The sequence below is a fragment of the Rhodamnia argentea genome, chromosome 4 (genome assembly GCF_020921035.1).
Source record: "Rhodamnia argentea isolate NSW1041297 chromosome 4, ASM2092103v1, whole genome shotgun sequence".
NCBI classification, from domain to species: Eukaryota; Viridiplantae; Streptophyta; class Magnoliopsida; order Myrtales; family Myrtaceae; genus Rhodamnia; species Rhodamnia argentea.
Window position 1 is genome coordinate 8,155,212 of NC_063153.1, and position 288,358 is coordinate 8,443,569.

The window sequence follows — 288,358 nt, forward strand, 5'->3', positions numbered from 1 at the left end:
TAAAGTGCTCTCGTGAATGGGTTAATTGTGCTGAGTGTGCTGTTGGGATGATCCATGAATTGGTTTGCTCATTATGTTACTGTGAGTGGGTTTATTGATGAAGGTGTGGCCACTGTGAATGGCATTTTTCGTTGATAGATGGTTTATTGCTGATTCTTTGTTGATTTTGTTGATCCGAGGTTAAAATTTGGTGCCATTTTTGATTGGTTTGGTAATGGTAGTGGTGAATTTGGCACTAGTTGTGGTATCTGAAAGGAGCATTGAATTTGGTGGTGCTTTTTTTTTTTGGCTGAATGTGATGTTTTGAAGTGTCGGTTCTTCCGAATTTTGTGTTCGAAGTTGGAGTGACATGTGGGGTTACCGAGATTTGTGGATACTCGAAGAAGTTATATAGTAAGTGGGGTATGTTATTTATTACATACGCGGGTCAAGTTTCCAGTGATAAGTGGTTTGGAAGGATGCCTAATAGTTCATCTAGCTCTCCATCCATTGTTTCGGGGTTGGGCCCCTCTAGTGCTCTTCGAGTTAAGTATCTTTCGGTCAATATTATAGTATTATGGTCGATGGCTCTTTTGACTTTTATTTATTCTAATCGCCGGTTTAGATGGCTTGAAGAAGAACCACCTACAGATTCAGCTAGAGAAGAATGAAAGTACGTAGATGCTACTTTGCACATACTTTTATGGGGAAGTATAGCTGAATCTGTTCGCCATCTTTTCATGGATTGCACTACGGCCTGTGAGGTATGGACAAAGTGTGCTTTACTATATTCGGGACAGAATAACACGAGTCGAGTTTGTGATATGTGAGAGGCTTTATTTGAAGCCAAAATTGGTGATGCTAGTTTGGCGGAACATTATGCTAGTTTTGCATCTTTGTATTAATGCCTTAAGACTTATTTTCCACGTGCTACCATAGTTACTCGGATGCAGCAATGAAAAGCGGACATGATAACCGTGCTCTTTTTTCGTAGCCTTGGTCCATATCATAGCGCTCTTCGTCAACAGATTACCTCTCAGAGCACTCTTCCTTCCATTGAAGGAGTGTGTTCTCGAGCTGCTCGTTATACTTCCAGTCCCAAGACTTCAGCAATTTTAGATAGTAGTGCTATGGTGGTTCGTGGAGGTTAAGGGACTCGTGGTCGTATTAGCGATCATGGACATTGGAATTCTGATAGTTCTTACCGTGGTCGTGGTTTTCAAGGTCGAGGTGCCGTTTGTGGTGGTGGTAATAATACTTCTAGAGGAGCTCGTGGTGGTGGTCGGGCGAATCGCTTTTGTACTCATTGCCCGCTTTCCGGGCATACTCTTAATTATTGTTATGACCTCTATCCCGAGCTACGGGGTCTACATGCTTCTATTGATACCGAGCCTTGGGCTCCTTCTCCTGGATCCTTTTTTGGAGAGGGTACGGTACACTTGACTCGTGTAGAATATAATGAGTTGGTCAGAGCACAACAGAGTGATAGTGGTGCTGTCTGCGGTCCTACTGCTACTTTAGCACGGTGTAATGATCCTACCTGTCTCTTGTCTAGTACGGCTCATCTTCGTTCTTGGGTTATTGATCGGGTGCCACTCATCATATGATTGGTGATCCTCATCTTTTCACATCCACTTCATCTGTTCCTTCTACATTAGTCACCTTAGCAAATGGTTCTCATTCCAAAGTGACTGGTACATGTTGTGTATCATTAAGTTCATCTATCTCCTTACCTTTTGTTTACCATATTCCACACTTTTCTTACAATCTATTATCAGTCGGTTCTATTACTCGTGATCTTGATTGCGATATCATCTTTTCTTCGTCTTCGTGTGTTCTTCGGGATCGGAAGGCTGGACGCCGAATAAGTGGTGGGCATGAAGCTGGTGGATTGTACATCTTAGACCCCGAGATTATTGCTCTTGCTACAACAGTTCAGAATAAAGCTGTGGATGATACTTATCGATTACATTGCCGTCTTGGTCATCCATTAGCGGACGTATTATGACATTTTCATTTCGTGTCTAGTTCAAGTCTTCAGTTTAATTGCGAAACATATTAGTTGGGTAAACACCATCGTGAGTCTTTCTCTCCTTGTGTTTCGGGTCGTGCTTCACATCCATTCGAGTTAATTCACTCTGATGTATGGGGTCCAAGTCAAGAGTCTTCATTTGGTCTTCGCTATTTTATCACTTTTAGTGGCGATTGTACTCATACAACTTGGTTATATTTAATAAAAGATCGTACTGAAGTTTTTCATTATTTACGCCAGGTTTATAATGAAATCCATACTCGATATGATTGTTCTATTAAGTGTTTACGTATTGACAATGCTCATAGGTACTTTTCTTCTTCTACCTTCATTCCGTTTCTCAAATCTCATTATATTTTACATCAAAGTTCTTACGCTCACATTCCGCAACAAAATGGAGTTGCTGAATGTAAGAACAATCATTTGTTGGATGTTGCTCGTTGTCTACTTCTTCACACTCATATGCCTAAATCCTTTTGGAGCTATGCACTACTTACAGCATGTCATCTTATTAATCGTCTTACGTCCTCCGTGTTGAAAGGAGTTATTCCTTATGCTCTTCTTCATCCCGATTATTCTTTATAGTCCGTTCGCCTTCGTATTTTTGGATGTGTTTGTTTAGTTCATTCTTTCTCTCCTGGATTGGACAAATTATCTCATCGTGCAAAAAAATGTATATTCGTGGGTTACTCCCGTACTCAAAAGGGATATATCCGTTATAATCCTACTCGTCGTCGAGAGTATGTTTTTGCTGATGTGACTTTCTTTGAGGATCAAGCATTTTTTGGCGATGCTCATCCTCGGGTACCATTAACCATGGATCTTCCGCCACCCTCTACACCTACATCTTAACCGGAGCCACCGTCTGTTACTCCCGATGCTACTCCATCAGATCTAGGCTCACCATCACCGACTCCTCTGCAAGTTTATATACGTGGTCCTCGCTCTATTTGGGGTTATAACTCTCCACCAGCAAGTGCCCCACCATCGCCACCTCCAGTCCATGCTTCTAATCCTCCTCCACCGTCTCCCGCCAATTCTCCTATTGCTCATTGTACTCGATCTCGGTATCCTCTTTCTAACTTTATGTCTTATCATAACTTGAGCCCTCGGATGTCTGTCTTTGTGTCATCCCTTGCATTTGTGTACGTGTCGAGTAGTGTGTATGAAGCTTTAGCCCATCCCAGTTAGGCTCATGCTATGAAAGAGGAGATGGCTATATTACATCGTAATAAAACTTAGGAGCTAGTTCCGTTACCAGCTAATAAACGGTTAGTGGGTTGTCGCTTGGTCTTTGTTGTCAAACACAATCCGGATGGTTTAGTTGAGCACTTAAAAGTACATTTTGTGGCAAAGGGCTATACTCAAACTTATGGTATTGATTATGATGAGATATTTTCTCCAGTAACTAAAATTCCTTCTGTTTGTATCGTTATTTCATTGGCTGCTCGATCTCGGTGGACTTTTCATTAGCTTGATGTAAAAAATTCATTTCTTCATGGTGATCTTCACGAGAAAGTATATATGGAGCAACCACCTGGGTTTGTTGCTCAAGGGGAGAAGGTGTACATGTTACGAAAAGCTCTTTATGGACTTAAGCAATCTCCTCATGCATGGTTTGGTCGCTTTAGCGATGCGGTTATCACTTTTGGCATGCATCGGTGCAGCATGGATCACTCAGTATTTAGTATGTCATCTTTAAAAGAGTGTTATTCTTGTTGTCTATGTTGATGATATCATTGTCATAGGAAGTGATGTTGAAGGTATACAACGACTCAAGCAATTTCTAAAGAAGGAGTTTAGCACTAAAGACCTAGATTGTCTTCGATATTTTCTTGGCATCAAAGTTGCCTATGCTAATGGCAGTATTGCTCTCTCCTAGCGAAAATATACTCTTGATATTCTTTAGGAGGTCGGTTTACATGATGCCAACCCTGGTGACATATTTATGGACCTTGGAGTAAGGCTTGATAATGAACATGGAGAATTTCTTCATGATTCAGAGAAGTATCGTCGGTTAGTAGGCAAGTTAAACTCGGTTAATAGGCAAGTTAAACTATCTTACCATTACTTGTTCGAATATTTCATTCGTTGTTAGTGTGGTGAGTCAATTTATGAGCTCTCATTGTACTACTCATTGGCAAGCTGCTCTATAAATTGTTCGGTATTTAAAGGGAGCTCCAGGTCAATGACTTGTGTTTCATAATCGGGGTCATCTTCATATATCTGGTTATTCTAATCCCGAGTCTTTGGAGGTGATAGGATATTCTGATGCAGATCGGCCTGGTTGCTCTATGGATTGTCGGTCTACTTCGGGATACTGTCTCTTTCTTGGTAGTAATCTTGTGTCATGGAAAAGTAAGAAGCGATCTGTTATTTCCCGATCAAGTGCGGAGGCCGAGTATCGTGCTATGGCTAATGTTACGGGTGAACTCCAATGGGTTCGTATGTTTTTAGCCGAGATTGGACTGCCTATGATCGGATCATCTACTCTCTGTTGCGATAATCTATCGCCTATTCATATTGCTAGCAATTCGGTGTTTCATGAGCGAACAAAGCATATAGAGGTGGATTGTCATTTTGTTCGAGACAAGGTGAACTGTGGAGACATAAGATTTATGCACACACGTTCTGAAGAGCAACTAGCAGACATTTTCACAAAGCCTCTTTGACGTGGAAGAGTTTCATATATTTGTCATAAGTTAGGTGTTTTTGATAGGTACGCTCCAACTTGAGGGGGAGTGTTATAATATTAGCAAGTTGGGGTATAAGTGTAATTATACTAGGCTTAATCTTATGCCTATAAGTACTCCCCTTATTCTCAAAAATAAAACAATTGTTCTTTTATCGTTAACAGTCTCTACTACTGGAAGGCCTCCTTTGGCTTTGAAAACTCTAGGTTCATTACTTTGTGGAAGAAATAAAGCGATATGGAAGGAAACGTTAGACAAGTCAATGGGCATACTTGCTGAAAATGTACAAAAGAAGTTGAGGATTAGATATGATGCCCCAAACGAATGTCAGAGCAAAATTTTTCTCGATGTCGCATGCTTTTTCATCAATGAGGGTATGACTAATGCCATTTACATGTGGACTGATTGTAACTGTTATCCTTACACGGGAATTGATGTCGTTGTTAGCATGTCATTGATAAAGATAATGGATGACAACAAATTTTGGATACATGATCAATTGAGAGACCTGGGAAGGGAGATTGTTTGTTAAGAAAGTTCTACAAATCTTGGGAAGCAGAGTAGGCTGTGGATTAGCGAGGAGGCCGTTGAATTATTAAGAACCAAAGGGGTAAGACAACTATCTGGTTCAAATGAAAAAATTGACATCCTGCGTTTGAGGATTGAACTTTCTGCTCATGATTTTTTCTTTCATTTCATTCATTCAAATCGTAAATAAAATTACTGGTTGAGATGCTTCTACTAATCACTAATTATTTATTGGCAGAGGAAGAAAAAGGTTGAAGCACTTGATCTGCAAGGGAGGAGTTCTCATATCTTAATCAGCAATGAAGAAATTGAAAGGTTTGAGAATTTGAGGTTCCTGAGATTATCCAACGGCACCTTTCTTGGGGATTTTACCGATTGTCTACCAAATTTGGGATGGAGTTCGTGGTATTCTCCCCCACCAAATTTTAGCGCGGTCAATATGCATTTAAAGAATTTAGTCATCCTAGAACTTTTTGACATTCACTTCATAGATGATTCGAAAGTATGGCATATAATTAAGGTATGGTTTACATCTTAATTTATAACAGTTGTCTCGTAGATTATTTGGCTTCTTTTTCTGACATATATACTTCCTTTTTGCAGATGGCAATCAAACTTAAAAGTCTAGCCCTTGTAGAATGTCATCGCATGACTAGAACTCCAGACTTGTCTGGCTGCCTGAATCTGGAGAGGTTGAAGGAAATCGACAGCTCCATTGGAAAGCTAAAGTGCTTGCTTGACTTGAATATTACTCGTTGTGGGCGCCTTGAAGATTTGCTTGAAGAAATCGGAGGTCTAGCGAGGCTTAATCGCTTTTCTTTGGACGGCTGTTCCAAGGTTTGCAGGCTCCCCACCTCCATCGGAAAGCTAAGGTGTTTGTCAGTTCTGAACATAGTCGGCTCAGGAATCACTGAACTTCCCAACACAATCGAAGGGTTAGTGCAACTGCAACACCTTAATATGAAGGTCTCTAAGATTAGACAACTTCCAACCTCCATTGGAGAATTAAAATCGTTGTGCACTTTGGATATGTCACGTCACCCAAATGAACCAAATGGAAATGGATGGGAGTTACCCAAAGCTATTGGAAGGTTGGAGAAACTGGAGGGGCTTTATCTCGGTCAGTGCCAGAGGCTTGGAAGGCGAAATTCCTCCTGAAATAGGAGGCCTATCTTATCTAAAAGTCCTAGATTTATGCGGGACCAGAATCTGTCATGTTCCGAGCACAATCAACATGCTTTCTTGCCTCTCGACACTTGACTTAACATCATGTAATGAGATTACAGAGTTGCCTGAGCTTCCAGCGAGTTTAGTCATTTTGCGTGTTGAATCTCGCTCACTGCAGGTAGTCCCAAATCTCTCCAATCTTTCTAATCTGGAAGAGTTGTTCCTGTCTGATGGCGCTGACTATGGAGTCTTGCCATATGGCTCTGAATGTCGACTGCGCAGATGTGACTTGGGGTGGATTGGAAGGCTATCCAAACTAAAGAAGTTTGAGTTGCGTCTTTTCAATGTCGCTGCACCGCCTACAGAGTTGGGTGACCTTTCTCTTCTGGAAAATCTTAGTTTGCATAGACTAGACCTGCAAGCCCTGCAGCTGCTACCACCTTCTTTATCTTATTTGAAACTTGACAATTTGAACACGGGAGTATCCCAGCTATCCAACTTGAAATTCCTGTCCAGCTTGACACTATGTTTCTCTAAATTGCGAGAAATTGAACTCAATGGACTTTTGCAATTGCATCGGTTATCGTTGACCGCCTGTCTTCTTAAGAGATTGTCCATACCATCTAGCTTAAGGACACTGAGTGTATTCAATTGCCCCAAGCTGATGGAGATTACTGGTATGTTGGAATCACTAGAGGAATTATCAATCCACTCCTGCAACTCATTTGAAAGGTTAGGATGTGATGAGGTAGGATCACTTGGGGTCCTCGATCCATCAGAGTCTTCTTCAAGTGCGCTGAGCTGTTATGCGCCAGGAGTACTTCTCACTGATGCTTTAAAGAAACTAAAACGACTGGAGATGATTAGATGCGAAGGCCTAGTTGAGATTCGAGTCGTAGGTATGTTGTTATCATTGCAAGACGTCATCATTCGCAATTGCGATGGCATGGAAAAGTTTAGCATATCGCCCCTGAAGAACCTTCAGAATATGGTCATCAGTGATTGCCGTAAGCTGCGGGTTGTTGAGGGCCTCGACGAACTAGAGTTTCTGGTTAATTTAGAGCTCTCCCGTTGTCCTTCACTGGAAATATCGCTCGACATATCGAACTCAAAAATACAGGATAAGTGCCTAATAAAAGTTTGTCAGTGCGGGGAGTCGCTTGGCACTTCACATCATAGGACCTTCAAGCGTTACAAAAAGATGATTCTTTAGAGAGACCAAAATCCAAATCCATGACAGCTGACTCTGAATCAGAGACAAACAAGGTATGCCTCAACCAGGATTATTACATCAAAGAACCTCATTGAAAATACAACTATATGTAAAGTTCTTTTAACAACTTACTCAAACATTAGTAATGAGAAGCATGCCATTGCATGGGGTGCCTATGATATGACAGAAAAATCAATGGAATGATCAAGAATTAAACCAACATTGTAGATTGACCAAAACATTTAATAGCCTTCAGCCAGTCTATAGAATCTTTTCTTTACCTTATGCAATTGTCTAGGATTCTCGATATTTCCTTACCATAACAAACCGAAAGTCCCTGTTAGAGGAGATATCTGATAAGCGATGACCGTAAAAAACAGATTTATAAGAACCAACCAAAAATGAAAGAGAATTTGCGGGAGAACTTTTGAATCTTTCATTTAGACTGGTAGTTATGCATATTATTATTGATGGAGTAGCAAAAATAATAAATGCATGAGAAAATACATGTTGCAGGATATAGTGATAATGCAGATCGTGTTGAGGGTCTCTCTGCATCCTTTTCATTTATCTCATCATCTTTTCACTCTTTCTATTGCTGGTAACACGCATGTTTTAATGTGCTTTTTGAAAAGTGCTGTCTTTCCTCTTTACCATGTCGTCACTGTAACGGGACAGAACATGCATGACCTATATGCTTTTGTAATAATACGTTGACAAAAAGTGTGATCCCCAGCTTCATACCTGATCTCGTTCTAAATTACCTTCAGATGAGCGGATACTAGCAATACCAGATTTGTTGCTTATTATGAGAATTTGTAGCCACCAGCTGCCAACAGAATCATCGTGGTAATCCTTCACAGTAAACCAAAGAGGTTTCGCGGAGAACACTGGTTTGCATGTTGTGTCCCAGGCATGTCATCACAATAAACATGATGGAAGTATGTATATAATATGCTCAATCGTCACTCACTGATGTCTATCTACATGGTCTGCTCACTCTACTGGCTCGTAAATTTAGAAGTTGTTAGTTCCAAACAAGCCTAAGCCTATGCTATTCCATAAATGAATCAGCTCATATGATGATTAGGTTACACTGGGTACCAGTTTTTAAGAGGGATAAGTAGTTTGATCAGTGAAATGATGTCCCCTCCAAGGGTCCAACCACAGTAAGTAGGAGTATAATTGCATATGCGATATGATAGCTTTGGAGTCGATACCGAAATCCGAGTTCTTCAGTTAATAGTAGTAGTATACATGCATATACTTGGATAAACACGCATGGTGTGATCTTCGATTTATTACAGGCTTACAGCTTCACCTGGCAATTACTTACTTTTTCATGTGGCGGCATCAATGCAGAATTGTGCATGGACTGCAAGAGAAGTTCTACATCTTTTCTGACGAAAAATTCTCCTCCTTATTATTCCATGCCCCCGAGCTAAATAAACAAGTCAGACCTTAAAGTCGTCAAGACAAGACTACTTACATTATTATGGAGGAGTTGGATTGCCTGGGGAGAAATTAGGAAGAAGAATATGCATACCTCATCTGATGTCTCTAAAGGGAGTGACCCCGTCGGAGAGTTTGTTGTCGCAATAATCATTTCTTTGTAATCCCTGTATGGAAGGTCCTCAACATTAGGATAACCATGCCTGTGTAATTTCTGACACTTCCGAATTGTTATCAGGCATTTGTCAGGTATCTTCGTGTTTGATACATCCATCAGAGCTTCCACTTTCCGACAATTAAAGACATTGAACTCGCGCAGCAATTCTTACTCGTCAATGCCATCAATAGCTCGTAGCTTATGGCATCCGTCGATTGACAAAGACTTCAGCATCTGCAAGTTCGATAAATCACATAGTTGGCTAATGAATCGACACTTTTCAATGGCTAAAGTCTCCAATGATTCCAATGCACCGAGACCAGGAATCTCAATCAGCTTCGGACATCCTGACACCTCCAACTGTTTTAGCTTCTCTAAGCTTGAAGAAATAATTAGTTTCTCCAGTGAACTGCACTCAAGAACAAGTAATGCATTCAAAGATTCTAACCCGCTGAGGCCCTCAACAGCACGAAGCTCATAGCAGTCTGATATATCCAAAAGCTTCAGCAACTTTGAGTTTGATAGCCCGTCTAACCTTTCGATGGAATCACAATACTGTACATATATTTCTTCCAAGGACTCTAAGGCCTCCAGACCTTCAATCTCAACTAACTTCGGACATTCTAGTACCCACAACTCTTTAAGCTTCTTTAAGCTTCCCAGGATGAATAACCTCTCAAGGAGTTCACATTTACTCACTGTCAATGCTTTCAGTTGTTCGAGTCCACTGAGTTCAATTTCTTGAAGCTGAGATTGAGAAAGTCGTAACTCAGTCGGTGGTACAGGGATATTAGAAAGGGACAGTTCCAACTTCTTCGGTTTGGATAACCACCTAATCCACCCTAAGCTAGAACTTGGCAATAGTTCCAATGAAGCTTGAAGCACATCTTCAGAGCCATCAGATAAGAGCAAATTGACAAGATTAGTCAAGTTTGAGAGATCCGGAACTATCTGCAATGCCGATGATTGAAAATGCAGATAGATCAGACTTTTTGGAAGCTCTGGCAATTCTTGAACATCATTACAACCTGTCAAGTCCAGTCTTTCAAGCTCGGGAATATGATTGATTGTCGTCGGCACTCCAGAAATATAGGCATCTGATAGTCCAAGGATTTTCAAAGAGGACAATGCACCAAGTTCACTCGGAATTTCAACACTTAATTCTTCGCAACCACTAGCATGTAGCTCTTCCAGATTCTTTAACATTCCAATAGTACTGGGCAATTTCCTTATTGGAGTATTTTCCATCAATATCACTTTCAACTTCTTCAGATTTCCAATCAAATCTGGCAACTCAACAATTTTAGTACTGGATAGATTCAACTCCTGCAAAGACTCTAGCCTCCCAATTGAGTCCGGGAGTTTTTCCAACTCTAAGCACCCAAAGAGAGAAAGAGACTCAAGTCTCACAAGCTTCCCAATAGTCTCTGGAAGTTTCTTAATTGGTGTGTACCTTAGATTAAGGACAGATAGAAACTTCTTATCACCAATAGACTCAGGAAGGCATTCAATTTGTATGTTTGACAGATCCAACTCCTTCAGTGATGTCAAATTCCCAAATGAATCTGGGAGCTTCTGAAAACATCCACTGGAAAAGCAAAGTGCTTCAGATTTATTAGCCTTCTGATTTCTTCGGGCAAAAATGCACTCTTTAAGATTTAGGTGAATCAGGCACTTTAGCTTCCCAATGAAGCAGTCAATTTCAACCAAGTTTATGCAATTATAGAAACTCAGCCTCGCTAGACTCAAGCATCCAGAGAAGTCTGGTGTTCTAGTTATGCCTTCACAACCTCTGAGGTTTAGAACTTTCAAATTTTTTGCCATCTACAAAAAACAATTGACCATCAAGAGAAGAAAATGGTAAATATTAAACTATATGCCAATCAAAATCAAAGTAAATGCCTATCATACCTTGATTAGGTTCCATCCACCCCAGTCATCTGTGATGCTGCCCGAAAAAATCTCAAAGACAACCAAATTCTTTATAGATAGATTGGTTACCTCAAAATCTAGTGGCCTAGGTGAATGCCAAGAAATCCATTTTTACTTCAAAAAATTATCCCCAAAGTCTCCGGCAAAGGTTCCAGCCTCTAATTCAAGGAACCTTAAGTTGGGTAACCTACTAAGTTTGTCATGTATAATTAATAGTGGTTGAAATTGACTTCCAGCTAATATGAGTGCCTGAACTTTTTTCTTTCTCTGTCAAAACACAAAGGAACAGACATAATTTTAATAAATATTCAGATTCTCTTTTGTCATAAAAGAACCAAGAGGCTTCTAAGAGGGAATGTGAACAACTCATGAAAACAGTGCATTTCTTTTACCTGTTTTGTTCTTACAATGTCGAGGGCTTCCTCGCAAACTCACACCCTGCTCTCCAGGATCATGCAAGCATTCCCTCTGAACAATTTGCCTCCCAAATTCTTTGAGCTGATCATGCATCCATATTGTATCACCATCAACAGTCTTTACCAAAGACATTTTCGTAAGAACCTGAATCCCAGTCTCAGGAAAAAAATTGCAAGCTTCCCACATGTAAATTGCATTCGTTTTTTTCGTGTCGTTGATGAAAAAGCATGCAATGTCCAGAAAAATCTGCTTTTCCTCATCTTCTAATGCTCCATAACTGATCATCAACTGCTGTCGAACATCCTTGTGAGGTATTCTTGCTAACCTCTCCACAGTCTCCTTCCATATCTCTTCCGGTTGGCAATAGAGAAATGAGCCTCTGACCTCAAGAGCCAAAGGAAGCCCTCCAGTTGTGAAAATAATTTCTGATGCAGGAATATCATATTGATATGGTGGAGAGTCTTTTCTAAAAGCATGTATACAAAAAAGCTTAAGAGCTTGATCAAAATTCAGTTCCTTTAATTCGTATATCAAAACCTCATCGTGGACTCTTAATGTAATTTCATTCCTGGTTGCAATGGTTATCCGGCTTCTTAAACCAAACCAATCTCGTTGCCCTGCTAGCTTCACTAGTTCTTGTTCTTTAACCACATCATCCAAAACGACGAGGACCTTTCTGCTGCGAAATCTTGTCCCGATCTGGTTAATCCCATCATCAATGTCATGCATGTTGTCCACAAATCTAGAGTCGAGAATGTCAGACTATAACTGTTTCTGCAAATTTACTAGGCCACCTTTTTCTGATGATTCTTGAACCTCTCCAAGAAAGCAGCAATCATCGAAGTAGGAACAGAGCTGATTGAAGACAACCTTCGCAAGAGTTGTTTTCCCAACACTGCCCATCCTGTGAATACCGACAAAACGAACACCTTCATAGTCAACATCCAACAGCCACATTATGTCTTCTACATGATCATCCACTCCAACCAACTGATTCGTCACATACCTATGTTTTATCTTCAACTTAACCAAAACCTCTCGGATGATCAACTTAATAGCTTCCCCATGCCTGCCACATATACGAACTACCTCAGTTGAAAGAAGACAGTAAAGAGAGACATTATCATATCTTTCAAGTTGAAGCAAAAGTACTTAGAAATACTCATAGATGATTCGCAAACAAGGAGCCAGTTCAAGAAACATGGCAAACAAGGAGCGAGGGAAAAAATTTTACACACTAGATGGAGTTCCAATGTTTCATACCTTTTTGCCAACAATATGAATCTGTCTTCATGCTTTCTCTATTTTTTAGTTCTTTTTATACTATCAATAGTAAATGTGAATTAAGCTTAAGGTTCTTCATGCTTCATGAAAGATTTCCAAGCTAGATTGAGCTGGATAGAATAATAAAAACAATTGAGTTGAGCCAGAACACAGGGAAAATTTAAAAGGAAGAATCGATGAAAAGAAGACGGAGATAAAGAGTGAAAAATATCCAGTGAAGGGTAAAAGAGGTGCGAGGAATAGGGAGAGGCTTGCTAAAAGAAAGCATTCCCCAGAAACCACTAGTTGCTTCACTCCTTAAAACATCAGCGTACGCATGTGAAATTAGATTTTAGACAAGGCATAACATACAGGCAAACGAGTTTTGAATATCATGGAACTTGTACGCACCCTCAAGTTAGAAATTGCACCTGTGGGACAGAGGAGGTGTTCAACTGTACTCTTTTAAGTTAGAAATTGCATTCTAGACTAGCCAAATGATTGAATTCTGCATGGAACTCCCTGATTCGGTTGGTATGTGAGCGAACATGACCAAAACGAAGAGTTAATCCACTCATCAGTTTACTCCTACCGGTTTCCACTTACCATTGATGAAAGGCCGATCTAAGTCGGGAACAGAACAGAGATTGTCCGAGCTCGTTAATCTTGAAACTCGGTTGTTGACTGCTGAAAGGGAGTCTGCTAGATTTCATGAGTCCATACATCAACTACTATCCCCAACACGTCATACTTGCATTCAACTGAGACTCCAGACAATGTACAATTACTGCCGACTTCTTCCTCCACTTCAAACTGTTGAAACTCCCAGAAATCTTATTCCTCTCAGAAAATGGCAAATAGTGCTTTCGGGTTGAACTTGAACCCCATTGAAATTGTAATCTGGTGGTGGGTCTGGTCAGATCGATGTTTCCTCGGGATTGTGTATGGTCAAAGAGTTGACTCTGGTACTGTCCGCTAGGCTTCGGCACAAAATTATCCCGTCCAGCGCGAGAGAAGGGGGGGAACTCCCTTCCTGGGCCAATTGAATCTCGGCCGTCGATCTTGTCGGTGGCAGGTGGGGCTCGCTCGGGGACACACGTGGGCCCGACAAGATTAACAGTCGCGATTCGTTTCGTCCATTGTATCCGAATACTTTCGAAGGGTGGTGAAAGTAGAAGGTTAGAAAGCCATATTAGAGACGCCTCTGGTGTGTTGCCTGGTGGTTTCGCCCCTGTGGTGAAGGCGCAATCAGCGCTGCGCGCAGAAACCCTAGCGATTATTGAGGGTGTGGGAGTTCGCGGCCAAGTGGGAGAGAGAAAAAGGAAATCGTGTTTCCACAGTGGAGTATGACTGGTGTCACTTCAGTTCAGTTACATTCAGGAACAGATCACACACCGTGGGACGTTATTATGCTGGTCAATAAAGGTCGGGCCGCACTTGCTTCTTTACCTAAATTCTGCTTGACCCATTGACCCATAGGCCTAGATAAAGCTGCGGACTGGATCGTTAAGGCTTAATTTCGTCATTCTCTTCTTTGAAATTGGGTTTTAAGTCCCCCTCAATCTCTTTTCGATGTTCTTTATTTTGAAATCCATTTGGGTTGTCCTTTCATATTATCTACTTGAAATGAAGAAAAAAAAAAAGAGAGAGAGAAATAAAAGCAGCTTGCATTTTCTGCAAGTCAATAACTCTCACTAGTTAGTGCTCATCATTTTGAGAAATTGGATTCAGCCGAAGCCTCTTACCTTGAAAATTAACACCGACGGATTTTTTTGGATGGCACAATAGAAGGTGTGATCTCGGAGATCCTCCGAGACAATAAAGATATTCTACTGGATGGATTTGCTATGAAAGTAACGTAGTCGTCGCCGATTCGGAAGGATCTCTTGGCGCTAATCGAAGCCTTGAAGCTGTTCGAGCTGAGGAGAGAGTGTGCGGTGGAGTTAGAAACTGATTGTGTTAAGATCGTGAATGCACTGTTGGGAAAGACACGTGCAATAGGAGTTGGAGTCGCTCAATGATGAGACTCGTACCGCATAGCCATTTTAAGTTCATTTCTCTTGCCCACTATTATAGATCAACAAACAAAGTGGCGAATTGGGTCACAAAAGCCCATCGTTTGAAGTTCCTTTCCTCTTTTTGGGTTACTAAGGGCATGTATGGTGACACTTCTGGAAATGAATTTTTGCTCTAGAAGTGCTAGGGGCATGAATGGTAACACTTCTAAAAATGAATTTTTTTGTCTAGAAGTACTTTGGGAACATAAATTCGTTTGGTAGTGTAACTTTTAAAGCAAAAATTCGTTTGCTTACGCAACATTACATTTTTATTTGTGAAGCAAATTTCTACTTCTGAAGTTATTTTTGAGCCACTTTCGGAAGTTAAAAAAAGTTACTTCCAGTAATCTCTCATCATCAAATCTCTCTCACTTCAATCTCTTTTCATTTTTCGGTGCCTCTCTCTCTCCACCATGCATCCGTGTCATCGCCAACCTTCACCGGCCTTCGTTAACCACCACCGACCCTTTGCGACCGTTGTCGACCACCGCCACCCCCTGCCGACCATCGTTGCCAGCCCACCCGTTGCCCTCCCCCCCGCGACCATAAAAAGCGTGAAACCTCGGCGAGAAGAGGCACGCTGGGAATCACGCACAAAACCATGCTGAGAACTACGCTGAAAATAGAAAAACGGAAACCATCTTTGAGAGGAGCCAAACTGGAAATTAAGGCGTGAGGTGGCCAATACTATAGAGGGATCTAGAGATGGAGGAGCACCAAGAATTCCTCGCTAGTTTCCTCGGCTTGAAGTTCTTTGACCGCATAAGAAAGAGATGGTGTAGGATAACGATAGAGAATTTGACTTCAAACTCCCTCAAAATCTGGTCAAAGTTGTATTAAGAATTCATAAAAACGATTCTTGTTCTAATCCTTAATTTTAAATGAAGCACAAGCAATGCAACCAAGACACGTGGAACATGCTGGACGAACCAATACATCAAGTTGGGATTAAAGAGATGTCATATAATTATAAAATTCACAAATTGATCGTGAACCCCGAGTGGCACAACGAAATTCCTGCATAAGGCGATAAACACGAATCGAACCTGTTTGCGTAAATATCTTAGCAATTTGATCCCACAGCTATTTCACACCAACAATCCGAGTAAATTGGGGGCGGAGATTAGGGCTAATAGAACCAAATAATATTGCCCATGCTTTCCGATCAACAAAATGCCAAGCTCTAATTTCATATTCCCGTCACGCAATCTGATTAGTATTAGGTTTAGGATCAGCAGTATCAAATAAAGATGTAGGACAAGAACGAGCATCATCAACATGCTCATATAAATCACGATAAACAAGAGTAGCCATCACCGAGGGTTTCCAAATAACATAATTAGAGCCATCCAACTTAACATCAATGCCATCAATTCGATCACTATCATCCATTGATTCTGAGATCAATAAATCACAGTGAAAGCAAATATATATATATATATATATATATATATATATATATATGAGTGAAGAAGATAGAACCCGAGGTCGATCGCGAGAATAAGGCGAAAGACGAAGAAAATCGGGCGAGACAAAGTCGAACAATCGCAGAGTCGGACTATGACGATAGCATCGTGGATTGGTGTACAATACTCTCAAAAAGTAAACCCTAGCTACGATATCATGATAGATTTAGAGAAGTGAATAATAGAATGTTTGATTTACAATTAGGCACAAGGCCAATATATGTTTACATACAAAGAAGGGGTATAATTGTAAATACATACACAAAAGGAAAAACTCTAGTCTTAATATATACAATATATCTAACATATTTCATCTACCTTCACAAGAGCATTTAGCCATGCCTTCACTTCTTCAGGGAACCTCTTCTTGTATTCCAAAAGGGTATCCTTATACAATATCGTTTAAGCTTGACATCATTAGGTTCCACATCGAAAAAAATAGAAAGTATCTTCTTCTTAATGCCCTCGGATTTATTAGACATGTCCATGTTCTATACAATCCTAGCGATCTCACAGAGGCATCATTTACTAGTATCATAATTCTGAGAAAAGACAGGGATGTAGAGTATGGAGTCATCAATAGCCCGAAGCAGCTCTCCGCCAATGACCTCCCCAACACAGAGTTCATCTTCTTCCCTAAAGACGCAGATTCCCGCGCCTACCAAGGCATGGTAGAGGTAGTCGGTGAATTCATAACGAGTGTTTGTTCCTCTAAAACTTAGGAACACTTGATACTCACCTCCTCGTGCACCAATGCCACTCGTTCCGGCCTCTAGGTTTGCCATGAGAGCAAGTTTTACCAGATGCCCCTATAGAAGAATTATTGGTGCGCGTATACCTAAGCTGAGAGCTAGAGATCTTCAATATAGACAGCCAAGTGAAAGTCGCCAGTATTACACATTCGAAGCATTAATGCAGACAAAAATGTTTGGTTTGCTTTATCAAGATTGTAACATTTCTGTTTTCCAGCACGGTTCAATATTTTAAGACTGGCGTTGGTAGTATACCAGCCGGTCAAGGTGTTCAGTAATTATGCTCGTGTCCAGGAAAAGTGGTTTACACAGAGAATCGACGGCTTTGAATACAGCGGGCAGGTCTCTGAAAATTCTAAGTGACTCCTTGGAAGAAGGAAAGGCAATTGGTGCTATCCAAGGATCCAATGTGGAGACGATAATCCATGCCTCTGTCTTCGCGTCTTTCACATGCGACCTTGTCCTTTTGTCTCCGTTGTCGTCACATGAGGAGAATCTATAATATAACTTGAGTATTTTTGCATGGACGAACTGAATTCTCCTTTCGGCAAAAAATAAGAAAGAAATATTTTCAGCTGGATGTTCAACATCGAGAAAAAAATTTAGTTGTCGTCAAATATATTCGTATCATTTAATCTGCTCACCTACATACTCGATTCAAGATGATGCCCACTACATTCAACATTTTAGTTCTACCAGAAGTGCAGCAATTGAGTCTGCAATTATTTTTTTACTCTTCCATAGCATGACAAATTGAATTACAACGGGAGGGTCATGCATATTCTTGACAAATTTACAACGAATGAAACCGAAGGCAAAGCTCATGTTGGGTTCTGTAGGTGGATATGGTTACCACTCATGCATGAGGTGTCAAAGCAATGAATAATTTCACATTGGGCATAAATTGGGCCAATTGCACGTAGTTTGGTTGGCTCTGGCTCATTACTCAACGAGTAGGAGTCATTGAGTGAAATTCAGTCCACCTAGGCATTTCAAGAGTTCAAATTTGAGCTCCCTTGGGGTCTCCCATCACAAGATCTTGAACAGCTGAGACTGAACTGAACATTCATTGCCAGAATCTCCGCATGAATCTTTGTTTGGAATCCCCATTTGACTCAAAGGTAACAGTAAACAGTACATTCCTACAGAGATATTAAGTACTTGACAGATTCTTTAGTTGATAACTGCAGCTTCCACAATACACAAGTATCGATGATGAAAGGAGAGGCAACAAATCTACCTACGTCAAATATCTAGCAGATCAGATTTCAAGAGAACGTGAACGGACTGACAAAACTGAAGACGCCCCTCACCTGCTTAACTATTGCGCTTCTATATCTGTCAAGTGCCATCATTCTTGTGCTTGTAATTTTGAATAGAAAGTTGATTTTCTTTCCCACCATAAGAAATCAAAACTCAGTAACTAGTCATTAATCTCATTGAGAGTGCAAAGAATTGGCCTTACAGGTGCAGTACGTACCTAGCCTTCTTCCTTCTAGTCGATAGACGCGGGATCAAAACATTTAACAACGAATTAGACATGGCAAGAGACAATTATCTCTAGCATGTTGAAACTTAAACCTTTAATCTAATCACAATAAGCCCAGAAGCTGAGCAACTCTGATGATAATACTTTCAAATGCTTGATGTTTGACAAATGAAAACTCAACTGAGAAAAATAAGTCAAGGAACTGGTTATGAGACTCAGAAAACAATAGTTGTGAACAGAAACATGACCAGCGGAACGAATTTCCGTACCTATAATGGCAAAATGCAATTGTAAAGTATGACAAGCCATTTACCAATGTATTCCGTCAATATTTGGGTGAACATACAATTAGAGTACTTTGGACACATATTAGAGCACATTGAAAACAGAAGCGAAACAAAATTGAAGCTTCCATGGGCTCCTGATGAAGGGCTACACTACAGGAGCTACTATGCACAATAGAAAGGAAGAGATACTTAAACCAATGGAGCATGGAATCAGTGACATAATTCCTCTTCCTCCTCCGAGCAATAACGGTATCTCCAAGGGCTATAAGAGACAGCAAAGCAATCTATAATACCATGGATGCTGCAACAAAAAAATTATAATAATAAATAACAGTCCAATGATTTACTGTCATAAATAACGCAAAAATGGGGTTGTGAAGTTTTTGCATGAAACAAAGCATAAGCAAATAGGAGAATATTCACATTCACAAACCAGATAATTAGAGATGTTAAATGATTTATTTCAGTAGCTGATCCAAAGTTAAATTCCTCTGAAAAGACAAAATATTGGTGAATTAAACCCTTAGAGAAGGCATCTGATAGATGCCTGCTTTCAAAGGCCAGGTCCTTAAGAATGTCAGAAAAATCTTGGGGCTGGTTGCATGTAAACGGCTTCCAACAAATAAAGCACAATTTGTGAGAAATGCTCAGCATCCTCAGAGTTCCACGACAAGAAGCTTGAATCTTCAGTGAGAAGCCCCCATGTCAAGCTAGTTTATCAGCACTTCTTTGCTTCAAACCCTAACCGGTGGTCTTAACTAAACCCGACAAAGGAGATGGCAAAAATATTATCAACTTTGAATTGGACTTTCTGTTCAGATTGGTCAGCAAGCACTTATTCGTTTGGAAGAATGAGCTGTTGTTTCACAAGGATTCTACCTCCCTCAAAATGTTCTCTAAATTCAGCAGTATGCAAATGAGGTTACAAAAAAATGAGTGGCAGAATAAGTTGTCAACTGGAGACTCTCCCTCTCTAATCCGATTGGGACGGTCCGAGTTTTGCCTTGGGCCGGTGGGTTAAACTTGTGGGGCAGTTTCCCTGCAATGACGCCGGTGATTGCCCTGGTTTTATGTTAGCTATATAGTTACTTCTTCCTCTGTATTAGCAGAATCGTGGGTTTCCTTTCTTAATTTGTTCATATGGTTGGAAACAACAGACTGCAAACTTGAGAGATGAAGTTTATTCGTACTTTAATTATTAACTGAGAACAGCATATTTACATTTGGATTTGTATGGCTATGAATTATGCAGTACACATAATATGCTCATTCATGAAACCTGAAGTATATTGTGTGTGGTAAGAGTGAATTGATTGTCATGGTAAAGTAATGTCTGTACGTTGTCCCCAAAAAAGGTAGTGTCTTACAAACAGTGTGAGATGATACAGTTTGTTTTACATGCACCACAAATACATTATGGTACCAGCGTGTCTTGATTTTCTTATTACCATTACTCTTCAATTACCACCACAGCATACACGAAATGGTATCAATTGAACAATCCAATAAGCATAATAGTTAAAAAATACCATAACCAACAATTGTTAGAACACAACATACTCTCTAAACGCCACCAGACGAAAATACTCTTAACAGAAAATAAATACGATACATGGAAGAAATGAACAGGTAGAGAGGAAAGGGCGAGTAGCACTTGCAATGAAGAAACATAAGCCAGGAAGAGAAGTTGCACCTGGTTTGGTCGAAGAAGAATCCTCTCTCTGTAATGATTGAATGAGAAGCACTCAATTTTACGTGAACAGAGCTCACTTAATGAACCCCTGCAATCCCAAATTAACATCTCGCACTCATCTGGTATTTTCGCACTCGATACATCAATCCACCTTTCCAATGATCCATAATCACCAACAAGCAATCGACACAAGCACTCCAATTGATCGAGGCCCTCAACAGCCTGAAGAGCACCACACTCTCTCATACTTAACGACTTGAGGTTCTTCAAGTTTGATAAATCGCCTACTCTTTCCAAAGCCAAGCACCCATCCACAGAAAATATCTCCAATAATTCCAGAATGCCCACAACTTGAATCTCAACAAGCTTTGGGCACTCTAGAACACTGAATTCTTTGAGCTTCTTAAAGGTGCTCGATAGAAGAGACAATCTCCCCCCACAAAATGTCAGCTCATCACATCGTTGCTCCAGCAGATAACTTAACCTTTCAAAAGATTCACACCTCTCAATACCCAATCTCTCAAGCGAATCCAAAGCACCTGGAAAATGAATTTCAACTAACTTTGGGCAACTGATAACAGAAATTTCATTTATGTTTGACGGAAAGGATAACCTCTCCAGGAGTTCACAGTCAACGACACTAAATCTTGCCAATTGATGAAGCCCATCGAGCTGTATTTCCTTCATCTCTGATCGTGAGAGTCTGAAAGTTGACAAGTTTTTCAACTTGGAGATGGGTAACCCTGCTGAGTTGAAACTATGGACTCGCAAGTACAGCAGAGATGATGGAAGCTCTGTGAGGGATTGCAGGTCTAGTCCATACATAGTAAGTTTTTCCAGAAAAGAAAGGGAGCCCAGTTCTGTAGGCGGTGCGGGGATATTCAACAGGCATAAGTTCAATTCAGTCAGTTTGGATAAACTCCCTAACCATCGCATGTCACAAGTTTGTGCTAAGCTTGTTGTGCCTCTAACCAGAGATCCATCAGATAGGACCAATGTAACTAAGTTAGTAAGGTTTGAGAGATCAGGGACAAATTGCAGAGAACGGGATTCCAGCAGTAGACAGGTCAAACTAGAGGGAAGCTCCGGCAATCCTTGAATCTCACTGCACACATTTAAGTCCAGCATTTGCAAGACAGGAAGCATGACAATGGTCCTCGGCAGAATCACTCTTTCGTTATACCTCAAAACTAAGATTCTCAACATTGACAACTCTCCAATTTCGGTAGGGATTTCACCTTCCAATTTACAATCAGGGGCATGTAGCTCTTCAAGATTCTTCAATGTTCCAAGAGCATGAGGAAACTTCTTTATCGGATTATAACCCACCCGTATCACTTTCAACATTTTTAGATTTCCAATTGATTCAGGTAATTCAATGATTTTTGCAAATGACAAATCCAACTCAAGCAATAATGCCCAGTTAAGAATAGATTTTGGGAGTTCCTTTATCTTTGTCGATGCCATGGACAGAAACTCAAGTTTCGGCAGCCCTCCAACAGAATTTGGAAGTTCATTAATCGAGGTATCCGAAATGTCAAAAGTTAATAGGCATCTAAGCTTACCAATAGACTCGGGGAGCTTCCTAACCTTTAAACAGCGCTTTAAAGAGAAGCGCTTAAGAGTCACGAGCCCTCCAATTTCATCGGGCAACTCTTCGAGAGAGGGGCAGCTGTCAATATCCAAGTCAATCAAGCACTTTAACATCCCAATGGAGCAGTCAATTGTCCTCAAATTTTCGCATTCCTGGAGAGTCAACCTCTCTAAAGTAGAACATCCAGAGACGTTTGGAGTTCTTGTTATGTTAGGACAATCTTGAAGAGATAGAACTTTCAATGTGCAGGCCATCTGCCAAAATAAATGAAGCTTGCGAATGATGGAACATCTAATGATTTTGGGAAGAGACGATTAGAGTAGTAAGTAAACATGTACCATACCTTGATTAGGCTCCATACATCTGAGTCATTGAAGCGATTGGTAGAAAGTTTAAGAACAACTATGTTCTGTAGATACATATTGACCACCCTAAAATCTGGAGGAGGAGAATCCCATGACATCCATCTTAACTTTGTACCGCAATTCGCAAAGTCCCCAACAAAGGTTCCATTGCATAATTTAAGGAACCTTAAATGTGGAAACCTTTCAAACTCGTCATTTGTAAGTAAGATCTGAGTATGCCTTCCATTTAGATCAAGTCCTTGAATTTTTCCCTTCCTCTGCCCATAAAGACTTAGGATGAGTAAACTTAAATGTAAGAAGTTTTATGTACTAATAGCTATGCTGCTTCACAGCTTAAATAGAAGAAACAGGGAAAAGAAAGCTACCAAGTGGACAAGTAAACTTCTAATAACAGGGAATATAAGTTTTCATTTCAAAAACTACTAGTTTTTCTTACTTACCTCTTTTGATCTTATGATGTCGAGTATCTCCTCTCTGATCCATAACCTGCTACGCTTCTCAGGGTCTATCGGACTTTCTTGACGAATAATTTCCCTTCCAAGATCTCTTAACTGATCATGCATCCAAAGCTTATTCTTCTTTACTATCTTAATCAAGGACATATTGATAAGGACTTCTATCCCACGTCGTGGGAAAAATCCACAGGCGGTCCACATGTAAATCGGATCGGTTACATCCTCATCAACAAAAAAGCATGCAATATCGAGAAAAATATGCTGCTGAAACTCATCAAGGGCATCAAAGCTTATCTTCAACTTCTTTTGGACCTCCTCCTCTGGTATGCTTCTTAGCCTGTCCAATGTCTCCATCCATATTACTTCCTCTTTACGATAAAGTAACGAGCCTATAACTTCAAGAGCCAAAGGAAGTCCTCCAGTTACACCGACAATTTCTTTTGAAAGGTGGTTGTAAACATCTGGTGGTGAGTCTCCACAGAATGCATGCCGGCTGAAAAGCTGAAGCGCATCCTTAGAATTCATTTCCCGCATTTCGTAAGGTAGAATTTCATACTTAAATCCCCTAATTTGCAGCAAACTTCTATTCCTTGTTGTGATAATTATTCTAGTTTCCGAACATAAAGAACTTCCAATCAATTTCTTGATTTGTTCACTCTTATCCACGTCATCAAGAACAATCAATGCCTTCTTATTGCAAAGTGTTTCTTCAATCCTCTTCATTCCATAACCAATGTCATCAATTTTGCCTATAAATCTACGATTAACAATGTCAGATATTAATTTGGCTTGCAACATGACTAACCCATCCTTTTTTGACTGTTCTCGGATATCATTAAGGAAACTTCCACAGTTTCCAAATTGAGAAGATAGTTCATTGAAGATGACTTTGGCAAGGGTTGTTTTACCTATACCACCCATCCCGTGAATTCCAACAAGCCGTACACCACCAGCGTGGACGTCCAAAAGTTTTTTTACAGCTGCTACTCGGTCATCCATTCCAATTAGATGCTCAGTCACAGATCTGTGTTTAGTCTTGAGATTATCCAACACCTCAGCAACAACCAGTTTCGTAAGCTCTCCTTGCCTGTCAACAAGAATACAGTCTTTTAGTAGAAAAGAACGATATATGCAAGTTCTTGTAACCTCGAAACATGTACATGGAAAAAGTACTTCCCAATGCAATCCTATTACACCCGTCATGTGTATTTGATGAGGATTTGAGGAAAAATATGGAATACGATACTGTTAATTAAACGACAAATGTATATGAATATAAGAGAGAGAGAGAAATTGATACAATATCCTATGTGGTATGGCCATTGGCCTCCATCCACCGGTGAAGGAGCATAGAATTCACTGGTCAAATTTGGAGTACATGAAGAACTCTCAATACCTCAGCTACCGATACATCTGAATTCTCACTCTCTGTATATTACAAAGATAGCCTTCATATCAGAACTCTAGAAAGGAATACGAAATTTATTCAACTGGGCCCTCCGCTTCCATCACGGACCTCATAAAAATTTCTCAATTGAGTTGCCTCAAAATTCATCGGACAGGGGAGGTCTTGTCATTAGTTACCAGTCCTTAATAGTCCAAATACACTGAGTGCAGGTTAAAATATATCTCTAAATTTATATCGACTCCTGTTTGGAATAACATTACCGTATCAGGGGTGCTACAACCAAATGGAACTTATTATTCTTGCTAAACTTATAAAGGAAGTGAGAGGTAGGAGAGAAATCAGCAAGCTTATAGAACCCACCAAAACTAGTTCCACAACCATTCACGACTTCAGAATTGCACAACAATGTGTAAGATCAGACTTCTCGATTCCTCGTTAACTGAGAAGAACTGTAGTTCTCGAGTCAGGTATCTATCAGGTCGGTGTCCTCCATTGAACTTGCGAAATCAGGATGGCAGCCATGAAAAAGATTCAACAAAAGACACAAACAAATCCACTATCTGTTTCACGTCACACATACATTCATAAACACTTAACACAACCTCCCAGGACATAAGACTCGGAATCAAACCAAATAGCAAATTCACCAAGCTTACCAAGTAACAGGGAGCAAATTCACAAAATGTCAAAGATTCTCACCAGAAAGTTTGAATTCGAAATTTCATTCTTTTAGATGTCCCATTTGCACACCCATGAAGATTAGTCTATTTATTCATTATACAGACGATGCAAAAGAAAGTCAAAGGATCTGCAGAGTTTACCCTCCGTAGTTTTTCAAGATCCATCCTTTAATTTCATCAACCACTGCAAGAGCCTCTCGCCACGCCTTCACTTCGTCGGGAAATCTCTTCTGATGCTCCACTAAAGCATCGCTGTACAGAGAGGTCTTAAGCTTCACATCGTCGGGTTCGACGTCGAAGAAAATGGGCAGTATCTTCTTGTTCCCTTTTGATCTAGACGTGTTGTCCACGATCCGCGCGAGCTCGCGGAGGCACCATTTGCTGGACGCGTACGATCTGGAGAAGATGGGGATGTAGAGCTTGGAGTCGTCGATCGCTCCCAGAAGCGCTTCGCCGATCGTTTCGCCAACTCGGAGCTCGTCGTCATCTCTGAAGACGCGGACTCCGGCGTCGACCAAGGCGCGGTAGAGAGTGTCGGTGAACCCGTGGCGGGTGTCGGGCCCTCGGAAGCTCAGGAACACCTGGTAAGCGGCTCCTAGTGCGGTGGTGTCGCTGCTCGTTCCGGCTGCCGAGGTCGCCATTGGAGGTTCTTGGTCAGCAGTCACAGACATCATTAGTATTCGGCCTTCGGGCTGTCTCTGTTCACCCAACAATAGGATGGGTCGGTTCGCTTGCCTATGCTCGGAGCGGACACAAGCTTGACAAATCGAGTGAAAGCTAAAGCCAGTTGGATTCTCTTCTTCGTTCAAGCTACCAGACAGCAACTGAAGGTGGTCTTCTATCGCTTTCTTGTCCCAATTAAGACAAAGAGTTCCTCTCAACTTTTAATTTATAATAAATATTAAAAAAAATTGAATTAATAAAAGGATAATATATAATTTAGGGACTAAATTAAATATGTATCAAAAGTAAATTAAAATTTTATGATCACATATACATTAAATTAAAATTCAAAGACTATTTTAAATAAATTAAAAATTAAAAAATTACGTCGCAAAACCGTTTATATGGTTATCCCTTTCTTGTCTTTGCCATGGGCATCTTTCAACGTCAGTCATGGCCGAAGAATAATACTTTGCATCGCGCGTGCTTTGCTTGCAACCAAAGAAAGTGGACCGAAAACCGAAAAAATTACCCTGTTTTGGATTGATACCATTGCCTTTTTTTTTTTTTTATGTAACTTGAAGAATATGACTATAAATAATTAGATCTTCGTAACTTTTTATTTTTATTTTTAATCGAAGCCAAAAATGGAAAAACCAAAATATTTTTCTAACACTAATAAGAACCTTTTCCTTGCCTAGCAAAAAGGCACTTCTTGTATTTGGCTAGCAAAAGGGTGGAGAAAGGCACAGAAAACCAGTAGGAATTAACCATAGGAGGCCACCTCTACCATATATCTAATTTGGACAATATCTATAGCTATACCATCATGTCGATAGTCCCGGTATCTATTGCACGGGCTAGCACCGTGTCCTCCAAAAGAACGCCATCGGTAAGCACATGTTTAAAACAAACACGAGAATGGCACATAAGAATATGTGGCCACGTGCATGACATGTGAGTTTTGTTATACGTATGCCAGCCTATCGATGGAGATAAGGCTTAACTTATGTAGTCGGTATTGATATTCATCAAATAACACGTATTCAATTTTCGAAATACGACAATGAATAACTGGTAGTTGCCGATATGATCGTTGACGACGAATATTGAGGGGAATAATTACTGCTTGAAAGCAAGAAATCAAGGCAGCCATCGTGGATATCGTGCAATTGACGAGATAACTAAGGTCAAAGACACACATGTTAGAGGAAACACAGTTCTATTTGAAAATAAGATCACGAGACAACCGTTGTATTGAGGAAGGAGAACGTGGAGCAGTTGATATGCAATAAAGACAATCAATCGACAAAGTGGGTGCGAAACTTATAGAAACATGGAAGCAATCAATAGAGGTTACATGAAAAAATGCAACGTGATGAGATAGTTACTAGAGGTGCGAATGATAACACATCTGGAGGTAAATTTCTGCTCTAGAAGTGCTTCCGGAGCAAAAAACCGTTTGGTAATGTAACTTCTGAAACAGAAATCCGTTTGGTAAAAAAAATTACTTATGAAAGAAATTTCCACTTCTGAAGTTATTTTGCCCTCAATTGGAGAAGTTAAAAAAATAACTTCTCCAACTTAAGAAGTACTTCTTATCTTGCGCTCTTTTATTATGTCATCGGCCTCTTTTCGATCATACCCACCTTCGCTGTCGTGGACCTTCGCCGACCACCGCCCATCGCCGACCTCCATCGGCTATCGCCCACGACTACCACCAATTGCCAACCATCGCCGGCTGCCACCCTCCAATTGCCCTCGATAGCCAACCGTCGACCTCCACCGGCTGCTACCCATCGCCGCCCGCAATCGCCGACCACCGTTGCCGCCGACCATCACTCACTGTTGACCTTCGCCGGTCACGATCGTTGCCAACCGTCGATCTTCGCCCGCCATGACCACCGAACCGACTACCGATGCCGAGTTGTCGTCTCCGATCACCGGAGTAAAAAATAAAAAACAAATATTTTTAAAGAAATTTAAAAAGTTAAAAAATGAAGTAAAATTTTTTCGGTCGCTAATAATAATTTTTGATAGAATATTTCATGTTAACAATGTTTCAAAAGTAGAAATTTTCAACCGTTACCAAACAAATTTCTACGATTATAAATAACTTCTGAAGTAGAAGTAGAAAAATCAATTTACGTTTCTGAGAAGAAGTAGAAAAATCAACTTCTGGGCAGAAGTTGATTTCTGAAGCAAAAATGTTATCATGCGCGCCCTAAAAGACCATTACTGCCGGTCATCCATCGGGAGGAGTTTCAGTACAAATTAAGCAAATTTATCTTTACTTTCCACTCATTTTACCTTTCGAAGTTGTAACCTTTAGATTCGTATCATTGATTAAATTCCGGCTTATATATCTATCCCGGGTACTGTGTTGTCGGTTAAATTTTGACATAATACTTCCAGATTCTCAAGCTATGCCGTCGATTAAATTCCAGCATGTTTTGTTTACATCAGAGTATGCTATTGATTACGTATTCCGAGACCTTGTCATCAACTAGAGTCTGGAACAATTTTCGTTTGTACATTCCTCTTTGAATTCAACTGGTTGTTTGTTTATCTACATGTGCCGTTTCCTATTAGTAGTTAGCCCAAGGACCCATTTTACTCAATTAAGAGCCGAAGAATGACTTTTGGTAAAAGATGTTTCATTGTAGGAGACAATCCCGATGAAACGGTAGCAGTAAACAAACTTTTTTCCTTTTTATGAACATCGTTGTTTTATATTTCCTAATCTTTATATTTGTAAAGCTTTCATGATTTGTACCATATACAAATTGTATGTGATTACAACTTTTAGGGAGTTATTTCATCCAATTTAATGGCATTATTGGAAGGCAGTGCACTCTTATGATATAGTTCAGCTTTTAAGGAGTTATTTAAATCATCACAAAAGGATAGATAAGCATTTTAAGCTTTGATCACTAAGTGTGCTTAAATGATATGAATTTGTGGACCTCACATTCGCAAAGGATCGCGCTTTTACTGCTCCCACTTTGGCTAAAATACTTCTTATTGCAATGTTTTGCCAATATTAACCTTTATGGGTTGTACCTTTTTTAAAGTATTCTTTAATTACTTTTTCTTCTTCCGCTTTTTCATTGTGCCACTTTCCTTTTTCTCATTTATTTCTCTATGTTCTCTCTCTTCTAAAACACCCTCTCACATGCCAATAATAGACCAATTTTCGGTCAGTGAGCTATTCAAGCGGAATTGAGTCCACCCCTCCTTTCTTCGTGCATTCTTTCGTATTTAAATTTGAGATTTTAATATCACAGTTTGAGTTTAATCATTACTGAGAGGAAGTAAGGCTTGATCATCACGGTTTTCTTTACATCTAATACCTCTGTTTTCTACACTCGATTTCTTTGTTCATTCACCTTGAAGTTTGCCCGATCAAAAAAATAAAAATAAAAATTGAGGTTTGGACATGGTATGACGAGATCTTAGTTTCTACACATTGTAACTCATTGCGTTGTTGGATTACTTATTGCCGTTTTTCTGAATAAACACACACCTTTTTGCTATTGCAATCTGTTTTGCTGGTTCACACATGAGTTGGGATGTATGTGCGAGCCTGTAATTTATCCCCTTTGTTCAAATTCAATCATGAGATGATTTCCTTGAAATTAGGTCTCTCACTGGTACACACAAAAAAACAGTCTATCACCGACATAAGAAACTCATGGAGTTGAAACACGAATTTGCAGAAACCTCATCCTCACCCAACTAGTCCTCTTTCATCTCCAACCCAACTGTAAGTTAAAAAACCCATCTCATATCTCTTCACTCTGCACCCCGTCCCATCCCTTTCGCTCTTCGTCTTATTCGTCGCCCCACTTTGCATCAAACTCTTCAATCCATCAATCATGAAGACAAGAAAAACCCTTATTAAAGATTCAAATCTAGGAGCTAAAGCCCTCACCCAGATTTTCATCAAGCTCAGCAGCATAGTTCGCTTCTCCGTCTTCATCTTCATGGTCATAATTGTTACTGTCATCACCAATTCACCATCAGCTACCAGCCTCCAAATGCATGGCTCGAATCTTCCCCTGCGCTCACTAAGTTGCTCATGCAAACCGAAAATGACACCTTCAAGAACAACAACCCCATCCTCCAAACTGCTGAAGATTTACCCGTCCTTGGCCTAGCTTTCTCTCCCACTACCAAGACTTGAACCATGATCAAAATTTGGAGAAAAATGGAGAGAAGTAAAGCAGAGGGAGGAAAATAGAACCTAAGAGAAAAGATAAAGAAAAAAATAAACGGGACGCACTAGCAAACAAAAAAAGGTCCAATACCAAAAAAAAAAAAAACACTAACTTTAGCATTTGTGACAATTATATCCAAAACTTTTTTTGTCTAGTAAAAACCTCCATCTTGTACTTTTTGTCTCAATTCTACCCCAAACTTTTACTTTTGTTCCAATTTTATAGGCCTAGTACCAAAAAAACTCAACTTTAGCATATGTCTCACATTATATCCATTTTTTTATCTCATAAAAAATCACAAACTTTTACTTTTGTCTCAATTCTACCACCGTTAGCCTTCTTTCTATAATCACCATTAGTTAATCTTACATGGTATTATCACGACATTAATGAATTATACCTCAAACAAAGCGTGATGAAAAAAATCCCGAACTTCTCTTCTATTATTTGCTTCTGCTACCTATTGTCGGGAGATACATAATCAATCAAGGCGGCGTGTTTTGTATTCTCTCCAATACTCAACAGCTCAAAGTACGACTAGACATGGAGATATTCGGACGAACTATCTAAAATCTAGTCTTCCCTAAAACCTACTATTTCTAAATTTCGAAGATTTATTGGTAAGTTTGGCGAGAAAATTCCAGCTACATAGGATTAACTAACGTGATTATAAACGGAAGGCTAATGATGGTAAAATTGAGATAAAAGTAAAAATTTGTGATTTTTTATGAGATAAAAAAATAGATATAATTGGGACATATACTAAAGTTAAGGATTTTTTTTGGTATTAGAATAGTAGAATTTGGACAAAAGTAAAGTTGAAAGTTTTTTATAAGACAAAAAAAGTTTTAGATATAATTATCACAATTACTAAAGTTGGAGGTTTTTTTTTTTTTTGGGTATTAGGCTAACAAAAAAAGGATATTTTAAAAGATGTGACATACAAAGGTTAATATTGTCAAAACACTGGCCAGAGAGTGTTTTAGCTGCAATGGGACTGGAAAAAGCGCGACCGTTCGTAAAACACGCAAAGGTCAAATGCCACTTTTAAAAAAGATTTTGAAATTGGGGTTTTTTTATTTAAAAAAAAAGCTAATGTTATTGGATGGATTTAGAGCCCCACTAGATATGAAGGCCCAGTGTAATTCCATCAGCATGCTTTACTCGTTTTGAGCGAGCCCAAACGTCATCTTAATTTTTTTTCAGAATCATCGGTCGTTGGAGTAGTCACCCGCATGTCACGATGATCTCTTTAGCCTCGGTCTTCTCCTACTCTTCCTTAGTTTTCTCATCCTCCTTAACTCACAAGTCACAATCTCCCCTCCGCCACCCAGCATCGTCACCGCTGCATTCCCTTCACCCCTTCATCATCCTCAAACTCTAAGCCCGCCGCCACATTTTTCATGCACATGTACTGCTGCCTCCCCCGGTCGTGGTTCTATTTCTATCCTCCGTCGCCTCCTACTAACCCTCCTCACTTGTAGCTCATGACACTCGCCATCGGCAATGGGGGTAGCATTATGCTCCGTGATTTGTTTCAAGGGTTAATCCTTTTTTTCATATGCATGTAATACTGAAGCGCTTGTGATGCATAATATAATTAAGTTAGTTTTGGTCTAGCATTTATAATGAGGATCGTTTAATGGTGCTCTTTGCCAATATGAGATGGCAGTGCCTCTTATCTTATGGATGGCAATCTATATCTTTGTTCTTTTTATTTATTTTTTTGTATATAAATATCTTCTAAACCTTTATCTGAGCGATCACTCAGCCGTGCCTCAAATGTTGAGGTTTGTGGAGGCACTGAATGGGAATTGAAGACCTTTCGGCCCAAAAGAAGGAGCAAGAAAATCAACGATGGTTAAGCTCTTTCTCCTTTAATAAATAGCCCACATACAGTTCGGGCCTCAATTAAGCATAAAGCATAGTTATTGTTTGCGTATGTAATTTTTTTCAGAAGTGACCGGTTTTTGGTCCGGTTCAGTTTTCAGACCGTCCAATAGAACCGGTGGATGCCAAGCTTGTCAGCCAAGTCGAGGGTCCAGCTGAGGAAGAAGTCGGAGAGGATGGCCACGGGAGGGTTGGGGTGGGAGGCGAACCACCAGGCTAGAGGGCGGAGAGGGTGGAGATGATGGGGATGTTGCCAGAACGACAATGTCGCGGGTGTTCTCGATGCCTAGCCGGAGTTTGGGGAGGGGTGCGACCGCTACATAGGAGAAACTCTTGACCTCTGAAATGGGTCTTTTTCGCTCCTTGTCTTTTGAAAACTTTTATGTAATGAAGCCCACTTATCGAGGCCGATCATCTTTTTCTAGTTTAACGAGATATTTCATTTTCCGACATAAAAAAAAAGAGTAAAACAAAGGGAAATTAAAGACAATGGAGCTTTGCCAGGATGCGGTTCAATCATAAAGGCTCCATTCTACAAATATTTCTTATTATCTATGGACTTATAGATGGATACAAGCATATCGATTCCGTTAACCAGGATTTCTATCCAAAGATGCATGAACAGTATCCTTTTCTCAGTAGCAGCTCCATTCGAAGACGCATCTCTCTCTCTCTCTCTCTCTCTCTCTCTCTCTCTCTCTCTCTCTCTCGATCGACATCGCAATCATCCTATTCAACTTCACAATCACGAGTGCGCTCTCTTGTAATTTCCTTGTAATTAGATGTCCGTCACATCCATCCTGCAATCGAAATCCTGGAGATGACTTAATCAACCCGAACAAATAAAATGCAAAACTGAAGGCCATGTTGAGGACGAGATCTCACCAGCGGAGTCCCCGCAACGTTGCCCATGGATGCCGCATCAGGTCCACGATGCCATTAGCAATAGCAGGACGAGAAGAATTTGCCTCGGGAACCCTTTGTGGTCCTGTGCAGATCCAATGCAATATCCACCTAAGGAATTCATGGAAAAAGATGCGCAGATCCAATGCAATATACACTCAAGGAATTCATGGAAAAATAAAAATCCAAGTACGTTTCGTTCAGGTTGAAAGAGAATTCTAAACAGAGTCCGAGCAATGTACCTTAGAAAGGCCGCCCTCCAGCTTCTTCTGAGGGAGATGTCCTGCCAAAGACTCCAAAGTACGATCGTAGTCCGTGCAGGACGTAGGGTATCCGTCCCCTGGCCGAGAAGAATGCAAGATAAGGTAGTATAGCGGAATTGCATCTGTCCACTTCGACACGTTCGGATAGTTCTGGTAGAACGACTAGAGGAGAAGAGTGAACTTGCACCTTCCGGAGACGTCCCATTCCTTGGAGCCCACTAAGGTCTGTTATCCTCCTGCAGTGAGAAATTTCCAGGACTTCCAAGAGCTTTAAATTTTCAAGGCCGCCAATCTCTGCTAAATTGCAGTGGTCTAGTTCTAGTTCCGACAGATAGTTCAGACCAGAAAACTCAGGCCTTCGAATCTTGCAGTGTTTGAGACGCAGAGTGGACAAGCTCGAGGTCGAGGGAAGTTGTGTGAGGTCTAGCTTCTTCATGTAGGATAAAGAGAGTTCCCGGAGCTGAGTCAGGGCACTAAAATTCCGAGGGAGAGTGGTGACCCTTGAAAGGGACAACTGCAAGGTCTCTAGGCTTGGTAATCTTGCGATCCACCTGATGTTTGGGGGTCTTTAGATTCGGTAACATCATGCGCCATCCGGTTTTTGGCTGCTCACCTTCTGTCAAGAGCAGATCTTCTAGATTTGTCAGGTATGACAAGTCGGGAACTGCCATATTTGTGGATCCCCAGCGGAGACTGCGTAAACTGGAGGGCAACTTTGGAAGAGCGTGAAGTCGGTCGCATTTAAGTATGTCTAGGGTTTGGAGGCAAGGAAGACGGCAAATGCTCTGAGGCAGGCCAGCCACATCGGATGACGATAATTTCAGAATTCGCAAATTCGATAGTCCTGAAATACCCCAAGGTACTTGGCCCCCCAAACTTCTGCAGCTAGAGAAATCTATCTCTTCCAGTTTCTCTAAGTTCACAATACCTTCAGGAAACTTTTGTAGGTAAGTGCGTTCCATCTTCAGCGTCTTCAAATTTCTCAAGAGGTTGACTGCCTGTGGAATTTCTTTGATTCCAGTGTCTGAAAGGTCCAACACCTCCAGCACCTTCAGCTTCCCGATGGACGGCGGAAGTTTAACCAACTTGCGACATTCTCTTAGAGAAAGTCTCTTAAGTGTCTGAGGAAATTCGAAACTATCTGGAAGGCCATCAATATCAGCACCATCCAGAGCGAGACTTGAGAGATTCCTCAGGTGGCCGATTGCGGATACATCTTGCAAAAGCTGACAGTCGCGAGCACTATGTGTTTCAAGATTCTTCAAAAACCCACTCTGGCAATGAATTCCTTGGATGCCAGTTCCATCAATCACAAGTTCCGTCAGAGATTCCATGAAGCACAGTTCTAGCTCCTTGACTCTGGCACAGCCTTTCAAGTTTAAGGAACGCAGCTTATTCAGATTTGTGATGAATGGCTTAATTTGAGTTATCAGAGTACAATCTTGCAGTATCAACATCTCCAAGTTGGCTGGAGCTGGAAAATCCAATGATGCACATAATCGAAAACATCCTTCTAGGTTCAGGACTTTCAATTCCTCCAACTTCTGCAATGCAAAAAAGACAGACATCAAACTTTACTTAGCTTACATCCATCGTCTTTACGCGAGATTAAAAAAGGAAAATATTGGCCACACCTTCATGCTTCCTTCCTGGAGTAACGAATCCTTGGTGACTGGACTCCAAGACAGGTCAAGAATGACTAACTTCTCCAAATGCATAATACGTAGCTCAGTGACGCCGCACGCTTGCAAAGCAAGCCACCTCAAATTTGGAGGAAGATTCCCAGTGTCTCCCTTTATATTGGCCTGGTCCAGTCTGAGGTACCGCAAACTCGACATTTGTTGAAATTGTTCACATGTAAAACTGTCAGGGGAACCCTCTTCAAACGGGAGACAAATGCCTTGGACACCCTGACAAAATCAGTGGAAGGTTTAAGTTTCTGTTGATGAGAATGGAAGGTTTATCTAAACGCTTTCGTGACCCTCTTAAAAGAAGGAAGCTGCTAGCGTAACAGTTTGAAATTCCTGGAAGCTTTGAGAAACTTACCCGAGGATAGTTTGGAATGGACAGTTCTTTGCTGTGATTCCAAAACCTGCAGCGCTTGTGACAAGCTCTACCATTGACGATTGCCCTGCCCATGTCTCGTATCAGATTGTCCATTTTCAATTCGTTGTTTTCTCCATCTTCCACCCAATGCAAGTCGCGAAGGGGATCTATTCCCGTGGGAGGATAGCAATCACAAGCCTCCCACATGTAAGTGGGAATTCTCGCATCATCTCCAGCGAAAAAGCACGCTATGTCGAGAAATATCTCCTTCGTACGATGGTCTAAAGATTCGTAACCGGCGTCGAAGAGAGGTCTAACACCCTCTGGTGGGTGTCTTGTTAGAAATTTCGAGGTTCTTCTCCACTTTTCTATGTCGTTTCTATTTTTTGCCTAAATATGAAGCCTGAAGTATAATAGCCTGAGGATGCCGCCCAATAGCTTTGGCGATGTCTATGGACAAGGAATCATACTCGGTGACATGTCGGGGAGCATCCCCTTGAAAAGCATGCTTACGAAAGAGCTGAAGAGCATGGTGGTGATGTCTCATTAGTCCAACCTTGTATTCTTCGACTGCTCCAGCCTCGAAATCGTTGAGAACATTTCTGGAGTCGGTGGTCACAATGATTCTACTTCCGGGACCGAACCAAGTAAGCTTCCTGGCTAGTGCTTTGATTTGTTCGCCATTACGCACATCATCAAGCACAATGAGAACCTTCATATTCCTGAACAGGCTTTCCATTTTCTTAATTCCATCACCGCAAAAGTTTAGTTTCTCGCATTCTCTTTTGAAGGGAAGCAATCAATATTTCTTGCGAAGACACGACATCTCTCGAATTAATATCTGCAAGGAAGCTGCATTCATCGAACAACACATGAATCTTGTTGAAGACAACCTTTGCAAGTGTAGTCTTCCCGACACCCCGCATGCCCCATATTCCGACGACACGTACGTCTTTTCCACATGCTTGGATCTCTTGTCCATCGCTGTGGACAACACCAAGCTTTCTCATCACCTCTTGAACATGAAGATCGATTCCGACTAGGTTGTCGGTCCCATCTTGGTCATTCTTCTTCAACAACTGCCAGACCTGTCTGAGTACTCTTTTTACGAGATGGGACTCAAGCCTGCAAGCATAAGTGATGACGCACAGGAGGACAACAAATTTAGAATACACGAAAGCAGAAGAACAACTCTAAGTGGGGAATGAGCGGACAAAAATTAAACCAACCAACAGGGGCAGAGGGAATCTTCAATTAAAATCGAGAGCAAGCTCCAATGCATGGTCTATCTCCCCATTTATCTAGAAAAGAAAGTAGAAATCAGAAGTAAAAGAATTACCCTCCATTTATGTTCTGCCGATCAAACCCTTTCAGTGCCCCGATCTGTCGAAGCGCGTTCTTCCACGTTTTGATGGTATCTGCGCTGACTCCGTCTTTCACATGTTGATCGAAGGACCTTCCAAAATCCCCAGCCTGTCGTCTTACATCGTGTGGAGTGACGTCATAGAAAATGGGGATAATAGTATGTCCATTAGATTCTCTGCACTCCCACATTTGCGCCACCTCGGTGAGGCAACTTCTACTGGAAGCATAGTCCTTGGAGAAGACGGCTACCGAGATCTTCGACCCCTTGATCGCCTCTTTTAGCTGCGGCTTGATCTCTTCACCGACGCTGAGCTCTTCCTCGTCTCTGAAGACCCGGATCCCTGCCTCTTTCAATCTGTCGTAAAGGTGATCCGTGAAATTTGTGCGAGTGTCCGCACCTCTGAAACTCAAGAACACTTCGTAAATCATTTTAGACGACGGCGACCATGATGGGGATGACGATTCCTGTCAAATCAAGGGAACTAAACCGCTTCACACATAATAAACATAGTGTGCATCTGTTGTGTCGAAGTACAGGCAGAGGACCGATTTCACCGTGCATTCGTGTCCAAGAAGTTCCAAAAAATTACACAAATCACAGAGATGCAGAGAAAACTAACCGGATTTCTTCTCGTCTTTCTAGCAGCAACACCTGCAAAGCCAATCATTCTGACAAAAATTATAAACGCCTGGCACCCATTCGAAGCCATTTCGAGAGACCGATTCACCGCGGATAGTATTATCGCCGTCCAATGTCTTCGAGAGGGTGAGCAAGCGAGCGAGCGATGGTTCATATATATATAGGCACGACCAAGACCGTTGACTCTGGGCACCCGCTACGCCATTGGGCAACGTGCTGGAAAGTGGTGGTGTAGTCCTGGTCCCATGTGATGTAACATCATAGGGGCTTATTGCCAAAGCTTCGAAGAAAAGGGGACGTAAGGATATATTTCAGTGGCTGGAGTTGAGTGCAATAAACTTGTTGGTAGTCCTCTCGAAGTAGTTCGATACAATTGGATCCTCCCTATGTGAATGGAGTTCCTGTTCTTTCTAATTTGCATGATGGAGGATTTTGCCAGGCAAGTTTCATAGGAAATTTGTCCACGGTGAATCACAGGGTATTGCATGAATTTCTCGAATTAAAAACTAAATAATGACATGATTAGGTTAAAAGAACTAGAGGTGATTGATTGCCGATCCGATCCGATCCGGTCCCAACCAGGAGCCGAGAACTAGACCGGAGGTGCATGGAACCCGACCGGACCCGCCCTGTCCGATCTAGTGAAGAAACTATGAAAGATTTGTAAGAAATAAAATTAAAATAAAAAAAATAGATGGCCGGTTCGGTCCGATCCGGTCAATTCTCTTTACTCACTCCTAACAAGAACCTATACATATACAGGCTAATTCCCAAGAAAATCTCAACTTTAGGTGCATTCCCAAATCAAAATAAAACTATTCTAGGATATGCAAATTAGGGACGATGGGGACAAAATTCAATATTGAGTAAAAATTGGTTATTTTTCTTTTAGACAGAAAAGTTCGAGGTTGTTTTAGTACTGAACTTAAAGTTCATGATTATTTTCTAAGACAAAATAAATATTCGGGGCTGTTTGGGACTGGACCTAAAGTTTGAGAATTTTTCGAAGACAAACAAATGTTGAGGACAAATTTGGGACTAGATCTAAAAGTTGAGTTTTTTTTTTATATAAAGGAAATTAGGCCTACATATGCATATCCCCTAGAAGTCAGTCTATATCCGTCACTTTTTGAGCAAAACGAAATGATCCAATTCCATCTAATTTATTCACTGAATTATCATGATTATTATGTATTGGTCTCACCTATGATTGCCATCTTACTTGCGTATTTCTCCCAGGATTGTGAATATCATGGAAGGCTAAGATCGTGACAAATGATCTTAAAGAGCGAAGGTATACAAACGATGGCGATATCACGACGAAGCCCTCTTGCTCTTTGAACATCTCATGCTTCATTGCTCACACAACAAGACCAACAGCACCATGCTTCTCCTTCTACCTCGACCTCCTGGGACAAACACAATCATTCGATCAATTCGTCAATAATCAAGGACAAGGACTCTAAAGGACAAATGAAACTTGCTATTCGTATGAGAAAACATACCAACACAAATCTATTTACACGTTGATTGAGCAATAATTCGGAAATGTGAATCAAAGAATTTTATCTACATTTCAATGTTTCGAGAAAAGAGTTACAAACGGCGATTACAAATAGAAGTTACAAAGGGAGTTTGCAAAAGAGGTGTTACAAACGGTTACATTGACGGTTTTTTTTTACTCGCTATGTTGACGGTTCTTCCAGTCCATTACTTTGACTGTTATCTACGGTTTCTTTGACTCTACTACCTTGATTGTTTCCTCGACTCTACTACGTTGACGGTTGCTTTATTCCACTACGTTGACGGTTATTCTTTAATGGATGCATCAAAGATTGTCAACTCCACTTTTTGTCGATTCCTTCAAGCTGTCGATTTTTCAAGTTGTCAATAATTCTGTTCTCAAATGACCAAACTCTGCTCTTTCAGACCAAGTTTATCACTTGTACAAAAGTTTGTCATTTTTGGGTGCAAACAGTCAAATGCAGGATCAATTTGCTCCCAGAAGTTCCTCGGCCAGCAAGAAATAGAGCCGTAACCACGACCCCCTTGCTAATTTAAATTAATATCCTTAAGAGTCCCCAATGATGCAATCTATTATACAATTCTCCTGTTTCTTTCCCTCCGAAACAGCCAAAATGTCACCAGAGGGACCAACTGAATCTTCTCTCTTCCTTGTTAATGCATTGACCCCACCAGGCTCTTAGCTATTCTTTAACAATCTCTCACAGAGTTACAACAGACGAAGCCACACGGGAATTGAATATTAAAAGAAGGCAGAGGAGCAACATGGGAGATGGTTCATTTCATTCTGTCTTGAACACACAACACACCAGATGACCAGACATAGGCATTTACCAGACTTAAAAATATGTCAAGAAGATGTTCCCCCTCATTTAACCCACAACTCCTGAATACCGCAAGGATAAATCTGAAAATAGAAGATATGGTCATGGAGAACACACTCCAACAGTCTATATGCACTTGTTCTGCATAACGACCGACATAAAACATAACAACCTCAAGAAAAAACAATAAGTTTGCCAAACAATCATGACTATGGTATAGGTACTTATGGAATGGACTGAAGAAGAGTATTCAAGTTGGTTGCATCTAGGATTGCTGCTCAGCTATGTGTCACCCTGGATTTTGCAGTTTCTTCATTTTTTTGCCCTTGGCTACTTCTAGTGCTACTCTGGGACTGGAAGAACCTCAAAACACAGTCGCAGTCGGCGGCTTCGCTGATGGTCACCCTTGTACAGCACTGGAATTGTCTTGATATCTTCATGAGGCTCCAGAACTGGTCAAGTAAGAAGCCGTGCTGTGATATAACAAAACCAATCAGTCAGTTGGTATCAATCTCATGAGACTGAAGATATGACAATGGAGGATAAACTGAAAAGAGTGTTAAAATAGAAATGTTTTCCATGACTCGTTTTATTTTCTTTTCTTTTGAAAGTTCTAACAACAATTTTATCCTTGCTTTTAAACACCTATTAGAAAAAAAGAAGACACCACCAAGACGGACATCTTTCTACCTTAGTGGGTTTCTCCCGCACCTAAAGTTCCAATGATAGAAATGAACCAACTATAATAAATAGGAGCTATGGAAAGAGTAGATGACGATTACAAAAACCGAAAAAAAAAAAGGTGGAAATTGATGACACCCCATTAAAAACTCTGCCGATACAGGATGTAATCGCTCAAATTATAGTTCATTTGTCAATAAAAAATGACGGCCAATTTATTATATATCCTTCAGTAAGCTTACGCTCCAAATCATCCCGCGCAGACCACAAATACTTATCGTCTAGACGACAACTCTCCAAATGACTACTTTAATCTGTAAGTAATTTGCCTTCCTTAAGGGGTTTAGAGTTCACAATGTTCTGAATGCACGTCCAGGTTGGGGGTGGCTGGAGAGAGGGATGGTCAACAAGAAGATTCAGGAGGCAAAGTGTATGACGATCTCTCATTCCGGAAATGTAAACAGAACTGTTACCTTGGTATCTCTTTGCATGAGTGCACGCGCACACCAATAGATAGGGGGAACCAGAGAACCTTGCCGAATAGTAGTCGCCCCATACTGATTTTCAACTCGCGTCGGTTTTGTGTTGTCGCTTTGATCAAAGGTTTAGGGCTTGCAAATGCATTCGCACGCATGGGTTTACTTCAAGGATTCCATGGCCTGGAGAATGAATGGCGGAAGAAGGAGTTGCTTCAGTAGTGGTTGATCTGCATGGATCATCAAGCCGAGAAACAGCGATCCCTCCATTGGCAGAATTTGCCTTCTTCACTACTTCCTCTTTCTCCATCAAATTTCTCTGGGGGGAGCTCCTATGTCGTCAATTAACAGTGCAGATGCGTTGCACAGATATCAGGTAAGATTGAGGAGCATCCAGAATCACGTAAACTCTGAACGTGCCATTACATGCTTCAACGCTTTCTGTACTTCCTCAGTGTTCTCAGCTGGACATTCACTGATATTCAGCTTTTCCAAAGATGTCAATTTTTCTAGGCCTTCAATTTGACGGATCCTTTTGCATCGTCTGATCTCTAAAACTTTCAGCGACTTTAAGTTTGAAAGATCTGGTAAACTGAGGTGATTACAGTCAGATAGAATCAAACTTCTCAGTGAGGTTAACAGGCAAATCCCATCGAGACTTCGTATGCTGCAGTTTGATATATCTAGCCTTTTCAGGGCTTTAAGCCCTTCAAGATCCTCAATCCATTCAAGGCTCAAACCAGAAAGGGTAAGTGTTTTGAGCTGAGGAATATCTGTCGGCTTATACACAAATTGCAGCTCAGTAATTTGCAAAAGAGACAATTATAGTTTCCTCAGTTTAGGAAATGATATTGAGAAGCATTGTAATTCAGTCCTCTGTGTTTGGAGCCACTGTAGGTTCCAGAGTCTTGAAAACCATACAAACAGTTGTTTCACTTTGGATTCCGGCATCAGCAGCTTTGAGAGAGGTTGACGTTCCTTCGGGTCCTCATCACTTAGGCACAGCTCCTCCAATTCCTTCAAATTCTCAAGTAGGGGTATGGCTTTCATCCTTTCGGAACTCACACGCAGACAAACTAGAGAACTGGGAAGCTTCGGCAACACTTCAATTTCATTGCAGTGAAGTAAATCAAGGGTCTGAAGGCTAGAGAGGGTAGAGATTTCAGAGGGTAGGCTAGAAATACTGGAATGCTCCAGTGTCAATGATCTCAGACGATCTAGTCTCGTAATATCACGGGGAATGGCTCCCTTCAAACTCCGGCACCAGGAAGCATGTAGCTCTTCGAGCTTGGTTAGATGCCCAATCTCTGCAGGAAATGCTCTTATGAAAGGATAATCCATTCTCAGCACTCTCAACTTCTGCAGATTTCTTATTGAACCGGGGAGTTCACAGACACTAGTCGCCGATATATCCAACTCCTCCAACGATCTTCCCATTTTGCCGATGGAATCCGGAAGTTCCTGCATATAACGGCAATCCCTCAATGACAAGCGTCTTAAGTTAAGCAGCTCCCCCAGTGAGCGTGGGAGCTCAGTAATTTTAGAGCCCTCTAATGAGAGTTCAGAGAGAGCAGTCAGGGAACTAATTGAACTGGGCAGGTGAGTCAATAGGGAGCACTTGAAGCCACTGAGAATTTTGAGTTGCTTCAAATTGCCTATGGAGATGGGGATCTCCCGTGTCGAAGTCCCGTCAATAAGAAGCTCTTTCAGAGCTGTCAGACAACCTAGTTCCGCTGGCAACCGGTTCAGTTGGGAGCAGAACGTCAAATTCAGGGAGACTAAACGTTTCAAATGGCCAATTGAAGGATGTAGCTTTTCCAAACGAGAACATCGTTCAAGAATCAGGATTTCCAAATTTTTGTAATCCGAGAAGTACTTGGGAGTGGTCCGTAAGTGAGAACAACCTGTAAGATTCAAGACTTTCAATTTCTGCATCTGCAAAGCCAACACAGAAATCCTACACTTGGTCAGTTTGCACAGATATATATTCCAAGAAATCAATTATAGAGCAAGCAAATACTAAACTACCTTGATTTCACTCCAACCTCCCCAGTTTTCCGTGACTTTGCTCCAGGACAGATCAAGAATGACCAACTCCCCCAATACAAGATTTTCTGCGTTAAACTCCAGAGGAAACCTTTGCCAACAGAGCCATCTTAAACTCGCAAATGCACCTTCAAAATTTCCTGAAACTTTTGCATTATCCAATTTGAGAAACTTCATGTCTGGCATGCTCTGAAAATCTTCAGCTGTGAAGTCAGAGGTTCCCTACATTTGAGAAAGTAAAATAATCATCAGAAGCTGGAAACCCAAATACCATCAGGAAAAAAAAGGATATTTTCCTAGTCCTACATGCTAAAATAAGTACCCATGATATAATTCCTTGAGAAATATGGAGAAAAATGAAAATTCTTTACCTTCTCCCTGCTTATTGCCTTTGGAACCATATCCTGTGTGTATAATTTTCTTGGAATTCGATCTCCAAATCCCACTTGATTTAAAATTCTTTTGCCAAAGCACCTTAGCAATCTATGCATCTGCAATTCATTGTTTTCTCCGATTCTTGCCAGGGGCACCCAAATGCAATTAGAAGTCGGATGAGAAGAAACGGGCCACATATATGAAGCAACTCGGGCATCCACACCAGAGATAAAACATGCTATGTCCAGAACTATATCTTTTTGGTGTTGATCTAACTCTCTGTAACATAAGTACCATATCTCTTCAATGCCAACCGTAGCATTTCCAGAACTCATCGTGAATAGTTTCATTGACTTCTCTATCTTTTCCCATTCTTCTATTGATTTACCCCGCAGAAACGAACCGATAACTTCAACTGCTAATGGTAGTTTCTCTGTAGCGTTGACAATGCGGTTTGCAAGTTCATCGTAATCAGGCGTGGAAGATTGCATCATGAATGCATGCTTGCGGAAAAGTTCAACAGCTTGACCATCATCCAACTCACTAACCATGTAGGTACGAGCCTTCTCGGGTTCATACTCTCTGAGAATTTCCTCATTTTTGGAAGTCACAATTATTCGACTACCTGGACCAAGCCAATGAAGCTGTTTTCCTACAATGGCATGAAGATGGGATTGCTTTCGCACGTCATCCACAACAACCAGAACTTTCATCTCACGAAATATATCCTGGAAGAATTCAAGTCTTTCATCAAAAGAAGGATCTTCACGATCTCGTCCAAGGATATCGCGTTTCAACTTAGTTCGCAAGAACTGAATACCATGAGGATTTTGTGCAGTTTCTTCGACCTCAGCAAGAAAGCAACAACCGTCGAAACAAGAAGATATCCGGCTGTATACAGCCTTGGCGAGAGTCGTCTTGCCAATTCCATCAGTTCCATAGATTCCAAGAATGCGCACCTCATCATTGACTTCCATCTCCAGTAAGTCGGAGATTTGTTTTGCACGGTCATCAATTCCAACTACATTCTGAACAGCTGCAATTGTATAATCCCCATCTGAGGTTTCCATGTCTGCTGCTCGCTGTCCAGCTTCACCTTTCATTTTCTCCATGCTCTGCAAGAAAAACAAAACATCTTCACCAAAGTATCATCTTGGGAGTTGGATCTGCTTATTTACTGACCAGATATCACTGCATAAAAAGAAAAATGACATTTAACTAGTACATTATTCATGGTTTGATGAATAGATACCTGTCTTGGAAGTAAAATACTAGGAGCAGACATCTTGAGTGGCATAGTCTCCCGAGGACTTTTTTTCACGCGTAATTGGAGTTTCGCCAACATTTCAATGGCACCTGGCAATACGGTTACTTTAGTGTCACGAATGTCCAAGGTCCTCAAATTCTGCAGATGTTCTATGCTTTCGGGTAATTCCTCAATCTTCGTAAATTTTAAATCTAGCTCAGCCAATGATGATAATTTTCCGATCGAGTTGGAGATCTCTGTCAACGAGGAGCATTCCCGTAATAATAAGCGCTGTAGAGACACAAGGGAGGCTATAGAGTATGGAAGTTGAGCAAGTTTTGGACAACAACTAAGGTTAAGGAGAGATAGAGATGTTAGATGGCCTATGGAGTCGGGTATGTGGGATAACAAGGCACAATTAGAGGCATCAAGAGTCTCGAGTTTCTTCAAAGAACCAACGGATTCGGGTAATTCTTCAATCCCCGTGAAAGATAGGTCCAGCTTAGTTAATGACATAAGGGAGCCCATGGATTCTGGAAGTTGAGCCAGCTGACTACCACCCCGAGCACTAAGAGTCTCCAGCTTCATCAAACAATCTCCTGAAATATGAATCTCTTTAATTGTAGTATGATCTAAGAGAAGCTCCTTCAATTCTTCCATTCTACCTACTCCTGCCGGTAGTTCCTTCAATCTCCTACATCTGCTGACATTTAAGGAGACAAGGGTCTTGATGTCCTTGATAGAAGGATGAATCTCTTCCAGGTTCTTGCAATCTTCAAGAATCAAAATCTCCAAACTTTCCAAAGCAGAAAAGTCAGGAGTTGTTGTTAAAAAATGACAACTCGTGAGATTAAGAACTTTGAGCTCAGGTGCCATCTGAAAAGGAAAAAAAGAAAAGAAAGGATATGTCACTGAGCTCGGACCGTACAGCGTGTGATTTTCACTGCTGTTTGTTTTTTCCAAGACTTGTTAAAAGTTTTTAAAAAAATCCCATGAGTCCCCGTGCTGTCAATTGCTACAATGCCCCATTACTTCATGTTTGCTTTATTTAAATAATTCTCAAGTGTTTGGCTACGTCACCACTGTATAAGATTTTTGAAGCATATCTGTTGCAAAAAGAATGTTAGGTGTATATTGTTAGAATAATTAAATATTAAACCTTGTACTCATCTAAGAGCTTAATCTTTTAGGGTAGTTGACAGTACTTGCCTCTCCGATCAAATATGTCTATGCCTAATACCAGGATAGAAGACTAGACTAAGCATGAGTGGATATTACGGAGTATTCAAACATCAAATCATGCATCTATTAATAGCTTAAGTTTTTAAAATAATTAGTAGTGATCCCACAAAATTTCATAAAATCGACACCTTGAACAAGAATTAAAATCTCAAAAGACATGAAGTTAGAAAAGCAAAGTGTCCATTTTAACCGCATGCAACTTATTAAATCTAGAGCCTTTAATTTATTAATTTGTACAAAAAAAAAAATGAAGTAGAAAAATAAGAGTGCATTTGTTTCACGAAAAGTGAGCGATTTGGAAAATATTATCTATAAATTAATAGCTTATGTCGCTTAAAAAATTGAATAAATGGAAATTTTTTCATCACCTATAAAAATAGTTAGGTATAGAATGTTATGGATGATGAAAACTTTTTCCGTTGACTAATTTTTCTAGATAATACAAGCAATCACTTTTTAGAAAATATTTTTCAAATCCCCCATTTTCCGTGAAACGGATGCACCCTAAATGATAAACGGCATTTACTTCTGATCGAAAACACCAATTCCAAAGCCTAAGCAACTTTGAGGACTACGAGATCAAAGTTATAAACCACTTAAGCATTTTTAATGTGAGACAACAATTGTGTTTTACTTGGGCATATGTGAATTGATATTGAATGTTACTTACGCAAAATGTATTTTACACTCAAATTAGATGGGGAGGTCATGCAACCGTTATGTCAACCATATGAGATAATGATACAAAGAAGTAAAATACATATCTTGCTTCTACTATCGCGAATGAGGCAACGACAAAAGGAAGTATAGAGAGTAAAGCATATATTACCTTCATTTGGCTCCACCCACCCCATCCATCTCGAATGTTGCTATATGAGAGGTCAAGCATGACCAAATTGCTAAAGTGAAAGTTATTCGCACGCAAAATCGTTCTCCACGATTGCCGAGAAAGCCATCTTAACTTCGAAGGAAGATTCTCGAAGCTGCAAAAAATATCAATGTCTCTCACTCGAAGGAACCTCAGATTTGGTAGAGCAGCAAATTCTTCAAGTGCAATGTTGCGGCTGCAGCCATCCGAAGTCAGGCTCAGTGCTTCTACATCTTCATTTCTCTGCGAGCAGAGACTCAAGATTAGCGAGAGCACAACGCTGAACACTCTTACAGAGCATATGAACAGTGGTAAACAATTTCTTCGACAGAGAACCTACCATAGCACACGCCTTTTCCCAGCAACTAGATTGATTTGTTTTCCTTCTCACCATTAAAGAAAATTTTCTGCTTCCATTCAAAGATATCTTATCTATCATTTCCGCATTTCCTATTTTCTACTTTTCGAGAAATATAAGCATATCAATTCCAATCTTCATAGTTTTTTTTTGTAGTCTCGGATATTCCAATCTGCATATCAATTCCAATCTTCATAGGCAATCTATCTGATATCTCTCCACAAATTTGCAAGACCTTTTGAACCCAGTGTTTGATAGAGAGCTATCTCACTCACGAGACAAATGGAAAGTTTGAACAAAGCTAACTATGAAATAAAATAAAAACTTCAGGAAGTTTGTCCATACAAATAAACAATTATGTGTCATACTCTTACACCTTACCTCTGTACTCCCCAATAGCATCCTCATGAATCCACGCCCTACTAAATTTGTGAGAATATTCCTCAAGAATGATGCGTCTTCCCAAATCTCAAACTTGGTCATGCATCCGAAACTTATTATCCCTAATTTTTATCAAGGACCGTTGGCGGAGGACACTAATTGCACTGTGAGGATAGTAAGCATAGACGTCCCACATGATAATTGGATATGTTTGGTCCTCATTCATGAAAAAGCAAGCAATATCCAAAGATACTTCCTTTTGCTTATCGTCCAATCCTTTGAAACTTATCATCAATACATCTCGGACAATCTCATCGGAACCTTCATCTAATACATCTCGGACACCCTTATCGGGACCTTCATCAAACCGCTTCAATGTCTCTTCCCATAGCGTTTTTTTTTTTCACCATTTTTCTCCCGGGGGCGGTCAAGGCCCCCGTCATAAAGAGATGAACCTATCAACTCGACAGCCAAAGGAAAGCTAGCCACTTTATGAACAATTTTTTCTGAAAGGGTAGATTAGGTTTATACTAAAGGGCATAATTGTCATTGTATTGTGTTAGCCCTAAACCCTATGTATATATTGTAAATTACTTCATCAATGCAAGCTAAGTTTGCCCAAACTCTACATGGTATCGGAGCGGTGATCCTTGGAGGCCGTCTCTCATGTCCTCTCTCTCTTTGGCCTTCTTGCTCGCGCTCATCTACTGTTATTGCTACGGGGAAGAGGTTGCGACATTGATGCCCATCTACGCCGAAGCGGCTTCAATCGAGCGCTAGGATTTCTTTCGGTTTACGCTCCGGATCCGCAAGTCACCATGGCAAACGAGACTCCAAACTTTTCAGCCAACGTTCCCGCACATGAGCGGCCAGATAGCCCTTATTTTATGCATCATTCTGACAACCCTGGATCTAATCTCGTCGGCATACTCCTCACCGGTGAGAATTACAACAATTGGTCCCGAGCCATGGAGATTGCCCTTTTCGCCAAGAACAAGATGGTGTTTGTCACTGGAGAAATAAAAAAACCAGTCGCAACCGATCCGGCCTATGCATCCTGGATTCGTGTGAACAATATGATTCTATCCTGGATTCTTAATTCCATCCATCCAGATTTGGTGCCAACGGTTCTCTACACGCAGTCGATTCTTGATGTCCGGGCCGATCTCCGCGAGCGTTTTTCGCTATCGAATGGCCCTAGGATTTTTCATCTTGAGCAAACGATTTGTACCCTTGCTCAACGTGACGATGTTGTAACCAAATACTACAACAACTTGCGAAGGCTTTGGGATGAATTGAATAATTTGGATCCATTACCGCAATGCTCTTGTTCGGCTCATTCTACCATTACCACACAACAAGAGAATCGGCGTCTGTTTCAATTTCTCATGGGTCTCAATCCGAGGTACGCTAATGTTGTCGATCAGATTTTACTAATGAATCCGTTCCCTAGTGTTGCACGTGCGTATGCACTAGTTCTTCAAGATGAGTCGCATCGCCATATCCAATCGGACCACCCATTGTCCGACCGGACCAGTACTTTGCTTAGCACTCACGGCAACCATGCTCCGCGGTCATACATGAATTCCTCATCCCATGGACCGCCCAGCTCTCTTGGCGCTCCTGCTCCGTCTGCTAACCTAGCTAAACGGACAAACACGTCTCGTAGCCGAGAAAGATGCGCCCACTGTGGCATCCTATGACATACACGAGATGCGTGTTATCAACTTCATGGCTTTCCTCCCAACCAAAAGCAGCGCCGTGGACATCCATCTACCTCCTCTCGGCCCGTGGACAATAAGTCCAGCCGGACTTCCGATGCGACACCTCCTCCGTTCACAAATGATCAATATAAGCAATTGATGCGCTTGTTACAAGAGGTAAACATCCCGAAAGCCAACCTCTCGGGTAATGTTCTTGGCTTATCTTCGAATTCATTTAATTCCGATACTTGGGTTATTGACACCGGTGCTACCAACCACATCACATTTGAACCGCATCACTTTACAAACCCGATACGCTATCCCTCTCCATATCCCACCGTTGGAATTCCGAATGGTGTTGGTGTTCCCGTGACATCATGCGGTTCGGTCCCCCTTACCCCAACTATATCCCTTGATAATGTCCTTTGCGCTCCCTCTTTCAAATACAACTTATTATCAATCTCCAAGCTCACTCAAACCTTAAACTGCTTTGTCATTTTTTTTCCTAACCATTGTCTTTTTCAGGACCTCTTGACGAAGAAGATCATTGGTCGGGGCCATAAGCGTGGTGGCCTTTATTACCTGGAGATTCCTACCGGATCCGCCATTCTTTCTGCAGCAACCTCTTCACCTCATCTTTGGCATACCCGCTTAGGACATCCATCCGAGTCGGTTTTATCTACTTTGCAACAAACTTTATGTTTTAGTCCAGCAAAACAATTTAATCCATGTGATGCTTGTCATTTATCCAAGTAAACGCGTCTGTCTTTTGAGTCTAGCACTATTACTTCTTTACGTCCTTTTCAGCTTATTCATGTTGACATTTGGGGACCTTACTCTCATTTTACACATAAGACGTGTCGTTATTTTTTATCTATTGTTGATGATTATTCGCGCTATACTTGGATTTTTTTGCTTACTTTTAAGTCTGATGCGATTGATTCTCTAATTCGCATCTTTACTTTTGTTGAAACTCAATTTCAAACTAAAGTCCAAAATGTTCAATCCGATAATGGGACCGAATTCCTTTCCTCTCGCTTACAAGAGTTTTTTTACGCCCACGGTGTTCACCACCAGTGCGGTTGCCCTCATACCCCTCAACAAAATGGAATTGTTGAGCGTAAGCATCGTCACTTGCTCAATGTTGCTCGTGCATTGCGTTTTCATTCTGGCATGCCTCTTCATTTTTGGGGGGATTGTATCTTAACCGCTACTCATCTCATTAATAGAATACCTAGTCCTCTCCTACACAATAAAACCCTATATGACCTTCTCTATGGCAAACCACCTTCCTATTCTCATCTTCGTGTCTTTGGCTCATTATGCTATGCTTCCATCGGTCATCTTCACTTTGATAAATTTGGCCCCCGGTCTCGCCGATGTGTTCTAATCGGGTATCCCACAAACCATAAAGGTTCTTGTCTCTTTGACCTCCAAGACCAAACAACTTTTACTAATCGCGACGTCATTTTCTATGAGCAAGATTTTCCTTTCCGTCGGATCATCAAACATACTACAATCGAATGACTCCGATGAATTCCATTACCCATACCCGACCTTGGTGAAACATCCATCCCAGTACTTGTACCTACCTCACCTTCTCGATTCCCTGCACCCACGGCCGCACCATCACCCACCGAACCCGAAGCCGTGCCTCGACCATCACGGCAACGTCATCGCCCTGGATATCTTCGGGACTACCATTGCGCTTTGTGGCCTCCGATCAATCCTCTTCGGACTCTAAGGTAACTTAATCGGGTACTCTTTATCCCTTATCCAAAGGTTTATCATACTCGCGATTTTCACCCACTCACCGCACTTTTTTAGCCTCCATATCCTCCGAATAGGAACCCGAAACTTATGACGCTGCGTGTCAATCTCCTAAGTGGCGGGAGGCGATGTCTTCTGAGATACGGGCCCTTGAGCAGAATGATACTTGGGACATTGTTTCTCTTCCTCCCGGAAAACAACCCATCGGATGTAAATGGGTTTACCGAATCAAATATAACTCTGATGGCACCATCGAGCGCTACAAGGCTCGGCTCGTTGCAAAGGGTTATACTCAAACAGAGGGCATCGATTACCATGACACCTTTGCACCCATTGCTAAAATGGTAACTGTTCGCACTTTATTAGCTCTTGTTTCAATTCGTCATTGGCCTCTCTACCAATTAGATGTGAACAATGCTTTTCTACATGGTGACCTTGATGAAGAGGTCTACATGCGGTTTCCACCGGGTTTTCATACTAAGGGGGAGAATTTCGTCCGTCGTCTTAAGAAATCACTTTATGGTCTTAAACAGGCATCAAGGCAATGGTTTGCTAAATTCTCTTATGCATCGCTTGATGTTGGTTTTCAACGGTCCAAGGCGGACTACTCACTTTTTACATTGGTTCGTGGCTCTCTCTTGACCATTGTCCTTGTTTATGTTGATGATTTGGTGATCACGGGTGATGATGAAGTTATGATTCAACTTCTCAAGCGATTTCTTGACACACAATTTCGCATTAAGGATTTGGGTACTCTCAAATACTTCTTGGGCATTGAAGTTTCTCGTTCCAAGTCTGGGATTTTCTTGTCACAAAGGAAATACGCTCTTGATATTTTGTCTAATATTGGTCTTCTTGGAGGACGTCCCGTTGATACTCCGATGGAACCCAATATACAATTTTCGGACTCCTCCCCAGCTCTTAAGGATCCAGGTTCATATCGACGACTTATTGGTAGATTATTATATCTTACAAGAACTCGTCCGGATTTACTCTTTGCAGTGCAACATCTTAGTCAATTTATGCACTCTCCTCGTGAAGACCATTGGAATGCGGCCCTTCGCATTGTGCGGTATCTCAAGCATGATCCCTAGACCGGTTTGTTCTTCCCTTCTGATTCTACTCTCCAACTTAATGGTTATACAGATTCTGATTGGGCATCTTGTTCTACATCCCGACGATCTGTTTCTAGCTCTTGCATGTTTCTTGGTTCTTGTCCCATCTCATGGCGTTCCAAGAAACAAACCACTATTGCCCGTTCCTCGCCAGAAGCTGAATATCGTGCTATGGCGTCCGTTGCATGCGAAATCACATGGCTTCACATGCTTTTCTCAGATCTTCACATCAACACCGCCACCGCTGATCTTTTTTGTGATAATAAAGTGGCCATCCACATTGCTACTAATCCGGTCTTCCACGAACGCACCAAACACATCGAGATTGATTGTCACTTGGTTCTTGAAAAAATTCAAGATGGCACTTTGCGTACTCTTCATGTTCCCGGTCATTCCCAACTCGCGGACTTGTTTACGAAACCGGTCACACGTGATTTATTTTGTACTTTTAAGAACAAGTTGTTGACATGTTTACATTCACCAACTTGAGGGGGAGTATTGGTAGATTAGGTTTATACTAAAGGGCATAATTGTCATTGTATTGTGTTAGCCCTAAACCCTATGTATATATTGTAAATTACTTCATCAATGCAAGCTAAGTTTGCCCAAACTCTACGATATCACAATCTTCTATTGGAGAGTCACTTCCAAAAGCACATTTACGAAACAACTTAAGTGCTTGATCGGGTTCCATGCCCCGAACTTCATAATGCAAGATTTCTTTAAAGTAATTTAGGATAGTGGCATCCCTAGTTGTGATCATCAAACCAATCAGAATTTCCAGCTAACTTTACGAGTTGCTCTTTCTTGTTTAGATTATCGAGAATAATGGGGACTTTTTTAGTACTACATACTCTCTTGTTATGAGCTATCCCATCATCAATGTCTTTAATTTGGATAGCATCCCTAGAATCAAGAATACTTGATAATAACTTTTCCTGCAAGTTTGCAAGACCATCAAGACTATGTTGGGATGATGCTCGAATGTCCTCGAGGAAACTAACGCCGTCAAAGTGAGAAGACAATCTGTTGAACACAACCTTTGCAAGTGTTGTCTTACCGATACCCCCAATTCCTTGTATTCCAACGAAAAGTACACCATCACTGGCAACATCCAACATTTCTCTCAGGGCTTCCATCTGACGATGATCTTCAACCAAAGATTCAGGCACATCCACATTTTTGGCATTAAGCTTACGCAATACCTCTTTAACGACCAATTCAATTTGTTCTCCGTGGCTGCACCAAAAAGCCAAAAAAAAAAAAAATTCAAATGAAAAAAACAAATGTGGCATTGCTTTAATTCCTGAAATTTGGTATTAAAATTTGGAGAGATAAAGTTTCTTCAAAAGAGAAGTGCAACTACTGCGTTGAGTAACACAACGAAAAGGTAGAGGAAAATTACCGTTTCCCTTGAATCTCCTATCCTTCCATAGACGCAACCTTCACAAGAGCAGCCTCCCACCGCTTCAATTCTTTGGAGCCGAACTTCTTCTTGTGCTTGGGTATGGCCTTTTTGTACGAGCGCCTCCGAAACCTCTCCATCAATTTCGCTTTCCAGGACGACACGGAGTCCAGCGAGTCTCAATCTATCACAAAGGTAATCGGCGAATTCACCGCACGTGTCTCCTTCCATGGAACTCAGGAACACGTCGTACTCCTGTCCTAGCGGTGGCATATCGTCCGCAGTCGGGATCGCCTCGGAGCTCCTCCGGCTTTTCTTCATGTTCGCCAGTTGTCTCAGGACCCTGCCAATGATTATGAACTCGACTTTAGGCCTTTGTGGAGGCTTCAAAACGGGAAACCAGCAAACAAGCGTTGGAAAATAAGCCAAATGGAGTGTACTTACTTTCCGAACAGCATCGAGGCCAAGACGGTGATGATTAAAGCAACGGCTGCAATCGGTCCCTGTTGCGGCCGATCAAGCTCAGAGCTGTAGTCACCAACAAATTCCATAAGGACCCACATTTGGTCCCGCGACTTCGTGCGAGTTGATGCGGAGTGGTGAAGTTTGAGTTTGAGCAGAGGGAGGAGGACAGACAGGCAGAAATATCAGTACAAATGGGAATGAAACAACAGCGGGTTAGGCAAAACTCTAGCTCCAAGCTAAATACCACCCTGCAGATACCACCCGGGGTAGGGGAGATGTGAGGTTTGGCGTAGGACACGAAGTCATGTTTGGGTACTGAACCCTACTTAATTATTGCATGATGCAAAAAACGATGAGGCAGTTAAATATCAGGTTAATGTTATGAAAATCCCAAATTGATACATATATGATAAATTTATCCCAAATTATTTTTCGATCACGAATAACCCCAAATTGGTATATCGATAACAAATTTATCTCAAACTATACACTGGTGATAAATTTTCTCTCCATTAGTTTTTCGTTAAGTTTTACCATCAAATTGTTGAGTTGAATGACACGTGGCAATTAATGAGTATATCAATTTGGGATTTTTACCCTCTATTTGTCATAGATTTATCAGTTTGAGATTTTTCGTGGTATTAACAAAATTTAACAAAAACTAACGAAGGGAAAATTTAACATACATCTATCAATTTAGGATTTTTTGTGATAAAAATTTTTAACTTAGGATAAATTTATCACCGGTGTACCGGTTTGGGGATTTTGGTGGTCAAAATAATAGTTTGGGATAAATTTGTCATATGTGTACTAATTTAGGGCTTATTATGATAAAAAAAATAATTTAAGATAAATTAATCACATATGTATATGCAAAATAATTTTAGGTAAATTTATCATATGTGTACAAATTTACAGTTTTTCGTGATATTAATCCTTAAATTTGTGATAATGATCCTGCTGCCAAAACAAAACTATCTACATTTTCCGGCTAGCTTTACGAGTTGCCCTTTCTTGTCTAGATCATCAAGAACGACGAGCAGTTTTTTAGTGTTACATGCTCTTTTGATCCGTTACATCCCACCTCCAATGTCTTGAATTTGGTCACTAACCATAGAACCAACAAAACTTGATAATCTTTTTCTGCAAGTTTATAAAAGCACCTTGTGATCACGCTCGAGCGTGGTCGAGTCAACCAAAGCCGTCAAAATGAGAAGATAATTTGCCGAACACAACATCCGCAAGTGTTGTTTTACCGATGCCACTCATTCCATGATACCCAATTTACGTACACCGCTAGAGTCAACGTCCAACCATTCTAATTATGGATTTTAGCTGACAGTCATCTTCAACCAAATGTTCAGGCACATGCGCATCCACGTGATTGCCGCTAAGCGTCCACGAAACCACTCCAACGACCGCATTAATTAGTCCTACCGTTGGCTGCAGCAAAGCGGGGAGTGGCTTCAGGCAAAGGCAAGAAAGAAAAGCGTAGAATTATGGTTAAGACATGTAATATTATGCCTTATAATCAGTTGATACATGCATAGAAATTTCGGGTAATTATGTCGCTCATCAATTTGACGAGTTTGAGACGCTTTGAAAATGCATAAGCCGATATGAAGGAGATATTCTTGATGGAAATGAAGGCAATAATATTCATAAAACTGGACAGTGTGATTGTTTTAGTAATGCTTGAATCTACTAACGAAAGTAATGCAGCGACATCAAATCCATAAAGGATTTGAGTGAAAAAGGAAAACTTTGAGCTTTCAAATGGACACACAAATCGTGGCGGACACTTTCAGATTTCTCTCTTTGTATACCACATCATGCTTTTAAAGATGGACTGATGTGAAGGAGATATTCTTGATTGGACTTGGAAAAGAATACATTTTTTCTAAAGTAACGCCGAGTTCGACTAACTAATTAAAATACAGAGTCACATTTTCTAAGTAAAAGAGATCTTACATTTGGCCAAAAAAAAAAAAAAAGGAAAGTGGACGTATTTGGTAAATTTTCATTAGACCCATAAGAGCGGCGACTGGATCAATTTTAGATAATAGTTTCATGAAAATAGAGATGAACCGGAATAATGTCCGGTTTGGTTCCTAAATTGAGTGGAAAAAGGGTATATGAAATTTGTTCAGTTCATAGCGAAACAATAAAGCGTGAATTGACCAAATTAATATATACGTATCGAAATGTTATTCATTACTACCTGGACAATTATACATCCAATCCATAATCACAACAATCCAATTGCGATAGTGGAGCTCTACCAATTGAGTTATATATATATATATATATATATATATATATATATATATATATATATATATATGTTGTACACGCGTATGCATACAGAATAATCACTTTTGCAGAGTCCAACTCCTCCACGCCGTTGGTTTATTTCGATTTCTAGATGGACTTTTGTCAAATGAGGTTGAATTGGAAGTCCCCACCAGATGACAGATGATCAGCGGTTCAAGTTCATTGGAAATTCAATGCTCATGAATGTCAAACCTACCCGTGAAAAAACGCTCAGTAAGACTCTGTGAAGCGAGTTGGCCCACGATGTGACGTGAACACAAACAACGGTCTAGAATTTCTGAAGAAGCAGGCGAAGTTGTATTCAACTCCTGTGTACTCCCTCTGCAAATTCAATCTTCACATCTGGGTAATGACATGAACAAAGCCTCTCTTAATTTCCTTTCTATTCTTCCCTATTCTATCCCGGTAAGTATCAAACTTCCCGGTTAGGTAACTCCGAAAATGAGCAATAGTATAAATGTTAAGAGTTAAGCATGCAAAATCTCATCAAAAGGAGATTATAGTTCAGAGAATCGCATTTTTTTGTCCATGTGGAGCAGGTGAAGAAACCAGTCATGACATGTTCGATATGACGATTGAATTGGCTCCGATTCGTATGAATTTCCCTTGCCCTTGAGTTATTTCCTTTCACCTTTTGCCTTTTCACGAGTCCATGCATCATCACCAAAAAAAGGCCCTATCGCGATCTGCTTGTAAAAATTAGGTGTCATCAGGCCTATTTTTCTTTACCATGTAATGTAAATTCCTACCAACTTCTTTTCGCAATGAAATTGATTTGAGCACGACGTCTTTGATACTTATAAATTAACATGGTAGTTATGTATGTTGACCTCTATGTCTATATATGGGAATCCGAACCTCGACAGATCTCGAAAAACGTAAATTAATGTAACGCATATATACAATAAGCTTGATGATTGTTTTGTCAATGGTGTACTTGCCAAGAAGATTCCAAACGCAATGAATAATGATAACATAAGGCGTCTGCGCAATAATCAGAGCATTTATGAATGAGGGTTGACCAGATGTGAGATCCGATTTCTTCGGTTTCCCACACCATCCCCCACATGCTTTTGGATCTTATGAACTCATTGCACATCGTTTTGCGCTTCCCTAAATGTGGTTTCTTTGTCCAAACAAGAAAAATTCATTCTTACAGTTTCATTAATACGCCCCATTATATTTAGTTGAAGGGGAGAATAAAAAAGTTGAAAGGACAAAGATCACAGCTAAGGGCATGCATGATAATAATTCTGAAGTAGAAATCGTTTTGTAATGCAACTTTTGAAACAGAAATCCGCTTGATTACGCAACTTTATTTTTTCTACTTTTAGAGCATTTTTTTTTTACTCCAGAAATAATCTTGGAGCTACTTAAATAAGTAAAAAATATTTATCTCTCTTCAAATGCGGAAAAATCAATTTCTCGCTCGAAGCAGAGGCATGCACACCCTAATTTGACTAGTAATTCACGTTGCTGCGTTATTGTATTATGTTCGTCGTGTTTCTCGTGGAAATTAATGTGATTGAATTCGTAGGGTGATCAAGTTACTGTAAAGGCCAAATATAAACAAAGTTCGTCTGTTGGATATCTTCCGGCACAACAATAAATTTGTGTACTTTTTACACGAAAATGGCGTCGTGGTGGAGGCTCAGGTGAACATGGCCATGGGCTTTTGAATTGCATATTTTGAACTTGGAGGCGGCCTAGTTTAGGGTAGTTGTCACAGGTGTTGATGGTCGACATTGGGCCCAATGATGACCTCGTTGCCAATCATCTCCTATGGAGATAACCGGAAATTGAGATTTTAGGAAGAAAACGACCGGAGAGAGGAGAGCAATTTTCTTGGTAGGATTGGAAATTTTGTATTTTACATATCCACATGAATTGCCATTGGATCGGTGACCGTATCGACCGTCTTAATGCTGTTGTTGGGCTGGTGGACCGAGTTCCGACGAGAGAGATAGAAACCAAAGCCCCTTCCGAATCGAGTTTTCTATCTCTTCTAGGTTTATTCAATCATACCTTAAATAGTATTTCTCATTCAAATCCGTAATCATCCATTTCCTTATTTGTGGTCATTCAATAGTATCTAATTAATGAATTTTTTTTATCTAATTAATGAATTTGCTCGACCAAATCTAGTAGTGTATTGTCCAACTATACCAGCTATCGCCTGACGCTGGCAATAGCCAGCAAAGGCTTGGCAGCCCTTGACGGCGAGTTGGCAGCACCCCCACCGCCTTGTGCCGCCTCCCTTTCTTTTCTGTATTTCTCTCTAACGAACGCATAACCACCAACTTGTTGAGTCAACATTGATGTGGAGTCAATGAGTCAGTCCAAGCCAGCACTTCCGTTTCTATTTTTAACTGTAGGATCAACTCGAAGGAACAAAACATATTCTTTAAGGATACAATTGCACAAATAAGAAAAGTTTCAGAAACCTCAATAAATAATTTGGAGAAGTTTAGGATCTCAGATGCCTCAATTCCTCCTTTTCCCAGAGTAGGAAGAAACTAAAGGTGAAGCTCCCTGGTGCGATCACGAAAGATTGTGGTCATATTTGGGTCCCTCCTTCAACATCGCTTACAACAAGAGGCTCTTCATCCCGAGAACTCGCGGATGAACAAAGCTCGGTATCAAGCTCTTGAGAAGCTATGACCATTGGTGAGCTAGTATCATCTGGGCTGTCTCTGTCCACCTTCAATTCCTCCGCTTCATAATCCGTTTCAACCTCTCCCTACAAGATAAATAAACAAGTCAGACCTCATGGTCGTCAGGACAAGTCTACTTATGTTACTATAGGGGAGTTGGATTGCCTGGGGAGAAATTAGGAAGAAGAATGTGCATACCTCATCTGATGTCTCTAAAGGGAGTGACCCCGTCGGAGAGTTTGTTGTTGCAATAATCATGTGTCTGTAATCCCTGTAGGGAAGGTCCTCGACATTAGGATAACCACGCCTGTGTAATTTCCGACACTTCTGAATTGATATCAGGCATTCGTTAGGTATCTTCGTGTTTGATACGTCCATCAGAAATTCCAATTTCCGACAATTAAAAACACTGAGCTCACGCAGCGATTCTAACTCCTCAACGCCATCGATAGCTCGTAGTTCATGGCATCCATTGATTAACAAAGACTTCAGCATCTGTAAGTTCGATAAATCGCATAGGTGGCTAATGGATCGACACTTTTCAATGGCTAAAGTCTCCAATGATTCCAATGCACCAAGACCAGGAATCTCAATCAGCTTCCGGCATCCCGAAACCTCCAACTGTTTTAGCTTCTCTAAGCTTGATGGAATACTTAGTTTCTCCAGTGAACTGCACTCAAGAACAAGTAATGCGTTCAAAGATTCTAACCCGCTGAGACCCTCGACAACACGAAGCTCATAGCAGTCTGATATATTCAAAAGCTTCAGCAACTTTGAGTTTGATAGCCCACGTAACATTCCAATGGAATCACAATACTGTACGTGCATTTCTTCCAAGGACTCTAGGGCCTCCAGACCTTCAATTTCAACTAGCTTCGGACATTCTAATACCCACAATTCTTTAAGCTTCTTTAAGCTTCCCGGGATGTATAACCTCTCAAGGAGTTCACAGTTACTCACTGTCAATGCTCTCAGTTGTTCGAGTCCACCGAGTTCAATTTCTTGAAGCTGAGATTGAGAAAGTCGCAACTTTGACAAGTTTTTCAAGTTGGAAAAGATTGACCACGATATTGTTGAGTTGAAATTAACAAGTCGCAGCTCCGATAAGGAAGGTGGAAGCTGTGTGATAGATTGCAGGTCTAGTCCAGATAAAATAAGCTCATTTAGACGAGGAAGAGAACCAAACTCGGTCGGTGGTGCAGGGATATTAGAAAGGGACAATTCCAACTTCTTCAGTTTGGATAACCTCCTAATCCACCCTAAGCTAGAGCTTGGCAATAGTTCCGATGAAGCCTGAAGCACATCTTCAGAGCCATCAGATAAGAGCAAATCAACAAGATTAGTCAAGTTTGAGAGATCCGGAACTATCCGCAACGCCGATGATTGAAAATGAAGATAGATCAGACTTTTTGGAAGCTCTGGCAATTCTTGAACCTCATTACAACCTGTCAAGTCCAGTCTTTCAAGGTGGGGAATATGATTGATTGTCATCGGCACTCCAGAAATATGGGCATCTGATAGTTCGAGGATTTTCAAAGAGGACAATGCACCAAGTTCACTTGGAATTTCACCACTTAATTCTTCACAACCACTAGCATGTAGCTCTTCCAGATTCTTTAACATTCCAATAGTACTGGGCAATTTCCTTATTGGAGTATTTTCCATCAATAGCACTTTCAACTTCTTCAGATTTCCAATGGAATCTGGCAACTCAACAATTTTGGTACTGGATAGATTCAACTCCTGCAAAGACTCTAGCTTCCCAATTGAGTCCGGGAGTTTTTCCAACTCTAAGCACCCAAAGAGAGAAAGAGACTCAAGTCTCACAAGCTTCCCAATAGTCTCCGGAAGTTTCCTAATTTGCGTGTACCTTAGATTAAGGACAGACAGAAACTTCTTATCACCAATAGACTCAGGAAGGCATTCAATTTGTATGTTTGACAGATCCAACTCCTTCAGTGATGTCAAATTCCCAAATGAATCTGGGAGCTTCTGAAAACATCCGCTGGAAGCAAAGTGCTTCAGATTCATTAGCCTTCCGATTTCTTCAGGCAAAAATTTGAGAGAGATGCACTCTTTAAGATTTAGGTGAATCAGGCGCTTTAGCTTGCCAATGGAGGGGTCGATTTCAACCAAGTTTATGCAATTATAGAAACTCAGCCTCTCTATACTCGAGCATCCGGAGAAGTCCGGTGTCCTAGTTATGCCTTGGCAACCTCTGAGGTTAAGAACTTTCAAATCTTTTGCCATCTACAAAAAATGATAGACCATCAAGAGAACAAAATGGTAATTATTGAACTATATGCCAATCAAAGTCAAAGTGAATGCATATCATACCTTGATTAGGCTCCATCCACTCCAGTCATCTGTGATGCTGCCCGAAAAGATCTCAAGGACAACCAAATCCTTTATAGATAGATTGGTTACCTCAAGATCTATTGGCCTAGGAGAATGCCAAGAAATCCATCTTAACTTTGAAAAAGTATCCCCAAAGTCTCCAGCAAAGGTTCCATCCTCTAATTCAAGGAACCTTAAGTTGGGTAACCTACTAAGTTCGTCATGAGTAATTACTAGTGGTTGAAATTGACTTCCAGCTAATACGAGTGCCTGAACTTTTTTCTTTCTCTGCCAAAACACAAATGAACAAGCATGAGTTTAACAAATAGTCAGATTCTATTTTGTTGTAAAAGAACCAAGAGGCTTCTAAGTGGGAATGTGAACTCTTTTCTACAGATACCCAATTCATGAAAACAGTGATTTTTTTTTACCTGTTTTATTCTTACAATGTCGAGGGCTTCCTCACAAACCCACACCCTGCTACGCTCTCCAGGATCATGCAGGCATTCCCTCTGAATAATTTGCCTCCCAAGATCTTTGAGCTGATCATGCATCCATATTATATCACCATCAACGATCTTTACCAAAGACATTTGCATAAGAACCTGAATCCCAGTCTCAGGAAAAAAATTGCAAGCTTCCCACATGTAAATGCAATTCGTCTTTTTTGTGTCATTGACGAAAAAGCATGCGATGTCAAGAAAAATCTGCTTTCCCTCATCTTCTAGTGCTCCATAACTGATCATCAACTGCTGTCGAACATCCTTATGTGGTATTCTTGCTAACCTTTCCACAGTCTCTTTCCATATCTCTTGCGGTTGGCGATAGAGAAATGAGCCTATGACCTCAAGAGCCAAAGGAAGCCCTCCAGTTGTGACAACAATTTCTGATGCAGGAGTATCATATTGATATGGTGGAGAGTCTTTTCTAAAAGCATGTATACAGAAAAGCTTAAGAGCTTGATCAAAATTCAGTTCCTTTAATTCATATATCAACACCTCATCCAGGACTCTTAAAGTAATTTCGTTCCTGGTTGTAATGATTATCCTGCTTCCTGAACCAAACCAATCTCGTTCCCCTGCTAGCTTCTCTAGTTGTTGTTCTTTATCCACATCATCCAATACGATGAGGACCTTTTTGCTGCGAAATCTCGTCCCAATTTGGTTAATTCCATCATCAATGTCATGAATGTTGTCCACAAATCTAGAGTCAAGAATATCAGAATATAACTGCTTCTGCAAATTTACTAGGCCACCTTTTTCTGATGATTCTCGAACATCTCCAAGAAAGCAGCAATCATCGAAGTACGAACAGAGCTGGTTGAAGACAACCTTTGCAAGAGTTGTTTTTCCAACACCGCCCATCCCATGAATACCAACAAAACGAACACCTTCAGAGTCAACATCCAACAGCTTCATTATGTCATCTACATGATCATCCACTCCAACCAACTGATTCGTCACATACTTATGTTTTATCTTCAACTTAACCAAAACCTCTCGGATGATCAACTTTATAGCTTCCCCATGCCTACCACATATACGAACTACCTCAGTTGAAAGAAGACAGTAAACAGAGACATTAACATATCTTTCAAGTTGAAGCGAAAGTACTTAGAAATACTCGTAAATGATTCGCAAACAAGCAGTCAGTTCGAGAAACATGCACATTAAGGTAAAGTTTTACACATTAGACGGAGTTCCAATGTTTTATGCCTTTTTCTCAACAATATGAATCTGTCTTCATTTTTTCTTTAATTGTTTACTTCTTTTTATACTATCAATTGAAAATATGATCTAAGCTTAAAGTTCTTCATGCTTCATGAATAATTTCCAAGCTAGATTGAGCCGGATAGAAAAAATAAGTCAACTTCAAAGTTTACTTTAAAAAATTGAGTTGAGCTGGGACAGAAAGAAAAAAGGAAGAATTGATTAAAAGAAGACGGAGAAAAAGAGTAAAACATACCCAGTCAAGGGTAAAAGAGGGGTGAAGGGAGAGGCTTGCTAAAAGAAAGCATTGCTCGGAAACCACTAGTTACTTCACTCCTGAAAACGTCAGACTACTCATGTGGAACTTGGAACTTACAGGCAAAAGTACTGAATATCTTGGAACTTGTACGCAGCCTCAAGTATATGTAGGTTCAAGATCTACAGAATCCACATGTATGACAGAGGAGGAGGCGTGCAATCTCATCTCATTGCAAATGCCTTCTCGATATGTTGGTCTATTATGATTTACCCGTTGATGTTTTCTGTTTGGTCTCTGTTTGAACTGTACTCTGTAGCTAGAAATTGCATTCTAGACTAGCCAAATGACAAATTTTTTAATGGAACTTCCTCATGCGGTTGGTATCTGAACGAGCATGACCAAAACGGAGAGTTAATCAACTCATCAGTTTACCCCTACCAGTTGCCGCTTACCACTGATGAAAGGCCGATCAAAGTCAGGAACAGAATAGAGATTAACCAATCTCCTTAATCTTGAAAGTTGGTTGACAGTCTTCCAGATTTCATGAGTCTATACATCAATGACTATCCCCAAAACATAATATGCTAGCATTCAACTAAGAACCCAGACAATGTACAATTGCTGCCCGACTTCTTCCCGCATTTCAAACTTTCGAAACTCCAGAAATCTTATTTCCACAGAAAATGGCAAAGACTGAGGACTTCAAATTGTGCATTCTAATAAAACAATCAGGTTGTGTATGAATGACACTAAAAATTAAGAAAAGAACAGAAGACTGGAAAATTAATAATTACCCTCTAGCTTTGAGGTCCCATCCCTTCAATTCAGCAACTTCCACAAGAGCATCCTCCCACCTCTTCACTTCCTCAGCCCCAAACTTCTTCCTGTGCTTAGGCATGGCATTACTATACAGCCCGGTCCTGAGCTTCACATCCGAAGGCGAAGCGTCGTAGAACACCGGCAAGATCTCCTTATTCCCCTTCGATCTCGCCGTGCAGTCCACCATGTGCGCGACCTCGCGGAGGCACCACGAGCTCGACGCGTAGTCCCTGGAGAAGATGGGCACGTAGATCTTGGACACGTTGAGCGCCCGCATTAGCTCGCTGCCGATCTCCCTGCCGACGCGGAGCTCCTCGTCATCACGGTAGACGCGGATTCCGGCGCCAAGCATGTCGTGGTAGAGGCAATCGGTGAACCCTGTGCGAGTGTCGGGCCCCCTGAAGCTCAGGAACACCTCGTACTCCTCGCCGGCCGGTGCCGACGCGTCTCCGCCGCTCGTCGCGGCTTCGGGGTTGTTTGTCTCCGCTTCTTTCTTGGCTGTCGTCGTGCGTCTGCGGAAGATTTTGGACGCTTTTGACTTGACGAACGCGAGCATGGTCGGAGCGAGCAGTCCCAAGGCCCTAAGAAAATGCAATGAAGTTCTAAAGACCGGATTTTTTTCTTTGCTATCTTTGTGTCAGTGAGCTTTGAGCTGGAAGAGAAAAGGAGACAAGAGAAGAGAGTGACTTACAGTCCACCGAGCATCATGGCGGCGAACATGGCGGACACACCGCGAGGCGTGCGGTGGTACCCGAGCGGCGGTGGCTGGCAACATGAACACCATGCGAAGGAAGAGCCGTACGTCGTCGTGGAACGACATAGTGCGTTCAGGTTGAACTTGAACCCCATTGAAATTACTGGTGAGTTCCTTCTTCGCTTCGGATCAGACGCAGCAGACGATCATCAAAGAGAGACGAGTAATCTGGTGTTGGGTCTGGTCAGATCATTGTTTCTTCGGGATTGGTTATGATCAAAGAGTTGACTTTGGTACGGTCGCTGCGCATCGGGCCAAAGAGTACCCCGTTCAGCGCGGGAGAGGGGGAAGTTCTTCCTGGACCAATTGAATCTCGGCCGTTGATCTTGTGGTTGGCAGGTGAGCTCACTTGGTCCACACGTCGGACGAATTAGATTAACGGTCGTGATTTATTTGATGCATTGTATTCGAACCTAGGTAAATGTCTCTCTTAGAGTGGGCAATGGCATACAAAGCCAACTGGATTTTTAAGAAATAAAAGCAGCTTGCGTTTTATGCAAGTCAATAGTCGTCTTCATTTGATGCCAGGATACCTCTAGTAGAGCATAGTTTCAGGATAAAATTGAAAATTAAAGAATCGGACCGATGTGAATCAACATGGTTCTAACTTGGTCCACACGTCGGCTGTTGATCTTGTGGTTGGCAGGTGGGCTCACTTGGTCCACACATCGGACAAATTAGATTAACGATCGTGATTTATTTGATGCATTGTATTCGAACCTAGGTAAATGTCTCTCTCAAAGTGCGGAAAGGCATACAAAGCCAACTGGATTTTTAAGAAATAAAAGCAGCTTGCGTTTTATGCAAGTCAATAGTTGTCTTCATTTGACGCCAGGATACCTCTAGTAGCGCATAGTTTCGTGGTAAAATCGAAAATTAAAGCATCGGACCGATGTGAATCAACATGGTTCTAACTTTTAGATTCTCAAAAATTAGAGAATTGATTTTGATAGGTTCCACACGAAACTTTAAAAAAATATTTGCGTTTTTCTTATTCTATGTCTTCATGTGATATTTCGGTATCTAATGGTGTTCGATGATGAGTATGTAATTTGAAACCACTAATTTGAATTTCTTTTTCGGCAATATCCATGACTAAAATTTTTACATTGTTAATTTTTTATATTTCACGTGTCTAAATATGAATTGTGGTCAGCGAATTATAATAATAAATGATGCTCATTAGAGATAATGATTCATTCTGATCATTTAATTAAGAATATATGTGGAAACTGAGTATATCTTGAAATCTACTTTATAACTTGTGACAAGATAGATTTCAAATTTTATAGTATATATGATAGGCTATAGGTTTGGAGGCCGGTTTGATGATTAGATTCCAGATTTCATGTGAAGCTTGGATCGACCCTCAAACCCATCACCCCAATGCTGAGCCCTAGAAACAATAATGTACACAAATACCGAAAAAATGGGCTTTTTAATAAGTTCCCACAAGCTCTACAAGGGCAAAACTATTTTTACCTTCATTTTGATTAAGGCACTCTTTTTTTAGTAAATTGATCGAAATACCCTCTCCCTGTCTTTAACTCATGATTTCTTTTTCATCAAGCTCAACAACAGAACACTATTAATTTGTATCATATTTTTGGTCAACTCATACAAATGCTCAATGACATCAAAAAGGATATAATCTTATCCTGCATCTTATTATCACTTTGTCTAGAAAAATATTATCGATTTTAATTATGATATTTTTAATTACAAAAGCTAAAGATTTGAAATTTTTATTTGTGACTACTATTAAGTCTCCTGAATACATCATATTTTTATCAAAAAATTTAATGAAAGTTTATTTCAAAGTTGAAAATTAAAAGTCAATCTAATTATCTAGTTGACCTCAACCTTGTGTTTCTTTTTTTTTTTTTTCCAAAAGTAATTTGTAATTTTTCAAAGCTAAACTTCACTTATTTTGTTTATTCTTTTTGGATTTCCACTTTTTAATATTAATTGCTAGATGGGATTGAAAATCTAGTTACACCCTATTCACTTTCAAACTCACCTCAAATTATTTTAAAGAAAAGTTTTAAGTATATTTTAAAGTTTTGATCCACATGTTATGAGATTGATTCTCCAATTGATATTAGTAAGTTTCTTCATTGCAGAAGTAGAATAGCAAGATTTTTTTTTCTTCCCTTTTGTGCTTGTTTTTAGGAATATTTACATGTGATCTAAATATAAAAATATGGTTAACATTGGATCATGCTTCCACATTTTGTTCAATTTTCCTTTTCCATTTGTGATTAAGATCGGCTAGGTAATTAGATTGAATTTTAATTTTCATGAATAACTGTGAATACTATATTTAGCTCTTTACTATATAACAATTATATGCTTATATGTTATATAAATGGTTTTCCAACTAAAAAGAAATAAAATAAGTTATCCAATCAGTCCTAAACTTATTGTACGAATGTCAATTCAAACCCAAACTATCTTAGATTTCATAATTACTGTTAGTTAATCCTACGTGTATTTTCATATTGTTAATGAACTACATCTCGGCAAAACTAACATGAAAAATTCCCCAACTTCTCTTCTCCTACGCATTGCCATGAGATATAAAGCCACTTAAGACGGCGCGTTTTGGATTCTCCTCAATACGCAACAGCTTAAAGAACGGCTAGACGTGAAGATCTGATTATTTGGGCAAATGATCTCCAATCTTGTTGCTATTAAAATCTGCTATTTCCCAATTTTGAACATTCATTAGTAAGTTTGATGAGAAAATTCGAGCAACGTATGATTAATTAAAGGTAATTTAAGTAGCACCGATACCGGCATGCAACTTGACACAACACATCGGCATGTCATTCTAAAAAAAATAAAGAATCCGACATGTTGAGACACGTTGTATATTAACTTGATAAATTATCATGTATATATATATAAAAATATCAACGGTGTAAGTTTCTTCTTTTTCTTCTTGTAAAGACTCACGATTATTTTTTTATGGGTGGGTATATTGATTTAGGAGTGGCTGGATATATGAATTAAGCATATATATATTTAATAAATTTACATTTTGACCTATAATTTATTGAAAATGCTTGAAATTTATCTCATGTGTGTCGAAATGGTACATCGAGATGCTAGACTCGTGTGTCGTTGGATTGTCTAGAGCATTGATCATGCACTTGCGCATGTCAGAGTATGTCGAAGTGTCAAAAAGTGTCGGACATGACGTGACATGACACGTAGGCCCCAAGAAGTATCGGTGATTCCTAGATGATGGTTATAGACAGAAGGCGGTAGAATTAGAATAAAAGTAAAAGTTGATGATTTTTTATGAGAGGAATTTATTTTTGGATATAATTCAGACATATGCTAAAGTTGAGGTTTTTTTTGTTCATATTAAGAAGGTGTTTACTTATGTATCAAAATATAAAACAGTCATGCTCAATGCGGATCTGTCAAAGTAAATAATTTCTCGGGTGAGTTAATTTAGAAGTTTGATACGTGCTTTCTATGATACTTCAACGATGCTACGGTAATAATTCATTTTTTCTTCCACCTTTGAATCATTTTGATGCCTTTATATTGCTCACATCTTTATAGCACCCATTAGCAAAGTATTATTTTCTTCGCGACGCTAAGTATCAATACAAGAACGCTTAATGTACGCGAAAGGAGCATAAGGGAGGTAGGGACACAGCGATGGGCATTTTCAGCCAATCCACCGGCGCTTGTGTAACTCGTAACTTCGGAATTTCTTCATAAATTATATCACATCATGAATGCACTTGTCTTTTCTGATATCATTGCTCCGAACATTAGTAAATACAAATTGTCACGAATTGAGGAAACTTAATATTCGCTCACATTCGAGTTTTTGGGCATGTTTGGCTGGCTATTTCTAAGATTGCCTCAAAGAATGGTCTCATTTATTCTCGTGATTTTTCCGATTTTCTTCATCCTTGAGAAGGAGGAGCTTTGATAACAAATATAGAGAATGAATAAGGAATGAACTGGACAGGGTTTAAAGGTTCATGTGCTATTAAATTAAAAGAAAAAAGGAAAAAAAAAATCCTCCGTCTTAGTGAAAGTTTCGTCATTCCATGTTTTGCCCTCTTCTTTTCATGTAATAATAATAATAATAATAATAATAATAATAATATAATAGTATTTTATTAAAGTGTATTATCGAATCACATAACAATTTGTGCATGGTAGTATAAAAGGAAAAGAAAAATGAAAAATCAATCTATTATCGATTACTTGGACATCGACATACCAGAAGAAAGAGCCGAGTTCCTACTCGCGGGATTGAGATACCTCATGCCATGGTGTTTGTGAAATATTAGGAAGCTATTTCATTTGCTGTGAATGCTGCCACTGCTTGAGTACTCTTGCTCTTGTAGTTGTAGTTGTCCCTCAAAATGCAGATACCTATACAGTTTGAGTGCTTAGCCCTGGTGGGACTCGAACTATCAAGTATTAGCAACTCACTTCAAGTAAAGTCCCTTCACTAATTTATTTGGATGTAACCATTTCTGATGTGCTCTTCTTTAAAAAATCACTTTTTAAGTTTTTATATCCCAAAAGGACAAATGCAATGAGAAACTTGCTATCAGGGTAAACAAACATACGGATACGTATCTGTTCAAATGATAACATAGAGGACAGAGCTAAGAGCAAGGGAATATAATATTGTACACATGGGAAGTGTCAAATGATATTATGTTATTTCTTAAAATAACAGAAACCGCAGTTGAAGAGCCAATTTAACTCTTTTATAGAATTACTGTATGAACTAATAGTTACTAAGTAAGTACCTCTAACTCTTTTTTTTTATCATTCTACTATGAATGTTTCAAGATCTTTTCTCAATCAGTTGGCATTTTGTTATTAGTTGACATTTATATGTTTAATTACATACTTTTCAACATATCTAATTGGTTACTAATAATATCTTTATATATCAATTCTTTTAGGAACATCAGTGTAACATAAGTGGAATAATCGAACATGTTACCTAATTAATGTAAAAATTAAGGTTTTTTTTTTTTAACTTTCTAGTAGGCAACTTTAATTTGTTTTTGTTATTTTGATATTTTTGAACTTTTTTCAATTAATTTGTAGTTTTAAATTAGGGATTGTTGAAATTTGTTTGCAAAACAAACAAAAAGTGCATTTACTTCATCCCACATAGAATATAAGAGAAAATGTGAAACATTCTATTAGTTAGAAGGCCACTATAGTCTTTCAAATGAAAAAAATGGTGGGCTAGACCTCATTATAGCCGCATAAGCAAATAATTGCATGATTTTGGCTCTTATCACAGTCGCGGGTCATAATTAGCACCAATCAATAATTACATTTTTTAAAATTATAATAATAAATCAACTGTTGAGTGCTAACGAAATAGTGTAACTGTTCTTGTAGGAGTCGTAGTTATTCTATTAATTTTAATTTCTAATTTTTAATTAATTAATTATGTCTAATGGTTTCAATTTTTCAGACATAGCAATTTTCAAACGTAAAGAGTTGTGTTCGAATCACAGTTATTTTCAGACACGAGAAATTGTGTTTTGTTTGGAAGAGCATGAAAGATTGTGTTGATTCCAGTAATATGTATTAAACGAGTATGTTCAATATGCACTTCTCTTCTTCTACTTCCAATTTTCGTTTCTTTCCAAATAAGAGAAGCACATCCTTTGTTTTCGATTATTTCCCCAAAGAGTTCTTGGAGATATCATAATTGCTATCTAATATTCTCGTTGAGACTCTATATATGGAGGATCTTTATTGATAATCATTATCAATGTTGTGGGGGTGACACAAATGGTCCATTGACTTTAGCCCAATGTGTATTGTGGCACTTAAATTTTTAATTTGTTTAAGGTGATCCCTAGATTTGACCCAAAAAAAAAATAAAAGGTGATCTCTAGACTTTTAGTACAAGATCAATTTACTCCCTAAACTATATAAAAATCTTCAATGTTGTCTTCCTATCAATTCAAGTTATATAATGCTGAATATTTTCATATAGTTCAGATGCCATATTGAATAGATTAGAAGCTCAAAAACCACAATGCACATTTGGTTAACATTAATGAGCCATATTGAATAAATTAAAAATTCGTGGATCACATTATATATTTGGCCGAATTTTTTTTTTTCCTTTATTTGGCCGAAGTTCAAAAGTCATTTGTTACAATTTTTCCTTTTCAAGTAGTGCCAAACGAAGTTACAGAGAGCTGAGTTTTGGATGAAACGCCTTAACCACAAAACTGCCTTCACTAAACTTCCTTGTTATTCTTAAATCCATATGTATAGTCAAGCATCGTTTCCAATTGGACGAGTTGAGCCATCACCATGAACTGGGATTTCTATCAAAACATGCGAGGGAAGCGAATCAAAATAAGAAAAGGAGAAGAGAACGATAAACGAAACGTTTACTTTTCCATGCAACAAATCAATTCAAAGATGCCTCTCTCTCACTCACTCTCTCTCAACATCACAATCATCGCATTCAATTTCATAGTCGCGAGCGCACTCCCTTGCAATTCCTCCTCAGTAGATCTCCGTCATATCCATTTCGGATCACCATCCCATCCTATCATCAACTCCTGGAGATTCAAGAACCCAACGACTTGGGATAGTAATGCTGAAGGTGGTGTTGAGGATGGATGTCGCCAGCAGGGCCAACGAAAGCACAGGCCCCCGTGATGCCGGATCTTATTTTCCTTCTTCATTTTCTCTTTCTCATAGGAATCGAACAGCTGCGGGGCAGTGGACGGCTTTTGGGTGCATCCTACAGGCGACAAAAAAGAACAGTGAATGGTGTCCGGGTGAACCGCACCTTTTATGAAAATGAGTACAAATAGAACACCAACAAAATACGCAGCGATTCAAGTGTAAGCGTTACCTTCGGCAATGGTTTTGGTGTGAGATTGTTGATGCCACTGCCGATCACCGGACTTGAAGAATTTGCCTGGGGGATCTTGTGGCCCCGTACAGATCCAAAGCGATATACACAAGGAATTCGTGGTAACGATAACATCCAACTGTGGCCCCGTACAGATCCAATGTATACCCATAAGGAACTCATGGAAACGACAGAATCCAACTTTGTTTCGGTTAAAAAGACTCGTAGACTGAGTGGGAGCATGTACCTTAGAGAGGTCGCTCTCCAGTTTCTCAGACTAAAAGGAGATTGTCCTGTCGTGGAGCCGAAAATGCAACAGCAGTTCGTACAGGACGGAGAATATTAAGCCACCGACAGAGAAGGACCCCGAGGGATTATGTCCAATTCAACAGCATGGGAGAATTTTGGTAGGCTGGGTCGAGCAGAAAAGATACCTTGCACCTTCCTGAGACGTCGTAAGTCTTTGAGCCCATTAAGGTTTGTTATACGGTTGCACCCAAAAACTTTCAGGACTTCCAAAACCGTTAAATCTTTAAGACCATCAATCTCTGCTAAATCGCACTCCTTTAGTTCTAGTTCGGACAGAAGATTCAGACCAGAAAATTTTGGCTCCTGAAACTCACAGTGCTTGAGACACAGAGTCCACAAGCTTGAGGACGAGGGAAGTTGGGCGAGGTCTAGCTCCTTCATGTGGGATAAAGTGAGTTTCCGGAGCTGAGTAAGGGCACTCAAATTCCTGGGGAGATTGGTGACATTTGGAAGGGACAATTCCAAGGTCTCTAGACTTGTTAATTCCGCGATCCACCCAATATTCGGGGTCTGATTCAATGACCCTGCTTCTGGCCGTTCATCATGAATCAAGCTGAGCTCTTTCAGATTTTTCAGATTTGTCAAGTTGGGGACTGCCATGATTTTGGATCCCCAGCAGAGACTGACCAAACTACAGGGCAACTCTGGTAGTGCTTGAAGTTGTTTGCATTTACTTACATCAAGGGTTTTGAGGCGAGAGAGATGGCAAATGCTCTCAGGCAGCCCAGCCACATTGGACGACGCTAATCTCAGAATTCTCAAAGAGGATAATCCTGAAAGATCACAACTATCTTGGCCCCTCATACTTCTGCAGCGAGAGAAATCTATCTCTTCCAGTTTCTCTAACTTCACAATATCTTCAGGAAATTTTTCTAGGTGAGTGCCTTCCATCTTCAGCATCTTCAAATTACTCAAATGCTTGACTGATGTTGGCATTTCCGTGATTCCAGTGTATGAAAGGTCCATTTCCTCCAGCAGCCTCAGGCTCTCGATGGAAGGTGGAAGTTCATCAAACATATGACATTTCCTTAAAGAAAGTCTCTGAAGTTTCTCAGGAAATTCACAAGTTACCTCATGCCAATCAATTGGAGCACCATCCAGAGCAAGACGTTTGAGTTCCGTTAGGTGGCCCATTGTGGATATAGATGTCAACTTTTTACAACCACAAGCACTAAGTGTTTCAAGTTTCTCCAAAGACCCTTCCGGGATATGAATTCGTTTGATGCCAGTTTCATCAATCAGAAGTTCCCTCAAAGATTCCATGCGGTACAGTTCTGGGGGCAACTCCTCGACTAGGCTGCAGTTTCTCAAATTTAAGGAACACAAGTTCTCCAGATTACCAATGAATGAGCTAATTTTTACTAACCGAGAACAATTTTCCAGTATCAACATCTCCAGATTGATGGGAGCTGGAAAGTTCAGCGATGGATGTAACTCAACACATCCTTGTAGGTTCAAGACTTTCAATTCCCCCACCTTCTGCAATATATGTGCAAAAGAAGATATCAAACTTTACTCGCTCATATCTATCATCTTAACATGAGATTTAGAAGCAAACATCGGCCATACCTCACTGATTTGTGTCCAGAATTCTGAATCTTTGGTGACTGGACTCCGAGACAGATCGAGAATGACCAACTCCTCCAATTGCATATTATCAAGCTTAGGAATCGAATGGCACTCTCGCCAATCAAGCCAACTCAAACGTGGAGGAAGATTCTCAGTGTTTCCCTGGATTTTAGCCCGGTCCAGTCTGAGGTACCTCAACCTCAACATTTTGCGAAATTCTTCACATGTAAAACAGCCCCTTTCAACTGTGAGACCGATGCCTTTTACACTCAGACCGATGCCTTGTACACTTTCAGTACCCTGTCATGTCTCGGTTGGGGAAAAACGTGTAAGTCGAAAAACTTTAATTTCTCTAACTCCTTTTTATGAAATGAGACAAATTGCATTTACAAAATCAGCGGTTATCCACTACATGTTCTAAACCGTGTTAAGAACAAATCCTTTTCCTTTCCAAATGAAGAAAAGTAAGTTTCTGTAAAATGGGAATGGAATGTTTATTTGGACGCTTTTGTAACCCTCTAGAAGAAATTTCTAGAGAAACTTACCGCACAAATTTTTAGAACTGGATGTGCATCCTTGTGATTCCAAAACCTGCAGCGCTCAAAACTCTCTTTCCTCTTGACCATGTCCCTGCCAATTTCTCGTATCAGATCGTTCATTCTTAGTTCATTATTTTCTCCATCTTCCAACAAATGCAAGTCACGAAGCAACTCTATTCCGTTAGGAGGATCGTAACCACAAGCCTCCCACATGTAAGAGGGAATCCTCTCATCCTTTCCATTAAAAAAGCATGCTATGTCGAGGAATATCTCCTTAGTACCATCATCTAAATAATCATAACTGGCCTTAAAGGAAGCTTTTACGTCTCTCTCCTCTGGATTATTGTTCAAGGAATCTCGGGTATTCCTCCATATGTGTAAATCCTTCCTTTTCTCTAAATATTCTGCCCGAAGCACAATAGCGATAGGAATCCCTCCAAGAGCTTCGACGATGTCTCTGGACAAGGAAACGTACTCGGGGACATCTGGGGGAGCACCCCCTCGAAAAGCATGCTTATAAAAGAGGTCAAGAGCATCCTGATTTTTCATTGGGTTAACTTCGTATTCTTCAGCTGCTCTACCTTCGTCTTCTTCAGCTGCTCTACCTTCGTCTTCTTCTGCTGCTCTAAAGTCGAAGCACTTCAGAACATTTTTTCTGTCTGTGGTCACAATAATTCTACTTCCTGGACCAAACCACCTAACCTTCCCAGCTAATTCTTTGATTTGTTTATCATCACGCACATCGTCAAGCACAATGAGAACCTTCATTTTTTCACATAGACTTGACATTATTTTGATACCATCATCTGAAGATCTCAGTGATTGACGTTCTTCTCTTTGAAGTTTAGCAATCAACGTTTCTTGTGAAGACACGACTCCTTGCGAATTAATGTCTTCGAGGAAGCAACATGCATCAAACAACAGATGAATCTCGTTGAAGACAACCTTCGCAAGTGTAGTCTTTCCGACACCCGGCATACCGTGTATTCCAACGACACGTACGTCTCCTCCGATCACTTGTCCATCGCTGGAGGCCACACCAAGCTTTTTCATCACCTCTTGAACATGGAGGTCGATTCCAACTAGTTTGTCGGTGACACGTTGGTCATCCTTCCTCAATAGCTGCCTGACACGTTTAAGAACTCTTTCTAGGAGGGGGGTCACACGCCTGCACAAGGATGACAACAGAGTTCCAAAACTATTAAAGGGAAGACAAAAATCAAGTGGGGAATGAACCTAGAAAAATTAAATCAACCAACAGGGACAGGGGGAATCTTCAATTAAAAAGGAGAGCAAGTTTTAATACACGGTCTATTTCCCTTCCATGCACACAGCAATTTCGACATTGATAAAACAACATGCTACCTGCAAAACAAAAGTTGTAGCCAAGGGGGAACAAACAGAGCGTGGTGGACCAGGTCAGCTGGTCTAACTCGCAGTTATGTCATGAGTTGAGTCAATTTTCAACTAGCCATTTTAATCGAGCCACAGGTTACTCCATAGGAAACTAGAACTTCGACATGTAAAATTATCAGAAGGTTCATTTTTTAGAGGAAGGTTGGGGTTCATTTTCACACCATCCTAATCCTTTAATTTTTTTTCTAGGAAAGGAAAAAGAAACCAGAAGCAAAAGAATCACCCTCGATCCATCTCCGCCTGCTCAAATCCGCTTAATCCCCCGGCCCATTGAAGAACATCCTTCCATTTTTTGATAGCATTTTTGTGGACTTTTTTGTTCGCCTTATGATTCTTGAAGGACTTTGCAAAAGCCCCAGCCTGGTTTTTCACTTCGTAGGGAGTGACATTATAGAATACAGGGATAATAGTCTGTCCATCTGATCGATTGCACTCCCACATTTGTACCAGCTCCATGAGGCAACTTCTACTGGAAGCGTAGTCCTTGGAGAAGATGGCTATCGAGATCCTGGACCGCTTGATCGCATCTTTTAGCGCTTGATTGATATTTTCTCCACCACGGAGGCTTTTCTCGTCGTGAAAGACCTCGATCCTTGCATTTTCCAGATCTCTACGTAGGATATCCGTGAATTCCTTACGAGTATCTGAACCTCTAAAATTCAAGAATACTTCATGATTGATTCCAGATGAGGACGAGGACGAGGAGGTTGAAGATGATTCCTGTCAAATCAAGGGAACTAAAGTGAAACACAGTGTTTCAGACCAAGTCTTGTGCTTCTGGCTAAACAAACGAAGAACCGATGGAGCCGAACCTAACACGACAAGCCGACCGCAACTGAATCTTGCAACTCATGCATTTCTGACTGGTTCTAGATCCATAATTTTTGGAACTTTCGTGATATTCAAACATTGATTAGCGAATTCACACGTAATTTTTTTCACAATTTTCTGGAATTTAAACAACATTTCAAGGAAGGCAAAACAGTACATAACAGACCCAGCGTACAACATCAAATGGACTTGGAGTTTTGGGTAGGATCTCGTGATTTGAGCAAACATTTTGGATCAATCGTTCTCGTTTTAGCATCTGGGAGAGGGTTGAAATACAAGCAGAGGATCGATTCCACCATATTCATGTCAAAAGAAGTTCTAAAACATAACACAAATCCGAAAGATGCAGAGAAAACAAACCGCTCTTTTTCTCTTCATTCCAGCAGCCGCAACTGCAGAAGCAATAACTCGCAGAAAGATTAGAAACGCCGCAGACAAATTCGCTCGCTCTCTCTCTCGCTTTCACTCGCAGAGGGCACATGAGGTCTACGATTACATTTTATGATGAGCAAGACCAAGACCGTTGACTTGAGGGCACCCGCTCCGCGCTTGGGCAACGTGACTTCACATCATGACAAGTCTTTACACACACAAAAAAAAAAAAAAAAAGCTCTTGAAAAAGTCGACACGAGAACGAAATTTCAGTGGTTGGAGTTGATAAAGATGCAGTGAACTGTTTAGACCTCCCACGTCGTTCCATTCATCCAAGTTTCATTAAAGAAAAAAAAAATCGCCAATCATGAATCATGGCATATTCCATCAACTTCCTAGAGGATGCCTTCTGACGTTAAGCGTTTAAAACCTAAATTACGAAATCATTTAGATACATTTTATATAATTTGCATTTTGGAAGAATCTTCAAAGGTCATTACTGCCTTCTCATCGAGCGTCATGAACTGGCTTGGCATAATCAAATGTCGACTGCTCTTGTCTTCTTCTAAATACCACACGACGAATTTCTTTGAGATTTCTTTGATATATTCTGAAAATGATGGCCCACTATATGATATAAGCAAAATTACCAGGAGAGAAGGAAAAGAAGAAGAAGAAAAGGATAAAATATATAGCGAGGGCCTTCACTTTAACTATTAAAACCAGACCAGATCTTCTCGGATCTTGCTGCCACTGGAGAAAGAAGAGCACTCGTTAACCTTTGGTCTTGTTCTTCTCCAATTCCACGCCTCGAGTTCCTAGTTGGAGTGAAAAAGCAAAAGAAACAGTACATGGAATTATGGAAACACGTTAGGTAATCAATGACTTTCTTACTTACTAATGCGTTTCGTGACCCACAGTATAATAAAGTTGGAAAATGACAAGAAAGTTCAAATTTTCACTATTCGTTAAAGAATTCCCCCTCTAAAGTATCATTTGGGTGGTCAATGGCTCTCTCTTTAAAAAAAAAAAAATTCTTTGGATTTTTATGATTGTTTAAATATATAGGATGAATAATGAATTATTTTCACGAGCAATATTATTATTAGGTTATTGTCGATCACATTATTATCAAAAGGCTCACCTAACCTCATCAATCATGTAGTATAGAGTTCATAATCCAATCATTTTCATCTAATGTTTGTTACATTTGATGATGCAAAATATTAAAAATATACCGTGCACCTTTTTCACACACAAAATTTCGTTCCTTGGCATTGACATGCATTTTTCTACAGTAACAAATGACAAAGGTTTTTACATAATTATGGTGTCTGCAAATTGAGCCCAACATAATTTTAGAAGGAGCAATTTTTTTTTTCTTTTTTGGGATCATAAAAGTTTTCAAGCAATGATATTCTATTTGATTAAACTGATTCCACTCCGTCACTGAATAAATCACACCTACGACAATAGTATCATGACCGAATGGATCCTCAAGCAAGGATGGTCGTGAGACATGCAATGGACCAGGCGAAGGATCACACCACGGACCATTGAATGGATCAGGTCATGGACCAGTTCGCGAACCATTCAGGCCATGGATCCACGAGTGACTCGATAGTCAATAAGGCCGAGCACGATCCAAACGGCCAGACACAACCAGGCGCAACCCTTGGCATTCCTGAACCTTCTAGAATCGCCCTAGGGGCCAAGCTAAGTGATGGTTAGACCCTATTTGACAAGATAAGGAAGGGGAAGAGTCCCACAAGGGACTACTCAGATGGGACAAAGTCAAAAAACCTGGTGCAAGACACGGTACAAAGGACAAGGTGAAAAGGACAAAACTTGAGAAGGCAAGGGTCCTCCCCCCTGTGTATATATAAAGGGCATTACCCCTCATTTGTAAAACACATTCATATAAGTAGAATTCGTGATCCCTCCGCGTACACTCGTTCATTGGACCCTTGCATCATGAGTGTGTGCATCCGACCAAAAAAGAACAAAAAAAATGAGTGTGTGTGAGTCGGCTAAGTCGGGAAGGTTTTCCTAAGGCCACACGGGTAGGGAACAATAGATGCTGCAGGCCTGTGACACTAGCTAGGAACTATTTTTCTGTCGCAACTACGAATCCATTTCTTCAGAGTTCGGACTATATATATATATTAGAGTTTCTACTTACCCCCAGGTCTTTTTGTGGAGCTCCATGTGCACCTAGATTCCTAATTTTGGCCAATATTTTGTGCTTGTAATATACCGAATTCAACAGATTGAGGTTAAAATCGTCCAACAAAAGAGAGCTAAATCCCCAAGATCAACTCCAATTCTGGTAAATTGAATATTTAGGTTTCACTGTCACTGTTACAATATATATTGGACTCTAGGGTTGGAACATATCGTCTAGGTGACATGTTGGGCCCCCAGTGAAAGGATTTCCTCTCTTGCCGTCCGAGCTTAATGGCTAATCTTCTAATGTAAACATATTCAAAGCCCTAGAGTGATTTTGGATAGAGGCGACTTAGGGAAGAAGACGAAACAAAAGTCACAATCTATGAAAACGTGTTGGGTAATCAATCATTTCTTTAATAACCGCGTGAGGTCTTCTATATTTTAATAACACATCAGTAATCAAGGTTTTGTTTGCCCCCTATTACTAAGGTAGATACAATGCAGGGGAGAAGGTAAAGAAAAAACAAACTAGACGGTTCATGAAAGCGCCTTAGACCATCAATGTATACTTTAATACATAATCTAGAGTCATCCACATTATAGTAAGACTTAGGTAATCAAGGACTTCTTTTAAGTATTTAGGCAGATTTAGGGAAGAAGAAGGTAAATGAAAAGACTAAAGAGACTGCCCCTGAAATCTTTCAAAACCGTTGAAAGAATGACTGAATTTCTACAACTAATCCATAGTGATCTATGCGATTTGAAATTTGTAAAAAGTGAAGGTAAAAAGAAGTACTTCATAACGTTTGTGAATGATTGTACTCGATTTTGCTATTTTTATCTGTTATCGAGCAAATGTGAGAAATATGAGCATATTTGTCAAGCATAAAAATGAGGTCGAGAGCTAACTTGATAGAAGAATCAAAGTGCTTAGGTTTGATAGAGTAGGAGAATACGGTTCTACCAATTTAAATTAGTCGTGTGCTATTTTGTGATAATTCTCCAAATAACTGCACCTTATACTGCACAACAAAATTGAGTTGTAGAACATAAAAACAAAACTCTAAAGGAGATGGCTAAAGTCATGCTTTTAAGTTCAGGTTTACCTCAAAACTTGTGGGACGTGACAATTCTAATTGCAAACTATATTCTTAGTAAAGCACCTCCTAGAATTTCTTGAAAAGTGTGGGGGTGCCTAGAATAGATAACGACGCCTCCTCAAAATAGCATCGCATATAGATTTTGGATTTACAAGTCTCAAAATGTGGAAATCCATGCTAATTGAAACGACCCATACCCCCGATCAACCTCCTCTAGTATGGCATGTAGTATCCCGGCCTTAAACCTCGATTCCAACACCTTAAGAAGTGCATGTCACTTGCCTAAAAATTGTCAACGATAATAGAGTGCGATAAAACTCAGCAAGTCCTACTTTCTAACTCATCGACTAAACTAACTAAAGAGGCAAACAGGTTTCAGTTGAACGGTAAGCTTTTTAAAAAAACTCCACCTCAAGAACATAGTAGTCGTTCCGAGATTCGTCACATGCATTAATACACAATGAATGCATGTCATGAAGTATGCTTATGCATCCATGGAATCGTCTCGTACCGTCTCGTAGAAAGACTTAGTCACATAGCAGAGCCGCCTAGTCACATAGCAGGGTCTTCCCATACACTTCATCGGGTAAATTAATTCGGGCACGAAGCTCATTCCCACGAATCACGATCGGTTCTGATTCACGATATGTAAAATCATGTGTATGCTGATGATCAATCCGCGTTTCATGAAATGCTATGGCATACAAGGTCTTTCCCAACGATGCTCCTACCATAACGTCCAGCTTATGTCATGTCAAACACATATAGACCCCGGAGCCCAACACATCTAACTGGGGTAAATACGCTCCCAAATGCACGTCAGGACAAATTCTTTAATCAATGGGTTGGTCAATAGAGAAAAAAAAAAATGCAATGTCAGGGAGGTAGTTATTCCTACTTCTACTAACCCACTAAGTTCCCCCACCCGAACTCCACCGCCCTCAATTCATCGTGCCCCCTCCAAAAATTCACTATCTAGCACCTTTCGCTCGTTCAATTTCTCGACAAACTACGCATAGGCGCTAAACTAATCCCTTAGTACCAAATATGCTTCCATTCCCCATGAAAAATCGGGTACCCCCTCACGGTACTCCCTCCTGATACCCCTCTTGCTACACCACTTCGGAGGTCTCCTGCCCCGTCAAAATCCACCATCCAACTCCACTCCAACCATCTAAACCCCAAACCAACTACTCGGTCACTGATACCCATCGCATGCAAGAAGATTTAGCTCCCAATCGCTCGGCCCCGTATCACTTGTGCTCATCGCAACTGCACCAAGCCGCATCAGCCACACCCAAAGGAGTTCATAGCCAAAAACTCAACCCGCAGGACTCGACAATCGTTCTCACACACCTGCAATTCGACATCCACCAGAACGCAACCCGAGCACTTGTGAACCGAACCCCATCAGCGGCCCATGCAAACCCGCTCACCATCCCCGTCTACCCACTAGTGAGTCTAGTAAACAAGTTAGAAAGGTGACTTGCCTTGGTCTTGCCGTGCCGAAGTTTCGGTTTGCTATGTGTCGTGAGGTCGCTGAGTTTTTGACAGGCGAAAGTTGCACCAGGGGCGATCTCCCACAGCTTAGTGGAAGAGGAAGTGTCGGTGTCGTCATCGGGAAAGCAGAAAAGAAAATGAGGTCTGCAAAGTTGTTCCTTAAAGCTGGTGTCTTCGGCTTGGACTGCACAATTCAGCTTACTTAAATTTGCTGGAGCTGCGGTGGTTTGGGCTTAAAGCCCGCGGGTTCTTCTTCTTCTTCTTCTTCTTTTACAAAATGCTGCCCCGTGCTCCAAATGTGTCGATATTCCAAACGACCCTTCGCGTGGCCGGGTTCAAAAAGGCCGAAAACTCCAAAATCGATCTCTCGATCACCGCCCAACTTCTCGGCCTGTTGACTTAGTCCGACAATTAGTTCAAAATTCCCGCTGTTTCTCATCACATGAGCCAGCTTTCTAATCCGTTTTGTCTAATTCCTATTTATTTCGAACTACATAACGGGGGCGTTACACTAATACTATTATAAAATAAAGGAATGCTGAATTTTTTGATGATATTTATTGTGACGCCCCAGAACGTCACGCGCCACACGTGTCATTTTCAATTATATATTTTATTAATTAAGATCATATGAAAGCATAATATAATTTTCACAGCATCCATGACCCACACCGCATGAGTTTTCTATAACACATATGCTCCTTTTCATTAGTACCATTAGTTTACCAAATGTACATATCACGATTTTTACTCCGCAAACATCAATAATCAATGCTCCATGTAACACACAAAAGTAGATACACCTGGGAAGGGGTTAGGGTATCTATTTCAAGTGACAATATTCATGTTATTTTGGTGCCAAAATTTTTCGATGGCTCACTTAAGTACCAAATTAGAGAAAAAATGATCATTTAAGTGCCAACAGCGAGAGATTCCGGTCAAAATAATTTTTTTTAAAATTTAAACAATTTAGCGACATGGCATTTTTAATTCAAACAATTTAGTGACATAGCTTTCTTAAATAAAAAATCAATTTCATGTGTGCAAAGAGAACGACGTCGCTTAGTTAACGTGGTTGGGATGTCTTAGAGTTTCTAGCACTTAAGTGATCACATTTTACAACTTATGGCACTTAAATGATCACTTTCATAAAAATTTGGCACTCAAACAATCATAATTTATACCGGCACTGAAAGTACTCCGCGAAATTGGCTAAATGGTATCGTTTGTGCTTTGGAAGCTAACTAGGATCTTCGGGAGCCACATAGGATTAGTTAATTAATAAAAAATTACCACATATGATTTCCGATCAGGCTCACCGAAGTTGGCACTGAAATAATCATTTTTCAAAAAAATTAACACTTAAAAAAAATTTGGTACCTAAGCGAGCGCTATATAAAAATATTATTATATGAGGTATTCTTCTATTGAGAGAACCAGAATCAGACTGCAACTGCGTTTTCGGTTTAGATTATATTTGGAACACACATTCCAAATATGTCAGGTCTTTGACAGCTGTACTTTTCCCTGTTCTCACAACACTCCCTGCACACTCGCAGCTTCTGTTTCTTCTCTCTTTGAGCACCGAATGTAAGGGTAAGTTTGGTTCATCTTTCCCAAAACTCAATGGGGTCCAAAGCCCCTTGAAGAAAATGTGGGGCATTTGGCAACCCTTCCCAAGGGACTTTGGGATGAAAGTTGGCCTTGAGAAGGCTGAAAGCTCAATACTAGTAGGGACCAGTTTTGAGGTTTCAACATTTGATCAAATGTTGAGTTAGGAATTTTTCTTCCAAAACCATCATCATATTCTTTTAAATTCCAATTTTGCCCCTCATCTTTTTATTATATAAATTTTAGTCAAAAAATGAAATCAAACCCTAGGATTTTTTCTTTCAAAACTGTCCTCGCTTTTTTTTTTATTAAGAAATATTATAAGAAAGCCTATTTGCAAACTTTTTTTGCCAGAAATCGGTTAGCTCAAAGTTTCTTTTCAAAGCATTTTTTACCAAACGCAGTTTACATTTCCGTAGAATCCCTTAGGCTAAAATATTTGCATTCTCGAAAGCTCATTTTGTCCTGCTAGGAAAAAAAAAAGTTGGCCCAAAGTGCCCAAAAATACAAATAAAAAACTGTTATATTTGACAAATAAATATATAACAGGATCAATCTCATGTTTGACAAACACAATTAAAAACTGTTCATCATAAAAAAAATTATTACACAACATGCTTAAAAAACAAAGAATATAGGGCACTCATCGGTCATCATTACAAACAGGAAACGATGACAGCAAAACTATATAATAACCAAAAATATTCGACAAATAAATTAGAAACGATCACAGCAAAACATAGGTAGTTATCAGACTTGAATTATGTCAAAAGGCGTTCCCCGCATTTAGGCTGCAACTCCTGAATACTGCATAGATAATAAATCTGAAAATAGAAGACAGCCTTGAGACATAAGCAATCTAATCGAGAAAAAACATGAAGTACTTATGAAATGGCCTGAAAAGAGTACTCAAGTTGGTTTCACGCTAGATTTCCTAGTTTCTTCATTCCTTTCCCCTTGTCCACTTCTAGTGCTACTTTGGGACTGGAAGAACCTCAAAGCACAGTTGCAATCATCAGATTCAGTGATGGTCGCCCTTGGACAGCACAGGAATGTCTTGATATCTTTATGAGGCTCTAGAACTAATCAGGTAAAGAAGCCGTGCTGCAATATATAAAACCTATCTGTTAGTCGGTATCAATCTCATGGGACTGAAGGTTTTGAGAAAGGAGGATAAGGTTAGGTTTCATCACAATATAAACAGATGTTAGTGTTAAAATAGACAGTAGCCTCATCAACCGCTTCTGTTTCATCACCAGAATTTCCTGAAATGTCAGGAAAAAAGAAAAAAAACGCTCCCTTGAAATGTTCTTCGCATGCATGCATGCACGCACACACCGATAAATAGGAGGGATGACGGAATCTTACTCCACAGCAGTGACCCTCATCCAGCATCACATAACCGCAGAACGTGCGATTACATGCGTCAACGCTGGACATTCACTGATATTCGGCTTTACCAAAGATGTTAATTTATCTAGGCCTTCAATCTGATGGATCATTTTGCATCGTCTGATCTCTAAAACTTTCAGCGACATCAAGTTTGAAAGATCAAGTGAACTGAGGCAATCACAGTCTGATAGAATCAAACTTCTCAGTGAGGTTAACTGGCCAATCCCATTGAGATTTTGTATTCTGCAGTTTGATATATCTAGCCTCTTCAGGGCTGCGAGCCCTTCAAGCCCTTCAATCTCTTCTACTGCAGAGTCGTACAGCTTCAACACGGACAATGTCTTGGGAAGCTCTGATACTTCTTTACGGCTCGATCCAGCATGGGTAACCATTTTGAACCTTTTGGGTGGGGGAATATCTGCCGGCCCAAACTTCAGCTTGATGACTTGCGAAAGAGACAGTTCTAGTTTCCTCAGTTTAGGAGACGATATCGAGAAGGAATGTTCGTCAATCACATTGGATTCTGGCACCGGCCATTTTGATGAGGATGGTCGGCGTGCTTTCGGGTCCCGATCACTTAGGCACAGCTCCTCCAATTCCTTTAAACCTTCAAGAAGGGGTATTGCTTTCATCCTTTTAGAACTCACACGGAGACGAATTAGAGAAGGGGGAAGCTTCATCTTTTTAGAACTCACACGAAGACGAATTAGAGAAGGGGGAAGCTTCGGCAACTCCTCAATTTCATTGCACTGAAGTAAATCCAGGGTGTGAAGACCAGGGATGGTGGAGATTTCAGGAGGTAGGCTAGATATCCTGGAATGCCTCAGCGTCAATGATTTCAGATGACGTAGTCCCTTGATATTACCGGGAATGGCCCCCTTCAAACTACGACACCAGGAAGCATGGAGTTCTTCGAGATTGGTTAGATTCCCAATCTCCCCAGGAAATGCTCGAACAAAAGAAGAATCCATCCTCAGTACTTTCAAGCTCTTCAGATTTCCTATTGAACCGGGTAGTTCAGAGATATTAGTCGCCGATATATCCAACTCCTCCAATGAGCTCCCTATTTTACCAATAGAATTCGGAAGTTCCTCCAAATAACGGCAATCCCTCAATGACAAGCGTCTTAGATTACTCAGCTCCCCCAGTGAGATTGGGAGCTCGGTAATTTTCGCACCATCTAATGACAGTTCGGAGAGAGCAGTCAGGTAACCAACTGAACTGGGCAGATGAGTCAATGGAAAGCACTGGAAGCCGGAGAGAGTTTCAAGTTGATTCAAATTGCCTATGGAGATGGGGATCTCCCGTACAGAAGTCCCGTCAATGAAAAGCTCTTTCAGAGCCGTCATACCACCCAATTCCACCGGCAACCAGTTCAATCGGGAGCAGAACTTCAAATTCAGGGAGACCAAACGTTTCAACTTGCCAATTGAAGTATCTAGCTTCACCAAACGAGAACAGCCTTCAAGAATCAGGATTTCCAAATCTTTGTAACCAGAGAATTCGGGAGTGAACAGCAAGTCGGAACACCCAGTAAGATTCAAGACTTTCAATTTTGCCATCTGCAAAGCCGAAACAGAAAATACTCTCAAGGTCAATTCGCAGATATATAATTCTAGGAAGCAAATATAAAACAACCAAATAATAAACCACCTTGATTTTTCTCCAACCTCCCCAGTCTTCCGTGATTTTGCCCCGAGGGAGCTCAAGAATGGCCAACTCTCTTAACACGAGATTTTCTGCATCAAAATCCGGAGGACACCTTTGCCAACAGAGCCACCTTAAACTTGCAAATGCACCTGCAAAATTGCCACAAAACTTGGCATTGTCCAACTTGAGAAACCTTATTTTTGGCATGCTCTGAAAATCTCCAGCTGTGAAGTCAAAGCAGAGAGCTTCAACGTTTCCCATACCCTACATTTGACAAAGTAACATAATCATCAGAAGCTGTAAACCCAAATACCCATCAGAAAAAAAAAAAAATGATAGCTTTCCTTGCTCTACATGCTAAAGAGTGCATACATTAAATATGCAAAATAGAAACGTAGCCTAGAAGTTTGTTTGCCGAAAACAAACTGAACCAAAAGGTTTTACCTTCTCCTTGTTCATTGCCTTTAGAACCATATCCTGTGTGCAAAATCTTCTAGATCTTGGATCTTGAGATTCCTCTTTCTTACAAATTCTTTTGCCAAGGCATCTCAGCAATCTGTGCATCTGCAACTCAATGTTTTCTCCAGTTTTTGCCAGGGGCATCAGAATGCAACCCGAAGATGGAAGATAACAATTGGGCCACATATATGAAGCAATTCGGGCATCCACACCGGAGATAAAGCATGCTATGTCCAGAAATATATCTTTTTGCTGTTGATCTAATTCTTTGCAACATATATCCAGTATCTCTTCAAGGCCAACTGTCGTCTTTCGAGAACTCCTGGTGCGTTCTTTCATTGACTTCTCCATCTTTGCCCACTCTTGTATTGATTTGCCCCGCAAAAATGAACCTACGACCTCAACTGCTAATGGTAGTTTCTCTGTAGCATTGACAATGCGGTTGGTGAGTCCATCATAATCAGGTATGGAAGATTGCATCTTGAATGCATGCTCGCAGAAAAGTTCAAAAGCTTGACCATCATCCAACGCACCAACTGTGTAGGTACGAGCCTTCTCGGGATCATACTCTCTGAGAATTTCCTCATTTTCAGAAGTCACAATTATTCGACTGCCTGGACCAAACCAATGAAGCTGTTTTCTGACAATAGCATGAAGATGGGATTGCTCTTCCACGTCATCGACAACTATTAGAACTTTCTTTTCACAAAATATGTCCAGGAAATCTTCTATTCTTTCATCAAAAGAAGGATCTTCATGATCTCGTTCGAGGATATCACGTACCAGCCTAGTTTGCAAAAACTGAATACCACGAGGATTTTGTGCAGTTTCTTTGACCTCTGTGAGAAAGCTACGGCTGTCAAAACAAGAAGAGATGCGGTCATATACAGCCTTGGCGAGAGTCGTCTTGCCAATTCCATCAGCTCCATAGATTCCAAGAATGCGCACCTCATCATCAACTTCCATCTCAAGTAAGTCGGTGATTTGCTTTGCACGATCATCAATTCCAACTACATTCTGAACCGCTGCAATTGCATAATTCCTGTCTGAGGTTTCCATGTCTGCTTCTCGCTGTCGATCTTCATATGTTATTTTCTCCATGCTCTACAAGAAAAAACGGAATTTTTCACCAAAGTACCATTGTAGATGGAGAAAAAAACAAACATCACCCGATCAGTCTCTTCCTTGTAACATTACTTCAGTTCTACACATATATACAGGACATCCATTTCTGATCCATAGTTCAATATCTTGCCAATTCCATCAGTTCCATATATTCCAATAATGCGCACCTCATCATTGACTTTCATTTTTATTGAGTCGGTGATTTCTTTTACAGGATTATCAATTCCAGCCAAATTCTGAATAGCTGCAATTGCATAATTCCTATCTGAGGTTTCCATGTCTGCTGCTCCCTCTTGAGCTTCGTCTTTCACTTTTGTTATCATCTGCAAGAAAAACAAAAAAATTTACCAAAGTATTGTCGTGGACGGGGAAAAGAACAAACATCACCTGATAAGACTCTCTCTTATAACATTGCCTCACTTCCACATATGATGCAAGATATTTGTCATCAAATTTTTCTTGTTGATTCAGAAAATATGCAGAGACTTATTCTAGCATAATCTAATACATAACCTAGTATCTGATCTGATACACAATTAACAAGGGAGCTTCGCTAGTAATTTAATCTAATTCGGTGACAATACTACCTTGGAAGTTGGATCTGCTTATTTGCTGACCAGATATGTAAACTTCCAAGAAAAATTGATATGCACATCACAACAACGGTCACTTTAATTGAATTAATTATATTGTTATCTCGGAAGTGTAAATAAGTTCCATACAGCAAATGAGCGTTATGGAAATATAACTAAAATCCTAATATTCAGATGGTAGACTTTCTTTAGACTCCGACTATGCAGTGATTCATATAAGTTCATGTTAGAACCTAGGTGTATGTATACGCATAAGAAAGTTGATAGAAAAACCAGAAATTGAATACAAGTGATGTGATTAATTTGAATGCAGATGGATAATCCGAGCCAACGAATTCACGTTGCGTCTTTAAGACAATTTGTCCCCTCTACTGATATTCAAGGTTCTCGGGCAATTGCTTTCTAGGACATAACGGATTGCCTTTCCTATGAAGCAGTAATACTCCAATAGGAAACTTTCGAACTCAACTTTGCAGAATTATCGCACAAAATGATGATGATGAGATTGACAGAAATTGCCGAATCCAAAAAAATTGAATTAATGTTTGTATTTATAGGTAGTGAAGCGATTAAAAATGAAGAGTCATGAACCCGAACAGATATATTGGGTTAAGAATGAAGAGTCACGAACCTGAACAGATATCTTCCGAACGAACATGTTCGTTCAAAGATAAAATTTCCAAACAAACATGTATGTTCGGATTGTGTCTGTTCGGTTAGGATGAAAAAAAAAAAATTGATGGGCTCCAAAAAAAGTAGAAACCAGCCTGGTCCCGGCACCAGCCGGTCGGCAGGGCGGTAGCGTACGCGCGTGGAGGTCAATCATGCAAAGCCTAGGTCCTCTCCCTTCCACAAAAGTGGATTGCCCTTTGGGGTCCAAACTCATATGTGAGATTCCTATATTTAAACCCACCTCTTAACTCCTCTTCTTTCCAATGTGGGATTTGCTCCACCCCTCACTTCTCATTCACCTTCTTATGAGATTTGGAGACCAAAATCCTAACAAGCCCCCACGTGGGGAAAAGTACACTAGAAGTGCCATAACTTGTGTACGACGTTCACTTGAGTGCCATAACTCTCAAAACGTTCACTTAAGTGCTATAACTTTCAAAAATCGTTCACTTGAGTGCTACGTCGGAGCAAAATCGTTCACTTGAGTGTTATAGTAACTTTTCCGGCGTGCCACGTCAGCTTTCCGGCGTCTACGGTAACTTTTTCGGCTGCCACGTCGGCTTTTCCTGCCGCCACGTCAACATGGTACTTAAGTGAACGATTTTTAAAAGTTATGGCACTTAAGTGAACGTTTTGAAAGTTATGGCACTCACGTGAACGCCGTACAAAAGTTATGGCACTTCTAGTGTACCTTTCCCCCCCACATGAATGAGAAGTTCAGTTATCATGACTCTTCGTGAATGCATGAGATGTAGTGTGCGATTATTCAATGAGAAACTATTGCATCGGGATAAGTAGTCCGAGACTTTAAACTTTCCCTAGTGAGACATATCGGACTTACTCGGTCAATCGGTAAATTTGATGTCCTTGAACCGTTGACCTTTAGTGTAAGCCTAGACAATAGAAATCACACGACTATCTCTTGAACAAAGTTAGTTCTCACTGTTGTGTTCGTTTTGGCCATGAACACCACCTGATTTCATGAGTGTTTTAGAGAATTCAGCCTTTCAAATTCTTACAGAAGCGGCCCTCACTTCATACTCACATAGGTTATTTCTGAATGTGTGGTATACCAAATACCCGATTCATAATCATTAAAAGTTTATGCTTAACCTCCAAATGTTAGTATTGTATTAATACATGAATGGGTGAGAAATGACAATACTCTATACCGCCAGCATAAGTTGGTTGTCCCTTTCAACCTAGATCTTAGGATCTCTAGTTAACTAGGTAGGGTTTCCGCTATGATGACTTATTTTATAGGCCTTAAACCCATTCTCTTTGATGTTTCTCAACCATCTCTCTAGTTAGGCCTTTTGTTAGTGGATCCACAACATTATCTTTTGACTTCACAAAGTCAATCTTGATAATTCCACTAGAGAGTAGTTATCTTACAGTATCGTGTCTTTGACGTATATGTTGAGACTTACTATTATACATGACGTTTCTTGCCCCGCCTATTGCTGCTTGACTATCACAATGAATACACACAACCGGTACTGGTTTAGGCCAATTAGGAATATCTTATAATAAGTTTTGAAGCCACTCTGCTTCTTCACCGGTTTTATCTAAAGCAATAAATTCTGCTTCCATAGTAGACCTTACAATACATGTTTGTTTGGATGATTTTCAAGAGACTGCTCCCCCACTAAGTGTAAACACATATCCACTTGTGGATTTTGTGTCTCTTGTGCCGTTTATCCAATTTGCATCATTGCATCCTTCAAGCATTGCCGGATACTCTGTGTATTGCAAATCATAATTTTGAGCATGCTTCAAATAGCCCAATACATGTTTTATAGCTCTCCAATTGTTTTCATTTGGACTAACCATAAACCGACTTAAGTTGCTCTCAAGACAAGCTATGTCGGGCCTTGTGCGGTTCATGACATCCATTAGACTGCCTAGTATACTAGCATACTTTTTTTGAGCATTGCTTTCACCAGTATTCTTTGAAAGATGTAAATTAACATCTATCGGGATCTTTACTGGAACAATGTCTAGATTCTTGCACTCTCCAAGAATCTTTTTAATATAGTGAGACTGTGATAGTGCTAATCCTTCAGATGTTTTATGGATTTTAATTCCCAAAATAACATCTGCGACCCCCATGTCTTTCATATCAAATTTACTTGTGTGTAGGCATTTGGTTGCCTTGACAACCTTACTATTGTTGTCCATTAGAAGCATATCGTCTACATGCAAGCATAAATGACAAAGCCATTATGAGTATTCTTAATATATACACATTTATCACTCATTAATTTTAAAATCATTCGATAATACAACTTGACCGAATTTGGCATGCCATTGTTTCAGTGTTTGTTTCAAGCCATAGAGAGACTTGATAAGTCGATATACTTTCTTCTCTTGTCTTGGAACAATGAACCCTTCAAGTTGCTCCAAATATATTTCTTCGTCTAAATCCTTGTTTAAGAAGGCCGTTTTTACATCCATTTGATCAATTTCAAGCATATACAATGCTGCTACGGCAATTAGCATCCTTATAGATGTAATTCTTGTAACAGGTGAATAGATATCAAAATAATCAAGACATTCTCGTTGCTTGTAACATTTTACTACAAGCCTAGCCTTATATTTATCAATAGTACCATCTATTTTCATTTTCTTCTTGAAAACCCACTTACATTATAGTGGTTCATTACTAGGAGGGAGGTCAACTATTTCCCAAGTATGGTTTGACAAAATGGATTCAATTTTACTATTTACAGCTTCTTTCCGTAACAGGGCTTTTGGGGATGTTATAGCCTCTTTATAGGTCCGAAACTCATTTTCTAACAAATATGTTAGAAAATTAGGTCCAAATAATGTAGAAGTCTTCTGTCTTTTACTATGTCTAGATTCATCCTCTATAGGATCGCTTCTAGATGTAGTATCCCGAGGCCTCTTATTATTATCATTTGGCTCATATATCATGTTATACGGAAATATATTTCCAAAGAATAACGCGTCCCTTGATTCAATGATCGTATTAACACGTATATCCGGGATCTCGGACTTATGAACAAGAAATCAACATGCATTACTATTAAGAGCATAACCAATAAAAATACAATCAACGATTTTTTGTCCTATCTTAACCTTTTTAGATTTAGGAACTGCAACCTTAGCCAAACACCTCCACACTTTCAAGTATTTTAAATTAGGCTTTCTTCCTTTCCATTTTTCGTAGGGAATTTGTTGTGTCTTTTTGTAGGGTATTCTGTTTAAGATATAATTAGCTGTCAAAACAGTTTCCCCCCACATATTTTGTGGTAAATTGAAACTACTCAACGATGCGTTCATTGTTTCCTTTAAAGATCGAATTTTTCCTTTCCGCCACTCCATTAAATTGTGATGCATAAGGAGGGGTGATTTGGTGAATGATACCGAATTCAGAACAAATTTCCTCAAAATGAAATTCATATTTACCTCCTCTATCACTTTTTATCATTTTTATTTTCTTATTCAATTGAGTTTCAACTTCAGACTTATAAATTTTAAATGTATTCACAGCCTCATCTTTATTACGAAGCAAGTAAACATAACAATATCTTGTACAGTCATCTATAAATGTGATAAAATACTTATTACCACCCCTAGATGGTATCGTTTTCATATCGCACATATCCGTGTGTATTAGATCTAAAGGTTATGTATTTCTATTATCTACGGAATAAAATGGAGGATGGAGGCTTAGCAAATTTAGATTCAACACACACTTGGACAGCCAAATTTTGGCATAACTCCATGTTCATTAATTTCTTTATTGACTTATAATTAACATGTCCTAATCTAGCATGCCATAAATCAGGAGACTCAAGTATATAAGAAAAAATAACTTTGTTATTAATATCATTCTTGGTTACAACAATCATTACGTTTAATTTGAAAAAACCATCACTAAGATAGCTCTTTTCTACATACATCTCATTTTTGGATAGTACAAATTTATCAGATACAAATACCAACTTGAAGCCATTTTTGCTTAGGAGAGATCCGGACGCTAAATTCTTACGCATGTCTAGCACATGTAGCACATTGGTTAATGTCACTATTTTCCTAGAAGTCATCTTCAGAGCAACCTTTCCAACACCTTTAACCTTAAAAGTTGATGAATTACCCATGTAGAGTTTTTCATCACCCCCTACAAGTTTGTAAGATGAGAACATCGATTTGTTAGTGCAAATGTGATGAGTTGCTCCAGTGTCAACCCACCATTCTTTGGGGTTTTTCACCATGTTGCACTCGGATATCATAGCAGTAAGGTTGATGTCATCAACATCATTGGAAATCTCTTCCACCACATTTGCATGAGTCTTCTTCCTTTTCTTGACTATGTAGTCTTTGGCACGATATGCAAACTTTCCACAATTATAGAAATTGCCTTTGAACTTTTTCTGGCCTTGGGTGGATCTCTCTCCATTCCTTTTCCTCTTCTTGTTGGGTTTTTATCCTTCGTCAACAACGTTGGCCCTTGAGACCTCCGGTTTGCTGTCAATTTTCTTCTTAGAAAGCCTATTGTCTTCATCTATCATCAACCGTACAATTAGGTCTTCAAGTGATAACTTTTTTCTCTTATGTTTGATATAATTATTGAAATCTTTCCAAGACGCTGGTAACTTTTCAATGAAAGCAGCCACTTGAAATGATTCACTTACAATCATACCTTCAGCATGAATGTCATGCATGATCACTTGTGGTTCCTGAACTTGACTTAAGACGATTTTAGAATCTACCATCTTGAAGTCTAGAAATTTGCCTACGATGAATTTCTTCAACTTAGCATCTTCTGTTTTGTACTTCTTGTCCAGACTCTCCCATAATTCCTTAGTCGTTTTCAGCGAACTATAAACGTTGTAGAGGGAATTGTCCAGACCATTGAGAATGTAGTTGTGACACGGGAAGTCAGAATGCTTCCACGCATCTATTACAACAAATTTTTCCTTGTCCGCCTCTCCTTCATCCAATGTAGGAGCATCCTCTCGTAAAGAACCTTGCCGATTCAAAGTTGTAAGATAGAACAACATTTTCTATTGCCATCTTTTGAAATCAGCCGCACTAAACTTTTCTGGCTTCTTTCCATGAGTCGGTACAGAAGCAATAGGTGTCACGGATGTTGTAGCCATTTCTATTACAAAAACAGAAAATTTACAATGAAAAGCAACAATACAAACCAAAAAATTGTCTTAAGATTGTTAGAACCTATGTGTATGTATACGCATAAGATGATAGACAAACCAAAAATTAAATGCAGGTGATGTGATTAAGCCGAATGCAGATGGATAATCCGAGCTTAACGAATTCACGTTGTGTCCTTAAGACAATTTGTTCCCTCCACTAGTATCCAAGGTCCTTGGACAATTTCCTTTCGGATAGAATGGATTACTTTTCCTATGAAGCAATACTACTCCAATAGGAAACTTTCGAACTCAACTTTGCAGAATTATCACACAAAATGAAGACGATGAAAGAATGACAGAAAATGTTGAATCCGGAAAAAATTGAATTAATGTTTATATTTATAGGTAGTGAAGTGGTTAAAAATGAAGAGTCACGAGCATGAACAAATACGTTCAGTTAAGAATGAAGAGTCACGAATCCGAATAGATATCTTCCGAACGAACATGTTTGTTGAAAGAAAAAATTTCCAGATATTTCCAGACAAACATGTCTGTTTGGGTTGTGTCTGTTTGGTTAGGATGAAAAAAATAAAATTGATGGGCTCCAAAAAAAAATAGGAACCAGCCCCGGTCCTGGCCAGTGCCTGAGCCCGCAAGCGGGGTGGCGGCGTGCGCGTGTGGGTCAACCTAGCAAAGCCTAGGTCCTCTCCCTTCCACGAAAGTTGGGTGCCCCTTGGGGCCCAAACCCATATATGAGATTTCTATATTTAAACCCACCTCTCAACTTTTCTTTCCAATGTGAGATTTGCTCCATCCCTCACTTCTCATTCACTTTCTTATGGGATTTGGAGATCAAAATCCCAACAATTCATATTACCTTCGAATACAATACAATTTTCTTTTGTTATTCTGCATCATCTTTCCTCATACTCTCTTGTGTTGCTATTTCCAAGTTGAATGAACTAGTGGTGATAGTGAGAGTTGAGAATGATGCAGAAGATAAGAATTGGGACTTTACTGTATAATTCGATCTATGTAGAAAAGAGTGCATGGAGCATATTCATAGGTTGTATTAGAAGACTTTTAATAAGATTACAATATCAAATATAATTAATCAAGCATATGCACTATCAAAGGAGATATGCATAATCTTGAAAGATATGCTAAATCAACTAAATATCCTAATATCGTTAAAAGTAATCCTGGACTAAATGAAAGCAATGGTTAACTATTCTGACTGAATACAAGTATGTTCCGGTGCCACACTCTTGTTTACGTGTATTGCTATTTTCTTGATTGGTTTATTCTGGTCACTTGGTACCTTTTACATGTAATCCTTTCCTCAAATTAAATAGCAATTATCAAAAAGTATATTGTATATTCGCTATTAATTTTGCAAATTTCTTGTAGAATTCATGTGTTGCTTGCTTACATTGGCCCTCGCATATTTTTCATAAGACATGCACAAAATGAAGAAAATAAAAAATTCAGTAAGAATAGAAAATTATTGGCAAAAGGACACCAGAAGTGCCAAATTTATGTATCGGGCTCACTTTGGTGCAATTTTTTTTATCACTTAAATGCCAATTTTTCTGAAAAACGATTATTTGAATGCCAACTCCGGTGAGCTTTGTAGGAAATTTTATTTGGCTCGCTGGAATACCAATCAACAATAAAAAAGCTAAAAAATTAAAAAACTAAAAAATAAGCTAAAAACTAAAAAAAAAGGGGGAAAAAAAGGCAAGGTCGGCAAGTCTTGGCCATCCTTGGATGAGGCCAATCCTAGCGAGGCCTCAGCAGGGGTCACCAACCATTGCTAGCGATCCTTGCACAGCCCTGCCCTTCTTTTTTTTCTTTAATTTTTTTAGTTTTTACCTTTTTTTTAAATTTAGTTCAATTTTTTTTATAAATTAGATTATTTTGTAAAAATTCAGTCCACGTGGAGTCTAGATGGACTATTTTTAACAAAAAATTCCACGTGCAATGACTTTTAAAAAAAAAAACATAATATTAAATATTTAATAATGAATGCCATGTGGACTATTTGGCTGTAATCTCTCACCATTAGCATTTAAGTGATCATTTTTTCTTCGATTTGATACTTAAGTGAGCCAGTGAAAAATTTTAGCACTAAAGTGAGCGTGTGTACAAATTTTGGCACTTCTAGTGTCCGAAAATTATTGGTATGTGGGTGAGTGATTAGTACCCACATTCTAAGGAATACAAGATGACTAGGGCAATGAGGTAAAACATGCTGCCAGAATGAAAAAAGTGGGAATCCTTTTGGGGAAAAATAAACGTTTGCTCCTTGTGTTTTTCGCGCTTCATTTTGGTCCCATTTCTTTCAGTCATTTTAACCCCTAGGCCTTTTTTTTGGGGGGGTGGAGGGGAATTCGTCCCTTGAATGACTTTCTGATGTAAAATGTGCTGGAAATGAACAACATTCTTAAAGTCTCCTGCCAAGTTCACCCCTCTAATTCGAAGAAGCTTAAGGTAGGCAGCCTTGAAAACACTTCGCTTGTAAAGTCGTGCTCTTTGGAAAGTCAAGTTAGTTTGAATGCTACGGTATTCTCTGTCTTTGACGACATGAGAATGCTACAGTGAAAAGAAAAAACACATTCACTGAGTAAATATTGCATAGGCTTGTTCTATAGTAAAACATTCTGTTTGCTTCTACTTTCGGATTGTAAATGTAAATAATTATTATTTTTTGCTAGGCAAAAGTTATGATATTACCCTTATTTGACCCAAATCAAATAAATGTAGTTTTCTGCCTTGCGTACCACAGCCAAGAGAACACATCCAGGAATATACTCCGAACGTCAAGCTGATGTTTCCTTATTGAGAAGACAGTAGCTGTGAATAAAATTTACCTTTCTATTCTGCACTCTATCATGCTTTCCAGGGACTTTGAGGTCTTCTTGTCCAACAACTTCTCTTCCAAGGTCTTTGAGCAGGCCATGCATTAACAGTCTACTATCATCATCAACCTTTACCAAAGACATACAACATATAATATGGATGGATTCTTTCTCATTAATAAAGTAAAAATTCTCTCCGTGCATCCTCTAGCATTTCAAAACTAACCTTTAATTTGTCGAGGACATCTTGCTTGGAAATTAAATCTAATTTCTTCGACGTCTCTTCCCAAAGTCGTCTACTTTTGCAGTAGAGAGAAGAACCGATAACCTCGAGAAACAAAGGAACCCCACCAGCTTTGCCGATAATATTGCGAGAAATATCATCATAGTCAGGTGGAGGGGAATCCATTTCGAAAGCATGATTACTAAAAAGTTGAAGAGCATGGTCAGAGCCCAATTCTCTCATATGATAGATTTGAAACTCTTTAAAGTGCATTTGGACATTGTTTTCTTGGTCCTCCACTACGATCGGCAAAAAGTTAGTGTCCCTCGTTGTAATAATAATTCTGCTCCCTAGACCAAACCAGTCACTCTTTTTTGCAAGTTGTGAGAGTTGGTCCCATCCATCTAGGTCATCAAGAACTATAAGTGCTTTCTTGAAGCGCAGTCTCTCTTTAATTAGGCTAATCCCTGCATCAGAGTCAAAAAAATCCTCTACTTTGAAGTTCAGAATTTCTGACAATAGTTGTTTTTGTAATTGCACCATTTTTCCTCCCTTTGAAGCTTTTCGAATATCGGAAAGAAAGCTACTCCCAGTAAACTGACAACAAATATGGTTAAAGATAACTTTGGCAAGAGTCGTCTTACCAATGCCCCCAATACCATGGACTACTAAGTAACGTATATCAGAAGAATATGGATCTAACAGGCGCATGACGTCTTCAACTTGATCCTGAATTCCTACTAAATGATCAGGCAGATTTTTCTCTCTCTTTTTCAGCTTGGTGAAAACTTCAGCAACGATTAATCTAATGGCTTCTCCTTGGCTGTCATATTTGATACAAAGGGTATAGTTAGAAAGATCGCATGTAGAATATTAACCTATCAAGCTCAGAAATATTAAGATTAAATACATAACTAGCCATGGAGGGAGGGGAGCAAGCGGGGGTGACCGCCCCTCTCCCAAAAGGTTTTGTATATGTGCTCTCAGATACACAGGAAATTCAATTACAAGTAAATCGTCCCCCCACCCTCCCCTCCCAAATAAAAAGATATTAACTTGTTTTATACTAAAAGTAATATCATATGTAGTTTCAAGCTCTAATTATCTTTTAAATTAAACAATCAAGATCCATGCCAATTTTCTTAGAATGAATTGCAATTATATATTTGTATTCAAAGGCGATAGATGAAAATTGCTAAGATACGAATGATGCCTTAAACTTTATAAAGATGCTCTCTCTTCCATAGATTGCACAGATCGAAACATTTGTGATGCGTTCGTTCCACGGAAAATGAGCGATTTGGAAAACATTTTTCCAAAAATGATTGCTTATATCGTTTAGAAAAATTAGCCAACGGAAAATGTTTTCCTTATCGATAATAATCTATGGCTAACTATTTTCGTAGGTAATGAAATTTTTTTCATTTATTCATTTTTTAAAGCAACATAAGCGATTGCTTTTTGAAAAATATTTTCCAAATCGCTCATTTTCCATAAACAAACGCCACCATTGGAGTTTCTTCATTTTCATGTATGCAAAGCATTTGTTTATTGCTTTTTTTTTAATTGCTGACTTATAGTGTGTGCTTGTTTTCTAGTTTTGCATGGATGAGAATTAATACCTAGAAGAATTGTTTTCTATATGAAACATAAAATTGAATTAGAATTTGAGAAAGAACATTTTATTCTATCTAAAAGATGCAAATAGAATAATGAATTCAAATTGAATTTTTCACGTCTTAGAAGTGTATATATATATATATATATATATATATATATATATATATATATATGTTTCTTGAATTTCATTAACACTATTGTATGCCTCGTATGGCAATTTATGTTGTTTAGGTAAATTTACAATTCACACAAAGACATTTCTTAGAACCAAATAACTTCCATTTCATCCCACTATTTGCCAAATAGACAAAAGGAAAAAATTACCACAAAAGACCTAAATCTATTACAATTGTGTCAATTCAGTCCTTTTTTTTTTTTTCCAATTGAGTCCTAAACCTTTTGCGTTTATGCCAATTGAGTATTCCCGTCCAATTTTGACTAAAAATGTGATGACATAGATGTTGATCGTCATACGTGACACCGCCGATATTAACGTGAGTTTTGAAAAATATTCTTTATTTTTTATTTTTTCCATTTTTTTTCTTTTTTGGCAATGGCCGGCGGGAGGCCGCCAGGTGCCAACCACCAACCCTTGGGCGAAGGCAGGCGAGCCCTAGCTACCGTTGAGTCCTTTGGACAGCCACATCGAGGGCTCGCAAGCCCTCGCCTAATGTCCGGCGGAGGTCATTGGGCCTCGGCCGGTGGCCGAAGGCCTCTCGTCGACCATTACAAAGAAACGCTAGAAAAAATATAAAAATAAATTCACATCAACACCAGCAGTGCCACCGAAGACGATCAACGTCCATGTCATCACATTTTCGACCAAAATTGGACGGGCAGACTCAATTGGCATAAATGCCAAAGATTTGAGACTCAATTGGGAAAAAAATTAGGACTGAATTGGCATAATTGCAATAAATTTAGGTCTTTTTTGGTAATTCTTTCCTTTTGTCTATTTGGCGAATAGTGGAATGAAATGAAAATTAGTTGGTTCTAAGAAAAACAGCTGCGGGATTGGTATTGAATGAGAGTATTCCAATAAGTTTGATTTCCGTTGTACTTATTTATGTTAAATATAACACCATCAATAGATTTTGATAATTATAATTAGATAGCACATCCAGTGATATTTCCTGAATGTGATTTCAAATTACCAGTTGTTTAATACTGATTATACAATTAAATTTTTTATTAACTATAGTTGAAAATGTTAATCGTAATTTATTATTGAACCTTAAATGTAATCTACATATATAATTGTCTTGTACTAATTATATTATTCATGAGTTATAATTGCATAACAAAAAGTTTAGTCATTAGTTATTATTATTGTTGAGGCACGAGCCCACACATGCGTAGTCGTAGGCGGATTACATATGATGAGAAGCGGATCGTTCTTTCCAATAAATTAAGTGATTATTTAATTAAGTGGGTGTGTAGTGGACAGCTAGGGCCTGCATGACAACCATTCTAGTCCGGAAAAGTGATTTCGATTAAAATGAATTTTTCTGATTTTGTTCCCTAGATGAGTTTTAGATGATCAGAATGCGTTGAGTAACTTCATAAAATTTTTGCTCCCGCAATGTAAATGCGTTTGGTAACCGAACATAATTTTTGTTCCTGGGAACAATTGTTCCTCTCAATTTTTGTCATTTAAGCCAAATAATTATATAGTTGCGTTGTGAAATTTCTTCCTACGTTTCGAATTAATCGAAGATTAATTCATATTGATTCTCTTACATAATATATTGCATATTGAAATGTAAGAATAAATATTAAGAATCATCATAAGTCATTTTTGCCATTTATTGTGAGGTTTCATCCAACTGTTTTGAGCGAACGAACAACCAACACGAGCGACACCCTCGTTTTCGCAAGGAAAATGCACAGCACTACTCTGCATTGGTGTACACTTTCAGTTCAAGGAAATCAAATCTTAGTCTTAATTCATTCAAAACTTAAGAACGAAAGCTTGTTGAGTGTTTATGTTGGTTATTTTTGTCTTTTTCTAGAATTTTCTAAAATTAAACTAAGTCTAAAAGTACATAAACCAAGGCAAATCACAATCAACAAAATCAAGTGCACAATCAAGGAATCATGACATTGATAAATCGCATCATAAAACCCTAACGAAGCCTCAAGGACATAAATAAATGTGGTTCAAGTTTAATTTCAAAAGTATTTATGATTTTTCTAAAAAAAAAATCTATTAAGTCTAGGAAATCTATGCCCAAATTTATGAAAATGAGATCAAATTAGCATAATCTAAGCTTTTTCTATTTTTAGGGATTTTCTAAATTTTGTTGTGATTTTTTAGAATTTTTCCAATTTTTTGAATTTTTGAATTTTTTTATCTTATTATTTTTTAAAAATGAGACCTCGTTGTTCTGTATTAGATTGAGGGAAAAATGATGACAGAATTGAAAGGGAAAAGTGAGAGATGTGGGACTACATTTGGTTTTGTCATTCTCAAAAGTAATTCTTTTTTTCAAAAAACCAATTTTCTTTTTTTGTTCTTGTTTTTATTCTAAAACTATTTTTGGAAACTAAATCAGAATCAGAATCATTTACATTGTCAAACAGGATTCTCATCTTTTTTTGTTCCGGAGAACAAAATTAAAGAACCGGAAGGTTGTCATGCAGGTCCCTATTCAATATGTGTGAAGTGAACAAGAACGGGTAGTTTTAGGCTGCGTATGATAACGTTTTTGTTCCCGAAATAACTTTTGGAACAGAAATACTTTTTTCTGTTTCTATTCCCGACAACAATTTTTAGGAACAAAAACGCGTTTGATAATTGCACAAAAATTATGTTTCCGAAACAAAAACAGAATAGAAAAACGTTTGGTAATCGTATAAAGTTCCATAGAACAAAAAAAAAAAAGAAAAAGAAAAAGAAAAAGAAAATAAACACGTTTAGTAATCGCAAAAAAATTGTTCCTAATTTTTCATTTAACTAAGGGAATTATATATATTAAAATTAAGATGTCTTTATCTTTTTAACTTACTAAATAAAATTAAATTTGATTTGTTCAATTTACTAAATCAAATTAGACCAATATATGTATAAGTAATTTATGCACGATTTATCAAATTACAATATGGATGAAATCAACTATAAAAAAAAAAATTTGAAGGAGAAGATGAATTGGAATTGGACAACGAGAACATCAAATATATTTTCTATAGATAGGGAAAATTACAATTATGAGTCACATAAATGTTCTCAATTTTTTAAAAATATGATTACCTTTAAATGGGGACCCCTAGAAAAATATTAATTGCACTTCAAGTGAGACCGAGGACTAAAATAAAAAATATTTGTGCATTTAGTCCTTTTAGTCCAATTGTGCAATTTTTCCAAACATGAGGACTAAAATGAGATATAGAGTATCAAAGTCTCATGTCATGACTCTAAAAGTAAAAAAATTTGGCTAAAATAATCTAAAATGAAATTTTTTAGTTAATTTAGGATTATATTCAATGAAGAGGCATGTGGTCCCAAACTGAATTTTTAAAACTTTAAGAGGCCAAAATAAAAAAAGAATTAAAATAAAAACATGGACTATTTTTGAGCATTTTTTACCACGAATACTATTTTTTCCTGATTTTCGGCTATTTTTATAATTAAAATAAATCTGAAAAATGTCAAAAATTACAAAAAAAATATTTTTCTTGTTCAAAATTGGTTCTTAAGGCTAGGCCAAAGCTTCTAAGGTTGATTTTGTAATTTTATGAATTATTTGGTATTTTAAATTAATTTTATAAAATAAAATAATAAAAAATCAAGCGTCAACATCGTGCAAAAACAAAAAGAATAGTGTGTTCAAAACAAAATTGTTCCCAATTGTTTTTAAAAAATGTTCTAAATGTGTTTCTAAAAAGTGTTTCAGGAACCAAGTTTTTTTTTTCCTTATTTCTTCTCCAAAAGTATTTCTATTTTTCAAAAGTGTTTTCGAAACACTTTTGAAATACTTTTTTACCATACAAATTTCTGTTCCCAAAATGATTCGAAAATACTTAGAGAATAGAAATACTTTTTTTGGAGTGTTACAACACACAGCCTTAACTTTTTATAGAAGGACGAGAGTATCTATCATTATTTTGCAATCAAAATTGAGAATTTGAAGGAACAAATCAGACATTCCCTAAGAATAACCATCATCACATGCGACAACCAGACAAGAAACTAAGAAAGAAAGAAAAAAAATCGCATCCGTATTGATTACATATGCCATGCCCCTTCGCTCGTGGATACGATTCTTTCGATTGCTGGAGGGATCCGTATTTAAAAAATAAATAAAAATAAAATTCTACGAAAACGAAGCATACTAATAAGAATTGCTAATGATGTCTAATTGAACAAGGAAAAAAGAAAAGAAAGCAAGCTCAAACTCTTACCGTCTATCTTTGAGAACCCATCCTTTGATCCGAGAAACCTCCATCAAAACCTTCTTCCATAGCTGCACTACCTCGTGGCCAAACTTCTCCTCGTGCTTCTGTAGAGCCTCGCTGTATAGCCCAGTTCTGAGCTCGACATCGACGGGATACACGTCGAAGAAAATTGGCAGGATCATCCCCTTTCCTGCTTTCCTTCTCGAGCATTCCAACATGTGTGCAAGCACTTCAAGACAAGCTCGACTGGATGCGTAGCTTGTAGAGAAGATGGGCATACAGATTGCGGAGCTCTCGATCATCTGCATCAGTTTGGGCCCAACCGATTCGCCTATCGCGATATCATCGTCTTCTCTGACAACGCGAATCCCAGCCCCGGCCATGAAGTGATAGAGGCAGTCGACAAAATTCAGGCCAGTGTCGGGCGCTCTAAAATTCAAGAACACTTCGAATTCATTCCCCCGTGATGGTTCGGCATCAGCTCGATCGGTGGTCAACGCTCTCGTTCCATACGATGTGTCGCTCCTCTTCATCTTCAGGAGGGAGCTCACGAGTCTGGGAGTCGTGGTGAGTCTCCTTCCTTCGCGTCTTATCTAGGGAGGGCGGAGAAGTTCCCTACAATCATAAATCGTTCTACCAACTACTCTAATTGACAATGGAATTTTTTTTTTTTAACCCGGGGCGAAGATACCTTGACGACGAGGGAGTGAATGGGGATATCCGGATCTTCCAAATGGATCTGGCTTGTCGCAGTATACGTCAGCTCATGATCATTTTCCACTTCTTGGACCAAAAAAATAAAAAAATGTTCGACGCCCATCATTCGAAGAGGACAATTATTGCAGGCGTAATTTCCGCAGCGTTGTGCGGAAAGGCTCACGTGCTCACGCGCTTTGATTGAAACGTGAGATCTAGCACGACTTGACTGGACTTGCCTTGTTTGTCGGGAAAATTATAAAATAAAAAAAAGGCCTAAACCTTTTATAATTTCATCAATTCATTTTTAAATTTTTTAAGCTTATCAATTTAATATTAAATCTTTTCATTTTCTGTCCATTTAATTTTATAGGCCAACTATTCTATGTAGTGCTGACATAGATACCAACCATCCTATGTAGCGCTATCGATGCCGATGTGAAGAATTAATAATAATAATCTAACATTTTTTAACATTATTATTATTATTACTACTACTACTACTTCTTCTTCTTTCTTCTTTTTCTTTTTTTATCCTTCCTTTCTTCCCTCAAGCATGAGGCCCCTCACTGGTGCCGAAGGAAAAAGAAAGGAAAAAACAAAAACAGAAAAAAATTTAAAAAATAATAATATAGTATTCAAATGTTATTAAAAATTATTCACGTCAATACCGACGATGCCAAATAGAACTACCGACGTATACGTCAACAATTTCTTGCTGATAGGATTGAATCAGCAAAAAATAAAATAGTTTAGGTTTTTTTTATAATTTTATCGGCTTCTTTCTATAAATTGTAGAATAGAAATAAATAAAAAAGAAAATCAACAGACAACGCGGTTACTCGTAATTGGAAAACATACTCTCGACTAACTAATTTAGTGAAGAGTTCAGCTAGTCTAAGATAAGTCTTTTGTGATGGTAGCAACGGTTCAACATCAGCCGCACTTTTTTTGGAGGAAACAAGAGAGACTGTTCCAGTAGTTAATTTTTTTTTTTCGTACTTCCCATAGGTTCCTATTTTCTCAAATTTGAAAAAGAAAATTAGTAGCCAACAGTACCAAACCATAAATGGATAAATCCGAATGCTGGAGCATTTGAATATGAAGAATGGAAAGATAATTTAAGTACCGAAATACATAATCACAAGTACAAAAATATTATGTCTAATTTAATATATATCATTAATATCATCTATTGGATATTGGAGATCAAAAAATATTTAAAATGCTGGCTTTAAAGCTAATATGGAAATCACTGTGCAATGAAATGGCTCCTCATTCCTTTTACTAAAATCAAATTGCTATGGAAGAACTCTCTAATGATCAAAAATCAAGAACCACTCATATCGATTACGCATAAAATAGATTAATTAAAGAAAACATTAAGATAAGAATGATAATTAGTAAATGATAAATTATCCCATAAATGCAAATCTCGTAGATGAAGATATGCAATATGAACTCCATCCATTTGAATGAGATATATAATAGTAGACACCATCTAAAATTCGATGTCAACAAATTCCTCTGCTTTCTTGCAATCAACGAAGCGGAAACTAATGAGCTTTTGTCCATGTGTGACGTTCTGAAATTTCGACACCGGTAAGGAAATTGGGTTCAATAAATTTAAGTCATGAATTCTAACATGATATATAAATTTGAATTTTGAAGATTTAAAAGACAACAATTAAATTATTCTAAAACGTCGGTTAGTTTATATTAAATTTAGGTAGTTTAGTGGTTGCGTAGTAATATCGAGATCCTTCGTACTTGAACCTAACCCTCGAACCTAACCTTGATCGAACTCTAGTTACGAGATTAGTAATTTTGCCTTCAGTTTTAAGGACCTATAGATTAATTACCCCCCGCGAGCTAAATTACCAAGCTGTCTCTAGACATTTGCACTAAAAGACAAAAATTTCAAAATTGACTTGAGTTGTGAGCCCCTCCCATTCTTTTCAGCCGGACCCCACTTCGGTCCCGTCACGCCCTCTCTCTCTCTCTCTCTCCCTCTCTTTTCCTCTTTGACCCGCAGACCGGGCGAACCCCCTCTCTGTATATCTTCTTCCTCCGGCCTTCTTCGGTCCAGAAGCACCCCCAACCTTTGACGCACACCTGCTTCGCCGCCCACCCGCCAAGCCGTCGCCCGAGCTCCGCCCACCGCCGCTGCCACCACCGGCTACCCGTGGCGCAACCTCCGCCTCGCACGCAAACCACCCCCGACCTCAGCCCCTTCAGCCCGAGAGGTCTCCACCGTTGCCACTGCCGGCCATCGCCTGTCACCCCGCTCGGTTGCCGCCACCCCGCTCGGTTGCCGCCACCACCTCACCGCCCATCGCGCCACCGAGCTAGCCCGTAAATCCCGTTAGGCCAACGATCCCTGCTCTCTCTCTTCCTCGCCCGACGCCCTCGGCCTCTAGCGATCGCCGCCGTCGACCCGTCGCGCCTGTCCTCACCATTACCGGCCACCGGCTCGCTCCGTAGGCCGAGATCCGAGCTCGTCGCAACCCAACCGAACCTTGAACCCCTCTTACGTCCCGTCGCCTCCCCACCCGACGCCGCCCGAGAACCGGCCAAGCCGACCGAAGCCCCCCTCCGTCGCCCGGCCTCCGCCGGCCTGTTGCCCGTGGCCGAGAGACTCGACGCCAGCCGACCTGACGCCCGAACGTCCGCGGAACCCGAACCCACGACCTCGAACGACGCCCAAAACCCCCAAACGGGAGAACCCGCAGACCGCCCCCCCATCCTCTTGCCTCGCCGTCGCCGGCCTGTCGTCGCTCGACCCACCCACTCGCCGTGACCCCGTCGGCCATCGAGGAACCCGAGCCGATCACCCCGGCCTCGGCCCCGCGAAACCCGCGACCCCGAAACAACTCCGCCCGTGAGTCGTTGTCGAGCCACCCGAGGTCGCCGTGGCCGCCGTCAACCCATCGCCCGCCAAGGACCTGTATATCGTATACTTGAGAGCCCGAGATTGAGACCCCTCTTGGACCCGGGGACCCGAGCCTACCCGTGCCCATGTGAAACCTCGCCGTTATCATGATCGTCGCTTGTCACACCCGTGTGGCGTCTCAGGCCGTCACAGTTGCCGAGTTAAGCCTTTCTTTTACTTAATATGCTTAGACGTTATTAACAAACATGCGGAAACTTGGACTCGTCTTCTCCAAGATGCAATGTACTCGAATTTACTAGGCAATCATACAGAGGCATGGGTGAAACTCTAGATCAAAAAGTCATCATGTTTACATATGTAGTTGTTGCGAAAAACGCCAAGAGATGCACAAATTCAAGAGCAAAATAGCTAAGGATGAAAGTAAAATAAGAATGCACGAGACACGATTTACGTGGAAAACCTAAAACGGGAAAAACCACGGAGAGAGAGAGGGGTTTCACTATCTTCAATAATGTGTACAAGCGTACAATCAAAGATCCAAAGATCTAACAAGAAGAAGTGAAAAACAAAGGGTTTCGGGGCCGAAGTAAAAGCAAAACGTTATAATATGCTATTCAAGATATCCTTTTTATAACCCCATCTAAGAAACCCTAAAACAAAGTGAATGGTCCAAAATAACCTTATCACTAATTTGAAAGTAAAAAATATAACAAATCTCCACCTTGACTTCAAATCTTCAGAAGTGCGTTTTACCAAACGCCACAAGACCTCTCTCCCTCACCATCAAGAGTGACCACACAAGGCCACCCGCCAAACGATGGAATCGACAACGCACACCCCTAAGCTTACGTGAGCGTACTCGATGTAGGAAACAATGGATGAAACGCCACCAACTCCGCCTAAGTAACTCAAACAGTGAGAACACCAACCAAGTCCAAACAATACTTGAACTTAGTCAAAGGAATTGGTTTGGTCAACATATCTATTTGGATTATTTCTTTGTAGGTACTTTCTTCATTGTAACTGTACCCTTAGCAACCTCATCACGCACAAAGTGATAACGAATGTCAATGTGTTTCGTTCTCTCATGATACATCGCGTTCTTGGTCAATTGGATTGCACTTTGGTTATCGCAAAAGATAACGGAGGCTTCCTCCCGCTTTACCCCAAGTTACGTAACTAAACGCTTCAACCAAAGAGCTTCCTTTCTTTGCTTCCGTTGCTGCCATGTACTCGCTTCGGTAGTAGATAAAGCAACCGTGTCTTGCAAAGTTGCTCTCCAACTAACCGCGGAGCCACCAAACGTAAAAACATAACTCGTCAAAGATCTCCTTTTATCGAGATCACCTGCATAGTCGGAATCAACGAAGCCAACAACCGAATGCCCCGTATCACAATCTCTATCAAAGACCAAACCAACATCTGAGGTGCCCCGGATATACCGAAGAATCCACTTCACCGCTTGCCGGTGAGCTTTACCTGGATGTGCCATATACCTGCTCACAACACTAATCGCTTGGGAAATATCCCGGACGAGTGCAAACCATAGCGTACATAAGACTACCCACAACACTAGAATATGGAACTCGAAACATCTCATCTTCATCTTCTTTGGTTTTAGGTGACAAAGAAGCAGAAAGTCTAAAGTGAGACGCCAAAGGAGTACTTACCGGTTTAGCATTCTTCATGCCGAAACGTTCAAGCACTTTTTCAATATACCCTTTCGCGAAAGGTATAATATCCCAACCTGTCTGTCTCTCGCAAATCTCCATACCTAGAATTTTCTTGGCTGCTCCAAGATCCTTCATCTCAAATTCCCCGCTAAGTTGCTTTTTTAACAATCGTATCTCCGACATGTCCTTCGCCGCAATGAGCATGTCATCCACATACAATAGCAAATAAACAAAAGAACCATCATGCAATCTCTTATAGTACACACAACTGTCATGCGCACTTCGCGAATAGCCATGACTTAACATAAAACTATCAAACCTCTTGTACCATTGTCGTGGAGATTGCTTGAGACCATACGAAGAGCGTTTCAATTTGCAAACGTGATCTTCTTTACCCTCAATAACGAATCCCTCGGGTTGAGACATATAGATTGTTTCCTCAAGCTCGCCATGCAGAAAAGCGGTCTTGACATCAAGTTGCTCAAGTTCTAAATCATAAAGGGCCACTAATGCGAGCAACACACGAATGGAACTATGTTTCACAATTGGAGAGAACACTTCATTAAAGTCGATCCCTTCCTTCTGACTAAAGCCCTTCGCTACCAAACGTGCTTTGAATCTTTCATCTTGAACCCCCGAAATTCCCTCCTTTTGTTTAAAGATCCACTTGCATCCAACAACTCTTTTGGCCTTAGGCAATTTCACAAGATCCCAAGTTTGGTTCTTATGAAGAGACTCCATCTCTTCATTCATCGCAACAAGCCACTTTTCGGATTTAGAACAACTAGTAGCTTCACGAAATGTAGAAGGTTCTTCAATACTAAGCTCTTCAAAGAATCGTAAGAGCATATGCTACTAAATCAGCAAAACCATACCTCCGGGGAGGCTTAATTTGCCTTTTAGCTCTCCCCGCAGCCAAAATCTGAGGTTGTTCCACTTCTTCTACTTCTTCTTTAATCGAATCTGAATCTTGTTGTTCACCGTCACTTTCTGATTGAATAGGAACATTTTCGGAAGTTCTCCTTGGATGCTCTACCTTAAACTCCACCTCTTTCGCTACATCCTCTTCTTGAATATCTCGAGACTCAACAACTTTTCTTCGATCAAGCATAGAGTTTTCATCAAAAGTAACATCCCTATCGATTATAAACTTTGGTGACCGAGGATCAGAACACCACAATCTATATCCCTTAACTCCATATGCATAATCAACGAAAATACCTTTCTTGGCTCTAGGTTCAAGCTTACCATCTTGTACATGATAATAAGCGGGACATCCAAATATTTTCAAAACAGAATAATCGGAAGGTTTACCGGACCATACCTCGTTTGGAGTCTTACATTCAATTGCAGTAGAAGGAGAACGATTCACCAAATAACATGCTGTGTTCACGGCCTCGGCCTAGAAATCTTTATCAAGTCCAGCATTAGAAAGCATACATCTAGCTCTCTCTAAAAGTGTTCGGTTCATGCGCTCCGCCACCCCATTTTGTTGAGGTGTATACCTGACTGTTCGATGTCGAACAATCCCCGAATCTTCACAGTACTTGTTAAAATCACCTCCGCAAAACTCAAGACCATTGTATGTTCCGAGACGCTTTATCTTCTTGCCAGTTTGATTTTCAATCAACATCTTCCACTTCTTGAACGTATCAAAAACGTCACTTTTACGCTTCAAGAAATAAACCCAGACTTTCCTAGAAAAGTCATCAATAAATGTCGGAAGATAAACCGCACCACCTTTAGATGTAAACTATGCGGGTCCCCACAAATCGGAGTGAATGTAGTCAACTGTGCCTTTTGTCGAGTGCACCCCAATCTTGAAACTAATTTTGCGCTGTTTCCCGTAAACACAATGCTCACAAAAGTCAAGTGAGACCGTATGCTCCCCATAAAGTAAACCACGTTTACTCAAGATTGTCATTCCTCTTTCGCTCATGTGACCCAACCGCATATGCCACAACCTTGATTTATCAGAATCTGAAGAGGATGATATATTTAAAGAACCAATAATGGTACTTCCCTGCAGAACATAAAGACCATTCTTCTTGTTACCTCTCATCACAATCAAGGAGCCTTTTGAAAGTTTCAAAACTCCACCTCCACCAATATACATGCAACCAGTGGAATCCAAACTGCTCAAAGAAATAAGGTTCTTCTTCAAATTTGGGATGTGCCTAACATCCGTCAAAGTTCTTACTACATTGTCATGACATTTGATCCGCACCGTACCAATACCCACAATCCCGCAAACCGCATTGTTGCCCATCAAAACCGAACCACCAATTACTTTCTCATATGTGTGGAACCAATCACTATTTGGGCACATATGGTATGAACAAGCCGAATCCAAAATCCATTCATCGTCTACACGACAATCCGAAGACAAAACAGTAAGAACATTATCTGCATTAACGGACTCATTATCCTTAACCGGACTAGCCGAATCAGAACTTTCCATTGACTTTTTTCCCTTGGCTTTGAGCAAAGGACACTCGTTTTTATAGTGTCCGAACTTATAACAATAATAACACTCAACCTTTCTCTTATCCTGGCCTGACCTAGATTTCGAACGGCCTTTATTATTACTGCGTCTATCCCGATGATTGGACCTTCCCCTAACAACTAAACCATCTGCTTTATCCGCACCGCTACTCGCATTCAACCTTGTACGCATCTCTGCGGAATTCAGCGAAGCCTTCACATCTTCAAGAGTTATGGATTCTCTTCCATACAACATAGAATTCACAAAATTCTCATACGAGGTCGGTAGTGAGCATAACACAATTAGGGCTTGATCCTCATCATCTAATTTCAAATCTAGATTTTTCATATCCATAACAATTTTATTAAATTCATCTAGATGTTCTTGTATAGGAGCACCTTCTTGCATCTTTAGCGTGTAAAGACGTTGCTTCAAGAATAATCTCGTCGTAAGAGATTTCTTCATATAGAGACTCTCTAACTTTTGCCATAATCCCGAAGCCGTTTCTTCATCAGCAACTTCACGAAGCACCTTGTCGGATAACGACAATTGGATGGTGCTATGCGCCTTCTCTTCCATCTCCTCGATCTCTGCCGCAGTCATGTCGTCGGGATAATTCCCATCCAAGGCTCTAACCGAACCTTCTCGACGCAACAAAGCCTTCATCTTGATCCTCCATAGCCCAAAATTGTTTTGGCCATCGAAAGGTGCCACTTCGAACTTGATAGATGCCATCTCGAACAAAAGATCGAAATTCCTTGGCTCTGATACCAATTTGTTGCGAAAAACGCCAAGAGATGCACAAATTCAAGAGCAAAATAGCTAAGGATGAAAGTAAAATAAGAACGCACGAGACACGATTTACGTGGAAAACCCAAAACGGGAAAAACCACGGAGAGAGAGAGGGGTTTCACTATCTTCAATAATGTGTACAAGCGTACAATCAAAGATCCAAAGATCTAACAAGAAGAAGTGAAAAACAAAGGGTTTCGGGGCGTAAGTAAAAGCAAAACGTTACAATATGCTATTCAAGATATCCTTTTTATAACCCCATCTAAGAAACCCTAAAACAAAGTGAATGGTCCAAAATAACCTTATCACTAATTTGAAAGTCAAAAATATAACAGTAGTCACAAAATTAAAAGCTATCCGGAAGGCTCGGGAGACTATTCCTCGTTGATCTACTAGCCACCAGATCCCAACAGTTTCTATCTTGTTCCTTTGTCCTTCAAGCTTGAGTAATCCGTAAAAAAAATAAATTACCCCAATAGTAAGCTAAAAAGCTCAAGAAGAAATGCATCCAAACCCTATCGTCCCTAACCTTGGTCCTCTAGTCTTCAGTTAGTTCGCTAAAACCTATCCAAGAGTTAGCTCGGTTCTCATTTCATGAACAAGATCACACACACATATATATACACACACATGCACACCAAAGTGGAAGCAATGCAAGAGTGGTACATAGTATACATGCAAGTTCCACCACTTGACTTCTTCATTGCCTTCAAAATTGATCCGATGTTATTTCTCTCTGTGGCACCAATTGTGGCCACAGCATTTCCCGCACACAGCTCAAGGATGAGCTTTCCCTGCATACGCCTCGGGGATGCTTTAACTTCATGACATTCTCTGCACACGACTTAAGGTGTCTCATTTCCCCTAACTTCATGACATTCTCTACACATAGCTCAAGGTGTCTCATTTCCCCTCACGGGGTGCCAATGATCCAACAAGTGAATGCCATGATGTGCCAATGCCATGAATGCGAAGTTTAACACGGATATCGGCTTATTCGGTTACGGTGCTATTATGCATGCAGAATGTAATGTACACACATTAATAGAGTACTGGTCAATTCAGTGTGTTAGACAAGGCACCCGAACGCCATTGGATATAATCATCAAGTGATCATACTTGTACGACATAACCACCATTCTAAGCTTAAGAGAAACCGCAAGAAATCCAGTAAGGACAATCCAGATTATTTGTGACACCAAAGCTCATTTATGTACAAAGATAGCAAGCATATTCCATTGATCGCTCACGATTAGCATTGGTTGCAACTCACGTTCGGTTATTACCTTTACTTTGACTACCTTGTCCAGCAACCATGGAATTTCATTGTTTTAATCTTCGAGGACAACTACTCGGATCAGAATGCATAGTGACCAGCATTCCATCTTAACGTTTTTCAATTGTGTGTCTCACCAACACCTAGAACCAAGTACAGTCACCTTTGCAACCCCGCCCACTACACCGATCAGTCCACAAATCACAACACTTCAGCCTTCCCCGACTTCGATTGCACTAATAGAACCAACGAATAAAATCTCTCCAGTGCACCTAAACCAGAATCTAAGTTTTTGCTACTTGACGCCTTCCTCTCCCTTCTCTAAAACCACTAGATACTCTCGATCATTCATCACTCATTAAAAAGATTCTTTTACGTATCTTGCCATCGCTACCATAATGACACAAACAGTTCCTTTGGGTAAACGTATAGATCAAATGGACGCTCCAGAGGTTAAGGCCGAACCATTTCACAATGGAAATCGTACACCTTGGCTTACGTTCGTTGACTCTCTCATCGATTTCACTAAATCCAGGTTACGGGGTGTCATTCTAACGGAGCGAAACATACAAAGCAATTCGGACACCCTAATTTATCTTACCCAAACCTTCTAGCAAAACTACGAGACAAAGTTGGATGTATTCCTTGCACGAGAGGTTTGGAATGGGATGTGGCATCGCCGGCTTTGCTCTCGTTTCTGTCCTCTCCGTCGGCGACTAGCAGAACCGGGTTGAACCTCTGTCTCCCTCTCTCCAAATCCAGACGTGAACGGACCCCAAAATGAGTTGGTTTTGGAGGGGTTTGCATGCGTTTAGCATGATAGGAAAAGAGAGACGCCACTTGGTGGCTAGGGATGTCTTTAGGACTCATTTGTGTGCCATTTGGCTACCGGATCTTACCATTTGGCACTAATGTTGCTGTATGACCCCTTTTGACTACACGTGGCCATTTACATGCGCCTCTTGACACATCGATCTAAGATCTCCCTTAGCCGAAGACACATAAGGGTTGGGATGGACATTTGGAGCTAAGATGATGACACATGGTGTTTTGCATGCATACTCCTTTTGATCTCATCCATTTGTCATTCAGCCACTTCCACTTAGCATTAACCTTCCTCTATTCACGCCATTTGTCCCTACTTTGTTATTAGTGACCTCACCTAAGCCACTTGTCATGCATGCTCTAGAATATTGTCGTGATGCTCCTTGCACCACACGCATAAGGAGAAAGGCTGAAGTGCTCTAATATTTACTCAGTCCATTCTTGGTTCCTCAATCCACCATGGACCCACCTTTTGGACAATCAACCGTCAGATTCATGTTTCCTCGTGATCTTACGGTCATTTAAAAAAAATTAAAAAGAGCTCAATTCGACCTTCGGACGAGCTCAAATGAGCCGTTTTACTTTTGGCGCGCTGTACACCTAGAGAAAGAGCTCTTGGTTCGTGGGCTATTTCTTATACAAATTTACATTATATTGAAAGCCAAAGAAATTTTGATAGCTAATTACATGCAATATAATATTGCGATGACTTCTCATCATCCCTTAATCTCCTTGCATGTGAAATTTAGCCACCCATCTACGTATGGCTGGTAAACCCCAAATCAATTCACTTATGTTTCACTAACATTAATTAGATACTTAATTTAACTCCTTGAACCCAATGGGTTCGATCATTAGAAAATTGGACATATTGGGTCCAAATCACTTAATAGTAATACTTTGGGCTCTCCGTCGAATGTAGTCACAATATTGCACATGTTCTTAAGGTTCTCGTCCTTACACAACTTGGCACCTCGGGTCGGGCCTCAACTCAATGAATACGTCACCCCTCGAAGTATATTTTTTTTTATCAACATGTTTAACTTCATCTTTGAACGTATATCGACGGTGCGAATTCTTCGTCATGATTTGGCTTTCCAATCCTTTTCGGTCTTCCTCTACCGCTTAAGTGCTACCGAAAATGAGATGTCACAGGCTGAGTCATCACCAAACGTCAATTAGCGGTGAGTTAGCCTCAAACTTTCGGTTAAGGCACTAATTGCGCTTGTTGATAGTTAATTAGTATAATTAATATTATAGGACGTTTAGGTAGATTAATTGTGATCGGTTTAGTTAGAGACTTGGTTTAGGGTAAATGGCCACAATTACCTATGTTAGGCTGATTAGCTATGTGAAATGTGGCTAGTTGGTGATTAGACTAGATTAGTTGAGTGATTGCATTTGATTGATCGCGAGTGAATGATAGGTCAGAGCCGAGTGGACGATTGATTATCCGTTGGATTGGAACTATGTTAGTTCGATTTTATGAATCTAGATCAGTATTTACCATTGGATTAATGGAATGCGTTTGATTAATCGTACTGATCAATTGCTTGTCTAGGTGCCTTGGATTGTCTGGTGAGTGTTATGGGTGAAAGTTGTGGGTGTCATTCCCCTAGTTTTATGTGCAAAGTCTTGTGGATAAATCGTGCATTCATGCGACTACGTATGGATCAAATTGTGAAAATGGCTTGTGCTAAGTCTTTGTGCACGTTTGCATGAGCATTGAACTAAATGCAAGAGTGAAGAATTGACTGGTTGTTGTTGGATGTACTTGAATGGTCACATAATGGATATCCACGACAAGATTGTGCCATGTCGATCGGGAATACATGACTTGTCGGATGTACGACAATCCGTGTCATCGGGTTGGTCGAATGCCGATTGCGGCTTGTGACGAATTGACGCTCCTTACAAGAATGTCTGCTATGTCGTGCCGTGTCGATCGGAATCACACCGGCATAGTAGTTCTTGTTGCCAAAGTAATGGGACAATGCTTGGTCTTGCCAAAAGAGCATCAGCTGTCTAGTGTGCTAGGCACCAGCTGTCTAGTGTGTCGGGCCAATTGGCCATATACGTTAATGATCGAACTACGTGTGGTGTCCCGTGTGCAAGTTGATGTGATGCATTTTCGGTTGACTGTGATTGTGGCTGTTGAGTCGAGTCGAACATTACATTATGCATGGTTGAAAACTGGTAAGATTGCATGTGGTTGATATATATATATATATAAATGCTTTGAGTGAATCAACGCCCTAAGCGGGCTTAGGCATTAACTCACTAATATTCATATCTCACCCCGTCGTTGTTAACCCTTTTCAAGCCTTTAGTCGTGAAGAACTATAAGTGACGTAGATCTTATTGGAGTAGTTTGGGAGTCATGTTAATTCCGACTCGGTATCTTTGTGAGTTGTAGAAAGTGGTCCGAAGAATGGGCCTGTAGATATTTCACTTCCCTAGGTTAATAAAGATAATTAAATAAAAAATGGCATTTGTTGAATCGTCGTCATTTGTTTGATGAGACCGTCTGTTTAACTATTCCCGTTGTTCGATTCGATGTGTGGGAGTTGCATGTTCCGCATGCGTAATTAAAGATTAAAAATCTATGGATCGATGACGTGCCTAGGACGTTGTTCTTTATGACTTGGGCATTTTGGTAGGGTAGTCATGTGCTCGAGGATCGAGGCATGACATCACGATAATGTGTTCATTCATTACAAAATACTAATTAAACAAAAGTTCAAAGTAGGATCACATTCCTTTTTTTTTAGTTATTAATTTTATTTTATTATTTAATAGTATCCCTCAAAACTTCTCTATGGTGGAGAATAATATTCACTTCTTTTAAAAGTTGCGATTTAATATTTTTTAGTCTACTTAAATCTTTTCTTTGATTGAAAAATATCCACTTAATGGGATATAGCTAATCATTTTCCTTTTTAAGTTCTCTAATCTGATGCTAAATTAAGCCAAGAAATAGGAAACCAAGGGAAGTTAAAAAAAAAAAAAAAAAGGGTTGAAACCCTTAGAACCGATCTCATTTTTTCCTCGATGAAAAAACTTGGCTGATATTTGACCGTGCACTTTACAAAATGATGGTATTGTTAGTAAAGCATTTTCCTTTGTCGTGTAAAGCAAATCGCTCTTGCAAACAATGCAAGTATAACTTGAACTCGAAGTTGATCTAAAAAGAGGAGACGAGAAAATTCCATGAGCTTCATTGTTCGACGGATCGTGCTTTCAATCTTACATGCCAAATAGTATATAAATGATGGATGAGGACAGATAATCTCGAGTTTAGTAATATTACATAGAAATCCATACACTCTAAAATGAAAATAGAATCAAATCTGTCAAAAAGCTAAGAATATTCAAACTCTTCTTTCTATTATTTGTGGATTTTAGTTAACTAGTATTTTGCATGTCCAATTGGAAAATAATCCCATATATTATACATGTAAAAAATTATTTTGACATATATGTGTATACCAAAACTACCAATTGGTAAATCGGGCTCATGCACATGGGAGTCTCTTTTCAAATTGATAAATTAAAACTTCGGATGAATGTGAAAGTGAGAGTATTTGAGCGAGAGTAAACCCAAGTTGTATAACTTATTATAACTTCCCTTTATCCGTCCTTTATCCGTCTCGGGAAGGATAAGAAAAGCTGCACACTAGTCAAATCAATTTCACGGTTGGTGAGTTCAACATATCAAAGTTCCACTATTGGTTAGACCACCGTGAGAAGGGTAGACATATGCTGGGACAAAAGAAGGGCAGTGTCTTTCCACCATGAGACCTCTCTCTCTTTCTTAGACAGCTTGTGCTCCAAACGCTCTAAAGATGCTTCGAGCTCTTTGATTCGTTCTTGCTGTCTTGTTTCCAGCAGTTCATGCAACCTCTTCTCGAGTTCGATAGGGGGAACTCCGCCCTGAACTTCATTCGCTTCGTCTTCGGGGTTCATTACTTCCCCAAAACTCATGCTACAGCCACTTCCTGAAGCGGACTCCTTGGGTGTATTCTGCTAAACCGAGTTTATAGATCATAAGTGTCACGCCCCGACTCTCGAGCTCGCGACATCCCTACCAATTCGCCACGGGTCATAGATGATAGCGCCCCGGGCGGGCTATCGACCTACGTACTTAAAACGCATGCGGAACGTGCTACACTCCCAAATAATTACAAACAGCGGGGATAGTCTAATAGAACTGCTCAACAGTCGTTCATTTAAAAGACCTCTTCACTCATTAACCAAAAGCAGACGAACTTTATCCCTATAGAGCTACGGCAATCACATACAACCCCATACTTCGGGGCGGCTCTCGAGGATCTCAAAACAAAGGTACTAAGGTTAAACCTTCATCTACTTCAAAAGACTAATCCAAGGCTAAATCTTAGCATCCGTGGGTTCCATCACTCGAGACACGAAAATGTTAGCCCACGACGGGGTGAGAAATAAATCTCGGCGAAGTCAACGCCTAAGCCCGGCTATGACGTTGATTCGCCCAGGGCATCCTATCAAACGGATACAACATCATAGAGTAGATAATCCGACCACATGCAAGTTTACCCTCTGAAGCCACACATAATGCGATGCCAACTTGACATAACAGTCAACCCATCAATTAATTGGCAAAATATCACACAACTTGCATGCACGGGACACTACACGCGGTCCATTTATTATCACATTCAACCCGTAGGTTCAGCACACTAGGCGGTTGGTGCTCTTTGGCGGGACCCGGACATCGTTTTATTCCTTCAATAAGGACGACCGATAGTCCCCCTGGTACCTCGGGGACAGACATATCTAGAATATTAAGTATCGTCCCCTGGTACCCCCGGGCCGACGATATTAATCCCCCTGATACCCCCGGGACGGATATTTTAGGCAACTCATGTATCGTCCCCTGGTACCCCCGGGCCGACGATAATAATCCCCCTGGTACCCCCGGGACGGATATATTATGCTACTCATGAATCGTCCCCTGGTACCCCCGGGCCGACGATAATTCTCATGTGACCATCCAAGCAATTCGACATTGAATTAGTTCATTTCTCAAATTTAGTCGAATGCTCATATACGCATGCTCAAAGACTTGGCCCCGGGCCTTTTTCATGCTAAAATATGCAATTTGATCTCATACGTGGTCACATGAATGCACAACTTCATCGATCGATATTTCACGCGAAACGAGATGAGCGATCTCCGAATCAAACATCCACAACATTCAACAATCGATTCAAGCACTCAATTCACTCAATTAATGAGACGATCAATTGAAGTCATTCAATCTTTTCATAATCTCCAATTTCCAATTGATAGTCAATTGCGCCATCGTTCCTAACCTGTCGCTCGCTCGCGATCGGTCAATTCTAATTATCAATTAACCACATATAACTTACCTAATTCGACTAACTTAACTAATTACGATCCTTTAGCCTAATTCATGTTTCTAACTAAATTGATCGTAATTAAATCTATCTAAACACCATAATTAATTAATTAACTAACCATAAGCGCAATTAGCGCCATAACTAGGGTTTAGAGGTCGACTTACCACAACGGCGGTTGATGTCGGGTCGGGCACGAACTTCGAGGCGGGGTGTCAAAAATTACTGTTCACCGCCGGAATTACTGTTCACGACCCCCGGAGGCACTGTTCACCGAACACTATTCACTGTACTGTTCGCGGGGGTACTGTTCACTGCACTGTTCACGAGGTACTATTCGCTGCACTGTTCACCAGGTACTATTCGCTGCACTGTTCACAGGCACTATTCACTGCACTGTTCACGGAACGGTAATTTCGGCGAAACGGCTCGGGTTGACGACGGAGTCTCGGCGGCGGTATGGCGGCTCGAATCTGAGGGCTTAAGGTAGCCCGGGCGAGCGGGACCGGCGGGTTGGCGTCGGGTGAGAGGGGTGTGGGGTGGTCTCGGGCGGCCGATTTCAGGCGGTGGCGAGGCGCGACGGCGGAGGACCGGCGACTGGCTGAGGCGTCGAGTGAGCAGAGGGTGGGGTTGCGAGGTCGGCTCACTGCACGGCGCGACTGGTGGGTCTAAACAAAGCCGGTGGATGGCGGGTGTAGGTGGCGGAGCCGCGGCGGTGAAAAGGACGACGAGGAAGGGGTCGCGGTGCCCGTGAGCCGCGAAACCAGCGACGACGACTACTAGAGGTGGATGTCCGGCGAGTTGGCAGCGGCGGTGGCGCGAGGCGGAGCTACGGTGGAGGCTGGCCGATGGAGTGGCAGCAACAACAGAAGGCGTCGGGGGTGGGGGTCGCGCAATAGAGGAAGAAGATGAAGAAGAAGAAGAAGAAAGGAAGAGAGAAAAGGAGGGTTTCGGTCGTGGGGTTGGGGGGAAAGGAAGAGAGAGAGAAGTGAGGTGATGGGATGGTGATGGGAAGAGAGAGAGGGAGTGGGTCACGTGGGAGGGGGAAGGAAAAAGAACCGGCGGGAGAGAGGGAGAAGGAAAGAGAGGGGGAGGAGAGAGAGAGAGAGAGAGAGAGAGAGAGAGACTTGATTGGTTGGTGGTGATGGGATAAGTGGTGTCCCATCACCATCAAGCCTCTTGATTTTTAGTGCATAAATATCTGAAGGCAATTTTGTATCAGGTAATATAAAACTGGTTGGACATTTGGCTCAACCGATAGAAAAATCATTTTGGTCTTTTCACAGATCGGACTCCATCGGAATTAGGCTCGAGCGCAAGGAAATAGATCTTAAAACGCGGCGACTAAGATTTTCGAGACCTACTCGAAATCGAACGATAAATCGGGACTTGTCCAAAATTCGTCACTTACGTCCTTACGATCCAAATTTTGCACCGATTAAAATCCAATAATAATCTTTTTTTTTTATTGAACTCGGTCTCTGCACATAGGGTCAAATTTTCAAGGCGTCACAATAAGCTCTAACATTCGGATGAAGCGATAATCATCAACAAAACTCAAACAAGTGCCGGTAGCTAAAATTTATCCCGAAAAGGGGTCAAACTTCCAGCAAATCCTTGCATGACCTTTTTTTTTACAGCCAAATGACAAAAGAATGTACTCCTTCGAAGGCACAAGCATAATGAATGAAACAAGAGAGAACTGGAGATGATTGTTCAGCATTAATGGCCTTGAACTAAAGGTTCTACTATAAGAGCAACATATGCATTTGAGAGAACTTTTTTCGAACTAATGAAAAGGCGTAAGCGACCAGAGTCTTGAACTCTGTGGATTACGGAGTTTCTCCTTCATGTCCGGATACAGAGAAAGCGGTCAAGTTTCACCAAAATGAGAAGATAGCAAGAAATTGGAAAATTCGAGAGCAAACGGTGCAAAAATTCACATTTGTTTCAAAATCCTTTAGCAGTTTCCATTCCCACCCTTCTACGGGCACACGTAATTAAGATTCAATAGCCGGAGAGATACATATAGTTTCCTCCTTTCTTTCCCTTTCACAATAGCACCAAGAGATGCTGAGCATGTGGATTGACAAGGAGGTTGGAAACAGGACGGGAGTTCAATCATGCATATATAATTAGCAGAACCAAACCAACAAAAATGTGACAAAAGCTGATGCCTATAATCGGTTCTCTTTACTCTGATAAAGAGCAATTTTGCATTTAACTAGAGCATAAATACAAAAAAGAGGGCTTTTTTCCAAACCAGGTGGAAAAAACAAACTAATTACCAAATTAGGTGTTGACTTTTTTTATTTACCAAATCGGGTGTCGCTCGCGAGTCATAATGCCGAGCGACACCCGGATCGGCAATCACCTTGCCGGTCGGCGGGGGAAGTGGTGGCCCGCCCCCCGCTCCGCACTATTGGTGCCGAGCGGGGGCCGTTCGGCATTATTAATGCCGAGCGGCAACGGGCGACCACACCAACCCATTGGCCACTTGATCCGCCATTTTTAATTAATTTTATTTTTCATTTAAAATATGAAATAATTTTCATTGATTAACTTTCCATCTAAATTTTCCCAAAAAAAATTTTCCATCTAAATTTGATTCTGCCCATTTAATTGTTTATCACATAATTACATGAAGATATAGAATAAAAAAAATAAAGAAATGTTTCAAATTTCAAATTTCGGGTTTCAAGTTTCATGTCGTGAAACCTACATGTCAAAATCCATTTTTTTTTTAATGCGAAACCTCCCCTATGTACTACGAATTCTGAAATCTACTATGTTTTGACCGGTTGGAACTGCAATGAAAGGTAGATGTGTTGTACGGATAGAAATTTCGAGCTTTTGGTGGTACAAAAAAAATAAGATAAATAGGTTATAGTTGGCATGATTCGAAAAAAATTTATGGCTTTTTTTGAAAAAGTTAACTAGCAAAAACTATTGAGATAAAAGAAGTGAAAATTAAGCGAACGACAACACAAAAGCTGAGCAAAGGTCATAGCGTAACGTGAAACGTGATTCTGATGGTGGTCATAGGCTATGGGGTGTCCCATGCTGTAAATGTATCTCGTACGAAACTTGAATTATGCCTAATTAATGGTTACAAGTGTACGGAATAGAATGTATCTGGAATCATGGTGGTTATGGGCTATGGGGTGTCTCATGGTGGTTGCATGTTTTATTATATCTCTTATTCGGATTTGTTCTTAATGTTGATTACGGGTCGAGATTGAAGGCCATTAACAAGGCTCGAGAAAGCTGGTTTGGAAAATCTAATGCACACCGGGGGCTCGACGAAATGTCCAAACCAATATTCAATCTTGAAAAGGTTGATTCGAGGTTTACTAATTTGATATTCATGTTTTTGCTTTTGAGTTGGTTCATGTTGATGTAAATAAACAATAGTTTGGTTTAATGAATTAAAATCGGGCTTCAGGTTTCATCTCATGAAAACGACATGTTGAAACCTTTTTTTTTTTTTTATAAGTCTAAAGAAACCTCCCATGTGTGCTCTACATTCTGAGATCTGCTAATCGTTCAACCGATCCAATTTTTTGGATTTTACTCCGAAATAATTATCCCAGACTTATCTCATCCATGCAAATGCTTTTTGTCTATCTCTTCCATGTCTTTTCATGTTGAGACACCCAAGAGGGGCCGAAGGGCCATTCCGGGATGATGAGAATCTGAACTCTCGAGCGGACTTCAATTCGAATTCGGATGTTTTGAGTTCATTTCCTTGGATCTTTCTCTGTAGTCCGTGGTCTCCTCGACCCAAAATAAATGGCATCTTCCGCTCCCCGAGCGTTGTCTCTCGAGCATCGGGGAAAGAAGAAAGTGACCCCGTTTTTTTCCTACTTGTGCGGCCGGCTGGGCAAAAGAAGAGGTTATTTCTTCTATAGGGTATTGCGTGATCATGTCGAGTGATGCGATGTCGAGGAGTGATGGCCCTATCAATGCTCTTTGGCACACTATAGAGCACTAATATACCAAAGCAACATCCATTATTCGTGCTCAATCACGTGAATTTCTTCAAATTCCTAAGGAGGGAACTTTTTTTTCGGGCTATAGATGGAAGGTTCTAGCGGTGGTAGGTGCCGGAGGCATGGTGGTGATCTTGACTGCGATTTAGTGCGAACTATCACATCAATCGGTCGAACTCGAGTGTCGTGTTGCAATGGCTTAGGCAACTTTTATGGTGGAAAGATTGAGACATTCAAGGACAAAACGAGAGATTGAAACTGGACAGAGAATCCTTAGTTATATTGCTTGTTTGTTGGCTGTATTTGACATTGGAAGAACATTAGGTATTTGGAATCCTAAGAACCTCCGTTTCCCTTGTGATTTTCAAAGTTGGAGCCCACTTGCCATGTTGCCCCTTGGACGTGTCTTCTTCACATGACAATGTCCAATTAATCTTTGTAATCTTCCTAGTTATAAATAAACGCGCTTTGTATACAAGTTGATTGACTAAAATAGGATTGCGCTTTTTTCACTTCTTCTTTCACTAATAAATTCCCTTTCGTAGTGTTTAACCACTTCCTCCTTCGTTCGTCAACCGCAGAGCTCGGCAATGGCTGGTTGTGCAGCAATCGGCCATTACGCTGGTCGGTGAGCTCGATGCTTGGGGAATTTTCGCAAGACCCCTTGGGCTTAATTTCCCCAAGAAGGAAGAAGGAGACCGTAGCTGCGATTTGTTTATCCCCGTGGGAGTAAGACCGTCCAATAGAGGAAGAGGGTGAAAAACTAAGAAAAGGCTCAAGACGTGAGTGTCGATGGTAGAGAAAGAAGAAAAGGAAGTGGGCACGGGCACAAAGAACGAGTGGACCCATGTAGGTGTGCTTTGCTAGCTAGGAGGGGCCGAAGGGCCATTCCGGGCTCCGTTGGTCGGGGCCCATTTCTTTTTGTAAGTTAATCTTAATTTTTTTTTTCTAATTTTTCTCGATTTGTAAAAATGATTAAGAGTTGAGTAAGAGAAATATAATAAAAAAAAACATTCACTCAATTAAACCAAATTTAAATACAACTATATCTTCTAGTAATTTGTAAAAAGAAAATTACACGTAATAGTGCCCTAATAACAACTATGCACAAAGTACATCAAGGCGAATGTGTAACAAATTTGATATCTCCGGTGGTGTAGTTTTCCTCACCATAATTCGGATGATACGGTGTCATTGTTGTCCTCTTGGTCATATTTATAATGTCGTTGCTAATTTGGCCGGTGTCCCACATTGAATTCCCTCTAGGTCACAACAGGATAATGGTTGTTGGAATTTATTATTATTATTATTATCTTCAAAGGTTGTTGGATTGATAATGCTAACAATGCACCGACGCTTTGCTTTCCACGCACCACATGCATTCTTGACTTATGATGTTAACAAATGTTTTCTTTTTTTTTTTGGAATCCGTTGATCGCAATTGGTGTTCACATTGTACTCTCGACTTGGGCTGAAAGATGCATTACTACTCCCATATTATACTACTCTAATTGTTTGTGATGACAGTACAAGTTTCCACTCGCTCACTTATACTTTTCCAATAATCATCTGATCTTCTTGAATGGAGATTAGTGTTTTAAAATTGCTCCATCTAATGCTTTTCTTCCACCATCCTCTTTTGATGCACGGGGTTTACGGTTTTTGGTGGTAGAACAATTTCTAAGGTTTTAGTGATGAACAAAAAAATTATGTATTTGTGTTGCCATGGGCACCGTTTCCATGGTTTTTTATTTTTTATTTTTTGGTATTTTCTTCAAATAATAAAAATGGATACGTGTGGAAACACGACATATAATTGCATAAGATATACAAAAACACGAAATCTTCATAATAGATAACAAGTTAATTACAATTACATGTACTAACGATGTCGTCTTCCTACATGACCTCCCGTTTCGCAATGAAGTTGTCTCCGTTGATCGGGAGGCCTAGTGTCATACCGACGAGAACGAGGGTCCGACCGAGTAGGATGTCTCGATGACGAAGGCATATCTTGTGAAAATATGCCATACCCTTCTGTAGGAGGGACTGGATAAGAATGAGAGAAATCGGGTCCATATTCTGAAGGAGAACTAGTCGGAGTCTGCGGATGTTGATCATCAAATGTTCCGGCGAACCGGGTGAACCCTGGATCGAAATCTTGGCTGAACCCCGGAGTGAACTCGGGAGCGAAATCCATTGTATGATATTCCATGGAATACGGGACGACATCATCATATGTATGAGCTCGAGGATTTCTCCGAGTCGGGTGAACGGTCTCGGGGGGGTCATCCTCCTCGTCCGACCCAACGGGTGTTGTTGTAGTTGCTGGTTGAGGTGCTGGCATCATTGTTAGCTGTTGCTCCTCATTCCGGGCATATAACATTGCCCTAACTATCGTCCTCACTTCTTCCCAAGCCTCGGGAGATGGACCGACCGAATCCATGATATGTACGATCCGTTCAACGCCGTCACCCTAGTAATGATATCAAAATTAACAAAAGTTATCAATATATCAATAATTTATGTTACTTAAAATAAGTAGTGAAATAAATTGAAATTAAAATGCATGAACCTTTGAACCCATTGCAGCTCCCGCAACAGAAATCCACTTCCTTGTATGTCAACGGAACCACTCCATATATCCGGAATGAAAGTGGAGTGTTTCCGTTGAATGTCTACCCCGCACTATACATTCGGCACGTCTGTTCCACAAATCGATCCTTTGTGCGTGCTTATTCTCCCAATCAGTCTTGGGTGGCGTGTTATCAAGACCATGCAAGCCACTATGATCGTGAGGATTCTTAGGTATTAGCTGCCGCAACCGAAACCGCCGAAGTACACGATCTGGATAGTGCCACTCAACTATCCAGTGACGGATGAGTGGGACTTTCGCCCTCCAATAGTTTTGTCCGTGAAAGCAGATGTCTGGTACATCTTCTTCAATTTCGTCATACGGCTCCCAAATAATCTGTTATCATAATGAAATATATCAAATTACACCAAAGCTAAATTTAAAGATTAACATGATAATGAACCCACTCGTTGTTATCATTACTTACATCATCGGTCCCCATTTGATCAAATTGCTAGCGCAGATGTGTCACGGTATGCGTGGGGATGTCGGTTGTAGTTCGGCCTCGACTCCAGCTGCAGAAACATAAAACTTTAGATTTCATGTACTATACGCACTGCAAAAAAATTAATGACCCACGAAATGAAAAAGGCAATACATGACATACCGACTACCGAAAGATGCATCCGGGAAAGGAGCAGCGGAAGTCGGACCGGGATAGACACATTTGAAACGCTCCAACGCCCAAAACTGGAGTACATGTAGGGCACCGTCCATTTGCCTCGCGTTTGGATCGGTTGCACGGCATAGCTCCCGATACAACCATGCTAGTCTTCTTGAACCCAACTATCTTGTGTAGGGGCCTCGATGTTCACCAATAGTGGGAGAAATAGCAAACTAACTCGAGCACCTGATTTGTCCACGAAAATATATCCTCCAATCAGGCGGAGAACGAATGCCCTAGCATGATATAGTATAGTGTCCTCATCGGCATCTTACGGAAGATGATGAAAGTTTTCACTCAACCATCTTAAATTTATTTGTGTGCCGCGCGATTGAGCTGGCCGAGCACCAAGCGATTGATCACATAGAGCGCTCCAATTCCAATCGGTAGGGCCATGAATCGCAAGTCCCTCAATAGGAAGCCCCGTAATCATCGCAATGTCCTGCAGCGTGATCGTAACTTCACCTTCCGGCATATGAAAGGTATGGGTCTCAGGCCTCCATCGCTCGACCAATGCTGTAATCAAATGCCAATCAATTTGGACAAACCCCATTTTATAAACACCGTAAAATCCCGAATCTTGCAGATAAGGGACTATTCGCGGATCAAGTTCATCTACGTGTTGCGCCGCTCGCTGACATCTAAGAACTGCGATTGCAGATATCCGCAAAATTGTCACATGAACTATTAGTGACAATTTTCATAATGTCGTGACAAATGACGGTTAACATGCTAAATTCCACAATTACCTCGGCCTCCTATAAAGCTTGTGATGCGTGTTCGATCTGCCCCCTAAGTAGTGAATCAACCTCGGGACCTGGCTGAATGTGACTCCTCTGTGCCATATCAACAGAATTGAGAAGAATGACAAAATTTCGTAACTTTAGTGAGTGATCGAGGAAGAGCGCAAGAGTTGAGTAAGCAATCCAAGGAAGATAACCGATGATGAGGAATGATAGCGCCTTCGATTCTACTTAAAAAGTAGAGCTGAAGGCTACTCTGCATCGCCCGTGAAGGCGCTGCAGAGGCCTCCCATGGTCGTAGTACCATTATTGGCACTGCGGCTCATGTGAAGGGGCAGCCCCCTCCCCTCTATGGTCTGCGGCGCCAATAATGGCGCCGCAAGATTAGGGGGGTGGGGGCAACCCCTTCCCTACGGCCGTAGCGCCATTCTATAGTCTAGGGGAGGCCCCCCCTATCTCTGCAGCGCCACGAGCGCCGTAACGTCGGGGGAGGAGGGGGGCTATAATGGCGCCGAGGGGGGGCCTCCCCAAGGCTGAAGCGCCATCCGTAGGAGGGGGTGCCCCCACCCCCTATTATTGCCGCGCCATTATTCGCGCTCAAGCACATTCATGGGTGCTACGGCCTCTCTTTGGCTGTGTTTAAAGCACTGTTGAAGCCCCCCTCTCTCTCACTCTCGCATTCTCGGATCACTCTCGCGCTCTCCCTCTCTCGTGTTCCAACTCTTGCATTCCCTCTATTTCACACAAAAACCCTCTCGGTTGCCTTAAGCTCAGAAATTGTTGCACTCTCCGTTACTTCGGTAAGTGTATATTACAGTGTGTGTTTTTATATTTGTTATTAATATATGCATTATATTGAAATTAATTTGTGAAATTTTTTTTTTTCAGAAGTTGTGATTTGGTGCAAAGCCAACCTTGTTGCTCGGTGCATTCTCTTGGCAATTAAGAAATATTCATTCGGCACGTGCTCTCCATCGATAGTTTGAGGTTAATTTCGTTGTACCTTTTTTTTACGAGTTTCATAAGTATAGATTTATTTTTTGGGTTGTTATTTATATGTGAAATAATTGCAACATTTAAAATTTATTGAATTTTATTTTTGGAAACATTTCTTTAGCGGAATGTTTATTTCATTTGATATATTGCTTGTTCTAATGTTTCGTAAAATGTAGCCGCCAAATAATTTATAATTTGTTTAACAGAATGGCGTCTACATCTTTTGCGATTGTGCATTGGGGAAATAGAATAGTGCAAAAAGATTATTAAAATGATTACGAAGACGGAGAATCTACCTGGTTCGAGTTTGCAAACATATGGACATTAGATGCATTACGTGCTACGATTGAGAGCGCGTTGAATATTACCGGAAACTAGTACATTCATAGCATCATCTATAGATACCCAAATGTCACACAAGGGTTTGTCGTGTATGATATAATGGACGTGCGTGATGATAATATTGTTCGGATGATCCAGCGGTTTGCTAATCAGACTGTTGGAACAGGGTTTGTAGTGTTTTATGTCATTGTAGATGAACACCAGGTGATACATGATTACCATACGGGGGAAGGGTCCAATGTTTGTGAAGAACAAGAAGAACAAGAAGGAGCAGAAGAAGCGGAAGAAGCAGAAGAAGAAGAAGAAGAAGAAGAAGAAGAAGATGCCGTGCGTAATCGACCTAGTGAGTCCGATGATAATAACGATAATAATGATGATGATGGTGATAATGATGATAATGACCATGACGAGGTTAGCGATGAAGACGATGATAGTTGGATGGACAATGATGATAGTCATGCCAAAGTCATTAAATCTGACAATATGGAGAGTTACTATAACACGCAGTATAGTAACCCCATTCAGCCATTGGTACATCCACCGCCCTATTCGGAGATCGACTTTGATATGATGCAAGACGATACAAGAGCAAAGCCGGGCGGTACGGTATTTGATCCGTCGAAAGAATTTGTTGTTGGGCGGATTTTTCCATCACGGGATGCGGTACTGGCTAGTGTCAAAGAGTACTCAATGAGAAGAAATCATAGGTTTTGCTATGATACCACGAAGAAGAGAGAATATGTCATCAAGTGTGGTAATCCGAATGGACCATGCGGCTGGAGGCTCCGCGCGATCACAAAAGTGGGTGGCATGTTTTGAAAAACAAGTAAGTATAATGGCCCACATACATGCAGTAATATACATGCATCTGCAGATTATCCGCACCTCGATCAAATGTACATATGCAGCTTCATCCAACAAATGGTCTACGCCCAACCGGATATCAAAATCAAGGCGATCATGGTGGAGATTCAAGACAAGTTGAACTTCCAACCTACTTACCGTAAAATCTGGAAGGCCAAACAAATGGTGATTGCCAAAGAATTTGGAGGATGTGATGAGTCATATGGTAGGTTGAGGAGGTACATGAACGCAATGATGAAGAGAATTCGGGTTCTTATTTCGTGATCGAGGATTCATGGCTGAGAATGAGAGCTGCACGGTTTTCGACCGCATGTTTTGGACTTTCGGGCAAACAATTGAAGGTTTCAAAAGTTGTCGGCCTGTTATATTTGTCGACGGTACTTTCTTGTATGGAAAATACCGAGGAACGCTTCTTTGTGCGGCCTCACTTGATGGGAATAATCATAATTTCCCATTGGCATTTGCTATGGTTGATAGGGAAAATGTTGACAGCTGGCGGTGGTTTATGAATATGCTGCGGAGATATGTCACCGGAAGGGATGATATTTGTGTGATATCGGACGGACATATCGGGATTCAACAAGCAATGCAGACGATGCAGTGGCGTCCTCCACATGCCCACCATCGATATTGCATTCTTCATATTGACAGCAGCTACAAAAAATATTTCAAAAATGCCAACGGGATAAAACATGTTCAAATGGCAGGTAAACGTTGAATTTCATGAATTCCCAACTCAAAACTTTTTAAAAAATTTTACTATAATATACTGATTATTGTTGTAATGTGCAGCTTACGCGAATCAACGACGGAAGTTCTATTTCATCAAGAGCCGAATTAGGGAGGTCGATCAACCCACAGGTGAATGGTGTGATTAGATTCCAAGGGAGAAATGGACAAAGGCTTATGATGGAGGGAAGAGATATGGGTCGATAATCACAAATTTGGTTGAATCGGTCAACGGGATGCTGAAACCCGTTCGTGGTTTGCCAATAACAGCCATGGTGGAAAAGATATTCTACCGGTTGTCCCATTATTTTGACACGAGGAGAACGATGTACACGATGCAGAAGGCTAACCAATGGCAATTTACGCAAATTGCGGGTGAAACGCTCCACAAAAATAGCGAAAAGGCAAAGAAGCATCGGGTAAGATGTTTCGACTCTAAAAGAGAGATTTACGAAGTGAAAGCTGCACGTGATAGAACCGGAGGATGCGGGGGCAACAAATACAAAGTGCATCTACACAAGCGAACATGCACATGTGGGAAATTTGAACAGTTGAAAATTCCTTGTTCCCACGTAATTGCGGTATGCCAACTACATGCAATTGATTACACTAGGTTCGTAGATGAATGCTATACGTTAGACAAAACCCTTCGGTGCTATCGGTACATGTTTCATCCGTTAGGGCATCATGACTATTGGGATAAAGCTAATGAGTTGCCATTAGTTCCAGATCCAAGGCGTATTAGGAAGAAAGGAAGGCCTCGTGCATCTCGGATACTTAATGAGATGGAGTGGAGAACCCCGAGCGATAGCGATTCGCGTAACCATTGCACGAACTGCGGGAAATCGTGGCACAACGGGCAAACATGTGCGCACGGATCGGCCCGGGATTAGATGACAGTTGTGTCAATTATGTAGAATAGTTTGATGACACTTTTGTAATGTTATAATACCGTTCAACGATCATATTTATTACGTTCATTTTTTTAGTTGATTTTTATATTACATGTGTAATTTTTTTTCTAACATTACAATATCTCAATTGCGCGATACTTCATCATTTATGTGTACATATAATTACTTAATTAATCTACGGCCAATAGTTTCCTACTTTGTGCACATATAATTGCTACATGTAATTGCACACATATACGTTGTCGGAGTATCCCTTCCCACCTCGTATGGAGCCAAAAATCTTGAGCATCATGGACTTTTCAAATGCAAAAAGAGAAGAATTCAAACTGAATTAATCAAACCCGTGGATGGTGCTGCAACGCCCCCCGCGTGCAGACGCAACTGAAGCTACGTCCGCACACAATAAGGTGTAGGGGAGGCCTCCCATAGATGCTGCGGTGCCATTATTGGCACTACAACGTACTTGTTTTCTTTCTTTATTTTTGTCCTTGCGGTGCCATTATTGGCCCTGCAACGTACTTGGTTGAGGGAGGCCCCCCCAACCAAGTACTCGGCTCTATGCTTTGGGAAGTAACATGACCTCTCCCTCTCTCTCTCTATCTCTCTCTCTCTCTCAAATTTGAAGCAACAGATGCTTTTCTCTCTCTCTCTCTCTCTCTCTCTCTCTCTCTCTCTCTCTCTCTATTTGGGGGAGGCCCCTCCGCTGCGGCTCTGCAGCACCGGTGGGCGGTGCTGCCGAGCGGCTGCCGAGCGGGCCCGCCGCTCTGCAGCACCACCCACGGGTGCTGCAGAGCCGCGGGGGGGCCCCTTCCCCAAATTTTGCAAAATAAAGTGGACAAGAAGGAAGTCGGTTTCGGAGCTCAAAAACGAAGTTACTCCCGGTCATTTTCTCTCGTCCTTAAGAGCTTCGTGAAAGAAAGGAAGGAGAGGATGGTTTCGCTCGTCCAACAAGACCGAGCCACCGAGCGCGGCGACTACCCCCCGGCACGGCCGGGACGGGGATTCTGCGTTCGTGGAAGCTAATCCGGTGAAGGAAGTGGTACGCATACTCCGGCCGTCCTAGACATTTCGTCGCTAATTTCTCGTAAAGGTTTACTCGTTATCGCTGTTTTTCACAACCATCACAATTTTGGTTTCCATTTTGTGAGAATTAGCTTGATTGATTTTAAAGGCCGCACATTTTTAAATGCCTAAAATCCAAATAAGGTTTGAGGTCTACCTTGATTTTATGTTCGTGCGGGCGATTATGCGCCTCCAATGCGGAGATACTGGTTTTGACGAGACTTTGATATATTGTAACGACTATAAGGAATACGCTGTCCACCGGTAAGTTCGCCCTTCACATCATCTACAATTACATCACATAATAATACATGTGCGCGCTCATGTGCATGCATGCAAGAGAATGCTCGCCGTTAAAAATTTTGATTGTCGGCCTCATTTTTTTTTTTTAATATGTTTTTCAGCTATTGCCTAGAGACCGTAGTTTTCCATGGGGACGTTCTTTGGTTCTGCGAGGATTGTCAACCCGAGATTGGAAAGCCTGACACGAATGGGGAAGGCCTTACTCCCACGGGGCGGAAGAAGAAGAAGAGGAGGACTAAGAACCAGAAGTGGACGAGGGTGAAGAATGGAAGAAAGAAGAAAATGCTCAAGCCATGAGCATAAAAGGGATGAGGAAAGAGACGACCTCAATAGCCCCAAATCATTATTGTCTATCCACCCGGGGACTTTTCTTGTCCCCGCTTTCATACATTCCAACCATCAACTGAAAGTATTTATCTAACAACATCTATTTTGCTCTACCCACCCTACGCTTTCTAATCAATTTTAGGTGGGAAGAAGAGTGGTTCTAGTCGTTCTGCGGTCGCTAATCTCCTCAAGATTCTTCCTAAAACGTAGCAAACATCGTATTCGGAATCCATCTTATATCACTCCACACCCCGATCTGTTGTTTAATACGAGATTACTCCAATACACGTAAGCTAGACAATGACTTGAACCCTAATGAGCCTTAGGGTCTAGTCAAAAAGTCAACATCGGCTCGTGAAATTTGCCTCTTTCCAAGTACTAAAATGAACTTCGACCAACCCCCCCAAAAAGAAAAAAGACTGCCTTAATGTCCTTTCAATGTTAATTAATCTCTTCAATATCATGTACATTGAACTTTTCGGTTTGTTCACCAGCCATGTTTTTTTTGCTCCACTTACACAAGAAAGCAACTTGGGTAACTATTGATTGGCAAAACATGATTAAAATAAAATAAAAAATTGCAAATTGCATGTTCTGAAGAAGCCATTCTTTGAATAGCCGAAGAGGCATCTTAGTTTCTGGGCCATCTTTGATTTTCAAGCATAGTCAAAAGCCAATCTTCTTGATGACCTTTTTTTTTCTTTTTCCTTTTTTTCTCCGGCTAATCCTTTGCTTGGTTTCTCGGAGGTCGGTGCAAGTGATGACAGTCTCATTCGACAAGAGAATGCCTTTTTATTTTTTTATTTTTTGCGGCCCTCCTCATTCAAACATGAGGCACGAATATCATATGCTTTGGCGTGATATCGGTTGCTACATATACATACATAATTATAAGAATTCTCGCGATGCGCCGAAATCGCTATGCGCTTAATCCACGGGTTGTTAAATCAACCGATTGCTTGTGAGACTTCTTAGTTTGTCGCGTGAATTTTTTTTTTTTTTGTTCGGATGAATTCAAGCTTCAGCCCTAGCTAAGAGTTTGGTTCCTTAAGATTAGTCAATTGCACGTGAATTTTCATAAGCACCTAGCCCTTTGGAGTGCGAGGATACCCCCGACCAAGTCCAAATGCATGCACATACGAAAATTACCTTTTTGCCCCTTTAGCTTCCATCATTCACATATCAACCCAAGCTCACTTGTCGGGAATGACCCCCTTTTCGTCTTTTTACTCTTGAATCGGTCCCTTCTCGGCAAATTTACTCTATATCTTCATGTAATTATGTGATAAACAATTAAATGGGCAAAACCAAATTTAGATGGAAAATTTTTTTTGGGCAAATTTACATGGAAAGTTAATCAATGCAAATTATCTCATATTTTAAATGAAAAATAAAATTAATTAAATTTGGCGGATCGGGGCGGCCGCCCGTTCGGCATTGGCGGTGCCGAATAGCCCCTGCTCGGCATCGATGGTGCCGAGCGGGGGGCGGGCCACCACTTCCCCCGCCGATCGGCGGTGTGACTGCCGAGCAACACCCGATTTGGTAAATAAAAAAAGTCAACACCTGGTTTGGTAATTAGTTTGTTTTTTCCACCTAGTTTGGAAAAATGCCCCAAAAAAGAGAACTTGTGATGAAGAAAGTTCTCCATGGTTTTTGTGCTAAGCACTAACGGCTTGAACAGATGAGTAGGTAGCAACGGCGCAAAATGAAAAATCGGGAGTACAAATGAAGTAAAAATCTGACCACCATGTGGAGTTCAATCTGACCAAATAAAGGGATAAAGCTGCGAAACATGCAGAATTAGAATAAAGTAAATCTCAGAGACTTTTCTCCGTTTAAAATCTTCATATGTTGAGACTCTGCTGCAGCAAATATAAACATCAAATGCCCGCACAATCTAAATGATTGCTCTTGTGCCGGCCTTCCACGGAACAAGTGAAGGAAACTTCACGTGAGGTTGGTTTACATTTCCAAGACAAACAGAACAACCGAAACACTACCATCGTTTTGACGGTGAGAATACACAAAATTCTACAACCAGTTCCATGCATATGCAAGCATCGGGGAAACCCAATGCTCCTCAGAGAGCCCCCTACATCCGGGAATCAAGCGTAAATCAGAAGACAGAGAACCTTATCATTTCCTGATATGATTGGTTGGAAGAAGTACCAGCATCCAAGCGCAAGCGCTCTAACTCGGCTTCTAATTCTGCTGCCGGTTCTTTTTCGCGTTTCAGAGTCGTTTAGATGGGTTTTAGGGCATTGTTTGTAATTTCGGTGGCGTTTTCGTAATTTTGTGATTTCTATTGTAATAAGGGTTAACACCGTATAAAAGGGTGGTAAGACTCCTAGGTTTCGTAGACTTGGATATTATTCTATCGATTTGATAATTGTAATTGAGAGAACAAATTGTTCCTCTTTTCAATCCCAAATCATTGTTTAGTCAATTTTTGTTGCATTTCGGTATTATTTGGTATCAGAGCATAGGTTGCCTTAAACTAATGGCTGAATAGAATGACGCGGGTCGTGGATGGCGGGGTCGTGCTAGCTGAGGACGTAGAGTCATTTTCGAAGCGGAGGAACAACCGTGTCAAAGAGACCTGCGAGACATAAAAATTGAAGAACATGGAAGGCGGATCCAGGATTTGGAGTGACAACTTGTGCGGGCGAGGTTGGCTGTTCAATCCGAGGAAGGAGCAGAATTTGAGGATTCATCCGATAATGAAGAGGAGAACGTCAATCCTTTCGGGGTTCTGAACTAAGGACGGAATCGGGGAGTATGACACGGAAATCATCCCTCTTCTCATAATTTCGGGATGAAGATCGAGATTCATGAGTTTCAAGGTAAGGCTCATCCTAATGAGTTTATTGATTGGTTGCATACGGTAGAAAGGATCTTTGATATTAAAGATCCGACTCAAGAGCAGAAAGTTAAATTAGTTACTATAAGACTACGGAAACATGCTTCGATATGGTGGGAGCATGTGAAGAAGCAGCATGCTAGAGAGGGGAAATCAAAGGTGGTTCATTGGGATAAGATGAAGAAATTGTCGCAAAGAAAATTCATGCATACTCATTATAGGCGGGAGGTGTTTATTGAATATCATAATGTTAAACAACAAGATTTAACAATCGAGCAGTATACCGAGGAGTTTGATCGTTTGCGGATGCATTGTGATGTGGCTGAGGAAGACGAGTAAACAGTTGCTCGATATGTGGCGGGGCTGCGGACTGAAATTTCTAATGTTGTCCAATTACAGCAGTATTGAACCTATAAGGATGTGTGCAGATTAGCCTTGAAGGTGGAAGAGCAATGTAAAAGGTAGGGCAGCAATTCTAAATTTCAGAATCGATAGTCAGAGAAAGAATTCCGAGGAAAAGCAAGGAGTTCTTCAACCAATTCGACACCAACAACAGTTAAGGATGCGAGTTCTAAACCTGTATCCAAGGAGAGACAGAGTAGTGCTAGAACTAGCGGGGGAGGAGCTACGACCAAGCGGTGTTACAAGTGTTAGGGAATCGGTCATTTCACTGCTGATTGTCCGAATAGAGAGTTTGTGATGCTTGTTGATAATTCAGTCTTTGATGAAGATCCGGTCTTTGATGAATCTGATGGAGAACAAGAGGATGCGGATCCGGATCGGGAAGAGATTATCTATGCTGATTTGGGTGAGTCCCTAGTCGTTAGAAGAGATTCAAATGTTGTTGTGGGGAAAATGAATCATGGCTTAGGCATAATATTTTTCATACTAAGTGTACTAGTGGAGGAAAAGTATGCAACATGATAATAGATGGGGGAAGCTATGAGAATGTGGTGTCCACTATCATGGTGGAGAAGTTGGGGCTAAAAATAGAATATCATCCTCAACTATACAAGCTGTTGTGGCTTAAGAAAGGGAATGAGGTGAAGGTGAGCAAGAAGTGTCCTATGCAGTTTTTGATTGGGAAAAAGTATGATGATGAGGTGTGGTGTGATATGGTCCTAATGGATGCTTGTTATATTTTGTTGGGTAGGCCGTGGTAGTTTGATAGAAAGACACAACATGATGGCTTCAAAAATACCTATACCTTCAAGAAGAATGGCCGGATCATTACCCTAGGTCCTTCAGATTTGAGAAAGGAGGAGAAGAATAATCAGTTGTCCAGGTTAGAATTCTAGGCAGAGGCGATGAACGCGCATGAACTTTTTGCCGTTGTGGTGATGGAGCAGAATTATGACAGTTCCAAAATTCCTACACAAGTTCTATCCTTGTTGGAGGAGTTTGCTGATGTTATCTTGGAAGAGATGCCACATGGGTTGTCACCCATGAGAGACATTTAGCATTGTATTGATCTCATTCCAGGAGCTGTTATTCCCAATAAGACAGCTTACGGAATGAGTTCTAAGGAACTTGAGGAGAGATAAGTGCGGGAGCTATTAGAGAAAGGCGCGATCTGAGAAAGCACGAGTCCCTATGCAGTGTCGGCCTTGTTGGTTCCTAAGAAAGATAGGTCGTGGAGAATGTGCATAGATAGCAAAGCTGTCAACAAAATCACAATTAAGTATCGCTTCCCTATCCCACGATTTGATGATTTGATTGATCGGTTACATGGGGTGACTTTTTTTTTCGAAGATAGACTTAAGGAGTGGTTATCATCAGATTAGGATGCAGCCTGGAGATGAGTTGAAGACATCGTTTAAGACTAGAGATGGTCCGTATGAGTGAATGGTAATGCCTTTCGAGTTGTCTAATGCGCCGAGCACTTTTATGAGGCTGATGAATCAGGTTTTTTCGTCATTTTATTGGCCAATTTGTTGTCGTTTATTTCGATGATATTTTGGTTTATAGTGCATCGATTGAGCAACACTTGCAGCACTTAAGAAAAGTATTTGAGGCATTAAAGGAGCATAAATTATTTGCCAACACCAAGAAGTGTCACTTTTTAACCGATCATGTGACCTTTTTGGGGTATATTGTGTCGATGGAAGGCATTTAGATGGATCTAGTTAAGATCGAGGCAATTACGAGTTGGGAGATGTCGAAGAATATTCATGAGTTACGTAGTTTTCATGGGTTAGCATCCTTTTATTGGAGATTTATTCGGGATTTCAACACCATTATTGTGCATCTTACGGATTGTTTGAAAGGAGGCAGATTTTCGTGAACCAAAGAGGCGGATGCTACGTTTCGGTTGTTGAAGAAAGAGGTGACTGAAGCCCCAATTTTAGTGCATCTAGATTTTAGTGAGATTTTTTGGGTGCATTGTCATGCCTCGGGCATTGGTATTGGGGGCGTTCGGAGCCGGAAAACTAAACTTGTGGCGTTCTTCAATGAGAAGTTGAACGAAGCGAAGAGAAGGTATTCGACTTATGACAAGGAATTTACACCATAGTGAGGAGCTTGGAGCATCGGAGGCACTATCTTATTTCGAAGGAATTTATTATGTATTCTGATCATGAGGCCTTGAAGTACATTAAAGGGCAGCATAAACTGAATGCTATATTTGCAAAGTGGGTGGCGTTTCTTCAGGCTTTCAGGTTTTCCATTATACATAAAGTTGGAGTCTTGAATAAGGTGGTAGATGCATTGAGCAGAAAATATTCTCTATTGTCTATGATGCGGGTGAGGGTTTTGGGATTTGATTCTTTTAAGAATTTGTTTGTTGATGATCCTTATTTTGGAGATATTTAGAGTAAGTACAAAATTGGGCCCTTTCACCAATTTCTGATTGAGGACTTTCTTTTCAAAGGCAACAAGCTGTGTATCCCTCAATGTTCTTTGAGGGAATTCATTATTATTGAGAGTCAAGCGGGAGGTCTAGCTGCGCACTTTGGATTGGATAAGACGATGGCCTTGCTATGTGAGCACTTTTATTGGCCTCGAATGGCGCATGATGTGACTCGATTTGTAGAGAGGTACGGGGTATGTCATATGGAAAAAACCAGAGGTACCAATGCTGGTTTATATATGCCTCTACCTATTCTAGTTACACCATGGGAGGATGTCAACCTTGATTTCGTCTTGGGATTACGTGATGTGAATACATCATATTTTTTATTAAATAGTTTAATGAAACTTTTTTTCAAAGTTGAAAATTAAAAGTCAATCTAATTATCTAGTTGATCTTAACCTTGTGATTGTTTTTCCAAAGATAATATGTAGGTTTTCGAAGCTAAACTTCACTTATTGTTTTCTTTCCTTTTAGCTTTTCACTTTCTAATATGAATTGCTAGATGTGGTTAAAAATCTAGTTACACCTTATTCACTTCAAACTCACCTCAAATTATTCAAAGAAAAGTTTTAACTATATTTTAAAGTTTTGATCCACATATTATGAGATTGATTCTACAATTGATACTAATTAATTTCTTCATGGCAGAAGTAGAACAGCAAGAAGTTTCATTTTTTTTTTCCCTTTTGTGCTTGTCTTTTGGTATATTTAGATGTTATCTAAATATAAAAATATGTTTAACATTGGATCAATTTTCCTTTTTCATTTTTGATCAAGGTCGGCTAGATAATTAGATTGAATTTTAATTTTCATGAATAACTGAAAAATATGTATTTTACTGTTTATTATATAACAATTATATGCTTATATGTTAGATAAGTGGTTTTCCGACCAAAAAGAAACAACATTAGTTGTCTAATCAGCCCTAAATTTATTGTTTAGATGTCAATTCAAACCCAAACAGTCCTAAACTCTTTAATAATCATTAGTTAATCCTACGTGGTATTTTCATGTCGTTAATGAATTACACCTCAACAAAGCTAATAGAAAAATTTCCCCAACTTCTCTTCTATTACTTGCTTTCCCTACACATTGCCATGGGATATAGAGTCACTCAAGACGGTGCCTTTTGGATTCTCTCCGATACTCAATAGCCTAAAGAACGGCTAGACATGGAGATATTATTTGGACGAACGATCTCAAATCTTATCATTCTTGAAACCTGTTGTTTTCGAATTTCAAACATCCAGTAGTAAGTTTGACAAGAAAATTTGAGTTATGTAGGATTAACTAACGGTGATTTAAGTAGCATTGACACGCGACATGACATGACATGACACAACAAGACACAATATGCCGACAAGTCATTTCTAAAAAAAAAGAGAATTTCAACATGTTGGAACATGTTATATATTAACTTGATAAATGATCATATATATATATATATATATATATATATATATATATATATATATAACAATATCAGCAGTAAGTTTTTCTTTTTCTTCTTTTAGAGATTAGCGATTAGGTTTTTTTATGGCTAGGTATATTAATTTGGGGGGAGGGGTGGATATTTGATAAATTTACTTTTTAACCATAATTTATTGAAAATGCGTAAAATTTACCCCGTGCATGTCGAAATGGCATATCGAGATGCTAGACTCGCGTGTCACCGACGTGGCTAGAATACTGATCACGTGTTTGTCGCAGGTCAAAGTGTGTCGGAGTGTCGACACGACACAACACAACACAACACGTGGGCCTCTAGAGAGTGTCGGTACTTACTAGACGGTGATTATAGATGGAAAGCTGATGGTTGTAAAATTGGGACAAAGGTAAAAGTTGATGATTTTTTATGAGAGAAATTTATTTTTGGATGTAATTGAGACATATGCTAAAGTTGGGCTTTTTTTTTTTTAAACTAGATCAATAGAATTAGGACAAAAGTAAAAGTTATAGGTTTCTTATGAGATAAAAAGTTTGAATATAATTGGAATATATGCTGAAATTGGGACCTTTTTGCCTATTAGGAAAGGGTTTACTTATGTATCAAAACACAAAATAGTAATGTTCAATGCGGGATCTGTCAAAGTAGATAATTTATCGGGTGAGTTAATTCAGAAGTGTGATACATGCTTTCTACGATACTTCAACGATGCTACGGTAATAATTCATTTTTTTCTTCCACCTCTGAATCATTTTGTTGCCTTTTGTATTGCTCACATCACTATAGAATCCATTAGCAAAGTAACAATTTTCTCCGCGAGGCTAAGTATTACTACAAGCACGCTTAATGTACATCTAAAGAAGCATAACAGGGAGCGGGGACACAGCGATGGGCATTTTCAGCCAAACCACCGGCGCTTGTGCAACTCGTAATTCTCGGAATTTCTTCATAAATCATTACACACGATGAATACACTTGTCTTTTCTGATATCATAGTTCCGAACATTAGTAAAAACAAATTCTCACGAGTTGAGGAACCTTAATATTTCGCTCATGTTCAAATTTTTGGGCATCTTTGGCTGGCTATTTCTAAGATTGCCTCAAAGAATGGTCTCATTTTTTTTTTTTTTTGGTAAGGTAAGAATGTATTGAACTTTCCAAAAGGACTAGGTACAAGAAGAGAACCGGACACACAAAAACCATGAACCATAAATGGCGCCGTCGGTGCCGGAGATGGTTCAACGGTGATCCGGTTGCAAGATACATGCGAATGTAAAGAATGGTCTCATTTATTCCCGTGATTTTTCCATTTTTTTTCATCCTTGAGAAGGAGGAGCTTTAATAACAAATACAGAATGAATAAGGGATAAATTGGACAGAAATTAAAGTTTCATGTGCTATTAAATTAAAAAAAAAAAAGTAAAAAAAAATCCTCTGTCTTAGTGAAAGTTTCGTCATTCCACGTTTGGCCCTCTTCTTTCACGTTATAATCATAATGTAAGGGTCTGCATTGTAACACTCCAGAAACGCGTATGGTAAAAAATTGTTCCAAAAGTGTTCCGAGAACACTTTTGAGAAACAAAAACACTTTTGGAGCAAAAATGAGAAAAAAAAACTTCTTTTTGGGTTTTGGAACACTTTTTAAAAACAACTTGAGGGCGAACTTGTACAAGCCACAACCACTCACCATCGTCGGCGAGGAGATGAAGTGGCCACCACCGCCGCCAATCGGCAGTCGCCGGCCGCCACCACCCGTCGCCTGCCGTTGGTTGCCCCCGGCCGCTGTTCGTCACCCTCCGGTCGCCCACCACCGATCACCGGTCGGCTGTCGCCGCCCACCGCCGGCCGCCTGTTGTAGATCCTTCCTTTTGGTGAAAAAGTATTTTTTTTTTTGTACTTGCCAAACACGTTTTTGTTCTCGAAAATCATAGTTGGGAGCAGAAACACAAAAAAATGTTTTTGTTTCAAATATGTTCCCAAGAACAGAAATGTTACCATACACAACCTAATAGTATTTAGTTGCATTTGCAAAATCCTAACACGTAAGAAGAAAGATTCATCTTCCAAAGCTTGCTATTTTGAAAAAGGATGAAGGACCCGATAAGAAAATTGAAGTGTATTATCTAATCACATAACAATCGATTGACAATCAATGTGTTAGATAATTTATTACGATGTAACCATTTCTGATGTGCTCTTCTTTAGAAAAATCACTCTTTAAGTTTTTATATCCCAAAGGACAAAGGCAACGATAAACTTGCTATCAGGGCAAAAAAAAAAAAAAAACATACGGATACGAATCTATTCAAATGATAATATAAAGGACAGAGCTAAGTGCAAGGAAATATAATATTGTACACATGGGAAGTGTCAAATGATATTATGTTATTCCTTAAAATAACAGTAACCGCAGTTGAAGAGAGAATTTAACTCTTTTATAGAATTGGTGTATGAGTTAATAGTTACTGATTAGGTAACTCTTAACTCTCTCTTTTATCATTCTAATATTGATGTCTTAAGATCATTTTTCAATCAGTTTGCATTTTGTTATTAGTCGACATTTATATGTTTAATTGCATACTTTTCAACATATCTAATTGGTTACTAATAACATCTTCATATATCAACCCTTTTAGGAACATCAATGCAACATAAGTGGAATAATCGGACATTTTACCTAATTAATGTAAAAATTAAGGTTTTCTAACTTTCTATTAGGCACCTTTAACTCTCTCTCTTTTTTTATATAATTTTTTTAACTTTTTTCAATTAGTTTGTAGTTTTAAGTTAGGGATTGTTGAAATTTATTCGCAAAACAAACAAAAAGTGTATTTACTTCATCCCACATAGAATAAAAGAGAAAATGCGAAATACTTTATTAGTTAGAAGGCTATTATAGCCTTTCAAATTAAGAAATGGGCAAGTGGGCTAGACTTTACCATACCTGCATGAGCAAATAATTGCATGATTTTGGCTCTTAGCATGGTTGCAGGTAATAATTGTTCTAATCAATGCTTATTTTTTTTAAAATTACAATAATAAATCAACTGTAGAGTCCTAATGAAATAGTGCGACTATTCTTGTAGGAGTTGCAATTATTTCATTAGTTTTAATTTCGAATTTTTAATTAACTAATTATGTCCAATGGTTTCAATTTTTCAACAAGAAATTATGTTTTGTTCGGAAGAGCATGAAAGGTTGTGTTCATTCCTGTAATTTATATTAAATGAATTTGTTCAATATTCACTTCTCTTCTTCTACTTCCAATTTTCGTTTCTCCTCAAACAAGAGAAGCACAACATTTGTTTTCGATTGTTTCCTTCAAGAGTTCTTAGAGAAATATTATAATTGTTATCTAATATTCTCGTTGAGACTCTGTATCTAGAGGATTGTTATCGATAACCATTAACAATGTTGTGGGGGCAAATAATTCCTTAAAGTGAGTGTTATCACGCCTCGAGTCTCGATTCCATTTGTTCCCATTCATTCACTAAATTTATGCAACATGGATAGTGACACAAACGGTTCATTGACTTTAGCTCAATGTACAATGTGGCACTTGGACTTTTAATTTGTTTAAGGTGATCTCTAGATTTGACAAAAAAAAAAGTGATCTCCGGACTTTTGGTGCATGATTAATTTACTCCCTAAACTATATAAAAAATTTCAATGTTGTCTTCCTATTAATTTAAATTGTATAATATTACACATTTTCATATAATTCAAAGATCATATTGAATAGATTAAAAGTTCAAGAACCACAATGTGCATTTGGTTAAAGTTAATGGACAATATTGAATAAATTAAAAATTCATGGATCACATTATATATTTGGCCGAAGTTCAAAGATCATTTGTGTCAATTTTTAATTCCTTTTCAAGTAGTGCCAAAGGAAGTTACAGAGAACTGACTTTTGGATGATGCGCCTTAACCACAAAACTGCCTTTGCCAAACTTCCTTGTTATTCATAAATTTATATGTAGTCAAGCATCGTTTCCGATTGGACGAGTTGAGCCATCACCATGAACCGGGATTTCTATCAAAACACGCGAGGGAAGCGAATCAAAATACGAAGAGGAGAAGAGAACGATAAACGAAACGTTTCCTTTTCCATGCAACAAATCAATTCAAAGATGCCTCTCTCTCACTCATTTTCTCTCAACATCGCAATCATCACATTCAATTTCATAGTCGCGAGCGCACTCTCTTGTAATTCCTCCTCATTAGATCTCCGTCATATCCATTTCGATCACCATCCTATCCTATCATCAACTCCAGGAGATTTGAGAACCCGACGACTTGGAATGGCAACGCTGAAGGTGATGTTGAGGATGGAGGTCACCAGCAAAGCCGACGAAAGCACAGGCCCCCATGATGCCGGATCTTATTGCCCTTCTTCGTTTTCTCTTTTTCAGCCGAATCCAACAGCTGCGTGGCAGTGGCAGCTTTTGGACGCATCCTACATGCTACGAATAACAGTAAATGGTGTCTTGTTGAACCGCACCTTTGTAAAAGCAGTGCAAATAGAACAACAAAATATGCAGCTGTTCAAGTGTCGGCATTACCTTCGGCAATGGTTTTGGTGTGAGATTGCTGATGCCACTACGGATCGCCGGACTCAAAGAATTTGCCTGGGGTATTTTGTGGCCCTGCACAGATCCAATGTAATATACACCAGAAGGAATTTGTGGCAACGATAACATCCAACCTGTGTTTTGGCTAAAAAGGGTTGTAAACAGAATTGGAGCATGTACCTTAGAGAGGTCGCTCTCCAGTTTCTCAGACTAAAAGGAGATTGTCCTGTCGAGGAGCCGAAAGTACAACAGCAGTTCGTACAGGACAGAGAATATTAGGCCACCAATGGATAAGGATCCCGAGGGATTATGTCCAATTCAACAGGATGGGAGAATTTTGGTAGGCCGGGTCGAGCAGAAAAGATACCTTGCACCTTCCTGAGACGTCGTAAATCTTTGAGCCCTTTAAGGTTTGTTATACCGTTGCAATCAGTAATTGTGAGGACTTCCAAAAGCTCTAACTTTTCAAGATCATGAGTCTCTGCTAAATCGCACTCCTCTAGCTCTAGTTCTGACAATAATTGCAGACCAGAAAATTTTGGCACTTGAATCTCGCAGAGTTTGAGACACAGAGTCCATAAGGTTGAGGGCAAGGGATGTTGTGTGAGGTCTAGCTCCTTCATGTGGGATAAAGTGAGTTTCCGCAACTGCGTAAGGGCGCTCAAATTCCCAGGGAGATTGGTGACATCTGGAAGGGACAATTCCAAGGTCACTAGACTCGTTAATCCCGCGATCCACCCGATATCTGGTGTCTGATTCGATGACCCCGCTTCTGACCGCATATCATGGATCAAGCATAGCTCTTTTAGATTTGTCAGATTTGTCAATTTGGGGACGGCCATGATTTTGGATCCCCAGCGGAGACTGAGCAAACTGGAAGGCAACTCTGGTAGCGCTTGAAGTTGTTGGCATTTGCTTACGTCAAGGGTTTGGAGTCGAGAGAGACGACGAATGCTCTCAGGCAGGCCAGCCACATTGGATGACGCTAATTTCAAAATTCTCAAAGAGGACAATCCTGAAAGATCACAACCACCTTGGACCTTCATACTTCTGCAGCGAGAGAAATCTATCTCTTCCAGTTTCTTTAACTCCACAATATTTTCAGGAAATTTTTCCAGGTGAGTGCCTTCCATCTTCAGCGTCTTCAAATTACTCAAATGCTTGACTGATGGTGGCATTACCGTGATTCCAGTGTATGAAAGGTCCATTTCCTCCAGCAGCCTCAGGTTCTCGATGGACCGTGGAAGATTTGCGAACTCACGACAATTCCTTAAAGAAAGCCTCCGAAGATTGGGAGGAAATTCAAAGGGAAACACATGCCAATTCCTAATTGGAGCACCATCCAGAGCAAGACGTTTGAGTTCCGTGAGGTGGCCCATTGTGGATATACGCGTCAACTTTTCACAGCCACAAGCACTAAGTGTCTCAAGTTTCTCCATAGACCTTTTCGGGATATGAATTCGTTCGATGCCAGTTTCATCGATCAGAAGTTCCCTCAAAGATGCCATGCTGTACAGTTCTGGGGGCAACTCCGTGACTAGCCTGCACTTTCTCAAATTTAAGGAACTCAAGTTCGTCAGATCACTAATGAATGGCCTAATCTTAATTAACCGATAACAATCTTCCAGTATCAACATCTCCAAATTGATGGGAGCTGGAGAGTTCAACGATGGATGTAAGTCAACACATCCTTGTAGGTTCAAGACTTTCAACTTCTCCACCTTCTGCAACGTTTGTGCAAAAGAAGATGTCAGACCTTCCTCGGCTCATATATCTATCATCTTTACATGAGATTTAGAAAAGCAAAAATATTGGCCTTACCTCCCTGATTTGTGTCCAGAATTCTGAATCTTTGGTGACCGGACTCCAAGACAGATCGAGAATGACCAACTCCTCCAATTGCATATTATCAAGCTTAGGAATCGAATGGCACTCTCGCCAATCAAGCCACCTCAAATCTGGAGGAAGGTTCTCAGTATTTCCCTGGATCGTAGCCCGGTCCAGTCTGAGGTACTTCAAATCCAACATTCTGCGAAATTCTTCACATGTAAAACAGTCCTTTTCAACTGTGAGACCGATGCCTTTTACAAGGAGACCGATGCCATGTCCACTTTCAGTACCCTGTCAAGTATCAGTTGCCGAAAAAAGTATGAATAAGTAGAAAAATTTTAATTTCTCCCAACTCCTTTTGATGAAATGATACAAATCAAATTTAAAAAGTCCGCGGTTATTCGCTACATGCTCAAAACCGTGTTAAAAGAGAAGTAAGTTTCTGTTAAATGGGAATGGGAATGGAAGATTTATTTGTAACGCTTTCGTAACCCTCTAAAAGAAATTTCTAGAGACTTTGAAAACTAACCACACAAATTTTCAGAACTGAACGTGCATCCTCATGATTCCAAAACCTGCAGCGGTTAAAACGATCTTTCCTCTTGACCACGTCTCTGCCAATTTCTCGTATCAAATCGTTCATTCTTAGCTCATTATTTTCTCCAACTTCCAATAAGTGCAAGTCGCAAAGCAACTCTATTCCGTTAGGAGGACGGTAACCACAAGCCCCCCACATGTAAGAAGGAATTCTCTCATCCTTTCCACTAAAAAAGCATGCTATGTCCAGGAATATCTCCTGTGTATGACCATCTAAATAATCATAACTGGCCATAAAGGCAGCTTTTACGTCTCTCTCCTCTGGATGATTGTTTAAGGTATCCCGAGTATTCCTCCATATTTCTATGTTCTTCCTCTTCTTTAAATATTCTGCCCGAAGCACAATAGCCATAGGAATCCCTCCAAGAGCTCCGACGATGTCTCTGGACAAGGAAACGTACTCGGGGTCATCTGGGGGAGCACCCCCTGGAAAAGCATGCTTATTAAAGAGGTCAAGAGCATCCTCATCTCCCATTTTTCTAACTTCGTATTCTTCAGCTGCCCTATCTTCATCTTTTTCGGCTGCTCTAAAGTCGAAGCACTTCAGAACATTTCTTTTGTGTGTGGTCACAATAATTCTACTTCCTGGACCGAACCACCTAACCTTCTCAGCTAATCCTTTGATTTGTTCATCATTATGCACATCATCAAGTAAAATGAGAACCTTCATTTTTCCAAATAGACTTGATATTATTTTAATACCCTCTGTAGAATCTCCCAGCGATTCACGATTTCCTTTCTGAAGGTCAGCAATCAACTTTTCTTGGGAAGACACGAGTCCTTTCGAATTAATACCTTCGAGGAAGCAACATGCTTGAAACAACGTATGAATCTTGTTGAAGACAACCTTCGCAAGTGTGGTCTTCCCGACACCCCGCATACCACATATTCCCACGACACGTACGTCTCCCCCGGTCGCTTGTCCATCGCTGGTGACAACGCAAAGCTTTGCCATCACCTTTTGAACATGAAGATCGATTCCAACTAGTTTGTCGGTGACAAGTTGGTCATCCTTCCTCAACAGCTGACTGACACGTGCAACAACTCTTTCTAGGGTAGCGGTCATACGCCTGCAAAACATGAGTGATGAAGCCCAAGGATCACAACAATTACCAGAAATATTGAAACAAAGTAGACAAAAGTCAAGTGGGGGAGTGAACCGACAAAAATTAAATCAACCAACAGGGGCAGGGGGAATCTTCAATTGGAAAGGAGAGCAAGATCTAATACACGGTCTATTTCCCTTCCATGCACGTAGCAATTTCGACATTGATAGCAAAAGTACTGCATAACAGAAGTCCTAGCCAAAGGGGAACGAGCAGAGCATGGTCCACCTGGTCGGCTGGTCTAATTCGCAGTTACCTAATGAGTCGAGTCAATTTTCAACTTGCCTTCTAATCGAGGTCGCCAGTTACTCGATAGGCATCTAGAATTCGACTGGTTAAATTAGCGATCCATTTAACAAATACTAACCTTAAAGATCTCTCTAGCCATGCATCATCATCGATGTGATTATACACATCATTTTTAGAAAAAGGCAGGGGTTCATTTTCACACCATCCTAATCCTTCATTTTTTTTTCGATCTTCTAGGAAAGGAAAAAGAAAACAGAAGCAAAAGAATTACCCCCCATCTATTTTCTGCCTCTCAAATCCGCTTAATTCCCCGACCGAATGAAGAACCTCCTTCCATTTTTTGATGGTATTTTTGTGGACTTTTTTGTCTTTGTTATGATCCGTGAAGGACTTTGCAAAAGGCCCAGCCTGTTTTTTCACTTGGTAGGGAGTGACATCATAGAAAATAGGGATAATAGTCTGTCCTTCTGATTGACTGCAATCCCACATTTGTGCCAGCTCCATGAGGCAACTTTTACTGGAGGCGTAGTCTTTGGAGAAGATAGCTATCGAGATCCTCGACCGCTGGATCGCATCTTTGAGCGCCTGATTGATCTCTTCTCCCCCACGGAGGTTTCTGTCATCTCTAAAGACCACGATCCTTGCATTTGTCAGGTCTCTATAGAGGAGATCCGTGAATCCCTCACGAGTATTTGGACCTCTAAAACTCAAGAATACTTCATGAATGATTCCACACGAGGAGGAGGTTGAAGATGATTCCTGTCAAATCAAGGAAACCTAAGTAAAACACAGTGTTTTCAGACCAAGTCTAATGCTTCTGGCAAAACAAACAAATGGGAAGTTTTATGGTTCGGATGGAGCCGAAAGCATCGCAGCAAGCCGACTGCAATTGAATCTTGCAACTAATGCATTTTGACTGTTTTTAGATCCAAAATTTTCAGAACTTTCGCAATAGGCAAACGTTGATCAGTGGATTCACACGTAATTTTTTCATGATTTTCTGAAATCTAAATGATATTTCAAATTTAGTGGAAAGCAAAACAGTACTTAATAGGCCGAGCGTACAACATCAATAGTGAGTGCTTGGAGGTGTTTTTTTTTTTTTTTTTTTTTAATAGGATCTTGTGATTTTGAACAAACGTTGGTTCAGCAATCGTTCACGTCAAAAGAAGATCCGTAACATTCCAGACGATGTTTAGCATTTGAGGGGTTGTTTGAACTAGAAGCAGAGGATCGTTCCATCACATTCATGTCAAAGAAATAACAATACAAAAACACGAAAGATGCAGAGTAAACTAACCCGGTTTCTTCTCTCCATTCCAGCAGCCGCAACTGCAGAAGCGATAACTCGGAGAAAGATTAGAAACGCCACGGACCCAATTCGCTCGCTCGCTCGCCCGCTCTCTGTCTCGCGCGTTCTCTCGCAGAGGGCACGGGAGGTCTATTGTGATTAGATTTTATGAGAAGCACGACCAAGACCGTTGACTTTGTGGGCACCCGCTCTGCTCCCGGTCAACGTGAGGGAAAATTGTCGTGTTCTCCCTCCTGTCCCACGTGATTTCACATTATGACAAGTCCTTACAGAAAAATGCTCCTTAAAAAGTTGACACGAGGATAATTTTTCAGTGGTTGGAGTTGATAAAGAAGATGCAATCAACTGTTTGGTGGTCCTCCCAAGTCGTTCCATTCATCCAAGTTTCATTAGAAGAAGAAAAAAGAAAAATTGTCAATCATGAATCATGGTATATTCCATGAACTTTCCAGAAGATGCCTTCTGACGTTAAGTGTTTAAAATCAGATAACGAAATAATATATAGAATTATATAATTTGTATTTTGGAAGAATCTTCCAAGGCCATTGCCTTCTCATCGAGCTTCCATGAACTGGTTGGCATAATCGAATGTCAATTGGTCGCGTCTTCTTCTAAGTATTGCATGTGAATTTCTTTGACAGGTCCTGGAAATGATGGCCCACCATCTGACATGAGCAAAATTATCAAGATAGAAGAAAAAAACAGAATAAAATATAAAACGAGGGTCGACCAAACCAGATCCTTCCGGCTCCTATTAAAACTAGAGAAAGAAGAGCACTTGCTAACTTTTGGTCTTGGTTTTCTCCAATTCCACGCTCCGAGTTCGTAGACGGAGCGAAAAAGTCAAGAAGAGCCAAAAGAAACAGCATATGAAAACGCGTTAGGTAATCAATGACTTTCTTACATGATAATGCCTTAGGTGGCCCACATTATAATAAAGTTGGAAAATTACAAGAAAGTTTAACTTTTCACTAGAAGTGTCACACCCCGACTCTCGAGTTCGAGACGTCCCTACCAATTCATAGATGATAGCGCCCCGCGCAGGCTATCGACCTACGTACTTCAAACGCATGCGGAACACGCTACACTCCCAAATAATTACAAACAGCGGGGATAGTATATTAAGAAAGCTCAACGGTCGTTCGTTCAAAAGACTTCTTCATTCATTAACCAAAAGTAGATGAACTTTAACCCTACTGAGCTACGGTAGTCACATACAACCCCACACTTCAGGGCGGCTCTCGAGGATTTCAAAACAAAGGTACTAAGGTTAAACCTTCATCTACTTCAAAAGACTAATCCAGGAGCCAAATCTTGGCATGCATGGGGTTCCATCACTCGGGACCCGAAAATGTTAGCCCACGACGGGATGAGAAATAAATCTCGGTGAAGTCAACGCCTAAGTCCGGCTATGACATTGATTCGCCCAGGGCGTCCTATCAAACAGATATAACATCACAGAGTAGATAATCCAACCACATGCAAGTTTACCCTCCGAAGCCACACATAATGCGACGCAAACTTGACATAACAGTCAACCAATCAAGTAATTGGCAAAGTATCACACAACTTGCATGCACAGGACACCCTACGCGGTCCATTTATTATCACCTTCGACCCATAGGTTCAGCACACTAGTCGGTTGGTGCTTTTCTGGCGGGACCAGACATCATTTTATTCCTTCAATAATGACGACTGATAGTCCCCCCGATACCCCCGGGACGGACATATCTAGAATATTAAGTATCGTTCCCTGGTACCCCCGGGCCGACGATATTAATCCCCCCGGTACCCCCGGGACGGATATATTATGCAACTCGCGAATCGTCCCCCGATACCCCCGGGCCAACGATAATTCTCAAGTGACCACCCAAGCAATTCGACATTCAATTAGTTCATTTATCAAATTTAGTCGAATGCTCATACACACATGCTCAAAGACTTGTCCCTAGGCCGTTTACATGCTAAAATATGCAACTCGATCTCATACGTGATCACATGAATGCACAATTTCATCGACTAATATTTCACGCAAAATGAGACGAGCAGTCTCCAAATCAAACATCCACAACAGTCAATAATCGATTCAAGCACTCAATTCAATCAATTAATGAGACGATCAAACAATTGAAATCATTCAATCTTTCCATAATCTTCAATTTCCAATTGACATTCAATTGCGTTCTCGTTCCTAACCCATCGCTCGCTCGCGATCAATCAATCACAATCACGGTACTATTCGCGGCCCTTACTGTTCACAGAACAGTGATTTCGGCGAAACGGGTCAGATCTAAGTCGGATAGGCGCCGGGGATCCGGGGTCGCGGCTGAAGCCGGCCGATGGTGGTTTCGGGGGCTGTTGGGGCTAAGGCGTCGGGTTCGGGTGGCTACGGGCGAGGTGATGGCGGCGACGGCTGGAGCCCGGACTCGGATCTAGTGGTCGGGGCTGCAAGGCGACGAGATCCGGCCGGGTGAGGTGGAGATGGGCTGTGGTGGAGGGGAATGGAGGAGGTCGCGGGTCTCGGGCGCCGGGGCTGGGGGTCTCGGTTGGGCCCTCGCGGCTTGCGGACGACGACCGGCGCGACGGAGGTGAGGGCGCGGCAATGGAGTGGCCGGCAGGCTGCTGGGGCAAGGCGGCGACGGCTGATGTAGGTGGCGGTGGTGGTCGGGTGAGGACGGAAAGGAGGGGGGGGGGGCTGAGCTGCAACAACCAAGAAAATGAAGAAGAGAAAGAATGAAGAAGAAGATGAGCAGTGCAAAGGGGGGCAAGTCTCGTCGCACAGCAGGAGGGAAAAAGGGGAAAGAGAGAGAGAGAGTGTGTTGATGGGTGGGTGGTGATGGGATGATGGGATGGTGATGGGGAGAGAGAGAGGGAGTGGGTCACGTGAGAGGGGGAAAGAGAAAGAACCGGCGGGAGTGAGGGAGGAGGAGAGAGAGAAGAGTGAGATGACGGTGGTTTTGACTTGTGGGGCCCATCATTTGGGATTTTAAAAATATTTATCTTTTTGTGTATTATTGAGGGGAAAAAGGGTTAATTAATAAATCGGGACTGAATGAATTTTTGACTCAACTGACTGAAAATAGAATTGGTTTTCGCGGGCTAGGCTCTGTCTGGACTAGGTCTAAGCGCGAGAATTAAAAATCCTAAGTCGCGGTGACTACGATTTTGAGACCTAATCTAAACCGAACAATATTTCGAAAATCGTCCGAAAATTCATCCTTTACGTTCTTGCGATTCGAAATTTTATACCTACTCAACCTCAATAATAATCCTTTTTATTGAATTTGGGCCCTTTTCATATGTCAGATTTTCTAGGGCGTCACAAGAAGTTAAAAAAAATTCCCTCACTAAAGTATCATTTGGGTGATCAATGGTTTTTTTTTTTTTAAATTATTCTTTGGATTGTTATTATTGTTTAAATACATAGGATGAATAATGAATTATTTTCACAAATAATATTATTATTAGGTTATTGTCAATCACATTATTATTAAAAGGCCCACCTCACCTTGTCAATCATGTAGTATGGAGTTCATAATCCAATCATTTTGTTTGTTACATTTGATGATGTAAAAATTTCAAATATGTACCGTGCACCTAATTCACACACAAAATTTCGTTCCTTGGCCATTAACATGCATTCTTCTACAATAAAAAAAAAAAACTAAGGTTTTTACATTATTATGGTATCTGCAAATTGAGCCCAAGATATTTACAGAAGAAATATATTTTTGTTTTCTTTTTTGAGGATCGTAAAATTTTTCAAGCAACAGTCTTTTATTTGATTAAATTGATTTCATTGCATCATTGAATAAATCACACCCACAACGGTGGTTAGGAACTATTTTTCTACTACAACTGCAGATCCATTTCTTCAGAGTTCGAACTCTGCATCAACACTATAAAACAAAAGGTTAATAACGCGGAAAACCCTAAATTGATACATCCGTGACAAATTTATCATAAATTATTTTTTTACCACGAAAAATCCTAAATTGATGCACTAACGATCAATTTACCCCAAACCGATACATTTATGATAAATTTATCATCTATTGATTTTTGTTAAATCTAACCACAAATTGCTGAGTTGGATGACACGTGACGGTTAACAAGTGTACTAGTTTTGGGGTTTTACCCTTTGTTTGTCATAGGTGTATCGGTTTGGGATTTTTCGTGATATTAACCCAATTAATGAAGAGTAAATTTGTTACATATGTACTAGTTTAGAATTTTTTTCGTGGTAAAAAAAATTTGTTCGGGATATGTGTATCGGTTTGAGGTTTTACGTGGTCAATAAAATAGTTGAGGCTAAATTTATCACGGTTGTACCAGTTTGGATTTTTCATGGTTCATTGGCATTATTGCGGTGTTTCACTATGTCTTCCTTCATGCATAATTCATTTAACAGCTCGGAGTAGAACTCCATACTATTATCGATCCGCATATACTTGATCGTTTTCTATCATTTTGCAGTTTGTGAAGATAATTTATATCTCTTTATGATTGATGAGAACAAAATTTGAACTAAGTATTATGGACATTTTTAATAAAATTTTCAAGTAGTTTGATTATTATATTGTTTAGAATAAGCCTTGAATAAATCTCCCAATAAAGTATACCTAACGAATACTTGAAATTTAAGTATTAAAAACTCCATCATCAGAAAAAGCTAATAGCACGTGTTTATAATAAATGAGTCTCATAAAACGTTAAAAATGAAGATTAGCAAATCAACGAAAGAGACGTTACCATTGACTTCTAAAAGTTATAGAAGAAAATTTAAATGGTACATGTTGTTTCCCCAAAAAAGTTTAATTGGCATATAACCAATTTAACGACATTCGTAACGCTAAGTTGTTAACTTCTATGACAGGTGATGCGGCTTCGCCAAGAAATATCAAATAAATGAACATGTTTGGACTCAATCAAGAAAAGGCGAACCAATTTCGATGAACTTTGGAAAATATATACCGCCACCAAGCCCAGCTATTCTTGCACAATCTATTACACTGATTCAATGGATGCGGGAAACTTAACAAAAAAATTTTAAACTTATTGCAATTGTATCAATTAAGTCATAAATTTTTTTTTTTTGCCAATAAAGTAGTAAACCTTTTGCATTTGTGTCAATTCGGTCTATTTGACTAGCTGGCGCCGACTTTGCATTGCCGACGTTGTCATCGCCAAAGCTCGCTAGCCACCGGTAGAGGGCAACCTCGCCATGGTTGCCTTTCCCGACAACCGTGCCTCGCGATGGTGCGGGTTTGTGAGGTACAGCCGTGAGTGAGGCCACCTTATCGGCGAGGGCAGCTTGCCATCGCCTCACCGACGACGGACAAAGGCGGCCATGGCCTCGTCGGTCGCGAGCAAGGCTACCTTTGCCCATGGTCACAATGGCATCACCCAGTTGTCGCAACCTAAAAATTCAGAAAATATCAGGCCAATAGATTATCAAGTTAATTGTCTAACTAACCTAAGTTGGACTCTCTCAAATCCATACCAAATTGCAACTTATGGTTCAATGTGATTAACATGCAAAGATTTTTAAATTGGAGTCGCCACTAATCGTTTTTGGTAAGTCGATTAGAAACCTAAGTACATTAGTGGGAGAACTAAATTACTTCTACGAATCGGAGATCCTAAGTCCGAGGACTTAATTACGCTAAATTACTCTAACTCCCTTTTGATACCATTTTATTTCATGAAAAATAATTTGAGAAGGCAACATTAATTGATTTTAAGCTAAGTCATTAACAAAGGTTATCATGCGGGTACACAAATCAATTAATTAAACATCCAAAGATTAATATGATCAAGGAAGCATGCGCCACACAAAATTATTATTTTATTTTTGGCTTTTATATGAATGCATGAAAAACTTTACTATATGCAATGCGTGAAATTATTCTAGGATGCAATGACATGAATTAAATGCAAGACTAAGCTAGATAACATGCAAATTAAATTAAATGGATGTCTAAGTGAGACCATGGCTTAATTAATTAATTACGTGACATGTAAATTAATTAAACCTAGACATGCAATCTAATATGCGATTTAGGCTAATATGCAACCTAATATGACATGGCAAAGATGACATGACATAGATGATGTGGCATAGATGATATTTTTTTTAGAATGAATTTATTTCCTAAAATAGAACTATGCTAAAACAATATTTACTTGCATATTTTAGAGTTTAAATTGACCTAAATCCTAATATATTAAGATAGATTATTTTAAACATAAAATTCTTTTTAAACATGCAATGTCTATCCTAAAATGCAATCTAACCTAAACACTTAAAAAAATATATATATTAGATATGCAATTATCTACATGATGCTATTTTTGAGATATGCAATTTTTAAATATGAAAACGAATAAATGTAAATCTTTTATAATTTTCGAGATTAAATCATGCGACAGATATATTCTAAAAAAAATATGACAATTAAACAAATCAAGTCAAACTAGGAAATTAAATATGTCAATCAAAAAAGTGAATATTTCAAAATATTTCGCGAATATTTGAGTCAATTTAATTCGTAATCCTACGCTTAACGATTGAACTCAAATTCTTGTCTGATCGAGTATTCCATCAATAATCTTAAAGATAGACCTCCTCGATTATGTGACAAGTTGCGGATTAGGAAAAAATTCCTAATCAACTTGTATTTTGAAAAAACAAATCCACTTTATGTAATGCAATATATGCAGAATAATTAAATTAGGCAAGATGATAATTTTTAGATGTACCTTCGGAATATTGCTTTCCTAAATTGAATTTGCACCAAATCTTGCGGATCGAACCTCAATTCTTTGGACCAATCGCTCGAGGGTGTCGAACGGCCAACACTTGGACTGCGATGAGGTACTCTCGGTGAAGCCTGAGGTGGCTGACGAGGCAAGGATGGGACCACCAGAAGCACGTTGGAGAGTTGAGAAATCTGTGTAGAAAAATTCCCTCCTTTGCACGAGATGGCCCTCTGGGAGTGGTCCTTCAATGGACACCCAACATCAAAGTGTCACACCACTGTGTTTAAATGAACAGGAAAATGACACGGCCGTCCACATACCTAAAGGACGCAGCCTCATATAGAAATCAACATAAGCTTGATATCAAATATATATATATATATCCAACTATATATACATATAGACATCTGTTTAAACATAAAGTTGGCTCCTCCATCAGAGTTTCTACAATCCTCAAAGATATTTACATATCACTACTCGGTTAAATCCGACGACTAACAACATATATGTATACAACTTTCCTTAGGTCATACCCAAAATCTAACTCCCAAAAGCCCCCAACGTTTGCACTCTCGTTCTACTTGCCATTGACTATAGAGCCCGAAAACATGTAAAAGGAATGGAATGAGCAACCACATTTCAGTGAGTAGTACATATTTCTTCTAAGCGGATCGAGCACTCACTATGCACATATAATAATATCAAAACTATAATTCACATAAAATGAATAATGTCACTTTAGCTTAACGATATATATATATATATATATATATATATATATATATAAGAAATATTTCATTAAATCAATGGTTAAGTCCATTCATCAATCTCCATCAAACCAAATATTAGCGGTCCATTCCTTGACCAATCTCTTGCTCATATGAAACCACAATCACAACATAACGCCTAGTGACAAGGCGACCAAGATTCTCCCTTGGTAAGGTCTCTACCTATTATCGCCCGGTGGTTCAACCCCAAAGGATATCCTCAAACCGGTATGCATACCCAAAAACCCTTAACCGGGTTCATGGCCATAATGAGCATCAAACCGACATTTACTAATAATCCACAAACCAATCTAGAATCCATTTCATAAATCGGAATACAACTCACAACCATTTCGGATAAACCAGGTTCACAAATCGAAACACATATTTCACAATTCATTTCGTAACACATTTCTGAAGTGGTTCGTAAGTATCAAAACACGATAAATGCTCAATCTAGAATTTTTATGCAACAAATATGCCTTTAGTGTTCATAATATATATCGGATCCGTACCACCTTCAAGTTATGACTTTATAAATTCATAAAAGAGATAAGCACCACTCACCTGATATAGCCTAATTCAAACCTCGAAAGCTAATTAAGGCCCACGAACTCGAATCCTATCAATTTAGCGAAAACTGGTATCACAATCAAGCAAAAATGCTACCGTAGCTATGAATCGACTAAGTTAAGCTCATTCGCTAATCAAACTATTCCTATGTGTTAATAAAACGCTTATCCGAATCGCACAATCTAAACTATCCGTAACGCGTAAGCGTAAAACTTCAACTATATGGCATAACTTCGAAACTATTACTAACAAGAGGCTCGAATACTTACTAGATGCTGAAAAACGCAATTGATTCGGCTTGATTCTTGACCAAAATGAATTTATTTCTATCTTTATTCTTCTTCTTCTCTTTGCGTTTTCCTCTTCCTGTTTTCATGAGTGAATGAAGCACTTGCTCCTTTTTATAATCTCGGCCAAGCACTATTATTTGAGGCGGTGACTCCCTTTCTTTTTTCTCTTTTTTTTTCTTTTTGACCAGTCAAATGGTCAACAGACCTCATGGCATCACAAAGCCAAATACAAGGCCGGATGTCATCTGCATATTACACAAAGACACCAAGGCTGCGTTTGGTCGTCCGTATAAAACTCGGGATAAGATATGTTTTATCCTATCCCGTGTTTGGTAGGTGTCCCGGATAGTATAATGTCGGATATAGGGGGATATAACCCGGATAAAAAAATCCTAGGGGAGGGGGTAGGATAAGGTTGGATAGGATTTCTCTTATCCGTCATATAAAAGCTAACTTTCTTCTCTCATTTGTTTCTATTTTCATTTTATTTATTTTTTTTGCAAAGAGGTTTGAAAATCTAATAACATGTGTATATTTTCAAGTTTTTTTTTTTGGGTGTATGAGAACATTATTTTTATAGTAATAAGATCGAAATATTTCATGAGCATCACGTAGGGCATATATGTCATTTATATTGATATACAATTTCTACCAAATACAGGATATGATAGGATATGAGAATATCCGACTTTAAATCCGTAGTTCACCAAATGATGGATAGAATATGGCCAAATCCCTAGATTTCTTATCCTATCCTATCCAATCCTATCCCGATCGGAAATCCCGACGACCAAACGCAGCCCAAGGTCTTGGAGGCGTGGACACGAGGGAGGATACGGGCTGCTCTTCGGATGGCAGATTTATCCCTTCAAGGCCTCACCCTCACTAATCCTCCAAAGAAACGTTGTCGGCGATGATGGTGCGTGGATACGAACAAGGGGCTCAACCGTGGTCTGTCAAGGCGAGACGTAGCGGGGACCTCCGCGGGGACTACTTCGTTGGCAGAGAAACGACAAGGTTGAGGGATGGGGAACCACAATATCTCTCTCGTGCTTTTCTCTCTGTGATCTCAAATTCTTCTAAATGAGAGTTGATGATCTCAAACCCTGGACAAAGAGCTCTATTTATAGAGAAAAGCCTTGCAAGCTAGCGGCCTAAGTTTTCTAAATCTTGCAAAACAGACCCAGGATCAAAATATGTGATCAATTAAGTCCCGAAAGGTCCAATTACATTAATTTGACTGAAATTTTTGGCACATAATAATTGAAAATTTTAATTAAAGCCTTTTTCTCAATTACGCTTAGAATAATCCCAATTTCGTCCTTGAATTTTCTACACAATTTTTTTTTCCGGTCAATTCAAGTCCAAATCACCCGACAAATTAAGCTCAAGTCCTCTACCGTCGGACCAAATAAAAATGCAAAATGCAATACATGCTAAACTAAATTATGCTATGCATGAAAACTCAACTAATTATTTTTTGGCAAGAACTAAAACTAATTCTCATTTTTACGTAAAACGCATGATTTGAAAAAAAAATCAAAATTTAGGTGTCAATGGCTGATGAGCTTTGGCAACCCTCACAGGCCACAACCCACCGTCCAGTGGAAAGAAATAAAACAAACCGAAAGAGAAGAAACGAAAAATCAGGAAATAAAAAATAATAAAAAATTTAAGATATTAAAGTATTGTTTAAAATTATTCACGTTAGCGTTGGCAAGCCAAATAGATTGAATTGATACAAATGCAAAAAGTTTATAATTTAATTGGCAAAAAAAAAAAAAGTTCCCAACAGATTTAGCTATTTTATGATAGTTTTCCCCGCCGAATGCTTCGCAACCGACGAAGCCACACGCGTATCGAAAATTAAAGCAGGCAGAGAGCATAACTACGGGAGATGATTTTTTGTTATTCTGTCCTAAACACTCAGTACACCAGGTGACAAAATATGGGTATCTATCACACTTAAAAAATGGCAAAAGACGTTCCCAACTCCTGAGTTCTGCATAGAGACAAATCTGCAAATAGAGGATATGCTCACGGAGAAAACAGTTTTAACAGTCCATGCTCTCGTTCTCTTATAACCAGTACGGAACCCACGTCTAAGTTCCAACCATACAAGTCCCAAAAAAAGTTCCAACAATAAAAATGTACTCGCTAAATTAAATAGAAGCTATGGAAAGAGTAGAAGGCGAGTAGAAAAAGGAAAAAAAGAAAAAAGTGGGAATAGATAACACCCCATTAAAAACTCTCTGCCAATCTGTAAGCAATCTGCCTTCTGCAATTTATGGGCTCTACAGTTTATCATTGTCATGTTCTCCTTTCATGTGCCATATGTAAACCACGCCCAAAGAATATGCAAATCATGTTAATGTGATGGAGATTCGACAACAATTAATCCAAACGGGCACCTCACGCTAACGCATAGGCATCAATGACCCAAAGTAACATCCAAGGGAGGCCAAGCACACCCAATCCAGACCAAGGTCCGTTCTGAATGAGGGCACATCACACAACAACCTAAGTAAATCACATAAGGATTAGGCTTGAATGTCTCGTGCAAAAGGGTTCATTGCAAAATGGAGACAACGAACTCTAATTCCAACATTTAAGGCATATCAAGTATCAACACAAATATGAACATGCGACAAGGAAATCAACCTAACATGACACAATAAAAAGCCATTGTACTCTTTCCATAGCTCCTATTTCATTTAACCCCTTGGATTTAGAGGTGTGTGGCCGGCCAAGGAGATCCCATCTTGACTGATTCGGTTCAAATTTAAGAAGCCATTGTTTTCTGTGCGGTACACCTGAAAAAAAAAAGCCTCATTTGCTTGTCCAATATTTCCCTGTATAATCACCAACTTATGAGGACAAGTTAAAAGGGTGAATGATGTTAAAATGAGAAGCAAAATGGGTGATTAGAGGGTGGTTATTGTTTGGACGAATTTTAAAATTATATGATGAGGGGCATACAAAATCAGGTATACAAATGCGAGTCCATGCAAAGTGCAATATGCCAGCTTATGCAATATTGAATTTTTTTTTTGGCTAATATTATTATGAAATGCACGAATTGTTTATAAGTAAAACACTACATATAATTAGAAAGAATACCAGAAAATATGACCAGCATTTAATGAAAAACTATCAAAAAGTTAACAATGTCGCTCGTGTCGAAGGATGCAAAACATCCTTTTCTTCCGGATAAGCCTATGACAGCGTTGATTTTGGCGGAGGAATTCATAAACTTGATCTAGGAGTGAGGAGACACATGCTAACTAAAAACAAACTTGTCCCGTAGGTAAATAAAGAATGAGAACTCTGTTGGTACCTTAAAAGATTTTACCACCTGAAATTTGAGGAGAAATTCAACCGGTGCACAATTTTCTTTTTGGAAGAGACCACCCTCGCCAAGGGCCGGCGAGGGCTGCCCTGCATGATCACTTGGAGCGACTGCTTTTTGTTCACGGCAGTTGATTTGGCCTCGACTTATCTTTAAAGGGACTTCAATGGAGTCAAGCTTGAAATTGACTCCAATAAATTTGCCTTCTTCGCTTATTCCTGTTTCTCCATTAAGTTTTTCCGCAGGTTGCTCCCGTCTTCCCTTAACAGGGTGGATGCCATGTACAGCTATCAGTTAAAACCGAAGAGAGTCCAGCATCACGTAACCATAGAACGTGCCATTACATGCTTCAACGCGTTCTGTACGGGCACCGAGTTCTCAGCCGGACATTCACTGATAATCAGCTTTTGCAGAGACGTTAATTTCTCTAGGCCTTCAATTTGACGGATCATTTTGCATCGTCTGATCTCCAAAACTTTCAGCGACTGCAAGTTTGAAAGATCAGGTCAACTGAGGTCATCACAGTCGGATAGAATCAAATTTCTCAGTGAGGTTAACTGGTCAATCCCATTGAGATTTTGTATGTTGCAGTTTGATATATTGAGCCTCCTCAGGGTTTCAAGCCCTTCAAGCCCTTTAATCTTTTCTATTGCAGAGTCATAGAGCTCGAACACTGATAAGTTGTTTAAGGCCTGGACGGTTGGCAATCTTCTCAACGATGAACAACCATGAATTGATAGAACTGACAAAGTCCCGGGAAGCTCTGATACTTTTCCAAGGCTGAGACTGGAAAGGATTAGCGTTTTGAGCTGAGGAATGTCCGTGGGCCTGAACTTCAGCTTAATAATTTGTGAAAGAGACAATTCTAGTTTCCTCAGTTTAGGAAACGCTATTGAGAAGGATTGTTTGTCAATCCTTTGTGTTTGGAGAAACTTTAGGTTCCAGAGTCTTGAAAACCATTTACGCGAGGGATGTTGCACATTGGATTCTGGCATCGGCTGTTCTGAGGGAGGTCGGCGTTCCTTCGGGTCCTCATCGCTTAGGCACAGCTCCTCCAATTCCTTCAAATCCTTAAGAATGGGAATGGATTTCATCCTTGTAGAACTCACGCGGAGACGAATTAGAGAAGAGGGAAGCTGCGGCAACACTTCAATCTCATTGCACTGAAGTAAATCAAGGGTGTGGAGACTAGAGAGGGCAGATATTTCAGAGGGTAGAATAGAAATACTGGAATGCCCCAGTGTCAATGAGCTCAGATGATGTAGCCTCTTAATATCACGAGGCACGGCCCCCTTCAAACTCCGACACCAGGAAGCATGTAGCTCGTCGAGCTTGGTTAGATTCCCAATCTCCCCAGGAAATGCTCTTATGAAAGAATAATCCATTCTCAGCACTTTCAAGCTTTCCAGATTTCTTATTGAACTGGGTAGTTCAGAGATACAGGTCGCTGATATATCCAACTCCTCTAACGAGCTCCCCATTTTACCAATAGAATCTGGAAGTTCCTCCAAATAACGGCAATTCCTCAACGACAAGCGTCTTAGCTTAAGCCGGTCCCCCAATGAGCTTGGGAGCTTAGTAATTTCAGCACCATCAAGTAAGAGTTCGGAGAGAGCAGTCAGGTAACAAATTGATCTGGGCAGGTGAGTCAATGGGAAGCACTGGAAGCCACTGAGAATTTCGAGTTTCTTCAAATTGCCTATGGAGATGGGGATCTCCCGTACAGAAGTCCCGTCAATGAAAAGCTCTTTCAGAGCCGTCATACCATTGATTTCCACTGGCAACGAGTTCAATCGGGAGCAGGACTTCAAATTCAGGGAGACTAAACGTTTCAAATGGCGAATCGAAGGATCCAGCTTCACCAAACGAGAACAGCCTTCAAGAATCAGGATTTCCAAATCTTGGCAACCAGAGAAGTCGGGAGTGAACAGTAAGTCGGAACACCCGGTGAGGTTCAAGACTTTCAATTTCTCCATCTGCAAAGCCAAAACAGAAAATATACACAAGGTCGGTCAATTCGCAAATGTATAATTCAAGGAAGCAAATATTAAACAACCAAATACTAAACCACCTTGATTTTACTCCAGCCTCCCCAGTCTTCCGTGATTTTGCCCCAAGGGAGCTCAAGAATGGCCAACTCTCTTAACACGAGATTTTCTGCATCAAATTCCGGAGGACACCTTTGCCAACAGAGCCACCTTAAACTAGCAAATGCCCCTGCAAAATTTCCGGAAAATTTGGCATTGTCCAACTTGAGAAACCTTATTTTTGGCATGCTCTGAAAATCTCCAGCTGCGAAGTCAAAGCAGAGAGCTTCAACATTTCCCATTCCCTACATTTGACGAAGTAACATAATCATCAGAAGCTATAAACCCAGATACCCATCCGGAAAATAAAAAAAGGATATTCCCTTGCCCTACATGCTAAAGTGCACATAATATGATATGATTTCTCAAGAAAATATGGGAAAAAAGAAGAAGATGTAGCCCGCATCTCAATGTCTTTGTTTTTGCATGTAACGAACCGAATGAAAAGATCGTACCATCTCCCTGTTCATTGCCTTTAGAATCATATCCTGTGTGCAAAATCTTCTGGATCTTGGGTCTTGAGACTCCTCTTGCTTACAAATTCCTTTGCCGATGCATCTTAGCAATCTGTGCATCTGCAATTCATTGTTTTCTCCAGTTTTTGCCAGGGGCATCAGAATGCAACCAGAAGATGGAAGATCATCATTGGGCCACATATATGAAGCAATTCGAGCATCCACACCAGAGATAAAGCCTGCTATGTCCAGAAATATATCTTTTTGCTTTTGATCTAATTCTCTGTAACATATATCCAGTATCTCTTCCGGGCCGACCGTAGTCTTTCCAGAACTCCTGGTGCGCTCTTTCATTGACTTCTCCATCTTTGCCCATTCTTGAATTGATTTACCCCTCAAAAAGGAACCGACAACTTCAACTGCTAATGGTAGTTTCTCGGTAGCATTAACAATGCGGTTTGCGAGCCCATCAAATTCACGTATGGAAGATTGCATCCTGAATGCATGCTTGCAGAAGAGTTCAAAAGCTTGACCATCATCCAATGCACTAACCAGGTACGTACGAGCCTTCTCGGGATCATACTCTTTGAGAATTTCCTCATTTTCAGAAGTCACAATTATTCGACTACCTGGACCAAACCAGTGAAGCTGTTCTCCTACAATAGCATGGAGAAGGGATTGCTCTTCCACGTCATCGATGACTATTAGAACTTTTCTTTCACGAAATATATCCAGGAAATCTTCTATTCTTTCACCAAAAGAAGGATCATCACGATCCCGTTCAAGGATATCACGAATCAACTTAGTTTGCAAAAACTGAATGCCAGTAGCATCTTGTTCAGTTTCTCTGACCTCTGCGAGAAAGCTACGATTGTCGAAACAAGAAGAGATGAGGTCATATACAGCCTTGGCGACAGTCGTCTTGCCAATTCCATCAGTTCCATGGATTCCAATTATGCGCACCTCATCATCGACTTCCATCTCCAGTAAGTCGGTGATTTCTTTTGCATGATCATCTAATCCAACTACATTCTGAAAAGATGCAATTCTGTAATCAGTATCTGAGATTCCCATGTCAGATGCTGATGGTGGCGGTCCATATTCAACTTCCAATTCCTCTATTCTCTGCAAGAAAAACAGAATTTTTCACCAAAGTAGTATCATAGACGGAGAAAAGAACAATCATCTTCGGATCAGTCTCTTTCTTATAACATTACTTCAGTTCCACACATAGTTACAAGATATTCACTTGTCATTTGTCATCAAATTTTTTCTACTTGATGCAAAAACATGCAGAGACTTATATCGGTAAATTGAATGTCAATTATCAATTGAGACTATCATCGAGTCGCTACAGATTTCTGCAAATTTCTCGATCAATTCATGTGCTGCCTGTTACCATTGGCACTTACATATTTTCATGAGACAAGCACAAGTTGACAAAGATTAACAATCGAGAAAGAACTGAAAAAGATTGGCATGTGGGCGAGTGATTGGCATCCATATTTAAGGATAAAAGACGACTAGTGGGAATGAGGTAAAACATGCTACTACGGTGGAAAAACTTTGAATCTTTTTAGGGAATGATATAATTTTGCTCCTCGTATCTTCGTGATATTTCATTTTGGTCCCATTTCTTGCACTCATTTATGCCCCTAATCGATCTTTTTTTTCCCCAAAATCATCCCTTCGATGACTTTCTGATGCAAAACCTGCAGGAAATGAACACAACACCATAGCTTAGATGGCACCTGCATGTCAGCAAATCGTTTGTTTATTGAATACCCATACATAAGGAAGTCATCGGAGGACGAAATCGAAGGGAAAAAGGAAATACTTGTCGAGAGCTTAAGATGAAAAAAGTAAGGTACATTGACCAAAACAAAGAGTCGCAAATAATATGAGGGCCAAAGCGTATTTTTCTGTTTTCCTGCCTTAATGTTAGTACTTATTTTGTAATGGTGTTTTGCGGTTTATGAACTTCAAAAGAGTTCTCATTCTTAACTTTTCTAATGATAAATCCATAATCCTGGATACATTGTTTCAAATCAGTTCATGAAAGTCTGTATGCCGTCGTATTCTTTCTTAATCTAAAGTAATTTGCTTCTAAATTAACTAGTGTCTCTTTTCGTAATGACTTGCGCTTTTCAGTGAAATAACATTTTCACATGTGAAAAAGTCATATCCTGACATAATTAATGACCATTAATTTAATTTGCAAGTCTTTTATTAGGAAAAGACGTGAAATCTCCCGTAACGCAGTCTGCTAAAATCGTGAAATCAACTAGTCAAGCCCAGCACTTGTGCATGCACCGGCAAAACAACAAACAAATGTGTAACACAGTTTTTGCTTCATGGCTATGCATGCTGAAAAACCAATGGATGCATTCAAGTACCGCAACTTGTGATTTTACCGCAGAACGCAAGATGGGTAGTGATTTTAACTTTCCAATGGAGTTGGGAAGTTCCCTTATTCTCGTGCCTGTCAAAAGAAAAATTCTCAAGTTTCAGAATACAATTATTTGGATTTTAATTTTCTAATGGAGTTTGGAAGTTCGGCAACGCACATACCTGATAAGTCTAACTCCGTCAATGATGTCAAATTCTGAATTGAACCTGGAAGTTCTCTCAACCTTATACATCCCGACAATGAGAAGTGCTTGAGCTCCACTAGTGCCCCAATTTCTTCGGGCAAATCCGTAAGATCCTCGCACCCTTCAATCTCCAACTCAATCAACGAACGTAGATCTCCAATGAAACTTTCAATTCTTTTCAATTTGTTGCAGCGTGCAAGAGTCAACTTCTCTAAGCACAAGCATTTAGAGAAGTCCGGGATAGTCGTTATGCCTTTACACTCGGTAAGAGATAGAACTTTCAAATTCCATGCCCTCTGTAAAAATGAATGGCATGTCCAGTGTAAGATTTATTGCATGGTACACATTTTGACTATTAGAGTAGAATTAAAACATGTCATTTACCTTGAACAAGTCCCATGCTTTTGAGTCATCCGTGAAGCCACTCTTGTCAAGTTTAAAAACAACTAGATGATCCAAATACATATTGTTTGCCCTAAAATCCTGATGAGGTTTACACCAAGAAATCCATCTCAACTGTGAAGGACACTTCGCAAAGTCCCCAGCAAAAGTTCCATTGCGTAATTCGAGGAATCTTAAATTTGGTAACCTTTCCAACTCTTCATTTGTAATCTCTATGGAGTCATCCAATCCATCTATCTCAAGCGCTTCAACCTTGTGCTTTATCTACAAGTGAAATTTTGCAATGATGTGAAGAAGTTTGTCAACTTCAAACTGCTATGTTTCACAATTCGAATGGGAAGGGAAAAAATGATAAAGGTCCTAAACAAAAAAAAGTAATCCTTAATGCCAGGATAAACTACTACTATTTGAAAATGAGATGTTGCTCGCTTACCTCTTTAGTTCTTATGATTGCAAGGGCCTCTTCTGCAATCCATAACCTACTCTGCTTTCCAAGGTCCTCAAGACTCTCTTCACGAACAATTTGCCTTCCCAATGATTTTAATTGATCGTGCATCCAGAACTTATTATCGTCCAATACCTTCATCAAGCCCCTCTCAATAAGGTCTTTAATGCCTCTTAGGGGACGAAACCGACAAGTGTCCCACATGTAAATTGCATCCGTCTTATTCCCATTGAAAAAGAAACATGCTATATCAAGGAAAATTTCTTGATGATCATTGCCTAGGCTGTCATAGCTAATGCGCAACTTCTTTGCAATATTTTCTTCTGGTACTTTCCTTAACTTATCTAATGTCTCTTGCCAAAATTTTCTATCTTTCCCGAAAAGGGATGAACCTATCGCTTTAATGACCAAAGGAAGCCCTCCCATAAATGAGACAATTTCCCTTGACGACTCACGATACTTGTCCGGAGGAAAGCCTCTAGAAAAGGCATGCCAACAAAAAAGCTTAAGCGCAAGACCACTATTCATTGTTTGCATCTCATACAGAGACATTTGACCTTCAAATCCCTCAACTTGCAAAATAGCTCTATTTCTTGTTGTAATGATTATCCTAGATCCTTTATGTAATTTGAAATTTGCTAATAGATTCTTAATGGACTCTTTCTCATCAACATCATCAAGAACCGGAAGGACCTTCTTATTAAAGAGTGTTTCTCCGATCATCCTCATTCTTTCTTCACTATTGTTGATTCTTTTCGCATGTCGATAACCAACAATGTCGGAAAGTAATTTCTTCTGCAACAGGACTATGCCCTCCTCGGTCGACCTTTCACGAACGCCCTCAAGGAAGCTACAACATTTTCCAAAGTGAGGGCATAGTTGATTAAAGATGACTTTGGCGACAGTTGTTTTACCGATGCCGCCCATTCCATGAATTCCAATAAGCCGCACGTCGGGATGGTCGACATCTAATAACTCTGTCAAGTCTTTTATCCGATCATCAAGTCCAATTAAATGTTCCGTCACCAATGTTTGTTTTATTTGTAGCTTCTCCCAAACCTCGCGAACAATCGATTTTATAATTGCTGCATGCCTGCAATGTACAAAAGCGCTCTTATGAGTTGACTAGATCAATTTCATAACCACGCATCACATGTGGGATTGTCAAAATCTTAACTTACTGGAATTCACTTGATATGTTTCACATATGGTTATAGAAATTTCTGAACACTATAGTATTCGTTCTCCCGAAGACCAAAGTTACCGAGTGGCTACAATTACATCATGAATAAACAAAAATTTCGGCATCTATAGCTAAGCCTAGAAAAGATTTCAGCATTCGCAATAGGAGAGAATAATGAACCCATAGAATGTGGACCGAATGCAACATCATTCATTGAACACTGCAGCTGGGTGAATAAAAATATAATCCTGAAGGCTGTAACTATTTCCCAGCGCCAAAAGTATAGCAGTATGTTAAGATAAGTGGCAGCTTTGGAATTTGCCAACATATGGTGGACTTCCTTGTCCATATAAAAAAAACAAAGTGGAAAATGGAAAATGATACGAATCCAGAATCTCAAGTTGATTTTAGTAATCACCCCAAATGATAAACCCAAATGGAGTGCCATTGAATATTTCGTAGCCTTACGAGACAGTGAAGAGGAAAAAATTGCCTAAAAGCAAGAGAATGTAAAGATGAATGAGAGCAGGGATTGGAGGTAGTATTCAATCTTTCCCGGTTAGAAAAATTAGAATAAATGAGATCATTTGGACAGGGTAACGCTTGTAACCGCTAAGACAAAATAAGAAGGACTACGTAAGGCTCATAAAAGAATTTTACCATTGGTCCTCTTTCACGATCCATCCCTTGATTTGACCTACTTCTGCAAGAGCCGCTCTCCAAGCCTCGACTTCATCGGGAAACCTCGTCTCGTGTTCCAGTAAAGCATCGCTATAGAGTGGAGTCTTGAGTTTAACGTCATGAGGTTCCACGCCAAAAAAAATGGGAAGGATGCTTTTCTGACCCTGTGACTTAGACACGTTGTCTACTAGGCGGGCGAGCTCACGAAGGCACCAACTCCTGCGAGCATAATTCTGAGACAATATGGGCATGTAGAGAACAGAGCTATCGATAGCACGCAGAAGTTCGTCATCAATTTCGCCGACGCCGAGGTCCCCGTTTAGCCCGAACACGCGGACTACAACGTCCACCAAGCTGTGACAGAGGAAGTCTGTGAATCCAAAACCAGTGTCCCGAAATCTGAAACTCAAGTACACTCCATAATCGATTCCTTCTGCTCTAGCAGCGTCGCTGCTTGATCCGGCCTCTGAGTATGCCATAGCTAAGGAAGCTAATTGCGATCCAGATCACTCCCCACACCGAAGAGAGGGTTTTGGCGTGGCGTGGCGTGGCGTGGGCTAAAAGCTAAGAAATGAGCTGAGAGAGTTTCAGGCATGTACGAGGCAGATGAGTATCAAATGTTATCTGTCCATTTCCCACCTAACGTTCTCATTAGCTGGAGGTGTCCCACGACTTTTTCAAACCATTTTGGTAATTTTCAAAGGCTCCTTGGGAGACCCCACCGGCCAATCAGATAATTCTTTCTTTTTTATATTCTTTCGAATATGCCCCTTAGTCGGTAAAGCATATTCCCCCCACCAACGAATTTTCAATTAAAGGTAAGGTTGGCGATAATTTCCGCACTCTCTTTTTGCTGGACGGATGTGCAGTGCAGGGTCATCGTCCGACCCGATTCATAGTATCGCGGGGTCGATGGAGTCGCCATGGATTCCTTTTCACAGAGACTTCTCTTGGACCCAATCTACAAGCGAGTACAATATTTGGTTAAGTCGCGCGTGTGGTCGTGTGTACCACGACCGAGTGCCCGTGCGCGTGGGCGCGTGATTAGTGAGCCCGGAGATAGAGAGAGAGACGTCGGGTCCACGAGGACTGGAAAAGAGAGGTGGCAGTGGGTGACAGACGCGAGGGGGATAAGGACGAAAGAAAAAAATGGCTTCATATTTGATTTTAGAAAAAAATTTAAATAAAAATATAAAATCTCATTATTTTCTCAAATAAAAATTTAAAATGAAAATAAAAATCTGATCAGAAGACATATTTTCTTTATTTTAACTTTTTTTCTACTTTTTTATTTTTTACTTTCTTTTTATTCTTTTTTTGTTTTTCTTTCTTCTTTTTTTTTCTCTTCCCTCCTCTCCCCCATCTCTCTCGCCACCACCATCTCCACTGCCACCTGCCAGTCCTGCATCACCCTCCCCCTCCGACGCCGCCACTGGCCACCACCATCAAATCTGTCCCAGAGGGACATACCAGAATGCTCGTCGGACGGTGGCAGGCGGATGACGTCGCGGAGGCAAAGCTCTGCAGAGCGTCAAGAGAGGCAAAAACTCTTATTTGAATATTCAACCGTTTACCCTAATTTCATCGAGCTGGTTCGATATGAGTACCCGACCTCGATGCCATGTTTTGAGGTGGGTTAAACTATTTCCGATTAAGAGGAGGAGAAAGGTGAGCGAGTGAAAAGAAGTGGGAGATTCCTGGAAATCGGAGAGGGTACAGATCTGCACCAGCAATTAGGAAAAGCCAGTTTTTTTTTTTTTTAAGCTTTTGAGAGAGAGAGAGAGAGAGAGAGTAAAAGAAATGATTTTTATAATTTCTTTTAACGATGGGTGACGGTGACCAAAGCCCTCTACTTTTCGAGAGAATTAATACTTACTCGCAACGATTTTTTTGTGAATTTTCTAACTGGCCATCCAAACGTTTTGGTTAATCCTTCTCTGGACAAAACATTTTACTTAATCAAAATACTGAGTAAATTGAATAATGAAAAGACCAAATATCATATGTGCGTCATATAATCATAATACATACATATATTACGGGGTTATGTGGCCGTTCTTGCTAATGTCAAATTCGCTCAACATAAGCTCGCAACGAGCTCCGACCAAAAAAAAAAAGTCACAATGAGTTCAATAGCTGAAAAATCAAAAATAGTAATTAAGAAAATAGTATGCACATGCGAGCGCACGTATATATCTCTTTTGCTATTAAATCTCTATTAATCTAAACGAAGAGTATTTCCTACAAGAAAATATATTAAATCAAGATGAATTTTAAATAAATTGGTTTACAGATCAGCAGAAATTAAGGATTTGAGAAACTCTGGAATTTTAACTGATTTGAACTAAGTAATTTTATTCAGTGTACGAAGCGGTCTATTTAAATTAAGAATTCAATTAACAAAAGCTAAAGATATATGTTGTTTGGTCGGGAAACTATCAACAATGTAATGGATTAATTTGTTCAACGGATTTCATTCAAGAAATATAGAAACATTATACAGAATAAATAAATTCAATTCATTTGAAAAAAATCACAGAAATTTTAAAATATAATAAATTGTGTTTTTGTCATTTTAAGGTTACAATGAAAGTAAATAATCAATGAATAAAATATGTACATTCATAACATGAATTTTTTGATGTTTCATAGTTGAGTAGTTCTTAAATCCATTTTCATGGAATTTGCAGAAAACATAGAGTGAAAAGACTTAGGAACTAATAATAATTTAGAACGGGTCGCATTATGATTCATAGAAATTCATATAAAGACAAAGTAGAATTGAAAAAGGAATAATAGCTCAAATAGTTATTGAATTTAGGGGTGAGCAAACTGGACCCGGCCGGCCCGGACCGAGCGCATTGGTCCGGTCCTTGAGGGGGGTGATCCGGTCCCCGGTCCCAATAAATGGAACCGGTGATTGGGCGGTTTGATCCTCGGTTCCAGGTAGATGGGACCGGCCCGAACCGCGCGGACCGGACTACCCATAATATATATAATTATATATATATAGATATATACAATTAAAAAAATGAAGTTTTCATTTGTTTTCAATGTTCATTTCTCGAGCTATTTCCATTGTTAGGTTGTACATTCTTGAAACTCGAACAACCCCTCAATGTTATGAATGCGGTATATCCTATTTATTATGGTCTTTTCTAGTATATTGTGTGGTGAGTATACGCTGGCATGTTCTTTTCGGAAAGAAATGATTCAATCGGTTCATTCAATATAATGGTAGCAATTTCTTCTTGTTTATGCATTTACGTTGTTCATTTCAATGAGTAATCCTGTATTTTATTTTTGTACACTACTTGGATGTGAAATCCGTTTAGTGAACAACATCACTATTAGTATGTCTTCGCCAGCTAAATTTTTTCGATTCTGTCATTTATATATCTCCATTGTTAAACCTACCGTTATGTGAGGACACGCCTTCATTATGAAGGTGAGAAAACTAGACCAACGTGTTTTTTTATTCAACTGGGGGTATAGATTGTAAAGTAACATACAATCGAAGCATATTGTATTTCAAGGGTTAGATTTTAGCAGTCCCACTAGGCTGGGACCTGAACCGGACCGCTTTGTCCGGTTCGGTTCGGTCCTGGTCCGGTCCTTGTTCTCAAAAATTTGGGGACCGGCACCACCGGTCCGATCCCCTGTTCCATATCGAGACCGGACCGGCTCGGATCATGCATACTCCTAATTGAATTTTCGTCAAATGTGCAATGTTATTCTTGAAATTTTAATTTATTCAATGTTATCCATATTTCCTAAAATTTGGTACTATCCACAACACCATCCTTAGACTATTAATTTGATCAATTTAATCCCTGAACTATTGGTAAATGTTCGGTGTAGTCTTTCCGTTTGTGTGATTTTCATATTATCCATGGATTATTGTGAACATTTGTCACTAGTTTATGGATTACATTAAACAAATTAAAAATTTAGGAATGACATTGCACAATAAGCTAAAGTTCAAAGACTACATTGAAAAGATTGAAAGTTCGAAGATTGAACCAAATTTCGGGGATCATTAGTGTCATTTTCTTGCTGGAAAAAAGCATATGCTATTATAAAAATAAATCAATTGGTAACTTATTGATTTTATTTTAGTTTAGTACGATAAATTATTGAAATAAACAAAGAAATCACTCAATTTAAACAATAACAAATTTTGCCAGTTATAGACATCTTAAATATGGCTTGTTTTATTTCCTATTAACTTAATAGTATATTCAATTTGATATATTTTTGGAAATGAGTGATCAATTGCGTTTTTATTCATGTGTTTACTCTTACTTTTGACAACCATTCATTATCAAATAAGGATAATAAAAATAGTTCTGAGTTTTACCTTAGTCATTAAAAAAATTGAGCCAACCTTTTTTTCTAAAGAATATAGCACTGGATAAATATATCCATATTCTAGATGAAAACAAACTGAACAAGATTGTGGTATGTATAAAACTCGACTTTTCTAATGTTTCTATCATGTATGCACACTTCCTAAATTCTAACTGTATAAACTTTCATGTTGCTACGTTTGACTTTAAGCATTTTCCAAATTTTTAAATGTGAAATTTTACAAAAAAAAAATAGTTAAGCATATACATAGGTCCAACACATTTATAGAAATAAAATAAGTTAATTACAACATTATCAACATCATAAGTGACAACAGTGCTAACACATATAAATAACATGTAAAAAATATCGATACATACCAACAAAATGCATATATCAACAATTGGGAAAATGTTTATATAGTGTTCGTCACATATGACAATCCACTTTACCTCAAAACTTGACACAATTCTGCCTCGTGCCTCGCATTAATTAATTCGTATTTGGTTTATTGATGCGGAAATGAATATCAGGAACGCAAATGAAGTAAAAATCTGACTACCACGTGATGTTCAATCTGACAAATTAAGGGGACAAACCGTGAAACATGCAGAATCAGAATAAAGAAAATGTAAACATCAAACGCTTGCACAATCTAAATGATTGCTCTTATGCCAGCCTTCCACGAAACAAGCGAAGGAAACTTTAAGTGAGGTCGGTTTACATTTCCAAGACATCCAAAACAACTGAAACGCTATCATTGTTTTGACAGTGAGAATACACAAAATTCTGCGACCAATTCCATGCATAGACAGACAAGCATCAAGGAAACCTAGTGTTCCTCAGAGAGCCCCCTAAATTTGAACCTTGGACAAGTGAGAAAAGTGCCTCCAAACTCCAAAGTGGGTTCACTGGACTTAGTAATATTCCTCTTTAACGGGACAGAACATGACCTAAATTACCCGCAGATGAGCAGATACGAGCAAAACCTATATTCCGCAGTTAATGTTTGCATCAATGTTAGATAAGTGAAAAAATTACACTTTTTTTTTTCTTTTAGAATAAATGTACGACTTAATGTTTATTAAGTAGGTACCTCTAACTTTTCTTTTATCATTCTAATAGTATTTTAAATCATTTTCAACCGGTTTGCATTTTTTTTTTAAACCGACGTTTCTCACGTGCAAGGGACTAATCCTCGAGGTGATGGGAGTTTTTGCCAATATCACCGGGTAAGTCCTCCAAGACGTGGTCGTTGGGAGTCGAATCCGAGACCTCATCGGTTTAACTTTCTATGGCCCAAGCATCTTATCAATTTGTCCGACGCCTCATTGACCGGTTTGCATTTTTTATTAGCCAACATATGTAATGTTTCAACATATCTAATTGGTCCCTAATAACATCTTTGTAAATCAATCCTTTTAGGAACATCAGTGGAACATGAGTGGAATAATCGCACATTTCATCTAATTAAAAAGGGTTTCTACTTAGGCACCTTTAACTTATTTATTTATTTTCATATTTCTTAATATTCCTTTTCAATGCTTCGACCAAACTTCCGTTCGGACGAGTTGAGCCATCACCATGAATCGGGATTTTCAATCAAACGATGTGAGGGAAGTGGATAGAATACGAAGAGGAGAAGAGAAGGATGGACGAAAAGTTCCGTACTCCGAGCACCGGATCCGTCACGCCCCGACTCTCGAGTTCGCGACATCCCTACCAATTCGCCACGGGTCATAGATGATAGCGTCCCGGGTAGGCTATCGACCTACGTACTTAAAACGCATGCGGAACGTGCCACACTCCCAAATAATTACAAACAGCGGGGATAGTATATTAGGACGGCTCAACGATCGTTCATTCAAAAGACTTTTTCATTCATTAACCAAAAGTAGATGAACTATAACCCTACTGAGCTACGGTAGTCACATACAACCCCACACTTCGGGGCGGCTCTTGAGAATCTCAAAACAAAGGTACTAAGATTAAACCTTCATCTACTTCAAAAGACTAATCCATGAGCCAAATCTTGGCATCCATGGGGTTCCATCACTCGGGACCCGAAAATGTTAGCCTACGACTGGGTGAGAAATAAATCTCGGCGAAGTCAACGCCTAAGCCCGGTTAGGGCGTTGATTCACTCAGAATTCCTAACAAACGGTTGTATCATCCAAGAGCAAATATTTCTAACCACATGCAAACTTACCGGTCTTGAGCCACGCATAATGCAATGCTTGACTCCAATCAACAATCACGACAGACAGATAAGCGGCAAGGCATCACATCAACTTGCACACATGGGACACCACACGAAGTCCAATTATTAACAGATGAGACCACATGGCCCAGCACACTAGACGGTTGGTGCCTAGCACACTAGACGATTGGTGCTCTACGGCAAGACCCAGGCATCGTCCCATTACTTCGGCGACGGCGATCGCTATGCCGGTGTAATTCCGATCGACACGGCACGTCATAGCAGGCATTCCCAAAAGAAGCGTCGGTCCGTCACAAGCCGCGACCAGCATCCGCTCAATCCGACGACACGGAAAGACGTGCATCTAACAAGTCGTGTAATTCCGGTCGACACGGCACGATCATGTCGGGAACAACCATTAAGTGACCACTCAATCGCATCCGACAACAATCGGTCAAATTCTTATCTTTAGACTTATTAGGATGCTCATGCATTCATGATAAAGACTCGGCACCATGCCGTTTTCATGCTAAAAATATGCAATTTGCTTTCACTCGGTTCGCATGGATGCACAAATTGTCCACCAGACTTTGCATCCGGAAACATGGGACCGACACCCACAATTTTCGTTCAAAACATCTAACACGCAAAACCAAGCATCCGGACACGCAATCGGGACAATCAGCCAATATCTTTCAATAATCTAACGATAAAAGTCAATCAAAATTTATAATTAAACCATCGAAATTCCAAGCCAACCACCAATCAAGAGTCCACTCGGCCTTGTCTTATCGCTCGCTCGCGATCACGCACCGGCGATCGCCGCCCAAACAATCGATCCGATCTACTACCAAATAGCCGCAGACATCCCAACTAGCAAATTGACTTAATTAATCGTGGTCATTTAACTTAAACCCAATCTCTATTTAACCGACCACGATTAGGCTACCTAAACACCATATTAAGCTAATTATTATAATTACAAAAACTAATTACCGCTAATTACACTAACTAAGCGCAATTAGCGCCCTAATCGGGGTTTAGAAGTCGACTCACAACAACGGCGGTTGATGTCGGGTCGGGCACGAACTTCGAGGCCGGTGTCGAAAAATACTGTTCACGCGCGGAATTACTGTTCACGACCGCGGCGGTACTGTTCACCGAATACTATTCACTGTACTGTTCGCGGGGTACTATTCACTGCACTGTTCACCACGCACTGTTCATGATACTGTTCACCGAACAGTAATTTCGGCGAAACGGCTCGGATCTGAGTCGGATAGGCGTCGAGGACCCGGGCTCGCGACTGAGAAGGTTGAGGGTGGCGTAGGGACTCGACTGAGGTGCCGGATTTGGGGGTTTCGGCGGCTCACGGTGGCGAGGCGTCACGCCGGAGGGCAAGCGGCTCCGGCTAGCTCGCGGCCGGCGACAAGGTGAGCTCGGGACGACGCGGCTGAGGCGGAAAGTAGGAGGTCGCGGGTCAGCAGGGCTTCGGGTCCACAGATCTGGGGGTCGTGAGGTCTTGCGGCCGAGTTAGCCTCGCGGGCTCGGGACAGAGGTCGGGGTCGACGGGCCTGGTCGCTGATGGCGCGCGGAGGACCGATGACTGGTGGATGAGCTGGTGGACGGTGGCGGTGACGGGATGGCGTGGTGGTTGGGCAAGGTGAGGGCGGAGGGGCTGGTCTCGTGAGTTGCAGGGGGAAGAAGAAGAAGAAGAAGAAGAAGAAGAAGAAGGTGAACAGGAGGGGTGGGGGGGACTGTTGTGCGGCAGAGGAGAAGAGAGAGAGAGAGAGAGAGAGAGAGAGGGGGAAAAAGGGAGAAAGCACGTGGGGGAGGGGGCCGGCAAAGAGAGAGAGGAGAGAGAGTGAGCTGATGTGAGGGGTTTGGTGGTGATGGGACACCACTTGTCTCGTCACCCTTTAAGATTTCTGTCCTATTTGTATAAACACCTGCAGGCCTTTTTGAAAAACAGGTAATATATGACTGGTCGAGCATTTGGCCCAATCGATAGAAAATCATTTTAGTCTTTTCACAAATCAGACTCCATCGAAATTAGGCTTGAGAGCAAGGAAATAGATCCTAAAACGCGACGACTAAGATTTCGAGACCTAATCGAAATCGAACAACAAATCGGGACTCGTCCAAAATTCGTCACTTATATCCTTGCGATCGGAAATTTTGCACCGACTAAAATTCAATAATAATCCTTTTTATTGAACTCAGTCTCCGAATATAGAGTCTAATTTTCAGGGCGTCACAAGATCAATTCAAAGACTTGCAATCAATCATCCCATTCAATTTCACAATCACGAGCGCACTCTATTGTAATTACTTCTAATTAGATCATCATCCTATCATCAACTCCTGGAGATTCGGGAACCCGACCACTTTGATTGACTCGAATGAAGAAAGGCCAACGCAGAAGGCGGTGTTGAGGATGGATTTTCACCAGCAGAGCCGACGAAAGCACAGGCCTGTGATGGGCTCGCAATTGCCGAGTCCTTGCAATGTCGCCCCATGGATGCTGGATCTTTTCTGTATCCTTCGTTTTTCTCTTTCTCGTCGGAATTGAACTGCTGCGTGGCAGTAGATGGCTTTTGGATGCATCCTACAGGCTACAAGAAGACAGTAAATGGTGTCCTGGTGAACCGCACTATGAAAATGAGTACGAATAGAGCACCAACAAAATAAGCAGCAATTCGAGGGTCGGCGTTACCTTCGACAATGATTTTGGCACGTGATTGTTGATGCCACTACCAATCGCCTGACGCGAAGAATTTGCCTGGGGAATTTTGTGGCCCTGCACAGATCCAATGCAAGATACACATAAGGAATTCATGGAAACGATAGAATCCAACTTTGTTTCGGTTAAAAAGAATTGTAAACAGAATTGGAGCATGTACCTTAGAGACGTCGCTCTCCAGTTTCTCAGACTAAAAGGAGATGCCCGAAAGTACAACAGTAGTTCGTACAGCACAGAGACTATTAAGCCACTGACGGAGAAGAATCCGCAACGCATATGTCCAATTCAACAGGATGGGGGAATATCGGTAAACTGGGACGAGTGGAAAAGATACCTTCAACCTTCCTGAGACGGACCGATCCTTTGAGCCCATTAAGGTTTGTTATACCGTTGCAATGAGAAATTTTCAGGACTTCCAAAAGCGTCAAGTCTTCAAGACCATCAATCTCTGCTAAATCGCAGTGCTCTAGTTCTAGTTCTGACAGATATTTCAGACCAGAAAATGTTGGCTCTTGAATCTTGCAGCGTTTGAGACGCAGAGTCCACAAGCTTGAGGACGAGGGAAGTTGTGTGAGGTCCATGTAGGATAAAGTGAGTTCCCGGAGCTGAGTGAGGTCACTAAAATTCCCAGGGAGAATGGTGACATGTGGAAGGGACAATTCCAAGGTCTCTAGACTTGGTAATCCCGCGATCCACCCGATACTCGGGGTCCGATTCGATAACCCTGCTTCTGCCTGCTCATCATCATTCAAGCACAGCTCTTTCAGATTTGTCAGATATGACAAGTCGGGGACTGTCATGTTTCTGGATCCCCAGCGAAGACTTAGTAAACTGGAGGGCAACCTTGGCAGTGCGTGAAGTTGGTTGCATTTAAGTATGTCGAGAGCTTGGAGGCGGTGAGAAAGACGGCGAATGCTACTAGGCAGCACAGCCACATTGGATGACGATAACCTAAAAATCCTCAAAGAGGATAGTCCTGAAATAAAGCAACGGATGTTGCCCTCCAAATTTATGCAGAAAGAGAAATCTATCTCCTCCAGGTTCTTTAAGTTGACAATATATCTAGGAAATTGTCGGAGGAAAGTGTGCGCCATCTTCAGCGTCTTCAAATTCCTCAAATGCTCGACTGACTCTGGCAATTCTATGATCTTAGTAAGCGAAAGGTCCATTTCCTCCAGCAGATCCAGCTTCCCAATGGAAGTTGGAAGTTCAACCAACTTCTGACAACCCCTTAGAGAAAGTTTCTTGAGTCCGTGAGGAAATTCAAAAGCACGTGGAAACCCATCAATATCTGCACCATCCAAATCAAGGCTTGAGAGTTTCCTTAGGCGGCCAATTGTGGATATATCCTGCAAACGCTTACAGTTACAGGCGCTAAGTACTTCAAGATTTTCCAAAGACCCTTCCTGGCAATGAATTCCTCGGATGCCAGTTCCATCAATCAGAAGTTCTGTCAAAGATTCCATGCGGTACAGTTCTTGGGGCAACTCCGTGACTCGGCTGCAGTTTCTCAAGTTTAAGGAACTCAAGTTCTTCAGATCACGGATGAATGGCCCGATTCGAAATAACTGAGTACAATCTTCCAGTACCAAAATCTCCAATTTGATGGGAGCTGGAAAGTTAAACGATACATGTAGCTTTTTACATCCTTGTAGGTTCAGGACTTTCAATTCTTTCACATTCTGCAATGTATGCGCAAAGAAAGATAACAAACTTTAAATACGCTTGTTGTCTATCATCTTAACACGAGATTTAAAAAGTCAAATATTGATTGGCCATACCTCCATGATTTGTTCCCAGAATTTTGAAAGCTTGGAGACCGGACTCCCCGACAGATCGAGAATGACTAACTCCTTCAAATGCATATTACATAGCTCAGGAATCGAATGGCACTCTCGCCAATCAAGCCACCTCAATTTTGGAGGAAGATTCTCAGTATTTCCCTGGATTTCAGCCCGGTCCAGTCTGAGGTACCTCAAATTCGACATATTGCAAAATTCTTCACATGTAAAACAGAAGGTGGAACCCTCTTCAACTGTTAGACCGATACCTTGGACACTTTCAGTACCCTGCCAAGTCTCGGTTGGGGAAAAACTTACGAGTAAGTTCAAAAAACTCTAATTTCTCTTTCAGAATTACAAAATCAGTGTTAAAGAACAAATCCCTTTCTTTTCCCTACGAGATTGACTCAAGAAAAGTAAGTTTATGTAAATCTCAATGCTTTCGTAAACCGCTAGAGGCTTTGGAAAACTTACCTCACCATCCTTTGGAATGGAAATTGCATCACTGTGATTCCAAAACCTGCAGCGCTTATGAGGGTGTTTATCCTCGACAAGTTTCCTGCCAAAGTCTCTCAACAGATCGTGCATTCTCAATTCATTGTTTTCTCCAATTTCCAACAAATACCTGTCACGCAGATGTTTTATTCCAATAGGCGGATAGTAATCGCAAGCGTCCCACATGTAAAAGGGAATCCTCTCATCCTTTCCAATAAAAAAACACGCTATGTCGAGGAATATCTGCTTTGTGTGTTCATCTAGGTCCTCATAACTGACCATAAAGGCAGCTTCTTTGTCTCCTTGGTGCTTTTTCAAGAATTTCAAGGTACTTCTCCACATCCGTATATCATCCCTATTGTTGCATAAGTTTGAACCCACGAGCGCAATAGCCAATGGCAGCCCTCCAATAGCATTGGCCATGTCTATGGACAGGGAATCATACTCAGAGACATTTTGGGGCGCACCCCCTTGGAAAGCATGCTTACGAAAGAGCTGAAGAGCATGGTGATGTGTCATCAGTTCGACCTTGTGTTCTTTGACTGATCGGCGAGCTGCTTCCTTGTTGAAGCCATTGAAAATGTTTCTGTTGTCGGTGGTCACGATGATCCTGCTTCCTGAACCAAACCAAGCAAGCTCCCCAACTAATGATTTAATATGTTCATCCTCACGCACATCGTCAAGCACAATGAGAACCTTCATTCTGCTAAATAGACTTGATATCTTTTTGATACCATCGCTAGATGATCTAAGTGGTGTAGGCTTTCCTTTTTGAAGGTCAGCAATCAGCATTTCTTGGGAAACCTTGACTCCTTCCGAATTTATACCTTCGAGGAAGCTACATCCATCAAACAATTTATGCATCTCGTTGTACACAACCTTGGCGAGTGTCGTCTTCCCGACACCCCGCAGGCCGCATATTCCGATGACGCGCACGTCTTCCCCACATACTTTCGTCGCTTGTCCTTGGCTGTAGACAACACCAAGCTTTGCCATCATCTCCTGAACATGAAGATCGATTCCAACCAGTTTGTCGGTGACAGCTTGGTCATCCTTCTTCAACTCCTGCCAGACACGTGTAACAACTTCTTTTACGAGCTGGGCCTCGTGCCTGCAAACGCAAGGAATGAAGCTGTTAAATTATCGATCAATTTTTCAGAACAGCAACCTTAAAGATCTCTCTAAGAAACGAAAATATAAACCAGAAGGAAAAGAATTACCCCCCATGTACATTCTCTCGGTGAAATCCGCTTAATCCCCCGATCTTTCGAAACACCTCCTTCCATTTTTGGATGGTATCTCCGTTGACTCCGTCCTGCTCATGTTTCTCGAATGACTCTCCAAAATCCCCGGCCTGGCGTTTTACATCGTAGGGGCTAACATCATAGAAAATGGGGATGATAGTATGTCCATTGGACTCTCTGCACTCCCACATTTGTACAACTTCCATGAGGCAACTTTTGCTGGAAGCATAATCTTTGGAGAGGACGGCTATCGAGATCTTCGACCCCGCGATCGCTTCTACGAGCTGCGGCTTGATCGCTTCTCCAGTACAGAGCTTTTCGTTGTCTCTGAAGACGTGGATCCCTGCATCTACCAACTTGCTGTAAAGGTGATCCGTGAACCCTTTGCGAGTATCTGCACCTCTAAAACTCAAGAATACTTCGTGATTGATTCTAGACGACCACGATGAGGTTGAAGACGATTCCTGTCGAATCAAGGAAACTAAATTGATTCACACAGTAAAACATAGGGCATCAGACCAAGCCTTATGCTTCTGGCCAAACAGAAAAAAAGGGAAGGAAAAAGGACAAAGCAGAGGATCGATTCCGCCATATTCCATGTAAAAGAAACAACAATACAAATCCCAAAGATGCAGAGAAAACGAACCGGGTCTTTCCTCTTCATTCCAGCAGCCACCACTGCAGGAGGCATGACTCCGAGAAAATATTAGAAACGCCGCCGACCAACTCGCTTGCTCGCTCTCTCTCTCTCTGTCTCTCTCTCGCGCTCACTGGCAGGGGGTGCACCGGAGGAGAGGTCTACAGACATTACACTACAATATATGTTACCTCCTGTTCGTGACCAAGACCGTTGACTTTGTGGGCACCTGCTCCGCGCTTTGGGCAACGTGAGGGAAAATTGTCGTGTAGTCCCGGTCCCACCTGATTTAACATTCAAGGAAAAAAATTATAAAATGAGACGAAAACGATTTTTCAGTGGTTGGAAGTGATACAGAGGATGCAAATGAACTGATTGGCAGTCCTCCCAATTCGATCCATTCATATGTAAATGAAATTCCGTCGTTTGCTCATCTGAGGATATCAACAGGTCCTTATCCCTAGGTCAATCAAGTTTCATAGAAAAAAATAAAAGTTTGGCCATCATGAATCCCGACATGCTGCATGAACTTCCCCGAAAGTGCCTTCCGACATTAAGTATTTAAAAAAAAAATGATCGGCACAAAGACATTTCAAGTGATAATATTTGTATACAGTGCTCATTTTAGTGCCAAACTTTTATTTTTTTTTATGAAACTTGGTTGACATAGGGATAAGGACTTGTTAATTTTTTATTAATTAACTTATCCTACGTGGCTCATCGGAGATTCTAGTCAGCTTCCAAAGCACAAACGACGTCGTTTAACCCATTTCACGGAGTGACTTTTAGTGCCATAAGTTGTAAATTATGATCGTTTGAGTGCCAAGTTTGTCTAAAAGTAATCACTTAAGTATCATAAGTTGTAAAATGTGATCACTTGAGTGATATTAGTTTAAGACATCCAAGCCATGTCCACCGAGCGACGTAGTTCTCTTTCCACACGCGAAGTTGATTTTTTATCTAAAAAAGCCATGTCACTAAATTGTTTGAATTAAAAATGCCATGTCACTAAACTATTTTAAATAAAAATGTCGCTTATTTATTTTGGCTAAAATCTCTCGCCGTTGGCACTTCAGTGAGCAAGCGAAAAATTTTGGCATTAAAGTGAACACCATACATAAATATTATCACTTGAGGTGTCCTTCTGTCCAAAATGATCCATTTGCCACATAATTTTGTATTTTGGGAGAATCTTCAAAGGTAATTGCCTTCTCATGGAGCTTCATGAATTGGCTAGCATAATCGAATGTCGATTTCTTCATAAAGTGTGAACACAACAACTAGAGTACGTACTTTTCCCACGGTAGACATTAAAGTGTGACAAAAAACGAAATGTTAAGAATGAGAGGACACATGGGAGCCATGTCGCAGTGGGTAGCTAGATTCCTTGCCGATGGAAGTAGATTATTGGGTTGACAGCAATAAAGACAAAATTTGCCAAAGTTATAACCAAGTCTTCCACTTATGTTTTAATTTTTCTTTCTCAAATTGGAAAACGAGGATTGATTCCATGTAGGCATGGAAGGGCGAGCTCTAGAGCCAAGCTTGGCCAGTGTCCTCCAGCTGGAACCTCACATTTGAATTTGCATTATTCGAGTCCGAGTACGAGTAGATTTTTATTTTTAATTATAAAGGCTGCTAGAACACATATATCTTACTAATATTCAAACAACAGAATGTTCAGCTTCTATTGATAAAACCCTAAACCAAAGTTTCAAGCAAACGTTATGTTTGGGGTTTCAACTTTCAACACACAACATAACTAGTTACACCAGTTGTCCACATTAAAATAATCCTACGAAATCACAAATATTGCCAGGTCATTTTTCCTTTTTGAATTTTTTCTTTATTCTTTTTCATTATTCTATTTTTTTAGCAAAATTAGAAAAAAAAAAAGGGCCCAACCCCATAGGCAGGGTTGCCCAACCCCCGCCTAGATCCGAGAGGGAGTTACAGGCCCTTGCCTTGATAGCGGGGGCCGGCGACTCTCGCCTAGATTCGAGAGAGGGTCCGACCCTTGCCTTTGGTCGGTGGGGCCGCTGGCGACCCCGTTGGCCTTCGCTGCCCCCCGTGAAGGTGGGGCGGTGGCCCCAAATAGGAGAGCTGCCCCTCCCACCATTTCTTTTTTAATTTTTAAAAAAAAAGAAAAAGAAAAAATAAATAAAGGGAAATGGCGAAAATGCCCTTGAGATCGGGCCCTTTTTTGAGATTTCATAGCCATTCGGGCCATTAAGTTTACTTTGAACCCTTCTTTGAGAAAATGAGGACACTTTATGCCATTATTTGAAACATAGTTCACTTCAAGTCCTTATTTTAGAAAATAAAGGCATATCGAAGCCTTATTGGGAATTTTCCCACTTGTAAATGAAGTTCCGTTGTTTACTAATCTAAGGATATTGATAGGTCCTTATCCTATGTCACCCAAGTTTCATAACAAAAGAAAAAAAAAAGGGCAATCATGAATGATGGCATACTCCATGAACTTCCCAGAAAGTTTCTTCTAATGTTAAGTATTTAAAAGAAGATGATCCATTTGCCACACAATTTTGTATTTTGGGAGAATCTTCAAAGGTAAATGCCTTCTCATCGAGCTTCATAAATGACTGGGACAATCAAATGTTGATTTCTTCGTACACATGTGAACATAGCTGTTAGATTATGTCTCGAATTTGAATGGTTTCCGGACCTAATCTGATTGGATAAATATCCAAGGGTGATCGCACAAAGGAAATCAAGAAAGGCATCTTTTGTTGCGATTTAAAGCAAGAAGAGATTGAACTATAGCACAACAGGACAAAATAAGGGACTCCCAAATATAATATATTATATGGGGGTAGAAAAGTCTTTGCGCAAGAAAAGAGTCCAAAAGCAAGGGTTTGCTTTTGATTCTTGAACCTGCAAAAGCCATATAATAAAAAGAAAAAGGGAGGATTTTTGTGGGTTTAGTCCTGTAGCTATGCGATAGAAATTGGTCTGACACCGCCGCTCAGTGGACTCACCAAAGGAGTTAATATCGTGGGCGAACAGAGGACACTTTCTTGGACGCATGAAGGAGTTTGTTGTTTTGCCAAAGAACAGGAGTGGCGGACATATCGAACATTTTGTGCATGAGTTTTACATCTGAGTTATTTTCTTATTTATAAATACTTGGGCTTGGGTGTAATTTAGATGCGGAAAACACGAGCGTATTGAACGATTGTAAATCCGATTCTCCGACCATATTGGATTATTCTTGTGACGTCCTGAAATTTTAACGTACGTAAGATAACTAAATTAAATGAAAGTTCAAATCATGAATTCCAGCCTTGAAAATAAATTTGGATTTTTGAGGATTTTAGATATGATAATTGGATATTCTTGAGACGTCGGTCGGAGAAATTTAAGCTCCGGTAGTTTAGTCATCACGTAGCAATATTGGAACCCTCTGCGCCCGAGCCTAGCCCTAACCGAGCCCTAGCCTTGAAAGTACCAAAATACCATTGGTTGTTTGTTTCAAATGACTAACCAATCCTAAAATACTAAATGACCAAAATACGCTCAGATATTATACACTACAAGACAACAAAATTCAAACTTGATTTGATACGTGGGCCTACCTTTTCATGTCAGCCACCTACCCCCTCACATCAGTCACCCTCTAGTAATCTCTCTCTCTCTCCATTTGGACGACTCCCCCCCGACCTCTTCCTTCTCCCTTGCTGCTGGTGCTCCGGCCGACCACCACCTCCGTCTGTCGCCATTCGTTGTAGTCGTCGGCCATCACCATCACCTTAGCCATGCCGCCCGTCGTGCTGGTGAGCCTCACTCGCAAACTACCCGACTCCCCCTCTCATATGTTTTGCGTCGACCTCTTCGGACCACCGGCCCCCTCCTTCCGCCCTTTGTCGTCACACCTTGCTACCGCCGATTACTAGCTCGCCCAACCCGAGTAGACGCGCGACTTCCACCCCTCGCTCTCTCCTAGTTTCGCCTCGGCTAGCCCGTCACCCCTAGCTGAACCAAGGTCTGTCACCCTCCACTTCGCCCGCGACCCATACAACCCTAGCCGAGCACCCACCACGACCACCCGAGCTCGTCCCGTGTCACGTCGTTCTCGCTAGCAACTGCTGAGTTGCCGACCCGCCGTGCTGTCGACCAACTGCAGACCCGAGTTGCTGCCGTCACCCGGTTGCTACTTGCCGCCGTGACCTGAGCCCGCCGAACTCAGCACATACCGTGTCGAGCTTGTGTCGTCGCCGCCACCATCGTCATCAATTATGTTCCACTAACGGATCTCAATTATTTTTGACATCTGATGCATATGGTATGTTGTTGTCTTATGTGTAGCTTTGCCTATAAAAGCCCCCCTCACGTAATGTATTGGACTGAGCTTGCTCACTTAAAAGCTTGCCTTCAGAAATATTAGTGTGATTTCAAAACCATGAGTCACTAAAACTTTCTCTTCTTCTAATCAAAGCAGTGTTCCTCGGATCTAGAATTCTCTTGTTAATTTAGCGATACGATTTGGTTCAGTATGCTCTCCACTTGCCACTTCAATGCATTCTTCCCACACTCACACATATTGCACCGATCAGTCCGGAGGTCATAAAATTCACATGTAATCCCCTTCTCAAAATGCATTTGTGGAACCTATGGATTAGAAATATCTGATGTCCTAAGGATTGAGCTTCAAGAATGAGTCTAGAAGCTAACAGGCGGACCCCTCATAATCGCCAAGGAGTGGCTTGATATGGGGTTGACGGACCCGCTTCTTAACACGAGCTTGCTTTCGCTTCCTTTTCGGTATCGGATCGGGAGAGATTATCCTAAACTGAAAAACAAAGGTGATAAGCAGAAAGTTACAAGCGGTGTGGCGAGTGGTACTGAAAAGAGCATTAGTGATGCGGATGTTGTCTTGTGTGTGACTACTGGTTCGTCGGGAGACGAATGGGTGCTAGATTCGAGGCATTCTTATCATATCACACTTCATAAGAACTGGTTTACTACTTACCAAACTGAAGATGGTGGTAGAGTTACGTTAGGAAATAACACAACCTGCAAGATTGTGGGGATATGGGCGATTCGAATTTAGATGCACAATGGTATGATGCGCACATTGGCAGGCATGAGGCATGTATCGGAACTCGAGAAGTACCTTATTTCTCTAGGGATACTCAATGATATTGGGTGTAAGTACACCACTGAAGATGAAGTGCTGAAAATCTCTCGAGGTGCCATGACAGTAATGAAAGGTAAAAAAGTGACTTCTCTCTATCATCTAGTGGGAGAGATCATGACGGAAGCTGCTGCGGTTTCATCGGGTGAGTCAGATTTTGACTTGACTCAACTATGGCATATACGTTTAGGGCACATGAATGAGGTAGGTATGACGATCTTGAGTGATAAAAGGTTGCTAAAGGGTCGGAAAATGAGTAAGTTAGGCTTATGTGAACACCGCATCTTTGGAAAGCAACGCGGGATTATGTTACTATTGGTATTCATTCAACCAAACAACCGGTAGAATATATTCATTCGGATGTCTGGAGCCCGTTTTTGGTTCCTTCTATTCCATGAAAGTATATGTATACTTTCTGAAGCACAAATCTGATGTGTTCGATCGGTTCAAGAAATTTAAGGCATTGATCGAGAAGCGTTCGGATAAACAGATTAAGTACCCGAGAATCGATAGTGGCACAGAGTTACGTGGTAAAAATTTTCTTGAGTTCTTCAAGAGAGGGAGGATTGTGAGACACCATATAGTACTTGGGACACCACAATAGAATGGCATGGCAGAACGGAAGAACAAAACTTTACTTAAGCGGGCTTGGAGCATGCTTTCACATGCTAGAATAGGTAAGGAATTTTGGGCTAAAGCAGTGAACATGGCATGTTACCCGATTAATCGATCTCCATCATCTACTATTGAGTGGAAGACTCTAGAGGAAGTATGGTCGAGGAAACCTATTGATTACTCGGGATTACGAGTATTCGGATGTCCTGTGTATGCTCATGCGATTGATGGTAAGCTTGAGCCGATGTTGAAGAAGTGCATATTTTGGGTTATGCACATGAAGTGAAAGGCTACCGGTTGTGATGCACATATATCGGATTACCCGATTTTCTAATAAGCAGAAATATGATCTTCAACGATACTGTAATACTTCGATAGAGGAGCCTTGAGACATTATTAGCATAATAGACGGATCATGGTGTCGGTAGTGAGGTGGAGCTTTAGGTGGAGACTCCGGATACTTCGGACATAATAGAGGTTGAGACTGCAGATGAGGCTGCAATTCTTAAAGTCGGTGATCTTGAACAACTAGCACAGCCGCATCATAGTATAGCCGTAGACAAACAGAGAAGGCAAAGTAAACCTACGGTACATTATGCTTATATAGATATTTCTTATGCTTTGATTGTAGTTGATGAGGTGGAGACAGATGAGCCTTCGCCGATGAGGTGAAGACAGATGAGCCTTCATCTTACTTTGAGGTGATTGCTAGTCTTGAGTCGTTGCGGTAGCTTGGGGCTATGAGTAAAGAGACATGATCACTTCATCGAAAATCAGACATGGAAGCTAGTTAAGGTACCAAAGTGTCGGATGATTGTTAGAAGTACATGAGTCTACAAATGGAAAGAGGGCATTCTTGGTCTCGAGGTAGTGAGATATAAGGCGAGACTTATTGCGAAGGGAAATATATAAAGGGAGGGCATTAACTACAATGAGGTGTTCTCTCCTATGGTAAGACATACTTTTATTCATATTTTGCTTGCCTTAGTTTCTATGCATGATCTCAAGTTGGAGCGGCTTGATGTGAAAACGGCATTTCTTCATGGTAACTTGAAAGAGCATATTTACATGAGGCAGCCAGAGGGATTTGCTATTTTGGATCGGGAACATCATGTTTGCTTGTTAAAGAAATCATCATATGAGTTGAAACAATTTCCTAAGCAGTGGTATAAGCGTTTTGATACTTTCATGGCTAGTCGGGACTATTTAAAAAGTTAGATGGATAGCTGTGTTTACTTTAGGAGATTGGATGATGGGTCTTTGATATATTTGATGTTATGCGTTGATGATATATTGATAGCAGATAAAAATATATTTGATATTCATGTGCTAAAGAGGCAGTTGAATGTTGAGTTTAATATGAAAGATTTAGGTGTTGCAAAGAAAATATTGGGTATGGAGATTTTGCGTGACAGATTTGCAAGAGTATTACATATGTCTCAAAAGAAATATATTGATAAGATCGTAGCATGTTTTAATATGCGATCGACGAAGTCTGTGAGTACACCATTAGTAAAGCACTTTAAACTTTCGGTTAAGTTATCATCGCAGATTGAATAGGAGGAGGAGCGTATGTCTCGTGCTCCTCATTCTAATGCAGTGGGTAGTATTATGTATGCTAGGGTATACACTAGGCCTAATATTTCACAAGCTATGAGTGTAGTCAGTCGTTATATGAAGCATCCTAGTAAACTCATTGGGAATGCATTAAACGGATCCTCAGATTTTTTAAGGGGACAACATACGTTGATATAGTATACTGGAGTAATAGTAATAGCGGTGAGACCACGGGTTATGTGAATTCGGATCATGCGGGTAACTTATGATTTAATTTTTCTTTCTCAAATTGGAAAATGAGGATTGACTCCATGTGGGCATGGAAGGGTGAGTTGTAGGGCCAAGCTCGGTCGGTGTCCTCCAGCTAGCACCTCACATTTGAATTTGCATTGTTCGAGGCCGAGTACGAGTAGATTTTTTTTTTCAATTATAAAAGTTGTGAGTAGTGATGGCCACGGATCGAAACCGACGGTTTCGGTTCGTGGCCATAAGTGAACCGTAACGGAAACTTTAAGGGGCGGTTCCGGTTCTGATTTTGAATCGAGGGTTACGGGCCGATTCAAGGCCCGGTTCCGGTTCAAAATCGAAAATGGAACCGCCGATTCCAATTCCGATTTCGGTTTTTAAATCTAATTTTTAAATAATGAATTATGAAATAAAAAATAAAAAAATTATGAAATTATGAAATAATAAATTATCAAATACAAATTGTAATCAAATTGTAAATTGCAATCAAATTTGGAGGGGGGAAAAAGGGAGAGGGAAGAAGTTTGAACTTAATGAATTATCATTAAGCGTCTACATATTTTCTTAAGGATAAAAGAATCAAAACCCATGTAATCAAATTATATATATATTTTGTTTTACAAAAGGCTATAAAACTGGTTCAGAACCGGCGAGCCCGGTCAATGGGCCGGTTATGGGTTTGATCTTGGTCGGTTCTGGGCCCCAACCGGCCCGTGGCCATATTTAGCTACGAGAACACAAATGTGCTACTAATATTCAAACGACATAATGTCCAGCTTCTATTGATAAAACCCGTAAACCAAAGTTTCAAGCAATCTTTACGTTTGGGGTTTCAACGTTCAACATGCACGACTGATGCACCAGTTCTGCACATTAAAATAATCCTTCGAAATCAAAAATATCGCCAGCGCTTTTGTAAGCAAAATGCTTTGTTCCTCAATTATCATGTCTTCATTTATTTTGGTTCTTTTCTATGGTGATAATTATACGTCTCATAATCCAAGATACTTAGAGATTTTTCTAAGAAAATTGTATAAGAAATCATAAACTTATTGTACAATAGTTAATTTAGTTTTCAACCTATCGATTGTACCAATTCAGTCCTAAACTTTTTGAAATTTTTTCAATTTAGACCTTTTGATCAATTATCCAAATACTATGTTTATGACTAAATTGGCAAATTCGCGATCCAAAGTCATCATGTTCCTTGAAGATATCATGCTTCATTAACTGCATTCCCTAGGTAAGCTTTGCTCGCATCATATGACCAACTGCATCATGCTTCTACTTCTACCTCGACCTTCTAAGACAAACACAACCGATTCGTCCATCGTCAAGGCCAACGACTCTAAAAGACTAAGGCAATAAGAAACTTGCTTTTAGGATAAAAAAACATACTTATACAAACAAGGACAAAGCAAGTGTAAGGAAAATATTATAGTGTACAAATATGAAGTGCCAAGTACGAATCCCCTTTTTTTTTGTCATAGAATTCTTACTATCAAAAAGGAAAAGAAAAATAACACAATTCGCAGTTCAAGAGCCATTTTGTCTTTCTCCCCCATCACTATGTCGTTCGTTTTGGCTCCTCAAGTAAATAAAAAATTCCCAATAGATCGTTAATTCAATCGAAGATTATAAAAAAGTGGCAGGCGCAATTTCCGCAGCATTGTGCGGAAGGCGCGTCTAGTTTGATCAAAGCTACACCCCTTTTGCTGGATTCATGTGCGGGGTCAATGTCCCATCCTTTTTATAATATCACGAGGGTAATAGCATAAAAGAATATTCCTATTGTCAAAGCATATCCAAATGGAGATTGATCAACAATAGAGTCCTTCTCAAAAACCTTAATACAGTAATTTTTGTTGACACTTGAAATAGGCCCAGGCTTCAGAAAGCTCAAAAGCTCATAGGAACATCGTGATATTGAAGGCCTAGAGTATGCAAAAAGGGTCGGCGACCAATAACATGGCGTGGCTGACCCGAGCAGATGAAGCGTCGGTGACACCGTGAGATCGGTATATGACGCTAAAGATCAGGGGGAGCAGATAAGTCAGAAGATCGACCGTTCAGTGAATAAGATAAGCAATTACCAAAGTCTATCCTAAAATCTAGGGATAGAATGGATGGAAGTACCGCTACTGATGACTGCCCCTTGTACTTGGCTATAAATAGTCTGAGATGAATTTTTGGAAAGAATCCATAATTAATAACAGTTATCAATTTACTTCGCAATTTACGGTATCTATTTCTATTACCCGCTGCATTTACTTTATTGTTCAATTTATCTTTAGTTTGTAGAGTTACTTCATGTTCGGAATCGCCAAATGCACCCATTCATTTCCTACACAATTTAGATGATCCATACCCAACTCAATCCATATCCAACCCACATAACTCACTTTTTTCAATTATAACACATTAAACATTTAGCAAATATAAAATGTATTAAAAATAAAGAAAAAACATCCGCATGAATTTCAACAGTATGACTCCGCCCCTTGCTCCGCCGCCGGAGTCACCCTAAATCGCCGCAGCACCACGGCCACCGTTTGGAACACCGGTGCGCGAAGGCGTCCTCCCAAAGAACCCCCACTTCTCACAGCCGTCCACGCTTCGGCTTGAACAACCAATGCTTCCGTCCTCCACAGAGCGCTCGCCCCCTTCACTCCGATTTCAAACCACAGACAGACCCTCGCTCGTGAACAGCCTTGAGAGTGAACCAGATCCAAGTCAATGACAGGTATTGACAATTAAAAGTTGATTTTCATTAGCCATCTTATGAAGATGAAGTATCCTTTCCAATCATGGATAAGCGAGGTAAACCGATGAGTCCTCTTTAACAGGCAAAGAATAAAAAAAGGGAAGAAAGAGAGAAGCAAAGCATGCACTTAAGTCAGGCTTGAGAGTGAACCAGATCCTCTCTTGTAATTTGGCAGCTTGTTCTTATCCTTGCGATTGCTCAACGAATTTAAAGAGAATATTTTCAAGACATTCAGGAGATTCTACTTTCCCATGGGACAACCACAAAAAGTTGAGCATGAACATAGCAAGCACCAGGAAACTAGCACCGAGAAATATAGTCTTTAAAGGAGCGTGATTTCTCTCATGTTAAACGTGATGTACATTATCAATATTAGCAAAGGCCTCCTAAAACTGTGTGGAGGACATGACATGTACGGTAAGAATCATATTCTGCGAGCCTACAATGTGGCGGGAACAACACTCACCTCGGTTCTGAAGCCAAATTGGTGAGCCACGCGCGGCGGCGACTTGACATTGGCGAGGTGCATCTCGACAGCTCAACTGTGCTGCGCGAGCGACAGGAGAGGAGAGAGTCTGAGAGACAGAGAGTGAGGCTGAGGTTAGAAGGGAGGAGGCTTGTTAGGGTAGGGAAGCTGGTTTCTTAATTTACAGGGCAACCTCAAGAAAAACGGTGGTATGTTTCGATTCCCCGAGAACTGAACGGAGACACACCACCAGAAACGAGAATTCGCAAGCCAAAAGAAATATACAAAGGAGACGAGAGAGAGCGAAACAGAGCCAGACCCACAAATGATTGCACCCATGAAAGCTAATACAAACGAAGGAAGAAACTCACAATCTTGTAAAGAGTGCGAATATCGAAGCACAGGGAGAGGGAGAGAGAGAGAGACGAAACCTCGCGAGGAAGCAAAACACATTATCCCGACAACCAAATGCAGATTTTGCCTGCTGAAGGAGAAAATCAACCGGTGCGCAACTTTCCTTTTGGAAGAGACCGGTGTGATCACCTGGAGCGGCTGCTTTTTGATTGCAGCGGCTGATTTGGCCTCAATTCGTCTTTTAACTCCAATAAATTTGCCATCTTGGCTTATCCCTGTTTCTCCATCAAGTTTTTCCGCGGGCTGCTCCCCTGTCTTGCCTCAACAGGGCGAATGCATGCGCAGATATCAGTTAAAACTGAGCAGAATCCAGCATCACTCAACCGTGGAACGTGCCATTACATGCTTCAACGCATGCTGTACTTGCACCGAGTTCTCAGCCGGACATTCACTGATATTCAGCTTTTCCAAAGATGTTAATTTTTCTAGGCCTTCAATTTGACGGATCATTTTGCATCGTCTGATCTCTAAAACTTTCAGCGACTTCAAGTTTGAAAGATCAGGTGAACTGAGGTCATCACAGTCAGATAGAATCAAACTTCTCAGTGAGGTTAACTGGCCAATCCCATGGAGATTTTGTATTTTGCAGTTCGAGATATCTAGCCTCTTCAGGGCTTCAAGCCCTTCAAGCCCTTCAATCTCTTCTATTGCAGAGTCGTAAAGCTCGAAAACTGACAACATCTTGGGAAGCTCAGATACTTTTTTACGGCTCAAACCAGGAAATGGCAGGGTAAGCGTTTTGAGCCTTTTGAGCGGAGGAATATCTGTCGGCTCAAACTTGAGCTTGATAACTTGCGAAAGAGACAGTTCTAGTTTCCTCAGTTTAGGAAACGAAACTGAGAAGGATTGCTCGACAATCACATCGGATTCTGACGTTGGCTGTTTTGATGAGGGTGGTCGGCGTGCTTTCGGGTGCCCATCACTTAGGCTCAGCTCCTCTAATTCCTTTAAATCTTCGAGAAGGGGTATATCTTTCATCCTTGTAGAACTCACGTGCAGATGAATCAGAGAAGGGGGAAGCCTCGGCAACTGTTCAAGTTCATTGCACTGACTTAAATCCAGGGAGTGAAGACCAGGGATGGTGGAGATTTCAGGGGGTAGGCTAGATATACTGGAGTGCCCCAGCGTCAATGATCTCAGATTACGTAGTCCCTCTATATTACTGGGAATGGCCCCCTTCAAACTCAGACACCAGGAAGCATGGAGCTCTTCAAGGTTGGTTAGATTCCCAACCTCCGCAGGAAATGCTCGAATGAAAGAAGAATCCATTCTCAGCACTTTCAAACTTTTCAGATTTCCAATTGAATCGGGGAATTTAGAGATACTAGTCGACGATACATCCAACTCCTCTAACAACACCATGTTACTGATAGAATTCGGAAGTTCCTCCAAATAACGGCAATCCCTCAATGACAAGCGTCTTAGCTTAAGCAGCTGCCCCAGGGAGATTGGGAGCTTAGTAATTTTGGCACCATGTAATGAGAGTTCGGAGAGAGCAGTCAGGTAACAAATTGAACTAGGCAGGTGAGTCAGTGGGAAGCACTGGAAGCCACTGAGAATTTCGAGTTGCTTCAAATTGCCTACGGAGATGGGGATCTCCCGCACAGAAGTCCCGTCAATAAAAAGCTCTTTCAGAGCTGTCGCGCCACCGAGTTCCACAGGCAATCTGTTCAATTGGGAGCAGAACTTCAAATTCAAGGAGACTAAACGTTTCAAATGGCCAATCGAAGGATCCAGCTTCACCAAACGAGAACAGCCTTCGAGAATCAGCATTTCCATATTCTTGTAACCAGAGAAGTCGGGAGTGAACAATAAGTCAGAACACCCGGTAAGATTCAAGACTTCCAATTTCTCCATCTGCAAAGTCGAAACAGAGAACACACACATGGCCGGTCAATTTGCAGATAGATACATAATTCAAGAAGGCAAATAGAAAACAACCAAATACTAAAAAAACCACCTTGATTTTCTTCCAACCTCCCCAGTCTTCCGTTATTTTGCTCCAAGAGAGATTAAGATGGGCCAACTCTCCTAAAACAAGATTTTCTGCATCAAATTCCGGAGGACACCTTTGCCAACAGAGCCCCCTTAAACTTGGAAATGCGCCTTCAAAATCTCCAGAAAGTTTGGCATTATCCAACTTGAGAAACCTTATTTTTGGCATGCTCTGGAAATCTCCAGCTCTGAAGTCAAAGCAGAGAGCTTCAACGTTTCCCATTCCCTACATTTGACAAAGTATCATAATCAATCGTCAGAAGCTGTAAATCCAAATACCCATCAGGAAAAAATGATAGCTTTCCTTGCCCTACATGCTAAAGTGTACATACATGATATTATTCCCTCTGAAAATATGACAAAAAAGAAACATGCAGCCTAGATGTTTGTTTGCCAAAACCAAACTGAACAAAAAGGTCTTACCGTCTCCCTGTTCGTTGCCTTTAGAACCATATCCTGTGTGCAAAATCTTCTTGATCCTGGATCTTGAGATTCCTCTTGCTTTAAAATTCTTTTGCCAAGGCATCTTGGTAATCTGTGCATCTGCAACTCATTGTTTTCTCCAATTCTTGCCAGGGGCATCAGAACGCATCCAGAAGATGGACGATAAGAACTGGGCCACATATGTGAAGCAATTCGGGCATCCACACCAGAGATGAAACATGCTATGTCCAGAAATATCTCTTTTTGCTGTTTATCTAATCCTTCGTAACATATATCCAGCATCTGTTCAAAGCCAACCCTAGTCTTTTGACAACTCCTCATAGATTCTCTTATTAACTCCTCCATCTTTTCCCATTCTCCTATTGATTTACCCCTTAAAAATGAACCGATAACTTCAATTGCTAATGGAAGTTTCTCTGTAGTATTGACAATGCGGTTTGCACATCCATCATAACCTGGTATTGGAGACTGCATCCCGAATGCATGCTCACAGAAAAGTTCAAAGGCTTGATCATCATCCAACTTACCAACCATGTAGGTATGAGCCTTCTCGTGGTGATACTTTCCGAGAATTTCCTCGTTTTTGGAAGTCACAATTATTCGACTACCTGGACCAAACCAATGAAGCTGGTCTCCTACAATAGCATGAAGATGGGATTGCTCTTCCACGTCATCGACAACTATTAGAACTTTCATTTCGCGAAATATATCCAGGAAATCTTCTATTCTTTCATCAAAAGAAGGATCTTCACCATCTCGTTCAAGGATATCACATATCAACTTAGCTTGCAAAAACTGAATACCACAAGGATTTTGTGTGGTTTCCTCCACCTCTGCTAGAAAGCTACAACTGTCGAAACAAGAAGTGATGCGGGAGTACACAGCATTGGCAAGAGTCGTCTTGCCAATTCCATCAGTCCCACAGATTCCAATAATGCGCACCTCGTCATTGACTTCCATTTCCAGTAAGTCGGTGATTTCTTCTACCCAATCATCAAGTCCAACTACACTTTGAACAGCTGCAATTGCATAGTACTTATCTGAGGTTTCCATGTCCGCTGCTTGCTCTATAGCTTCATCTTTTATTTTCTTCTTAATCTGCAGGATAAACAGAACAAACGCGCCCGATCAATCTCTCCCTTATAACATCGCTTCAGTTCCACATGTAGATACAAGATATTCATTTGTCATCAAATTTTTCTAGCGGATGCAAAAATATGCAGGCACTTGTTCTAGCGTTCTTTGATACATAATTCAATGTCTACTCTGACACAATATTAATAACGAAACCAAGCTAGTATTTTAATGTAATTGGGTCACATTAGTATGTTGGAAGTTGGATCTGCTTATTTACTGACCAGATATTATGACTTTCAAGAAATATTGACATGCAATTCACGATTAATTATGTTCTAATCTCTGAAGTGTAAACAGGCTCCCAACAGCAAATGAGCATTAGGGAAATCGGACTGACATCTTAAAAATTCAGATGGTAGACTATTTTTATACTCCAACTAGGCAATGATCGATATTAAGTACATTTTATCTTCAAATTCATGCAATTTTCTTTTGTTCCTTCTGCATCATCTTTCCTCACATTGTCTAGTTGCTAATTCCAAGTTGAACGAACTGCGTTCAGTTTTCAGTGATAGTGATCTTGGACTCATTGAAAGCAATGCTTAAATATTCTCAGTGAATTCCAAATACATGTATCTTCCAGTACTACACTCTCGTTTACAGGTACTGAGCCTTTTCGATTGGTTTCTTCTGGGCGAGAGCGGGGATAATTTATAACATTTGAAAGTTTACAGGTTATTGCGCGACAGTGCTAATTTTTTTTTTTTATCGGAACGACAGTGCTAAAGTTTAGTTTTTTTTTTTTTTTGGGTCGGAGACAGTGCTGAAGTTCAAGAAGACAATTATTGCTAAAACTTATGACATCAAAACAAACAAATATCGTATTACATTATATCCAACACTCAATTACATAACAATGAAATAATTAGAAAATTACAACGATAAAACTTTTATTTGTGTATATTTCAAATAAAAAAGAATATGTCAAAAGGAACACTAATGTATTTTAAATTATGTAAAGATCAACTCTGATAAGTTCTCGTCATTGGATAGAAAGATATATTTTCGTCCATGTAAATTTCATGACAATAGTTTTCATTTTGGTCAAACTCATAACTGTTGGGAGAAATCGACTGTGGGGCACTCAACAAACACTCACAAAGGAACTTTGTTCTCACAAGGAAGAGGAGACGAAATGTGGCTTTTCAATATACTGTATTCACAATCGATTCACCCACACTGAAATGGTTACAAGACACCCCTATTTATAGGTTTAAAACACGACTCTTGATCTACACAAGATACATGAACGGACATGATGTAAATACATAGCATTTACTACGCATCGAAATACAAAAAGACTCTTGAAACGCTCAACTAATAAAGATAGGTCTCGGTACATGCACAAGCTGGTACATGCGTCTTGGAAGTTGATATACATGAATTTGGTTTAATTTCTAACACTCCCCCTTAAACCAAATTCTCTTCCGTCGATCATTCCAAGTAAACTTCTGAATTTCCGAAACACTTCGATCTTGAGAGGTTTCGTAAAAATATCCGCAACTTGATCACCGGTCTTCACGTGCACAACTTCGATTTGTTTGTCGCCGACTTGTTCTCGAATAAAATGATATCGAACATCGATATGTTTGCTCCTCTCATGAAAAACTGGATTCTTTGCCAAAGCAATGGCAGAAACATTATCAACAAAAATTTCCGTTGCATCCTTTTGCTCCATTTGGATTTCTTTTAGCAACTTTCTCAACCATATCGCATGACACACACACGATGATGCAGCAACATACTCCGCTTCACATGTCGACAGAGTAACACTGGATTGCTTCTTCGATTACCATGTAAAAGCGGTTTCACCCGGATAAAATACAAAACCCGTAGTGCTCTTTCTGGTCATCGACATCTCCCCCATAGTCACTATCCGAATAACCTCGAGTTGAAATAGTTCGGATCGATAATAATACAAGCCAAGAGAGATAGTACCTTTGATGTATCGAAGTATCCTCTTCGTTGCTTTAAGATGAGATGCCTTCGGATTCTCCATATATCGACTCACAATTCCGACATCGTACATGATATCCGGTCCGGTATAGGTCAAATACCTCAAGCTTCCAATCAAGCTTCTATAATATGTCGAATCAACATCGACACCTTCATCGAACTTCGACAATTTTGCACCACAATCCATCGGAGTGTTAACCGAAGTGCAATTTTTCATGTTGAATTTCTCAAGGATATTTTCAGCATATCCTTTCTGGGAAATAAAAATCCCATCTGCATTTTGCTTTACTTCGATACCCAGAAAATAATTCATGAGACCATTATCTGTCATCTCAAACTCTTTCACCATCGACGCTTTAAAAGTGTCGATCAATCCGGAATTATTTCCTGTGAAGACAAGATCATCAACGTATAAACATGCCAATAAAACATCACCTTTCTCGTGCTTCAAGTAGAAAGCATGTTCGTACGGACATTGTTCGAAGCCATTCGCCTTGAAATAAGCATCGATTCTCGAGTTCCAAGCTCTTGGAGCTTGCTTAAGCCCATACAAGGCTTTCTTTAATCTCAGCACTTTGTCTTCATGACCTTTCACAACAAACCCAAGCGGTTGTTTGACATAGATTTCTTCTTTAAGAACACCATTCAGAAATGCCGATTTGACATCCATTTGATATATGGGCCATTGATTTTGAGCTGCAATGGAAATCATTAGTCGGATGGTTTCCATTCGGATGACAGGTGCAAATACCTCATCATAGTCGATCCCGGCTTTCTGCTTATAGCCCTTTGCGACTAGTCCGGCCTTATAACGAGTGACTTCTCCTTTCTCGTTCTTCTTGGCCTTATACACCCATTTGACATCGATCGCCTTTTTGTCCTTAGGAAGATCTGCGAGTTCCCATGTTTGATTCTTTTCGATGGCTTCTATTTCTTCATCCATGGCTTTTCTCCATTTTTCTTCTTTAGCGGCTTCATCGAAAATAAGTGGTTCGCGATCTGCGAGAAGACATACAAGATGGAGTTCTTCGGTGGTTTCATAAAGTTCGGATAATCTTCTCGATCTTGGTGCTATTGGTTCATCAACACCATTTGAAGAAGTTGGTGATAATGAACTTGGACTTGAAAATGATGTTGGAAAGGAAGATGAAGGATTCGATGAGTTGTCTTCTATTTCGACAGAATCACGCCCCATTTCGACAGAATCACTACGAGCGGATTCGACGACTTGTCGATTGTCTTCCCACAAAGCATCTTCATCGAACTTCACATCTCTGCTTACATAAACTTTCAAAGTAACAGGATCAAACAATTTGTAAGCTTTCGATGAGGAATCATACCCGATAAAAATAAGCTTCTTGCTCTTATCTTCTAGCTTCGATCTTTTTCGGTCGGGTATGTGAGCATAAGCAATGCACCCGAAAATTCTCAAGTGAGAAACCGTAGGTTTTCTCCCGGTCCATGCTTCTTCGGGAGTAACACCATCGAGTCCTTGCGAGGGACATCGATTTTGCGGATAAATTGCACATCTCACGGCTTCGGCCCAAAGCTCCTTTGACAAATTTTTGCTTTTCAACATACTACGAACCATGTCAAGAATGGTTCTGTTCTTTCCTTCAACCACACCATTTTGTTGTGGGGAGTACACTACTGTTAAGAAACGTCGAATACCATGGTAATTACAGAATTGATTGAATTCTCCAAAAGTAAATTCTCCTCCACGATCGGTTCTCAAAGACTTGATAAAATAACCACTCTCCTTTTCAACCATTTTCTTGAAGTGCTTAAACGTATCAAACACTTCTGATTTTTCTTTCAAGAAAAACACCCAAGTCTTTCGAGTAAAATCATCAATAAACGTAACAAAGTATCGATGATTACCGTATGACCGAGGAGTGATTGGACCACAAACATCGGAATGAATCAACTCCGGTGGCTTCTTCGCTCGATACGTCGACACCTTCGGAAAGGCGGTTCTGGAATGCTTGCCAATAACACACCTTTCACATAATTGATCGGGATGATCAATATGCGGTAAGCCATACACCATCTTCTTGCGAGAAAGCATATTGAGTCCACCAAAATTGAGATGGCCGAACCTCAAGTGCCATAGCCACGAAGGATTGTCTACACATGCTTGAAGGCATGTAGACATTTCATCTTTGATATTCGGGGTAAACATCCTATTCTTCGACATCTTCACGGATGCAATCAACCTATTATTTTGATCTCTTAGCACAAGGCTAAGATCTTTCATGTGCACAGAATATCCTTTCTCCAGAAGCTGTCCCAAACTCAAAATATTGCTCGACATTTTCGGTACATAATACACGTTAGTAATAAAGCGACGTGTTCCATTCTTCAGATGAATTAGAATCGTACATTTCCCTTCGACAAGAATTTGGGAATTATCACCAAACGAGACTTTTCCTTTTCTTGTTTCATCCATTTCGACGAATATCTCCTTTCGACCGCACATGTGGTTACTTGCTCCAGTGTCCAAGAACCACGTATCATTTTTTTCATCAGCATTTTCTTTAAATGCCAGCATAAGAACTTGATCACCATCATTCACCAAGTTCACCTTTTCATTTGCTGCCGCACTTTCTTTCTACCAACACTCATAAGCATAATGACCTAGTTTATTGCAATGATAACAACGGATTTTAGATTTATCATACCGTTGACCTCTCAAATTTCTCCCTCTTCCACGAACAAAACTTTGATTCTCGCAGCCACCTTCTTTGTGAGCAAATTCCCTCTCGCTTCGTCCACGACCTCTTCCATGAAAGTGACCACGACCTCGACCTCGATCTTGATTAGTGCTTCGGGCTTGCACGGGTTCTCGTCTTTGTTCCTTCTCATCTCGGATCGACAACCGAGTTTGGAGTACTTCCTCCACCGGTTCATGCTTATTTCTTTTTAGTCTTTCTTCATGGGCTTGTAACGAACCCATGAGCTCATCGACCGTCATAGAATCGACATCTTTTGATTCCTCGATAGCGACGACGATGTGGTCGAACTTCTTATCCAATGACCGCAAGATTTTCTTGACAACACGAACATCAAGAACATCTTCACCATTCCTTTTCATCTGATTCACAATAGCTAAAACTCTTGTGAAATAATCGGAAATCGACTCGGATTCTTTCATACGAATTACCTCGAATTCGCCTCTCAAAGTTTGAAGACGAATCTTCTTTACTTTCTCAACACCTTGGTGCGTAGTTTGAAGAATCTCCCATGCCTCCTTGGATGTAGTAGCATTTGAGACTTTTTCGAACATGGAATCATCCAAGGCTTGAAAGATGATTGACAACGCGAGTTGATCTTTTGAACGAGTCTTCTCCAACGCATTCCTCCGAGTTTGAGTCAACGCAACATCTTCATCTGGCTCATCATAGCCATTGTTGACGAGATCCCACACACTATGGGCGCCGAGTATGGCTTTCATTCCGGAAGCCCACTTGCCATAGTTTTCTTTGGTGAGGACCGGATCCGAAAAGGAAGGTTGCTTGTTGATGCCATAATCACGAAACCGTGAAGCTCTGATACCAATTTGTTGGGAGAAATCGATCGTGGGGCACTCAACAAGCACTCACAAAGGAACTTTGTTCTCACAAGGAAGAGGAGACGAAAGGTGGCTTTTCAATATACTGTATTCACAATCGATTCACCCACCTTGAAATGGTTACAAAACACCCCTATTTATAGGTTTAAAACACGATTCTTGATCTACACAAGATACATGAGCAGACATGATGTAAATACATAGCATTTACTACGCATCGAAATACAAAAAGACTCTTGAAACGCTCAACTAATAAAGATAGGTCTCGGTACATGCACAAGCTGGTACATGCGTCTTGGAAGTTGATATACATGAATTTGGTTTAATTTCTAACAATAACAATAGTCAACTTTTTACAATTTGTGTAGTTTTACTGATTTATACCATCAAATTGAAGTCGGAACCAATCAATTTCCAAACCCATGCATTCACGTACATCTACCGTATATTGATGAAGTTGATGTCGCACCTTGTTTGATGTGTCCGGAAGAATCTCGTCTCTGTATTGCTTCAAAGATGTCGTGCCTTGTTTGACGAAGTTCCCACACCCCCATATGTCGACAAGACAATCATCCGGTATATTTGTGCTAGAAGCATCAATCAACCATCTCAATGACGTGCACTCTTTGACAACCAAGGATTTCGGAGAGACTAGCTCGTGAAGACCCTCAACATTAGTAAGCACATTGCACCGTTGGATTAGCGGTTCCTCCAAGTTCTTCAAGTAAGATAACCCACAAATTCTTCTCGGAGATTCACACCCAGAAACCCTCAAGGATTCCAATGATTTGGGGGGACCCACGACTTGTATCTCAACTAACTTTCGACAATGTGAGATCCACACTCGGCAAAGCTTGCTTAATTCCAAAGGAATAGATAACCTCACAAGTCGTTTACAACTGTCCTGAGTTAATTTCTCCGGTCGTGGAAGACCATCAAGGGGAAAGTCTTCCACTTCACATCGATAAAACTCTAAAGTCGACAAATTTCCCAAACTCCGGAGGTTGGACGGAAGCCGCACAAGAGGTTCTAGGTCTAGGTGACACATAGTAAGCACTTCTAGATGAGAAAGAGAAGCCAACTACGGAGGTGCGGGGACATTCATCAAATTTAAATCTAATTTTTTCAGTCTAGATAAACTCCCAATCCCCCTTAAGTCGCATCCTGATAATAGGTTTGACTCACCAGTATTACGAGAGTCATCACTTAGTAGCAATTCAACCAAATTAGTAAGGTTCGATAGATTAGGGACTGAGAGCAATGAGTTAGATTGAAGAAGTAGAGAGGTCAAACTTGTAGGAAGCTCCGGCAATTCTTGAATCCCATGACAATCTCTTAAATTTAGGACTTTTAAAGTTGACAATTCTCCAATTCCAACCGGAATTTCTCCTTTCATTTCGGTGCGCCCAGAGAGATCTAGCTCTTCAAGATTTTCCAACTTGCTAATGCCGCTAGGTAAGTGCCAAACATGCTCTAGAGAAGAACATCCATTTATTGACAAACGTAGTACGCGTAATGATTTTAGTTTTGCAATGAAGTTGGGAAGTTCCCTTATCCTCGTGTCTTCTAGAATAAGAGACTCAAGTTTCACTAATCCTTGGATGGAGTTTGGAAGTTCGGCAATGCCCGTATGTGATAAGTCTAACTCTATCAATGAGCGTAAATACCCAAGCGAGCTTGGAAGTTACATCAACCCATGACAACCTCTCAATGAGAAGCGCTCAAGCTTCACTAGTGCTCCCACTTCTTGGGGCAAATATGCAAGATTCATACACCCTTCAATTTCTAACTCAATCAACGATGGTAGGTCTTCAATGAATCTTTCAATTCTCTTTAGCCTGTTGCAACGTGCAAGAGTCAACCTCTCTAAATACAAGCATTTAGAGAACTTTGGGATTGTCGTTATGCCGTCACACTCGGTAAGAGATAGAACTTTCAAATTCCGTGCCCTCTGTAAAAATGGATGGCATGCCAAGTGTAAGAGTTATTGCATAGTACACATTTTGACTATTAGAATAGAATTAAAAACATGTAATTTACCTTGATCAAGTCCCATGCTTTTGAGTCATCCGTGAAACCATTCTTGTCAAGTTTAAAAACAACAAGACGACCCAAATGTAGATTGTCCGCCCTAAAATCCGGATGAGGAGAACGCCAAGAAATCCATCTCAACCGTGAATGATATTTTACAAAGTCCCCAACAAAAGTTCCATTGCCTAATTTGAGGAGTCTTAGATATGGTAACATTTCCAATTCCTCATTTGTGATCTCTATGGGGTCCTCCGATCCATTTATCTCAAGCGCTTGAACCTTCGCATTCCTGCGCAAGCGAAATTTTACAATGATGTGAAGCGGTTTGTCAACTTCCAATTGTTGTGTTTTACACCTCGAATGGGTAGGAAAAAAGTGATAAAGATCCTAAACAAAAAAGTAATCCTTAATCCAATGGTATAAACTTCTATTTGAAAATGAGACATTGCTTACTTACCTCTTTGGTTCTTATGATTTCGAGGGCCTCTTACGCAATCCACAACCTACTCTGCTTTCCGAGGTCACGTGGACTCTCTCGATGGACAATTTGCCTTCCCAGTGCTATTAATTGTTCATGCATCCAGAACTTACCATTGTCCAATTCCTTTATCAAGCACTTCTCGGTAAGGCCTTTAATTGCTATTATCGGATCAAGTCGACAACTGTCCCACATGTAAATTGCATCAATCTTCTTCTCATTGAAAAAGAAGCATGCTATATCAAGAAAAATTTGTTTCTCATTTTCGTCTAGGCCATCATAGCTAATTAGCAACTTATTTAGAGTCTCTTTCTCGGGTACATTCATTAACCTGACCAACTTCTTTTCCCAATATGCTTTGTCTTTCCCCCGAATTACCGAACCCGTCGCTTCAATAGCCAAAGGAAGTTGCCCCGTAGTTGAGACAATTTCACTTGAAAGTTTCTTATAATCATTGGGAGGAAAGTCTCTATCAAAGGCATGCCAACGTAAAAGCAGTAGCGCAAGAGCATCATCCATCTTTGGCATCTCATACCCTAGAATGACACCATTAAATCCTTCGTATTGTAGAATAGTTTTGTCTCTTGTTGTAATGATTATGCGAGATCCTGGATGTAATGAATAATCTCCTATTAGGTTCTCAATGTGCTGTTTTTCAGCAACATCATCCGGAACCACAAGGACTCTCTTAGTGCGGAGTGTTTCTCCAATCCTCCTCACTCCTTGCTCACTATTTTCCACTTTTTCTGCAAATCCAAAACCAACAATGTCGGATAGTAATTTCTTCGCAATCTGGACTATGTGCTCCTTGGTTGATGAGCTTTCTCGAACGTCCTCAAGGAAGCTACAACACTTTCCATAGGAGAAAGATAGTTGATTGAACACGACCTTGGCAATAGTTGTTTTACCAATGCCACCCATTCCGTAAATTACAATGAGCCGCACATCGGGATGGTCGAATCCAATTAACTCCATCAAGTCTTCTATCCGATCATCAAGTCCAACTAAATGTCGAGGCAATTTTTTTTGTTTTGTCTCCGGCTCCCGCAATACCGTATCAACAACTAATTTGACTAAAGTTGCTTGGCTGCCATGTACAAAAGTTATTTCATTAGTTGACTAGATTAATTTCATATCCGTGTTATGCACGTGAAATAGTCAAAATCTTAACTTGTAAGATCAAAGTACATCATGAATGATGATGAAATTCACTAAATAATCGGTGGTGGCTACTTAAGTGAATCTGAAGACTATAGGACAGGTTTACACGATGGCCAAAGTTACCAAGTGGCAATTATATCGTGCAGAAGCGGGAAAAGTACACTAGAAGTGCCATAACTTGTGTACGACGTTCACTTGAGTGTTATAACTTTCAAAACGTTCACTTAAGTGTCATAACTTTTAAAAATTGTTCACTTGAGTGCTACGTCGGAGCAAAATCGTTCACTAGAGCGTTACGGTAACTTTTCCGGCGTGCCACGTCGGCTTTCCGGCTTCTACAAGAACTTTTACGGCGTGCTACCGTAACTTTTCCGGCGTCTATAGTAACTTTTCCGGCTGCCACGTCAACATGGCACTTAAGTGAACGATTTTTAAAAGTTATGGCACTTAAGTGAACGTTTTGAAAGTTATGGCACTTCTAGTGTACTTTTCCTCTTCGAAGCAAAATTTCGGCATTTATAGCTAAGCATATAAAAAATTTCAGCATTCGTAACAGGAGAATCATGAACACTAATAATGGAGACAAATGCAAACTTCATCCATTGGACACCGCAGCTTGGTGAATAAATCCCAAAACCAGTAACCATTTCCCATGGTGAACTCATGCATGCAACCCTTCTATGGATCAGATTATGTCAAGTATAATCGCGTTTAATGAGCCGGTTGACATTAAGATTTGCTCAAAAGTGAAAATCAAGAGACTGGACTCCCATGGAGAAACTTGGTGGAACACAGGTTTGATTTTCCACACCATCAAGTATAAACATTCCAATGGTCGAGCCACCTATCTGGGCTTCGGTTTGCACCTTAAACTGGTCCACTGAGTTAGCAAGGTAAGCCATAGTTTTGGAATTGACCTATTTAACATGGACTTCCTTGTCATATATAAACACAAAACGGAGAGGCCCTGTTGGTTAAAAATCCAAGCGACGCAAGCGGTATGTGGGGCACATGAACTACATAACTCAAAAGCATAAGAGATTGCCAACTCTAAAAAGTTGTGCAAAAACAGCTCCTTCACATTGGGGAAGCTAATGGGAAACCGATATGAATGTAAAATTGCATATATGAATGCAAAATCTGACGTTGATTGTGATACTCATCCCAAATGATAAACGCAAAGAGGTGCTATTGAATATTTCGTAGCCTAACGAGACACTGAAGAGTAAAGAACGGCTAAAAACAGAGAGGATGTAGAGTTGAATGGGAGCAGCAATTGGAGGTAGTTTTCTATAATTCCCATTTCAGGAAAAAAAAAAAAGAACAAAAGAAATCATTTGACGGGGCAACGTTGTATCCGCTAAAACAAAACAAGTAGGACAAGGCAAGGATCTTTAAAGAGTTTTACCTTCCGTGCGATTTGCAGCTCCATCCGTTCAAGTTACCAACCGCGTTAAGAGCCTTTCTCCACGCCTCGACTTGGTCGGGAAACCTCTCTTCATGGTACCGAAAAGCATCACCATAGAGTGAAGTTCTAAGTCTAACATCGTGAGGTTCCACATCGTAAAAAATGGGAAGGATACGTTTTTTACCCTCCGATTTAGACACGTTCTCTACTATGTGAGCGAGTTCATGGAGGCACAAAGTACTGGAAGCATAATTTTGAGAGAAGATGGGTATGTAGAGTAAGGATTTATCGATAGCACGTAAAAGGCCATCATCAAACACTTCGCCGACGCGGCGCTCCTCTTCATCCCTAAATACACGGACTCCAGCATCTAGCAAGCCGTGGTAGAGGAAATCTGTGAATCCATTACGAGTGTCGGGCCCTCTGAAACTCAGGAACACTCCATACTCACTTCTTGATGCTTGTGCAGCATCACTACTCGATCCGGGCTCTGAGTATTCCATAGCTAGGAAGCTTGTGACAATCCCAGATCTCTCCCTCACCGAAAGAGAAAATCAGGTTGGTGTGGCGTGGGCTATAAAGCTAAGAAATGAGCTGAGAAGTTTTTAGATATGAAGGAGGCAAATGAGTACACAGATGCCTTGAAACTTGGCCGGCTCACTTAAAAGTCAAATGTCATTTGTCGATTTCCCACCGACCGTTCTCATCAGCAAAGTGGACACCGGCGAAGTTGTCCCACGACTTTTTGTCAAATTTTTAAAGACTCCTTGGGAGACGCCACACCAATCAGAATATTTTTTTTTTCTTTTCTATTCTTTAGAATATGCCCCTAGTCGGTAAGCATATTCTCCACCAACTAACTATTTTCAATATCTGACCCCAAAAACAAAAGAAAAACTAATTTCAATAAAAGCAAGGTTGGCGATGATTCCTATTCTCTTTTTGCAGGACGGGATGTGCAAGGTCATTGCCCGACCCGATTCATAGTAACACGGGTCGAGTATGGTCGCCATGGATCCTTTTCACCGACTTTTCCTTGGACCCAATCTACAAGCGAGGACAGGAAAAGAGAGGTGGCAGTGGGGGATAGACTCGAGGGGGATAAGGATGAAGAGAAAATAAAATAAGAGTGGCTCCCACAAGAAGTAACTAATTTAAGAATATATGTTTATTTTTGTAGTGGAACTCCCATTTCAATAAAAAGGCATACTTAAATCGAAACGAAGTGCTGGATCTACAAATCGATACGCATTCTTATAAAGTTGGAAAAAAAGAGAGAAGAAATTCAACTTTTTCATAGAAGTACAAAAGCTCCGTCACTAACGGGTAATCAATGACTTTCTTAATTATGTTGGTAGATGCTATTATTTCAATATTGGATCATAATGAATTGTTTTCACAAATCATGTTTTTGTCAATCAAATCTTTGTTACATAGCCCAGCTAACCTCATGAATCATGTCATTTAGAATTCATAATCCAATCAAATGATCTAATATTTGCTGAATCTAATATTGCAAATAAACGGATATATATATATATATATATATTGCATATAATTCACATACAGGGTAAGAGAATCAGTCCTTGACAATTAACAAGTGGTTTTACACCATTTAGAAGTGATAAAGTTTTTCTCGTAGTCATGGTATTTAAAAATTGAACCCCACATTCTTATGGACAGAACATTTCTTTTTGGAATTTTTAAAAGTCTTCAAGCAACGACTTTTTGTTGATTAAATTATTTCCTTCGCGTACTAACTGACTCAGGAAGTAGCTTTTCGAGAGAATCACCACTTTGCCCGCAACGATTTTTTGGATTTCCCAACTTGACATCCAAACATGTTGGTTAATCTTCTCCGCGCAAAACATTTTACTTAATAAAAATACTGAGTCAATTGAATAATCAAAAGATAAAATAACATATGTGTTGGAATTTCACATCCAAAAATTCTATTAACTTCTATCGACGTTTGATTGTGGAATTGCTCAAGAATGCCATTGAATTACCGACACGTCCTCGACGTATCTTTAACCCACTATGGTCCGAATATGATCACAGAGGAAGATACTCATGTTCCACGACATAAATGCATATTTATTCTCAAAGTAACAATATATGCCTTTGGTGTGAGTTTTTGTTCTCGAAAGAGCAATGGGAAGAACGTATGTTAGTTAATTTTCTATACAAACATTCATTATCTCTCGTATTCTTTCGAAGTTATCTATCCCTATTATAGATAAACAGAATGCCATTCGAAAAGCACCTCTTCGTGGAGTCTTCTCAAATACACCTCTTCGTGGACATATCAAACACACCTTTTCATGGACGTATTATTAAAATATGTGTCACATAAAACATACATATATCACAGTTTACATGGCCTTTATGCTATTGTCAAATTCGAATAACATGAACTCACAACGAATTCAATAGCTGAAAAATCTAAAAACGAAATTTAGAAAATAGTATGAATATGTGAGTGCGAGTATATATATCTTGTTTGCCGTTAAATCTCTCTTAATCTAAACAAAGAATGTTTCCTACAAGAAAATCTATTTAAGCATGACAGATTTAAAATAAATTGGTTTACAAATCAGCACAGATTAAAGATTTGAGAAACTCTTGAATTTTAACTGATTTGAACTAAGTAATTCTACTCAGTGTATAAAAGAATCTCATCAAATTAAGAATTCAATTAACCAAAGCTAAAGATATATGTTGTCTAGTCGGTAAACTATCAATAATTTAATAGCTTAATTTGTTCAAGAGATTTCATTCAATGTAATATAGAAACGTCATACTAAATATGGAAATTCGGTTAATTTGAAAAAGAATCACAGGAATTTAAAAAATCATAGACAATTTAAAATATAACAAATTGCCTTTTCGTCATTTTAAGGTTACAATAAAAGTAAATAATCAATGAATAAAAGCTGTCTATTCATAACATGAATTTTTTGTTGTTTCATAGTTAAGTAGTTCTTAAATCCATTTTCATGGAATTTGCAATGGAAACATAGAATGAAAAGACTTAAGAACTAATAATAATTCAAAACAGGCCGGATTATGATTCATAGAAATTCATATAAAGACAAAGTAGAATTGAAAAAGGGATAATAACTCAAGTAGTTACTGAATTTTTGTCTAATGTGCAATGTTATCATTGAAATTTTAATATATTCAATATTATCCCTATTTCCATAAAATTTGGCACAAGGCGTAACATCGTCATTGGACTTTTGATTTGTTCAATTTAGTCCCCGAACTATTGACAAAGGTTCAATGTAGTCCTTCCGTTTGTGTCATTTTCATATAGTCCATGGATTATTTTGAACATTTACCAATAATTCAGAGATCACATTAAATAAATTAAAATTTAGGAATAACATTGCACATTAAGTCAAAATTCAAGGACTACGGTGAACAAATTGAAAGTTCGGGGAAAGTTCGGGGACGACGTCGCACTTCGAACATAGTTCGAGGACCATTAGCGTCATTTCCTAGTTGAAAAAAAAGCATAGGGTAATATAAAAATATATCAATTGGTAACTTAAAATTGATTTAATTTTAGTTTAGTACGTTCAATTATTGAAATAAGTAAAGAAATCACTAAATTTAAACAATAACAAAATTTGTCGGTTATAGACATCTTAAATATGGCTTGTTTTATTGCCTATTAATATTATATTATATTTGATATATTTTTGGAAATGAGTGATCAATTGTGTTTTTATTCATGTGTTTACTCTTACTTTTGACAACCATTCATCATCAAATAAGGATAATAAAAATAGTTCTGAGTTTTAGCTTAGTAATTAAAAAAATTGAGCTAACCTTTGTTTTTTTTAAGAATATAGCACTGGATAAGGATATCCATATACTAGATAAAAACAAATTTAACAAGATGGTGAAATGTATAAAAATCGACTTTTCTAATGTTTCCATCATCATGTATGCACTCTTCCTAAATTCAAATTGTATAAACTTTCATGTTGTTACGTTTAACTTCAAGCATTTTCCAATTTTTTAAATGTGGAACTTTACAAAAAGTAGTTAAGCACATACATAGGTCGAACACATTTATAGAAATAAAATAAGTTACAACATTATCAACATCATAAGTGACAACAGTGCTAACACACATATAAATAACATGTAAAAATATCGATACATACTGACAAAAATACATATATCGACAATTGGGAGAATGTTTATATAATGTTCGACACATGGCAATTCACTTTCCCTCAAACCTTGACACAATTCTGCCTCGTACCTCGCATTAATTAATTCGTATTGGTTTATTGATTTGTAATCATGAAACTCCATTCTTATTAAGTTAAGAAAATCTAGATAAAATATCTTTAACATATCTGTATATAAAACAAAACTTTAGATGACTATAAAAGTACTTGAGCGAGAGTAAACTCAAGCTGTATAACATATTATAACTTTCCTTTATCTGTCCTTTATCTGTCTCAGGTAGGATAAGAAAAGGAAAAGAAAAGCTGCACACCATTCAAATCAATTTCACAGTTGGTGAGTTCAACATATCAAAGTTTCATTGTTAGTTAGACCACCATGAGAAGGCCCAGACACATGCTGTGACAGAAGAAGAGCAGTGTCTTTCCACCATGAGATCTCTCTCTCTTTCTCAGATAGCTTGTGCTCCAAACGCTCTAAAGATGCTTCAAGCTCTTTGATTCGTTCTTGCTGTCTTGTTTCTAGCACTTCATGCAACCTCCTCTCGAGTTCAATAGGGGGAACTCCGCCCTGAACTTCAGTCGCTTCGTCTTCGGGGTTCATTACGTCCCCGAAACTCGTGCTACGACCGCTTCCTGAAGCAGACTCCTTGGGTGCAATCTGCTAAACCGAGTCTATAGATCATAAGCTCTAACAATCAGATGAAGAGATAATCATCAACCAAACTTAAACAAGTGCAGGTAGCTAAAATTTATCCCAAAAAGTGGTCACACTTCGAGCAGATCTCGCATAACTTTTGTTTTGACAGCCAAATGAGAAAAGAATGTACTCCATCGAAGGCACAAACATAATGAGTGAAACAAGAGAGAACTGCAGACGATTGTTCAGCGTCAATGGCCTTGAACTGAAGGTTCAACTACAAGAGCAACATATGCATCTGAGTGAACTTTTTTCGGACTAATGAAAAGGCGTAAGCGACCAGAGTACTGAACTCCATGGATTCTGGAGTTCCTCCTTCATGTCCAGGGACAGAGAAAGCAATCAAGTTTCACAGAAATGAGAAGATAGCAAGAAAGTGGAAAATTGGAGAGCAAACAATGCAAAAATTTACGTTTGTTTCAAAATCCTTCAGCAGTTTCCATTCCCGCCCTTCTACAGTCACTCAAAAGAACATTTTTGCTCACAAAATTGAGTGTTACCACAAAGAATGACCATAAAATTAACCAACATTTTTTTTGTAGAAAACACTATGCCCTGCACATGATAGCCAGGAAGATACACTTATTTTCCTCCTCTCTTTCCCTTTCACAATAGCACCAAGAGACACTGAGTATGTGCATTGACAAGGAGGTTGGAAACAGGACAGGAGTTCGGTCATGTATATATAATTAGCAGAACCAAACCAAACCAAAATGTGACAGAAAAGCCGAAGCCTACAACTGGTTCTCTTCACTCTGATAAAGAGCAAAATCGTTTTGCATAATAAACACAAATAAAAGAGAACCTGTGGTGAAGAAAGTTCTCCATGCTTTCTGCATTAAGCATTAAAAGGCTTGAACAAAGGAGTAGGTAACAATAATGCGGAAATGAAATATCAGGAACGCAAATGAATTAAAGATCTGACTACCATGTGATGTTCAATCTGACCAATTAAAGGGACAAACTGTGAAACATGCAGAATTAGAATAACTAAAGCTCAGAAACTTTCTCCGTTTAAAACCTTCAGATGTTGAGACTGCTGCAGCATATACTAAACACTAATGCATGCACGAATGGAATTGATCTAGATGATTGCTCTTATGCCAGTATGCCTGCCTTCCACAGAACAAGTGAAGGAAACTTCAATTGAGGGTGATTTACATTTCCAAAACATCCAAAACAACTGCAACACTATCATAGTTTTGACAGTGAGAATACACAAAATTCTGCAACAAATTCCATGCATAGACAGACAAGCATCAAGGAAACCTAGTGTTCCTCAGAGAGCCCCATACATCCGGGCATCACACAGAAAATCAGAAGACAGAGAAACTTACCTTTATCATTTCCTGATATGATTGCTTGGAAGAAGTTTCAGCATCCAACTGAAGCTGCAAGCGTTCTAACTCGGCTTCTAATTCTGCTTCCAGTTCTTCAATCCCCTCCACAGGTTCTTGTTTACACTCGCATCCACTGGACTGATTCAACTGCATATGTCTATGTTGTTCTAGCAAATGAGATGGTGTTCTATGGGATTGCTCCGATAGTTGGCTGCCGCAGCTCAAGACTTCCTTTATATCAGTCAAACAAGAGGCAACACTCTCCGTCGACTCAGATGGATCACAAGAAGAATCTTTTCTCCGTACTTTTTCTTTGACATTCTGAAGAAGAAGTTCCATTTCTTTCCGCAAATCCTCCATTTTGTTGAGTTCATTCTTACTCGCAGCAATCAGATATAATAGACTCCCTGCAGCTCCCAGGTTGAACATATTCTCTTTCCTATGTTGTCCTGGATAGAGGACCATGCAAGCAACAATCACTCATTTAGTGAATCCTTCATTTAATGGAGATGAAAGCAGAGAATATTCTCATGGGAGCGTAAAGATGTCACTAATAACTTATTATATCTCAACTGGGGTGTCTGATGTAAATAGGCATGTTATTCCAGTTGCACTAACATGCAAATTCCTAGCCAGTATGGTGAATCAAATTGCTGAAAGAGGATATATCCCTACATGGGTAACCAGTTTTTGTCCATACGAGCATGGCTGATACACTTTATAAAGAGTAATAGGAGAAATTAATGTCGGATATACCCAGTCCAACGTCAGCATATAGCTTCTAGCCCCGAAACCTCTTTAACCTTCACATCCTAGCTTCCCTGTTTGGGCTTAGTCGGAAAAACAATAAACAGCGGATATGATCTTCAGATATCACCGGCAAAACAAATTCAGTTGTCTCAATTGTTTAACTTTTACTGGTTCAACCAGCAGCACAAAAGGACTGAAGTATGCTCTTTCCACGATTTAACGTATTTAATGAGAATCCCGAGACAACCTATAATAAGAAGCTTCCATTGTACATCGTGAGGTTTTGAATTATCCCTTAACAAGTGGGACAAAATAGGCTGGGAACCCTGCAATATCGTTCATGACCTCAAGCTGTTATCACGTTAACGTTTTTCCCGAACCATCTGCATCAAAGACAGGGTTTTGGTTTCCCACAAGTTAAATGTTCATAAAAAGATCTTCTTTTTTCGATTTGACCTAAATTCTACAACACTTCCAAAGGATTAATGCTCAGTCAACCCGGACAAGTACAAAATTTTCCAAATTAAACAGGTATAATTTGGCCATATCCAATTCTGACACCATCCCATTTCCCACAAACCATACATAACATAAGACACTTGCAAACAATCAAACGTCTGACGGATCGTCCACACTTAGGAAATTTACAATTGAGAACAACGTTCTCACATCGAAAAGCTCAGAACTTAAAATAGTAATCGATCATCACCTGACTCATCCTTCCCGTTGACCGTGTGCGACGAACCATCCTCAACCTTCGTCCTTATCCCCGAAACGCTTAAACTCCCCAGCCCGTCGCCAAGTTCCCTCTCTTCTTCCTCTCGAGTCTGCCCCACCACACCCCTCTTCTCCTTGCGCCGTCTGAACCACCTCGAAATCGCCCGACGCGGGGACGGACACTCGAACCCACAAGACACCACTTCATCCTGCCGCCGGAGACTGCTCATCTCGATTTCGGCGGCAACTCCGCACTCTTTCTCGTCCCCTTCTTCTCGTTCTTCTTCTTCTTCCTCGAGCAGTAAAAAGTCGGCGATTCGCATTCGGCGACCACAGTATTTATGCCCCTTGGCGGAGGCAAATCCTTCAAGAACTTGCTCCATGTGGGTCATGAAAAATTCAGAGAATGCAGATCAAGGAAATTAATGCAGCGCCATAAATGGGAACGGTGACAGAGAAGAAGTTGCGCAGCCACTTTCTTTCAAATGGCAAGGGAAAGAGCGAAAAAGGGAGGGAATGTTCCGCTTGATTTTATTTTCCTTTTTTTGAAAATAAAGGTGAGATTTTTAACGCTACCCAAAGAGTTGTTATCATTGGAATCCTCGAATCTGTCTTTGGGATCGTTGCTGGCATTCATGCGTGGTTGCCAAAACCCAAAAAAAAATAAAAAATGAAGGCCTTAAAAACTGGACAAAAAGACAAAAAAGGAAGCTTCTGATAGGAACATTCATGAATTAACAGTTAATGATAAATCGTGGGGGAAATATTTTTGTGTTTTAATGGTTATTACTATTCTCGTGATTGTGGGGTATGCATTTGTTATTTAATTTCGTTTGTTTCATGATATGTTGGAGACAAATGGAGAGAGAGGAAAAAGATTGGATTTTGAAATTGAAATGCCATCTTTTTTAAATTCAGTATGGCAATGTCCAATTCATCCTCGAATGATGTTTGTAGTCTTTAATTGAATTCAAAGGATGTCCTTGCTCGAATATGACTTGGTTCCATTAGAGCTCAAGCTTGGCCTAGTTCAAGAATGGTTTAAGAAAGCTATATTCGAGATTTTAACTAAAAAAGGACATGAATCAAAGGATGTTGCCCATTCTTCTTGCCTGCTTTGATGACTGAGATCAATCGGTTATAATCATATGTTTTTTTAGGGTTGCTTATAGATGATAAATTCTTTTACCGGGCACACGATGTTTTAGAAACATCTCTTGAAAGGATAAGGTTCATTAGCTGTTGATATGTTCACTTGTGATCGCAAATTATTCCAACTGGATAGTGTCACATATGCGTCTACAATCTAGTAACAGGAAAATTGTCCGAAAAGTCATAAACCCATTACACTTATGTCAATTCAATCCTAAAAATTTTAATTTTGCCAATCCAAACTTAAAGATTTTCATCTTTGGCCAATTGAGTACATCTAGCTAATTTTAGCTGAAAATCGCTAGCGTAAATGTCGGATGTTCTATGTGGCACCGCCAACGTTGATGTTGATAATTTTTAATATTTTATGATTTTTTTTAGTTTTTTTTCTTTTTCTTCTCTTTTTTGTTCTTACTTTCTCTTTACTAGCCGGTGAAGGCCAAGGGTCGCAATGCCTCGCCAACCGCGAGTGAGGGTCGTGGCCTTCACCCGACCTCGCTTCGCGGCTACGATGGTCTGGGGGAGGCCGGCCTCGCCTACGATCGCAATGGCCTCGCCCAAATCTAGGCAAGGCTAGGCGAGGACGCGACGACCCTCGTCGACCACTAAGAAAAATAAAAGAAAAATTATAAAGGAAAAAAAGAGAACAAATTAATAAAAAAATTGAACTTTTTAAAATGTTATTAAAATTATCTACATTAGCACAGGCCGTACTACGTACGGTGATGAGCATCCACATCAGAGATTTTTTGGCCAAAATTGGGTGGATGGACTCAATTGGGAAAATATGTAAAGGTTGCGGACTGAATTAGCAAAAATGCAATGGATTTAAGAGTTTTTGGACAATTTTTCCATCTAGAAACCGAGTTGATAATTTGATCTACAATTAGAGTGCGCATATAGCAGCATCCTTGCATTCTAAGTAATTAGATGCCACATGCTTCGCAATAAAAATTTCAAGACAAATGTGTCACATTGATACGGGTTTTGGGTAAATATGTCACATGGGTATAAATTTGGGGTAAATGTGTCACAGTACACATAGTTCAGGATTTTTGGTGTTTTTTCCCCTTAAAGAAATAACTTCAAATTTTTGAAGTGTTGAAAAGTTTCTTGTATGCTATCATTATTTCATACTTTTGAATTATCGGTTTCAGTTGCTCGGCGATATGCTATCAACATCAACATCACCTTTATCCCAAACTAGTTATGGTTGGCGGTCGATGAACCCAAAAGTAAATAAAATAAAAGCAAGACCGATTGAGGGAAAAGAAATAATTATATAAAAATAAAAATAAAGATATATAAATATGTATAGGGAAAAAGGACTAAAAAGGACAGCTTGGAACATAGGATTCTGCCTTTCTACAATGCTAATAGCTTTCCTCCACACAGTCCCGAGACAAACCATATGCCGATCTATTTCTCACTTTATTAAATCTTGTTTTACTACTTTCACCAAGGTAAGTTTCGGCCTACCTCTTTCTTTCTTCATGCTATGCTCTTGGTAACAAACTTCTATTCTTACCGGTATTTTTGTAGAATATGCCTAAACCATCTCAATCTATGTTCTCTCATCTTTTCTGCCATCGGTACTACTCCCACTTTTCGTCGAATATCTTCATTTCTTATATTATCCATCTTTGTATGACCATACATCCACCTTAATATCCTCATTTCCGCTACTCCTATTTTATGCCCATGTTGCTTCAGTATTGGCCAACATTCAGCTCCATATAACATTGCAGGCATTCATGCTGTTCCATAAAATTTTCCTTTTAGCATACGAGGGATTTTACGATCACACAAAAACCCTAATGCATTGCGCCATTTCATCCAACCCGCTTTGATTCTATGGCTTACATCCTCATCAATCTCTCCCCCTCCCCCCTTTTGCAATATTGATCCTAGATATCTAAAAGCATTCTCCATAATTCTAATTTAGCGTCAATCTCAGCCATGATCTCATCAATAAGTACAATATCATCCGCAAATAGCATACACCACGGCACCTCATATTGGGTATCTTTTGTTAGCTCCTTCATAACTAGGGCAAAAAGATAATGAGTCAAAGCAGAACCTTAGTGTAAGTCTACTGTGATTGGAAAATAACTTGAAGTGCCATTACAAGCCTTCACACATGTAGTAACACCATCATACATATTAGTGGTGGCTAGTTCGACGGAACCGCCGGTTCCGGTTCGAGAACCGGCGGTTCCGGTTCCAAAAAAAGGTGGAACCAGAACCGGTCCTTGAAGGGCCGGTTCCGGTTCCGGTTCCGAACCGCCGGTTCCAAGGCCCAATTGCTCTTTTCACCCGGCCTAATTCCTTTTTTTTAAATAAAAAAAAAACTGGGTCAGAACCGGCCCGAAACCGGCTGTTCCGGGCCGGTTCCGGGTTGGAACCGTGGGCCCGGTCAACGAGCCGGTTTCGGGCCGGTTCCGGGCCCACGGGTCCATTTGGCCACCTCTAATACATATCCTTAATTGCCTCTACATACTTTGAATGTACTTTTTTCTTCTCAAGAACCCACCACGGAACCTTTCTTGGAACCCTATCATACGTCTTCTCGAGATCAATAAACATCATATGTAGGTCCTTCTTCTTTTCTCGATATCTCTCCATCAACTGTCGTATCAAGAAGATAGCCTCTATGGTAAATCTTCCCGGCATAAATCCAAATTGATTTACAGAGACCTTGGTCCCTATTCTTAAACGATACTCAATAACTCTCTCCCACAACTTCATTGTTCAATAAATAGAAATAGGAATTTAGGCTAAATTCTGAGTTCAAGGTAAAGTCTGATTGGCCCTCTAATATGCAGAGAGAAGTGGTTTCTTTGCTTGCTGGGGAAACAACATCGATCAATGGATAACATAAAGTTCATAAGCATACATAATTTATTGCTTGATGAACCTAGAATGAGTGACAGTTTCTAGCTTTTGTCCATACAAGATTACCAAACATTACTCATGACAAAAAGGAAAAGGACAGAGGACTAATTAAAAAATCCATATGTTGTCAACAGTAAGGAGTAACTGCAGTATAGCAATGCCTGAACTATTTGATCCATCATAACTTGAATAGAAATCACAGCTACTTGACAAAGCAATGTCCTCAAACTTAATCTAGTAAATTCTACAAACAAGAAGAACAAATGATGCTTCTAATGAATTTGTCTGAATCAGCACATCATCCAACTCAGTTGTTTAGCGTACGGGCAACTATAAGAGCTAGAGCTTCAGCGAACTTTGGGTCTCTAACTAAAGAAGCCGCGTACTCTTCGATCTTGTCGCAATCGCTGCTTCTGTTGCCAAAGCTGAGATTCTTGTTTAGATAAGAGGGGTTGGGGTTCTGAGCAAAACTGCTTCCGGAGAGAGTGAGATCGAGAGTGACCGGCTGTTGTATGGAGCTTGGCGGCATTGCAGTTATCAGTGTAAAATCGGGATTCACTAGCTGACCTTTTGGTGAAGGGTCCGAGCATGAAGGAAGGTGATCGCGGTTGACGGCATCGACGGTCCCATGGTTGTGTAGTCCTTCGTAGGTCGCAACGACAAGAGTCCTGTCTTCCACGCTTCTTTGTACCTATATGAAAACATCAAGAATTGCCAGTCATTCTTGTCCGTGCAAATAATATCCCTATTCTGGTAGGAATCCAATGTGCAGGAATTACTTTATTTAGAACATCCCCATGAAAGTATGAGGGAGTTAAAGTCTTTTGATAATCTCAGTCGACCACATGTTCATCCAAGAAGTAACAAGTGATTAGGTACAATCAGAAAAGAGTGCGAATCCTATCTGTCATTGCACCATGGTTAGGAAATGCGTGTCTTAAGGAGAAGAGAACTGATTGATTAACAGTTCTGAAACTTTTATTTCGTAAATCCAGCATGCATCTATGACGAGATACTCTTCCACATGAGCCGTTGTATTACAGAAGAGACCAAGTTATCAAGTGAACATGAATTATACCTTCTTCTTGACAGGGCACCCCGGAGCCATGGAGCACCGATAATAAGCTCGAGGCGACGGATTATCCTTCGTGACCTTCTGTCCATATTTCCTCCATTGATATCCATCTCTCACTACCTAAGCAATGAGAAAACACAACGACTCTCCTCACTATTTGAACTTAGGAAACCAGCTGAGATAGGTTTGCTAAATTGTATGATCAAAGAAATGGCCAAATGGTTTCACTGCAAGAGACTTACCAAGCTCTTGTCCTCCTCATCGACTTTGACAAAGATTTTAGACGATTTAGTGAACGGAGATTCTTCAATCCTCGCTCTCTTGTTGCAGTCATGATGATATGGAGGACAACGGCTTTCCTGGAAATGGGTTTCGAGGATCTTGCATTTGCTCCCAATGACTTCAACCATGACTTTGAGAGTTTCATTCTCCTTCCTCAATCGCTCCAGTTCATCTTGAAACATTTTCACCTGGCCAAACGTATATGAAGGCATTTCCTATTTAAGATATTAACTTTTCAACATGAAATACTGCATTCTACATTTGACGAGATAGCTCAAACAATATATAATTTCTCTGCATGGTCTCTGAAATTCACTTGATCTGTCTTCAAATTCATATGGTTTCAAAGATCAGATGTCGAAATTTGCAAAAGGATAACCATTCAGACGAAGCAAACCCTTTCCACAACTTAGGTTTGATGAGAAGTAATGCCACACAGGAAAAAGAAACTCTCAGCAAAAGGGTTTTAGAAGCTCAAGAAACGTGTGTAATAATGGACACGGCGTTGTATCTCGCCTGGTCGATGAGATTTCTGTGACCGACATGGGCAACGAAGATCCACAGAAACAGAGCCATACTAACCATTCCCTTATCATGAGGAGCAGGACCATCCATGACTGAAAACATGAAGCTAAGAGGATGGAAAAACTTCAACTCAGTTGGCAATGAGTACGAGAGAGACCGACCACGAGACCTTATATATCGTCGAAGAAAACGATGAAGCAAGAAGAGAATGGATAAGGTTTCGCTATAAAATATTCCAAGATTCAGATATGGTGAGTCTATGTGTCCTTAATGTCTCGGATGGACGAAGACTCGTCTAAGTGAGCAGTTATCAGACCATATCACAAGGAAGGAGCAAACACTAGAAGGCGGCTGCTTTGTCTGGTCTTGCCCTGTTGTGGAGGAAGACGTTGAAAATCAAATCCATGCTTTTCTGAAAAAAATTAAAAAAGAATAATTAAAAACGATACCAGAAGAAAATAATCCATAGTGGTAGGGAGAATCCTAGGATCGGGACGGAACGCACGTACCATGAATTACGTAACATCGATCACGAAACTTGGCGTTCCCCCATGTTCCTCTCACTGTCCTCGGTCCGCCGTCAGGTTTTACGAGGAGAAGTTTCAGTCCACTTTCTTAAGCTTTGGGTCTGACGTGCTTGAGGGGTTTGCCATCAACATTTGACCGTATCTATTGGTCGCTTGGACTGTTTGAAGTGTACAAGTGGAGCTTATTATACACTAGGTTGGCAAGTGGGCAGGTACTTAGATTGCCTAATCCATAATCATTTTGATTAAAACCCATTTGATTGCAATTTGCAAAAGGTTTAGACATTTATCATACAGAGGGGAAATTGCCAAGAAAGACTTAAATCCATTGTATTTGTACCAATTTGATCATAAATCTTTCGGTTTGGCAAATTGAACCCTAAATATTTTAACGATTTATTAATGTAGTCCATTCGACTAGACATTACTAGCGTAAATGTTGACCGACGAGCATATTCAATGCTGACATGGACAATTTTTACAAATGATAATGGTTTTTTTTTTTTACAAAAAAAATCTTTGTTCTTCTCTTTTATTTATGCTAGTGGCTGGTGAGGGAGAGGGTGAGTGCCCCCTTGCTAGATTTGACGACGCTGACCCTCGCCCAGGCTGAGGCAACCTTGCTGGGCTTTGCCTGGGTGAGGGTTGGCCTGACCAGATCCGGCTAGGGGGCCCTCAATGGCGCTCGGCCTTGCCCAAGTGAGGTCCAACAAGGTTGAATCTCACTTGTAGCCGATGTTCACATTAGCGATTTTTTTGTCAAAATTGATCGAATGGCCTACATTAGTAAATGGTCAAAAGGTTTTAGACTTTCTCAAAAAAATCTGTCATTGTAAAGGTGTGATCATGGGACGAGCAACTCAACATTCTACGTGGAGCCTACGATTAAAGAGTGAATCGGATGATTGATGTATTCAGAATATTATGTGGTTTGTACTTGTGAATCAATTAGAACCGTCTGACTAGAAGATTAATGTACTGAGGAGTTGGATGGCTGAATGAGTTACCATGCTAAACTTGGAGGTTCTCCTTTCAGTAGTATTTTTTCTTTTTCTTCTTATGTTACAATGATGCAGAATTTTATTGGTCCGCGTCCAAAGATACGGAATCCTTTTTGGGTGCCTATAGATTTCAATAAGAGTGGAATGTCAAAATACTGTTGGCAAATGACATGTGACTGTTTTGTCAGGTAACATATTGGTAGCTTAAGACAATTTTATAATATAACCACCTTTCTTTTATGGTTTATGCTTACCAACTTTTATTTGCAAAATTTACCAATTTAATAAATCTGATATGAAATTACTAACACCAACAAGGAGAGAGTTGTCAGTATTTATCGGATAAATTACCAATTATTTTTATTTGGTGAGTTAGTTGGAGAAAAGTTGATAATCAATCGCTCTAAATGAGGTTAGTAATTTCGATTAAAAAAAAGTTGCTATATTTGAAAGTTGAAAACTAAGGTAAATAACAATAACAGATCAATAGAAATTAACCAGTCAATAAAAAAAAAATAGATGTTGATAAGCCACTCCAATGAGAGTTGGTAACATAAGATTAGTTGGTAACTTCATTAAAGAAAAGCGGTAGAAATTTTGTAAAATAATTGGTAATTATGAGGCACCGGTTATTGTCTGAGTTAAGACGAGTTAGTAATTTTGAATATCAAATAAAGGTCCGGGACTAAAGTATCGAATCTGGCTTCATATCAAAACAAAATAAATCCTATTATAGGTTCAAGCCTCGATGACTTTGTAAGGTTTAGGGAAATTTATCAAACAAGTCAAAAAAATTATTTTTTTATATAGTTCTTAACCTATTGTATTTGTATCAATTCAGTCATAAACCTTTCAATTGTACTAATTCAGTTCTAAATCTTTTTTACTTTTGCCAATTGAGTTTATTCGACTAATTTTAACTAGGAATCGCCGACGTGGATATCAGCCGTTAAACGTGGCACAACCAGCTAATGTTGACAAATTTTTAATAATATTTAATATTAATTTGAAGTTGTTATATTGCTTTTTTTTTTTTTTTTTTTTTCATTTTCCCCTTGGCTTAGGGCCGACGAGGGTCGCCAAGTCTAGGCGAGGGCCACTCAACCACCTAGATCGGGCAATATCGGCCCTCACTATGGCCAGCGAAGAATGGCTAGCGACCCCTCGCCGGAGGTGTCAAAATGGATTGGAAACCCATATTTTAACCCACCTCTAATGAGATGGGTCAAATATGGGTTAGACAAATTTTAATAAATGGGTTGTTAATGGGTTTGAATTGTAAACTTAATTACATGTGGGTTGTACATGAGTTTAAAGACAAACACATATTTTAATCCATTTTACAATTCATTTAGTTTACGAATGTTATTAATTGAGTCAACCCATTACCATTCATTTGCCTCTTGCTTTTTAATTTTTGATTATTTTGATATGTAATAACTTTCTTTTCTTTTCTTTTCTTTTACATAGCAAATTGAAAGTCAGATCACCAGTCTCCCGCCTCCCGCCGCCCATGGCCCAACACACCCGCCCACCACTGCCCACCGATGCCGCAGTGCCCTCCCGCCGGCGCATTACTGATTTCGATGGCGGCCATGGCGTGAGCACGACACATCACGCTCCATCTCCCTTTGCTGTTCACAATCTCCAATGTCGCAGATGCATTAATGGCGCTCGCAAGGGTTGGTCCAAGTTTGAAGGCGTTACAAATTTAGTCTCCGTCTTTGGCTTCCTCCTCCTCTTGGTCGTCATTGTGTTGGCCTTTTCTGCGCTGCCACAGGGTTCCAACTGGAATTTGATTTGTTTTTCGTTCCTTTTCGATTCGGTTCTACCTTTGTTGTTTTACCCTTGCCGATCGGAGAATCCCGATGGAGAAGTTTGAAAATGGAGAGCGAGAAGAAGTCATCGGCCGTATCAGACATTGGGGCGTGGGCGATGAATGTGATAAGCTCCATCGGCATCAACATGGCCAACAAGCAGCTCATGTTGGCTGGCGATGGGAGGTGGCTGTATGCTTGTGGCGGTCAGCCCGCGGTTGGTGGCAGGAGGCGGCGAGAGACGATCGGCGGGCGGCCAACAGCCAGAGAAAAAGGAAAAGGAAAATAAAATAGAGAAATAAAAATAAAATAAAATAATTACTTTTCTAAAAAATAAATAATAATTTTTTAATAATAAAAAATTATTTTAAAAATATAAGAAAGTTTATAATTTTTAAAAAAATTGTTGAAGAGCCTAAATTACCTATTTCCTTTCCTAATCAACTGAGCTGGCACTGGAACAGGAATTGGTTCTGGGGCGAGTTGGTTTAGTCTTTGATACTCCATTAAAAAAATTTCAATTGCATGAAATTTTTTTAAAAATATCATTTTTATTAATAAATTACAAGAAACAAATATTTCATGATTTGGTTAAATATTAAAGTATTTATGTAATATGGACCGGGTCGGGTATATGTTGTGTATGGGTTGAGTCGGGTATGGGTTGTTAAATTTGTACTGTATGAAAATGAGTCAAAATGGGTTAAATGAGTTAGACCATATTTGTCATGACCCAACTCACCTGCTTGACACCTCTACCCCTCGCCGACCCTAAGTCCAGGGAAGAAAAGGAAAAGAAAAAAATTATAAAAAATTTCAAAAAATATTAAAATATTATTAAAAAAATGTCAAAGTTAGTGGCAACGTGCCACGTAGAACAATCGGCATTCACGTCAATGATTTCCAGCCAAAATTGGCCGAACGGAATCAATTAACAAAACGTGCAAAAGTTTAGAACTTAACTGGTAAAATTAAAAAGTTTATGACTGAATTGACGCAAATATAATATGTTTATGACTTTTTTGGTAATTCTGCCGTAAGATTGAAATACTAGAATAATGTGCAGGCAAATAATTAGAAGCAAGTAAGGAAATTGCAAGGGGTTTTATTAAAAAAAGAATAGACGACTTACGTTCTTGGATGTCTTACTTGCTTGATGATTGGAATTCAACAATGAACTTCTCAATGAAAATCAACAAGGTGCGTAGAGAAAGTAGAAAAGCTTACAAGCTTGACTGGAAATCTTATATTCTCTAATACTAATATTGAAGTAAGGAAAACCTAATCCAATGGAAATTTGAAGTTCAAAACCTAACAAAGGATCTCATCCAAATGATCGCCTTCAAAACCTCATGGACTCCTTGATTGATGTTGGATGATTCTCGTTTGAAGTGTGAAAAAAATCTTCAAAGGTATGCGTCTCCATAGAATGGATCATTCCGTCGTGCATCATGATCGTCCTCCTCGACAATCTCTAATTAATTCTTGATTTTTTGCGCTACTTCAGGATTGACCCATTACCGTTCCTGAACTTTTAGCTACAATTATCTCTTTGGTCAAATGATGGGTGATAATCCAAAAAAATCCAAAACTAGTAGGTGATTTAACCGGAAATCAAGCAACTCAAATAAAAGTCAGTAAATTTAAGGCGTTGAGAAGAGAGGAAAAAAAAAATCAGCGAAAACACCAAAGAAAATTTGATAACTTGTAGGCTGTAAAATAAAGTCATTCGCAAAAGTTTCTTATTAATTATCAACAAGTTATCGGGATAAATAATTAATAACTCTTTTTGACCGACAGCTGTTTATATTGACCAATTCTTCTAGAAATCTCCCAGCACAGCACACGGGAAAAGGACAATCTTTTCCTGGGGGATAGGACATGGTGGAATTGTCCAGCTTTAGTCATCCAATTACATTTAGATCGAAAAGGAAAAAAGAGAGCTGGAAACCGAAAAATGGGCTTAGTGTCCATTCTTTTCGCACTCTGCGACTGTGTCCATGGCTATCTCGTTGTCCTTTGTTTCTTTTCGTTGTCTGAATGGAATTTCTTTCCCAAGGTTCATGTGGGGTCCCGTTCCTGTAATGGGGGCTAAAAATCAACTTCTCCTCCGTGGGAGTCCAACACGTGAATTCCGAAAGCTCTTTCGCATCCGCCAGGCGACTAGAAAAACTTGGCCACTCAAGAAGGTCTTTGGCGACTGTTGACTCAGGAAAAAGTGGTCCGCCAAGGATGGTTCTCCTCATGAGACGATTCGGATGCCGACAAACGCGAGTCGTTCTGACGCTCCCATTTTCAGTTGACTCGCGTTTACTCAGGCACCGCACATGTCACGAAAAGCAACTTCCATAAAAATTATTTCCGAATTATTTCAACATTCGATTTATGAAAAATAAACGAGTCAAGAAAAATATTTTATACCCATGAAAAGAAATACCTTCAAAAATAGAGAAAAATGATTTCTTTTTTTTGAAAAGTGAAAAATAATGTCCCTCCAATTCTTCACATTACTTTTCTTTTTAATTATTTTCTTATTTTTCTTTTCTTAACTTCTTTTTTTTTAATTTTTTTCTTTATTTTCTTCTTCGGCCGGTCATTGGCCGTTGCTGTGACCGGTGACCGGCCGAAGAAGTGGGGAAAAGAAAGAAAAAAATAAAAAAATGAAATTTATTGAAAAGAGTGCATGAAGGAAAATGAAATCCGATTTTTTATACCAAATGATGAAAAATATTTTTCAGGTCATTTTTAGGTTTTATTGTCATTTTCTTAAAATATGACTTTATGAAAAACATTTTCTAGAAACACCTCATTTTTTTAGGAATGGAGCCTTAGTTTGGGATCACCACAAGTCTATAATCACTCTTGTCTACCATTATACACATTCATCCTTCAGATTTAGAAGTAAATTACCATTTAATGGATCATGCTCCTTCTGTTTTCTAGAGTTTGTTTACGTAGTTGAAATTTAAGGTTAACTCCATAGCTCTTGATGGCAAGTGGATAATCAAGCATGCAACTCATTTTCTTAAAATATGACTTTTTGGAAAACATTTTCCAAAAGCATCTCATTTTTTTAGGAGCGGAGCCTTAACTCTTGTCCGCCATTATACACATTCATCCTTCAGATTCAGAAGTAAATTACCATTTAATAGATCATGCTCCTCCTGTTTACTAAAGTTTGTTTTCGTTGTCGAAATTTAAATACTGAAGATTCCAATTTCGGTTGACTCGCATTTACTCGGGGCTCCGTGCATTTCGCAAAAAGCAACTTCCATAAAAATGTTTTCAGAATTTTTTCGACATTTGGTTCATGAAAAATAAATTAGTCAAGAAAAACATTTTATACCCATAAAAAAAAATAACTTCAAAATTAGGGAAAAATGATTTGCTTTTTTTGAAAAGTGAAAATACTGTCCCTCCACTTCTTCACATTTCTTTTTCTTTTTAATTTTTTTTTATTTTTCTTTTCTCCACTTCTTTTTTATTTTTAATTTTTTCTTTCTTTCTTCTTTTGCCGATTGCCAGCCATTACCGTGGCCGGTGAGTGACCGAAAAAGTGGGGAAAAGGAAGAAAAAGGACAGAGAAAAAAATAAAAATAAAAATGAAATTTGTTGAAAAGAGTGCATGAAGGAAAATGAAATCCGATTTTTCAAATGGAATGGCTGAAAATATTTTTCACATCATTTTTAAGTTTTATTGTCATTTTCTTAAAATACCTCTTTTTTTAGGAACAGAGCCTTAGCTCATGTATGTCATTATACGCATTCATCCTTCGGATGTTGAAGTAAATTACCATTTAATGGATCATGCTCCTCCTATTTCCAGATTCTATTTACGTAGTTGAAATTTAAAGTTAACTCCATAGCTCTAGATGGCAAGTGAATAATCAAGCATGTAACTCATTTTCTTAAAATATGACTTTCTGGAAAACATCTAAGCACCTCATTTTTTTAGGAACAGAGCCTTAGTTCGGCATCATCATAAGAATCACTCATGTCTTCCATTATATACATTCATACCTTAGATTTACAAGTAAATTACCATTTAATGGATCATGCTCTTCCTATTTTCTAGAGTTTATTTACATAGTTGAACATTAAAGTTAACTTCATAGCTCTCGATGGCAAGTGGATAATCAAGCATGTAACTCATTTTCTTAAAATATGACTTTTTGGAAAACATTTTCCAGAAACACCTTATTTTTTCTAGGAATGGAGCCTTAGTTCGGGATCATCGTAAGTCATTAATCACTCATGTCTGCTATTGTACACATTCATCCTTTAGATTTAGAAGTAAACTACCATTTAATGGATTATGCTCCTCATGTTTCTATAGTTTATTTACGTAGTTGAAATTTAAAGTTAACTCCATAGCTCTTGATGGCAAGTGAATAACCAAACATGTAACTCATTTTCTTAAAATATGACTTCCCAAAAAATATTTTCTAGAAATACCTCATTTTTCTAGGAATGAAGCCTTAGTTCAGGATCATCATACGTCTATAATCACTCCTATATGTCATTATACACATTCATCCTTCAGATTTAGAAGTAAATTACCATTTAATGGATCATGCTCCTCCTATTTTCTAGAGTTTGTTTATGTAGTTGAAAGTTAAAATTAACCCCGTAGCTCTTGATGGCAAGTGGATAATCAAGCATGCAACTCATTTTCTTAAAATATGACTTTCTAGAAAATATTTTCTAGAAACACCTCAATTTTTTAGGAACGGAGCCTTAACTCATGTCTGCCATTAGACACATTCATCCTTCAGATTTAGAAGTAAATTACCATTTAATGGTTCATGCTCCTGTTCTCTAGAGTTTATTTACGTAGTTGAAATTTAAAGTTAACTTCATAGCTCTTGATGGCAAGGGAATAATCAACCACGTAACTCATTTTCTTAAAATACAACTTTCTAGAAATATTTTCCGAAAACACCTCACTTTTTTAGGAACGGAGCCTTAGTTCGGGATCATCATAAGTGTGTAATCACTCCCGTCTGTCATTATACACATTCATCCTTCAAATTTAGAAGTAAATTTTCATTTAATGGATCATGCTCCTCCTGTTTTCTATAGTTTGTTTACGTAGTTGAAAGTTAAAGTTAACTCCATAGCTCTTGATGGAAAATGGATAATCAAGCATGCAACTCATTTTCTTAAAATACGACTTTCTAGAAAACATTTTCCAAAAACACCTCGTTTTTTGAGAAACGAACGGGAAAAGTACACTAGAAGTGCCATAACTTTTTTACGGCGTTTACTTAAGTGCCATAACTATCAAAATGTTCACTTAAGTGCCATGACTTTCAAAAATCGTTCACTTGAGTGCCATGTTGACGTGGACGCCGGAAAAGCTAACGTGGCAGTTGAAAAGATGACGTGACATGCTGAAAAGCTGACATGGCATGCCGGAAAGATGACATGGCAGGCAAGAAAGCTGACGTGGCACGCCGAAAAAGTTGATGTAGTACTTAAGTAAACGATTTTGCTCTGACGTGGCACTTAAGTAAATGATTTTTAAAAGTTATGGCACTTAATTGAACGTTTTGAAAGTTATGGCACTCAAGTAAACGCCGTACACAAGTTATGGTACTCATCATGTACTTATCCCGAAACGAAGCCTTAACTCCTATTTGCCATTATACACATTCATCCTTCAGATTTAGAAGTAAATTACCATTTAATGGATCATGCTCCTCCCGTTTTCTAGAGTTTGTTTATGTAGTTGAAATTTAAAGTTAACTCCGTAGCTCTTGATGGCAAGTGGATAATCAAGCTTGTAACTCATTTTCTTAATTTATGACTTTCTGAAAAATATTTTTCAAAAACACCTCATTTTTTTAGGAATGGAGCTTTAACTCCTATCTGCCACTATACACATTCATCCTTCAATAAATTACCATTTAATAGATCATGCTCCTCCTATTTTCTAGAGTTTGTTTATGTAGTTGAAAGTTAAAGTTAACTGCATAGCTCTCGATGGCAAGTGGATAATCAAGCATCTAACTCATTTTCTTAAAATATGACTTTATGGAAAATATTTTTCAGAAACAGCACATTTTTTTAGGAATAGAGCCTTCGTTCGGGGTCATCATAAGTCTATAATCACTCTTGTATTCCATTATACACATTCATCATTCAGATTTAGAAGCAAATTACCATTTAATGGATCATGCTACTCTTCTTTCTCGAGTTTATTTAGGTAGTTGAAATTTAAAGTTAACTCCATAGCTCTTGATGGCAAGTGGACGATCAAGCATGTACCTCATTTTCTTAAAATATGGCTTGCTGGAAAATATTTCTCGGAAACACCTCACTTTTTTAGGAATGAAGCCTTAGTTCAGAATCATCATAAGTCTATAATCACTCCCGTCTGCCATTATATACATTCATCATTCAGATTTAGAAGTAAATTACCATTTAATGGATCATGGTCCTCCTGTTTTCTAGAGTTTGTTTCCGTAGTTGAAAGTTAAAGCTAACTCCGTAGCTCTTGATGGCAAGTGGATAATCAAGCATGCAACTCATTTTCTTAAAATATGACTTTTTGGAAAACATTTTCCGCAAACACCTCATTTTTTTGGAAACGGAGCCTTAACTTCTGTTTGCCATTATTTACATTCATGCTTCAAATTTAGAAGTAAATTACCATTTATTGGATCATGTTTCTCCTATTTTCTGGAGTTTATTTACGTTGTTGAAATTTAAAGTTAACTCCATAGCTTTTGATGGTAGATGAATAATTAAGCATGTAACTCATTTTTCTGAAATATGACTTTATGGTAAACATTTTCCGTAAACACCTCTTTTTAGGAACAGAGCATTAACTCCTGTTTGCCATTATACACATTCATCCTTTAGATTTAGAAGCAATCTACCATTTAATCGATCATGTTCCTCCTTTTTCTAAGCTCTGTTTACATAGTTAAAGTTCAAGTTAACTCCACAACTCTTGATGGCAAGTGGATAATCAAGCATGTAACTCATTTTCTTAAAATATCACTTTTTGGAAATTTAAAGTTGCCATTTAATGGATCATGCTCCTCTTGTTTTCTAGAGTTTGTTTATGTAGATGAAATTTAAAGTTAACTCCATAGCTCTTGATGGCAAGTGGATAATCAAGCTTGTAACTCATTTAATTGATCATGCTCCTCCTTTAACTCTTGTCTACTACTATACACGTTCATCCTTCAGATTACTATTTAATGGATCATGCTCCTCCTATTTTCTAGAGTTTGTTTAAGTAGTTGAAAGTTAAAGTTAAGTCCATAGCTCGTGATGGCAAGTGGATAATTAAGCGTGTAACTTATTTTCTTAAAATATGACTTTATGAAAAATATTTTCCAGAAACACCACATTTTTTTAAGAATGGAGCCTTAGTTCGGGATCATCATAAGTCTATATTCGCTCTTGTCTGCCATTATGCATATTCATCGTTCAGATTTAGAAGTAAATTACCATTTAATGGATCATGCTCCTCTTATTTGTTAGAGTTTGTTTATGTAGTTGAAATTTAAAGTTAACTTCATATCTCATGATGGCAAGTGGATGATCAAGCAGGTAACTCATTTTCTTAAAATATGACTTCCTGGAAAATATTTTCAAGAAACACCTCATTTTTCTAGGAATGAAGCCTTAGTTCGGGATCATCATAATTCTATAATCACTCCCGTATGTTATTATATACATTCATCCTTCAGATTTAGAAGTAAAATACCATTTAATGGATCATGCTCCTTGTGTTTTATAGAGTTTGTTTACGCAGTTGAAAGTTAAAACTAACTCCGTATATAAAACCTCTAGTTCGATGAGGGCTGGGAGTGGACGCCAGGACCGGAGGGCCCGAACAAGAAGCGACTCCCGATAGGCTTTTAGGACGGTGAGTAGGAACAAGGATGAACCGAACCACGCACCGAAATGGGGAAGAATGTGATGATACAAGAAAAGGTTCAAAAAGTCCCACATGGGATATGAGAGGGACCTGAGGATGCATTATAAGGCTTGGGCATCCCTACCCTGTGTAACGAGTTTTCTAGAGGCGATTTAGGTGGCCCTCGGAAAAGCAAAGTCGTGTAGACCTCGGCCCAAAGCGGACAATATTACACAATGGTAGCACCTAGATCATTACATATGGTATCAAAGCGGGACTCCCACCGGTAGGTGTGTGGTTCGGGGACGAGCCACACGGAAGCTAGTGGGCTTATAACACCTCCGGTCCGATGAGGGGAGGGAGTAGACGCCGAAGCCAAAGGGCTCGGACAAGGAGCGGCTACTAGCAGGCTTCTAAAATTGCGAGGAGGAACAAGATTGGATCGAACCATGCACCGAAATGAGAGAGAATGTAATCATACAATGAATGGTCCAAAAAGTCCCACATTAGATATGAGAGGGACCTTAGGATGCCTTATAAGGCTTGGGCACCCCTACCCTGTGTAACGTGTTTTTTGAGGGCGGTTTAGGCGGCCCTCGGAAAAGCAAAGCCATGTGGGACTCGGCCCAAAGCGAACAATATTACATAGTGGTAGCACCTGGGTCGTTACACCGTAACTCTTAATGGCAAGTGGATAATCAAGCATGCAACTCTTTTTAATAAAATATGACTTTCCGAAAAATATTTTCCAAAAACACCTCATTTTTTTAGGAACAGAGCCTTAACTCTGTCCGCCATTATAAACATTCATCCTTCAAATTTAGAAATAAATTACCATTTAATGGATCATGCTCCTCCTGTTTTCTAGAGTTTGTTGGCGCTGTTGAAATTTGAAGTTAATTCCATAGCTCTTGATGACAGTTGGATAATCAAGCGTATAACTCGTTTTTTTGAAATATGACTTTATTGTAAATATTTTCCGTAAAAACCTCATTTTTAGGAACAGAGCGTTAACTCCTATTTGCCATTATACACATTCATCCTTCAGATTTAGAAGTAATTTACCATTTAATGGATCCTCCTCCTCCTATTTTCTAGGGTTTGTTTACGTAGTTTAAAGTTAAAGTTAACTCCATAACTCTTAATGGCAAGTGGATAATCAAGTATATAACTCATTTTCTTAAAATATAACTTTCTGAAAAATATTTTCTAGAAACTCCTCATTTTTTTAGGAACGGAGCCTTAGTTCGAGGTCATCATAAGTCTATAATCACTCATGTCCGCCATTATGCACATTCACTCTTCATATTTAGAAGTAAATTATCATTTCATGGATTATGCTCTTCCTGTTTTCCGGAGTTTGTTTATGTAGTTGAAATTAAAAATTAACTCCATAGCTCTTGATGGCAAATAAATAATCAAGCATGTAACTCATTTTCTTAACATATAACTTTTTGGAAAACATTTTTCAGAAACACCTCATTTTTTTAGGATCGGATCCTTAGTTCGTGATCATCATAAATCTATAATCACTTATGTCAGCCATTGTACACATTCCATCCTTCAGATTTAGAAGTAAATTGCCATTTAATGGATCATGCTCCTCTTGTTTTCCAGAGTTTGTTTACGCAGTTGAAACTTAAAGTTAACTTCATAGCTTTTGATGGCACGTGGATAATGAAGCATGCAACTTATTTTCTTAAAATATGACTTTCTGGAAAATATTTTCAAGATACAGCTCATTTTTTTAGGAAGAGAGCCTTATCTCCTTTCTGTCATTATACACATCCATCCTTCAGATTTAGAAGTGAATTTCCATTTAATGGATCATGCTCATCCTGTTTTTTAGAGTTTGTTTACGTTGTTGAAATTTAATGTTAACTCATAGCTCTTGATGGCAAGTGGATAATCAAGCATGTAACTCATTTTCTTAAAATATGATTTTCTAGAAGATATTTTCTAGAAGAGCCTCATTTTTTTAGGAACGGAGCCTTAGTTCGTGATTGTCATAAGTCTATAATCACTCATCTGCCATTATACACATTCATCCTTCATATTTACAAGTAAATTACCATTTAATGGATCATTTTCTTTCTAGAGTTTGTTTACGTAGTTGAAAGTTAAAGTTAACTCCATGGCATGGTCATGTAGGATAGCTGGAATTGACGTGAATATTTTTTTTTTATAATTTTTCAATATTTTTTGCATTATTTATAATTTTTATTTATTTATTTTTCTGTAGGCAAGGGCTGGAAACCCCTTTGTCGGGCGCAGAAGAAAAAATAAAAATAAAAAATAAAAGGAAAAAGGGAACAAAGAATAAATTATTTATGAAAAACATAAAAATTATCTACGTCAACGACAGTTGTGCACATTAGCTTTCCACGTCAATGATTTTAGGTCAAAATTAACCGACAAGACTACATTAGTATAACATCAAAAGGTTCACTAAATTTTTAGATTGAAATGTTGCGAATCGAATTGGTACAAGTACAATATGCCTAAGACTTCTTATGATAATTTTTCCCATGACGTAAATCGAGCTGGTGACTTTGTGAAAAACTGATGGCCCCTTTAACGCTAGACCAACTACCTTGGAGATTCAAATCCATTTATAAATCGGATTATCCACCCATTTTTGACTATATATCGACCATTTATGTTCTAGTAGACGTCAATATACATACACCCTCCACTATTGTCAAGGACTTTGAATCATGCCATAACTCCTTCTTAATTTGGCCGATTAGTACCAAACCACAGTGATGTAAAATACCAAGAGGAGTTTGAAAGCTAAGACTAACAAAACACGAGAGAAAGAATAGAGAAGAGACGGTTCAAGACTCAAGAGCATAAAATAATATCCCCCTAACACGACCAGAATATGCTCTGGTCCGGTGATGGTGGGGTAGAAGTAAAACTTTCCTAGGCGGCAACAAAACAAGAGTAGCCCCACTAAAGATGGGACGCGTGAGATGACACGAACGTTTCTCAATGGTACGTGGTTCGTCTTAAAGTTAAATGGCGGCCGTACGTCGCGGAGAGAAGAAAGTCTTTGGTTAAAGTTTGCACGAAGTCAATGTTGGTTGAAAGCAACATTTAAACTGAGGATGAGTTGATCAATCAAAGCACGAAACTCCCCTCAAATGGGCCTCGGAATCATCAAGGAAAAAAGTAGAAACCATCGCCTCTCTCTCTCTCTCTCTCTCTCTCTCTCTCTCTCTCTACCTGATCTTTTGCTGCAATTAAGAATTGAACTCGGTCAGCCGATTTAGTAGACCGAACCTAATGTTGTATGATGACCGGATCTGACTTGGATGATTTCTCAATGGTAAGGAATCGAACCAAATCTATGTTAATTCAAACTAGTCGCCGAAGTCGAATTGATAGTATCGAATCGGGATCGATTCCTTATGAAGATGTACAAAATGCTCGGTCCTCTTTCTCTTCCTAAACTTACTGGGTATCTTCGACTTGACGAGAGGCCGAGGCTCATTGAACGGGGCACACATGGTAGCTCAATAGTAAAAGGGCCAGATCTTTTTTTAAAATTATGAGAGGCTTTGTGAAGTGCTTCTTTTTGAAAAAGTATTTCTTGTTTTTCAAAAGTCCACTTTATATTATCATTAGGAGGCTTTCATCCATGTCGAAACTTGAAAGTAATAAACTCTCGAGAGACATTTCCTTTTTTCCATGTAATATGGCCTACTAATGGACCCTTGTGAAACCAAAACCACAATGGTGTACAAGGCTTGACTTTGTCAACGGCCGGTCCCCCTTTCTTTTTGGTCAACTAAATTGGGCTGCTTCTGTAAGCTGTGAGCATGCGTGGGCTGAAAGACGCCTTAGGTATATTAAACCCCTACTACGGGTCATCGAATCTGGATCCGATCTTATCTCAATCAAGAATCAGACTAGACCGATTCTTAGGTGGTCAAATGAAATTGGTGAATTTTTAATAAGGATAAGCAACACGGATTTAACTTTTAATATATTAATTAAAATTAAATTTACATGTAAGAAATAAAAAAAATTAATCGGTGAATTATTAGGTTTATATTTAAGAAATAAAAAAATAAATAAATAATAACCGGTTCGGTCCCGATGGTCCGGTTCCGCCCCGAAACCAAAAACCCGACCAACGCATGAACTAGCTAGTTCGGTCCGATCTAAGCGGTTCCCGATCGGTCCATCTTACTCACTTCAACCCCTGTACTTCACAGCAAAGTTATATATAAATCACGAATTTGCTGTTATTTTTTCACACTGCACATCGCATACATAATGTTCTATAAATTACATGTTCTTATTTTAGAGTTCCAGACGTACTAAACCTGGAAGGGGTTCATGCGCCAAGAGCATGTACTTGGTCCAAACATACATAGAATCTAGTCACGGTAGGGAAAAAGTCTATAAACCTGTTCTCTTCATCGCTTTTGACTATGCTTTGATTTTGCAAATTCGCAATCGAATTCTCCACTCTTATGATCAAACAAGCAACCGGAATAAACACATCTCGAGACACTCTATCCCGCTCCCGGCATTCACCAACTCGGCGTGCGAGACCGTTCGAGCATCGCCCCCGACATAGCTTCGGCGAGCGAAGCTGTGAAGTTGGGATCTCTTGTCAACGACGACACCATTTCCTGGACCAGGAACTGCGGGGGCATCATCCCTAATTCAGTTTCTTGCTTAGGTTTCTTCACCGGGTTAGAAAACCCGCGTCGGACCAAATCGAGAAGGGCGGTGTGGTTGGATGGCTTCACAGACGATGGGGAGATCGGAGGCGAAGCAGGGGCGGGTTTCGCCCCTGAAGAAGGGCTTCGATGGTTGTGATCGCCTTCATAGGTAGCAACCAAGAGAGATGGATCATCGACGCTCCTTTGCACCTGTGAGCATTGACATGATTGCAAGATCAAACTCTGTACTGGATTCATTTTTTCGGCCATGCCATGCGGTGAAACTCAAATTGTTAAGCAAGAGATTTGTTGATTAGCTTGCGATGGCACCACGAGTATCCTAAAGATGAGTTTCCAGTGTTCGACTCTATGCGCTTTCGGTCCAAAAAACTCGACCGGGTTTTATGCGCTTGTTCTATAATACCTCTCAATAAAATTTTCGCGTTTATTACAGATGATTTATCTCAAGACCAGAGTTGTTAAGAGGTTTCACTGCATTAAAGTCTCTTGTTTTAGGTAATAACCATTTGTTTTCATGTGTACCGACTATTCTGTATGCCTCTGTGGAGCTCAAACTGTCATCACTGTCAATAGATCAACCCCTTTAAATTCCATGTAGCTACCTTCTTTTTAACAGGGCAACTAGGAGCGAAAGAGCACTTGAAGTAAGCCCTTGGGGAGGGATTGTCCCTGGTGACTTTCTGGCCATACTTTCTCCATTGGTATCCATCCTTCACTACCTGCAAATCCAAAGCCAAAGAAGATGGTCATGCTTAGCGATCAATTAATTAAAAGGGTACTGCAAATTTTTCGATTAAGGTTGTGAATTTTTCGGAAACTCACGAGGCTAGTATCGGCTGCGTCGACTTGGAAATATGCTACAGAGGTTCTCGATTTCGCACTCTCGGTCGGCCTCCTCCACAATTCCAGGTCAATATAGTCCTCAAACTTTCTCTTCCTCGATTCCACGACTTCGTTCGCGGAAATTTCCTTCGCCAAACTGATCAGCCGGCTTTGCAAGGCGTTGTAACCGTGCAAGACAACATTTAGTGTTTCTGTCAACTTCTTGTTCTCGGAGCTCATCCTGGTGAACTCTTCAGCGGATACACCAATCTGTCCATAAATTTGATATAACCCCATCATAAGCACTACCTAGCAGAAGCTCGTTTCAAAGGTAGACCCAGAAAAAAGTCTAGTTCAAGTAGAAATATTCATTGCACCGACGGCATAAGAAGCATATATATGCACAAAACAGAAATTACATCTCGATGGAGTGTTCCGACTTCTCGCGATTTTTCTGCAACTCCGCCTCTATCTGTTCGCAAGTCCTAATACACGCATCAAAGAAAAACCGCTGTAAACTTAGCAACTCCGACCCCGGAAACAGAAAAAGGGGAAGCATACAATCTAGTCCTTGCATGGAGCTACACTCACCATGCCATTGCTGCTGAAATTCTGGAAAGAATTGATCCTGAGATCAAGAGAAGTGTCCACCCTTGTTGTGTCCATGGAGGGCTTTTGCTAAAGAGAGAACAAAGACCAAGAAGTTTGATTGTCAAAATGACTAAATGAATGGGAATAGAACCGCCGAATGGTCCATATAAATAGGACTTGCAGCAAGTGGCAGCAGAAGATTAAAGGCTGTCGAAGTTTGATTTGAGAAAGTAAGTTGCTGCGAAGCATCATATGATTAAGAAGAGCCACCTCACAATTATGACGTCACGCGTCATTCGTCACGCCAAGCTCCACTCAAGGCGACAGCATCTTTTATATGACAAAAAGCCAACAGAAAAAAGACAAATGAATAATGAGATAAATGGTCCATGAACTTTGGCCCAACGTGCAATGCTACTCTTAAAATTTTAATTTATTCAATGTGGTCCATGAACCGTAGCTTAATGTACAAGTGGTTTATGAACTTTTAATTTGTTCAATATGGTCAATGGACTTTTGATATATGTTTAATTTAGTCTCCCGATTATATGAAAATGCTCAATGTTGTCCCCGAATTTGAATTAATAGAATGACAATATCGAATATTTTTATTTAGTTCGGGAATAAATTGAACATATATCGAAAGCCCATGAATCATATTGAATAAAATAAAAGTTCGGAGACCACACTGATTGAAGTTCTAGGACCATATTGAATAAATTAAAGTTTAGGGACCACATTGCTCATTGAATTAAAGTTGATGGATCATTTATATCATTTTCCAAACAAAAAAAATGAAAGGGACGAGATCAGAATTTCATTGCCACGTCAATTTCCGGCAACCCAATAAGAAATTAGAGCCCAGGCCAGCAGACGTTTTGTTTATTTTAGTTGCCTTCATTGAACTTCAGCTACCAAGTTTTTGTAACCTTCCTTGCCTCTTCAGCTGGGAACAAGCTCTCGAACTTCATTAATTTACGCGAAACGATAAGGATTACTGCTTAGAACTTTTACAATAATGGAACGCCACTGGTTTAAAAAAATTCATGCGTCCAACCCTGAGAACAGCCCTTGTGTCCTTGTCAGGCGGCAGAGTTTATTCTAGTTTTTTTCGAAATGAATTGACTATAGTTAAGAATCACATGGTCATGTCCGAGAAATCACGCTTAAATATTAATTAGCTTTTATGCTCTCTCCCTTTGGGTTTGGTGAGCTACATGTACACATTTACTTCTTGAATTTCTTTTCCTTTTTTTTTTTCATTATTGTTCTTTTAAAAGGAAAATCGGATACAAGTTGTTGCATCGGTTAATCAATGTGAAATAAGATGAATTTCATCATGGTTCCCAAAGACGACATTTACCATGTTCGGATTGTGTTTAACACCTTAGATGTGTAAGCCTCCCGCTTTAGGATGTGTTTGTTTGAGTGAGAGAATTTCTTGCGAATTAGTTTTTCTAAATTTCACGATTTTGATTTGTTGAAGATGATTCGTTAACGAAAAAGTATCTACGGTCAAACAAGCTATACATGCTTGAAATTAGGAAAATAAATTTCCTAATTTAAAATGGGAAAATCATCCGTTGAAAGTATTTTCTTTTAGTTTTCCCCAAAACAAACATACCTTTAACTAGTATTGCAGCACAATGATATTCTAGAAGTTGTGATCTATTAAACGTCACCACGCCAGTCGTACTTACCCTTAATTCATGTCTTGAGGAACATGAAATCTAAGACTTGGGACAATTAGCTAGACCAGATTAAATTTAAACATAACTAATCCAGCTTTCAAATTCAGAAGTTTCTTAGACTTGTTAGGTCTCAGTAAGAAGTGATTGTATAAGAATTTCTGAGAATTGTCTTGAGTTTTTCGAGTTTGAACCATCCAGATTTGATTGCACCACGGGAACCAAAACGAGTGAAACTGTTAGCACTTTGAATAGTCTCCACGTAAATGTTTCCAAATGTCAAGTGGCATTTCGTGGTGGGAAAGAGAATGGAAAAAGTGTTCTAGTAGCTATTGTTAATGGAGGAAATTAGGTTGAACAATTGTGGATAATCTCATGTACCAGTCAATGCCAAATGGAGTTTTTAATCTCTGCAACGCGGTTCGGCATCAAAACAATTTTATTTACTGAATAATTTCGTTTTTTTTTTTTTTTTGTGTGTGCCTAATGGGGGTAATAAATATTGTTCAATTGCTTTTGGTCATTTGGGTTAGGATTAAGATTCTGATTTTTGATATTTCGCGAAATCCTAAATAGACTGAAGCAGGTAAGAAGTGGCGGAAGAGTGAAAAGCTGATTAAATGGTTGATTTTCTTTTGTTAAAAATCTCTCTTAACTAATGCTATCCACTGCCCGACTATCTATTGTCTCAATAGGCGGGAGAAGAATAATATAAGTGCCAAAAGTTGTATACGGTGCTCACTTTGGTGCTAAAAGTTTTATCCGAATCACTTTGCCAACTCCGCTATGCATTGCCGAAAATCCAAGATGATATGTTTTTTAATTAATTTTGAAGCTGACGTAGATCAACGGAGATCCAGTCAGCAATAAAAAAAAAGGCTAAAAATTTAAAAAAAATATTAAAAAGTACAAACTTAATTAGTTTAAAAAATAAAAAATCTAAAAATTCCAAAAAAAAGATAAAAATTGAAAACAAATATTAAAAATAAAAAATGAAATTTTTTTTATTTAAAATAAATTTAAAAAAGCTAAAAATTTAGAGAAAAAAAAAAGGAAAAAAACCTCGCCGCCTGGTTCTGCATCCTCTTTTTTGAGCTAATTTTTCATTTTATTTAAATAAAATTTGTATTTTATTTTTTTATTTTTTTTAAGTCTAATTTCATTTTTTGAATTGTTTTTAAGTTTAGAAGTCCATGTGGACTTAAATTTTTTAAAATAATAACACTTAATATTGAAAATGTAATTCAAAATGCCATGTATTAGTTTTGGCCAGATTTTCTCGCCGAAGGTACTAAAGTGATCATTTTGTCTCTAATTTGGCACTTGAGCGATCCGGTAGTACTTTTGGCACCAAAGTGAGAGTCGTAAATAACTTTTGGCAGCGATATTGTTCTCCTCCCCTCTATAGGCATTAACCCAATAAAAGACGATGGAGGCATAAAGAAAGATTGATGAAGAATAAATGATGGTCTTGCTCTTCCTTCTCTACCGATCACATGAAGGGAGGAGAAATTTTCCCAATTGTCAACTTGTCAGAAATATGCGGAGTGTTTCTCTAAGATAATGTGTTGCTTCCTAAATTATCTCAAGATCTTTATTTGTATTCCTTTCGAATACAAGAGAATTGAGACTATATATCTTGACATATTGTAATTGCTTCAATTCAGTCCTAATCTTTCAATTGTGTCTATTTAGTCCTAAACCTTTTTATATTTTGCCAGTTCAGTTCATCCGATCAATTCTGGATGAAACATACTGTTTTGGGTATCGGCCATCTTACATGGCATAGTTGAGGCTAACGTTGGCATTTTTAAATAACATTTTAATTTTTTTTTAAAAAAATTCTCTTCTTTTCTTTAAATTTTCTATTATTGCTTTCATTCCTTTTTCTTTTATTTTGGCCGGTGAGGTCGCAATGCGGGAGAGGTGGCCCTCATCCAGATTTGGTGAGGGCTTTTATGTTGTCACTTGCAAGCCCTCATAGGCCAAAACGAAAGGAAAAAAAAAACAAGAGAAATAATCGTCTTACAAAAAATTTGTAAAAAATAATCAATGTTAGCACCGGTTAATCTTGACAACTATAACATGCTTGATTCTCGATATATGATTTCTTATTTTTTTTTTTAATGCAGCATTTTCAGTTAACTTGTGCAAGCCGAACTCTATAGTCCCCACACAACAAGTGAAGTGTTTTGATAAACATCCCGCAACTTCGTATTAGGACCTCCGTTCAATTTTATATCCTACCATTCAAGTTGACACTAACGTACTAACGTCACGTCGCGTGAGTGGATCCTTATCCGATCTTATTCCCCTTCAACAATCTCACCTCAATCGTCAATTGTTCGATTTAGAGGTGAGACGGAGGTATAAAAACTCTCATATATCCATTGCTTACACATGGAATTTCAGGGGAAACTCATGTACATGTCGTGTCCACCACACAGCATAACAGCTTAAACTCTTGGTTTGCATATCCTTCTAACAACAAAATATGGGGAAAGTGTTAGGAACGCGAATTGAGAGAAAAAAAAAAATAGAGAAGATGACAAACTAATTTTTACGTGAAAAATCCTTTCAAAATCAAAAGGGGAAAAATTAGGGTGCCACACTAGGCCATCTCTTCACAATTTGTAACAGTATCAGAGTTACAAGATTTAGGATTTCAAGTTTCAAGGGTACAACTACGAAAGATATTGCCCAATATATAGCAGGAGTCTAGAACATACATAGATATAATGAAAATTACATGCATGCCATTAGCAGCAGTAAATAGCTATGTTCTTTGCTGTAACATGAAAATTACATATATGCCATTAGCAATAAAAGCTCTGAGTTTTCGTATTTTCTCTACTAGATTCCACAACTCCATCAGAAAGATGCTCGAAATGCGACCCACATTTTGAATTTGCCACGTCTTCATTTAAAGCATCATAAACCGTTCCTTCATACCATTTGCTCAAGCAGTTGGTTTGAGAAGCCACGATGGCCAATAATTATTCCGGTGAAAATTCATGAATTTAAGAACACGAAAACATAATCGATTCAAGTGAGGGGCATCCCCATACTTTCGGCTCAAGAATTGACAATTATGGGTACAATTCTATGACCTGGGGTGACGCAAATTTAAATAAGGGGCTATGGCGGCCGGTTGTTGCCCTAGTTCCCCTTTAAATAGCCGGTCAATTACGGCCATGCCTGAGTTATCATAATATATGCTGGTGATATGTACATGTTTAAAAATTCCGGACATAAGGGCACCATGGGGAAGCGGCTAGCGTGTGGCTCCACATAATAAAATCGAGTTAAGTCGAGACTTGGGATCGTGGATTGAGACCTTGCCTGGCAAGGAGGTGTCCGGGGGGATGAGAACAAATCTGCGGGCAAGCCGAGGATTTCTTTCAAATTTCTGAAGTTGACTGACCTCGACCTTGACTTTAAGAGATTATAGTATGCTTATCCTTTGCTCATACATATATTTGATAAGAGATATCTTATATTCGGTTTTATCCATCCTCATGTGAACACTCATTCAAACCAATTCTGTAATTAAAATAAGCTAGTCTCGAGCTATTGATGATTTTTGAAAGAATTAGCCAAAACTATTTTTCGCCCGATCAAACGGCATCACTTTTAACGCTGATCCCAATTCTGAGCCAATTTTTTTATTTCATAAAAAAAGACCAACTTTTGCTCGGATATCAATTTTCTCCCAAACTTTTTTTTTTTTGTCTAATAAAAGAAAAACTTTGGTCGATAGCCAAATCTGGCTCCTATGAAGTTTATGTCAAATGATGCCGGTAAAGATGCGATGAGTCATTCTACATATACTCGGTGACTCACATCACAATCCGAGAGCTTTCCCTATTTTTGAACGTTGCTGATTGAGAAAGGTTTGGGAAAAGTATCAAAAAAGTTCTAAATCTATTACATCGGTACAAGTTCGGTCATAACCTTTCAATTGGATCAATTTAGTCATAAACCTTTTTGTATTGGTACCAATTCAGTCCATCCAGCTAATTTTGTTTGGAAATTGCTTACCTAAATGTCACCTGTCCTACGTGGCACAACCGGCGCCGACATATACATTTTTTAGTAGTTATTATTTATAATCATTTTATTCTTTTATTATTATCTTTCGGTTTGGGTGGCAAGGGCTTGTCGGCTACTAGGTGAGGGTTGGCTAGCCCTTGCCGGATCCGAGTGAGGGTTGCCTCGCCCTCGGCTGGTGAGGCCACGGTAGCCTTGAGCAATGCCATCGCGGCGTTTGAGGCCCTCACTTAGATTTGGCGAGGGCCAAATCATAGTGGCTGGTGAAGGCTAGATGGCTCTCGCCTAGTGGACGGCGAGGGTTACCGACGATCCTCGCGAGCTAAACCAAAAGAAAAAAAAAATAAAGAAAAAAAGAAAAAGGCAAAATGAGACAAATGGTCCATGAACTATGACCCAATGTGTAATGTAATTTCTGAATTTTAACGAATATGCAATGTAATCCCTGAACTTTTAATTTGTCCAATATGGTCTTGAATTTTTGGAATATGTTCAACTTATTCCCTAAACTTGAATCAATGGAAGGATTAAATTAAATATCTTCCTATAGTTTAGGGATTAAGTTGAACATGTTCCATAAATTCAGGGACCATATTGGTCAAATTAAAAGTTCGAGAACCACATTGCACATTAAGTTAAAGTTTAGGGACCATATTGATCAAATTAAAAGTTCGTGGAGTACATTGCATATTGGGTCAAAGTTCGGGGACTCTTTATGTCATTATCCCAAAGAAAAAAAAATAAAAAATATTTTTTAAAAAATAAAAAATTATTTTTAAAAATATTAAAAAATGTCCACATGACCGCCAACCCATGTCAATGATTTCCGATAAAAAAAATTGGCCGGATAGTCCGAACTAGTATCGGTACAAAAAAATTTAGGGCTAAATTGTTCCAATTGATAGGTTTAGTATTGAATTAGTACCAATGCAATATGTTTAAGATTTTTTTGGTACTTTTCCCCGAAAGGTTTGGTTTATCTCGGTGTCCGAACATGATCGAATGCGATGAATCACTCGTCCCGTTTGCCCGGGGTAAATCATTTTTCCAGTCCACTTTAATTCTTGTTACGAAATCCAAAATTGAATTCTCACATTTTCTCCACTTACTTAGTTCGCAACTATTCATATTCCAACGACAGCTCCGACCAACGATAGCCATAAATCACCAAAGTACATGAAATGACACATCGTATCCTGAATGGGTATTATTGGACGGAAATGTGACGGTTCAAAGTTGGGTATCGATTTGAATTCCGTGATTTTCTATACAAGAAAAAAAAATAAAGTGCATTTCGGCGAAAAGTGGTATTCGAGCTAAAGTTGATGGTTTTAACGAGACGAAGAAAAATTTAAATGACCCGAACTAAAGGTACTGCTTTTAAAGAGAACATGTTTTTTTTTTTTTTTTTTTGTGCTGTATCCTTGAGATAGCTAATCAATTAATGTTAATGTTGTAAAGTTAAGGCGCCATCGTTCATGCACAACACGATACAAAAGTAGTTTCTTAAACAATCGCAATAGGTGGTCGACAAAAGAAAGGGAAAGAAAATATCCAGAAACGAGACAATGGATGAGTAGTTTCATCTCAACTTTCCCGTACTATGGAGTCGTACACATTTCTATTGTCTGACCATGGCGTGTGCGAAGCGTGTGCACGTGTCGATGTCATCGAGATGTTAGAATTGTAGGAGGGGCAGTTGGAGATCGTTAAAGTTTCCGCGCATGTTCTTCCGAATTATCAATGACTGAATTGGTGAAACTTAGAAAGGCCAAAAGGATAAGGATCGATGGACTTGACCAAGAAAGTCCACCTTTTGTATTGAGGATAAGATGTATGCAATCTGACTTTAAATCTTGTCCTAATTTTTGCCTTTTGTCCCATAAAAAATTCTCACCTTTAGCTCATGTTCTAATTTTACTCTGAACTTTTATTTGTCCTATGAAAAACTCATAACTTTAAGTCTTGTTCCAATTTTACTGGTCAGTCCCAATTTTGTCCTAAAATTTTTGCATTCTCATGCAAAATCACAAACTTTTACTTGTGTAAGAAATCTGACCCCATTAACTCTCCGTCCCAAATTTCTCGTTGACAACCGACAAATGGAAAACTCCAATCACGAGCTATTCGAATGTCTTGAGCGCGAGCTCTTCGACTGCGAGAGATGAAACATTCCCAAGTACGAGAAATTGAAAATCGAACGCAAAATCACTAAGAGCGATTTTGAGAGAGGATTAATGGAGGCAAATTTGGGACTCAAATAAAAGTTAATTTTTTATGAGACAAAAAAAATTAGAGTAAATTTGAAATTGGACCTAAAGTTGGGAATTTCTCATGAAAATGAAAAAAAATTATGGTAGAATTGGAATAAGAGCCGAAGGGTTTTAGAGTATTCACCTACATCACTTTGCAAACCTCCATTTTCAAAACCGAACTGCACGTTCAAAGGCGCCGAATTGTGTTTCAAAATGAAGAATCATGTGAGATTACGTACTAAATTGCCACTTTATTTGCGAAATTGCCGTTGCCATACACTTTTCTATGCCTAGCTACCATGAACTCCCAAACTGACCCTCCAAAATCCTAGCTCAGCCCAAGCCACCGCACTGCTCGTCGCCCTTCGTCGTCCACCGTCACCCTCCCCCCTCCCTTTCTCCCGCCAGGGCCGAGGAAGGCCACAACAATCTTAGATCAAGTTCCTCATGGCGTCTAAAAACCTAAATTGAGACGGCCAAGCTCTCACGATCTCAGATCAAGACATGGAAGCCGTGGACAACCTCAATTCAAGAGGTCTTCCATGGTGGACTACATCCTCAAATAGAGGTCACAACTATGGTGAATCCGATCTAAGTTCGCCGACGACCACAACAACCTCATCATATATGTCCAAGCTTGCACAAAGCAGTAGCGATGGTGGTGAAGCTAGTCATATGATGGGAATGGCGCCGGAGGGATTGGAATTATTCGGAGGTGGATAAATTAATCATTTTAAGGCTTCGTTTGTTTCGCAAAAAATAAATTATTTAAAAAATATTTTTCTAAAAATAATCGCTTGTATTACTTTAAATAGCTTGTCAATGAAACATATTTTCATTATCCATAGAAAGTGCTACCAATAGTGAAAACATTGTCTATTGACTAACTATTGCAAGCAATACAAGCGATTACTTTTTGAAAAAAAAATCAAATTATTTATTTTTCATTAAACAAACGAAGTCAAGTAAGTAGGGATATTTTGTTCAAGAATGCAAAATTGTAATTCTAAAAGAAAGCAAAGTGCTAAAATTGAAAAATATGAAAAATGCTTTTATGTATTTTTTTTTCCTTTTGATTTCTTTGATGAGGTATTAGGAGTGAGCAATTCATGTTTCCGTATAAGTTCCACCCGGACTCTGAAACTTACTCGTCTTTACGGGTTCCTCATTTTTTGAAACCTAAAATCTACCATGTACACCTTGAAACTTAGAACCTGCACCTTGAAACTTAGAACATGTCATGTCACCGGTTCTAAGGTCGGTTTCAAGTTCCATTTAGGTTTCATGTGTATTCTTAGTTGAACGATTGCATTGAGTAATCACGTTCAATGACCACTACCTGCTATTAAAATACACTGATTACAACTCATATTTAGACAAATGAAAAATATGAAACATTAACAAAGTAAAAGTATCAATAATAAAGTGATTCCGAATTACACACTCATTATTGGACACCATAAAATATCGCACGATGACGTGAAGACATATACCAAGAAAAAATATAAAAAACTTACTCCATGTTTTAGGTTCTGATTCCAGATTCCACTTATCTAGAACTTGAAACCTACCCATCGAAACGGATTTCTAAATTTTAGAACCTGGAGCCAACCCTCTATACTTTGAAACTTGAATCAATCGATTCCTATCGGTTCGCTTCTCCAGATTTTAGGTTTTATCTGGAAATCATGCTCATCCCTAGGAGAAATGACCATCTTCACTTCCAACTCATTATCCACGTTCAAAAACTAGTGCATGAACCTCTCGTGAAATTTAGGGGGCCTTCGACAAAAAAAAAAAAAAGAAAAAGAAATTAGGGGTCCATGTTACGCGACATCATGGGACCAGGACGTCCGTCGTCATCATTTGTCGGCATGGATGACGTCATCACGGGACGCTTCTTTTACGTCTTCTTAGCTATGAGAATTCTCCTCACTTTTGATTGTGACTGCTCGCACTTGTTAAAGTAGCGTCGTAGCGTGGAACACGATTGTGCATGACCACCTGTCAATAGCTTTCAAATTAAGGGGGCTAATTTCACGAAAAAATCATAAATTTTTTTCTCGTGAAATACGAGTATACCAGACTTCTTTGTTGCTGCACTAACGCTCCAAATTTGTACAAATGGATGGCTCAAAAATGTCTTTCCGCCATGATTATATTCATATGAGCTGTTGGATCACGAAGCAAATTTGACGATATTATGATGGTGATCTACTTTTGATAATAGACTTCTCTTTCCATCACGATAGGTAGCTAACTCTAGTTTTTGAGTTAATTCTCATATCAAAATTGTAAGTGTATTGGACCGTTAATAAATAGATAATCATCAATTGTGAAACAAGACACCTCTTTATTTATTTTACAAATAAACTATCAAAAGTATCACTGATAAACCTTTAGGATGAAATTGCCTCTCATCTGCGCATACGAATGAGAATACATTGCATGCAGTCCTCAAAATGCTGTGATTTTTCTTCAGTCCACGAACTTTTTTACTCTGTGTGTGTGTGTGTGTGTGTTTTTCAACTATTGCGGTGGATTATTACAACGGGCAAAGAGACACAGAAGCTAGTTAGGATGACCATTATGAAACTAACTGACCAATGACCTACTGTAGGTATACTGTAAAATGATCTGTAGTTAGACAGGAATTAAAGGTGATTTGATGTGAAGGACTTGAAGAATTTCCACCAAGTCAATGCAAGAATTTCCCAGCCATTTGTCCGTGGTCCGTCTGAAGTCTCCACACGCAAACACCTTGTGTGGAAAATTGGGGTATGACGGCAAATAGCTGAACCCCACCCCATCCATCACGGCGGTGACGCAGCAGTTGTCGCATCAACATCGTCACCTACTCTACTTTTGCAATTTTCTGGCTCCTGCCCTAGATGAATCTTCCTTTCACTTTCGAGCGTAGCCCATCTCGTGGTTGCTTGTGGGGCTAACCTCGAGCAAAAGAGCTATCGGCAAGTCTTCATCTGAGTCAAGACATGTATTAATTTTCCAAGGAAGGATCAAGAAACTTGCGGAGGAGGATGTTAAGAGCAACAAGAAAACCCCACAATGGAAAAAGAAAGAACCATCTACGGAAGAAAATATCCAGAAATGAGACAAAGGAACATCGATTTTTCCTTGGCTTTCCCGTGCTATAAGAGTCGTCCGCTTGTTTGTATTACAACGGCGTGTGCGAAGCGTGTGCACGTGTCAATATTATTCGAGATGTTAGAATTGTCGAAGAAGGGGCAGTTAGAAAAGTTCATACACACTCAACGTCGTAAAAACTTCTCCGCATCTTCATACGAATTGTCAATTGCTAAAATTGGGAAATTAAAGACCTAAAAGGATAACGATGAATAAAGGAATTGACCAAGAAAGTCCACCTTTTTGTATTGAGGATAAGATTTATGCCTTCAATCAAGTGGGCCGGCTTATAATATACAAAGCCCCCGAATCATTTGGCCTGGCTAATTCTTAAGGATGTATACAAACCGTCGCGTCAATATGCGTAGGGTAAGGTTTCCCTCGTAAAACGGCTGGTGTAGCCCCTCAGATTACGTAAAGTTTGGGCAACAACGGAATCTGATACAGTCACGCTAAAGTGCTCAATCACTTAGACGAACCCATTGATAGTTGTTTGGTTTTGCCCAACTAGCACTCCAGACTTCGTTGTTCTTTGGGAAATGTTAAAAGCCACATTGACTTTGCACCGTCTATTTCCAGAGCCGAAAGTTTGCACCTTCTATTGGAGTGTGATCCATACTCCCCATCGATAGGAAGGCACGTGAATAGTTATTGTTATATATACACTGTTTTTCGCTTATAATTAAGTGATGTAATGAAAGATGCGATGTGCTAACCTCTATTGTACGTAATCTCGGTTTAAGGGTGAACCGAGATAAACCTTGTGTTAATTTCTTTTTGTTGTTTTACGCTTTACTTCGCTGTAATTGTGCGTCGAATCCTAACACCTTCCGTAATGACCCAAAAATTCTCATATTAAGAAATTAGAATTAATCTTTGATTTTAAAATCTAAAAGATGAATAAACAAGGATGGGACTGCCAAGACGGGACCACCGACCGATAACCGGAGGTACAAGACTGCCCGGTAGCTATAGAACGGCTCTAGAAAAGCTCGGCAAGCGTCGGACGGCGCTGAACGCTAGCCCGGCCGGGGTGAGCATGCCTAGTTAGGCCAATGCCGACCGTCTAGTGGGGCGACGTGCAGCAAGCTGTCATCGCCATCGCCCGTTCCCGCCACCGTTATACTTCTTGTTCTCTTGTCCCGACACCGATGAGTAAAAAATGTCATTTCATTATAAATCAATACGAAGTCAAGAGGTAAATGACAAATAGAAATGTCATTTTCAAGCATTTAATGATAGGATAAGATCAAAGTCACTTTCAATAACAAAGTCAAGAAACTATAAATGAGTTCATATTATAAGATTAACAAAGTCAAGAGAACATAAATGAGTTCTCACTAATAAGATCGAAAAAATCAAGAAAACATAAATGAGTTCATACTAATAGGATTGACAAAATCAAGATGAAATGAATGTGTTCACATATGAAGTAACTTGTGAGAAAAGCTAGAAAACTACTAGAAATAAGGGTATGGTTTCTTCATTTATGACATCCACCGATCCTCTCTCTCTCTCTCTCTCTCTCTCTCTCTCTCTCTCTCAAGCCGCCCGCCGTCCACGCCATCCAACCACTACCACGCCGTCCCGCCGCCACGCCGATGTGCGTCGCCCCCACACCGTACCACGTTGCATGTATAGTTTTAAGTCCCGAAAAATCGGTAAAAGTAAATGGGATTACTAGATCTAATGCGATAACGTCCGTTTGTTACTTAAACAAAATATTGCATTAGATTGACATGTATTGTGTGCATTTTGTGTGCGACACGAGTGTTATTGCATTAAGCCACAACGATATTTTCTTGCATTAAAATGATTTAAATCATGCACGTGCAAGAATGTGTTTGAGCAAATCATCCGAGAAACGACGTATGGCCCGGATAGGCAATTATTCCCTTGAAGTCTCAAGGATTCGTGCTATGGGTATATTGAGTCGTCGTTCTCGTGTATTGAAACAGGAATCGTTATATATTTCATTAAACTTTAAAGGGGTATTTATATACCCAAGGGTACAATCCAAAGGATTTACTAGCAAGGAAAGAAATACATAAAATAGAAAACTTTCCTACTTCTAAAGATACGATTCCAAATCTTCAAAAACCGATAGCGCAATATTCCAAATCTTTCGAAACCGATAGCGCAATATTTGGTTGATAATATTCAAAGATATGTTTTCAAATCTTCCAAAATCGAGAGCGCAATATTTGGTTGATACACCCCCTCAAGTGGAAGAGTCGAGACGGTGAATCTTCAACTTGTCTCGTAAAAATTCAAAACGCATTGTAGGAAGAGCTTTTGTGAGAGCATCGGCCAATTGGTCAGCTATGGAGATAAACTACACATTGAGCTGTCATTTGGCGACACAATCACGGACAAAATGGAAGTCAATTTCAACATGTTTGGTACGAGCATGAAAAATCGGATTTACAGACAAATAAGTGGCACCAATATTATCGCACCAAAGGATAGGGGGTCCTTGAAGAGGAAATCCAAGCTCTCAAAAGAGTGACTCAAGCCGGATGAGTTCAGCTGCAGCATCGGCACGGGCTTTATACTCGGACTCTGTGGAAGAGGGCACTACAGTTCGTTGTTTCTTGGAGCTCTAGGAGATTAAGTTAGAACCTAGAAAAATAGCACACCCTCCAGTTGACTTCCCGTCGTCAGAGCTACCAGCCCAATTCGCATCGGAAAAGGCTTACAAGCGAGTATCAATGCATCGAGAAAGAAGTAAACCGGATGACCTTGTATGTTTGAGATAGCGCAAGATGCGTTTTACCATTTGCCGGTGGTCTTCGGTCGGTGCATGCATGAATTGACATGCTTTATTAACGAATAGGAGATATCTGGTCTTGTCAATATCACGTATTGAACAACGCCAACTGTTGACCGATATAGAGCAACATCGGACATCAGAGCACCCCTTGGCACAGATGGATTTGTAGTTGTGGCCATAGGAGTTCGAACAGGCTTACACTCGGACATCCCAGACTGATGAAGAAGATCATGAATATAACGTCCTTGAGAGAGAAGCAACCCTTCAGAGTGAGGGATAGCTTCTATTCCAAGGAAAAAGTGCGATCGGCCGAGATCCTTAATAGAGAATTCTGCAGACAATTTCTTTAATATTGAACTGATGGTAAAAGGTGCATTACCCGTAACCTGAATGTCATCAACATAGATCAAAAAATAAATGACATCAGCACCTCTTCGATAGATAAATAATGATGGATCTATTTGTGATGCCGAGAATCCCAAATGAAACAAAAATTGAGAAAGTCGTTGGAACCAAGCTCTTGGAGCTTGCTTGAGACCATATAGTGAACGATGCAACTTGCAAACATAATCATGACGAGTTGTGTCCACAAACCCGGGGGGTTGCTCCATGTACACCTCTTCGGTAAGAACTCCATGTAAGAAGCCGTTATGTACATCCAGTTGTCGCACTTGCCACCCTTGAGAGACAGCAAGAGACAAAATAGAACGAACGGTAGTAATTTTTACAACTAGACTAAAGGTTTATGTATAATCCAAGCCTTGTTGCTGATGAAAACCCTTAGCAACTAGGCAAGCTTTATAACGCTCAAGACTACCATCCGCTTTGCGCTTAACTCTGTAAATCCACTTACACCTAACGAGATTCATGGAAGAAGTGCAAGGGACCAAAGACCATGTTCCATTTTTCAACAATGCATTAAATTCATTGTTCATAGCTGTATGCCACTCAAGGATTTTGTTGGCTTAGGTGAATGAGGTTGGTTCCGTGATGGGGACGGTGACGGTATTAATTTGAGGTGGACGAGAGCAACGTTGCATGGCGTGGGTGCGTATTGGTTTAGGTGGGGGCGGCGGTAGTGGTGGTGGAGAGGTCGATGTGGAGGTAGAATGATAAAGATCATGGAGGAGTCTAGTTCTTAGGGTAGGGGAGGTGGATGAATCAACATTAGACGATACCACGGGAGCCGGTGTAGGAGCATATGTTCTTACTATAGTGTTAGAAGGAACGCCAATCGGAGCCGAAGCCCATGGTACTAAAGTAGGTGTAGGAAGGAAAGAGGTAGGTGCTGGATCGAGAATAGAATGAGTTACAAAGAGAAAGCATGTTTCATCAAAATGAACATGTCGGGCAATATATAAATGATTGCTGATGGGGTCAAGGCAGCGATACCCTGTATGAAAGGGACTGTATCCCAAGAAAATATAAGGAATATAACGGAAATCCATCTTATGGGAGTTATAAGGATGTAGATATAGAAAACAGTGATACCCAAAGATTTTTAAGAAGGAATCATCCAGAGGGTGATTATAAACCATTTGAAAAGGGGAGATGCGATTAGTGACCTTGGACGGCATCCAATTGATGAGGTAGACCGCCATTTCGAATGCGTAGTGCTAGTATCGGTGAGGGACAGAGCCATGAGCTAAAAATATTAAACCGGTTTCAACTATATGCCTATGATGACACTCAACCGCCCCTTGTTGTTCATGGGTATGAGGGGTAGAGAAGTGATAAGAAATACCAACTTTTGAGAAAAAGGATGGAAGGGTACGAAATTCGTCACCCCAATCTGTTTGAACGGCTTTTATTTTTTGTGAAAAATGACGTTCGACAATAGCTTGAAAAGTAAGAAAAACATAGTAAACTTCGGAGTAAACTTCTGACTTTGCTTTAAGAGGATAAAACCAAATAAATTTTGTGCAATCATCAGCAAAAATAACGAAATAGCGATAACCATCAATTGAAACAAAATGAGAAGAACCCCAAACATCACTATAAATTAAATGCAATGGAAACAAACTACGAGTTGAAGACAATCCTAAAGATCGATGACTAGCCTTGCCCAATTGGCGGGCTGTACATAATTGACTTAACCGTGTGGATTGACACGGCAAATTATTCTCTTTGACCATAAACCGTAAGAGATGCTCATGGGGATGGCCAAGACGTTGATGCCAGCCATCCATGGAAGTTTGTTTAGCAATATTGGCGGTAGGCATGGAGGTCGTTGCGGTATGGTATAAAGACCACCATTACTCGCGCTTGAAAGAAGAACCGCCTTGGTCACTAGATCCTTAACAACAAAGTGGGTGGGATAGAATGCAAAGAAGACATTATTGTCGGTTGCAAATTTTTGAATCAAAAGTAAATGCTTAGAAATATCTGGGACGTGAAGAACATCAACTAAACGTAAAGAAAGATTTGAAATAGAGGAGGGAATAAAAGAAATACCAATATTAGTGATTTTCATACCCTTACCATTTCCCACGTATAGTTGATTTGATCCATTATAAACATCGTAGGAAGAGAGAGATTGTAGATCGGGCGTGACATGGTGGGAGGCACCCGTGTCGGGATACCAAGGTAGGTTGTTAGTAGGTGAGGGTAAAAGAGGGGGAGAGACATGACTTAGGTTTGCATTGTGAGAGTAAGAAGGTTGAAAAGATGATGTATATGAAGGGGCATGTGTAGGGGGCGGGTAATAAGGCATACCTGGAGGACGATAGTAGCATGTGGCACCAGTGTAATTTGTACGTTGACGGATGGAACACCATAGTCGACCTTGTCGAGCACCTCGAATACCACGACCAAGGCTAAAGCGACCCCCACGACCTACGGATTGACAATGGCCGGAGAAAGAGGAACCGGGATGGGTGGAGGCAGAAGTAAAGGAATCTCGTTGAGTAGTGTTAGCCTGAAAGGAAGGCTCGGAGATCCGCAACTTTGAAAAGCCTTAATACTCTCGTGACTAAGGAGAAGGCCTTGAAGATCTGTAAACGAGATTGGTTCAGAACGACCAAGTAATGTAGGAACAATATCTTGGAGATCAAATCAGAGACCACGGAAGATGTGGGCATTGAAATCCTCCGGTTCAAGAGGCTTGCCTACAGCACCCATCTCATCAGCAATGGTTTTAGCACGTTGAAGGAAATCAATAACTAATTCGTCGTGTTTTTGCGGCAAACGTTGAAAACCGAGATGAAGAGACAGCATTCATGTAGCGGAAGGCGAGCCAAAGGAAGCAGTGAGAGCATCCTAGATGGCTTTGCTAGTTGTTTTACCCGGAATGAGAGGTAAAATCGATTCTGATAGGGATGCAATTAGAAGACTCATGATGGAAGCATCCTATTGTTGCCAAAGAGTTGCTTGGGCTTCATCGGAGGGACACAATTTAGTCCCATCGATATAACCATAGAGATTTTGCCCATTGAGAAATGGGACAACTTGTGCTTTCCATAACAAGTAATTAGATGATGTGAGGCGCAGAGAAATGAAGTGGTGAGCGGATCCAAATGGAGGAAGTATAGAAGAAGGGTTTGTGGTGGGGGTGGCGTCGCCGAAGCCAGCCATGCCGAGCACCGTTGTACAAAAAAAAAAGGTAGAAGAAGAAGAAGAAAGCTAGGGTTGATAAGAGACATGAGCCTTAGATGGCTCTGATACCATATTGAAGCGGGAATCGTTATATATTTCATTAAGCTTTAAAGGGGTATTTATGTACCCAAGAGTACAATCCAAAGGATTTACTAGCAAGGAAAGAAATACATAAAATAGAAAACTTTCCTACTTCTAAAGATACGATTCCAAATCTTCAAAAACCGATAGCGTAATATTCCAAATCTTTCGAAATCGATAGCGCAATATTTGGTTGATAATATTCAAAGATACGATTTCAAATCTTCCAAAATCAAGAACACAATATTTGGTTGATACCATGAAAGTGATTTTGCGAGACATTTACCGTTTGGTAACGTTGAACCCACGAGTGAGCGTTCTCGGATACGACTTACTAACTACGGCCTAGATTGGCAAATATTTTTGGCCTGGATTGGCAAATGTTTATGGCCTGGATAGGTACAAATCGACGAGCCAGGAGTGACCATTTGATGTGAATTGAATGAATTGATGTATTTCATGGCATTTGAACAAAAGTTATGCGGTGGACTCCACGTATTTGATGATTTGAAAATGAAGAATTCATGCTCATTTTCACATTGTATTACAGGATGGCTTTGTTGAGTATTAAGTCGACATTCCTCTTTTAGGCCTAGTAATTTCATTTATTGGGCTGCTCGCTCATTCTTTTATTTTTCGGAAAACCGATAGACCCACCACGAGCCCCTCTATTCATCCATCCTCATCATATGCATATGTACCATCGTGACGTTGTGAGAGTGGAGTCTTGCGATGTGGGTGTGGAGTCGTGTGATGTGATGTGATGATAGCAGTTGATAAAGAGAGTATGAGAGCGGATAAGTAACCTCCTTCGAATTTTGTTTATGAAATAGTGAACGGGGGGTTATATGTGATATAAGATATATTGATGCATATATATATATATATATATATATATATATAATGTTATGTGTGTTTATGTGTGTCTTAGAAGTTGTTGTGTTTGCTATTACTACACGAACCCATCGAAGCGTTTTCGTGATAAAAACGTAAAGAAAATTTAGTTTTATAGTTAGAGAAAATATTTAGGTCCCAATTTGATAAATAGTGGTACTTAATTGGATAAACTAGCGGGGTGATCCTGGGTTGTTACACCTTCACTTTTATTCATTTATTTAGATGCCAGATTGTATCTCAAAATGAATAACCATGTGAGTTTATCTACCAAATTGTCACTTTCTTCCCAAAATTACTTTTGCCACTTTCTATGCCTAATCACCATGAAATCCAATATCGACTCTCCATAACCCTAGCTCAGCCGTAGCCATAGCATTGCTCGTGGCCCTCCGGCGGCCATCATTGGTCCTCTCTCTATCACGTCAAGGCCAAGGAAGGCCACCGTGATCTCGAATCAAGGTTGTCATGGCATTTGCAAGCTCCCATGCGATGAACACCCGAGTAGAGAGAAGAAAATGGAGTAGAGAGAGGCAAGGGGAGGGGAGGGGGATGGCGTCGCGTGACGAGACCGGCACTTGAAGGCGGTCGGTGAGCGATTGACTTTTTTTTTTAATGTGAGTAATATTAATCTTTTGAGTCATGAGATTTTGTTTAAGAACCCAAAAGGGTAATTTCAAAAGTAAAGAATTGTAAGTGATAAAATTGAAAAAAAATATTAATAAAAAGGCCTTTATGTAATTTTTCCTCTCTCTCTTTTTTTTTTTACCTAATAACCTTTTCCTTATTTTTTTTTTCCATTACTAAAAAACCTCTAATTTTAGGTGCAGTCCCAATTCTATCCTAAATTTTTTTTTATCTCATAAAAAATCACTAACTTTAGGTCGGACTCAATATTCCCCTAAAATTTTGTTGTCTCATAAAAAAATTATAAATTTAGGTCCAGTTTCAAATTTTTCTATAATTTTTTTCTTCTTATAAGAAATCACCAACTTTTACTTGAGTCATAAATATGTCTCCATTAGCTCTCCGTTAAAATCACATTTATTGATTTTGCATTCGATCCTCGATCTCTCATGTTTGAAAATGTTTCATCTCTCGCGGTTGGAGCGTTCGCAATCGGGATGCTCGAATAGCTCATGTTTGGGATTTTTTTTATTTCTCTATTGCCACGAGAAATTTAGGACGGAGGGTTAATGAAGGCAGATTTCTAAATTAAGTAAAAGTTTGTAATTTTTTATGAGATTCAGGAAGTGGTTGAGGATTTTTCTGAGAACAAAAAAAAAGTTAGAATTAGTATATGACCTAAAGTTAAGAGTTTTTTACGATATAATTTTTTGTTAAGGGTAATTAGAACTGAACTTAGAGTTTCCGACCCAAAAAAAAAAACTTAGAGTTTGAGGTTTTTTACTAGACAAAAGATAAAATCGAGATAACATCTAAAGTTAGAATTATTTTAGGGCGGCAGGCCCTTTTTAACCCTTAGGTAACGACTTTGGTAAGATTGGACTATCCCGCGTCAATTCCAACTCATCATCCCCGTTCAAAAGCTTAGTGTAGATCTAGCTCTCGTGGGAACAAGGGGTCCATGTCATCCAACATCATGGGACGTCCGTAATCATACATCAGCATGGATGACATCATCATGACATCACAAATCTTCTCGCCTTCTTAGCTACGAGAATCTGTCCTCCCTTTGGATCGCGACACTTTATCGAAATCGTGCTATTTCGTGAAGCACGATGCTGCATTTCCACAGGTCGCCTGTCTAACTTTAAAATTGATTGGCAAAAGATGCTTTTTCGTGGAGTAAAACAAGCATACTTGCAAAAATAAATCAACGAAAAATATTCGACATAAATTATTATTGATAATGAAAACTATTTTTATTAACTAATTATTTCAAGTGATACAAGTAATTATTTTTTTGAAAATATTGTTTTAAATTATTCATTTTTCGTAAAACAAACAGACTTATAACTTTAATGCGATGCCACTAATGCCCCCATCATCCCAATCGGGGACAAGCACCACCACTCCATGTAATGCTTGATTTTTTCTTTAAGCACTAGCTACTATATGTTGTTAGGCTAGAACTATCACCTAGAGAAGATGAATAGGTGATTGTAATCAAACTTGATAAAATAATGTAAAAATCTAATAAACAAATTTGATATGAGCAAAAGTAGTTAACATACCCGTGTAGTGCTTCTACAAAACAGTTAATAGAGGCAAGTAAAGAGTAGAAAACGATGCACAAGATATTATAGTGGTTTGGCTTTTGGTAAAGCTTACGTCTACTCTCTCACATTAACAGCCTACTGGCTATATTCCTCTATATAATAAAATAAGAGATTATAGAAAGATGTGATTGCTTGACCATAAACACATCCGCAGGAGCGAGTGCTGCCTCTACTATGGCTGTCTCACTCTATATACTTAACTCTGTATACACCTCTTACAAAATTTTCAATTAAATGCTCAAGTAGACAATTTTGAATAAGTAAAGCTCTCTTGAGTAAGGATAATGAACTCTTGATCTCTCTCACTTTTCTTCGAACTTGGTGCTCTTTATATACTCCTTGTCTTCCAAGCTTCTCGCTGGATAGAACCACTCCAAGGATCAATCTCCAATGTTAGCCATTGGTTGATTATCGAATAAAGAACGTGAGTTATTGAGGTGAGAGGAATCAGAGATTTGAGAAGATTTGCTCGCCTATACAATCGAATCCTAGAATCCTTAAATCAAGCTTTTAAGAAAGGAAATTATCTATGGATGATTGCTAATCAAGACTACTCATATGGAAAGTAATGAGAACATCTTTGTGATTGGTGTCAATCAATTTAACATAGAAGTGCAATCTTAATTAGATAATTAACCGTTAGTGAGGGAAATTTAACTTGCTAAACAATTAAGAATAAAATTGAATAATCAATGAGGATTAAATGAAGATCAAAATGTATCTCTCCATATAAATCTCGTATGAATCTGCCTCTGCCACAAATCATATCCGCTTCTATCAAAATAAAGCTGTAAACACATTACGTACAAGAGGTGTAGAGATATATTTGTAGTAAATCCTCAAAGTATAAATCAAAGTCTTTTCAAAGTATGTAAGTTTTGTTTCCTTCAAAATCAAATATAATTTCCCAACATTATAAACCAAGCTCTCTTTGTGATAGGCAGCCAACTCTTATCGTCAATAATCTAGACCCATACCTAGTGTAGAGAGCGCGCAATAGAATCTTGATGCCTTTATCTAGGAAAATTGCCAAGAGGTACAGTCTTAGTTCAAGTTTGAGCTCAAGTTGAATCCGTTAACATATCTAGTTATATTTAATTACATTAAAAACTTAAATCAATTAATTATGAGCTAGTTATGATATATTAACTGCTCCTTGTTAAGTTTGTTTAAAAAATAAACAAAATATTGCCTTTTTTTTGCATCCCACGTAAGATGAAAGGTATAGAGCAAGTCAGTTTATTAGTTAGAATGCTAATATAATCTTTCAAAGAAAGAAATAGGCAAGTGGGCTTCACCCCACTATACCCACGCAGGGGTGCGTGCGTGATTATTAGGCGCACTTAGCACTTTCCGGAATTGACTCTATTCAACAATTATTTTTTATTTATTATTTCAAAATTACTATTATATAAATAAATTTCGTGACTCATTGGAAAAGTGTGATTGTTCATAGATAAAAGACACTCTTTTATCTTTTGGAAGATTTATGTCTGTTTGGACGTAATTACTAAACTAACACCCTTGTAACCTTTGAAATGTTTGTGTCGGTTCGAAAATAACTACCGATTCGGACATGAAAAGATATAATTGGATGTACGGTTTCGAATATGAAGAGGTATGACTGAATTATCCGTTATTAGACACAAAAGTTGCAATTTTTCGTACAAAAACTATATTCAAAAAATGAAAAGGTGCAATCGAATAAACTATTTTGGACATAAAGAGTTGCATGAGAATTAACTACTTTTCGGATGTGAAAAGGTGTGTTCATTTCTCGTTATACATTCAAGTATTCTGTTCAATTTTCAGTTTTACTTCTTCACTTTCAATTTTCGTTCTTGAAACACAAGAGAGATAGAGCATTCCTTTTTTTATTGTTTCCTAGAGAGTTCTTGAAGAAATATTAGAATTGCTATCTAATATTCTCACTTGAAACTCTGTTATATACTGGAGGATTTTTGCCGGTAACCATTAGCAACGTTGTGGAGCAAATAATTCCTTAAAGAGAGTGATATCACGCTTCGTAGTCTGATTTCTTTGCTCATCCCATTCGACCATATTTTATCAACACTCCTCATCACATTAATTTTTCGACGTGATACTTTTTTAATGTAACACATACTTGTATCTCAACAATCTACCCAATCATGTGTTAATTCGGGGTTAGGTGTTATCCCTTTTATTCAGCTTTCTTTCCACATCAAGACACCTCGACCCAAATCTCCATTCATCGCCAACCAGTGCAAACACACCTTTCGCCCATGATCTCCTCTTGGATCGGACCGTGATGGCAAACCGAACTCGGCAGCCGCGGAGATCCATGAGAGTCCTTGCAGTGAAGATGAACTCGGCAAACCCCTGGGGATCTGTAACTTTGGCTAAACACATTCCTTTCTTTACGTGGACCCTTCTTTTAAGCTTCAAAAAAATGCCTGCTCAATGAGAACACTGTATGTTGAAAGGTAAGCTACTCACCATTCCGTTAGTGCTCTTAAAAACCTTGGGATTTATTCAGGCACCACCATTGATTCTCCTGAAATCTTTACACTAAAGTTGCCTCTCATCTGCGCATGCGGTCCTCAAGATGCTTTGCTTTACCTCAGTCCTCGAACTTTCCATTGTTTCTTTTCAACTTTTGCTGCGGATTACTTCGACGGGCAAAGAAAAAAGAGGAGCAAGTTAGGATCAGCTTTACAAAACTAATTGACCAATGACCGACTGTTGGGACTCCGCCTAATGATCTGTGTGGTTAGACAGAACTAAAGGCGATTCGACTTGAAGGACTTGATGAATTCCCACCAAGTCAATCCAAGGAATTCCCTGCCATCTTTCCACGGTCACGTTCGGAGTCACCTCGTGCTCACCTTCCGTGGAAAAGTTCATCTTCGCTGTCTGAAAACGATGAGCTCAATCACACACATGGCACGAAAAGTATCCAGAAAGTCCTAAACTTTTTGCATTTGTATCAATTCAGTCTTAAACATTTTCATTATATCAATTTAGTCATAAACCTTTTGCGTTTGTGCCTAGTGAGTTCAATCGGCCAATTTTGGCCGAAGATCGCTGACGTTGACGCAAATTGTCCTACGTGGCACGATTGGCGTTGATATAAGTATTTTTTTTAAAAATATTTTTTTATATTTTTAGAGCATTTTTAGTAATTTTTTTCTACTTTTTTTTTACTTTGTTTTGATTTTTTAGACAAAGGGCCGGCCTTGCCTGAGGGTCGTGACGCCCTCACTGTCCCTCTCTCCAAAACCTAATAAAAAGTAAAGAAAAAAGAAAGAAAAGGCCACAAAATTTGTTAAAAACAAAAAAATATTGAAAAAAATTATCTTCGTCGATCTTGACCGATCGACGTAAGACAATCGACGTCCACCTCAGCGTTTGTCAATTAAAATTGATCGAATAGACTAAATTGACATAATTAAAAGATTTAGAATTGAATCGGTATTAATATAAAATGTTTAAGATTTTTTGAACACTTTTCTCCACGCATCACGGTTGGTGACGCGGAGGACTACATCACCATCTTCACCTAACCTACTCTTGCCATTTTCCTCTTTCCATCGGGCGCACGTCTTCTTGACTTTTGAGCTATCAGTTCACACTATGTTTTGCCCGTGGAGGCTAGGCTAACCCCAAGCGAAAGTAGCCATCGCCCAAAGTCTTGGTGGAGTCTAGGAAATAACATTATCTGTGGCACCAAAACAGCCATCGTCAAGTCTTGATCGGGTCAATAAATACATTATTCGGGCAAAGGATGGACTTTTTTCCTCTCTCTCTCTCTCTCTCTCTCTCTCTTCTGCCCGTTCGACAATTATGTCGATAAAGGTTCATTTAAAATAGATAAAACATCTCATGAAGTCAAGCATTCTCATTTGTCCCTCCCATTTTCTTGAGGGGATTGTGTCCCACACGTGATCCTACCGAACCCAACAAAACGAGCAAGCACGCAAGCCATCCCCGTTCTTTCCTTTACAATGTCGAGAAAGGGTCAACAACTGTGTAGATCCTGAGATAAACGAGGAAAATTATCAGTTTTGGGTCCCGAAAATCGTGAATGTCCTACATGCGTGCATCGTGACTGGTCGTGTTTCTATGTGTTCGGTAAGTTCAATGAATCCATCACCTTGAAATGCTAAATATACTTATGAGCTATTTAAGAGTAAGATTAAGTGTCGTATAACAATCTACGTGTGATGACACGTATGCTTTTTAATTGGGTATTTTAGATTTGGATCGGAATACTAGTTTGTGATTCTTGCGAGATGAAAATCAGTTTGAGGTAAATGTGTTGTGACTCGTGGGTATGGTTTGTGATTTTGAGTGGTATAACCAAATTATTTATTTAATTTTTTTTTTGTGGTCATAATATGATTTCTTATTTATGTCATAAACTGGGCTTCAGCCAGCGGGGCCCAAACAAGGCCCGCGCAACCCAATCAGTCACAGGGTTTGCAGTTCTTGGACAAAATTTGGCTTAACTCCTCTGAAATTCTTGTTGTTACGGGCCTTCCACATCATATTCAGGTAATTCCTTCCAATTATTGATGAAATTAGACCAACCATGGATCGATTCGAGTAACCCCTTCTACCAAAGTTTTTGGGCTTTGAGGTTAGGGTCGGACCATACGGATTCCGCCCAAGGGCAAAGCGAGGGTACATGTTTGGCCGATTCTACCTCCTTCTCCCGGCACGCATCGCGCACCGGACCGGGTCAGGTACAAGCTTTCTCTTCTGTAGCTTTCCCTTTGATGGAATTTCGCGTTTCGATCATATGGTCCAAAGGAAAATCTTCACTTTTGTACATGTCTGCGAGTTCCACACGGCTTTTTGGGGTCCGGAAAGACGTGGATGGTTGTATTTGTTGTGATTTGTCTGCCGATTCTTGCCTGATGGTGGTGTATCCGTTCTTCGCCGAGTAATTTCCACTCCTTGAAACCTCTTTTGTACTTTTGAAGTTCGTATTGGGCCTGCTTCTGCTAAATTGGGCCGATGGGCTTCTTCATGAAAAGCTGGCTTTCCGGCCCAAACATTACCTCTTTTGTACTTTTGAAGTTCGTATTGGGCCTGCTTCATGGTAAATTGGGCCAATGGGCTTCCGTCGCCAAACGCCGCCGTTTTACATGCAAAACGGCTTCATGCTCATAATCATCGCCTTTCGTTCAGCAGAGCAAACCCAGGTCGTCGTCGTCGTCCTTCTCCGTTGCTCGCAAGTTGCGATTTTTGCATCCGGAAACACTCGCAACTTACACAAGCTTCTGCGTACCGGACAGCTACTACAGATCCAGCCCTCGCTTTTCTGTTGTTCTCCTTTGGAAAGTGGGGAAGCAATGGACGAGGAGGACATAGATAAGCTCGTGACGGCGTATCTGAAGAAGAGGGGTTTCAAGCAAGCCGAGCTCGTTTTCCAAGAAGAGCTCCAGCAGCAGCAGCAGCAGCAGCAGCCGCCGAGCAAGGCCGGCGACCGCAACAGAAATTCGCTCGCTGACCCTGAGATTGCCAAGCTCGTCCACTCCTTCACCGAGTAATGCCCTCTTGCTTTTGTGATAGCCTTTTATCTCTTTATGTCATTTTAGGATGTGCGTGTACGTGTCGAGGCACGAAAAATAGCGCCTTTGTCGTGTTTTTGCTCTCTAATTTGTTGTGTACCGTGAGGATTGCATCTGTTTCTGGTGCTTGTTCGATGTAATTATAGGATGGATTGCTGATGTTTTCTTTTTTCTTTTGCATTCAATTTGAGTTGTATTTTTAATGTTCTATTACCGTTTAGGAACTTGAATTTTGTTAAAAAGGGGGGAAAACATATTTTGCTTGGGCCCAGAAAGTTGCCATTAGTGGTACGAGCCAATTTGTGCAGATAATCATATGATGGGTCATGACAATGCATGAACATGCGAAAGACCTAAGTGTTAAGTCAGTCTAGGAGGACCCGTGGATGAACAACTTAAAAGTATCTAAGATGAAGAAATTTTTAAACTTTGTCCAGATTGAAAAAGATTGAACAAGCGGCTAAGTTGAATCAGGATAACAACTATGTATGCCTGTTTTAGTGAAGCTCATCTATACTTTTCTCTTTCTCATAGCAGTACCTAAATAAAAAGTAAATTGAATTCAAGATACACAGATACACACTTAGCACTATGTGTATGTTAATAATCACAAGCCTAGTTTTCTTGCTCAATTGCTGAGGCAAGATCACAAGAGCACCCTCTACAAATTCTTACTCGATGATAGTTCTTATTGGAAAGCTACTGACTTGACTGTTTGCCTTTTCTGAGAATGCTTAATTTTTCACAATGACACAATGAAGGCTACATCAGGATTTGTGGTTAGCTGCTTCCTTTGCTTATTCTTACTGCTTAAAGTTGACAACTGTGAAATGGAATATGTGTATAGTTGAAGCGAGAATTTGTAGAATCATAGGAGATGAGGCATTTCACCTCATAAGTCCATACTCTCCAAGTTTCCACTAATTATAGATGCTTTTGTCTTAGTAGGTCTGAAAGCTGTCCGGTGCGATACCATGATGGATATGGCAAACTAAGGACGTGGGCGGACAGCTCCCTTGATTTGTACAAGGTCATATCTTTTTTGGATAGCTTTTATTTAAGCTCCCCTTATTTTTCTTTTTGTTAATATATGTTATTAAATCGTGCAGCATGAGTTGCTGCGTGTTCTTTATCCAGTATTTATTCATTGTTTTATGGATTTGATTGCACAAGGACATCTTCAAGAAGGTAGGTTCTCTCTTTTTGTTCCTCATTTGTTTGCTCTTAAGCTGAAAGTTGCATGCTTTCCCTGCTCCTCCTCCTCCTCTCTCTTTCTCTCTCTCTATACATACATACATACATATATATATACATACATATATATATATATATATATATGAATTGGTGTTTCTTTTTTCCGCTGTGCAATGGGTTGTTAGGCTCCATGTCTGCCTCTTTAGTCACATCATCCACGTGCATTTCACATTCCACTGTTGATGTCTCCAGCACGAACCTTTTTCAATAGCTTCCGCGAGGACCATGTGATGATGCACTCTGCAGACCTTCTGAAGTTGGAAGGAGTCCTTTCCCCATCTCATTTGGAGGTTATTACATTTCCAAATCTCATATTTGGTCTTTAAGCGCTATTTGTCACTAAGAGGTACTCTTTGTTTCTCATAGGAGATGGAATTTGCCCATTATCTTAGGCACACAAAAGCTAACATCAAGATTTGTAAGGTAATTCACTGTCCATACTCCCCATTAATTCATTTTGAGAGTTGCAAGGCGGGAAATGGAAGAAATTGCTCAATCTGTTGATTTCTTATGAATCTTCAAGATCAATTGTAGCATAGAAATGGTGGATGTTACACTAATTAGTTGATTTTGGAGCCTACTTTAGACTTTTATGGATGTTTATATGATGAATTTGGTGGATATAGTTGAGAAGATTCCGGTTGCTGGAAGATCTGTGGTTGAGATTGGTAGCTGAATACTTTTATTCTTCTAAGTGGAAATCATGGGCCGAGCAATGTCTTGTATTTATAGATAGATTCACACCTAACACCTTTCTCTAGATAGTGATGATATCAATTTATATGGCCATGTTCTATCAGTGGAATGAAAATAGAATAGAAATCATCTTTCTGAGAGATGGCTGAGTGGTTGAGTTCTGTAAAGACAAGTTGAAATGCTTCTTAATGTGACACATTTATTTGGTCTTTTGCTCAACTGATGCATTATAAGTGCAAATTATTTGCAAAGAGAAGGATAAGACTGTTTCCGGTTTGCTGAACCCTAAGTAGTTGTTTCATCAGTGAAGCTGATACATCTTACGTCTGTTTTCTCAGTATTCCTATGAGCTTCTACTTCAATATCTTCACAAGACGCAATCTATGACGATGCTTGGAATAATCAACGAGCGTATAAACTTCCAAGGTAAACTCCAAACTGTTGAACACATTGAACATTCATATTTTCTCCGAAATGTAATGTAATTATCATTTTGTGCATTTTGGTTCCAAATGTTTGCAGTTACCCCTGGACAGCCCATGTCTATTTCTGAGGATGTTGGAGTAGAGACGATGTTTACCATCGAGGATGCTGCTAATCAAGCAAGTCACAAAGAGATACAGTGGGGGGTCGGTTAATAATGCATTTGAGTTTTTTGCCTGTCGCTGCACTTTGTTTATGTGCTTTCTTTGTACTTTGAGTTTTTTTCTTATCAATAGAGGTTGGCATTGGCTGCAATTTATCATTTTGCTTGTCATTCATCAGATGTCACCTCTGGTCAACTGTCTTTAACTCTTAACAAGAAAATTATCACAAGTATAATTAATAAGACAAGTTGTTTTATTGTTGATTGGATTAAGTCTTTTAATTAGTCTGAGGAAAGCCTTTACGGTTATTGTACATTGAATGTAGTTGCTTGAAGATTCTTTGGAGGATCGCCTGGAGAAGGCTGGAAATCCACATTTAGAATCTGAGAAGGCCAATGGAGAAACCAAAGAGGGAGACTTGGATGACATTAAGGTATCCATCTTCTGTTATTTTTACTTCATGCTTGTGTGGATATGTGGAAAATTTCATCTGATCTCAACCTTCAAACTACAACAACACCTTTAGTTGCTGAGTGTTAGCAGCAAAATCTTGATTATTCTTGTACTTGGTACTAATGTGCCTTTATGATTCAGAAAAGGTCAGGAGAAGGGGGAAAGCAAAGTACTTCAGTCAAAAAGTCAAAAAAGGACAAGGGTGCAGGTGCAGCTGGGAAAAATATGCGCCCAGAGCCTAATGTTGTATCTGTGGCGCCACGAGTCAAACCAGAGCTTGCTTTGCCAGTAATGTACTTTCCAAAGCCCCTTGTTAAGTTTCATTTCTCATTATGTAGCTTGATTGATGTGTCTAACATCAAGCCACTGGATTCCTTTGGTGTCTAATTTGAGAGATTTATTGTGCTACATAGTGGTTTAAATGGATGGTGCAAGTAGGGTTGGTCTTCATCAATCAAAGAAGAAGAGAGCTTGAGAAAGAAATGCAAGGATTGCTTATGTATTAAAATCTCGTACTGGAGAGCTGGTCAAGTTTTCCGTTTCCATCAAGACACCAAGCGTCGTCGAATTGTGGGAGAAAATAGTACCTGTCATTGATTACCATTTAATTGTATGCATTGTGATGGGGGAGAACCTGTAGATAGCATCACATAATGGTTCTTCGCACTTATTCATTATGGATTTCACATGATGCATTTTTTTCGAGGACGTGCTAACAAGTGGAACTTGGGGATTGAAATTAAAGTTGTCTGTCTGATATTGATATTCCTTCCTACCGCTTGTGTTGATTATTCTATTTACTTCGTCAGGTCAACAGAGGTTGAGCAATCCATACTTGAAGACTTGAGAAACCGGGTGCAGTTGAGTAGTTCAGCGCTGCCATCTGTCAGCTTTTATACATTTATCAACACGCATAATTGGTACGTGCATGGCTATGTAAGCTTAGTCCCACCAAATTGAGAGTGTACTGTATGTTATGCTTCATGTGCGCTCACATGTTTGACTATGCTGAATGTTTCAGCTTAAATTGTTCATCAATATCCCAAGATGGGTCCTTGGTCGCTGGTGGATTTTCAGACTCATCGTTGAAGGTTCTTCGTAATACCTTGATGCTAAAGATAGCAAGCTGTTACTTCTCATCCTAATTTTACTAACATATAATTGTGTATCCATAGGTTTGGGACATGGCAAAGCTAGGGCAGCAATCTGGTACTTGTGAGTTGGTGTAAACATTTGCAGTTTTCTGGTTCTCTGGCAACATGGTCAGGTTACTAAATAGCGCTGGCATCAGCTATGTTGCAGGGTGAAAATGATACCACTAATGAACAGGTAGTGGGGCCAAATGGTGGGAGGAGATCTTACACCCTGTTCCAGGGTCATTCAGGCCCTATACATTCTGCCACTTTTAGTCCTTTGGATGATTTTATTCTCACCTCGTCAGCTGACTCCACGAGTATGCTATCCTCATATATGCGTCCAGCTTTCTATTATTCCGCCGTTTGCTGGCTACTAATTTTTAGAGACTTCTAATTGGTGATTTTTTGACGTCACAGTTCGGTTATGGAGCACAAAACTGAATGCTAATATTGTGTGTTACAAGGGCCACAACTACCCTGTATGGGATGTTCAGGCAAGGCATCTTTATTCCACATATTCCTTGAGCTCGCTCCTGAAATTTGTTCCATGTCATGCTGATAGAGATTACGCTCCCATGTACCATTTATGCTCTATCTCATGTCAAAAAGCAAGGTAGATCTGATTCTTTTCTGTCCTCTTCTGTTTCAGTTTAGTCCAGCAGGGCATTACTTTGCCAGCTCTTCACATGACAGAACAGCGAGGCTATGGTCTATGGACAGAATTCAGCCCTTGAGGATAATGGCAGGACACTTGTCTGATGTTGATGTGAGTAAGCTTTTATGATATTACATTTCACCTATTTGAATGTAGTCACTGTGGTCATTCAGCGTTTTTGGTACAAACTGGTGTGTGACATCCTAAATTTGGGCATTTTTTTAGTTGCGTATAAAGCACGATTCTGTTGAGCCGACAAATCAGATGAATCGACATAAAAACAGGAATTTCCTTGGATCCATTGATACTATTTAGTTGCTTTTTAAGCATGGATGAAAATAGCTGCACTTTAAAATCAGGTCCCACTCTCCTACATTTTTCGAGTGGGCTTATTAAACTATTGAATTATCTAAGCTGATGGATGCATAGTAAATTGATGGATTAGCATTGTCTAGGAGAGAAGTCATTGTCATTCCCCATAGAAAGCCCACTTATCTATTTTTTATGTAGGTGCTCATTCTTGTTCCACGCTTCTGTAACGAATGACAAACAGAAATAGCGGTTTTATCTCCACCCAGTGTCAGACTAGGTGCAGTGTTTCTGTCCTTAAGATAGGGGATCTCAGGAATGCTCTCTAAAAGGTATTTTGATAATGATGAGTGAAGTACGTTACTAAGATTGAAAATTTGTGTGAAGTTTAACGGTGGTGAGACGTAATCATGTTTCTGGACATGCATATCTTTTGGGAACATTTAGATGTTCAGAGTAATTGGTGCTTTTAAAGATGTTATATAATGCAAATTATTGTTTCAGTGTGTTCAATGGCATCCCAACTGCAACTACATCGCCACTGGTTCTTCTGATAAAACGGTTCGATTGTGGGATGTAGCCAGCGGAGAATGCGTACGCATTTTTATCGGCCATCGGAGTATGATTTTGTCTTTGGCTATGTCACCAGAAGGTCGTTACATGGCTTCTGGAGATGAAGATGGCACAATCATGATGTGGGACGTTTCGAGTGGGCGATGCATTACGCCTTTAATGGGTCACACATCTTGTGTCTGGACCCTTGCCTACAGGTGCTTATTTTACATACTTGAAAATTTGGCATCTTGCAATCTGCTGTATTAGGTGGCTGCTGCTTAACATCTGGGTTATGAACTGTAGCTGTGAAGGTACTCTTCTTGCATCTGGTTCTGCTGATTGCACGGTAAAACTATGGGATGTTACTACAAGCACAAAAGTTCCCAGAACTGAAGAAAAGTAAGTTCAGTTTATTGACTGCAAATTTTGCGTCTGTTTCATGGGAGATGGTCTATTATGATTTGAAGTACATATTAAAAATTATTGTAGCAACTTTTTGTAAGAAGGGTAATTACAGCAACTAAAGGCCCTAATCTAAGTTGTCGAGGATCAATAATGGACTAATGCATTTGAACCAGCTTTCCTGATAGCCACACACATCATGAATCGACACTGAACAGTCTGGATGAGATTTGTGGTCCAAAGTAAATGGTCAGATGTCTGAATTAGATGCTGAGTAGAGGCTGCTGAATTGGGCTATTACTCTTAAGTTTGATTGCAGCTTAACTTTGAAAATATGGAGACTCATGCACACATGCACAATTTATTGTCAAGAGACCATGTGTGGATTTGATTGATGGAAGTTGATTGACATGCATCAACAGAAGTGGAAACACAAGCAGACTAAGATCACTGAAAACTTTGCCGACCAAGTCTACTCCTGTGTACGCATTGCAGGTAAATTTGCTTGGATTTGCTCGATCGGCTATTTTCCTGTTTTAAAACTTGAAATATTTTAGCCTCTTACTCAATCTGCTGATGTTCCACATTCTTGGACCAGTTCTCTCGTAGGAATTTACTGTTCGCCGCCGGGGCTCTGTCAAAGGCGTGAGTTGCGGTCCAGCTGAAAGCCTCATCAGATCTTTATCAGCACTCTTTGCCTAACTTCCCCAAGGCTTGCTATTAACTTTGTCCTTACCCCATGAGCTTCGAACAATCAATTGACGTCCACTTGCATAGTTTGCAAGTTGGAGGACTTTTTGGCCATAATCCAAGGACTTCAATGCTGTCCTTCTGTGGACCATCAACTGTATGTTTGATGTGTGTAGTATGCAAAGAAAAATTAGTTGTAGATAGACAAATTGTAACATGAAGAATGCAAATTTCTGGTTAAGCACGGTCCACCCAAATGATTACTGAGAAAAACCAAAGCGGCAAATTTTATAATCCAGTGGCCCTACGATTGTCTTCTTGTCCTACGCGTTTTAAGGAATACTGCTGTTTTGTTGCCACAAACTCCACCGTAGTTGGCACAGCCGGAGAATGCGAACGTTGCCGGTGATCAGAGGAGTGAAAACATGGTGATGAAAGGTAGAGAAAAGAATATGTTAAGGGGCTGTTGATTGACCGGTAAATGCCCATGTTCCCATGATCCCTGGTAGGAATGTAAAAGTTTAGGCACGTAGTTTCCAGGGTTTTGACCCAGATCTTCAGTTACTTTATGCATCTCATGGGATTCACAGCTTTAAGCGATATATTGACTGGAAGATACCATTAGAGTCAAAATTAGGAGGAGTTGCAGATTCAGAAGCTTAAGACATCCTGAACATGTTTTGAAGTGCCATGTCTGTGAAGATGCAAGCGGTAAACGCTCTGGAAACTAAAAGCTAGATACTGTGCAAAGCTCGCAGCTTCGCTAACCAACTACCGCGTCTCGTTCCGAAGTAGGACCCAATTGCCAAATTTGACTAGCTACACCTGTTGTTAGAAAACCAGCAACTATGTATTCCATGTCTTTGATAGTTAGGACCTGACAGTACCATTCGCCTCTCCTGAAGTTGTCCCAACATTTCCGTATTGCGATGCAACTGAATCTAACCTTCCCCGGATATAATCGAACTTAACTCAATTCCTTGTCTGCTGTTAGCCTGAAGAAGGTCGTTAAAGTTAAAAAGAAGGCATAAACTGGCCAAGAACACATGAACTAACTGGATGATGACAGATTGAACTTCTTATTAACTCCAGCAAGATCATTGGGATTTGTCCTCAGCACAACATTAATCACCATTTGTAGCTTGGCCCTCATTATCAAGAATCGAAAGAGGGAAGTGAGGCCCTTTGCGAGTGAATAGAGGTAAGGTTAGCGATGGCAATTAAATTATGTATAGAATGCGAAATGGCTGAGCGTAATTTAAATCGCCAACCTCATCTTCAACCTTCAATGCATTAGTAGTCTTGAAAAGTCCGAACATTTCCCACATCTTACATTGGCCATTGACGGTTTAATTTCATTGTATGGTTTTTGTTTGCTGTCCTGGCCTCTTTTTTCTTTTGTGAACAGCTGACCACCTGTTGTAGATTTCAATCTTCCTTACCGTGGGTTAGACCTAAACCTCACTCTAAGGAGGAGAGCCCCTCAGCCACCTAGGGCATCTTATACGAGACAATTATCCGACTACAGCAAGATCATTGGAATTTAATTAATCACCATTTCTGTAACACTGAAACATCGCTGTTCTTGTCTCCAATAGTCGGTCAATTTACCAGAACTCCGTGTTTGCGAGTAGTGCAAAGGAAGACTCCAAGAATATGCATATCGCACAACACTGCCTTTGATCAACTCGCCATTGCTTTGGTGTGCCTCTCCAACTAAAATGAATCCTGTTGTGCAACAGCATAAGCCGCATTAAACAGGCGATACCTAAAGAAAAATAAAAGACAACGTTCCAACATAGAACAACAAAAGCAAGAGACTCCAGTATTGTAATGTTCTTCGCGTTCCATGCTATTACCAAATTATCGAACCACTAACTTTTACATACAATAGTTGCATTGCTTTATATATCCTTCTATACCCATCTCCTCTTTGTTTCACGAGTACCATTACAACAAGGATTTCGTCCATTTTATGGAGATCACTATCAGTAACAAGAAAAAAAAGATTGAATCTCCAGTAGGAGTAATATCCAAGCGAAATAAAAAGCTCGACTTCCGCAGTCACTGGAGTCGAAACACTGCCATATGTTCTCCAAATGCTAAGTCTCACAGCTAAGTTCTCAAATAACTCTTCCTTATTCTTGATAAAGAGATAACCTCCAAAGTTCATGGACTCATTGCTTGCATGGAATGCAAGATGATTCTCTCAGTTCAGAAGACTATCATCCTCTATTTACAACCTATCCATACTAACGTGTCTTTTATGTGGTGTTGAAACCAGTCTAATTAGTTTTGCCTCCTATATACATACCGGAATACAGGTGAAGTTGACATGCACCAAAAGAAATATATGGTTTATCATCAAAGGATGCTCAATAATCCAGCAGAAATACAGGTGAACTATTTCTAAAACCTAGTAAGACCTTCCGCTGAGTTGAATGACGAAGAAGAGCCAATTCATACCGTAATTTCAAACTTATGTTGAGCAGCAGGCTCTCTCAAGTCCGCTTTAGTGGCTTACCTGATGAACTTTGAAGGTTGACTCCTGACAAAGTAAAAGTTGCATTTTTTCCTGTGAGAACCTTGATATAGGCATGCGTCCCCGAAAGAGATATAAGAACGCCAGCACCTGCTCATCATAAGGTAACACATTAAACATTCCTTGCTGATGCCTTTCAAAGCCCCAAGAACCATCCATGCATTCAGAGCACTAACCAAGTTCAGTGATTCACAGTAATTGCAAAAACGTTAAAAGAGAAAGCAAATCATGGTAGTGATCATTGCCCTTCACATGTACACCGTGAAAAGCCCATGGAAATGAGTCACATCATGCCCATTAATATTCGATTACCATTAGCAGAGCTCATAGTTCAACATGCATGCCTTCACATATCTGTTTAACAGAATATAAGATGATCTGCATGAACTCCTGTGAATGTCTCTAATTTGGATAAGATGACTCGAGGAAATTAAGATTTCCATCCTTAGTAACAGAAGAAGATAAGTTTTAGTCCCTCTATTTGTCTCATTGGTCGAAATCTTATGCCCTCTTGCGTTAACACAACTAGCATTGCTTCCCATCTTCTACCGCTAGACGGATACGCATCAAACTGCATTTAGCATAACCATATAGGCTGAACAAATAGCCAGCCCATATATTTGAGCATTCAACATCCTGAATGAGAGAAAGTATGCTAGTCAAACAATTTACACCAAAAATTCTGCTCCAATTGACACTAATGTCCCACATCAGGTTGACAATTTGTACTAGCATTGTGCTGATTGTAATCTCCAATCATCCATAATGAGCCTCAAATCGCGGATATCAAGCCAAAACTCTAAAACATCTAAAAAAAGACAAATTATGTGCGCCAACAATCCCAAGTTAATTTGTACTAGCATTGTGCTGATTGTAATCTCCAATCATCCATAATGAGCCTCAAATCGCGGATATCAAGCCAAAACTCTAAAACATCTAAAAAAAGACAAATTATGTGCGCCAACAATCCCAAGTTAATCGTACATGTAGCACACCACCGAGAATCTTCAAGCATGAGTCCTTATACATCCTTGTACAAAATTATAAGATTTTGGACAGGCCTAGTAAACAAGAGGGAAAATCCCACCAGAAAACATAAACTTTTCCACGTGAGATACCAATACCTTAATTTTTTTTTTTTTTCAGTTTTCCAGTGCTCCAAATTTGTATTGGGGACTCAAAAGTACCTCACCTCACAGTTCCATCCATAATGACCGTTAAAAATCCACTCGTGGACAACGTCAGGTTATGCAAATCTCTCCTCTTCCCCCCCCCAAAAAAAACCCCCGGGATATCAAAGGTTTGATTCAACTGATTTCTTGAGTACGAAGAGCGTCGACATTTTGGGGTTCTTGTTGGCACAGACTTTAAGTGTTGGGGGTATTTCTATGGGAAGCACAACAATGATAACCTATTCAACGTCTAATAAACTAGTCAGCCTACTTACGTCTTATCTTTATTCTTGCAGATGGGTTTTCTGATATTATTTAATTTGATCGATGGTCCTATATCTGTGAAACAAGGGCGGAGTATAAACAGGTGCTTTTGGTATTTTGTTCGAAATCGAAAGCCATTTCCCAATTATAGTCCACTTGGGTGTCTTTATGGAGTTTACAGAAAATGTCATATATACTGGTCCTATTGAACGCTTTCTTGGGGGTTGAAGCCCCAATTAGTGAATTCTACTACACTTTGTGTTCTATATCCTTAAACTAGGCCATAAAGTTCAAGATTCATTGTACAAAACTCCTGGTTATACCTTGAAGAATGGGGATATGCAGATTCCAGCAATGACCAAGTGTTGCAATTGGTGGGTCTAGGATCAAAATGGGGGAGATTGATAAATACTGTCGATGTTGAATTAATAGATGAATTTGAGGTTGCGGCTGAATCACTAGATGAAGTTGGTGTTGAAGTAGGAGATGAACATCCACTTGGGGTTGACTTAGGAGATGTACGTAGGGCTGAAATTGGGGGTAAAAGGCTGTGTTTCGGCTTAAATATGGAGGTGCTAGCTCGCATGAAGTTGAAGCTGGGGGTTTAAGTAGGAGATGAATACGGACTTGGGGTTGAGTTAGGAGATGAAGATAGGGCTAAAGTTGGGACTGGAGCCGGGGCTGGGCTTGAATATAGCCAGGGTGTAGATAGTGAGATAAATGATGGTGAGAGTGAAGAGAATAATAGGGGGAATGAGATTGATGCCGGGAGTGTGATGGGGGATGATGAGAAAATAACTATAGTGGTATTGAAAATAATGATCCAATCTATGAACCTCAAAATGCATTAACCATGAGCAATGAGGAACAAATCGTATCTGATGATGAAGACTTCTTTCAAGCAAGGAAAATGAGAAAGGAGCTAAGGATACAGAGGGATGCCGCATTAGCTACCGATACAATAAAATTTGGCATGAATGGGAATGAAACTGATAAGGAAATGGAAGCATATGAAGATCTCAGTCCTCCTACCTCCAGAGATGAGGAAGTATGTAAGCAAAGAAGCCCTAAACATATTAGATACGACCCTAATCGTGGCCACAAAAAAATACATTTTTAGTTAAGCATGAGATTTGCCTCTTATACACGATTAAAGAGAGCAATGTAGAAATATGTAATCACAAATGGTATAGGCTGGAAGAAAAGAGAACTCAAAAAGATGAATGTCAAGAGTGTCAGTGGATGTGCCCAAACCCCTTATACTAGTTGAAAAAGACACTAAAAACTTTTGTTATCAAGAGGGTTGGAGAAAAACACATGATGGCAGATCCACCACCGGAAGAAGAAATGGGAACAACTTTGAGAGAATAAGCATGAGAAACAGAAATGAATTTCACATGTGGCTCACGTAAGAGCTCTTACCTAGGATCAGAGCTAACTTAAAATTGTGAGATTTTATAGGACCACTACCAACCGCTCTTCTCTTACCTAAGATCAGAGCTAATTTAAAATTGTAAGATTTGATAGGACTATTACCAACTGCTCTAAAAACTTAAGCTATTAGATGAATGTGTGATTTAATATTTAATTATTTTATCACTCCCCCTCATGCTCTAGGCATGGAAATATTTAATTGGGAAGAAAAATGGGACCCGAAAAGATTTGAACTCAAGTCCCTACTCCGATATCATATGAGATTTTATAGGATCATTATTAACTGCTCTAAAAGCTTAAGCTATTAAATGAAGACGTGATTTAATATTTAATCATTCTATCAAAAACATATAGCGGCACAAATGTAGGTAGATTTAATAGAGATGTGGTCACTCTCACTCAACCAAAAATAAATAAAAAATGTTACAAAGCAATTGCTAGAGCTATACAGATTAGTAGGGGTCAATTTGCCAAGCCACATAAGTTGTTACATCTTATAATCCTCAATTAGAGAAAAAGCCGAAATATGTTAATATTGTGTTGTAACCAATGATTATAGAGACATATCCATGACAAAAAAGATGCTCAAATGCAAACTACTAAGAAAAAAGATGTGCCGTAACCAGTGATTACAGAGATATATCCATAACAAATGAGATGCTTGAATGCTCACTATTGAGAAAAGAGATAGGAGAGCTAGATCTATCAGTCAAGGATCAAGTGGAAGATATACTAAAGTCAAATTCTTGGAACTCATACTCCGGGCTTCATCAAGGATTTAATTGTCATTGCCTCAATCTTGAGACTCGAAGTTGCTGTTTTTGCCTCTCGTCTCGTTGTTGTTGATATTTTAGTGTCATTTCCATGGGGAATTGACTCTCCTATGAGGTCTTAATGAGCCAAATCATCTTGATTTTTGGCAGTACAGATTCGTTAACTATTTGGGTATCCCCATTCTCTTGTTTTTCACAGGAGTACCACTAGGATATTTTTGTTATTTTCCTACAAAGTATGGTTGTCACATCCGTCATCGTCTCGAGTGAAACGAATTACCCTATGCATGCTTTGTGCCCTTGCATTAGTGAGAAAATAACCTTACCCAACAATGCAATGCTCTATGCCCAAGGAATCTATAACCCATTCACCAGAAAAGAAATATACTAGCTCTATACTCCATATCTGCGAAACATATGCACCACGTAAAACATGTAAAGACAACAGCCAAAGTGAAAAAGTCTATGGCCTTTACCTGTCTCTACCATGACATTATCCAAGCACTCAATCACTCAACCTGAAAATGAGTAAAAGAAAGGTCTTTTCTTGAAAGATACATTATGGGATTATTCTCCAGAAAGTAGTATTTACGGCCAATCTGTTCATACAGCAGCTTTTACATTCATCAGGAGCTTCAGATAACATCTTACCCGTGTCAGAAGGGAACCCCGATATTGTGCCAGCAAAATAAAAATATCCTGTTTTTTTTCTCTTCCTTTTATTGAAATTTTAGGTTTTCCGTGACTATGAAACACCATGTATGCATAAGGGTTTCAAGTTTTTCCTAATCTTAAGCAGCCAAGGCGAACAAATTTTCAATCTCAATAGTCACAGTATCTCCATAGAACACTCATGAGTGGATCTGTCGAAGAGGAGACTAAAAAGTTCTCAATAAATCCAAGATTTGTCTTGCAGCTTGTTGGAATATGTGATCCAATTTCTGACATAGAAATGTCTAGTCCAATCTAGACTACTCTAGTGGACATGAGAAACAAACAAAGAAAAGTCCCTTAAGAAGTAGTTGAAGTTTGTAGTATAAAATGAGTCCACATAAGCTTGTATCTAGAGGTATCCTAAAATATCTTTTCAATTATAACAGGGCTAGGCTCATTCATGTAGATGGAGTGAGCTCATAAACCACATCCTTAGCTCCTCCACTAAAACTTCTCTATCAATTATATCTATAAAACTTTTTGTTCAACTAATGAATCATATTTTCCCTTTATCCCATGACCTATATCTTTGAACTATCCTACCTTGTCCCTTGTCCATCCTCTACCAAATACACACTATACAAATACACTTGCACACATTCAAACGACAAACTATCATCCATATCAAATCATGCTTCCGTGTATTCAAATTTTCAACATAGTATCAGAGCCAGGCACGTTCAGATAGTTTTGGACGTTTATCCTTACCATCTTCAACTAAGGTCAAAGGCTCAACTTAAGCCCGAGTGAGAGCCAACAGAGCTAGAGCCGGAGCCGCCGAAGCCTGTGAGAACTAGAGCCATAGCCCGAGCCCGGGCCTGAGCCAAAACTAAAATAAAGGCCAATGTCGCCACATGAAAAAAAAAAACAACTATAAACGTGTTTGACAAAAGTTACCCAATTCTACATTCGATGGGAACTACAACTAAAAGCATTTTGATGGCCCAAGAAATATGGGACATTGTTGGAAAAACTGGTATGCTTATTCGAAGGCATGTGCAAGCGTTTCGATAGAAAGATGCAAGAGTTCTTAGAATGAAGATGGCACAAAGGCATGGGACATCATAAGAAGAATTTCCAGACAAGTTCGAGACGATACAAAGCATGTTGGGAATATTACTAAAGGGAAGAGTTGGAATATGTGATCCAATTTCTGACATAGAATTTCTAGTCCAATCTAGACTACTCTAGTGGACTTGAGCAACAAACAAAGAAAAGTCACTTAAGGAGTAGTTAAAGTTCGTAGTATAAAATTGAGTCCGCGTAAGCTTGTCTCTAGAAGTGTCCAAAAATATCTCTTCAACTATGTCGGTGGAGATTGCCTATAAAAGGGCTAGGCTCATTCATGTAGATGTGAGAGGAGTGAGCTCATAAACCACATCCTTAGCTCTTCCATTGATACTCCTCTATCAACTATTTTTGTAAAGCTATTTTGTTAAACTAACGAAATCATATTTCCCCTTTCTCCCATGTCCCTCGTCCATCTTCTACCAAATACATACTATACACTTGCACACATTCAAACCACAAACTATCATCCACATCAAAACCATCCATGTCAAATCATGCTTCTGCATAATCAAATTTTCAACACAGCTAAACTACTATGCAAGTGGAAATTGCAGCACCAATATCATACAGATTAAAGGATCAAGTACAGAGAGGGTTTTATACACTAATGTACATGTAGGAAGTAAGTTAAAATGGCTGAGAAATTAAAACAACATTTCATAATCTAGAAAGCACAATGCATGGATGCATTTTGCATTAACCAAGCTTCTATGTTGTAAAATCTCATTCACCCGTTATGAAAATATGAACACAACTCTGATGAATTGAGAGGACATTCTAACTCCACAATATCTGTCATCCTATTCAGGAGCATAAAGGAGGACCTAGCATCGTGCGATTTTCATCAACATAGATTAACCAACATGCACCTTCTCAACATCAATGAAAATGCCATCGGCATGTTAACTCCATCAAGGTAAAGTAAATAATATCATTTCTTGTATGTGCAGAAATTAGAACTGAATGCTACCCTAGTCTTCTTGTTCCACATACCGCAATTAACAAAAATAAAGGAACTTGTCATTATAACCATACTCCTCAATATTTCATCAAAATTGCGATCGACTGGTCTATTGCTACCACCAACCCGACGGCAATTCAGTCGACACAAAAACTAGTCAGTACCCAGAGAAGAAATGTGGACATCAACCAGACCTGGACGAACAGACAAAATCTGTAATACTGCACCTAGAAACCACACATTCCTCAAAGGCATAAGGCATCAATATCTTAAACCAAACATATTTTGTGACAAAAGTTTGTATGGCGTCATCCCTGGTTAGAGTTGAGGAGACTTGCAGTAGAATCACGAGTTTGGATCAATAGTAACTACAAAAACATGATCATGTTCCTAAAACCTACTTCGAAGACAAAAAAATCCTAACTTCTAAAACATCAGATAAATTGCTGATTCTCAAACTGGCACTGCCTTAGAATGGTGAGAAGATCAAATACACATTAATCTCAGTGGAGCAGGCAATATATATCTGATTTCACCTTGAAACTTTGCATCACCATTTCAACTATCAATTATTATATTTCCACATCCCATCTATTCTTAATTTGATTATCACTCAACAATAGTTTAGATTAATTGGCACATCGCAATAAGAAAGCTCAGTAGAAAATTCCTACTCCAATACAAATTCAATGCATCAATGGCTACTTTATCCTTCAAAGATAGTACCTCCAAGGGCAATTGGTATATATTTGATGTAATCTATAGCACAAATAGTATTGGCATGGGTATAACAAGGGATAAGACAATTTTCAGATGCAAGAGCCTGTCTACTTTACTAAAAATTGCTTGCAGCAAAACATTTGCTTATTATCCCGTTTATAGCACAAGAAGTAGAAAAAAAAAGTAACCAACTCACAGAATGTCTAGAACGCCCTCAAACATTTCTAATAGTCCCTACTACTAACTATCCTGTCAAGTAACACTCTGAAAACTACCCAAAGAAATAATCCGTGGACTAGATCGATTCGCCATTACCTCAATAATCACAATCTGAAGATAGGCATTTCAGGATCATGTACATCTCTCACTGAAAGAAGCTAGCAGGAGCAATTTCCTTGCAAAATCAGTAAAAGGGACTTTTTTACTGGTCAATGGCATTAGTTTAAATTCTTGGTAAGAAAGAAGACTGGTTATTATCTATGGCGACGTGGGTAATCCTCCTGTGATTATATGTGTTTCAAAGTGACATGAAATTTGTCACCTTATTGGAAGAGGTCTGTCTAAGAACGACACGCATCGATACATATAAAAGTTTCAAGATGACATTCATGTATACACAATATTTATGTGCGCGCGCATGGGCGCGCATGTACATGTACAAAGGTTCACAAATAAGTCTTGTATTGTATTATTTCACAGTAAACTCTCCGAATGTTGCGCACTAGACAATCATCACTGGTGATTGTGGAATCATTTTCCTTGGGAACTGCATAAATGAGAACAATATCGACCAGAATTTTATCCCAAAACGTTCTCAAACTTCTGATTATCATAAACAAAAAGAAAAAGCTCAATAATGAGCTTTATCAATGCACAAACTTTAGCATAAAAGAAATGGAAGATCGTCTTAATGTTTTCAGCTATGAATAATAGCAAGGGCCTTATGGTATATCACCTAACACGGTTCCAGTCCGCCTAGATTGTCCATACCTATTATTTTCAAGACACGGCACTCTAAAACTTCCTGACCAAATTTGGCAATAATAACGATCAAACAAATAGCTCTCCGCCATTTTCTTTAGCATTATATAGGCCAAGTTTCCACCAAATTGAAGGTACAGAATTCCTAACGAGTGAATGACAGAACAATTTAAGATTGGAAGGCCTCCATAGAAGTATAACTACAACTTTGATAAGTAGGAGGTAATTCAAATCAATCATCTCCACAAAATTGAGCAAAAGAAAACCATTTAAAGAATGGCTATTGGTTGAAGGAAAATTTCGACATAATTTGACATACCCAAGGGTATATACCAGCTTTTCCTTTCTCGGCCATAGTATGTTGCCCCCTTTTGAGAGAGGAAAATGATTGCAGATTTTGAAATAGGCACCAGCGCACAGAATTTGAATTTAAATTAATTCTAATGGAGACCCATTCCTCCTTATGATTGATATCACGAGACATTCATATAAAAAAAAGTCAAATTTAAATTCATGAGGAGATTTTGTAAGATTGCTTTAAAGAAGAGTGCAAGAAATAACTCAATCTTAGAGAGCAGTTGTAACAATTTCTACAATAAGGAAGTGGTTATTTCAACTTCCCTTTTCGAATAGATTTTTGTCGTGTACTATCGCATGTTATACTGCCATTGTCTATGTCCAGCTCAAATTGGGAAAGCATTGACATGCAAAACTAACAGATAAATAAGCAGCTGAGTTGTCCAGCCAAATGCAGAACACAAGAGTCGATTGGAATAAAGGGATCAAAGCATTCCCTAAATCAATACCTGAGTTCAGATCGTTATTAAGAGCACTAGGTACAAATGAGATATAAGCCCTCTTAGAAAGTGAGAACGACAATCGCTTAAGTGCGCTGTTTTTTCATTGTTATGTAGAGCAAAACTTCTAATTCCAGTCTTGAACGCTGAAGAGCTCGACCTGAATGAATTAAAACCAATCAAATGACAAGTTATGTAAGATTTCACATGGAATAGAAGATAACCAACTTACAGGAATCAGTGGCATACGATCCATCTGAAAAAAATTCTCATCCTCTTCCCATGAACTCTCTCACTCGAAGGAAGCCATCAGCTTCATGACTGTTCATCGCCCGCAGCATACTTAGCTATTCAAGAGTCTGAATCTTTAACCTCCATGATCAACAACTGCAACTATCTGTAAGCGACTCGAAGGAGAAGAGACACAGTAGCAATACACACTCAACATTTTCAGACTAGGAGATACCCCATGTTGTATTTCTATTTTTTGGGTTACCAAAGCACAAGAAAGAGGAAGATCTTACCTATAACAGTAGAACAAGCAACCCTAACATGACAAGATTAATCAGAACCAAAGACCACCCCATAAAATATAACAATAACCAATGCAAATCTGGTCAGATCCAGGTGAAACACGCTCCAATCTGAACCATTTCTGCAAACACAAGATCGCATGCGCATAACATGCAAAAAAAGAACTTGAAAATAGAAAAAGAGAAAGGTCTTCATAGTGAGGACCGTACTAAAAAGGCTAAGCAAAGCTAGAGAGAGAGCGTGAGAGAGCAAGCAAAGTTTTGCCGCTAAATCCGCACAGTAATCAGGCGTACCTTCTTGCAGTCGCCATGAAAAGTCACGCTTCTTCTGCAAGTTACTGAATGTGTGGTTACTACAATTACTGTTACAAACATAACTTGAAGCAAGAGAAAACCGAAAATTCAAGAAGGAAAAGATCATCAGAGAGAGAGAGAATGCCAAATTTTCCGGGGACTGGAAGCTGACAGGAAGAGAAGTGAGCACGCAAAAGCAAAGTACAGGCATCTATACAATCCCCTCTGTGTGCTCACTCTCTTCTGTCAATTTCTACGTCCCTGACCATGACAAATTCGCATCAGAAAGGCAAAAAAAAAAAAGACAGAATAACCTTACCTTGCCAAAAAAGGAAACAGACATGAATGAGCAAGTACCACCCGCATCAATTCAGATCCGAGGACACTGTAAACCACACCATTTTAGGAAAGTTACCATAACAAGATCCAGTACCGCTCTTTTACCTTAGCCAAAAAAATTGAAAACTTGACGAACTTTTAGGGTTCAAACACTCAAGAAACGCGAAACCCACCAACCCATATGCGCAGAATAAGGGGAAAATGAAGGAGAAAACGAGCGAAAAAGGGAAAAACTACAAAAGAAAAGAAGAGAAACACTCTCTTCTCCTCCGCTCTCTCTCTCTCTCTCTATCTGTGAGTAGAGAAACACGGCGGGATCTTTCCTCCATGCAAAGCGGTACAGGTGTCGGCGACACGTGACGGGTGTCCCTGACTCGTCACTGATCAAATCCAACAGTGCCGTCGGCGAGCGACCTCCGCGAACCAGATTCAGAAAAAGGCAAAAAGGAACAGGGAGGAGGAGGAGGAGGAGGAGCTGCAAAACACAAAAGGAGAAAAAAAAATAGAAATATCTGCTACAGCAGACAGACAGACAGACAGAGAGATGGAGGGAGAGAGAGAGAGAGAGAGATTAGATTAGATTAGATTTGATGGTGTGGTGAGGAGGTCCTGATCGTGGACTAAGCGTATTTAAGGCGGGTTGGGGGTGGACGATGGATGATGATGACGCAGTCCCATGGATCCAACGACAACAACCTCTTTATCTTTCTCGAGAAAGTGAACATGAAAGGCCAAAGGGTTCCATCTGTAGAACAGAAGAGGAAGAGAGAGAAGATGCGCGTCGGCGATTTGCTGGTGGAGGAGATTGAACGGAGGATACGTGTAGCTCTCCTGGGCCATGGCCGGGAGGGGGCCTGATCTAGGCCGCCGGTTCAGGGGACGGGGAAGAAGGGCTCCGAGCCGTAGGATGGGACCGGGTCAGTGTCGGGTGGGGCCGGGCAGGAGTGAGTGCGTCCGTATGGGGTGGGGTTGTGTCTCGTTGGGAATTGGGCGAATTTGATTGGGGGTGCGTCATATGGGGAGACAGGTCTTATGGGTGTGGCTTCATTGTTCTTTGTCTGCGCCCTCTCCTCTTCCTCCTCCCTCCCTTTTGGCAATCAAATATCTCCCTCCACCACCACATCTTCGATCCATCAAAAATCCGTCTAATCTTCAAGAATTCTATGCATAACATGAACGTCCATCCGAGAGATGGGGAGATATTAAGATTATCTATATTCTCTCGCTCAAAAGTAATATCTTTAGATCGAAAATCTTATACAATTTCTCAGAAAAAGAAACGGAAATGAGCGTATTAGGGTTTTTGTACTTAATTTTTTTTTTTTAAGTCACTATATGTAGAATTGAGTGTGTTATGTTAAGTTTGGAGTCGGGTCCACTCTTTGTTACGGAATAGTGGGGCCGGACAAAATCAATATCATCATCACCGACACCACAACTTCTCTTGTAAATCGAGGAGATGTTCATGGGATTATAATATTTCCTTTTATTAGAATAAGAAAAAGAGCAAAAAGTTGTTAGTCCATGAGGAATATCATTGTCATTGTCAATGAAAAACTCTTGATCATGTAAGAACGGCTAGGTTTCTCTTAAGTTACATTTCACTTTGAGCAGTAGGTTTTGTCAAAGTCATTATGTCAACATGGCGTTGATTGTATTTGACATTTTGTGGATTTATAAGTTCTACATTTCGGTTAGAGCAGTCAATACACTAATTGCTTCTGGTAAAACCACCTTAATAATTCTTGGCAATTACATTCTATAGATCCAATCAACCTTGTTTGATCAAACTTTTCGACGAAGTCCCTGCTACCAAGATTAATAAGAATATGCGAAAGAGAATTGTGTAGTTTCCCTGTACTTTATAATGGAGACTACATGAGATAGTTAGAGGCTTTTACAGTATGGTTGTCTTAGGTAAAAATGATATTATAATATGAATTACAATAAGATATAACCAATTGAAAAGATATCACAATAAATAATGATACGTTAAACTAAGGAAGATCCGGAGAATCTTCTAATGAGCTCTAACAAAGGTAATAAAGAGTGGAATAGGACCCATTATATTCAAGTGCTAATTGTACTTTATGCTAGGAAGTCACTAAGAATTTTCCTTTGACAAAGCATTTTTTTCGCTATATTCGTGACCAAATAAGTATTTGAATGCGTTAGGTTTCATGGGGGTTACAGTAGTCCGCCCATGTAGGCAACCACTCCCTATTTCCCCTATAGATAACAGCCAAGGCAATTATCATCAAGCTTAAACGTGAAGATATCACGTTAATAAACATCATCAATTCCCACCTTTTCTGACTGTCATTTTTTGAGTGTTGACATAGAACATGGAGAGAAAAAGAGATGGAAAACTCCACTCTATTCTCTAATGCGTAATCGAAGCAACGAACCTCTCAATACTTCAAATGCGACATCTAATTTGTGGTTTATACGGTACTTTCCTCGTATGATGTATTCATGAACGATCCACGATTCAAATAAGGTTTTGGGCAAGTTATTTCATGTAATTCAACTATCTATGTGTTGAGATTGATTCCCTTAAGAATGGATTATTATAAATCTAGAGAAAGCACTATTTTTCGATTTCTTTTTCTTTTTCTTTTATAAAAGCCCTCAAAAGAAAAGTGGCCCTTTTTTCTTGCTAGTGGGGATTACTGGTAGTAAGGGTAGGGCAGTGCCGACGGAAGTGGTGGGTGTCGGCGGAGGTGTTGTGGCATTTGTAAAATACGATGTGAAGAATCAATTTTTAGGGCAGAAAACATAGTAAACATTTCATTTCAACCAAGTAGTCACGCGTCTTCCTAAATTTTCTTGTCAAATATTCTTCAAATTTCTCTGATTTTCCCTCGCCTTGCTACTTCCAAAAAATTCACTAATTTATATACACATATACAATTTCTCTAGAACAACTTATTGAAATGTTAAAAAAAAAAAACGAGTCCCTGCTATATATATATATCAACATTTCATAACACAAATTTCCTTTGCACGTAAAACGGCGCTTACGTGTGAAACTCAAGATGTGGACATAAATCACATTGGCAAGGTAGCAGTAGATCATATATTGATCAGCTTTGAAGGGGGAAAATTTTGACAAAGATTGTTCAATTCAAACGTTTTTCCTATGATGATGGCTTAAGAAATCACTCCTTCAGTTAACCTAGGCAAAGGGACATATGGGACAGAAAAGGGATCACTTTGTATGATTTTTACTCAACAATAGGGAGAAGTTCCAAGGGATTATTCGACAATAGAGAAAATTTTCACTTGGGGTGAGAATTTTACCTACTACAGATAAATTAGGGTCATATCTTTCGCAGACATACGAAATATTGTATTTTGGTAAATATCTAATAAATGCACATGAAAAGCGAGACCGCCATACTCTGTGGAAATTAATTTAGCCACCTCGACAGTTCATAGCCTTCAAATGCCTATTCCTCATGAGAACAAAATCGACATTTTTCGAATCTGTCTCACGAGAAAATGTATCTGTCTCCTCGCTTGATGTGAGAATTCTTTCAGAGTCACATGGAATATGCTTCTTCAGTGAATGTCTAATTAACATGTATGAAGCCTGGGACCGTCGTACTCAAGTGAAAATTAATGAATTAGTACGACAAACCCTGATTAATTGCAAAGTAAATGTAGTTTTCGCGTTGATTTCGAGGCCGTCTTGAACGTGGGATCTGGACCCCCCCAGAGGGAGAAAATAAACTATTTAAGGCAAATCTTCGAAGAACGGATTCTTCTTTACTCTTCAATAGTGCATCATGTATGATAACATCCGCGGCGGGGGCGTGCGGGGACCAAAGGTGATGCCTCTCCCCATTTCACAGATACCAGTAGACGAAACACGTGCGCTTCACGTGAGTTGGCCGTATTCCAATGGAAATCCGTCATTAAATTAATGAGTATCTGTTTTTGCGTGGTTTCACGGTACAAGCTCATGTACAAAGCAATCAATATTTTGAGAAGAAGAAGAAAGAAAGAAAGAAAAATGAAAAAAGAGAAATGGGCCCCGACGAAAATGCCCCGATCATGACTTG

General features: G+C 39.7%; 17 protein-coding genes, 2 long non-coding RNA genes and 1 pseudogene across 31 annotated transcripts; 4 read left to right on the forward strand and 16 right to left on the reverse strand.

The window, feature by feature from the left end:
• The first annotated feature begins 4,873 nt into the window (after positions 1-4,873).
• On the forward strand, positions 4,874-5,914 carry LOC115736096. Its single transcript, XR_007198129.1, has 3 exons — positions 4,874-5,314; positions 5,471-5,752; positions 5,836-5,914. It is a non-coding gene; the product is annotated as an uncharacterized LOC115736096 (long non-coding RNA).
• A 378-nt stretch (positions 5,915-6,292) lies between these two features.
• Positions 6,293-7,612, forward strand: LOC115736113 (putative disease resistance protein RGA3). The gene has a single exon (XM_030667631.1). It carries the CDS (start codon positions 6,293-6,295, stop codon positions 7,610-7,612), a length of 1,320 nt encoding a protein of 439 aa, XP_030523491.1.
• A 1,777-nt stretch (positions 7,613-9,389) lies between these two features.
• Positions 9,390-11,045, reverse strand: LOC115736114 (disease resistance protein RUN1-like). The gene has a single exon (XM_030667632.1). The coding sequence runs from the start codon at positions 11,043-11,045 to the stop codon at positions 9,390-9,392; it is 1,656 nt and encodes a 551-aa protein (XP_030523492.1).
• On the reverse strand, positions 10,903-64,779 carry LOC115736058 (disease resistance protein L6-like). Of its 2 annotated transcripts, XR_007198124.1 has the most exons (5): positions 64,352-64,779; positions 63,636-64,241; positions 61,305-62,403; positions 11,133-11,420; positions 10,905-11,045 (listed from the first exon to the last, which is right to left on the reverse strand). XR_007198124.1 is itself a non-coding variant. In XM_048277591.1 (4 exons), the coding sequence occupies exons 1-4, from the start codon at positions 64,507-64,509 to the stop codon at positions 11,265-11,267; spliced, it is 2,019 nt and encodes a 672-aa protein (XP_048133548.1). In that variant the 5' UTR covers positions 64,510-64,779; the 3' UTR covers positions 10,903-11,264. The 2 variants fall into 2 exon arrangements, 1 of the variants encoding a protein (XP_048133548.1); XM_048277591.1 differs by having other exon boundaries at positions 10,903-11,420.
• On the forward strand, positions 14,875-32,961 carry LOC125314707. The gene is made up of 2 exons (XR_007198135.1): positions 14,875-14,957; positions 32,896-32,961. It is a non-coding gene; the product is annotated as an uncharacterized LOC125314707 (long non-coding RNA).
• LOC115736059 (disease resistance protein RPV1-like) lies at positions 19,565-23,740 on the reverse strand. Its single transcript, XM_048277576.1, has 4 exons — positions 22,977-23,740; positions 22,515-22,793; positions 20,578-22,425; positions 19,565-20,042 (listed from the first exon to the last, which is right to left on the reverse strand). The coding sequence occupies exons 1-4, from the start codon at positions 23,712-23,714 to the stop codon at positions 19,962-19,964; spliced, it is 2,946 nt and encodes a 981-aa protein (XP_048133533.1). The 5' UTR covers positions 23,715-23,740; the 3' UTR covers positions 19,565-19,961.
• LOC115736064 lies at positions 32,895-149,351 on the reverse strand (annotated as a pseudogene).
• On the reverse strand, positions 35,746-37,082 carry LOC125314694 (disease resistance protein RUN1-like). Its single transcript, XM_048277604.1, has 2 exons — positions 36,404-37,082; positions 35,746-36,189 (listed from the first exon to the last, which is right to left on the reverse strand). Exons 1-2 carry the CDS (start codon positions 36,856-36,858, stop codon positions 35,817-35,819), a joined length of 828 nt encoding a protein of 275 aa, XP_048133561.1. The 5' UTR covers positions 36,859-37,082; the 3' UTR covers positions 35,746-35,816.
• On the reverse strand, positions 40,106-87,625 carry LOC115736067 (disease resistance protein TAO1-like). The gene is made up of 6 exons (XM_048277577.1): positions 87,612-87,625; positions 86,206-87,298; positions 85,765-86,025; positions 84,088-85,673; positions 83,951-83,984; positions 40,106-40,175 (listed from the first exon to the last, which is right to left on the reverse strand). The coding sequence occupies exons 2-4, from the start codon at positions 87,277-87,279 to the stop codon at positions 84,114-84,116; spliced, it is 2,895 nt and encodes a 964-aa protein (XP_048133534.1). The 5' UTR covers positions 87,280-87,298; positions 87,612-87,625; the 3' UTR covers positions 40,106-40,175; positions 83,951-83,984; positions 84,088-84,113.
• On the reverse strand, positions 42,607-64,453 carry LOC115736060 (disease resistance protein RUN1-like). Its single transcript, XM_048277580.1, has 6 exons — positions 64,442-64,453; positions 47,091-47,400; positions 46,313-46,594; positions 44,248-45,117; positions 42,992-44,110; positions 42,607-42,748 (listed from the first exon to the last, which is right to left on the reverse strand). The coding sequence occupies exons 2-6, from the start codon at positions 47,190-47,192 to the stop codon at positions 42,731-42,733; spliced, it is 2,391 nt and encodes a 796-aa protein (XP_048133537.1). The 5' UTR covers positions 47,193-47,400; positions 64,442-64,453; the 3' UTR covers positions 42,607-42,730.
• LOC125314690 (protein PopC-like) lies at positions 58,198-60,740 on the reverse strand. Its single transcript, XM_048277592.1, has 2 exons — positions 58,735-60,740; positions 58,198-58,622 (listed from the first exon to the last, which is right to left on the reverse strand). The coding sequence occupies exons 1-2, from the start codon at positions 60,565-60,567 to the stop codon at positions 58,440-58,442; spliced, it is 2,016 nt and encodes a 671-aa protein (XP_048133549.1). The 5' UTR covers positions 60,568-60,740; the 3' UTR covers positions 58,198-58,439.
• Positions 143,549-182,473, reverse strand: LOC115736061 (disease resistance protein RPV1-like). 6 transcript variants are annotated; one of them, XM_048277575.1, is made up of 7 exons: positions 182,316-182,473; positions 181,646-182,133; positions 180,556-181,536; positions 180,405-180,489; positions 179,931-180,218; positions 144,355-145,898; positions 143,549-144,249 (listed from the first exon to the last, which is right to left on the reverse strand). In XM_048277575.1, the coding sequence occupies exons 1-6, from the start codon at positions 182,358-182,360 to the stop codon at positions 144,450-144,452; spliced, it is 3,336 nt and encodes a 1,111-aa protein (XP_048133532.1). In that variant the 5' UTR covers positions 182,361-182,473; the 3' UTR covers positions 143,549-144,249; positions 144,355-144,449. The 6 variants fall into 6 exon arrangements, with proteins under 6 accessions (XP_048133532.1, XP_030523419.1, XP_030523418.1 ...); XM_030667559.2 differs by having other exon boundaries at positions 143,549-144,059; positions 144,166-144,249; positions 180,405-181,536; XM_030667558.2 differs by having other exon boundaries at positions 143,549-144,066; positions 144,166-144,249; positions 180,405-181,536.
• LOC125314688 (disease resistance protein RUN1-like) lies at positions 160,768-164,657 on the reverse strand. Its single transcript, XM_048277579.1, has 5 exons — positions 164,623-164,657; positions 163,552-164,574; positions 163,081-163,341; positions 161,780-162,985; positions 160,768-161,615 (listed from the first exon to the last, which is right to left on the reverse strand). The coding sequence occupies exons 1-5, from the start codon at positions 164,623-164,625 to the stop codon at positions 161,571-161,573; spliced, it is 2,538 nt and encodes an 845-aa protein (XP_048133536.1). The 5' UTR covers positions 164,626-164,657; the 3' UTR covers positions 160,768-161,570.
• Positions 166,707-208,325, reverse strand: LOC115736118 (disease resistance protein L6-like). Its single transcript, XM_048277603.1, has 3 exons — positions 207,705-208,325; positions 205,115-206,222; positions 166,707-166,811 (listed from the first exon to the last, which is right to left on the reverse strand). Exons 1-2 carry the CDS (start codon positions 208,205-208,207, stop codon positions 205,145-205,147), a joined length of 1,581 nt encoding a protein of 526 aa, XP_048133560.1. The 5' UTR covers positions 208,208-208,325; the 3' UTR covers positions 166,707-166,811; positions 205,115-205,144.
• On the reverse strand, positions 193,711-197,046 carry LOC115736069 (disease resistance protein TAO1-like). Its single transcript, XM_030667578.2, has 3 exons — positions 195,942-197,046; positions 195,484-195,744; positions 193,711-195,380 (listed from the first exon to the last, which is right to left on the reverse strand). The coding sequence occupies exons 1-3, from the start codon at positions 197,013-197,015 to the stop codon at positions 193,839-193,841; spliced, it is 2,877 nt and encodes a 958-aa protein (XP_030523438.1). The 5' UTR covers positions 197,016-197,046; the 3' UTR covers positions 193,711-193,838.
• LOC115736070 (probable disease resistance protein At5g66890) lies at positions 204,224-204,975 on the reverse strand. Its single transcript, XM_048277607.1, has 2 exons — positions 204,667-204,975; positions 204,224-204,577 (listed from the first exon to the last, which is right to left on the reverse strand). Exons 1-2 carry the CDS (start codon positions 204,871-204,873, stop codon positions 204,311-204,313), a joined length of 474 nt encoding a protein of 157 aa, XP_048133564.1. The 5' UTR covers positions 204,874-204,975; the 3' UTR covers positions 204,224-204,310.
• Positions 208,326-212,132: 3,807 nt separating the features above from the next.
• On the reverse strand, positions 212,133-215,947 carry LOC115736083 (protein POLAR LOCALIZATION DURING ASYMMETRIC DIVISION AND REDISTRIBUTION-like). 3 transcript variants are annotated; one of them, XM_030667601.2, is made up of 4 exons: positions 215,409-215,947; positions 214,054-214,398; positions 213,947-213,993; positions 212,133-212,573 (listed from the first exon to the last, which is right to left on the reverse strand). In XM_030667601.2, the coding sequence occupies exons 1-4, from the start codon at positions 215,806-215,808 to the stop codon at positions 212,253-212,255; spliced, it is 1,113 nt and encodes a 370-aa protein (XP_030523461.1). In that variant the 5' UTR covers positions 215,809-215,947; the 3' UTR covers positions 212,133-212,252. The 3 variants fall into 3 exon arrangements, with proteins under 3 accessions (XP_030523461.1, XP_030523459.1, XP_030523460.1); XM_030667599.2 differs by having other exon boundaries at positions 213,947-214,398; positions 215,409-215,945; XM_030667600.2 differs by having other exon boundaries at positions 212,133-212,570; positions 213,947-214,398; positions 215,409-215,942.
• Positions 215,948-219,460: 3,513 nt separating this feature from the next.
• LOC115736192 (WRKY transcription factor WRKY71-like) lies at positions 219,461-221,573 on the reverse strand. Its single transcript, XM_030667755.2, has 4 exons — positions 221,403-221,573; positions 220,781-221,008; positions 220,542-220,658; positions 219,461-220,154 (listed from the first exon to the last, which is right to left on the reverse strand). Exons 1-4 carry the CDS (start codon positions 221,445-221,447, stop codon positions 219,771-219,773), a joined length of 774 nt encoding a protein of 257 aa, XP_030523615.1. The 5' UTR covers positions 221,448-221,573; the 3' UTR covers positions 219,461-219,770.
• A 15,225-nt stretch (positions 221,574-236,798) lies between these two features.
• On the reverse strand, positions 236,799-238,838 carry LOC115736189 (probable WRKY transcription factor 60). Of its 2 annotated transcripts, XM_030667748.2 has the most exons (5): positions 238,680-238,835; positions 238,508-238,573; positions 238,089-238,358; positions 237,869-237,985; positions 236,799-237,455 (listed from the first exon to the last, which is right to left on the reverse strand). In XM_030667748.2, exons 1-5 carry the CDS (start codon positions 238,752-238,754, stop codon positions 237,111-237,113), a joined length of 873 nt encoding a protein of 290 aa, XP_030523608.1. In that variant the 5' UTR covers positions 238,755-238,835; the 3' UTR covers positions 236,799-237,110. The 2 variants fall into 2 exon arrangements, with proteins under 2 accessions (XP_030523608.1, XP_030523609.1); XM_030667749.2 differs by lacking the exon at positions 238,508-238,573 and having other exon boundaries at positions 238,680-238,838.
• Positions 238,839-264,560: 25,722 nt separating this feature from the next.
• LOC115736188 (transcription initiation factor TFIID subunit 5) lies at positions 264,561-271,932 on the forward strand. 4 transcript variants are annotated; one of them, XR_007198123.1, is made up of 19 exons: positions 264,561-264,934; positions 265,905-265,989; positions 266,069-266,147; positions 266,406-266,503; positions 266,580-266,636; positions 267,248-267,335; positions 267,432-267,538; positions 267,822-267,929; positions 268,091-268,242; positions 268,759-268,866; positions 268,968-269,040; positions 269,125-269,164; positions 269,241-269,402; positions 269,503-269,579; positions 269,735-269,851; positions 270,554-270,819; positions 270,908-271,007; positions 271,429-271,501; positions 271,605-271,621. XR_007198123.1 is itself a non-coding variant. In XM_030667743.2 (19 exons), the coding sequence occupies exons 1-19, from the start codon at positions 264,741-264,743 to the stop codon at positions 271,653-271,655; spliced, it is 2,031 nt and encodes a 676-aa protein (XP_030523603.1). In that variant the 5' UTR covers positions 264,561-264,740; the 3' UTR covers positions 271,656-271,932. The 4 variants fall into 4 exon arrangements, 3 of the variants coding, with proteins under 3 accessions (XP_030523603.1, XP_030523604.1, XP_030523605.1); XM_030667743.2 differs by having other exon boundaries at positions 268,759-268,869; positions 268,971-269,040; positions 270,908-271,003; positions 271,605-271,932; XM_030667744.2 differs by having other exon boundaries at positions 270,908-271,003; positions 271,605-271,932.
• Positions 271,933-288,358: the final 16,426 nt, after the last annotated feature.

What these genes read in the sequence shown, in the direction of transcription:
- LOC115736083 (XM_030667599.2), bottom strand. Translation starts at nt 215,808, where the DNA reads ATGACCCACATGGAGCAAGTTCTTGAAGGATTTGCCTCCGCCAAGGGG. An exon ending in CAACGGGAAGGATGAGTCAG is followed by an intron (nt 214,399 to 215,408) that starts GTGATGATCGAT and finishes TCCTCTATCCAG; the next exon opens with GACAACATAGGAAAGAGAAT. An exon ending in CATATCAGGAAATGATAAAG is followed by an intron (nt 212,574 to 213,946) that starts GTAAGTTTCTCT and finishes GACTCGGTTTAG; the next exon opens with CAGATTGCACCCAAGGAGTC.
- LOC115736114 (XM_030667632.1), bottom strand. Translation starts at nt 11,045, where the DNA reads ATGGCAAAAAATTTGAAAGTTCTAAACCTCAGAGGTTGTGAAGGCATA.
- LOC115736118 (XM_048277603.1), bottom strand. Translation starts at nt 208,207, where the DNA reads ATGGAATACTCAGAGCCCGGATCGAGTAGTGATGCTGCACAAGCATCA. An exon ending in AGCTGCAAATCGCACGGAAG is followed by an intron (nt 206,223 to 207,704) that starts GTAAAACTCTTT and finishes TGTACATGGCAG; the next exon opens with CCAAGCAACTTTAGTCAAAT.
- LOC115736058 (XM_048277591.1), bottom strand. Translation starts at nt 64,509, where the DNA reads ATGGGGTTCAAGTTCAACCTGAACGCACTATGTCGTTCCACGACGACG. An exon ending in TGGGACCTCAAAGCTAGAGG is followed by an intron (nt 62,404 to 63,635) that starts GTAATTATTAAT and finishes TATATGTGGTAG; the next exon opens with GCATGGGGAAGCTATAAAGT. An exon ending in ACATTGTAAGAATAAAACAG is followed by an intron (nt 11,421 to 61,304) that starts GTAAAAAAAAAT and finishes GTGTTTTGACAG; the next exon opens with AGAAAGAAAAAAGTTCAGGC.
- LOC115736192 (XM_030667755.2), bottom strand. Translation starts at nt 221,447, where the DNA reads ATGTTTTCAGTCATGGATGGTCCTGCTCCTCATGATAAGGGAATG. An exon ending in CTCCTCATGATAAGGGAATG is followed by an intron (nt 221,009 to 221,402) that starts GTTAGTATGGCT and finishes ACGTTTGGCCAG; the next exon opens with GTGAAAATGTTTCAAGATGA. An exon ending in GGTGCCCTGTCAAGAAGAAG is followed by an intron (nt 220,155 to 220,541) that starts GTATAATTCATG and finishes GTTTTCATATAG; the next exon opens with GTACAAAGAAGCGTGGAAGA.
- LOC125314690 (XM_048277592.1), bottom strand. Translation starts at nt 60,567, where the DNA reads ATGAATCTGAAGCACTTTGCTTCCAGCGGATGTTTTCAGAAGCTCCCA. An exon ending in CTTTAGAGACATCAGATGAG is followed by an intron (nt 58,623 to 58,734) that starts GTATGCACATTC and finishes TTTATCTTGTAG; the next exon opens with GGAGAGGTTGAAACGGATTA.
- LOC115736067 (XM_048277577.1), bottom strand. Translation starts at nt 87,279, where the DNA reads ATGGAAACCTCAGACAGGAATTATGCAATTGCAGCGGTTCAGAATGTA. An exon ending in AGGCAATGAACAAGGAGAAG is followed by an intron (nt 86,026 to 86,205) that starts GTAAAACCTTTT and finishes TGTCAAATGTAG; the next exon opens with GGTATGGGAAACGTTGAAGC. An exon ending in GAGGTTGGAGAAAAATCAAG is followed by an intron (nt 85,674 to 85,764) that starts GTGGTTTATTAT and finishes TCGGCTTTGCAG; the next exon opens with ATGGCAAAATTGAAAGTCTT.
- LOC115736070 (XM_048277607.1), bottom strand. Translation starts at nt 204,873, where the DNA reads ATGTTACCATATCTAAGACTCCTCAAATTAGGCAATGGAACTTTTGTT. An exon ending in AAGCATGGGACTTGATCAAG is followed by an intron (nt 204,578 to 204,666) that starts GTAAATTACATG and finishes CCATTTTTACAG; the next exon opens with AGGGCACGGAATTTGAAAGT.
- LOC115736069 (XM_030667578.2), bottom strand. Translation starts at nt 197,015, where the DNA reads ATGGAAACCTCAGATAAGTACTATGCAATTGCAGCTGTTCAAAGTGTA. An exon ending in AGGCAACGAACAGGGAGACG is followed by an intron (nt 195,745 to 195,941) that starts GTAAGACCTTTT and finishes TGTCAAATGTAG; the next exon opens with GGAATGGGAAACGTTGAAGC. An exon ending in GAGGTTGGAAGAAAATCAAG is followed by an intron (nt 195,381 to 195,483) that starts GTGGTTTTTTTA and finishes TCGACTTTGCAG; the next exon opens with ATGGAGAAATTGGAAGTCTT.
- LOC125314688 (XM_048277579.1), bottom strand. An exon ending in AGGCAATGAACAGGGAGATG is followed by an intron (nt 163,342 to 163,551) that starts GTACGATCTTTT and finishes CGTCAAATGTAG; the next exon opens with GGAATGGGAAATGTTGAAGC. An exon ending in GAGGCTGGAGTAAAATCAAG is followed by an intron (nt 162,986 to 163,080) that starts GTGGTTTAGTAT and finishes TTGGCTTTGCAG; the next exon opens with ATGGAGAAATTGAAAGTCTT.
- LOC115736188 (XM_030667743.2), top strand. Translation starts at nt 264,741, where the DNA reads ATGGACGAGGAGGACATAGATAAGCTCGTGACGGCGTATCTGAAGAAG. An exon ending in CGAGCGTATAAACTTCCAAG is followed by an intron (nt 267,336 to 267,431) that starts GTAAACTCCAAA and finishes AAATGTTTGCAG; the next exon opens with TTACCCCTGGACAGCCCATG. An exon ending in AGGGCAGCAATCTGGTACTT is followed by an intron (nt 269,165 to 269,240) that starts GTGAGTTGGTGT and finishes CGCTGGCATCAG; the next exon opens with CTATGTTGCAGGGTGAAAAT.
- LOC115736061 (XM_030667559.2), bottom strand. Translation starts at nt 182,360, where the DNA reads ATGCCTCCTGCAGTGGTGGCTGCTGGAATGAAGAGGAAAGACCCG. An exon ending in CGAGAGAATGTACATGGGGG is followed by an intron (nt 181,537 to 181,645) that starts GTAATTCTTTTC and finishes TTGCGTTTGCAG; the next exon opens with GCACGAGGCCCAGCTCGTAA. An exon ending in CCATTCCAAAGGATGGTGAG is followed by an intron (nt 180,219 to 180,404) that starts GTAAGTTTTCCA and finishes GAGACTTGGCAG; the next exon opens with GGTACTGAAAGTGTCCAAGG.
- LOC125314694 (XM_048277604.1), bottom strand. Translation starts at nt 36,858, where the DNA reads ATGATTTACGAAGTGTTCTTGAGTTTCAGAGGTGCGGACACTCGCACA. An exon ending in CGGCAGAACATAAATGGAGG is followed by an intron (nt 36,190 to 36,403) that starts GTAATTCTTTTA and finishes TTATGCTTGCAG; the next exon opens with GCTTGAGTCCCATCTCGTAA.
- LOC115736113 (XM_030667631.1), top strand. Translation starts at nt 6,293, where the DNA reads ATGGATGGGAGTTACCCAAAGCTATTGGAAGGTTGGAGAAACTGGAGG.
- LOC115736059 (XM_048277576.1), bottom strand. Translation starts at nt 23,714, where the DNA reads ATGAAGAGGATTGAAGAAACACTTTGCAATAAGAAGGCATTGATTGTT. An exon ending in ATGTATGGAGCCTAATCAAG is followed by an intron (nt 22,426 to 22,514) that starts GTATGGTACATG and finishes TTATTTTGGCAG; the next exon opens with ATGGCCTGCACATTGAAAGT. An exon ending in TTCTTCTTCGACCAAACCAG is followed by an intron (nt 20,043 to 20,577) that starts GTGCAACTTCTC and finishes TCAAGTTTGCAG; the next exon opens with TCTGTTGTTTCCAACCATAT.
- LOC115736060 (XM_048277580.1), bottom strand. Translation starts at nt 47,192, where the DNA reads ATGACCAAGTTTGAGATTTGGGAAGACGCATCATTCTTGAGGAATATT. An exon ending in TGCTATTGGGGAGTACAGAG is followed by an intron (nt 46,595 to 47,090) that starts GTAAGGTGTAAG and finishes CTCTGCTCGCAG; the next exon opens with AGAAATGAAGATGTAGAAGC. An exon ending in GTATTTTACTTCCAAGACAG is followed by an intron (nt 44,111 to 44,247) that starts GTATCTATTCAT and finishes TTTTTCTTGCAG; the next exon opens with AGCATGGAGAAAATGAAAGG.
- LOC115736189 (XM_030667748.2), bottom strand. Translation starts at nt 238,754, where the DNA reads ATGGACACAACAAGGGTGGACACTTCTCTTGATCTCAGGATCAATTCT. An exon ending in ATTTCAGCAGCAATGGCATG is followed by an intron (nt 238,574 to 238,679) that starts GTGAGTGTAGCT and finishes TGCGTGTATTAG; the next exon opens with GACTTGCGAACAGATAGAGG. An exon ending in TCGGAACACTCCATCGAGAT is followed by an intron (nt 238,359 to 238,507) that starts GTAATTTCTGTT and finishes ATTTATGGACAG; the next exon opens with ATTGGTGTATCCGCTGAAGA.